This window comes from Thermobia domestica, chromosome 4 (genome assembly GCF_964235325.1).
Source record: "Thermobia domestica chromosome 4, izTheDome1.hap1.1, whole genome shotgun sequence".
NCBI lineage: Eukaryota > Metazoa > Arthropoda > Insecta > Zygentoma > Lepismatidae > Thermobia > Thermobia domestica.
In genome coordinates, this window is record NC_137457.1 from 30,613,229 (window position 1) to 30,901,586 (window position 288,358).

Consider the following 288,358-nt stretch of genomic DNA (forward strand, 5'->3'; position numbering starts at 1 on the left):
TTCTCAATCACGACTGGAAAATTGTTACAGGTTAATAACAACAACGGGTGAGAGCCAAACAGTGTTTGTAATTTGATGTACTTATTGATCCATCAACATTTTAAAATTCAGATTCCTTTAGGTTAGATTAGGTTACATAAGGAACAAACATTCTTTTTGTAGGAGTTGACAATTACGTACATGGAGGAATTTGGGAGTTGGACTAGGCTATATTAAGTTAGGTAACATAAGAAGAAAAGTATATTTCGTATGAGTTGGTGATTACATATACGTAGGAATTTAGTGTAGTAGTTGGTTGATTGAATTTTGAGTTTAGCGTCCCTTTTAACACCGAACCTATATGAGGATATACAGATAAACGTGGAATCCAAACCCACATTAGCTCCCACTGGGAGTCGAACCCGAGCATTCTGCTGCATATCGGCGTACGATAACCATATAGCCACAACACAGCTCTGTAGTAGATGGTGACTCATCAAGATTTCAAAGGTTAGGTTACTTTAGGAGAAATTTGTTGCGTTAGTTTGGGTTAAATTTCATTAGGGGCAGAAAGTCGTTTCGTAAAAGTTGATGATTGTATACATGAAGGAATTTGATACAGTACTTTGTGACTTACCAACATTTTTAAAGTTATGTTATCGTAAGTTAAATATATTGAATTAAATTACGAAGGGGAGTCCGAAAAACAGCATGTGACATTAAAGATCAGATGTACCTTTATTTTTCCACAAAAGTACCACGCACATCGATACATTTGTCAAACCAGTCTATAAGCTTCGAAAGCCCTTCCAGGAAAAATTCAGGGTTCTGTATACGGAAGAAGCGTCGAACAGCTTTTGTTATTTCATCATTGCTTCCAAAACACCTGCCGCCGAGAGTCTTCGTCACAAAAGGAAATAGTTAGAGTCACTGGGTGCGAGATCAGGACTCCTCCATTGCTGTTCGCTTTCCTGGAGAAAACAAGAGGGGAAATTTATTTTCGGACTCCCCCTCGTAGTTTTAGTTACAACACATTAGAAGCAACAAAAAAAAATGTTAGTTCGTATTGCCTATAAATATAATTTATTATAGTAGTTTGTGACCACTGAGATTTTTTAAAGTGAGACTATTTTAGGTTAAGTTGGCTCGGTTAGTTGAAGTTACGTTAGAGCAAAACAACAACAACAACAAAAAAAAAGTTTCATAACAGTTGTGCCGAGTGCATATATGGAGAAATTTGGACTAGTATGGGTAATTAGTGATGTATATTCTTTTTCACAGATTGTGTTAGTTTAAGTTTGGTTAAATTAGTTTAAGTTAGGTTTCGTTACATTACATTGAAAACAAATAGTAGGATGGCAAATTTGAGAAGACCAGTACGATTTTTTCTGTCATTCTGTATTATTTTCCAGGTTAAATATCAGAGTTTTACTTGTAGCAAGTGATCCTAGGAGCACTATGAATTCACGGAAACACAAGAAATGGTGTATTCCGAGAGCAGATTGTTTCAGTACTGCTCGACTGTGTTCAGCCTTGGAAGCAGACTACAGAGCAACTGTCAGATTCCAAACACTGTATTCTAATCGATTCAGGTAAAGTTTCTCTCAAGTATTATTTATTGTACTGATAATATTTTGTGAGAAAGAAAAACTTACTTCTCAAGCAGAAAGGCTAAGATCATGCAAATAGATGTTCAAAAAACAATAACTTACTGGGTAAAATTACGTTGAAAAGTATCATTATTCCAATTATGATTGCTACCTATCTCAGTAGCTGTGTCATTTCTTCTAAACCTCCAAATTTTCGGAATAATTCTTCTTCTATTAGCAGTTCGTGTCACTGAACTAAACTTTTGACTGTCCTTCGTTAAATTAATTCATGCCATACTGTAGAGTCAAAAAAGTAGGGGGGGGGGGGCGGTAGAAGTTTGGGGGCCCCGATCACACCATATTTTATAGTTTATCATCATATTATATTTCATTTAGTGGTGGGCGCAAAAACCGGTTTTTCGGTTTTCTTCAAAAGCGGTTCGGTTTTCTCCGAAACCGGTTATCGGTTTTCTCCAAAACCGGTTCGGTTTTTCACCTGATGCGGTTTCGGTTTTCTTCCAAAACCGATTCCGGTTTTTTCAAAATTTGTTCTATTTCTGACCAGAATGGTGTTTCGTTGTTCTCCGGAAACCGAATCCATTCCCACAGAAATAGTCTTATGTGTTTTCGAAAAGTTTTCACCGAAACCAGTGAAAACCGAACCGGTTTTGGAGAAAACCGAAACCGGTTTCGGTGATAAACCGAACCGGATTTGGAGAAAACAGAACCGGTTTCGGAGAAAACCGAACCGGTTTTGGAGAAAACCGAAATGTCGGTTTTTCGGGTTTCGGTTTTTATAGAAACCGGTTTTCGTTTTTTTATATAAAAACCGGTTTTGCCCATCCCTAATTTCATTTACAACCCCTATCGTGAAAATTTTAGGGAACCAGTAAAAAATTAGGGGATCCCCGTGCCCCCCTGTGTAGAGTTATTACTGAAATATTAATTATGAAATATGAGCAAAGTTACATGAGAAGAGTGAGAATGATAAAAACAAGGAACACTTCTACAGAAACTATTTGTAAAACTTATTTCCAAGAGTAAGTATGCTTTATAGAACTTTTCTTGAGAAATGAGTTGTTCTGCTGTACGGTTTTTGATAAAATTTCTTTATGAAATACAAACAATATCGTCTGAAGCATTAAAAAAAAATAGCCTTACTCCAAAAGTAAACGATTCTTTGCGAGTCTTTTTTAATAAAATTGACGTACGCCATTTCGTAGTATTAATAATAAAATATTTCTTTATCAAATATAATCAAAATCGGTATTGAAATTTGGAGAAAATTGTCCGAAAAAGACTATCTACAAAGTAAACTGCTCCTTCAGATTTATTTTCCAAAGAAATGAGGTATGGCATATTATAGGATTGGTAATGAAATATTGATGTGTAACATATAAACACAATCGTTAGACCCATTGAGTGGTGTAACCTTGTACTATTAAATTCGAATAATGGATTTTTGAATATTCTAATAAAATTCATTTATCTCAATTTAGCTCACTGCCCTAAATGAGCTCGCGGTAACTCGTTCTTGTGCCCATTCAACTGATTGTGCGTGCTATCCTCAATGAGGCATGCACACGCTCCCCACTTGATCTCTGAAGTAGATCTACATTATTGGATTTCTATATATAATATTTGTGTCTGAATTAGCTTAGCAAAGTGGCGGTAGGGTGTCACCAGAATAAAAAACATTATTTACGTGACTGAGATTAGGCTCGTACCGGAAATCGATCTCCCACATCGAAGGTACACAGGCTAATCTTTGCAATGAACCGTACTGTTCTATACCCTACATTATATAATCCGTTAGGGGCATGAACACAAAACAATTATCAACTATTGCTACCGATACCTAGTGTAACGTGAATTTTCGTTGATCTCTAAGAAAAAAAAATGTAAAAGTTTTTTAACCACTTAACGGTTTTACTCGAATTATTACGTTCAAGGGTAATATGTAAATTTGGATTATCCCGAGTTATTACGTTGAAACTATATTTCTCCGTTCGAATCTGTATTTAAGCGAAATGTTTCGTTGTGAGAAGAAAAGGTGCAGGTAGCAAATCTTAACAAGCAAATTAACCGTCTTTTGTTTTGGTTTATTGACTTTTAAAATAGATCGTGTTAGCACGCATTTATGATAGATTTAAAATATGAAATAAAAAAATATGACCTTTTCGGGACGTTTCTCTAAAATAAATTCGACCGTTAAGCGGTTAAAAGAGAAAATGTGTACCATCCTTGTGACAGTAGCTGCTCGCCTTGATTATTTGGTTCGCGTTTTTAACGCTCGGGTGAATGGTGTCTTGGCCTTGACTAACTCGTAACTGATTGGCCTGCCATCTGCTAGCTGAGTTGTAGACCTCGTGTAGCGGGCGTTTGCAAAGCCAGTAACTGGCTGCCAGTTGGATTCGATAGAGAAGACGGGACCTGCGAAGACTCGAACCCAGGTCCTAGGTTTATTTTTTTCTTCCCTTTAGAATTTATTAATTATGAGTTGAATTGAGGAAAGTAAAATGGATTGAAGACAAGAACAAAAGTATCCATTGTAACGGGAGGCTAAGTATTTAGGCTAAAGCTTACTAAATTTTGAACCTATTCTTTTCCTCCTGTTATTAGTGGGATTCTTTTTATTGTGCTTCAATAACTTGTTCTGACTTGAATGTTTTGCGACGTCCATTTAGTAACTGCCTTTAAGTACGTTCTGGTTCAGATTGATAAGAGAAAGTTAAACGTAAAAATTCGTAAATTTATATTAACCTAGTTATCTTTTGATTATTTGTTCGATTTAATCTACGTAGTTATTTCGGCTTATTACCAAAATAATCAAAACGTGCAATTACTGCAAATTTGAGATTTCTCGTTCAGTGTACGACTTAAAATTTTGCTCCTGAATAGCAAGTTGTTATATTAATGTTTCCTATATTTTGTTATTTGTGAGTTATTTGGTTTTAAATTAGAAATTTACTTACATAAGTTATATAGTTATGGTTGAATTGGCAGTTAAAAAAAGACAATAAAAGTTAATCACATGTATTCATGGAGTATAATTTAACTGAACCGAGGTCCTATGATCGCGAGTAAATTACGTTGCACTAAGTAGTCACGAAGGAGTTATTGAAACAAGAAATTGTGAAAGAGCAATATTTTTGTTGTTCATCTATTCGTTTCTCCAATTACTACAGTATATACTACAGTACTACAGTACCGTAGTACTGTAGTTAATTTACTACAGTATATACTATATCATATTGCAGTACACAGAATACTTCACTGTTGAGATGGATTCATCACACTTCTTTACTGTTACGGATTTATAATGTCCTAATGCCCTCAATAGACAACTAAGTCTAAATAAGTAAATTATTATATTTCTTTTTAATTTTTACATAGTTCTTGGTTATTATGATTATTTGGCTAAGAGAAAGCAACTACCCTCTCCTTCCCTCTGTGAACAGTGACTCTGACACAAGGCAAGAGGAAACAAGCACATCGTTTACACTATGTGGACTCCGGATCATTTGAGCTGTCACGGAAGATCAAACCGTGTTCCTCTACCAGTAACAGGGGCGGATCCAGAGAGGGCGATTCCCCCCCCCCCCGAAGAGAAAAAATATTATTTTACATATAAATAAAACCCATCCCAGAGTTTGGAGCTCTTAAAAGTAGCTCTAAGTAGCAGTATTACAACCCACCGCCCCCCCCTGAAGTCCGTCTTCCAGTAAAAGTAGTGACATTATCATTTTTCTCTCTTTATGAAGACTGAAGGGAGTGCACTGAAATTGCGCAAACTTTCACTCTCTTATCTGTTGACACAGATAAAACCTTAATAAGTAGGCAACAAAATTGGAAATTACACACACAGACACAAAAGTGTAACGTTGCCATCATTACCATAACTATTACCATAATCATTACCATAACGTTGCCTCACTACCATAACGTTGCCATTATCATCATTACCATAACTATTACCATTATCATCATTACCATAACAATTACCATTATCATCATTACCATAACGTTGTCGTCATTACCATAACTATTCGACTAATAAAACCAGACACCAAAACAAGTCGTTTCAGGGATAAAATACAAAGTTATGGATGATAATAGCATTTTTAGTTATCGCTATTATATGTGGAAGGGGCGTCTTTAGAGAGGGGGGACGGAGCAACATGTTCCAGTCAATAATTTTCTGTATCACGTCTAACTGTAAGGTTGCCTGTAAGATTAAAATTATAAGAAAATAGTTATTGGAAGCAAATAGTTATTAAAAATCTGTAAGGAAAACAAACTCACGTATAAAATAAACAAAAATATAGGTCTAAATATTTCTAGAAGTTCCTTTTAAATATAGTGGACAGGCGTTCAACCAATCAGAGATAAGGATTTCTTTATATTTTTCAGTTTTGTTCAATCACAACCAACCATTTGTGTACATATTTCAGGTGTGTATACCACGTATGTTAGTAACTATCCTTTCACCTTTCTATAAATGATACTTATATTTACATTTGTAATCTTAGTTAAAGTTCTTCGGTGTTGTGAGAAAGATTTGTTATATATATTATTTTCGTATAAATTGTTAAAAAAATGAGTGGTCAGTTGGTTGCGGTTGTGGATATAATAAGACAATAATATAACAAGCCAATGAGGAACGAGAATTACAACCAGCAAACCAGGTCGAAAGATAAGAGAAGTCAAAAGGAGCGAGTTCGTCACGAGGAAATAAGCTGAGTTGGGAAGTTCACAGATAAACCATGAGAAGGCACGTATGACACTTTCAAAAGATGTAGGTTTTAAGTTCCAGGAATTTAAGCTGTAAACGTGAAATGTTCTGTAAATACATATTTTGTTTTTTAAATATTAGAATGCAATAAAAGTGTATCTCACAAAGGAATGACGTTTATACATTTTATTTCGGTGCAGAAGTTTACACTATTTCCTGAATCCTGTTGTTGGCAACGTCGCGATGGAAATTTGCGCAATGTCAGCATTTTCTGCTCCTCGTTAATAAGCCATAGATTACAGAGATTATGAACGATCTACTCCTTAGAAAAAAATTGCGCAATGTCGTTGCACCGCACTGAAGCTAACATTACTTTTCTTGTGTCTTTTCAGAGTTCTACAATATGAGGACTTATCTCTGGAGTCGAACAGAAGTCGAGAGATTATTGGAGTTCTTTGGCCTGAATTTTCACCCTTTCATGAGGACATATATTGAAACATACAGGAAGAAAATCATTAATACTGCGCATAATTCATTTTCAGCTTCATTTCGTTGGCAAGAGGACTTCATGCAAGAAGAAGTTGTAGATATTCAGATTGAGTGTAAAAGTGCAATGGAAATGTGGGGATATAGGACAGCTTACAACAGGGCGCAAAATTTCAAAGTCAGACGCACTCGCCAATCCAAAAATGATGATCGCCAGTATCTCTCACGTGCAAATTATGAGAGGTCCGTCCCCCCCTTCCCCACGGCCTTTGGTTTGACAAAGAAAAGGATTATATCAATGCTTTCAAAACTAGACAATTAGATTGAGAATAATCAGTTTGGAATTGGACAATTCATATACATGTTAAACATTATCTTACCTTAAGACTTCACGTTTGTGTAACGCTGTCTCTCTGCACTGAAGTACGAGTTTCGATTGCAGATTTCGGATCAAAATCCTTAAGCAAATTGTCAGCAAATCATCCAGTGTGTAAGTCTTCAGTGAAAACCTGTAGACAGTCTTAACTCTTTTGACACTGCTGAAGTCTCTCTCACATGAAGCAGTACTCACAGGTAAAACTACACAAAATGTGGCAATTGGAAACAAATTTGGGAATCTCATAATGAAAGGAGGATCAAATTACAACGTTGTGAAGACTTCACTTTCCATGTCCGTTTTGAAGATTTCACATTCCGTGTTTTCTCTTACTCAGTGACAATATATTACTGCGCAGCCCTGTAAGTTTAGGCAGAAACCATTCATATTGAACACTGTTCGCCAACTCTAAATTTCTGGTCGCCAATGGCGACCGGAAATTTTGCGCCCTGGCTTACAACGTCACTCACCAAAAAGAGTTTAATCCTGTGGGAACATTTCAGTTACGAGAGGAAAGATGATATTTTGCAATATAGAGAAAATATAGTGGAAAATAGGAAAAAATTCAGGAGAGAAACTATGATAATTTTACCCACCAAAGAATTTATACAAACAAGTCTTTTAGAATATGGCTAATAAAAACGGAACCCTTTTCATTAGTTTTTCGCATGTGATTAGGTTGGCTTTACGGTTGTAAAACTTTACGAATTTTATAACGCTTTAATTGATCTATTCAGCCATTCTCAGTTAGACGATCAGTGATATCGTACGGGAGTATCTGGGTATATTTATTTATTTTATTGTATTTATTTATTTATTATATTCTCTCTATTTGATGGTTGGTAGAAGTTACTAATTCCTTTTTTATCATCGAGGCTATAAGAGACATGGGCCTATAATGTAAGGTGGATCCGAACCATCGTAATGCATTCAAATTTGAAAGCTCTCCAACTGGAAATCGAGCCGGGGATCCTGTGCGCCAACGACACGCGCGTTGTCTATTAGACCAGCCGGAAGGCTAGGAGAAAACAAATAAGATGGCGTTAGCAAGAGTAGTAATAACATCAAAGGAGAACGTTGAGGCTGAATAATTTTGCAGTTAGAACAGGCATGGAACAATGACTACTTGATTACTACTCTATTACTTTAATTCTTTTCTGGCTTACCCCAACAGCGTTATTCCAGATTTTGCTGGAAGAGAGAGAGAGAGAGAGAGAGAGAGCGAGAGTGCGAGTGAGAAAGAGCTACCTAATCCATTTTAGTTTAAACTTGGCAACCCCATGAAAACTATTGAAGCCAGAAATCTAACACTACAGCATTAAACCTGTTGCCAAATTAAAGTTGGCTTTTAATAAGAAATCGCAGTAAATTTACATAGAATGATAACTTTGTACACTGTACGTGCTGTCAAAAATAAAAAATTGGTGTTGTCATTTCATTTCGACCTTTTTCCGGGCCTGTTCTTCATGGGTACAGACATTGCATCCCGATAACCTTTATCCTTTAATTCTGAATTCTGAAGCCACCAGCACTGAAAGAGGCTCTTTGGTCACTTTGTGTTGTGCAGTAAAGGCAGCTGAAAACAGCATACTTCCTTTCTTCGTCTTTCAACAAGTGCATTTTGAGGAGCATATACTCTTGGATTCTGCACCTGGTAGTTCGGGAGCAGCTCACACACACACACTAATGGAGTCATTTCATTAATCTTTCTATCTCATACCAATCATAAACTCCAGCCACTGGACATTTCTGTATATTGATATTTTAAAATTCTTTACAAGGAGTTCATTGGTGAATTACGTTAGAAGTGTCTCTCAAATTTTCCCTAAAAATGAAGAACTAGAGTTACGTTTCCTACAGCATAAGACTGAAATAAGTATTGTTATTCTGATGTTCCTCACATGGCACGAATTGAAGGCAGTATTTCATTTCGTGATATTACATGCATATTGCCACCTCCTCTAAGTTCAGGAGGAGCTAATCGGTTCACCAATAACCAATAATGGATGGCATCAGTTATATTAAATCCTTTATTCACTTTTAAGGAAGGTTTCACTGATTCCCCCCAAGTTTGCACAATCACCTGTTTCTCATTATGAAGTGTTCCTACTGATGAAAAAAATCTCATCACACTCTTTAGGGTCGATGATCTGGCTCTTCATCCTAAGCTGTTTCTCCACCAATCCAAAGGCTCTATCTGCTGGCAAATATGAGTGCCCTCTCATGGGAAATACCCAATGCAAATCAAGTTTTGCTTTTGCTCAGAACTTCATTAACATAAAGAGAATGGCGTAATTCTTGTTCTGTCCTGTACAGTTGTCATAGAATATGGACAGTGTACCTACTGATTCGCTTAAGGGTGCTTTGAAATGTTGTGGCAAAACACGATTTAGAAAATACCAGACGAACGACACGATTTCATTTGATCTTCTGCCACACTCACATTCCAACCAACGATAGAAATGAACTGTGTTTTTATTAAGCTGGCCAGTGTAGTCATGTATAACAACACAAAATACGTAATACCAAATCTGAAGAGAATAATAAGCCTCGTTTATTTAAGTTTTAAGAAGTGGCTGGTTTTGCAACATATCGAATACAAGAGTAACACTTTGAGGTGGTCGAAGATTTAACTCCTTGAAAAAGACACTTGCTCTTCTTTAAAGAGCCAAATAATTCACAATGGTTCTTTTCTTATCCTCTTCAGTTTTCGCGAATCGTCTTTCTGTTTTAAGTTTTACACATTCACTACATATGTTAGTTTTCTTACAATCAAATCCCAAATTGAATTTATAATTAAAGACATGCCAATACATTCCGTACTTGCACTCCCAATTATTGTATTCTTTTTGGTACATTTTCCACATTTTTTTTAATGCACAAACTTGATGGTAAGTATGATTTCATTGGCGTTTTATCCCTCCCATAATGCCTTTCTCTGCATTTAAACTGCTTCATATGCTCAATTTTTTTTTTTCTCCACGCTTCTTCACTATTTCCTCATCTGCCTTAGTTATCAGCCTGGCTGCGAACTCAACTTTTCTGCGCTTGACTGACAAAATACTAATGAAAGTGGTCTTACACACCTGAATAGGGCCCTGAACATAAAAGCTGGTAGTAAAGTTCTGTTCTCTTTTCATTTTGTCAGGATGTACTCGACGTCTTCTCATAAGATTCACTCTGATATTCCGTTGTATAAATTTTGTTTGATCTGTAGAAGTAGGCAGTGACCAGTACTTTCTGTGGAATTCACCCACTTCATCTTCTGTAAGTTTACTTGCTTTATAGAAAGATTTTTCATTATGTTTACATGCTATGGAGCAACCTTTATTTCTTACTTTCCGCCGTTTCTTGCTCTCAATATTCCCTTTCCAGAGTTTCGGATTTGTGCGTCGTTTTCGCGAATGTTCTGGTGATGTTTCAGCACAATAGTCTCAAAGATCATGGTCACTATATTCCTCTTCTGCATTAGATAACATCATGACATTAAGCTTCAAGTAACCAAATTGTAACAGACACTTTTCGAAAATATTGAATAAGAGACTGGGGAGATATGACAAAATTTATATAAAATCTTTTCTCTTTCAAACAAATAAACATATTCGTATGAAAAGCGGTGTGATGATGGTATAATATGTTGGGATTTTATGTATATTTTTTCATTGTATAGATCAGTAGTTATTTGCAATTATGTCGAGGGGTATAAAGTGTATCATTCCTCCCTACATAAGGGAGGACTGAGACAGATACTAGGAAGGTGTGACACATAGTATACGTGTGCCATATAAAAACCTTATTTTACTGTATCAGCATTTAGGGGCCGCGGTGGCTCAGTGGTAAAGCGTTCACCTCTGGCGCTAGGGGTCTCGGGTTCAAACCCTGCTCCCGCCATGTGAACTTTGTGGTGGACAAACACCGTGTGCGTGGGTTTTCTCGGGGTTTTCCCGTTTCCTCCCACTTTCTTCATTCCACCATTTCATTCATTACTCATCATCACCGTCTCCTTTAGCCTAACCGGCATAATCGTGGGACGTAAAACTCAAATATTTAATTTTTTTTTGTATCAGCATAAATTTTGTATTACAGCTGTAGATACACAATTTTGTATTATATCAACATAAATTTGTAAATATTTTGTAATTATTTTGTAAATGTGGGATTTTAAATATGTCATTTAAATAGACTGTAACATTTTCTATGTGAAATTTTAATTTGCTAATAATTACCTCCTAAGATCAATAAAATTTTAAATCAGGTTGACGGTAGTTTTCGGAATTTTAGAATTTAGAGCTAAATATTTCAAGAAGTATGCGTTTTATGAAAAATTGCTTATCTATAAAGATATTGTGTTATCTAGGTTATATAAAATGGCACTAAGTCTGTCTCTTTATGTTCAACCATAGCGAAGATATTGCTATTTTTATCTGGGTATTGTTCATTTGACACTTCCAGCAGCCATTTTCCAATATGGCGGCGAAGGACACGAGGGATTTTACGGAACTTTTAGTATGTTGTTCAGAAAATTATTACCAACATCTGTGCCAATTTTCAGCTTGTTACTAATTTGTTCCTTTCTTCATTAAAATCTTATCTTCGTGTACTGCACTATATGTTCATTGTATTCTTAAAGTTTTCTCTCATAATTACTATATAACTGCGAAGTGATATTTACTTTCCCCCGAAATTGTGGATTTTTAAACACTTCTCGAACGTGAAGCCGAAGATTTTTCTTTTTTTAAATAATGGAGCATAAATGGTTTAAATCTGTTATGCCTGATTTTATCCAAAATTCTTCAGAACCAAGCAAGAGACACGGAATGCAAAACAGTATTCTTTAATTCCCATGCAAACAAGCATTTATTATTTTATATCAGTGTGGTAATTGAAGCACGTCGAGGTTGAGGGGGGGGGGTTAGTGTGTGCCTAAATTGCACTTACTTGTACTAAGAGAGTACTCTTGCAGCTGTAGCGTATACTGGTTTGATTGCTTGGGCTATTACTAACCTTTGTAACACCTGTACATTATTATTATTATTATTATTATTATTATTATTATTATTCCTGTACAATATGGAAAAGGTTATGATTTCTCAATTCACAGTATTTTCCTCAAAGACTTGAAAAATCATTTTACTAAATATACATAGCGTATAAAGGTGCTTGGATACCCTCTGTGAGAGCGTCTCCATAAAGTGTGCTCATAATTGTAATTTGTATAATCACGAGAACACCACGTTAAATTTAAGTTAGAAATATGCATAACTGCAATTATGATGATTATTTATTCAAAGTAGTTAACTTTCTAGTTTAAAAGAGGTGTATTATACAAAGAAAAAGGTAGAACAGATATTTGTTAAAAACTATCTTATATCCATTGTCCAGAATAAAATAGTTTTTAACGAAACACAGAACTAAACCTGTGAGACTGCAACACACCCCATCCTGTTCGCTGCTCAGGAGATGTTACTTACCAGCGTTTCGGATACTCTACTCACTTTACTTTAAAACAATGCTTCTCAAACTTCTTGTTATTGCGACCCACATTAAATAATAAAGTATTTTGTGGCCCACCTACTTTTATTCAAATACACATTGGCATTCTATGTAATGGTGGTGTTTTTCAAAGCAATTAAATTTTGTAACTCATGTCTTTAATTCCAGTTCCTTTTATAACAGTCCGTGTAGATGATTAACACGAAATTTATTTGGGGGATGTTGTGAACACCCTAAGTAACCACAATGTTACAAAGTAGAGCTCGATACTTAAATTTTAATAAATAAAAATTTAGTTGACTTTTTTTGTGCCTATCGTAAATATCGCAATTTCAAACTAAATTGTAATGTAAATTTATGAATATAGTGACCCTGTCGGTACAAGAATATCAGTCGGTAGATCGAGCAAGTGTAATGTAAATTTCTTTCTCAATAACTGTTATATGAAATTGAGCGCACGCAAAAAGAGGGTTAAAGTGTTTCCATAGAAAGGTAACACACTACTCCCGACGCAATGTCCTACCCCCTGATAGATTTTGACTCACCCACTTCCTTTCTATCGTAACCCAACATATCTACTAACAGGGCAGGGCTCTGAGTAACCAGTTACTCTTCACTTAGTTAACAAACGCTTCCAATTTTCAGTTTCTGAATAGTACTTCACAACATATGTTTCTGCATCAAAATAAAATTTCATAATTGAAAGGAGAAACTTCACGCGACTCATCAAAAGGCGGACCGGGACCCACTAATGGGTCGCGACCCACACTTTGAGAAACACTGCTCTAAAACTTTGTACTCTGTCTTCCTGGAGTAAAATCCATTTCAATACAGATTCCGTAGTAATAAGTTGGAAAACTGATGATTTGATTTCTTATTAGTTAGTTTATTTGCTTATAAATTTAATTTTTGTAATTACAGGTTCCCCCCTTAGAAAGCATAAAGAGAATGAGGTTCCAGGGAAGTGTTCAGAGGTGCCTGGGAATTTCCCCCTTCAATTACCAGTTTCATATATATATATATATATGCTATAATTTTCCAACACTCTCCTGAATTGCCCTTTATCTGTTTTGTCTAAGCTTTAAGTGCAAACTTTTACTCAGCAGGAGATGGGAAAATGGCTTCTTTTGTAAGTTATTCACAGAGGACATAATAGGGCCTAAGTTCATTCAGTCATAGAAGTCATTTACAAAATTAGAACACACACAACGCAAGTAAATCTAAACAACTGAGTAAAACCAAAACACCTGATTCATAACACACTCGAGAGGACATGAATCATGAATACCATATATGCACCCACATACACGTGCGCGTAAGAAAAACTACATTCCAAATCGTCGCTCTTGGTTATAAGCAATGCACTATGGACACAATATATTTCCACACGAGGTAAAACAATTCTTATCAACATCGTACGTTCTGGAAAGCAAACTTTGAAACCCAATAAACGTAGGATCAGCATGTAACATGAGCGAAAAATCAAAGAACGTCAAAACAAACAGCATTGTTAACTAATCCCAAATGCACTGTGGCGTTTCTCAGTTTTATATGGGAAGTTATCAAGAATACAAAAGACATTTATTTTATTAAATAAATATGTATATCAGTGGCGTATTTAAGGGAGGAGCAGTAGCGTAGCTAGAATATTTTTCAGGGGGCCAAAGGAGGGCCAAAGAAAATTTTGATGGGGCCATCTCCAATGAATGAAAAACTTGATTCACATAAATTATATATATATATATATATATATATATATATATATACACATTGCAACCTCGATATATCAAATCGGAAGGGAACAAGTAAATATTCGTTATATCAAGTAATTCGTTGAACTGAGGTTTGTTATGTTGAGGTTAAGTTGGTCTAAAATTCGTTATAAAGAGGTAAAAAAAAAAAAGTTTTATTCACCTCAACGTTACGCAAGGTTACTAGAAGGAAAGGTTGGACTATAAGAACAGACGCTTCGCTCATTGTTTCGCGTGACGTCACGAGCGAGGAGCAGCAAGTAGGTATAGAAGTGTACGAAGCAGGCAGAATATGTCTTTTTTCTTTCTTTATGCATAACATTTTCGCTGTCGCAATATTCTCCTACATACAGACTACGAATAAATAAATAAATAAATAAATAAATAAGCGAGCAATAAATAGAACATCTTCCTAATGCAATTTATATTATGGAAAATTAACGATGTACCTATGTGGCATGATCATTTGTTGCATGATCATTTATTTTTTGATTATATAGATAATTCTTGAATTATTATTACATTTTAAATTTATTTATATCTGAAATGTTACTGTGAATGTATTTATGAAAAGTTGTACATAAATATGTGTTTTACCAGGGAAATCTGAAATTTCCGTGTCCTATAGTTAAAGTAATTGCGGAACAAATGTTAAGGTGAGTTCCATGAATATGTTTTGAACTCACGTTTACCAAGTATGAGTGCATTTCGGGGCATTTTTCGTTAAGTGTTTCCACGCATTAGGGATGGCCGGATCCGGATCTGGCTGGATCCGAAGATCCGGATCTGATTGGGTCCGGATCTCGGATCTGGGTCCGGATCTCGGATTTCGGATCTGGATCCGGATCTCGAATCTCGGATCTGGATCCGGATCTCGGATCTCGGATCTGGGTCCGGATCTCGGATCTGGATCCGGATCTCGGATCTGGATCCGGATCTTGAATCTCGAATCTGGATTCGGATCTCGGATCTGGATTCGAAATTCGGATCTGGATCCGAAATCCGGAAGTCAGATCTTGATTCTTATCCAAACCCACATCCCACCCAAATTGTGATAAACTTGAATATCAAAAATTCGCCGAAAGTAATTTCACGAAGTCTGACAGTGAAGAAGAAAACAGAAAATTAAGACGAATATTGACAAGTCTATTTATCTCCATTCTACACTAAAGATCAAATGCTTGCCTTACTAAAAAATAATCTGATTTGATCCGGATGAGAGTTCGAATGTCGAATCTAGGTCCACCCGGTTGCAGGACCGAGATGAAATACACACATATTTATATTTGAAACCGGAATACAAAACTCGAATATTTAAAATTCCTCAATACACCTATTTCATTGACAGTTAAGAAAACATAAACAGTTAAGACAAGTATTGACTAGTTTTTATGTATATTTATCTTGCTCAGTCTGCTCAAAATATCAAATGTATACCTTACAATTAGATTTAATAATTGTTTAGTAAATCATAACATGAGCATCGAGAATAAACTATGAATTTTGGTTCCCCTTATCTAGATTTGAAATTTCGGATTCAAATATAGAATCAGGCTGAAAGATAAATATTTGAGATCTGGAAACCGAAACAAGTGCTAGTACCAAGATCGTAGCCGTTTGTACCTAGGTAATGCGAGCGGAAGGCACTTGCACTAATTCCGCATGTAGTTTGGGGAACACGAGAAACTAAAAACAGATAAATATTCTTTTTCAGGGGCAAGTCGCGCTTTAACATGACTTTTCGTGAGTGTTGTGTACAAATACGAAAACTGTAATGGCGACTTGTTTAAAATAAATGCCTTTTCTTTTTTAGCAATAAAGTTAGGTACTTTCACATTGAATAAAAATTAGCAAAACACATTTCACTTATTAGAGTGCTGGTTCTTATGGAAGCTTTCACACTGAACCGAAGATTTCCTCATGTGGGTATCGGCTTGCTGAAAGACGTGGTTTATCAGGAGGTCGGCCAAGATTCTTTTGGACTTAGCCTGTAGACTGCATCTGGTCTCAATTATTCCCATATAACAAGACTAACTATATATATAGTTGGTTCGAAATGATTTAAAATATCACTAATTGACCTTAAGGGGATAATCGCGATTTAAATATTCGTAAATCAGAAGAGATGTAAAAGTTAAGCGTTAAAATAAACCCGATAATTCCTAATGCAATCTAATGATAGCAATAAAACTCCTTATATAACGTTTTCAAAGCTAAGATTAACAGTTATGTTCTTGAAAAGGGTTTATGGACACATAGAATATTATAAATCCAATTATCATAAGTAGTACCTCTGACAGCCCCGCATTTCACATCACCATCGCCCTTCATCCTGACAAGTGGGCAATTCACTTACCCACAGTGAGTTTTCAGGCGTTCCAGTGACATCAATATCTCAGTTTGGGGTTGGAATCATGCTTCGGTGAACCGTGACTATCACCATCAGCAGCTATTAGAGAATCAGAACTTATTTCTTTATTAGATAATGTGTGTAACTATAGCTTTTCGTGTATAGAAGACGGAGAGCGTGCCTTCGGTGCCCGTGGTCATGGGCTCAATTTCCGGAAAGGCACTCAACAATTTCGATGTTGACCCAGCATCGTGAGGACAATTGGAGAGTTATCTTAAGTAAGAGGTAAAGGACTCCACTCTAGAAAGCCGGCATTAGGGACTTCGGGTGTCGATGCGTTGACTACACATCCTCACTTTGAACGTAAGCCCGCTGGTAGGAACCGAACGACTGTCGTGCCAAGAATTTAGTTTCTTTTAATTATCATAAATGCCTTCTTTATTATTAAATTTTATCCAATATTTTCTTTTCAACTAGTTTGCGAAACTCAGAGCTAGCTACTTGTTTTCTTTTTAAATCATGTTCATAGTTAGCACAACTAATCACTAAGGAAAAACAATCTTTTGAATAAAATTCGCCTCGCATCTTTCGTAGCTCTAAGTTTAGTTATTTTTAGTTTTTTTTTTTTTAAGTTGAAAGGGGGTTTATCATTTTCCCCTCGCTTTCCCTATTTTTTTCTAGTTTTACCTATGTTTCTTTGCACGGACATTGCGCCTATACGCACGTGCTTAGTGTGTTCGTTTACAAAAGCGGGCCATTTTCCTGCCACTATAGAAAGTAAGAGTGCACTGTATCAGAGAAATATTAATTGACGTATGTAAGTGAATATATCTGTGACGGTCATAATTACTGTTTTTGCATCGTACATAGTTTCCTCATCCTCATTAATCTCTTCATCCCCGCTTCCTGAATTCCAGTTCTGGTATTCTTTCTTGATAGGGGACTGATGTCTCATGTAGGCTTATTAACTATAACATCAGCAATAAAGAAAGTAAGGTTTAATTTGCACTAATTTCAAACATTACGTTAATTAAATATTAATAATAATAATAATACGGAGCGAGCTCAGGCTACTTGTTAGGATTCTTGCTTCGCAATTGGATAATACCGGGTTCGAATTCGGAGACCAGCCATCCTGACTGAGGATTTTCCAGGGTTGTTCCTCAGTTATACTGGGCAAATGCTAGGTTAGTACCTTGATCTAAGGCTCTGAAGACCTTACTTCCATTCCTTTTCCAATGTTTTCATCTGTTGATTACTACAGTGTAAAGTGGTCTCTGAGGATGTATCTGGTAGCTTATAGTAAATAAACAATAACGATGTAATATATCTTCACGAAACGTGCGGGTTAATTTAACTACAGCCTTACAGTCCCAATAGATAGCTAAAGTTTTAATATCAATTTCCTGACCTTTAAATACTATTTTCATATTATTTCAGCTTTCAATTTTCTCATGTATGTTTCCACCGAGAATTGAACCTGAGATCACATGAACAAATGCGAATATGTTAAATATTTTTGAACACTTTAATATACAACACAAAACACTTCAATGGTACGATGAATGGATATGTTTTGGTTACGTCCTGCAATGTAAGATTAAAGAAACCTGGAGGGTGAAGAAAAAATAGCAGAAAACTCTTTCATATTTACTCCTTCAACAAACTCCCGACCTAAGAAGGGCAAGCCGTAAGTTAGGTAATAAAGTCATACAACGAACACAACCATATCACTCTCCTGAAATTCTCGTGTGTGTTTTAAAAAATCTACTGTTGTTCCACGTCAACCAGTCTATATTTTTTGTTGTATATACCTTCGAAGTAAAAGATATTCATTATTACATTTGTTGATGGTTGGACTCTAGTGAGTCAGAAAGTACTATTAATAAAGAGTTTGTTTTGTCTAGTATTCCTGCGATTTGAAGGGCCTTATATAAAAGATATTTCATTTGTATATGAGAAAAAAAAGTTTATTTTCTAAGAATAAAATAAATATTTTCAATGTGAAGCTAACATCAAGTTTCGAAGAGGAGCTAAACAGAAGAATTTGTTACCATTTACATCAGTTTTCAGACAGTTCACTATACTCTGAAATGGGAAGAAATCAAACTTGGAAACATTTTACTAAAGAGACGTCGACAGAAAGTGCAACATGTAAATATTGCAAGGTTAAAATAAAATAAAGAACAAAGGTAGCACAAACGTGTTATGGAAACATTTAAAAGCACAGGAACCTACTAAATCAGTGAATCCGAAAAAAGTTTTAACAAATTTTAGATATTCAATTTTATCATCACAATTTCAGATGTAGGTTTGGATAAGAATCAAGATCTGAGATTCGAATTTCGGATCCAGATCCGAGATCCGGAGCCAGATCCGAGATCCGAATTTCGGATCCAGATCCGAGATCCGGACCCAGATCCGAGATCCGAATTTCGGATCCGGATTCAAGATCCGGATCTGAGGTTCGGATTCGAGATCCGGATCTGAGGTTCGGATCCGAGATCCGGATCTGAGATTCGGATCCGAGATCCGGATCCGGATTTCACTGGATCCGGGATATCCGGATCCGAAAATTTTTGGCCATCCCTACCACGCATATGAATCACCCTGCTTCATCTGTTGTACTCTACCGACACTCCAGACGTCTTTGTAGAGCATTTGTGTACAAATTCGCTACACTTAATACTCAGAACGTCACTGTTGGCCAGCATCCGTACCTGACGATTATGCAACCACACACAACGGGCAGGAAGGTGTCCCCATTTTGTATTTGTTCCAGATATCGACTTAATATAAACGAATTATTGTTACCTGGTAGAAACCCCATCAATTCATATCCATTTAGACCAATTTTCATTTGGCAGATTATCCGGAACTCCCTACGTTCCTTTGGGGAATCCCTTGCGCGTGCATTGTAGGATATTGAAACATGCAAATTTCAATACAGCAGATATGACTTCTTCAGTGAATTTTTTACCATCCCTCTTTACGCTGGATAGTGTCCGAACTATTGGCGTCCGAAAGTAATTTTCCTACGCTTTCGGCACCTTGTAGATCCGAAACTATCTCCGATAGCCGAAAGTTGAAGATAACATTTTTTTTCTTGTCTCAGTGGCAGGAGTCACCTCCCAAGAGTTGTAACACTTATTTTGTAACACCCGATATATATATATATATATATATCCCTTTCCGGCACCTGGTTTTTGGGCTATTTTTTAGGCTTTCAGTCAAGCAGCTACTGCATCGTCACTATTTAACCTAGGATCATGGTTCATACCTCATTCTCTTCAGAATGGAGCTGGCTTTCAAATGACACCACTTGCATCTCATACCATATACCAGGAGCGGGAAAAATGATGTCAAAGGGAAAATTTCCAAGGGAAAATTTTTTCTCGCACTTTGGGCCCCTCTGGAGCGGCCCTGTGTGAACGTAGCCATATAAAAAAATCTGATAAATAGTACTTGGTATACTGAATGTGTGTGCCAAATTTCAAGTTTCTATCTTGAATACCAAGGGCGGGTGAAATCTTATCAGGAATTTCCACCATGCCCCAAATTACCGTAAAACACCATGATCTCAGGTAAAACATTTCCTGAGACATCCCTAATTACCCTAGGGTCATGTTTCGCCCATCATTCTCTTCAGCTTAGAACTGCCTTTCAGGCGGTATGACTCACGTGTCTCCATCATGTATCTAAGGCGGGAAAATGAGGAAAAACGGGATTTTTTGGGTCTAAATATCCTTTTTTCAACTTTTAGCCCCCCCGGACCCCCCTGTTTTAACGCAGAGATCTGAAAAAAATCTGGTAAATACTCCTCGGTGGGCTGAATGTTTATGCACAATTCCAATTTTCCAGGTGCAAAAGTAAGCCCGCCAAAAAAAAATATACCGACAATGTCCCATATTCCCGTATACAGAGGGAAATTTTTAAACATTTCCTGAGACATCGCTAATTATCCTAGGGTCATGTTTCGCCCATCATTTTCTTCAGAATAGAACTGGCCTTTCAGGCAATACCATTCACTTGTCCCGATCATGTATCTAAGGCGGGAAACCCCCGTGAAAGGGATTTTTTGGTAAAAAATTCCCTTTTTCAAGGTTTAGCCCCTCTGTACCCCCTGTTTTAACGCAGAAATCTGAAAAAATCTGGTAAATACTACTCGGTGGACTGCATGTTTGTGCAAAATTTCAATCTTCTACGTGCAAAAATAAGCCCGCCAAAAATACTTTACATAACCCCCCCAAAAGTATTACACGAAAATAAAAATTTTAGACTTATGACGTCATCACCTCCTATGTCTCGACGCAGGAATGTGTGAAACCATACGTAATGTCTTGTACAATGCCTCTGGACTTGAAAAAAAAAAATCCGGACGAGAAAGCTCAAATAGGAGAGTTATAACGCACTGTACCATGAAACACCCCGTATAGTACAAATTGTACCATAAGATCTCCAAAGGGATATATATATATATATAAATATATAAATATATATGTATATATATATATATATATATATATATATATATATATATATATATATATATATATATATATATATATATATATATATATATATATATATATATATATATATATATACAGGGTGTTTCAGATAAAACGTCCAGTGCTTATAAATCCGAAACGGCTGAGAAGAAAAAGATGAAACAAAAACTGAGATAGGAAAATGTCATAGGGTGCATCATACGGTGTTGTTGCGGTGACCCCCAGGGCCCTCCTTCATGGGGGCCCAGGGGCCAACTTCAAATTTTCAAATAGGGACATGTATTGAATCATACCTCTTTCAATAGTACTTGAAAAACGAAACAACTTTTGTAGGAAACAATTTTCGATTTGGGCCACCGTTTTTAAATGGCCGCAAAAAGTGGGTCCTATATCAGATAAAACGTCCAGTGCTTATAAATCCGAAATGACTGAGAATAAAAAGATGAATCAAAAACTGAGATAGGAAAATGTCATAGGGTGCATCACATGGTGTTGTCGTGGTGACCCACAGGGCCCTCCTTCAAGGGGGCCTAGGGGCCAACTTCAAATTTTCAAATGGGAACGTGTATTGAATCATACCTCATTCAATAGTACTTGAAATACGAAACAACTTTTGTAGGAAACAATTTTCGATTTGGGGCACCGTTTTCAAAATGGCCGCAAAAAGTCCTGTATCAGTTTGAAGTTGCACCTGGGTCCCCTTCACGGAGTTTCCTGAGGGTCACAACAACAACACCACTTGATATGCTTTATCATCGCTTCTATCTCAGTTTTTGTTTCATCTCTCTATTCTCAGCCGTTTCTGATTTAGGCCTATAACCACTGGACGTTTTATCTGATACAGGACCCACTTTTTGCGGCCATTTTGAAAACGGTGGCCCAAATCGAAAATAGTTTCCTACAAAAGTTGTTTCGTTTTTCAAGTACTATTGAATGAGGTATGATTCGATACACGTTCCCATTTGAAAATTTGAAGTTGGCCTTTGGGCCCCCATGAAGGAGGGCCCTGGGGGTCTCCACGAAAACACCATGTGATGCGCCCTATGACATTTTCCTATCTCAGTTTTTGTTTCATCTTTTTATTCTCAGCCATTTCGGATTTATAAGCACTGGACGTTTTATCTGATATAGGACTCACTTTTTGCGGCCATTTAAAAAAGGTGGCCCAAATCGAAAATTGTTTCCTACAAAAGTTGTTTCGTTTTTCAAGTACTATTGAATGAGGTATGATTCAATACATGTTTCTATTTGAAATTTGAAGTTGGCCCCTGGGCCCCCTTGAAAGAGGGCCCTGGCGGTCACCACAACAACACCATGTGATGCGCCCTATGACATTTTCCTATCTCAGTTTTAGTTTCATCTTTTTATTCTCAGCCGTTTCGGATTTATAAGCACTGGACTTTTTATCTGAAACACCCTGTATATATATCGGGTGTTGCAAAATAAGTGTTACAACTCTTGGGAGGTGACTCCTACCACTGAGACAAGAAAAGAGTTATCTTGAACTTTCGGCTATCGGACATAGTTTCAGATCTACAAGGCGCCGAAAGCGTGGGAAAATGACTTTCGGACGCCAATAGTTCGGAAACTATCCAACGTAAAGAGGACGGGTAAAAAATTCACTGAAGGAGTCATACCTACTCTATTGAATTTTGCATGTTTCACAATCCTACCATGCACGCGCAAGGGATTCCCCAAAGGAACGTAGGGAGTCCCGGATAATCTGCCAAATGAAAATTGGTCTAAATGATATGAATTGATAGGGTTTCTACCAGGTAACAATAATTCGTTTGTACTAAATCGATATCTGGAACAAATACAAAATGGCGGACACCTTCATGCCTGTTGTGTGTGGTTGCATAATCACAAGGTGCGGATGCTGGCCAACAGTGACGTTCTGAGTATTGAGAGTAGCAAATTTGTACTCAAATGCCCTAGAAAGACATCTGGAGTGTCGGTAGAGCACAACAGATGAAGCAGGGTTATTCACATGTGTCTAAACACGTAACAAAAAATGCCCAGAGATGCACTCATGCTCAGTAAACGTGAGTTCAAAGCGCCGGAAATGTAAGGATTAACGTCAAGAACATGAAAACCATTGCCAATTCACCAATAATATTCCATCAATCCGATGCAATATGATGTGTACGGTTGCATACCAATAAGGATACAACAACTGAGGCCTAGCTGGAATTATGCAAGGGGCTCACTAAGAAACTGGGTAAACTAAATGAATGTCACTAGTGGGATCGCATGCTCGATATTGAAATGTGGCCAATGTGTGTGTGTTGATATCGACATGTAGCTAATGGACAAATGTCAACATGTGACACTACTTCTCCTGGGACTCCTACTTTAGAATAATAGGAAAATAACTACTCGGGTCTTGAATCTGAGGCCTTGAGGTCCCTATAGGATTGGAAACTGCGAGCGCTCTAGCCCTGAGGCTCGAGGGAGCCTCGCTTTCTCTGTATTCATTTCTTTGAGGAGCACCCACTTTGTTTGGCAAGCGCTCTTGCACAGCCTCCCGATATGCTTGTGTGTTTTATATTGTTACTCCTACTGCACAGTTGTAAACAATCAGAGCTTTAAGACGTTTCTTCCTATTTCTCATGTTGTTTTATTTTCCATATGTATGGTGTTCCAACTGTAGCGTTGGTTCATTTTCGTCTTTGTCTTGGCATGTGCACTGTGTGTAAGATACGAATTTCTGGAGGTATTTTCCTATATTTCGAGTACGACATTTGTCCCAAAAGACGTGGGACATGATACAAGTTTGTTATTTTAACGCTCTATCTAAATTTGAACCATGGATTAAAAGATTTATTTTCATATGTATCGACTGTGGGACAGTGTCCCAAACAGAGGGGCATTGATACAATCATGTTCTAGTTATGTAATACCAAAAAGTGCACCAGTTTTAATAGCAGAATGTACAACTTTAGTTTCCTTGTTTTCGTACGTGAGACGGTGTCCCAACAGTAGTGGGACATGTTGACATTTGTCCGTTAGCTACATGTTGATATCAACACACACATTGGCTACATTTCAATATTGATCATGCGATCCCACTAGTGACATTCAGTTAGTTTACCCAGTTTCTTAGTGAGTCCCCTTGCATAATTTCAACTTAGCCTCACTTGTTGCATCCTTATTAGTATGCAACGATGCACATCATATTGCATTGGACTGATGGAATATTATTGGTAAATTGGCAATGGCTTTCATGTTCTTGATGCTATTCCTTACATTTCCGACGGTTTGAACTCACGTTTATTTAATATGAGTATTTTTTCTGGGCATTTTTTGTTACGTTTCCACACAAGCAAATCACCCTGCTTCATCTGTTGTGCTCTACCGACACTCCAGATGCCTTTCTAAAGCATTTGAGTACAAATTCGCTACTCTCAATACTGAGAACGTCACTGTTGGCCAGCATCCGTACCTGGCGATTATGCAACTACACACAACAGGCATGAAGGTGTCCGCCATTTTGTATTTGTTCCAGATATCGACTTAACACAAACGGGTTTTTGTTACCTGGTAGAAACCCTATCAATTCATATCCATTTAGACCAATTTTCATTTGGCAGATTATCCGGGACTCCCTACGTTCCTTTGGGGAATCCCTTGCGCGTGCATGGTAGGATTGTGAAACATGCAAAATTCAATAGAGCAGGTATGACTTCTTCAGTGAATTTTTTACCCGTCCTCTTTACGTTGGATAGTTTCCAAACTATTGGCGTCCGAAAGTCATTTTCCCACGCTTTCGGCGCCTTGTAGATCTGAAACTATGTCCGATAGCCGAAAGTTCAAGAGAACTTTTTTTTCTTGTCTCAGTGGTAGGAGTCACCTCCCAAGAGTTGTAACACTTATTTTGCGACACCCGATATATATATATATATATATATATATATATACAGTATAACCTCGTTAACACGAACTCGCTTAAGCCGAACACTTGGTTAGGACGAACAAAATTTCGGTCCCGGCATCGCTGTACGTTATCTTATAGGAAGTTTTATCGGTTAACACGAATTACGAACTAATTTTTAGTCCCTTGAGTCAGTAAAGGTTTTCATTTAAAACGAACTTTCAATCATTTGTTGTTGTTTTTATCAGATCATTTTTCTTATTTCAGATTTCACTCCGGATCAGCTTTTGTCATACAGTATTTATACAGACAAAAATTGCCTTGTAAATAAGAGAAAAACCAGAAACAGGTATCTTTCCTCTCTTATGAGGTATTGATTCTGTTCTCCGTCAAGCGCTAAACATGCAGGTGCTAGGCAGACGAGCTGGCGACAGCTCGAGACAAAACATCTTCTCTCCCCTGTAACTCCAAACTGGTGACAGCAGTCATAAATGCTTTTGGGTTACTAGCGGTACCCAACCTGCTAGCGGAGTTATCAATTTTTTAACTGACCTGGATTTTCTGCATGGAAACTTTTTTTTTTAATCTTTGAAGATAGGATATTAAGCTTACTGTAGTGTTTTCACTTTTCAGAGGACGGTACCGAGATCGAAACTAGTCTCGATCTCGATCTTAACTCGAATTTGAGACCGAGTTGTGCTTTTCAAAATGGAGACGAGGCCTCTAGTGTTTTCTATGACATACATAATATACTGTAGTGGTATATATAGTCTGTATACTGTAGTGCGTATGTATGAAGAAAATGTATTCGAATAATTAAATTTGGGTCCCCGGTTAACACGAATTTTTTTTAACACGAACTCCTGATTTTTCAGTCCCTTGGAATTCGTGTTAACGAGGGTTTACTGTATATATATATATATATATATATATATATATATATATATATATATACAGGGTGGGCCATTTTAATTAATTCACGGAAATATCTGAAAAGTGATAAAACATAGAAGAAATGTTTGAAGTACACGTTATATATTGCTAAGGGGGAAAATCATTTCCGCCAAAAGTATCCCTCCCCACCCCCCGGAAATGGGGGTAACGGGGGGTAACTTTGAAATGTCAAATGGGAACATGGGTCGAGTAATACCTCGTTCGAAAGATCTTGGAAAACTAAGTAACGCTGTACCAAAATTTGTTTCATATGGAGCACCAGTTTCAAAATGCCGCCATGATATAGTTCGGAAACTCCAGTAGCCGTAGTATGAAAACCATGGGAGGTAAATGAATGGAACAAAATTGAAATACGTAAATATCATAGGGCGTATCGAATGGTGTGGTCCCTGTGATCCCAGTGGCCTCCCTGAAGGGGTCTTGCGGGCTAACTTCAAAATTTCAATGTCCGACCGGACAATGGTTCGGGCGTACGCTTGACCTACCCAATGCTGTTTGGAAGGCAGACTTCAGGAATAGTGAATTAGTGCACTCAGTTAATGCGGATGGCCACAGTCAAGGGCGCCCATAAGGGGGGCAAGGGGGTCTCTCGCCCCCTAGAGGAAATTGTGCTTCGGAATATCGAAAACTCAATAGAATTTTTAGAATAGCTACAGCAAAATTTGAAACTATATTTGAAATGTCGCTTTTTCTTGCCTCCCTTGGAAATCACAACATGGGCGCCCTTGGCCACAGTTACATTTTGATTAACTATTAGCACTAATGTCATATTGTGAGCTTGAGGGACGAAACAGTGTGTACGTATATCTCCGAAATGCTTTCTGAATAACGAGCACGCATTGCATAAAAGTTTCTGTGGCGACGGAGATAAGCAAATTCACACGTTTGTAAGTTCCAGCAACTGCATTATTCGACAACTTCTTTCGTATAACGTTCCTTCTGTTTTCACATCAAATCATACTTAGCATTACAGATATGCGTTACCATTCAAATAATATTTCACCTTTTTTTAGTCACTACAGCGTCATCCTTACAAACAAATGTTTCAACCATACCATACCTATTTGTAAGGTAGCCTTAATTTGCGAATTAAAGTAGAGTTCTCATTTGAACTTTCACTGTTACTTTCCACCCCACTCACATACAGAGCACAGGAAAAGATTATTTTGCAGGACTTGGATATCTCTCTATACATTATGGCAATTTTACTCTAACATTTTTATCTCTGTTGTATCATTCTCGAGCCTTGGAACGCCTCCGTGGTTTTCCTATTTAATTTTCGTTATTTTCATTTATCTCTACCCGTATTCATACTATGGGCACTAGACGTTTTCTTAGACACATTCACCATGTCTTGGCGATCATTTTGAAAACGGTGTCTCATGTCGAAAATATTCTTACAGAAGCTGTTTGATATTCATTTGTCTATGTAACATGATGTTACTTCCTTCAAGTTGCTATTTGAAATTTTTAAGTTGGCCCCGATTACCTTTCAGTGGAGTCACCCCGACAACACCTCTCGATGTGCCTTACGTCAGTTACCTACTCCAGTTTTTCTTCTGTTGATTTATCTCCAATCGCTTTCATACTACGAATACTAAACCTTTTCTCTGACGCTGATACTATGTTTCGGCGGCCTTTTGAGAACACTGCCATTTCACCTCAATCGTTTTCTCCTGCAAGATGTTTGATTTTGCAAGATTTATCGAACGAGGTACCACTCGACTCATGTTACTATTTGAAATCTTGAAGTTAGCCCCCAAGACCCCTTCAGGGAGGCCACTGGGATCACAGGGACCACACCATTCGATATGCCCTATGATATTTACGTATTTCAATTTTGTTCCATTCATTTACCTCCCATGGTTTTCATACTACGGCTACTGGAGTTTCCGAACTATATCATGGCGGCATTTTGAAACTGGTGCTCCATATGAAACAAATTTTGGTACAGCGTTACTTAGTTTTCCAAGACCTTTCGAACGAGGTATTACTCGACCCATGTTCCCATTTGACATTTCAAAGTTACCCCCCGTTACCCCACTTCCGGGGGGTGGGGAGGGGTACTTTTGGCGGAAATGGTTTTCCCCCTTAGCAATATATAACGTGTACTTCAAACATTTCTTCTATGTTTTATCATTTTTCAGATATTTCCGTGGATTAATTAAAATGCCCACCCTGTATATATATATATATATATATATATATATATATATATATATATATATATATATATATATATATATATATATATATATATGTGTGTGTGTGTGTGTGTGTGTGTGTGTTTGTGTGTTCAAGATGAATGTTTCCATTTTTGTTGTTCATGATTTTACTGTTTTCAAAACAGGGAAAATGTAAGAATTTACTAACTCAAACAACTAGGGCACATTTATACAATTGATTTCCATTCTAATATAAGTAGTTACTTAATCACGGTGTTTAAAATATGTGTGGCTGATTGATTTAGGTGGAACGTAGAAGTAGAGAAATATATATACACACACACTCAAAATCAAAAGGGAACAAAGTGCCTCGTTGAAATTTGCACGTATATCATGATGCTAGTTATTTTAGGAACTGAACTTATTCTATTTATTGTAATGATTTTCCTCACTCTCACAACAAAGAAAAACATTAAATATAACACTTCAAACACTTGTATAAACTATACACTTTCGTTACCTTTCTAAAACTTTTAATAAACAAGTATTATTACGTGACAAGGTAAATTATTTTATGTTGTGTTAAACGGTAGAAGGGACAGTATTATTTCAGAAAAGGTGGAAGATTATAAATTTCAAAAACAGCGCTTCGTCTATATTGTCTTGTTAAAATAGCTAATTTCACTTGTGTGCTTGGCAGCTGTAACACACATAAGCATTGATCAATACCAGTTTGTAACAGTTTACATTACAAAAAAGTATGTAGTTTACTTAGGTAGTTAATAAAACTGCATATGAATACAAAAACAAAAGTATGATCAACCATGTGCATTTGAGCTTAGCAGTATTACAATGACTTCAGATTCGGAAGATGATGTGATCGATCCCTCGTGGGCAAATATTTCGACTTAGGAGTTTACCAAGATTCTTCCTTAGTTCACTAGCGAAATGTTTATGGCCCAATTGACTCATTTCCCTCATTTCTATTCTCTGAGCCTCGGATGTTTCAAAGCCTTAAAATAAATTCAAATGTAGTTGAAGTAACTTAACGCTACTATCCTGTAGTCGATGCTAAATTAATATTGTTAGTTTTGAGATTGGATATGAATGCACAGCATTAACTAGTAGGCTTATATCCTGTTCAAAATTCATGTCACCACTTATTTAGTGTTCTGCATAATTCCTACAATATAATTTTCTCGGAAATGGTTAAGAATATTTTGACGAAAAACATATATAAATCTGTGATAAAATTTGATATTCAATGACTGAACTCACTGAATGGAGTCTTTATAGACCAGTTCCATAAACTCCTGATATCTCTCGGATTACTAAATATCAGATAAGATAACGGGATGACACAACCTGGTCACGGGAGTAACTATCACTTTTATACAAAATAACTTTACTGCCGCGAACAACTTGTATCATCTCGATATCTTACCTGATGATTAGTAATCAGGATATTGTAACACTGGCTCTGTGATAAACTGTGGAATTTCTTTATGAAGTAGCATTTTAGGGATGAAACTACAGTTGAAATTTTTAAAGGAAAATACTTCTGAACGATTTATTTACAAAGAATCGCTGAATTTTATTACATTTCCCCAGGCTTTAGTTAGTAGTATCGGTCCATCAAGCGCTGACTCCGTTTGCCTGGAGGCCGCTAGTAACGCTTGTTAACATTTACCAGAAGGATTCTACAGAATTGCTAATGGCCAAGAGCGTTAGGAAACTAGACGTACTAATGACAAGACCAGAAGGTAATCGAGCGGGAGAACCAGTATCGGTAGCAAATAGTAGTTGCTTGTAGTATTCAGTATCTAATTTTTCTCAAACGATCGGGATGCGAACAACAGAGGGAATGATTATTTCACAAGTAATGAAAACTTCTGCTCTCTTCTTTTATTGTTAATTAAACAAGACGGCTCGATATTAAGATGCTTTGAAAATAATAATAATGCCAAATTATTTAATGGATGCTATGCATTTGTTCTATGTCGCCATAATCAGTGGGAATTAATTACTTGGTGTACAAATTTTAATAAGCAATGTACGAAAACTTCTTTCGTCCAACGCAAGGGTAATATTTTTCTGTAGTGTGTGTTATTTGTAAGTAAGCATCTCATATTTTAGTATGACTTTCAACATTGAAGCGAATGAGAATGCCGACTGATTTGATTTTTCTTTCTGGTTCTTTGTCCAAACCAAAGGAGATAACTAGATAAGGGACAGAGGTTAAAAGGAATGTTCAAGTAGTGAGGTCAATGCATATGTACCCCACAGATTTCAGTGAATTAGATCTTGCTGAAATACAAGCAAAAACGAGTAACGATACCGGTATTTTATTCGGAACGGAGACTATTGCAACATACGGTATTCTGCAGTTGGTAATTCTCTTGTCGAGAGGCGTTTTGGTAGTAGTTTTACTTGTAGCAACGACCCACTCACAATTTGTCGACCTATTAGCAATATCACCGTGTAGGGGGGCCACTAGGTGGGCCAAGAATTTGAACAAGGGGGCCTGGCCCCCCTTGGTCCTCCCTTAGCTTCGCCACTGGGGGGAGCTTCCGCTAATTTTAGAGTTTTTCTGTAATATCTTCAAAACAAATGAAAATATTCGAAAAGCGGAAACGTAGCGAACTAGACAATACGATTTTGCATGTGATACCTTTAGCACAATTAACCTATCTGCGTTTAGTATGCCACTATTTACAGAACCCGCAAAATATGCTAAATCTTTCTACAGTTGCTAATCGAAAGCAAATCTTAAGCCCTCCCCCGAAATCTTACCATAGTAAAATAAATGAAATATCTTGCAGAATTTTCACATTTCCAGGCAAAGCCCCCCGTCCGAAAGTTAGCAAAGTCCCCCCGAAGCAAAACCGTAAATACGCCACTGATGCATATACTAAAATAATATCCACAGAAGGGGAAATAATTTACAATTTTTAACATAAACGTCTGTTAGGATAATGTTTCGTAAAGCAGAAATATGATTTTTCATTTTATTAACTCAGGTTCTAAGGCTTACCAGAATTTTTCCTTGATTGGCAGTTCTTGTCAGAAGCAAGAGCACACACGGTTGCTAGTTCAACGAATTACGTTGTGTTCAGAAATAAGGAATCTTATTTGTAATTCTTCAAATATGACTCTATATATTAACTTATTAATATTTCGTTCAGAAATCACTGTACAAGAAGCCTTAATTATTGTCTATATAAGCTAAGAATTTGTAAATGCTTATGCATTTTGTTTTCTGCTCTACTATATACTTTCTTTATTTTGGAATTCTGCGACCACTTTTTTAAAATTTGTGTCATTATATTGGTTTTCTTCAGCACAGTCCCGTAATTTAAATATGTGAATGCATAGAAATAGATTCCATTTGTTAATTGGTAGCAAAATAAAATTCAGAAATCTTATTTAGCGCGAAAAGCCTCATGCCGTGTTGCACGAGCACTGCAACGATCAGAACCTTGACCTTGTGAGATAGGGAAAAGGAGACTTAACAATTGTTCGCTCCAATATTGTTCGTGCTGTAGAAATCTGGTAGTTGTATGCTCGCTGCAACGTAATATTAATTAGAGACTCTTTGACGGATTTTTTAAAAGATGGATTTTATAGTTATAGAAGTAAAATATACACTAAATGCTCATTGAATTGCGACCACCTATCTAATACTTTGTGGCTCCACCTTTTGCACAAAGGACGGCCTGGACTCAGCGTGGCATTGATTCAGAGAGTTGCTGATATGTTTCAATGGGAATTTGACACAATATATTCCTGACGGCATTTCACAGTAAACCCACAGATGTTAGTGCAGGAGTCATGGTGGAAAAAGCTCGTTCCGAAACATACCATAAATGTTCTATAGGATTAAGATCCGATGAGTTAGGGGGCAATTCTTATGCTACAGCTCCGTGGAATGTTCCTTAATCCAAGCAAGTACAGTCTTGGCTTGGTGGCACCCTGCATTGTCCTGGAAATTGCCGTCTTCGTGTGGGTAGAGGTGTTGCATTGTAGGGTGTTCGTGATTCTCTAATAACTGCAGGCACAGAATGGATGTTTTGCTGTAGTTCATACCAACGGTTCCAGTCCATACCAACAATAGCATTCCCCAAAAATACAGTCGCCACTACTTGCCTGTGCAGTAAGCACTACGCACAAGAGGTCCACAGCTTTGTGCTGTTGGTGCGACACATGCACACGTCTGTCCGAGAGGAATAGCACAAACCGTGGTTTATCGGGCAAACACATCCTTTTCCAATCAGCTACGGTAAAATTGTATTTTCCTGTGCCCAAACGCGAGTCGTAAGGGGTGGGCTTGTATGTTGTGGAACTTCATACGTGTCAGTGTACGCTGCATAGTTGCATGGGATATGGGTGTTATGCATCCACCATATTATTGGCCATGTAATTCTTGATGGTTCGTTTCGCTGTCAAGAGCTGTTCGACGCTACGATCATCTTACGTTTTGAACTTCCATTCGTCTCTCCGTCTCTTGGAGACAGTTATCTCATTTTTTCCCGCTCCTTGTACACCTTCACTACACAGGAACGGGTGCATCCGACAAGCATTGTTGTCTAGGTTACTGACTCACCTATTGCTCGGGTACCCATTATCATATCCTATTGGAATGCGAATAAATCCTGCCCACCTCCCATTATAACAGTGTGCTGTCTGCCAACATATAGCCTCAAGTGTGTTCTTTCTCTGCAATACTACTAGTCGGGGTGGTCATGTATACAGCTTGGCTGCTGGCCACACTTTCTTGTGTGGAGGGGTAGTCGTAATTCAGTGAGCGCTCAGTATATGTTATTTAAGGTATACATGTAAGTTTTGGAAAATAAAGTTCTTTTCTTCTTTACTACTACTGCCAATAATATTTTTCTTGAAAAACTTTGGTCGTTGCGCAACGCTGCAACACTAATATTAGCCACCAGTGATTCTTTCATCCGGAAATCATGCTACAGCACTAATATTAGCCATCACTGATTCTTTCATCCGGAAATCATGCTACAGCACTAATATTAGCCACCACTGATTCTTTCATACGGAAATCATGTGACTATACGTTCTCGCTCTTAATTTACATAGAACAGAAATTTGTTAAGCAGCGCTATGAGAGTGTTGAAGACTTGGAACAAGACTTTGAGAAACATGGATCTTTATGAGTCCTAATGCTGAAAATAAATTCTACATTAACATTTATTTAATCAACCATTGATAAGTACTTCAGATAGTTAAGTTAAAATTTAACTTTATTAGAAATTTACAGTTACATATTGTAATGAAAATCACACACTAGTATACATTTATGTGTTATCCATACAGCTTCTGAATACAAACTTTTTATTTAGCTACGTTTTTGGTAACTGTTTTCTCCACTGAATATATTATTATCTTTAACTTAATACTATCACAGAATGAAACATAGAATGATTTCTCTGATCACTTGGTGATGTTGGAAGCAGAGATCTTCTGTGGCACTTACAGCCTACTGACTTAAAGTGGGCAATGCTTCTTGGAAATCTGCAATAAAAACGCAAGATACATTCTTTAGTATGTAAGCAGCATCATATTACCTCTATTCTTAACACATTGCATTATATGTCATTTTTCTAGAATAAACTAATTTACAGAGCAGGCACGTAGCCAGGATTTCGCAATAGGGGGGGTCCGTGACAAAATACTGTGGTTACACACCAGGGGATAGATCAATCTAAACTATTTTACTGGCAACATACCCATATTGGTCTCTTAAGACAATAAAATGAGGATATGTTAGAAAGTATTTTAATAAGAAAAACTATGAAGAAATCTTGAGTAAAAGATTAAAAAAAAAGCATTAAAAAGATATAGTCTTCGGAGGTCATTCGAAATCGGTTCTTCTTGTATTCTTTCTTCTTCTTTTTCTTCTCTTCGTTTAATGACTGTCAAGGATAGCAACGAGATCTCTTTCGGGAGTAAAGACATCCTATAAAATGGACTAGTGTTACCGCGAAATTTAAAATGGCTCATATTATTGGTGATTCTGGGTATTTGTTAAGTTCTACCTGAGAGTCTACCTTATCGAACTTGTTTATCGATCGTCATTTGTAGTCCATAGGATTAACATGGAGATAGATGGAATTCGGAATGCTTCGTTACAATAATATTCACTCCCACCCCTCCAGTTTCCTCCACACAAAGCTCCTCATAAGAAAGAGTAACCAAACGCTTGCTGTAGCTTTATATTTTTGGCGCTGATTTATCTTTTTGTTTCATCCTTCCTTAATATTTTTCATATCTGGATCCTCCCGGACCCACCCCTTAGCTACGTGCCTGTACAGAGTGTATTGTAATATCGTTTACTTTGCAACTCTTTAATGAATTATACTAACGATGTCTTTAAAATTCTGAGAAATTCTTATAACAACAGAATACTGAAGTATTAATAGTAATTATTAGCACTAGACAAGTTCTGGCTATTCTTTTAGCGATCTCTTTGTGGACATTGTGGCTTGGATCAATGGTATAGCAGTTGTCTCTTTTGCGTGGGGTCCCTCGTTCAATTCACGGCCAAATAAGATTGCGGAGGACACCATCGTATCGATGGGTTTTCTCGGGGTACTCCCGTTTCCTTCCACTTTCTCATTTCACCATTCTTCCATCACAATTCACTTACTTTAATCATCGTCTCCCTTAGCTTAAAGGGCATAACTGTGGGACGTTAAGCTAAATATTCCATTTCTATTTTTTTAAATTTTAGCAATTTCAGGGGTAAAAGTGTGGGGGAACGCGGGGGAACGTCGTTACCCTACCTTGACAAAATATGTAAGGCGTCCCCCCAGTTTCTAAAAAAATATACAATGGGCAAAGATAGGTAGGGGGAACGGCGTGACATCATGCGCTACCTACCGTCCCCCCACGTTTTCAGGTCCCCTTTTAGCCCTGAGCAATTTTACTTAAAGGTAATTAACACATTAACAGGGCCCGGATTTTGTTGACAAGTCAACTTTTTTCTGTTACGCATAAGACAAGGCAAATTCTAATAAAACCGTTATCCATCAGATCTAGGTTCTAAAAATATATATTTTTAGGGTCAACTTTTGGTCACTTTTTGCCGTTTTGAAGTTTCAGGTCATTTTTTAATATTTTAAGGTAACTTTTAGGTCACTTAGGGTCTTTTTATTCTGTTTCTTCTACATAAGGAAATCTTAAAATGAACACTGTTTACGGATGTGAAAAAGATGAAGATAAATAAATCTCTTTTCATGCTTCCTGACCATTGGGGTGGAAAAACTGCATTCTTAACAAGCTAATGAAAACTAAGCTGTAGCTGGTTGACGAAAGGTGGAGGTTGGTAGGTGTCCGAACGGATAGTTTTGGATTGTTGACCACAAAACATGTGATCATATGAATAACTAAAAATGGATTAGAAGGCGTACAAAGATTTTAAACAGGGTTTTTATCTATTATTCTCATGTAGTCTACACTTGCGAACTTTTATTGTTTAAGAGTGCTTCCTAGTTTCAACTCGGGAGTGAATTGACGCTTTCAGTACGTACAATGCCGTACAATGGAGTGATCAACGGACATAAATGATCAATGGACTGCAACAAACTGAAACAAAACTTTTTGAATATGAGTGACAAACGTTAATTAAAATACAATGGATATTTAAAAATGTCAATGTTTTACGAAATAAACATTTAAGAAAACGCAATTTTTAAGGTCAATTTTTGTGAATTTTAGGGGCATTTTACAGGAATTTTAGTGTCATTTTATAGGTCACTTTCTAGAAAATTTTAGGTTAACAAGATCCGGGCCCTGGTAATCAATATGGTTCGACACGTTTGGATACATTGTTTTCATTTTGTGGAAAGAAACGTAAAATCGTCTGAAATTGTTAGACGAGCATTAGCAGTTTCTGAAGACTTTGCAGAATCCAAAAGCACAGTGTATCACTGGAATGATGATTTTAAAGCGTGCAGAACGAGTAGATGATGATTCAAAAATATTTTTTTCAGTTTAACGTCCCACCTATCTGTCTGTTAGCCTAAAGGAGACTACGATTAAGACAAATGATGGGTGAATGATGATGGACGCATTGATGGAATGGAGTGTGGGAGGAAACAGGAGTACCCCGAGAAAACTCACGGATACGATATTGTCCACCACAAGCTTACTGGAGGGGGCCGCGGTGGCTCAGTGGTAGAGCGTTCACCTCTGGTGCTTGGGGTCCCAGGTTCGATCCCAACCCCCGCCAAGTGAACTTTGTGCTGGACAAACACTGTGTGCGTGGGTTTACTCGGGGTTCTCCCGTTTCCTCCCACTTTCTTCATTCTACTATTTCATTCATTACTCATTTGTCTCCTTTAGCCTAACCGGCATAATCGTGGGACGTAAAACCCAAAGATTTCATTTCATTTCAAACTTACTGGATCGAACCAGGGACTCAATGCACCAATGCTCTACCACTGAACCACCGTACCCCTCTCAAGACAATCAAGAAACGGGCGAATAAATAACATAATCTTTACTGATATAGAGAGATTTGTTGATGAACGACTATTCGTGAAATTAGTGCAAGCGTAGACATTGGTACTACATGGCTAGCTTATGAGATCCAACACAATAATTTAGACGTGAGAAAGATTTTAACTTGTTGGGCATCTCGACTGTTAGAGCCGAAATAAAACCTGAACAGAGGGAAAAGACGCAAGTTAAAAACAACAGACCAAATCTGGATCTCATAATTTAACTCAGAAGCAAACAAGTTAAAATAAGGAAAATCATAGACAGAAGATCCTTTTTAAAAGATTGCCACAGTTTCTTCTGTGGTCAATATAATGATTACTGTTTCTTCGGGTTACTGTTTCCTCAGCTAAAGAATCTTTTAAATGTATGCGTTACCAGAATATGTACAACTGTCTGTAAACAGGATGATAAAAGACATCCCAAAAAGATTTGGAAAAAGTTCTTCAGAAGGTAGTGCCATGGTGGGACAAAAGGACACAATTAAATCGACATTATATTGGAAATCTACAATTTAAGATAGACGACATCCACTAAGTGAAACAAATAAAAACAAACTAAGATTCCTAAAACTTTGGAAACATCTAACGTACATGAACATATTAAATATTTAGAACACAGGATAAGCTCACAATCACGCATTTGTGCCAACAAATATTGAATTTGATGTGGGCACTTATAAGAGATGAAACTACATTGCGCATAACGATTTCTGTCTTGTTATAACACAAAATATCAATGTTTCTTATTTTTGTACTTCACATCTTTGTAGCTAGGTACAATGGTTCACTTATTTACTGCAAACCACAAGTCATTAAATTCCTTAAGCCGAGTAAGCTGTTATGAAGCTTACTCGGCTTAAGAAATACGTATTTTAAAACGTATAATACGTGATAATAGCTTAATTATAAAATACGTAAGCTGATGGTGGAAGACGGAACACTTAACATTCATCTGTACTTGAGCATGGTGGGGGAAAAACTTCTTCTTTTTCCAATCAGGTTACATGGAACAGATTATAGGTGGGGACGGGTATGTGTTCTCAGAGTTTTGCAAGAGGGCGGGAAAAGGGGTTGGTAGTGGTAGACAGTTGGTAAGTATTGATGCTTTTGGAAGGAGAGTGGAGGAGAAGGAGTGGTCTTAGCGGAGGGGTTTGTTTGTTTTCAATATGCTAATTAATAAAAATGGTTAATTAAATGTTTAGAGTTAGGTATGGCAGATGATTTTATAAACCGTATCTTATGCTGTTGTATTAGAGCATGAGAGGTAGGTTTTATTATTATTTTTATTATATATATATATATATATATATATATATATATATATATATATATATATATAAGTAAAAGCACTTTAATTTGCCTCAAGATGCTTAGTTACAATTTATTTTACACCATGTACGTACATAATGATGATAATGCGATTATACGATAGCTTTTTTTTTTTTTTTTTTTTTTTTTTTTTTTTACTAGAGGAAGTAGTTGAACTTACAGGTAAATGAGGAAACCTCTCACCCAATGTCCGTTGTTCCTTCCTTTCTAGATGACTAACTCAAAATCTCTCTTAACGTCTCGGCTGCCTCCGTGATTTTTTCCTTTCTCACCTTTTTTTGTCAGCCTTTATCCCATTATATTGCAGAATTTTATCAGTTTTTAACTTCACACTAAGAACTTCATGATTTTTTTACAATTAAAAAGTCTCATTAACTTTTATCTCCATTGTCCCTTAGGACAAGTCGTTATAACCAAAAAAAAAAAAAAAAAAAAAAAAAAACACACATTAATGGCTCCTCTTTTTAAGGCTTTTTAAATAATTTACTAGGGCACTATTACTTTTTTTTATAACTTACTATATACATTTATTCCTCGTTTTTTTCTTCATAAAATCTGTTTTCAACACAATAAGAAGCTTTGTCTACCTTGTTCTTTGCAGCTGTAAACTGCATGTCGTGTTGTACCTGTGTATCGTTGGATATTACTTGCTTGTGTGTATATTTGTCGTTTACTGCGCAGTTACTACTATTTTGTAATTATTAGAAAGTAATTTCGTAAAATGAGTAAGAAAAAAAATTGCATCTAACTGACAAGGACTTCTTATTTGGGTGGCTAGAAGAACTATCGGACAATAAACTTTCAAATTATTGCGATATTATGAAACATTTTCTTTGAGAAGTAGTGTAGAGAAGATGCAACAGGTGAAAATTCGTCCTTCGGGGATGTGGCGAACGTCACCGCGAATAAGATGAGACAAAGACTTTGAATCTTACAGTGACGGACATGATTTTGGATTATAAAATGTCATCAATGAATGTGTATGTAAATCTGAAAAACGTGTCTCGGCTGAAGAAAAGATGAAACGTTTTAAGGAAAGTAAACAAAAACTCTTTCATGTTTTCTTGTCCAAGTTTACTGATCCAGAAAGTTGTACAACTGTGAAAGAGTGAACAAAGTGTCAGAAGCACAGCGATCTTTTTTTATGGATCAACGAAGGAATAGGGAAATGATAGTTGCAAATGTGAATGCAGAAATGACAGGAGAAATTCGGAAAAAGGCTGAAAGAAGGAAGAAACACTAAAAATCCGGACACGCTTCAATCTACATGACGTTGCTTCAGCTGCCAATACAACCGGGACTTCGAGGAGACAAGTTGCTCTTATGGTATCTGCTACTTTGGAAGATGTGGGGATAATTTCACTTGACAATAAAGATAGTGTTGATAGAAGCTAAGTGACGCGGGAAATGCAAAAACTTTTAGCTGAATTTCAATCTACATCTCAAATGTCTTTGAAGAACATGTGTGTTTGGTAGAAGAACGGAGTCACTCCCTCCCCTCCAGTTATTTAGGCCCACAATGCTTTATCTGGAACTGCCGAGGAGTTTAAACGTAGTATTTTTTTCATTTCATTAAAGAGAACATTGATTGTCTGATCTACGAGCGATCGGGTGTGACGGCACACAAATAAAAACAGGGTGGAAAGAAGCAGCGTAATGCATATGATTGAAGAAAACGTCGGCAAGTCACTCCGCACGCACTTTATCTCTTTCACTTAAACGAACTGCTGTTTTGCCATTTATTGGAAACATTAGATATCTGCACCAAAGGTACTTCGGAACTCTCAGGACAGATTGGAATAGTCATACAGACTTGTGAAAATCTTCTAATTGGTAAGTTTGAACTTCTTACAGTCCGCTGGATGTAAGAAACGTGAGGTATAACAGATTTAAACACAGAACAACAATATCTTTTGGATATCCATTCAGTTGTTTCAAGCGGTGTTTGTCTGCGTAATCTAGCGAGAAAAAAGCTCGGGCCACTTGTTCAGTAGCAGTGGTTAACGACAGTATGTCGAGTGCTGTGGCTGTAAGCAAGCACGCCCAACCCCTTTAAACAACTGCAACATATTGCCACGTACATGGTAAATGTGTTTGGGATCAAGAAGGAACCATCCAACTAACACCTATGGAATACGGTTCACTTGTTTCAATTTGCCCGATACTACTTTAAGAGATCTGATTAATACGGTCATTCAACAAACACATTCTTCGCCCATCCTGAAAATCTCCTGCTGGCTTAAATAACTAACCAAAACCCAAAGAAACCTTGTAGTCTGGAGGATCCGTAACAAAATCTCAAAGAATCGTGCAATTTATGATACAAGCGCCAAATTTTACACACGGTTTGTAGACATCATAAGAAACAACTCTAGGGGTGGAACCAAAAAAATTCACGTGATTTCGACGAGATAGCCGCCATATTAAAAATGGCCGCTCAGTACATATAAAATAACATTTAATTGTATTGTTTAACATGTTAATGCATTTTAATTTTTAAATTATAATCTATTTTTCACTTTTATGCTCTTAATAAAGGTCATTTGACACTTACCTGGTAAAATATTGAATTTAAATGTTTAATTTTTATTTATTTATTTATTTTTATTAGTTGTTTTACAGTTATTTTGCCTGCTATTTCTTTCGTCTTTCAGTGTAACTCAAATTTTGTTTTCGATTTATTTCAGAACTGAACTGCAGCTAAAATGAAACGAAATTTCAAACTAATAGACAATACTGAGGTTTCCAAACCACGTGATGAAATCACAAACTGGGATCTTTGTCTTTTTTGCCAAGAAATAACAAAGGAGAGGCTGACCTGCCCTGGTGATTTTGCTGGTAAATCATCAAATGAAGCTGCTGGGTATTCATCTATAGCGGAAAATTATAGTAAAATTTGAAGAAATTGAGTCACTATCTTCTGGGTTTAAAATAAGAAGGCTGGATGAAGGACAAGGTATTAAGCAAACATTTATGGATAAAAAGGCAAACTATCATAAAAGCTGCTCTTTGAAATTCAATAAAACTAAATTGAACAGGGCAGTTGAAAGAAAAAAGAAGAAGAAAAGTGGAAGTCAATATAAGTCAGATGAGTCTGCATCAAGTGAGAAAAATACCAGATCATAGGACTCACTTTCAGTCAGTCAAGGCGGGTGTATATTGTGCTTCTTTTGTGACAAACCAGTGGATGAAAAATCATAGTCATTTCGAAAATCACGAACACTTAAAATTGATAAACGTGTGAGATCATGTGCTTTTACTCTTCAAGACCACAAATTAATTGTAAAGCTAAGTGCTGGTGATACGTTTGCTCAAGATGCAGTGTATCATGCAACATGTCTTGTGGCCCTATATAATCGTGAAAGAGATTTAAAATTAAGATCAGAAGAAGAATACGCTCATACATATGAAAAAAAAAAACGCATTAGCGTATCTTATGACTTAGTGTATCTTATGACAAAATTCTCTGCCTCTCAGCGGAATTGAGTCATTCTGCTATAATTCATTTCATGAAAGTAGAGGCAGTAGCTCCCTTGCATTTGAAGAAAAATGGTTTTACTACAGCTGCAATTGATAATATTGATCATAATCCTTCATCTACATCATCTACTTTTTCATTTCATGGAACGGGAATATCATTGTTTCAGCATCCAAATATTGAAAATTTGGGTGAAGAACAAGTTGAAGAGCGTATAGTGCACAACGGAAAAAAGTTCATGAAACTCCCAGAGAGTTACACTCTAGTCAAGCCTATATTTTCCCCAAAGATGAAACACTCTCCACCTAAAATTGAGACGATAGTACCATTAGAAGTTGGGAATGCTGGAAATGATAAAGAAAGTAAAGAATACGTTTACCGTAATACCGAAAAAGAAGATTCACATCTGACTAGATTGCACATGGGCATCATATCATGCTTCTAAAAAAAAGAAATGAAAGTCAACAACTTCCGACTCAAAGTGCTCTTTTGCCTCTTTTTTCTGAGTATTCTAACTCAGTAGTAACAATAAAACATTGCATTGATGTGATTAGAAAATCTGTGCCTCACCTCAATCCCAATCAAGTTCCAGTCATCTCTTGTGATCAACCGGTATTCAGGATTCTAAAGGAAATTCAATGGACCTGGCCAAATTCTTATGGAGAAGATACATTTGTAGCAATGTTAGGAGGTCTTCACATAAAGATGGCTCTTCTTAAATGTCTTGGAGACATTATCAAAGGAAGTGGCTGGACAACTGCTCTGGAACAAGCTAGAGTTTCAACTCCCGGGTCTGCGAACGCGTTTCTGAAAGTGGTACACATAAAGAAGAAGCTTCGTGCCTATCAAGCAACAGCATGCACACTTTTCAAACTGAAGAGCGACGCCTATAAGCAATATCTTGAATCAAGAGAGGACAGCAATGAGCTCTTATCTTTTAATGAGTGGTCAGAAATTAGATGCAAGGAAAGTCCCCAGTTTTTCTTCTGGAACTTTATAATGAAAGTCATCCTTGACATATTAACATGGGATCGATCTGTCCATGAAGGAGATTTTCAGTGCTATGTGAGTTCTTCATCAAACATTGTGTGGTTGTTCTTTGCTTTGGATCATACTAACTACGCTAGAGCTGTTTCAGTTCATCTCCGAGATATGAGAAGACTTAAAGGAACTCAGCCTACTATTCTTCTAGAATTCTCCAAGGGGAAGTTCACAGTAAATAAAACTTCGAGACCTTTTTCTTTCATGCCTCTTGACGAAGCACATAAACATAATAATGTACTTGTTAAGGGCGAAGGAGGAGCTGTAGGAATTACAGAGAATCCAGAAGCACTTCGTAGATGGATGGTCTCAGGGCCAGAAATACCAAGGGTAGTGGAGGAATTCTTAAACATTATTAGCCTGTCAAGTTCCTCAGATTCAACTATTCATCATGAACAAGTGTCATAAAATCAGATTCGATTTATCAAGGATGTTAGAAACCTGGCGGAAACAATAAAAGAAATGGGAGATCCTTTTCTGGACAGTACGCAAGATTTAGTTACCTTGGATTCACGTGTGGTTGCTGACGAAAATGTTACAAAGTCATATAGAAACATGGAAGCACTTGGAAGAGAACAGAGCACACAATTCTTCATTGATCGTCTATTAAACTGTGAAGTTTATATGAATGAAACTCTGACAAAGAATAAATTTCCGCTTTTCAGTTCTCCAATTAGGTCGAAATGTACAACCACCCCCAACAAATTGTAGCCGTCAAACAAGACCGCAATCTTTTCCTTAGAATGTACATAGGATGTCAAGTTCGAGATGGCAACCTTTATCAGTTTTTCAGTCATGAGCATCAATCATTTCCTCCGTCACTGGCAGAGTGCAATGGAAGCATTCGGTATGTAAGTAAATCAGACATAGAACCCTGCCTGGAAAAACTTATTTCTTGCAGTGAAGAAGATAATGAACCTCATCAAGCTGGACCTGATGTTGAAATGATTATTCTTGATGGTGCAGTCATTGTACACTTTCTGACACCCGAATCTACAGATTCATTTGCTGACTATGCCGAAAAGTTCATAAACATGATTCGAAATCGATTTAAAGGACAAATAAAACGTGTTGACATAGTGTTTGATACGTATAAACCAGATAGCTTGAAGAATTGTGTTCGTGAAAAGAGAGGAACAGGCATTCGAAGAAAAGTTGAAGCGATTAAAAAATGTGCCTGAAAACTGGAAGGACTTTCTTAAAGTTAATGAAAACAAAACAGAATTATTTCTTTTATTGGCAAAATTTGTAAGTTCAGCAGAATATCCAGGAAAAGTTGTTGTCACTCAAGGAAACAGTGCCGTTAGGTCACAACCTGCGAATTTAAGTCGAATAGTACCATGTTCTCAAGATGAAGCAGACACAAGGATATTTTACATGCAGCAGATGGTATAATAGAAAGGTGTCGAAATATACAAGTTTGTACGGTTGACTCAGATGTGGTTGTGTTGGCAGTCAACCATGCAGCTAAGTTGGAATGTGATTGTTTGTGGGTATTGTATGGATCAGGAAAACATGCGTTACATCAATGCTACAGCAATATCAAAGGCACTGGGAAGTGAGGAAAGCTCTGCAATACTTGCTTTTTATGCTTTGACGGAAAGTGACACTACATCTAAATTTGCGGGTAAAGGTAAAATATTAGCTTTGACAGCCTGGAAAGCTTATGAGGTTACGTCGGCATTTCAAGTATTATAAAGTGCTCCAGATGTAGAAACCGTGAAGACAGTGTTTCCAATTGTTGAAAAATTTGTTGTATCGCTATATGACCGTTGCAGCATAGATAATGACATAAATGTAGTAAGGCAAAAGATGTTTACACGAAAGGGTCGTGAGCTTGAGCTTTAACCTCCAACTCAAGATGCTTTGCTACAGCATTTACTTCGAACAGCTTATCAAGCAGGACAAATTTGGGGAAGATCACTTGAAAAAGAACCTGAACTTCCGTCTCCGAGTATTTACGGATGGACACAAACCAAGGAAGGAAGATGGATACGTCGTTGGATAACAAATCCACTAGTCAGTGAATCTTCAAGAGTGATATTGAAATGTAACTGTTCCAAAGTGTGTTCTGAAAAGTGTAGCTGTTTCAAAGCTGACTTACCATGTACAGCTCTTTGTAGATGTAAAGGAGTGAACGCTGAATATAGGTACACTGAGAAAGACTGTAAATTCCAATTTTACTCTCCTTCATGTTTTAACATGAAGTAAAATTCTCAATTTTGTTGCTATGGGATATGTCTTATTGTACAGTTTTGGTATTGCAGAAATCTTATATTCAAACTTCAATTTCCATAAGCTTGACGTGTAAAGTTAGAAAGATAAACTTAAAATACTTAATAGTGCTATGAATTCCATTCTCTTAAATCAAGAACAGACCGTCTGATAGTGTTTCTAAGCGTATATTTGCAATTAGTGACCTCAAGAACATATATTTTGATACCCATCACTCTATAGTTATGGCATTATATTAAATATGGCCACATTGGGCACCATTTTGAAAAATAGCAAACTAAATAAACTAAATAACAAACTAAAATATACAAATGTGTAAATTGTTCATTATTTGGTCAATAGTAATTAAAATAATATTGTCACTTGCACATAAAGAGAAAAATATAAGCTATTTTCAAGAAAAAACACCATTACGAGATTAATTTTTCAATATGGCCCCCATTATGACAAGAGCGCCAATTTCGATTGGCTCCACCCCTAATATTGTTGTTTACACATCAGTTATTGTGTACTGTAAATTTCACACTTGTATCATAAAGTGCACGATTATATGACCGATCCTCCAGACTAACTTATATATTTTCTTCGAAATTTCAAACATATCCATTTTTTTACTCACCCATCTTTAAATTTACTAGTATCTAACTTGTCGTCTCCTACTTTCCTTCCTGGCTATATTTTTCAGTGAGATTCCTCTTCAATCATCGTGAGATGGTCATAGGATAACTTTTGTGTTTTTTTTCTTTCGTACCAATGGCATTTATTATAATTTTCTATTACAACTAGTAATTTTCTACTGGCGTAGTAGAACTTTTACTATAAATTTAGAAGTTTCCACGCAAAGGTCATTGGGTAACTTTGGTAACTTCTTCGCTTTAATACTATCCACTAATTGCGGTCTTTTTTATGTCCTTTGTTTTACTTAGGGGGCATGGTGGCTCAATGGTAGAGCACTTACCTCTGGTGTGTAGGGTCCCTGGTTCGAACCCCGGACAACTAAGTTTGTGGTGGACAATATCGTATCTGTGGGTTTTCTTGTGCTCCCGTTTCCTCCCACTTTTTCATTCCACAATTCTTCCACCATCGTTCACTTGCCTCAATCATCGTCTCCTTTAGCCTAAAGGACGTTATTTCAATTCATTTTTTGTTTTACTTCCATCATATCACGGCATTCAGAAGAGGCTTCACTTAGCAACATGTATAACGTTAATTTGATCTTAATTCTTTACTTCTTCCACATAAGTACTTTCAACTTCATCTATTTTTAATCTCCTTCCTATATTCTTTTTGGGAACGCGTCCCCCTGCCAGAGACGGCCATGCTATTAGCCTCCTTCATTTGTTTCTGTTACTGTTCTGTTGACGGTACACCCTCCACAGCAGCGTTTCCCAACCGGTGTGCCGCGAGGAAATCGAAACAAAATTATTAATTCTATAGCAATCAAATTGCAAGACAAAGGGGAAAATGTGTATATGTATTTCATATTATTATGAACCTCTACTATGAATCTACAATTTTAAGTTTCGTACTGTGTTACTTTTCTGTACATTTTTAATGTTGAAAAAAGTATTTGTTATCATTATTGCTTCTTTATTGTTGCAGACTATTTCGTAACTTGAAATTTTAACATATTCAATTATTTCTACAAAGCAAACATACATACAAATTAACTACATTTGTGTTTTAAAAGTAAAAAAGATTTGTTTGTTTGTTCGTTATTTAGTGATTTTCCTTCTTAGTGAAAGGTTGGATACAATTTTCGAAAGAGAAGATGTACTTTTAAAACACTGATTCCTCTATCTCATTGCAATGCTTTAACTCATCTCATTTTTAAATTACAATGAAAAATAAGCGTAATGCTTTAACATGGGGGAAAACCAGTGAACGAGCATTCTTCTCTGCGAGAAGATCAGTAATCACAGAAAAGAATTACCACGGTATTTTATATTTACAAATAATATCTATACGAGTGTGCCCCGAGAATTCAAGTTACACTTGTAGTGTGCCGCAAGTTGAAAAAGGTTGGGAAACGCTGCTCCACTTGAATCTTGTATCATTCGTTACGCCAGATTCTGAATTTTATCATATTTTATTCTTTTTGTCATATTTTATAATTGTTTTCTTCATACCACTTGCATATTCACTTGGAGGCACTGGCCAGGTGGTCTATTTCTATTAGACAATGTGTATGTCGCTGTAGAAAATTAATATTTGTCACTATAATCTGTCGTATACTCAAGAATTATTGCTTAAGCCTAACACTACCACTAAGTAATCAGACTTTATTCTCCACTTCAAAACATTTTTATTTGATCAATAAATGCCTCATATCTATAAATTTTGATATAAACAATTCGACCTCTATGGCTTAGAAACTCAAACCGTAATATTGAAATGCAATACTAGTCACTATATAACTAAAGCTTTTATAATTCGTGTTACTGTAAACGACCAACAACTCAGTGGTTGCACTATTTCCCTAACTTGCATGTACAAACATTACTAAACAATTTCCACTTAACCATACATCCTCTAATATATATTCTCCTCCAACAATTGCTCTATTACAAAATTGACACAAAATAGGTTTCTGTTGGAAGCAGACCCAAGGGACGTAAGGATGTAAGTTCAACGATTTGCACTTATGTTAGACTTTAGTCCTGGTTTTTGTGACCAGAAGTGTACAATACTGATTTAGTTTAAAGTATATAGTTTGATTTTCTTTTTCTCTCATATAGCAAAGAGGGCGCACGGAGTTATGACCCTTCATAAATAATTACTTTATTATTATTATTATTATTATTATTATTATTATTATTATTATTATTATTATTATTATTATTATTATTATTATTATTATGACAGACAATTGAAATTTGGTAATCATATAAATAATATAGCACAACTGTTTAGTCCTAACTTGTTTATTTCATTATTTAGTTTTGTTTAAGATGTTTGTTCAATGTAACTTGTTAGCTGTAGAAGAAGAAGAAGCAAGGTATAGGTGCTTGTTGAAACTGTGTATAGCAGCAGTGTGTGAGTGAGCGCGTAGCCCATAACTGCATTATCGTAGTGTTCAATGTGCATTTTATTTTAACTCGGGAATTGTAAGAAATATTAATAATATTATTAAACCGAACTATTACAAAACGAACCAGCGTTTGTGTGATCCAGTCCATCAACAACCAAGGAGAAAAACAATAGGTTTTATTTTTATAATCAATTCCTGGTCAATTCCTTTTATATTAATTTTATAATCAATTCCTTTATAATCAATATATGGCCTGATTCTATAAAATAAAACACTTATTAGATCCAAACTTGAATTTGCTTTACTCATTTGGAACAGGGTTTGTCTAATATACTTGTTAACAAAATCGAAACAGTACAAACATGTTTTATACGATTACCATGTTATAAAATGAAAAAGGACTACTGTTCACACGAGCATGGGCGGCGATTAGGGGGGGCAAAGGGGGGCAGTTGCCCCCCACTTTTCTGAAATGGCTATTAATGTATATAGTTTCAACCAGGGAAATTTGTATATTAACATTGATATACAAATATTCATATCATTCTTGCCCCCCCACTTTTAACGTCCAATCGCCGCCACTGCACACGAGTATGAATATTAGTTAACTTTAAGGTAACTTCAATCTCTATGAGAAAGAAGGAAATTTATGGATAAATACTTTATTCAAATGGTATCGGATAATAAATATAGCAGCGATTACTGCTTGGAAAATATAGGAATAGTGTAAGAAGTTAATCGATATTGGTACCACTAAATTCAAAACACAAAGTATTCAGAAGAGTGACAATGTCTTATAACGATTTAAAATGAATATATGTTGGGAGAAACAATAGAGCGATTTTTACAAAAAAGAAATTGTTTTAACTTTACGACAAGGAACTTGATTTTATTGTTATAATTTATCTTTAGAATATCTTTAGTTATAACATTTTATTCAAAAATGATAATAAGTATCCAGGATCTTTTGCATACCAGATATGACATTTTAAGCAAGGTTGACTCATTCTTTAAACGATAGTTAAATGAAGCTTTCATTTACATTGTTCTGTAAATGGTAGGCTATACTGGTATTATGATATTGATCGTTTCTATTTTAATCATGTTTTATAATCAGTTTAAATCTTGTAATTTGAATATACCGGTACTATTAACATTCTGGCAAGGGCCTTAACATGCTAATATTCATTTTATACGACAAAATTTCTGGTCTGTTTTAAATAATTGTATAATGATTTTAAAATAGTGTTGTATTTTGGCCAATGAGCTGTTCACATCACTGAAAATGAAATTATTATTATTGAATTATTCGTTAAAGTAGCTGCTATTTTTGAAAGTACTGCAACCTGTTGAAACTTCCTTTTAGTACGCATAATTATTTTCGTTTTCTATAGAGCTCCTTCGTGGCTAAGCGGTTAGCGTACGCGCCTTTGGCGTGGGAGTCCCGGATTCGATTCCCGGCGGGAGCTCATGTGGTTCAGATTCCACGTTAATCAGTAGGTCCACGTCTCATATAGCCTCGCTGCTGAACGGGACGTTAAACCGAATCAATCTATTATTCATTAGAACTTGAAGAAATCTACCTGCCAATAGTAGCTTTCTTTTGATACTACATTTCGGTATCTATTGTACAGCGGGGGACACTTCTAAATGGTACACCTTAGCCGTAAATCTCCATATGGCTGTACCATTTAGAAGTGTCCCCCGCTGTACAAGACATGGAGATACCTTCATTTCAATACAAAGCTTCTGCTCTTCAGAAGATTCTTTACCAACAGATTGCATTTTCTGCTGCGTTTCAGCTATCGCTATCGAGTAAGCCTGCCCAGGCCCGTATCCAAGGTGGGTCTAAGGAGGGCCGGGCCCCCTAAAATTTTCACGGTAGGCTTGCAAATGAATTATAATATGGTGATGAACTATAGTATGGTTGGATCGGCCCCCCTTAACTTCTACCGGCCCCCCCCCCCTAAATTTTTGGGCTGGCTACCGGCCTGAGTCTGCCATATTTTTTTCATGAGAATACGGGACACTTTCATCTCCCCTTCCTCCCATCCAAACTTTCCATGTGTGAACATGGTCCTTTGTATAAAATCAATCTTGAGTTTGCCTGTCAGATTCATACTTGTCCTCCAACTCAATAATTATTATCTTTCCTATTTTTCATCTTCATTGTGAGAAGTTCATAACATGTAAAGCATCGGCAGTCACATAAAATGATGTTTTTCAGCTTCTCGTATACTTGTCTCAAAAATATTCAGCTGACTCTGCACAAATCACAATCACAATTCTGACTTTTCATCATGAAAAAAATCAAAGCATTAACGCAGACAGAAAAAAAATATCAGAGCAGGATACAAACTAACAATTCTTTCAAGAGTCAGCAACAGTGCCAACCACTTTGTGCTACTGTAAACCAACACTTGTCAAAAATTCACAAAATTTTCTGAGACTTTCTACTAAATTCCAGAACTTTTAAGTGTACCTCACTTTCTGATAAGAAATATTGAACTAGAACTGGTAGGATTTTTTCTAATTTGTGGTTAGTGGAGTTGATGGATAAACGGGATATGACTAAAATCCGGGGCATTTGTCTGTTCCAACTAAATTTATGGGGACACGGGACACTCAGGACGAAAATCAGGACTGTTCCGTTTTTTTTTTTTTTTTTTTTTTTTTTTTTTTTTTTTTTTTTTTTTTTTTTTTTTTTTACGGGGCGTGTGGTAAGCTTCTATCGAGGCGTGAAACCTCAGAGTGAATTAATTATAATCCTAAACATATAAGTAGGGAATACCGTACTTACCTCTCTGGAAAGTGGTTTATACACCAGCTCTTCGTATGGAATTGCTAGTGAATCAATAGTTGGAGTTTTCTTGTACGAATTCGTCTGTAACCGTCGTCGCAGCCAAAGAATTCCAGTAAAAATTATGGCAACCAGCCCTCCAACAATCACTGCAAATAACAGAGTATACACGATTGCCAGTCCAGTATTCGTGCCTTGAGAATATAAATATTGTATATAGTTTTCATCTTTCCCTGTCTGTTGCTCAGCTTGCTGACAAATAATCTCTTTGTAGTCGCTGAAGGACATTCCAGATATAGCCATAGGATTGTTACAAGACGGTAGAATTGTGTGAATCGAATTATCTTTTAGCCAATTCAACAATGTTTCAACATCGCGGCAACTGTTGCAAAGCCACGGGTTTTCTGACAGGTCCAAATATTCAAGATTCACAAGGGGCTCCAAAATCTGGATATCGACTCTTTCTAATTGATTTCCATTCAAAGAAAGGCGAACAATGTTCTTTAAGTGTGCAAACATGCCATTGGACAATTGGACAATTTCGCAATAGCTGATGTCGAGTTCTTGTAAAGAAAACGATCTCAGGAAGGTTCCATCATCCAAAGTTTGCAACGGATTACCACTCAGATCCAATGTGTTGAGTTTGTTGTTGTTTAGAAAAGTATCCGGATGCAATGATTCCAAAGCATTATCAGATAAATCCAGGATCATGAGGTTTGTTAGATTATTGAAGGCATCTGGTTCGACGGTTTGGAGGCCGTTGCTGGACAGATCTAGTTCTTCCAATGGCAATGGCTTGAAGGCATCACTATGCAGAACGGTAACGTTATTGTTGGAAGCCTTGAGGACATGTATGTTGTCTCCTAAGTCCTGAGGGATTGCTTGTAAGTTATTATCCTTGCAGTCGGCTATAATCTTCGAGGAGTTCTCATCGCATTTGCAACTTTCTGGGCAGATGAATTGAGAAGACAATCCAACCACTGAACAAAGCAGAAGAAGCAAATACAAAGCTCCCTCCTTCCTGTACTTGGCCATGTCACACTGCAAAGAAAATGAGAAGAGTACGTCAGATTTTTCTCAAATGAAATACTGAGTTTATCATACGAATATGCATACGTATTTATTGATAGATAATATACTATTAGTAAGTAAAACTATGGACTAATACCGATACGCTGCAGTAACATCAGAGTTTAGCTTGTGTGTTTCTAGTAAATTGAGAAAATATATTTTGTTAGCATAATATTTGATAGAAGTACATACATTTAAATATTTGTGTAGCACAATATTCTCGGAAGGAAGAAGCGTAAAAGATGTTATAAATTCTTAACTTCTTCAGTAAACTACCTTTATTTCTAGGGGGGAAGAAGAAAATTCACACAATGCTTTTGGAGAATCATAGAAACTTTCAGTTTTAAATTGGGTTTTGATACGTTAAACAGTATTGCCTCTAGGCGAACGAATATCTGTACTTTGGGACGAACATACATAGGGGAAACAGATGAAGATATCTAAAAATCTATTTTTCGGCATGTAGAGGCCATGAAATGTGTAAATCCACTGAAATCTAGAATTCGATGATTTTAACGATCACCATACTTTCTTCTTGTCTGGGGCCGCTGTGGCTCAGTGGTAGAGCGTTCACCTCTGATTCATGGAGTCCTTGGTTCCATCCCAGCTCGTACCAAGTGAACTTTATGGTGGAGAAACACCGTGTGCATGGGTTTTCGCGGGGATCTCCTGTTTCTTCCCACTTTCTTCATTCCACCATTTTCTTCACAGTCTCCTTTATCCTAGCCGGCATAAGCGTGGGACGTAAAACTGAAAGATTTCATTTCATTTTTTCTTCTCTCCTATCGTCACTCAAAAGTATACGTATTAATAACAGAGAGATCGAAATAAAAGTAAGATCACTCTCAGACAGTTATGTGATAGAATAGTAGGTTAATTAAATACCAAATGTGTGCATCCAGTTAGGAATAAAAGTAACAAAGTCGATGAGCAATCAATATCAATGGCGTAGGTAGGACTGTGACTATGCTCAAGTCTTCCCTCTTTTAATACAGCGATACCGAAACGGATTCTCTTTTATGTAGTGTGTTCCATTTGTGACATATTCGACTCTTTTATGAAACCAAGCAATAAGTTTTTTTTAATACGTATCCTAAGGGATATTAATGAGGGTTCAAATCTATTTCCCAACAACGAAGGAACTATGAAAATTTAAACTTAATTTTTTTCGTATTTTCGACAGCGTATAACCCCGAAAGGAAGCTTTTCTGCGCTCAGGTTGGTCTATACTTTTTGTCTTATCTTAGTGTCAGGAATCACCTCCCAAACGTTGTCGGTATTGTTTTGAAACACCCTGCAGAATTAATAATGAAATATTTATTAAACATGAACAAAGTCGAATAAGTTTTTTTTTTCTTTCAGAAAATCTTCCGAAAAAAACTTACACGAGCAAACTATCCCTTTTAGCAAGGTTACTAGAGAACAGGTTGCCTCGAGACAATTCGGTTTTCGTTCGGAGGGAGTCGGTGAAGATCGTAATACGTCACCCGTAGACCAAACGCTTTGAAGAGACTTGAGAACTATATGATTATCCTACAGCTTTAAATGCACTAAATAGAATTAGAATGATTATTTTAGGCAATAATCCAGGCGTACTGAAAATTAACAAAAACACAAATACTATCGAAAATGAAGAATTTATTTTAAGCAAATTTCTTTTAAAATGTGGTGGTGTATGTATTTACTGATGAAATGCTGAAGACAATGACCGAAGACAAAGATGTTCTTAAGTCAAGTGTGCTACATTGAGATACAATCAGCAATGGAAGAAGATGGACTGGCGTATATAGCAGGTTGGTTTGCAATAATAATAATAATAATAATAATAATAATAATAATAATAATAATAATAATAATAATAATAATAATAATAATAATAATAATAATAATAAGAAGAAGAAGAAGAAGAAGAAGAAGAAGAAAATGCAAAAGATACACCTCATTTAAGTAATCACTACAATAAAAATGTTCCCGTTCATCACTCTTCAGCATCAACGATTCAAAGCAGTGGTGTAGCCACGGGGGGGGGGGGGCATCGAGGTCAGACACCCAAATGATTTCCTGGACCACCGAAATGATCAGCTTTTAAAACACCATCGTCAGATTACCTCGGTTCAGTTATTTAAAAATAACAAAAGTACATATAATTAATAATCGGTAAGTTATTTACCGATCCTTACCGATCGAAAAATAGTATGGTATCTCTTCCGTGTAAGGAATGACCAAATGCAGAGCTTGCTGCCACATTTGCTACAATCGATTAATCTAGTGCTCCTGTGCGGATCATGTCCAATATGAAGCATGAAAATATTTTATATAGGCCTACTTTAAAATAATTGTCAATCTATGGTAATACGAGAATTTGTATCATGTTTGTAGTCAAGAATAATAAATAAATATTAGGAAATCTTAAAGAAATTAAGCGAAATTTCAAAGAAAATCACTCTTATGTAGATAGGTTCTGTGTAAAGGGGCTTAACTTGCAATAGTTTTGCACAAAGGCATAACATTTGTTCCGGAGCTGTAGTTCTTGGTTAAGCATAATAAAAACTACTTGGTACATAATATTTATGGAGAAAAGCAAAAACCAAAGCTTAAAAAAGTTTTTTTTTTAGTTTTCCGGACGGAAACGAAAAATTTCCGGTTTTTTCAGGCCTCAAAATCACTAACTCTAACACTTTTTTTTTTTTGGCTTTGAAAATTGTAGCTGTCTTCCCCCCCCTAAAATGACGGGCCCCTCCTAGATAAGCCTGCTGGCTACACCCCTGATTCAAAGCTTCTCTCATGGCCATCTTACACAGCCCACTGAAGAATGCTTTCGTGCGTAAAAGATATGCAAGAACAGTTTTCATTTTACCATGGAAGAACAGTGCGTAGGGGAAAAGATACCATGAAATGCCTAAAGAGGATTATTTGTGGGAGTAATGCTAATGTGAATTCTAAAATAGTGACTACATTTGTGCGAATAACATATGCCAGAATTAAGTTTTGAATAGTTTGGCAAAACAGAAAAGTGTTAAGGTTTCTGTAGAAAGGGAAGGAAGCTCTCAGGACAAACGGGAGAAAAAGCTCAGGAAACTTGTCCAGTGAGGTAAGGTTGCTAACAATAGAATATTATCGTAAAACACAATTATTATTATGAATACTGTTCTCGATCATTATTCTATGTAGTAGATTACAGACACTTAAGTTTAATTCTCCATGTAAGCAAAAAAAAAAAAAAAAAAAAAAAAAAAAAAAATGTAACGTTAATCCAGTATAGGACTTCTCACGCGGAGACCTTCTTCCTTATTCTTAAGTCGGAAAAAAGCAGACGACAATTTTTTAGCGCGCTTCACGGGTCTATAAGTGACGTCATTCCGGGACAGCCTATGACCGTGCAGCATAAGAGGCAACCTGTTCTCTAGTAACCTTGCCCTTTTAGATCTTTCCAGGACAAATAAGTTATGCCATATTGTCAGGTTACTAACGTAATATTTATTTATGAAATATGAACAAGAACGTCTGTCATTTTTTAAAAAATCGTGCGAAAAAACTCACCTCCAAGAATGAACTATTCTTATAGATTTTTGCAGGACAAATGAAAAAATGAAATGAAATCTTTGAGTTTTACGTCCCACGCTTATGTCGGTTAGGCTAAAGGAGACGGTGATGATGAGTAATGAATGAAATTGTGAAATGAAGGAAGTGGGAGAACCCCGAGGAAACCCACGCACACGGTGTTTGTCCACTACAAAGTTCACTTGGCGGCGATTGGGATCGAACCCGGGACCCCAAGCACCAGAGATGAACGCTCTACTACTGAGCCACCGCGGCCCCGCAGGACAAATGAGTTACGCTACATTGTCAACATATTAATGACATATTTATTTATGAAATATAAACGAAACCACCTGAGTTGTTTGTCAGAAAAAAAACTTACACCAAGAATAAAGTAACCCTCAAACGTTTTCTCAGGACAAATGAGCTATGTCATATTGTCAGGTTATTCATGAAATGTATGTTTATTGAACAAATTGTCCGAAAAAAAAGTTGCTCTGAAGAGTAAACTGATCCTTCTCGACTTTTACCAGAGATATGGTTTATCCTACAATATAGGTTGTTATTGAAAGTGTGATTTATGAAATAGGCACAAAATTTTATGAGCCATTTCTGAGAAAATCTCAAATTTTGATTTTCACCCTTCAGTAAACTACCTTTAACTTTAGGGTTATGAAGATATTTTTTTAAAAAAGAAAAAAAAAACTGGAGAATCGCGTAAAAAACAAAGTTCAAAATTTTGTCTCAATACGTTGATATTACCTCCAGGCAAATGTAGCTACATGAGGACGAACAGACAGACAAATGTCGAAAAATCACTTTATTTGGTATGTAAAGGAAATGAAAGTGTAAATCCGTCGAATTTTTTATTTCTATTTTTTTTTTCACGACCACCATCTTGTATCTCTCCTTTCGCCGCTCGAAAGTAATAAGATACCGTAACACACATTTCAACAATTCTGCTCCTAGTGTGGAAAGAAAACAGTTTTTATAATATTCACATTTACGATTCTTTACACAGAAAAATGTTTATTAGCGAGTATTAGCTTAAATTTAGGGTAAGAAGTCTGGTACATAAACTTCTAATTGAAAGTAATCGAAAACTTGTTTCACACTTTTCAAAAATTCGGCTCCTAAAGAGGACAACTTTCAGTATTAACAAATTTCAATTCTTTTCATTCAGAAAATGCTTAACGTGAGTGTTTACTTAAGTTCATGTCGTGAAATTCGATATATAAACAAATAATGAAATATTAGTAAGCATGTGTTGGAGGGTTTTCGACAATTTTGCTTCTAAAAGGGGAAAATAGGGATACTTTTTATAGTATTGAAACTTCTGGTTTTATATTCATTAAATCTTATTCTTCTTGTGAGAAGAATGGACACCTCTATTTGCTTTCATAAGCATTCGTCATTTATTTCAGTAAATATTTTTAAATACCTAATAGTCGAACTCCATTTAGGGAACAGGAATTCGTTTCGGGGGCCATGTCCACATTTGCTCTGCCCCCGGTGGGAACACCTCTGTATTTAAGAGTTACGAGCTGCATACACATCTAGTATATTATTATCACTATCTAAGTATTCTGCCTTTCGGCAGGTCCTGGGTCTGAGTTTTTTTTTTTTTTTTAATTTTAGATTTGGGCCTGGAAATGTTTCTTCCACTTTTCTTGATCTTAGCTTCTTTCAACTCCCAATATTTTCTTCTATTTTTCAAATCATCGATCAATTATGTTATTATTATTCTTCCTATTCCTCGTTCTGCTTCCATTTTTCCTTCTATGGGGGTAAGAAGAAGAAAATTTCTTCGCAAGATGTATCCAATCCAATTGGCCTTCCTACGAAGGATGGTGGCTAAAAGCGTCCTCTTCTCTCCTATCCGTTTTAGAACATCTTCGTTTGTTGCTCTCTCTGTTCATTTTATCTTCTCCATTTTCCTCCAACACCACATTTCGAGGATCTCTAGATATTTCTTCTCTAACTTCCGTAATGTCCAAGTCTCTAAACCATACAGTCCAATGCTTCATATATAGCACTTGACCAATTTCATCTTAGGTGCAATATTGAGCCTGCTAGTTAAGAGCGATCCTTTTTTGATGAATGCTTCTTTGGCTATGACAATTCTTGACCTAATATCTTTGGTGCAGTAAGTGTCTATATAGACAACGAAAATTTAGATAATCTTACCCTTATTATAAATATAGGACGCAAGTAATTTCCAATAGTTCAGAGTCAGGCTAATAGGCTGTGCTTCCTCCTAACTGGTGCTAAAGATATCACTAGTTGGTAGTTTCTAGGGAATTGTCACAGATGTTTGGAGGAACAACTACTTAAAAGATTACATGAAGAAAAGTTCAATACAATGCACAATGCTGATGCTACATTGGATTTCGAAAGTATCAAAATCTGAATATGCAAAAATTATACAGATAGTATACTGTATAGGTAAGTACAGTGAACTTTAGCATTAGTCATGGATACAATAATTCCAGCACAATTAAAAATATTTCGCAAAATGAAGAAGAAAATAAAATTATCCCCCCTCCAAAAAACGATAAAAGCCAAATTTCTCTGAATTTACATATTGCAACTTTGTTCAAAGGAAATTAAAAGTCCAGATGTCCAATAATAGTACAGTGTGTGATATGACCGTATTCCAAGGATAATAAAGCATGGAAATTCAGATGTTCTAACGTTCGGCTCTGGACGTCATAAGTCGCCATCTATTAATTGTAATATTTGATTATCTATATGGGTTTTGCGATAAAAACACATATAAGCAAATGTTTGCGCATAAGGTAATTTATTTAAGTTTGATTATTAATACATGAATATAGGGAGGATGCTGCTTCTATATATTGTTTAAATGTCTTAATTTCTTGAGTTGATTTTAGTTTAGCGTCCCTTTCAGCAACGAGGCTATATGAGACGTGGACCTACTGATTAACGTGGAATCCGAATTACATGAGCTCCCGCAGGGAAATTTCTTAATTTGTTTAGTATCATTAGAAGTATCAAGAAACATTTAATATTTGTGTTTCCGCAGGCGTCGTTAGCGGGGGGGGGGGTTGGGGGACGCGTACCCCCTAGATTTTAGTCAAATATAGGCCTATTTAAAGAAACTATACTACTTTGTATATATAACTTTTGTAGGAAAGAGGATTTTGATTTTGATTCATCCGATCCCCCCAGATTTAAAAAAGTTAACGACGCCAGTGGGTTAGAACATGTCACACATGGTTCACAGTACATTAAAACATTTTCCACTCTTATTTATAAACAAAACCATGAAATCATATGTTTCAATAGTCTTTGAACCTATTGTTAACTGTTGTCAATTAAACAGTGTAAGTAATCAGTGTATAGGAACAAATTTTATAAACAAAAATCGACATCTGTGACTAAGAGATCAACTCTTTGTATAGATTACAATCACTCTAACAATGTAAGTCTTTCATACTGTTTATGTTGCTCACTTGTGGGTCATTGGATTGAGTATTTGGTTTTCTAGGCCACCAAATAACAAACTTATCCATACCATCTTGAAAAAGATGTCTATAAGAAATACCGCCTTCTATTCTCGTAATGACACTAGATGAGCAATATAAACACCGTCAAAAAATAAGGGGTGTAGATGCAAACGTGGCAATCTCCAGTTTTTTGAAAAGTTGAGTTAGAGGTGGGACTGTATTGTTTTAAGTGTCCCCGACCGAGAGGTGAAGTCTGTTTGGATCAAAACCTACACCCTCCCAGTAACCCCCCACTATTAATTAACCTACATCCCCCGTATTAATCGTAGGAACATAGTTTGTACCTCATTGGTTTCGTTATAAAGTAGAGTCTCCAAATGTAGCGCTCAAATTTCCCTATTATGTACCAGAAGCGGAAAAATCCCGCCCAAATCGAAAAAAGTTTTTTTTTCAGGAGAAAATGGCCTTTTTGCTCTAAATTTCTTCCCTCAGGAACATTTACAGACATATAAAAGTGGTACCGTTGGAAACCTACTCTTATTTGGAACAAAGCGAGACACAAATCATGATCCTAGAGTAAATAGAAATGTGCCAGGAACTTTTCCAATGTTTGAATTTTTGCTTTATTTACACATTTTTAGTCAATGAGTTTAGTAAAGTATCTACAGTATTATCACTATGTATCCTAAAATAATGCATCGTACCTCTTTCTCTTCGGCGTGAATCGGCCTTTCGAACAATATAACGTGCATATCCCTATCGTGCACCTGAGGGGAGAAAATTTCCCCAAAAGGGAAATGTTTGTGAAAAAATATCTACGTTCATTTTCAAAACTTGCAATCTCCAATTTTGAAACAGTAATTACAAAAAATGAGGGACTTTCTCTGGGGAAAATTTATGTTCAACCCTCTAATATTGCTACGATCTACTATGCCAAAAAATCTGTACGTTAAAATGTTATGGGGTTTACGAGATATCAATTAATCGCTCGTCCTGAAAATTTCGGCCGAGTGGAGATTGCCACTTTTGCATCTACACCCCTCAAATGTACGTTGAGAGTTTGAAAGAATTATTCTTTAGATAACGTTAGTTTGTTCCAATTCAGAACTTTCTACATTATTTACTAGTCTATTGTCAGTACTATTTCTTGGATATTATGATAAAAAGGCCTTGTGTCCATCTTAAACACAAACTAAATACAAATTTCTTACAAGGCTGTCTATAATCTTTATTATAAATTAACTAGAAATGTTACAGTTTCGGAAGTATATCACTTCCTTCTTCAGACTACTACTCCTCTGAAGAAGGAAGTGATATACTTCCGAAACTGTAACATTTCTAGTTAATTTATAATAAAGATTATAGACAGCCTTGTAAGAAAGTTGTATTTAGTTTGTACTATTTCTTGATTTAAAAATACGAATTTTTTAAAGTTTTGTATCACCTGTACATTTCAATGCAAAGTTTAAATTGTCTGCACTATTTAATATTCTCCAACAAAACTATTTAAAAGGAACTATTTACTGTATAATATAATGTTTATCACGTTACCTTCATGCAGGAACAAATCTGGAGTATCAATTTAAAAATGAAAGAAAAAAAAGTAAGTAGTCTAAGCATGAATCCAAGTATGTCTTTTCAAGAGTGGCAATGAAACGCCATATTTTGTTTATTATTATGATAGTTTTCACTAGAAATATATTTTACATGTTTAGTGTTACCTAGTGAGATTCGAAAGGACAACTGAACAAAATACATAATGATTTAATTTAGAATTACACTGTTCTGATGTACTGCATGATAGAAGCCATTCAAAAAGCTTTCGTCAATCAAACTGCGCCTATTATCAGTGAATAATATTCAGATAAGGCTAAAAGTACTCCTTATTAGCCTTTGGTTCCTCTGTGCCTCCCGCTCGCTCCATAATTCAACCGTTATCCTATTTGAGCCCAGAAATTACGTAAACTATCACCGATCGATGAACGATATTTCTAAATTAATAAATTTGATATAAAACATATCAAGCAATTTTTGTTGATCCTTCACTTGGGGAGAACGACTAAATTCTGGGGGCGCGCCCCATTTACATTCCCAATAGCTATAGGTCTGCCCCAGACATGTTTTATAATGTACGTTAGGTGATATACGATTAACAATCGTAGAGCTATTATTTTCAGTATACGGAAACAAAATAGCTGCTCCCCAAAGTCTTCGTCGCTCAGTCTGCCCGCAAAGAAATTAAAGCTGGTGACGCCACTGTTGCTTAAGTATCCACAGCAGCAATTACAGGAAATCAAGTGCATGTTAACAGTGGTGGTCATAAGATATTGGAACAGGAGATATAAAGTAGAACCATAACGTTTCCACTAAATGAGAGACCATATGCTTTGAAGTATTCGTACGTAATGCATAAAGGCGAACTTAGACCTTGCTTTTTTCAGTGTTAAGGCTGAAAATGGACTATTTTAATGCCATGTCCTTCTTATAGTGGAAAATATATGTTTTCTAAGTTGTTTAGAACGAAGAAACTTTTTTTTTTTTTTTTTAAATAATATTTCTATATAAGATGTGTGTGTTTCTAGACAATTTGTTTCGAAATCAAATTAACCAGTTATATCACTATATGATAACAAATATGGGATTATTTTTTCGAGGCTATTGTGATAGTAAAGCAGGTTTTTAATCTAGTTTAGGAAATCAGTGCATATGAAACATACTTCCTGTGGGTGCTTATCATAAAACTGAAGGTTTACAAGACTTTAAATTTTGCACAAATCAAAGCAACAGAAAGGCGAGTTTAGTGCTAGAGCGGACAAACTATAACTCGTACTTGGTGAATAACGCAATATTCACTCCAATAAGAGTTGGGAAAGTTCGCTCATTATTATTTCATGAGGGGTAATTTCCTGCCACATTTGTGTCTTAATTCGAAGACATTAAAAATGAAGTGTCTATAAAATGAAATAGATATTGACAGTGAATTCTGTAAGAAACAAGGGAGTATCGTTTCACAGTGTGAAACTAAGAATTCCAAACTATGTGAATTCAATATTCAAACTTGAAGTAGTACGGTACATCAATAAGCATTGGTTGCAAAAAATAAAATCTTTAAGTTTTACGTCCCGCGCATATCGCAGCTAGGCTAAAGGAGACGGTGATGACGAGAAATGAATGCAATGGTGGAATAGCCCTTTCGTAATCCCATGGTACAATTTGTACCATAAGGGTGTTTCATGCTACATTGCGTTATTACTCTCCTATTTGAGCTTTTTCGTCCGTTTTTTTGTTGTTTTGTTTTTCAAGTCCAGAGGCATTGTAGAAGACCTTACGTATGGTTTCATACCTTCCTGCGTCGAGACATAGCAGGTGATGACGTCATAATTCTAAAATATATATTTTCTTTTAATATTGCGGGGCCGGTCTATTTCATTATTTTTTGGCGGGCTTATTTTTGCACGTAGAAGATTGAAATTTTGCACAAATATTCAGTCCACCGAGTAGTATTTACCAGATTTTCTTTCAGATTTCTGCGTTAAAACAGGGGGGATCCAGAGGGGCAAAAAGTTGAAAAAAAAGATATTTTTTAACAAAAAAATTCCTTTCTTCGGGATTTTCCCGCCTTAGATACACGTTGGTGACATGTGAATGGTACCGCTTGAAAGGCAGTTCTATTCTGAAGAGAATAATGGGCGAAACATGACCCTAGGGTAATTAGGGAAGTGTCAGGGAATTTTTATCAAAATATACTTCTGTATAGGGGAATTTTGGACATGGTCGATATTATTTTTGTGCGGGCTTATTTTTGCACCTAGAAGATTGAAATTGTGCACAAACATTAAGTCCACCGAGGAGTATATAACAGATTTTTTTCGTATTTCTGTGTTAAAACAGGGGGTACAGAGGGGCTAAAATTTGAAAAAGGAAAATTTTTACCAAAAATCCCTTTCAAGGGATTTTCCCGCCTTAGATACATGATGGAGACAAGTGAATGGTACCGCCTGAAAGGCAGTTCTATTCTGAAGAGAATGATGTGCAAACCATGATCCTAGGGTAATTAGGGATGACTCAGGGAATGTTTAAAAGTATCCCTCTGTATACGGGAATATGGGATATTGTCGGTATATATTTTTTTTGGCGGGCTTACTTTTGCACCTGGAAAATTGGAATTGTGCATAAACATTCAGCCCACCTAGTAGTATTTATCAGATATTTTTTTCAGATCTCTGCGTTAAAACAGGGGGATCCAGAGGGGCTAAAAGTTGAAAAAAGGATATTTAGACCAAAAAATCCCCTTTTCGGGATTTTCCCGCCTTAGATACATGATGGAGACACGTGAATGGTACCGCCTGAAAGGCAGTTCTATTCTGAAGAGAATGATTGGCGGATTATAGTCCTAGGGTAAATAGAGAAGTCTCAGGAAATTTTTTACCTGAGATCATGGTGTTTTACGGTAATTTGGGGCATTGTGGGGATTCTTGATAAAATTTCTCTCGCCCTTAGTATTCAAGATAGATACTTGAAATTTGGCACACATATTCAGTATACCAAGTACTATTTATCAGATTTTTTTTAGATCTCTACGTTTACACAGGGCCGTTCAAGAGAGGCCCAAAGTGTGAAAAAAATTCCCTCGAAATTTTCCTTTTGACATCACTTTTCCTTCTCCTGGTATATGGTATGAGCATGCAAGTGATACCATTTGAAAGCCAGCTCCATTCTGAAGAGAATGAGATATGAACCATGATCCTAGGATAAATAGTGACGATGCAGTAGCTGCTTGACTGAAAGTCTAAAAAATACCCCAAAAACCCCGGATCCGGAAAGGGATAGAGGAAGTGGGAGGAAACGGGAGAACCCCGAGAAAACCCTCGCACACTGTGTTCGTGCACTACAAAGTTCATTTGGTGCAAGCTGGTATCGAACCAAAGACTCCATTCAACAAAGGTGAACGTTCTACCACTCAGTCACAGCGGCCCCAGCACTAGTTGCAATAGAGTAATAAGATCAATGTAATAATCTATTCCTCGGACGTTGAATCCATATCAAAAAGCCATTACACGCTATCTTTTACTGATTTTGTTCTATGCTGATAAAAATTGAAATCAAATATTCTTTATTGACACCATTTCCGGTTTGAATAGAAGGTTAAGGGAGAAGACAGAACCTATTATTGGGAAGCTGAATCGATTTAAAAAAACACTTGTTGATAGCTTGTAAAATTTTGCTTCATGCAAATATGAAACTAGAAGTACTAGTAAATTCAACCACATCCGGTTTCGATAAACTGTTGTGATCTTATATATAAGGTAACTGCAAATATATACGCCTGGTGTTCAGTGCTGAGACGTTTCCGACGAAATCTGCAAGAATGTGCCTCCAATATGTGCCACGATCTTGGACAAGTCCGATTTGACGAATACTCCGTGAGACAGCGCTGAGACCTCCATTCCGTGCAGTGTTATTTGCTTCGGGAATCTTGCGTGGGAGGACGTTATTGTTTCAACTAACTCAGAACATTACTGATTGTTTACAGCAATGTACGCCTAATTTCGTGTCTGTATAGGAACACTTTGTTTTGTAAGTGTAATTTTAGTATTTGTGATTCCATGGCTACTAAATCAATACCAAGCATGATGCAGCGAAATACGCCAGAGCTTGTGCAGGACTGACAGCAGAAGACAAAGATATCTGCATTTGTCCAACATGTTCTATGTAATATCGGTGTAGTTTTTTAAAGTCACAGTACAGGGACACTGTTTGTTTATCTTCTTATGGACTAAAACCTTTCAGTTTGGAAATTCATTTCAACTTAGGAGATTATCGTTTTTACATTTATTTATTTTTTATCTTCATCTTGCACTTTGGTTATTCTATTTTCTGATTCAGCTATGTTGTGTAGTAATATTTGAGTTCGTATAATGCACACGATGTAAGCAGTTATAAGATTTATTACATGTTGCTAGTAGTTTGCTAAACTTAGCGTAATTACCTGCACGTGTTGGTAAATACGCCACTTTTTAACACTTTTTTCTTTTACCTTGGGTATAAAATAGAAGTGAGTCACATCGTTGCCACATTTTTTCTACACGCGGAAAAAGGCTATTCTGCAACCCACATGTCTTGTTCTTTATGTTTGATGAAAATTAAGGCTATAAAAAATCCAACACCCTTAACATAGTGTATTTATCTGCACCTACCTTATACTTGAGACGCTGAATCGATTCCAAAAAATCGTATCTCGACTCTCTTATTGTTCTTGCTCTACAGGAATCTTTAATGAAGCCGGATGTAGTATTAAATTTCAGCTACTTCCGGTTTAAGTAAGGTGTTATGGATTGTGATAGTGTGTTCTTTTGAGACCCTGAATCGATTGCAGAAGACGGTATGTCGCTACGTATTACCATTTCTGTTCTATGATGATAAATTTTGAAACCGAAAATTGTTAATTTGAACCACTCACGGTTTGAACAGAGTTAAAGGAAAAATGGTACGAATTCTTGCCAAGCTAAAGCAACTTAAAAAAAAAAAAAAAAGCATTTCGATACATCTTACCGGTTTTGCTCTATAGAAACCAGTACTGAAACCTGAATTAATACTTAATTTGTTGAACTACTTCGTGCTTTGGTAGAGAGTTCACAATAGTCTTGTGTGTGTGTGTTTTTTGACATTGAATCATTAAAAACAAAAAGATTCTCCATCTCTGATTTGGTGCCGTTTTCGTTGTATGGCAAACATTGAAACCAAAAATGGATAATTTAAACAACATCCGTTTTCAAAAGAGCTTAAACGGAAAAGACAGAACGCATCTTGATAGGATTTAGCGCTTTTGCTCTACGGAAATCGGTATGAAACGGGAAGTAATAGTAAATTTGGACAACTTCCAGTTTTGGTAGAATGTTGTGAACAGTCGTGTTGTCTTGAGAAGCTGATATACATATATTTGCAAAATATCGCTTCTCGCTATCTATTACCGTTTTCCTTTTATGGATATAAATGTTGAAACCGGAATTAATAGTAAATTTGAATCATTTCAGATTTTATTCGAGTGTTGTTGTAGAAAGTCATGAATGTTGCAAGATAACAATTCTCGCTCCGTGTCATCGTTTTCGTTCTATTGTGATAAACGTTAAAACTGGATATGGCTAATTATGATCACTTCCGGTTTGAATAGAACTTCAAAGGAGAACACAAAATGTACTCTTTGGACACTGATTTGATTGCAATAAATCGCAACATTATAGCATTTGGCGTTATTGCTTTACAGAAATCCGTAAGAAACAGGGAGTTGTTGTAAATTTGAACCACTTCTGGTTTTGGAAGAGTGTTGTAGATAGTTATAATATATTGTCTTGAAACAACGAATTATTTGCAAGAAACAGCTTCTCGCTATCTGTTATCATTTCCATTCTGTGGCGATAACAGTTTAAATCTATATTGAAAGCGGAAGTAATAGTAAATTTGAGCCACGTCTTAGTAGAATATTGTTTATAGTCATAAGATATTGTCTTGAAACGCTGAATCATTTGCAAAAGCCGCTTGTCGCAATCTATCACCGTTTTCTTTCTATTGCGATAAAGCAGGAAATTGCTAAGTTGAAGACTTCCGGTTTGAATAGAGGATTAAGGGAAATGATTATACCTCGCGTATCACCAGTGATACGCATATCATAGGTTGAGAAATCTTGGTGGTGTATACTATAGCCTACATAGAACGTATCAAGAGAAATATTGACCAAAGCTTCGTCACGATGTAACGTGAATTTACGTTGAATTCTAAGAAAAAAAATGTAAATGTTTTCAAAGAGAAAATCTTATAGCATGTTTGTGACAGTAACTGCTTGCCTTGATTATTTGGTTCGCGTTCTTAACGCTCGGGTGAGCTGTGTTCTTGGCCTTAACTAACTCGTCACTGATTGGCCTGACATCTGCTGACTGAGTTGTGGACCTCGTGTAGCGGGCGTTTAAAATTTAGTTGGAAGATCAGGTAAGACCTGGCAAGTCAGGTATTCTTTTGCTTCCTTTTAGAATTTGTTTGAAATGAGTTAAGTTGACTAAAAGTTAAAATGGAGTGAAGTTAGAAAGAGGAATATTCACTATTGTAGAAGGTTAGCTATTTAGTCCAACGTATACAAAATTTAAATCTATTCTTTTTCTCCTATTATTAGTGAAATTCTTTTTGATGCTTCAATAACTTGTTTGGACATGAATGTTTTGCGACTCCAATTAGTAATTCACTTTGAGTACGTTGTGGTTTAGATTGAAATGAGTAAATGTTAACTGTAAAATTCGTAAATTAATGGAAATATATTTTCGTTTTCCATGTGTGTTAGGTCTATTATATGTAGTTATTTCGGCATACAACCAAAAATAATCAATTACTGCAAATTAGAGAATTCTCGTTCTGTTACACGACTCAAAATTTGCTCCTGAATAGTTAGTTGATATGTTGAAGTTTTCTATATTGTTGTTGCTTGGATGTTATTTAGTTTTTATATCAGAAATTTAATAACATATATAGTTATCGTTGAATATGCAGCTTAGAGAGAGAGAGAAAGAAGAGATAATAAAAGTTTGTGACATGTATTCATGGAGTCTAATTTAACTGAACCGAGGTCCTATCCACGCGGGTAAATTACGCTGCAACGACTGTATTTTAAACTAGAATATCTTACAGTTTTGAATATCTACCATATTCTTCATCAGACACTATATGGTAGATATCCGGTAGAAGAATATAGTAGATATCCGAAACTATAATGCATTATAGTTTAAAATACAAAATAGTTTACAATACATTTAGTATAGTTCAAGCTTTGGTCAGTATTTATCTATATATATAAAAGAGAACGTACAAATCCTTTGTTAGCTCATCACGCTAATACGGCTGAACCAATTTCTTTCATTTTTGGGGGGTTATTAAGATTTGGACCCTAGATGGTTTTTATCATATCACTTTAATTTTCAATTACCAGTGTCTTGAGATAATTGACCATTCAAGTGTCCATAACGTACAAATCCTTTGTTAGCTCATCATAGCTAAATCTAACCGTATTTATATGCAACCCACATGACCGTGTCACTCGGCGGGTTAACATAAATGACAGGCGATATAATGTTAACATTTACTCCAATCTTCTATGGTTTTTATCATATCACTTGAAAGCGAAAAAGTAAAAATTATCTAAGTAACAAAGTTTATTGCGTTCCGGGGTGACCCCAGCGAAGCGGGGTGAACGCTGCTAGTTTTGTTATAATATCTAATCCATGGATAGTCTTATTATATATCTACCCAGCGAACATTACTTACAAACTTTGGAAAATGATTTCACACTGTGCCAACGCCTTTTATCAATAAAGACACCGTGGTGCAGGGTTATAAGACCCACACAAAATAATTAAAAAGAAGTCTTTATAAAGGAATTTTGGTGAGCACTAGACTATTACGGAAACTGTGGTGACAATTCAGATATCAAAATTTTAATGTAATTGCAAAAAACTTCACTAATTCCACCAGTACATTGGAAGTTTTAGTAATTATTGTTCAAAATTTTGCTTGAATACACAAAATAGTTGTAACACTTACACAAACATGATAACATAATCGTTTGATGAATAATGGTAATTAGTTTTAAATGTTCCTTTAGATCACACGTTGCCATTTCCTTTTTTCCACATAATTCCTTAATATTAAATGTTCATACTGATTACACCTTTGATATTTTAGTAAAATCTTCACAGTTATTAGGCTTATCACATAGACAGTCAAAATAGGAAAAGAAATTCCACAATGCACTTATTAATTTACACGAAATAGTGCTTCGATAACTTTCCAAATAGCACGCCCATTCAACTTCAATTGATGTCACTAGGCATTTTTCAGAAAAAAAAATACTTATCCAAATATGTCATGCATTATACAATTCACCATCTTAAAATTTTGAAGACAAAGTCCTTGCTTGCTCTGAAGATTGCACCATTTCGACTCCTAACAAGAGCATGTGCTCTCCGTCTGTATTCAATTTTCCAATGGCCATAAGGGCTTCAGTTAACTACCTTCAGACAATACTAGTTCCTCCTCTTACCACACATTCGAAGTGGCGCTAGTATTAAATGATTTTTTTCCCCAAAAGAATATTAATCTTAGAATATGCTACAACACACACACACACACACACACACACACACACACACACACACACACACACACACACACACACACACACACACACACACACACACACAGTAACGTTCCTTTATAGAAAGGAGATCTTTATTCGAAACAGACCTCCCACTAGTGGAGATCCACCACATTAAGAATAACCTTGTAAAAGTTAAATAATGCGTATGTTGGTAATAATATTTCTAATGGATCCAATTTATTCATATACCAAATATAAAGACTACACAGAATTCCTGGAAATGGTAAAGACATATCGCATTGACTTGACACCTAGCCTTCCGTTCCAAGCGCTGCTATCGGCTGAATGAATTCCACTCTCTTTCGCTAAAGATCTCTCGCTTAGCAACAACTGAACTCTTATTGGCTCAACGCGTAGATGTGTCGAGGGCGTGAGCTTTAGTTTGCATTTTTGCCACGGCTCAAGACATTTTGGCAGCACTATAGGAATAAGGCTTTTATAAATAGCACTGAAAACAGGTGACTACTCAACTTTAGTTCATTAATAAGTTATTTGATTAACAATCAATCTGCATTTACAAAAATTTACAAACGAATACTTTAAGCTCGCAGGTACCAAATGTCCTCATTTGAATCAGAACCCTACGTGAATTTAATTTTGTATCAATAAGAATCAGCTTAAGCATGAAATATACAATGATTTGAAATAATTAGAATAACACCTATCACGTTCTTTCCTATACAAATTGGTAAGAAGTTACTAGAATGACAATCTCAAATGCAGTTTTATATGACATTCAAATACATAGTTCCCCATGCCGTAAACGTCACCAACACGTAGTGGCCCACTTGCCGGTAAATGTCGATCGTCGCTATAGCGACGCGTCGAAGGACTGCCGCTAGTGTACCACTGGCGGCAGGGTTTCGAAAATTTGAAAGAGATATCTAGAGTCGGAGTATCGAAGTTACCACCGTGTAGCAGCGAGGACTTCATTTTGGTCCGCGCTTCTTCGATTCGTCGCGGAGAATTGCGAAGGGACCAACACGAACTATCGCCAGTCATGTGCATGCGGTTATTGTTATATATTATTTTTTTCCTGACGAATTGTTCCTAAAGTGAGCTACGGGGGTCAAGAATAACCCCTGGCGCTACATCATGAAGTGAAAAATCTTGAGTGCGTATAATTGTATGAATTTAGATGTCAACTGTAGCCTATCATTTGAAAGTGAATATGGGAGAACCATGATATAACTTTGGGTAATAGTTTACAACAGCAACTTCTCATCTCCCGTGCACGTGGATACTTCTTACTGTCGTATGACCTATATCGTGTACAGAAATGATTCTATATCATGTACAAGTGGAAATAGAACACACAATAAACCCAGATCATGTTGTGGTCACACTCCAATATGGAGTGCGAATACAGCCTGATCTGCGTTTATTATATGTTGTATTACTACTTGTACATCAAATAGAATCATTTTTGTAGGTAGTACAACAGTAAGAAGTATCCACGTACACGGGGCATGCGATATGTGTTTTCAAATTCCCCCAACACATAGTCAAGCATTAAGTACAAGGGCACATTATTATTCTTCCTATACGATATAAAAACAGATATTCCCAACAGAAAGTTCTGAAACCGCGTTCCGAGGGGATACTTTTTTTTTTTTTTTAAAAAAGAAAGGAGGCCAGATGGCCAATGAGATGGTGTGTTTTGTTCACGGTAATTCTTCGCATACGGAAAGTATCGGTCGGTAATTTTAACCAAGAAAAAATATAAACCATTCTAAAAGTTAATGCCTAGAATGACCTACTCAGGAGCATACAAGTGCTTAGCGTTACGAGCTTCTAAAATTCAGAATGTGAATGTGTGTTTGCATTTTATTCACCTTAAATAATAATTCGTAACGTGTGAAGAATAATGTACTTTTTCCTTTATAAAAAAAAAAATCACTAACAAAACAATTTGAGAATCCCACCTTACAAATCTGCAGTGACGGCCATCGGCACACAAAGTAAGTGATGATTTCTAATATAATATTGAACACTCTATGCATACCAAATTATCACTAATTAACTACCATACAAGACACTTATAGCACCACTATACACATACACATAAAAATCGGACGTTTTACAACTTCAGTTAGAGGTGCCTGTTCAATGACGAGCTAACCGGCCATTGTGTCCCTCATGATTAACTGGTGTTACCACCTACATCAATGTGCACAGATCCATCTACAAGTTCCATTCGCCGACACTATTCAGCAAAAATGGCAGCTCCCCGAGATCAAAACGGACTATCCAAAAAACGACCACAAAACAACTAATTTAACAAGTATTTAGTACAAAACAATATTCTTTCTGTTCTTCTTGTATTCTTAGCTAATTCTAAGCATTACAATTCACATGCAAATTACCGCAAACTCAAACTAAACTTTGCTGCCGCAAACTTTGCTTTCTGTCCACAAAAATTGCTATGCAATGACGCTTGACCTGATACTACTCGCGTCACACCAAACATTTGAAACGCGCTAGTCGTCAAAACAAACAAACTGGTGAAAACAAGAGGAGAGGCGAATTCAGGTACGCTTTGTTTATTCTCGAATCACTCATTAACTAATTCAAAGTCGCTTTGTTACCTACTTTTTAACATCCTAGATAGTCAATGAATAATTCCTAAAAGTATGGCGTTTCTCCTCCTTCGCAAAACGGAAAGTTTGGCTCGTATATTTCAACCTCATTTTGTTATAAAATTACATGGCGAACGGATTGTATCTAATCTCAAACTTTTATAGTCGAATATACACGGGTACAGGAGCACTCTGAATTAGAAATACCTCAACGATTTATGCCTTTACAAGCGACATTTTTCTCCATTGCCTCCGTGGCTAAAGCCGGAAGGGCACCCGTCTAGTAATCCAAAGGTTGGTGGTTCGTGCCTACCCTGGGGCACGTATTTCTTACTTTTTTAAAAGTGTTTTATAGACTTTCCTTAATGAAACGAATTACGCTATAGGCGATTTAACATATTTTGGGGGACTAATTTTGTTGTTCATTGGCGTTTCGTCGCGTCTTTGCCGCTGGTGGTATAATTTTCAAACGGAAGTGGAGCAACCGCGGATCGTCGCGGCGGGGCCGCCAATGTTTGGCGAGATATCTCTAGTTGACCATCGGTGGTCCTCCGACGCCTACGGCCTGGTGTTCATGACTCCATTAAAACATGTATAGACTTGTTAAAGTAATGAAAGAAAATTAAACAACTCACCAATATAATGATTATATAACGCATCCACACCTTATAATTTCAATTTAGACTCATTTGTTATTCTCACAAAACAGAACAATTTAATAATTTAACATAATAATTATTACCTACGTTCAGTGATGAAAATTTTCCGGAAAATTTTCCGATTCATAAAAACATACTCCACTTATTCCTACATCGTTATTTAGCCGTGATGTGAGGTGGAAAATTTTCTTCTATATTTTTCCGGAAAATTTTCCGTTCTTAACAAATATCAGTGATCAAGTAACAATCCCTCAGTATTCATAAAATTGATTTAATTCATGTATAGATATTGTTCAAAAGTGAAAGATCATTTAAAGAATCTGAAAATTTTCATGGCTCAGACAATTTTCAGTACTATGTAGGAACAAGTGAAAGAATTTTTCATGAATCAAAAAATTGTCTTTCCTGTACAGTGATAAAAATTTTCCGGAAAATTTTGAAACGGAAAATTTTCCGATTCATAAAAACATATTCCACTTATTCCTACATCATTGTTTAGCCGTGATGTGAAGTGGAAAATTTTCTTTTATATTTTTCCGGAAAATTTTCCGTTCTTAACAAATATCAGTGATCAAGTAACAGTTCTTCAGTATTCAAAAAAATGATTGAAATCATGTATAGAAATGTTAAAAAGTGAAAGATCGTTTAAAGAGTCTGAAAATTTTCCTGGCTCAGACAATTTTGAGTACTATGTAGGAACAAGTGAAACAATTTTTCATGAATCGAAGTATTTTCTGTCTTGTATGGAAAAATTGAAGAACTTTTTATGAGTGGGAAAATTTTCATAACTTTGAAACAAAAAGTAAATCAACTTTTTGTGAATCGGAAAGTTTTATTGCTCTGTAGAAGCAAGTGAAAGGAATTTTCATGAATCGGAAAATTTTCATCACGATATAGAAACAAGTGAAAAAACTTTTCATAATCCGATCAATTTTGGATATTAGTTATAGTGATGTTTGGTGGAAAATTTTCCACTATATTTAACTGCACGTTCAGCTATAAAATTCAATTCCTGCAGAGGGAAGTTAGACAGCAATAAATTAAAATTTTTCCATTTAGCTTTCGGAAACCAGAAAATTTTGTAATATTTCACGTTAAGAAGTAAAAATATACAGTGTTTCTCTCTCTCTCTCTCTCTCTCTCTGTGTGTGTGTATGTGTGTGTGAGTGTGTGTGTGTAAAGTGCAGGGAATATACATCGAGTTCCTGGAGAACAAATATCCCATTCCAATATTTAAAATGTAACAAGAAATTGAAAAGAAACCTTTGTGAAATTATCAACTGCAGAAACAGAAAATTCCACTATTTCTTCACATGTAGTAATGAAATAACTACATAAAAGTTCCTTATAAAGATTATTTTTGTAACAGAAAATAAGAAAAAAATGATTTTATTGTGTTTAACACTCGTAAATCATAATTTCAATATTGGAATTTTGTATAATCAACATCTTAGAGCAGATATTTATATTGTAAAACTGCCATTATTATGTATAAAAATGTATTAGAAATAATGGCGATTCGATAGAACAAGTATATATATATATATATATATATATATATATATATATATATATATATATATATATATATATATATATATATATATATATATATAAGAAATATGTTTTTTACTTTGTAAATTAAAATGAAATTACCTGTTGGTTTTAGAACGCATCGCTAATAGTGCAGCTTTTTATGTTTCTTTTATTATTTTATTGGAAGAATAACTACACAAATCAGCTTCCTTATTATTTATATTTCACTTTCTCTTCTGAATGAATATATGAATAAATAAATGTTTATTTCCAGAAAGTGGTCAGTATTTACTCTCATGAGTTATTTAAACTCGAATTTTGGGTAGTCAAAAATTTACAGTAGGCACTTTATATTATATCTACGTATTTATAAATGTTGCCGTATGTAAATCTATAAAAGTAGTAAAATTATGAGAAAACCGACTTATGCGTATTAAACTGACGAAATCCAATATTGTAAGATCAAACGTGGATTCTGAGAGAAGAACGCATTGAAGTTTTTGAAACATTCTTGAAATGAAGAATCGTTAGATTTTCACTTCATGAAACTTTAAGACAATATTTATTACCAATAAATTTTACGTATAAACAACGATGTAGGAATATGTGGAGTATGTTTTTATGAATCTGAAAAGTTTCCGTTTCAAAATTTTCCGGAAAATTTTCATGACTGTACAGGAAAAACAATTTTTCGAGTCATGAAAAATTGTTTCACTTGTTCCTACATAGTACTGAAAATTGTCTGAGCCATGAAAATTTTCAGATTCTTTAAACGATCTTTCACTTCTTAACATTTCTATACATGAATTAAATCAATTTTATCAATACTGAGGAATTGTCGCTTGATCACTGATATTTGTTAAGAACGGAAAATTTTCCGGAAAAATATAGAAGACAATTTTCCACCTCACATCACGGATGTAGGAATAAGTGGAGTATGTTTTTATGAATCGGAAAATTTTCGGTTTCAAAATTTTCATCACTGATGTACAGTTAAATATAATGGAAAATTTTCCACCTAACATCAGTATACATAATATCCAAAATTGTCCGGCTTACGAAATGTTTTTTCCACTTGTTTCTACATCGTGATGAAAATTTTCCGATCTATGAAAAATCCTTTCACTTGTTTCTACAGAGCAATAAAACTTACCGATTCACAAAAAGTTGTTTTACTTTTTGCTTCAAAATGATGAAAATTTTCCGAATCATCGAAAGTTCTTCAATTTTTCCATATAAGACAGAAAATATTTGGATTCAGGAAAAATTGTTTCACTTGTTCCTTATAGTACTGAAAATTGTCTGAGCCATGAAAATTTTCAGATTCTTTAAACGATCTTTCACTTCTTAACATTTCTATTCATGAATTCAACCAATTATGATTGCTGAAGAATTGTTACTTGATTACTGATATTTTTTTAGAACGGAAAATTTTCCGGAAAAATATAGCGGAAAATTTTCCACCTCACATCACTAAACACCTTACTACTACAATGATTCGTCGAGTACCAGCACACACCTATAGAGCCACTTCCTATATAACTAATGGAAATGGAAATTAATTTTTTCCCACAATGCAACGAAAATAATTCTGCGACACTACCGGCTAGAGTTGTTACTAACTGCATCGTCTGCTACTGGCTGTAGCTAAGTGTATCATTGGCTAATTCTATTAGACTCAGGCGCCGTGAATGATTTGATTAAATCTTGCTTTTAGTAATTCGTAGTACCCAACTTCCTTGAGGGGTGGCGCCACGGTTTCCAAAGTTTCAGCGGCAAGAGCAGCTGATACCTCTTACTCTATGCACCTAAACAGCATAGCTGAAGTGACGGCTAAAATCGCAGAAAGTCGCCACCAGGGGCGCTACAATCAAAACTACTTAACCAAACACTCCATATAGAATCAATTGAAATAATGAAAAGATGTCACAATTTTTTTAATGTAACTAACAGAGTGGTATGTTACAACACACACACATACACAAAATAAAATGCTCGATACAATTTATAGGCCAACATGGATTCACAAATAAGTCGTTTCAGGGCCTATACCGCCAAAAGTTTGTCAAAACGTTACAAAAATTGCCATTTCGAGACGAAAATTTCGGATTAACATCAGGTATTAGACATTATAATAATCTATGATTATTATAAGTCATAGATTTCATTAATGTACCAGTGGAACCTCCTGATTAACTACCTTTCGTTATTAGAAGACTTCATGAATTCTTCCTGTACTACGTGTCTTCTCTACTACTGCCGTTGCCCCATATCTACTGGTATAATAATGCTTTTAGACACTACTGAACTTACACTAGGTAGTAAGTAATATTTTTTACAAACAAAAACTGATGGTATTAACCCTAGGAACACCAAGATATTTTGGCTTACTTTAAAAACTAATGGCTGTGGTAATCAGAGGCCCTCGCTTGATGTTCCTAGGGTTAAAATAGCTCAATTTGTCCAGAATCTAATATAAATAAAATAAAGAGTTTGTTTCTATGTGTCTTTGTGCCGCCTGGGCACCAGACGAGTTACCAAATTTTAGTCAAGGGTACCTTAGTCAAGTTCCAGACCAAGACGAAGTGTCGTTTTCAAAATTCGATCCACGGGGAGTCTCAGGGGGCGTTTACTGGGATATGTAAAAGTAGTAGAAAATGACCGATATTTGTGTCAATTCCATAGTTTTCGCGGTCGCTGAGACCAATGGTGAAACTCTGATTGAATTAACTTCCAAATTCACCCCATTCGGCTGCGCGCCGTGGGTCACCGGGGAAAATGGTTATCGAGACATGTAAAATGCTCCAAAATGACCGATATTAGTGTTAAATCCATAGTTTTCGCGGTCGCTGAGATCAATGGTGACACTTCCATTAGTAATAACTTTCAACTTCAGCCAACATTGTACACGGGCCGGGGGACACCTGCGGGGAAGTTACTGAGACATGTAAAAATAATCGAAAATGACCGATATTAGTGTCAAATCCATAGTTTTCGCGGTCGCTGAGATCAATTGTCATACTTCCATTAGCGATGACTTTCAAATTCAGCCGTATACGATCCGGGGGTCACCTGCGGGAGATGGGTTACCGAGACATGTAAAAATAATCGAAAATGACCGACTTTAGTGCGAAATGCGCTCTCTGAGCTAAATGGCAAAACTCAAGATCGCGTTTACTTTCAAATTTAGCCCCCATCAGCTAGAAAACGCGGGTTATACTAAAGGGAGCCCCGAGAAATGTAAAAATAATACAACGTGACCGACATTAGTGTCAAATCCATAATTTTCGCGGTCTCTGAGATCAATGGTGATACTTCCATTAGCGATGACTTTCAAATTCTGTCCCATTGTATGCGGGCAGGGGATCACCTTCGAGGGAGGTACAGAGGCATGTAAAAATAATGGAAAATGACCGATATTAGTGTGAAATCCATAGTTTTAGGGGTCACTAAGCTCAATGGTGAAACTCAAGATCGCGTTTACTTTCAAATTTAGGCCCATCTACTAAGGAAAGAAGGCGATAATAGAGGGGTCATCTAGATATGTAAAAATAATCCAAAATGACCGATATTAGTGTCTAATCCATACTTTTCGCGGTCAGTGAGATGAATAGTGATACTCCCACGGGTGTTGACTTTCTAATACAGCCCCCATCGACTGGGGGACAGAGGCGTTGTTTTTTCAAAATTAGAACCAGGGGGGGTTTACCAGGATATGTAAAAGTAGTAGACAACGACAGATATTAGTGACACATTCATAGTTTCCGCGGTCGCTGAGATATTAGTGTCGCATTTATAGTTTTCGCGGTCGCTGAGATCAATGGTGACACTTCAATTAGCGATGACTTTCAAATTCAGCCGGATATGGTCCGGGGCTCACTTGCGGGAGTTACCGAGACATCTAAAAATAATCGAAAATGACCGATATTAGTGTCAAATCATAGGTTTTGCGGTCGATGAGACCAATGGTGACACTTCCATTAGCGATGGTTTCAAATTCAGCCACCATTGTATACGGGCCGGGGGTCATCTGCGGGAAGGTTACGGAGACATGTAAAAATATTCGGAAATGACCGATATTAGTGTCAAATACGCAGTTTTCTGGGTCGCTAAGGTCGATGGTGAAACTCAAGATCGAGTTTACTTTCAAATTTAGCCCCATCAGCTAAGGAACGGGGGCCACAATAGAGGGGACATCGAGAGGTAAAAATAGTGTAAAATGACCGATGTTAGTGTCAAATGCATAGTTTTTGTGGTCGGTGAGATGAATGGTGATATTCCTATAGGCGTTGACTTCCAAATACAGCTCCAATCGGCTGGGGGTCAGAGCTGTTGTTTTTCAAAATTGGAACCAGGGGGTCTCGGACAGTGTTTACCTGAATATGTAAAAGTAATAGAAAATGGCAGATATTAGCGTCACATTCAGTTTTTGCGGTATGGGCTGGGGCCTAGAGGCGATTCTTTTTACAATTAAAACCAGGGAGGGTCTCAGGGAGGCGTTTAACGGGACATGTAAAAGTAGTAGAAAATGACCATTATGTTTGTCGAATCCATAGTTATCGGGGTCACTCAGATGTATAGTGACACTCACGATAGTGTTTACATTCAAATTCAGCCCCCATGAGTCAAGGGGAATATTCTTTTGCTTAAGCATAACCGTAACTGGATATATAATTTGTTTCTTTAATTAATAGTTATTTTGTTAGGTTTTGTTTGATGTTATTCATATTTTGTTCTGCAACCGTATAATTTATCTGCACTTGCGAGCAGAAATTAACTTGGTCAAATGGCCAGACTTTAGTTCTTTAGTTATGCTAGACCTGATCACAAAATTATCTATGCATAACTTTAGTGCTTGCTCACACAAAATAGATCCAATTTTAGAAATGTTTCTTAATTCTTCTTTCGTTGTTCAGTTTGCTTATATAGATATTTTATCTGACCCGTATGAAGAACGGGCATAACAGCTAGTTATAAAAAATATGAAAATAAAATCTTTGTTTTCCGTTTCAGAATAGACAGTGATGAAAATGAATGAAATGGTAGAATGAAGAAAGTGAAAAGTAACGGTAAGTCGGAGAAAGTCCATTTACATGGTGTCTGTCTACCACAAAACCAACATGGAACTAGGATCGACTCTGGGATCCGACATATCAAAGATGAACGCTCTACTACTGATTCACAGCTCGTCATGTGTAGTATGTTCTTAGTACAAATCGGAGCAACATATACCAACACCTCTCGTGGGAGACCCAGGTTTGATTCCCAGCGGGAGCTCATGTGGTTCGGATTCCAGGTTAATCAGTAGGTCCATCTCATATAGCTGCTGAAAGAGACGTTAAACTCAAAATCAACTCAACAACCAACACTTCTTCTGTAAATGACTGAAAATTCATACTCTCAGAAAACTATTTTCGTGACCTGTTACAGGAAATATACTTTCTTCGTTACTTGGTATATTTGTCAAATATTGATCTATTGAATAAACCTTCGCTCATTGTCAGTTACTAGGTACTTTTGAAAGGTTATCCTAGAAAAGCAATGGCCTGGGTGTTGAAATAAGACTCTAAGAGTGGTAGACAAATTGAACTGTTTTAACAGTAGGCTATGATTTTTTTTGCAGTTTACTTCACTTTTATTCAACATTTTTGTCTCAAGTTATGGGCCCTTTTTATTATACGAGTTCCGACAAATTTTGGGCTCAGCTTTAGCTCCAAAATGGCATCTTTATGCACACAGATTGGTTTCTATTTCCTTATTTCTGTCTGAGAAATCATTTGCCAAAGTTTGTTGTTGTTTGCCAATACCCTTTCTATTCATTTTGCTGTTTTTTTTTTAACACAAATTCAACGTTTAAAGATAACCAAGTTATTACTCAATATTTTCCAATAAAAAATCGGATCTTTCATTTGACTTAATTTTCAGTTTACTGTCCCTTTCAGCAACGAGGCTATATGAGACGTGGACCTACAGTTTTAACGTGGAATCCGAATCACATGACTTCCTGTCGGGAATTGAACCTGGCTTTCCTACGCCAAAGGCGCTTACGCTAACCGCTTAGCCACGAGGTAGCTACACTAACAAATCGGATTTAAATTTTATATCACACCTTCGTGGACTGCTCGCGATCCACGATTCTAATAACTTCTAGATAAGGTTATAAAAAGAAATATTTGAGTATAAATGTCATGCTTAAATATACAAAGCGAGACGAGAAATATTTCCGAACAAGACGAGGAAACCTTTTCGAGAATCGAGACAACGCAGGAAAGAATTTTTTTCAAATCGAGATTAGGCGAGAAAGATTTATGCAAAAATTCAGACGAGACGAGAGTTCTACAAAATTTACGAGACAAGACGAGAAAGAATTCTCCCAGAATCGAGATTAGACGAGAAAGAATTATGCAAAAATTGAGACGAGACGAAACTTCTACAAAATTTACGAAACAAGACGAGATAATTTTATTTCTCGCTTTTTCTGGACTCCTAGGTAACATTCTCTGGGATTGAACATTAGATGCTTTGAAGAGTTATTGTACAGTATAAATCATGTACAGTATTTGCATGTACAGTATAAATCAAAAAGTCTTTCGTATTCGTAAAAGTAGTTCTTCGACATTCATAGTTACGACAATTTCGCATGTTGCCTTCCAATAAGATTTTTAACATAATTTGTTTGACTAATTTGAACTTATACCAAAGAGTATGACGCTTTTTAAACAGAGGTGGGTGTCACTGATTTTTTTGCATACGACTGTACTTAGCTACTGGGATGTGGAATGCTTGACAAATGGCAAATAATTAGAGGTATAATTTCGGATGGTTACATCGAAACATAAGAGTGTAGTTTGTTTTTTTTTTTTTTTTTCTCGAATGGGAATGCATGCAATTTTAGTTCGAATATTCCTGAGGAAAGACTTTTGTGATGGTCGGATAAAATGAAATTGGTTTACACAAAATAGATTAACAACGTACTGATTATGTTAATAAAAATTGACACAAAACTTTGACTCGTTGATGATATATATCATCGGGGTCTTTAAATGACAATTCCCTTAACATGACTTAAAAAAAGGGCAAATGAGATCATAACATAGATATCTTCAATTGGAGCTGTAAAAATACTGCAATGAGGAAAAAAAAAAACAATTGTAAAGGTGTTAAAAACTGTTTACATTCAAGTCTTCATTAGCTATTAAGTTGTAATGAAATGCTTTATATTAAATGTGCAACTTTATTGTAATAGCAGTCGCCTGTGTTAAGCTTTGAAGAAACAAGTAGCAGATATAGCCCCAGGCCGGAGGGAGGCTAGATTTCCAGTTTTTTGAGTGACACAAATACTTTAAGCTATTATCTATAGTAAAAAATGAAATGAAATGAAATCTTTAAGTTTAACGTCCCACCGTTATGCTGGTTAGGCTAAAGGAGACGGTGGTAATGAGAATTGCGTGAAATGGTGGAATGAAGAAAGGGAGAGGAAACGGGAGAACCCCGAAAAAACCCACAAGCACGGTGTTTGTCCACCACAAATTCCACACGACGCGAGCTGGGATCGAACCGGGGACCCCAAGCACCGGAGGTGAACGCTCTACCACGCCTCCCTCTATAGTAAACTCATGATATACATATCATAATCTGGTTTCTGGTTGTCCCCCCGTTTCTTGCCTTCTAGAACCGCCACTGAAAGAAACATCACATTTTTTCCGCATTCTTCTTGAAACTTACCTGCGATGTGAAGGAACATTAAAAAGATGGTTATGAGAATCAGTATGGAACATTTCGGTTTGCAGTTATACCATAATTCTTTTCATGCCACAATACTGTATTCGTAATCATCAAATTTCGAAATAAAATGAAATGACTTATGCAAAGTAATAGTAAATATGGATCTAGTCATTTGATAGTGACATTCGGATTCTTTATCTGTGCCAGCATTGCAGTGATATATATATGGAAATTTGTTACTAGAATTAGACTTTTTTATTTCTGTAGATTATTTCTGTAAATAAGCTATGAATTTATACTAATACTGTTTGCATTATATTGTTCAGTTGCATGCTCGTATGTATGCCATGTAATACCTTTACAACAGAATTTTGCAGTGTACGATTCCTTATCGTTGCAGATTTCTATATAGCTAATTTATGTGCTGCTTTGTGATATGATTTTTATTTTATGTAGGACATAATAATAATAATAATAATAATAATGATAATAATAATAATAATAATAATAATAATAATAATAATAATAATAATAATAATAATAATAATAATAATAATAATAATAATCATAATAGTAGCAGGTTCACGTGTACACCTCCTGAAGGAGTTTGGTTTGAATGGAATGATAATTCCTCAAATAATAAAGAAACCAGAAGTAGTATTAGATTTGTTCCACTTTCGGTTTTGATAGAAAAGTTTGAGAGAATATGAAATATATCCTCGGGACATTTAGTGGATTGCAAAAAAGAAACGCTGCTCGCTACCTATTACCGCTTTTGTCCTATAGCGACAAACATTAAATCCGTAAATGTTGATTTCTATTATTTCCCGGGGCACAGTGGGTCAGTGGTAGAACGGAAATAGGGTTATTTCCTCAACTGTCTATTTCCCCAACTTTCCAGAAAGGTGTCATTTCCTCAAGTGCTTATCTTTCTTCTTAATCTGACGATCATTAACCAAAAGAAGGAGAACAACTTCTGAAATTCTTAACTAATACAAGAAAGAAGAGGGGTGGTACTTCGTTGCTGGCTATTTGAGCTGTTGCTGATAACTAGGGTTGCAGGGTGTCAAATAAAATCATACTTTGTCGAACAAAATTGCATATAATGTTACTTGTTTTATAATATTAATGCAACTGAAAATGAACGTATGAATTCATTGAACTGTTCTTTAGAAACAAATCTCAAGGCAGAATCAAAGTTTCCTTGAGCGCTTAAAACCTTGCACTTACAAGAAACATTATTTTTATTATTAAAATTGCTTATGTCTTCAGTGATTTGAAGCTGTAACTGTCGGGAACTTAAGTCGTGTAGTACCCAAAAGTTCCATAATACCTATTTACTTATCTATTTAATACCTATTTATTTTAAATTTATTTTCATCATTTGAAAACATGACAAATTCTAGTGAGATTAACAGTTTTCTTTTAAAAGCCATTCGACGTGGAATTGATGATATTCTACATTTTTAAATAAATCTAAAATAAGGCATTATTATGCTGTATAGAACATAGTGATCCAAAACAGTGCTATTCAACCTTTTTTCTCGGTTACCCCTAGACACAATTCGCCATTCAATTGTGTACTCCTGAAGCTGTTTAAGAGAAATTAAATCGAAATGAACTTATTAAACTTAATACACGTTTTGTTGATTAAAAAGGGGGACAAATAGAGACCCAACAAAATGACAATCTGTGGGCCAATCAAAACACTATTTATAGGGGGATAAGTGCACATCCGAAAAAATTAACATGAGCAATTTAAAAATATATGGGGGACATTCAGTTCTACTGAAGAGGATTTTCGCCTCATCCTCCCTGATAATTCGTACACTAAAGACAATGTTAAAAATTCAAAAACTAAAAGTAACTTTAGACCTAACCTGTTAATGAGATAACTGAGCTTGTTTCCGGAACGCCAACTACTCTATTCTTTGTCGAATCTTCGAGAGTGCGAGAATCAGAGCGGATTCTGGATTCAAGCAATTTCTGTTTCGTTTTTATTGATGTTAATGCAGAGAAACACTGTTCACACACACATGTTTATGGAGTTGAGTTGATTTTGAGTTTAACGTCCCTTTTCAGCAGCGAGGCTATATGAGACGTGAACCTACTGATTAACGTGGAATCCGAACCACATGAGCTCCCGCCGGGAACCGAACCCGGGTCTCCCACGCCAAAGGCGCGTACGCTAACCGCTTAGCCACGGAGGAGCTCTCACATGTTGATGGAATGGAAGAAATTGCCAAATAGCACTGTCACTAATTTCATTTTACTCTTTTCGAGCATAAATACAAAAGTCACAAATTGACAAGTTATCCAATTTCATTTGCAGTGAACTGTCAACGGACATTTCCAGCAGACCCCCAGAGGCAGCATTACGTACCCCCAGAATAGTGACGACGCCAGTTGTAAGTTCCTAGGGGGCAAAGGAGGGGCAGATACATTTTCGGGGGGCGGCTATTTTCCACACCAAAAATGACATTTATTATGTTTGACTTACTTTAGATTGTGTATTTCGTTGTTGTTTTTATATTACGCCTATATGATAAACTTATTTCAAGTAAAATTTGTAACTAACAAATAAGTAACGTCTGCACATGAAATATTTTTCAATGCAACTTTTGAAACCTAAATTGAATTACTTTCGCGTTTGCTACAAGTAACAAATTCGTCTAGTACTATATGCTACATATAAATTTACGAGAGGCTGCTGAAAATCTCCAACCCAGAAGAGGTGTAGGTACTAGGTAGAAAGATGAAACTGTGGTTTTGAAAAACATGTTTTCAACAAATTTTCATATTAATAATGAAATTTTTATTGCTTTCTCAGGCCTCTGAAGTGATTATGTGTGCCCAAACAGCGAATTTCACGAACATCCAGATCACAACTATTATAACATTTTTGTTCCACCAAGGATAGTCACCAAAGTAAATTAATGAGAAAATCAGTGAAACACTACGGGACTCTCCTCCATTATATACAGTGGTGAAGAAGTGATGGCTTAGTTCAAACGTGGCGGTTTCTCAACAAATTATGCTTTACATCCAGGATTACTTTACATCCACTGACTGTTCCCGAAATCATGGATGCAATTTGTGACATTATTCTTGAAAATTGCAGCATTTCAGCCAGTGGTAGATATAACCTGGGGCTGGGGTTCCTACGCCACCCCAGTTTTTGACTGTCAAAAAGAATTTAAGCTATTATTTATACACTTTTTAAAGTGTATAGTAAACTCACGATATACTTATTATAGTCTGAGGTTTGGCTGCAACCACCTTCCCCAGTTTTTACCGTCTCAGTAAAACTTGTGTCAGAGATTGTGGGCATTCTTTGGAACGCGTCGGTAGTATAATTCAGAATGGCTTGGGTATGCGCAAGTTCTTAACACAATGGGTTCCCAAAAAATCTGTCAGGAGAATAAAAAAGTGACGGCATTAAGAGAAGTCTTCTTCCAATTTGAATGTAATGCTGATCATTTCGCTCACGAATAGTAACCATGAACGAAATATGGTTGTACCACTATGATCCTGAAAAGAAACAACAGTCAATGGAGTAGTAGCACTCATTTCTCCCTCGCCCCAAGAAGTTCAAGACACAGAAGTAGTTTGAAAAACTGTTTGCAACATTCTTCTGGGATAAGTATGGAGTCGTACTTAGGGATGCACACGAGACAAGATTTATGGCTGTCTCGTCTCGAAAATGTGCTGTAAAAGTGATGTCTCGACTCAAAAATGTATATTTCTCTATTGGAAGAGCCATGTCTCGACTCGAATTTTATCAGGAAAATCCTGTCTCGACTCGTCTCGTGCGCACCTCTAGTCGTACTCATAGACTACCTCCGCAACGGTCAGATATTTAATTCAGAATCTCTACATTACTCACAAAACTGAAAGAAAAATTCAAAGTTCAACACCGCGGAAAATGAAAAGAAAGAAATTGTGTTCCTTTAAGAGAATAGGGTCTACACCTGTCCATCGAACCCCTGCGAACACAATTAGCATTGCATAATCTAGGATTTCAATGTCTAGAACATCATCCTTATTCCCCAGATTTAGCTCCGTCTAACTATTGCCTGTATTTATTTCCCAAACTTAGATCTGATTGAACTTTAGATCTGATAAGGGTAGTGTTACGAACAGTGGTGCGAGGAAGTCTCCAGATTTTTTTAACTTCTGCAAAACTGGAGCACTGTACAAGGTAGTATATTGACTCTCGGGGAAGTGTAAAAGAAGTAAAACTTCACAATTCCACGCGCACTCCTGGGTTGGGCTACGAATTTTTCAGCAGCTCCACGTACATTTCTAGTCAATATGGTAGACATCATGTCAGTACTTTGAAACAAAATAAGTAAGGGAGCACTAGTGCATACCAATTACTAACTAAAGATCAACACTCTGACAATACGTTTTATTGGGAGCTAAATAAATAATCGATTTAATTCCATACATTTATTATTATTATCATTTGCAGGAAGGGAAAACACAACTTTTTTTCCTTCAAAAAATTAAGCCCTGGTAGTCGCAAATTAAGCTGTTATAAGCCCATCCTCTGAATATTGAACGCCGAGAATAATGTTTCAGGAAATAGAAGTATAAAACCTTTAAATAAAACAAAATATGAAACCGAAAACTTCAAAACTGGATAAATACATACAAGTTATACAATTGGTTTTACCTTTCTTTTGTTTCTAATCGAAGTTGATCCAATGAGAAGAAAACAAGTCGACCAAATCTACTATTGTTCGCTAGGCACAGTAATTAAAATTGATAAGAAAGAACTGTAACTAAAATTTACCGGAAAAGGCGCTAAATTAGAAAACAGAAATATGCGTGCATACCCAGACGCTCAAAGAAGAAAGCTTGAGGACTAATCTGCCACATAGTAAATGCATGGAAAGTAGACTACAATTTGACAATGAGATTGGTTATGATACTGATATAAAATACTATATGTAGAATGTTTTATGATTGTAGGAGTCTGGGGGGGGGGCAGTCTGGATGGCAGTCAGGGGGGCAGGAGTAGCCACCAGGGGGGCGCTCGCCCCCTTTCCCTCCCTCTGGCGTCGTCATTGCCCCAGAAACATCTTTGCGTACCCCCGGTTAAATAGCACTAATCTAGAACATGGAAAGCACTAAGAAATAGAATAGTAAGAATTTTGATATGGTATATTTAGGTGCTAAGCATAACACGATAGATTTATGAGGTCATAACATTATTATTAAACATATAATAATAAATAATTTATGGGTAGCAATCCTAGGGTTTTATTTACAGGAAATCTATCCTGTATCTCGTTCTGTCAACTAGACCAAAAGATCTTGTGATGCATGTACATTATTTGGTCAAAACAATGATAAATGTTTTTAAAAATAATAGCGTGACTCAGTTTTATCGAGATCTGTATTACCAGTGTTCTAAGTGAAAAAAAAAAAAAAAAGAAAGAGGCGGTATGTTTTATTATGATTTTGACTCAGCATACCTATTGAGTGCCAAATCAGAGAGCCTATCTGGTCATTTAAATATTGTCTTGATCACTAAAAAACCAGAGACGGTATGTCCTCATTACTGAAAAATCAGAGGCGGTATGGCATACCACCGTATATCGTCTCACCTCGACCACTGTGTGTTACCATATTGTTTTGTTTTCAATACTGGAGAATTTACTATAGTTTTCTTCAATCAGCTTATTCGAATTATATTATACACAATCCAAGAAACTAGTATGACTTACTTAGGCAATCGTGCGTATAGGACAGTTTATTTTAAACAATATCGCCTGTAATTATTTATTGAGTATTTAAAGAAACCTTTTGTTTTGAATGGTTCAGATGCAGGGTTTTGCCTTCGTAATTCAAATGGGATACTGAAAACGTGAAAACTGCTATGATTGAATTCTAAATTGAAAGCTTGTGTAGTCTATATAGTTTAGGAATATTCAGATGTCCTTTGATATAAAAGACCTTCATTCTTAAAATTTAATAGTAAAATTTTATCTAACCAACCAGTGGCAATATTGTATTTATTTTATCACGCATAGAAATCATATCCCCCCATTCTGGTTGTTGGCCAAGATTTGTATCTCTGTCTTGGATTTCTAGTTCATGATCAATATCAAGATAAGGCACTTGAGGAAATGTCCCACATTTTCTGGACTTGAGGAAAACGCACTTGAGGAAATAACCCGATAGCGGTAGAACGTTTATCTCTGGTGCATGGAATCCTTAGTTCGATCCAAGGTCGCGCCAAGTGAATTTTGTGGTGGACAAACACCATGTGCGTGAGTTCTCTTGGGTTCTATCACTTTCCTTATTCCATAATGTCATTCATTTCTCATCACCGCCTCCTTTAGGCAAGCCGGCATAAACGTGGGACGTAAACCTTAAAGATTTCATTTTATTTTTTTAACTTCTCGGGGTAAGGTGGTTTAGTAGTAGAGTGCTCACCTCTGGAGCGTGGGGTCTCTGCTTCAATTCCCGGCCAAGTAAATTTGTGGTGGACAACGGTGTGCCCGTGGGTTTTCTCGGGGTACTCCCGTTTCCTCTCACTTTCCCATTCCACCCATTCTTCATCACAGGGTTACCAACTGGCCGGTTTTCCACCAGCCTGTCCGGATATTTTGCTGTTATTTTGATTAAAGCCGGTAACCCCTTTATGACCGGTTTTTCAAATATGTATCTAGTTCGAAGTATAGATTTAAAAAGTAACTTCCATTCTATAAATCCAAAACTGTGACCTTTCACCATCTATCAAAGATTAACATATTTTGTTTATCTGTTTAGACAATTTTAAAGAGATCATAGGGACTGCATCAGGGAAAACTTTGAAATTGACTTGTAAGGTATTTTATACATTTATTGAGAGTGAAAAAGAACTTCGTGAAGGAATTTCTGTTGAAGTATAAGTTTAAAGAATAAATTTCGTTTTCCAAATCCAAAATTGTCATGAAAATATTAATATACTTTTGATTATCTGTTTCGATAATTTTAAAGAAGTGGCACTTACTGATAAATACAATAAAATGATTAATGCCGATTTCAGTTTCTCATTTACAGCACAATGTGTCTATTAACCTTATTAGTGAATGTACTAAGGATTATGCAGAATATAGGTGCTAATGCACTTTTGTTCACGATAGTACATTTCCTCCCCATGGATGAAATGAAATGAAATCTTTAAGTTTTACGTCCCACGGTTATGCCGGTGAGGCTAAAGGAGACGGTGATTATGAGAGATGAGTGAAATGGTGGAATGAAGATAGTGGGAGGAAACGGGAGAACCCCGAGAAAACCCACGAGCACGGTGTTTGTCCACCAGAAAGTCCACACGGCGCGAGCTGGGATCGAACCAGGGACCCCAAGCACCGGAGGTGAACGCTCTACCACTGAGCCACCGCGCCCCCTCCCCATGGATGAGTCCGAACCACGGGCGTTATAGACTGAAATAGTATGACGTCAAATCTGTCTCGTTGCTATGGTGATCGTTTTATTTTCTAAACAACATGGCCTAAGAACATAAGTACAAAGCGAAACAGTGACGTGTTAACTTCCGGATTGAAAACATTAGAGTAAAAGAAACACTTGCACATTTTTTTTAATCCAATGAATGAAAGTACGAAAATATAGAAAAAACAAGCAATTAGGTAAATAATAATATGTTAAAATATGTCAAGCGTTGAAAACGAAATGTTTCTCCTGATATTGCAGATTGTGTGGTTTATACCTTTTGGAGGTTACGTTAAGTGTCAAAATATTGTATATTTAGCTTATTTATTATCGAATATTTAAATTCTGGAATCTTATTTAGCACCATCAATATCCCACACTGCATTGCAAATGTGTAGGCCTACAGAATTAGTGTTTAAAACTTATGCTGAATCACTCATAATTGGATGTTTTCTTGTTGTACTGTCAGTATATATTTTTAAGTTAAATAAGAAATACAAGGAAAGATTCGACGCATGTTAACCGATTACAAATTGGTTCATATTGAAAATTCTCAACACGCGTATGGTTACAAGCTTTGTCTTTTTTTAATTGATTGTTTATTTCTTTATTTTGTAGCCACTGTAACTCACTCATATTTTAAAGGGTAGGCGTAACATTTCTAAATGCACCAATATAATTATTTTCAAAGTAGACAATTATTATTGCTTGTAGACAAATCCTATATTTGTTCCATTTTCATTGTGCTGGCAGTTCATCAATCTGTACCTAAGAGTTTTTACATTGCGTATAGTTGCTTTTGTTCATTGTGCATTACGTGGGTAGTGGTGCTGGCATTACTTATGCAATTTCTATCTTATCAGATTTACCTAGAGATGTGGCCCCTGTAGAAAGAAGTTCCTTATATGTTACTTCGTTAATTGCTAGATTTCATTCGTAAACTTTCTAAATGGTGGCCCCATATTCTTAATCTGTATCTTTTCGTGCCAACTTTACTGTTTCCTCGAATTATTATTAACTGTGTGTTCTTATTAACAGGATACTTCACAGTATTTCAATCGCTTCATGCTTTTGTTTAGAAAAGAACATGGCGATCACCATGGTAACGAAGAGGAAATGACGACATCACTATTTCAGTCCATTTCAGACTTCGCTTGAGGGGGGCGGTGCAAGTGCACTACCAACTTTCACGTTTTGTACTAGCAGTGGCGTATTTAGGGGGGTGGCTTCCGGGCTTAAGCTCCCCCCCGAAATCTTACTTAGTATAGTAAAGTACATTCTATATCTTGCAGAATTTTCACATTCCCAGGCAAAGCCGCCCCCCCGAAAGTTAGCAAAGGCCCTCCCGAAACAAAATCGTAAATACGCCACTGTGTACTAGTATATCAGTAAACAATCGATTAAAGTATACGTATTCTTCAAACTCTTCGGGGGGGGGGGGTAGGAAATGCTCCCTCCTGCTTCCTCTGGCCCGAACAGAGATACTTTGGGGGGGGGTGCCGGTTTTTCTATTGGCAACCCTATCCATCATGCTTCACCTGGTTTAATTATCGTCTTCCTTAACCTAAAGGACATTCTTATGGGACATTAAACTAAAAAATTTCTACCACTTCCAGCGGATAAGCCACTTCCATCTACGAATTCCATTCGTAACGTTTCAAGTTCTAGCCTACATTCAGTCCAAAATTGATGGTGACCTACCAAGAAGTTCTTGAGAACTTATTTTGAAGACACAAACACACTCACACAAAGAAAAAAGAGTGAGACATGGTAATATATATGAAGAATGTTTGGCTTAAAAAACAACTTTGAAAAGTACACAGGAAGCTTATTCATAATCAAAAACATTCCTGTTCAACAAGCACTTTATCGCTGTTGCATATGTTAATAGGATTTTTTTTGTTTGATAAGGTCACTACCAAACGTCTGGAGTTACCATGAATCATACATACTATTATGAAACTACCCAGCGTTCAATATAAAGATTAATTTCCTGTCACTGCCAAAAAATGAACTGCGGAATTTCAACACTGGCTGGTCATTGTTTATTTTACGCAAAACAGCTTACAGGAAGCAGGGTTTAATGTTATTTACAATCAGAAGCTATTGTCTTTGATTATGTTGTAAAATTTTGTTTTATATAGGTATAAGCAGAAAGTTATTAAAAAGAGTTTGGAATTGACTTTTATTATTAGTTTTTATTATAAAAGTTTTTACTAGGGCCTATAAAAATATTTTTATAAAATATTGTAAAAATATTTTTTTTTTAGTATAAAAGGTTAGTTACAGGTAGTTTTTGACCGTAAGGTCGCAAACAGGACTTTTATAGACCTTCGTAGCAGGCTAAGCAGAGGATAGTTAAGAATTTAATGCTTTGAAGCAAGCAAAGGAGGGTTAAGTGGCTAATAGAGCCCCGTAGCAGGCTAAGCGGCTGTGGTTAGGATTTAGTTAGAGCCCCGTAGCAGGCTAAGTTAAAAAAGAAAATAGGTGTAGTTTTGTAGCAAATTAAAGGCCTGATGTTAGGTTACTTCTAATCAGTGGCGTATTTACGATTTTGTTTCGGGGGGGGGCTTTGCTAACTTTCTGGGGGGATTGCCTGAAAATATGAAAATTTTGCAAGATATTTCATATACTTTACTATAGTAAGTAAGATTTCGGGGGAGGGGCTTAAGCGCGGAAGCCTCCCCTAAATATGCCACTGCTCCTAATAATATAAAATTGCTGCAGTTTAGCTAATTTATAGTTTTTTTTGGTGGCGGTAGCGCTGCTGCTTTGTTGTTGTTTTTTGGTTTGTGAAAAGGGCCAAAAGCCGTTGTTTGCCAATAATTGTAATTTATTTGGTGATTTTTTTTTGCCAAACCACGTGGTGGTGTTTGTAAACACTAACATGTAAAATTGTTTGTTTACCACATCATGTGGGACATTACAATATATTTCATTGAAATGCGACGCCATGACGTAAGTAGGACTCATCGCAGAGAATAATAATTACAACAAAAATGTTTATAGTAATGGAATCTGGAATGTTATCTTGGAATGTCCGGGTATTGTAGAAGTAATATCAACAGGATGTTTTTCGTATCGTATTTTTCAGTAAACTTGAAAAGTATTCAATAGGGTGATGACATTTATGCAACCTCGTTTCCCTGTATCGTAATTTGATGAACTTACTCAAGCTTCATTCAAGATTAGAGAAAATCTCACTTTCAAGACGGTATGATGAAAAACCCTCACGCACAAAATGATTTTAAAATTTGTATCCGCTTTTTTCTTTTCTTTTCTTTTTTTCTTTTTTTGCCAATTTCTGGGTCAATTTCGACAGATACAAAATTGATCATAAGCTTTAGAATCACATATATACAATATTATATAGAGTCATCAAACATACAAGGAAGTCAATTATTCACTATAATGTCAGTAGACAGAATGAATGTCAGTAGCAGGTTGCCCTTCTTGCGGCAGGAGTCATATAAATTTTACAAAACTTTGATCGCACGCTCACAGCACTGGTTGCTTCGGGCAATGTTAATTGGAGATTCATCTTTCAGGTGGGTTTTCAAGCACTTGAGACCTGTTGGGTAGTCACTCAGAGTTGCAGATAGTTCATCAACATCTTCAGAATAAAACAATCGAATGCTGAACCAAATGGCCAGTCCATAAGTAGGAATGAATGAACAGGTTTTACGCAGCCTGTTCCGGGTTTCAGGTATCAGAATAAACGCAAGAAGGGCTAGAATGTCATGATAATTTCAGCGTGCATTGCTATGTTTGGGATCTGATGAAAGTTCACGAAATGGATGTCACTCCTCTCAGTGAAGTGACGGAAGACAAGAGCGAGGTAGTAGAAAAACTTCGTCGTCTCTCCAGCTGCATGTTCCTTAGTCTCAGTTTTACCTTTGCTGAAGGCTGCTCTCAATCTATCATATTTGCTCATCAAATCGTAAATAAGAAGTACTCGATGTTTAGTGATTTGATCGACTCATTTAGCTCATCGTCCATGACAACGCGAATAACGTAACCCAGCACAAGGTGCTGGCAACTGAAGAACTTTTGTTTCGGGTGACTTTTCTGTTCAAACATTTGCTTTTCTTCCCGGTATTCATACTTGTTGTGTCGGCAGTAATCATAGCAATTAAACTCCACAGGTTGGACTCCTCTAACACACCCTAGAGTCCTTATGTAAAATTCTTTGAGTTTTTCCATCTTTCAATTTGAGCGCAATTAACTTAATTTTTTTTGCTTCATTCTTGAGGACCACGGCCAGATATTCAGAGCCATCAATGCATTGGCCATCAAAATGTGTGCTCCACTTCTCCAGATGAAGCGTGTTCACCAAGTGTTTCTTCACCTGAGCAGCTCTCGTGTAGATAGCCTTGTGGATTGCTGACTGACACGGGGTTGGGATTTCGATGCCCTCACCAGAAAGACAGTGGCAGAATTTTACTGCTCCTTGAGACGACAGCTTTGAGCTTGTAACAAGGCGTCTTGCAATTTGCTTCTCTCTGCTCTCTCTGCTCGTTATGCATTCTCATTCTCCCAAGGGCTCTCTTCGCTGTTGTCGGATGAGTTCGCGCTACTTGCGGAACAATAAGGTGTTGCTGACTGGTAAGTGTCGACACAGTCACTTCCATTGCCTTCTTTCGCTTGGATGAATGGATGGTTTTTGCAATAGCAGGTTTGCCAGTGGAATAACCAACCTGACCCTTACTTTCAATTTGCAATTTGTAGAGGTTCTTATCCTCTTCGAAAATTCATTCGCATTTCACTTTGGTCACGTCAAACAGTTCATTCAATGAATAGAATTCGTTTTCTGCAGCGCCCATAGTCTTTCAGAAGGTTTGCTAATTTTGCAAAAATAGCTTGATTAGATACATACAGGAAGTTCAATGTTTTGTTCCATAGGGCTTTAAGTTCCACAGCAATTATACCGATGTTCTCTCACCGTGCTTCGACTCAAGAAATTTGAAGCGTCCAATGAGGTGATTTTTCACGGGTATGCGACTCCATTCACTCAAGGGAGCTCCATAAATTGCCGTGTTGCCTCTTCTTCATGGCGCTTGAAACTGGAGTGAGTTTTGTCCAGGTTTCCTTGTGCTTCTCCGTGTTAAAAAAGAAAAAGCTCTTCTTGAACTACATGTTGTCTTCTACTCAGGAACTCAAATAGAAAAGGCATTAACGTATGTATTAAATACGTAACAAGTTAAAGAAATTGTTATTGAGTCTTCATATTGTTATTGAGTTTTGTTTAAAAACAAGCAAATAACAATTACACAAAATAAAAAAGCAGGCACTAATAAAATATTATATGCTCAATTATAATAATACACTCTGGATATATCTCCATTTAACATCCACTTTTGGTACAGTCCGCAGCAAAAAACCTGCAACATGAGCATGTAAGTTTATTGTGAAACTACGCCTAACACCGCAGGGAATCAACATAACGTCTAAGTGGCACGAATGACGTCAGGAGAAACCTCGCCCCTCCTCCCCTGCACATTTATTTTGGAGCAAAATACTTCGTCGTTTCACAATAAACTTACATACTCATGTTGCAGGTTTTGTGCTGCGGACTGTACCTATTAAACTCACTTTGTCTCCAGATTGATAGAAAATGTCAGCTTGTAATTAATAATAATAATAATAATAATAATAATAATAATAATAATAATAATAATAATAATAATAATAATAATGCGAAGATGGTCAACATAACATTTGAAAGTGGTTTGTGCGTGACCTTTTTCAATATTTCAATGGAATAAACGTCATTTTACTCATGAATAGACAGAAGTTCATTCATTCGTGCTACAGGAAATGATTTTTTAGAAAAAAAAATAAAAAAGTCATCACCCTAGTATTCAAGCTTCAAGAACAGTGCCAAATGTTGATAGGGCTTTAAGTAACGTACTCTACCATCTTTGGATTTAGTGCATTGATTTTAGCATCCCGGACAAAAAAATTACGAAGTGGGAGCATTCGCTAGGCCATGAGACAACAGGCTTGATATAGCAATATGCCTGTCGATACCGCAAATTAGGGTCTTGTATATTATTGTTGACACTGCCACGCTGGTACAACGTGTATACTGATGCGATATGCTTTCGTTCATTGCAGGGTGAACCATGGGCCGAAGGAAAGATATGATCGAGTGGCAAAAAGGAGCCATTGTGTTTGGGCGTGAACATGGAAATTCCCTACAGGAGGTGGCTCAGTTTGTTGGCGTGTCCGAGTCTACGGTCAGTGCTGTCCATACACAGTGGAGGGCGTCGGGCAGCAAGCAATCCTCGCGGAGCAACTGTGGCCGAAAACCCATCATGGCCGAGGGCGACCGTCGACGTCTGGGGAGATCAGCGACCTCTCAAAAGTTGCAAATCCGATAGGAACTGCTGCAGGAGTACAATGCAGGACCTAGTCGTCCAGTGTCTGAGCGAACGTTGCGCCGAGAACTGCATGGTGTAGGCATATTCAGTCGCGTTGCCCGGGTATGCCCCAGGCTGACTGCCACACAGAAGAAAAGCGCCTGGTGTGGGCGAAACAACACCGCCACTGGGCTACTGAACCTCCGGTTCTGCCTCTATTCCAATGACGACCGGGCCAGGTTGATGCGGCGGATCGGAGAAACTTACAAAGCAGAGTGTGTGCAACGGGCTGTGCCGAAGGGGGGTGGTAGTGTCATGTTTTGGGGATGTATTTCCAGTGCTGCTGTGGGTCCCTTGATAGAAGTGAGCAACCGCATGACAGCTGCGGATTACGTGACTATTCTGGATAATGAGGTGGTTCCATTCGTCCAGTTTCTGCAAGATGGGCACATCCCCGAGCCCGAATTCTAGGACGACAACTGCACCGTTCACCGAGCCAAGATTGTGCAGAATTGGTTTGCTGAGCATCAGGTGGACATCCCTGGCCCGCAAATTCCCCTGATCTCAACGTGATCGAGAAAATTTGGGACATATTGGAACGGGCAGTAAAGAAGAGACAGCGATATCCCCCACGTTGGCTTCTCTACGTGTCCAATTGTTCCAGGAATGGACTAAACTAGACGTGAATGTCATCCGATCCCACATTGACAGTATGCCAAACAAACAAAACAAAACAAAACAAAATCAAAGCTGTTATCCGGGCCAGTGGGGATGTAACACGGTACTGACCAATAAAGTACGTACTTCTTAATTTTTTGTCCGGGGTGCTTATATCTCTAGTAAAATTTAAATATGGAGCTCCTTCATGGATAAACGGTTAGCGTACGCGCCTTTGGCGTGGGAAACCCGGGTTTGATTCCCGGCGGGAGCTCATGTGGTTCCGATCCCACATTAATAAGTAGGTCCACGTCTCTTATAGCTCCGCTGCGGAACGGGACGTTAATTCAACTCAACTAAAATTCAAGTGGTATAATTTATTCATTTTTCTCTTTAATTCCGATTAAATTTCCATTTTTTGTCAAAATGAATTTGCCTACAGTACATACCAGTGTAATTAATATTACATCTAATTTGACTTTTTCAAAATCAAGTATTTTTCCTTCTTTTTATAAAGGAAAGTTTAGACTTCCCTTTAGGAAGCTTCTGATCCTATCTTAAATATTTTAGATTGATGGTTCATTCATTATCAGAGATTTCGTGGGTCAATGAAAACTTAGCCCATGACCCGCCGATCCACCACCTACAGAGACCCAAAGCCACTAAAACCCACTACCCACTGTGACCCACTGACCTACTACCCATCGTGATCCACTATGACCCACTCTGACCCACCAAAACCATCGTCGTCAACTTTAACCAATGATCCACGCCCTCCTCTCCACTGACTAATAAGTTTACACTTATAATAAAACAAGGCTGTGAAATTATCACTAATCGGAGTTTGAATATCTACGGTCATTCGCTCAAGCACTGCTGTGTTACAATACCGACGGATCTGACCTTTACGATATAAAATGATAGTGTTTGTCATATGTGATATGACAATGATTTCCAACTTAATTATCACATCAGGGGCGGATCCAGGACGGACTTCTGGGGGGCGGTGGGTTGTAATAATGCTATTTAGAGCTACTTTTAAGACCTCCAAACTCTGCGATGAATTTTATTTATATAAAAAATAAGAAAAGTTTCCTCTTGTGGAAGGGGGGGGGGTGATTGCCCCGATCGCCCCCTCTGGATCGGCCACTGTATCATATATAATTGTTTCATTGTTGAATTACAGATACTTTTCAGTGGAAAATAGGAAAAAAAAAAAACGTGAAAGTCTCAAATCAAGGTAGATCAACGTAAAGGAAAATAAATAAATAAACAGTGTAAAATTCTACTGTGTCTCGAAAGCCAAGTAGTAATTCCTATTGCTATTATTACAATTACAAATATCAATATCCAAAAGTGCCTGAAGTTCTTTTTTCACTTAAATATACTCATCTCAGGTAAGTAAATAGAAACAAATGAAAAAAGAAGAGCAATTTAGGTCTTAAAAGTAAAACGTAGAAAAAAATCACCAGTGTTCAGAAAATGTTGTCAATAATGCACTGAGCAGAGTGGGTCATAATGGGTTACGTTCTGTTGACCCAGGGCCCACTGACCATTCATGAATCTTGACCCATTTGATCCATGACCGACTCCATCTGTGTTCATTATTACCTTTGGAATAATCCAAGCTTTCAAATCATATCAAACAAATGCCTTCTAAATGCAAAACTTCAGACAAATTCTGGCATTTTTCGGGAATTTTAAAGAAAATAAAAATTTGGTAGCGTACTTGGGCGCCTCTAGTGGAGCCCAGGATGAGGTTGATTCCACAAAAAGATATCTAAAGAAATAACACATGCCCTTGATTCGAGGTAATCTTCGAACTATTGTAGTATGGCTTGTAGTTATGAAGATAACAGTAGCGAGGCCTGAGCGGAGATAGGGCACACAGCGTCTATCTTTTAGAACTTTATATACATTAAGTTTAGATCTTTTCCTAACTTAAAATTCTCCATACTTTTCCATTTTTTTCACGTTGAAGCTAGATCCTTTTCTAAAACCTGATTCCATGTAAGTAGACACATCACACAGCGTCTAGCGGAACCTTAGACATTATGCCTGTGTTGCATCCATATTTCTTGCATCAATCTATAAAAGAGTGGAAGTACCAGCCGCGCGCGAAATGATGAGTCAAACAGTTGTTGTGTAGAATTTTCCGAAAGGCAGTAGGTTTATCGTAACAGAAAAGTATACACTACTTTGCAAATTGAGACAATACATTTTTAAAGTTGTAATTAAATTACAAGAGTAGTTTTATATAGGCAAATTACAAGTACGATAGCGACATCTATTATCGTCAGACAGACAGACAGACAGTAGCACAGGTAGCGAATTTTAGTAATGCCACTGTTTATCATTTGGAATTACCATGACGAATTAGAATGTTCGCAGTTTAAAAATAGGATTCCAAAAATAATTACATTATTATTATATCGTAATCAATAACTTAAAGAGCCTGTCGTTGTATTACAAGTATACCACTATTTTTTTCTCTTTCCGCCTTATGCAGAGTCGTTTTGACGTATGATTAGCATCACACTAAAAGTCTGACTACTGTAGGAAACAAATGTTAGTCAACTCTTTAGTATGCCACTAATCACACGTCAGAACGACTGTGCATGAAGCCCTTTATGTCTAAGGTTTAAAAGTGTTATTATTAAGCAATACTTTCAAACACTAAACTGAGCTTTTTCGTGGCTAAGAGGTTAATGCCCGCGCCTTTCGCCTGGCAGGCTCGGGTTCGATTTCCGGCGGGAACTCATGTGATTCGGATCCCACGTTAAGATGTAGGTCCACGTCTCATATAGCATCGCTGCTGAAATGGACACTAAAATCAAATCGACCATTAAATTCGCTCTGCTCTTACACTGTGATATTGTTTTGTGTTATTCAGTCCACTGGATAGGAAGCATTTCGTGTTAAAGGAAGCTGGTAATACCAGGTTTTGATATGGTTCTACTCAATGACCCATAAGATAAGTGATTGTAACCTATAACGGGAAAGGTAATTTTCTTTCATTTAAGCAGGGTTTAATTTTCTTTTCTTTCTCTGCAAATCATTGCCTACTTCTTAAAGATACTTTCATAATATTTAACTCTTGACAGGAAATACGAGGTCATGCATTATCAACTGGCTGATATGAATGTTTTACACAACACAGAATTATTGAATTTAATAATACCAACACAATATATTTCTAGTAAAATTCAGCTTTTGTAAAGAGGAAGGACTATGTGCAGTGTTAAATAAAAAGTCGGGGAAAGTAATTTTGGGAAATTTTCTGAAATCAAGAACATCAAAAAAGTTTTTATTCAAGTGTTCTTTTTTTAACGTTGACGTAATAAGAACTGATTAAATGCCTCATCATGTCGATCCACCTACTTGTAACCGCACAGCCTTAAAATTGACATTAAACAGATGAATTAGATTCAGAATTAGATAACTGAAGGCTCAGACATGTGTATCAGGTAAACCTTTCCCTAGAATCATCCTAATGTTGTAAAAAAACAACACAAATTAAGTATTACATCAATATTTCTAACAAGAGTTGCAGGAAATTAATCGAAAATCTCTACGAAAACATGTGCTAGTCTTTCTGGATAAGTAAATTTAACAGACAAATACCTAGGATCAATATCAACATATCAAAATCATATTCCAAGAAGCAATCAAATGGCGACTGAAAGCAGGGAATTCATGTTATTATTCAGTTCAAAATCTCTTGTCGTCGCGAATTCTTTCGAGAAATTTGAAGCTTAAAATATACAAAACGATATGTTCTGCTGTATGGTTGTGAAACATGGTCGCTCACTCTGAGGGAAGAACATAGGCTGAAAGTATTTGAGAACAAGATCCTGAGGCGAATATTCGAACCCAAGAGGAACGGGAATGGAGAATGGCGGAAACTTCATAATGAGGAACGACATAATTTATACAGTTTACCAAACATTGTTAGGGTCATCAAGTCATATACATGGACAGGTTATATAGCTAGGATGGAAGAAAGTAGGAACGCTTTTAAAGTCTTAACTGGAAGACCAATCGAAAAACGACCATTAGGAAGACCTATGCGCAGATGTGAGAACAATATTAAGATGGATCTCGCAGAAATTGGAATACAAAGTACAAACTGGATCCAGTTGGCTAAGGATAGAAGTCAGTGGAGAGCTTTTGTGAACGTGGCATTGAATCTTTGGGTTCCATAGGCCATAGAGTGAGAGATGGCGTGGGTAAAAAAAACTTGACCCCTAACCCACTGACTCACAACTATCGTTACCTACGACCCACTGGGCACACGACACACCGTGACCCACTCTGACCCACGATCCACCATGGCCCACCACCCAGTGATCTACTCTGACTCACCATGACCCACTATGACCCCCCGTCCGAAATGAATCGTCATCAGTTCTGGCCCATGATCTACAAACTCCTCTCAACTGACTAAAGAGTTGACACTTGTAATAAACCAAGGCTGTGAAATTATCACTAATCGAAGTTTGAATTTCTACGGTCAATCGCTCAAGCAACGGTTTGTTACAATAAAGTGGATCTGACTTTACGATGTAAAATGATAAAGTGTTTGTCATAGGCCAAATTACAGATACTTTTCAGTGGAAAATAGGATGAAATTTGAGTTTCAAATCAAGGTAAAGTAGGCCAAGGAAAAGGGAAAAAAGTGTAAAATTTTCCATATAATTAAGCATATCGTAAACTCGAAACTCACATGTAATTAAGCTTACAGTACTAACTTTGTATCTATTTTTCTTACAACTTTATGGCTTTGTTACCTGGTGCTCTGAACGCTCCATATAATAGACGCAAGCCTCTGCAATTATGATATTCAAGTAGAAAGCAGTGGATATAAAATCTGAAACACTGTAGTTCAGTTTTTGTTTCTCAATTTGTTTCTCAACTGATATAGATTGTTCTTTTATTATTTTTACAAATCAATCCACTAAGGGAATATTAAAAAAAATGCTAGGACACATTCTGTTTATTTTTAATAAAAAGTTGTATAATGAATTTCAGATCTGTAAGTTGAACGGCTTATGAGATACTAAAATTTTCGCAAAAATTATTACTCCCACTTTCATTAATATATGTATTATAATGAAAGCGATATGATAACATCCCAGTTTGGATTAAGGACTAACTATATGCCAAAGGTTATTTTATTTTGCCGTGATGATCATGCAAACATAGTTATGTTCAGTTTTTTATATAATAATTTATATATTACAGGTGATTCAAAAATATATTTTATCCAGTAGATAGCTCCTCTAAAAACTCTCAGGCTGTATCGAAAACCAAGAAGTAAGTCCTATTACAAATATCAATATCCAAGAGTGCCAATTAACTTAGATATACTCATCTCAGGTAATAAATATAATCAAATGAAAAAGGGAAAAAAATGGAGGCCTTGAAAGTAAAACCGTAGACAAATTCACCAGCGTTCAGATGACGCTGTCTACAACCCACTGAGCAGACTGGGTCTGTGGGTCGTAGTGCGTCATCGTGGGTCATGGTGGGAGTAGATCGCAGTGGGTCATGCCCGCTTCACCCACGGCTCATTCACTCAGTCAGAAATTTTGACCCACTTGATCTACTGACCTACTCTATCGCTCATAGAATGAATGAGTTAACAAGCCAAAGAGTTATGTATATAATAGATCATATAAAAGAGATAGGTTTGTATGGAGTGATATAAATTTAATTAATACTGAAACCGGAAATGGTAGTAACTTTACCACTTCCGCTTTTAGTATAGAGTTTAAAATATTTCTTTCAGTTTAACGGATTACTTGTATAGAATCCACAAATATTTATTCCATTTCAAGTACAAGACAATTTGGAATCTAAAGGACACGAACACAATATAAAAATTAGCGTCAGTTGTTACCGTTTACCCTTAGGACAATGCAATATTTAACAAGCTATACCGCCAATCCAAAAGTACTCAATTACTCTATTATCTAGGCATCGGGGCTTAAAAATTAACTTCTAAGGGCAAATCATGTAACAATTTGGCATCCGATATTTTTTGAATATATACCCATCACTGATCGCAAACACCTCACGAGACGGGAGGGGGGGGGGAAAGCAGAAATTTTGAGCTAAATATAATGGTTTTCTTGTTATTTTCATTTTTACTCAGTATTGATAGCGCGTGACGTCAGTTTTTAGCCACACATTCTTTACAAGATCGAATTCGGAAAAATGTTTCCTCTAAGTCTTTCGTCATTTTATGCTCTTTCAAAAAATGTATACTTATATTAGTGTAGGACTAATAGTGCCTGAGTTATAAGCGACTTTATTCTGTCATGTACGAAACTGATCACGGCGCGGCCCGAGAGTTACCCTCCCACAAACTGTAGATATTAGCCGCTGATGATGATTAATACAAATGTAAGCCTGTCTGCCTGCAAGTATACAATCCTAATAATTAAGTCTGTCTATAATCCGCCTTAATATGTTCATTTTTAATATCAATTGAGGGGCTTTTCGAAAAATAATCCTTGTTAAAATACAAAATTTCGCTGAAGAATGAAAAGAGAGCTTTCTCTAGTACACACTATGAGAAACTCTGCAAATCTGTTTCTTTATACGTGTCTCTGATACCTTCCAAAACATGCACAAAAATGCAGCTTTCTATTCATTTTTCAGAAAAAAATCTTTTTTTTGACAAGGGTTGTTTTTGCTATAAGTCTTTCTCTTATGTACTGCAATAGTAGTAAATAAAACAGAGTAGGAACCAGATTTCGAAATTGACTTCAAGAGAGAATCATGAAGAATTATTTGCCATTCACTTATATATATATATATATATATATATATATATATATATATATATATATATATATATATATATATATATATATATATATATATATATATATTACCACCTTTTCCTCTTAATACTTATTGTAACGGTAAGAAAATAAAGACTTGAAATAGCATATGCCTAATGAATTTTATAAATGATCAGTTTTTCAAATGTTATATCTTATTTACAGAAGAAACACTTGTCTATTATTAAAATTGTTTACAGTTGCTATAATACAATAAATCTATAATAAGCAACGTAATAGAAGGAAACCATATGCAAAAGAAATCTCTACACAAGAGAACAAATGATTTGATTTCTAGAATTAGTTCTCAATAATGTGATGTCACTCTTATATCTCAAAAAACATAAAGAAATTTTTAATGCATCATTCAGTCTTCTTTATCACTCCGTTTATTAACTGATATTGAATTTTTATACTCGCTCGGACAACTACTCATTGAAATGCACAAGAAACCGCGATTCTTACATTTGCATTTCAAAAATACACATTCAAGCTTCTGACAGCTTCCCATGGTAATCTCTAAATCTAAACAAAAACACCAGAGGTGCAAAAAGTGCAGCCAAGTTCGTCATTCTCAAAAAATGTTGAGATGAGGATGGATGAGCCAAGTTCCTTGGCCACTGCATCTGAAACGAACACTGGAACTTGGCGCGAGGTGTCTAACATATTCGAATACACCAAGATGTGTGTTCCTAGTTTCACGGCCGGGATATTTCAGCTCCAAGGCTGCTGGTGGCCCCCAAATCCACCACACTCATAAGCACCATCCCTAAGGCTCGTCAACATCATTTTCCTTGACACCTCGTGGAGGATTATAAGTATTCCTTGTCTGGGTTTGGAACCACCAACCTTACTGCAGTATACTGTGCCTTGGCGTCTTAGCGAAGTTTATATTCCTAAGGTTATGGTGGCCCCCAAACCCACTACTCCCACCACCACTAAGGCTTCTTAACATCATTTTCCTTGATCATTTTCTTTGACACCTTGCGTCAAGTTCCAGTGTTCGTTTCAGATGCAGTGGCCAAGGAACTTGGTTCATCCATCCTCATCTCAACACTTTTTGAGGCTGACCATACCACTGAGCCATCGCGGTCCCCTTTCCATGCTCAAGTCATTATAAGGTACCTTTATGCAAAGTTCCACATCTCTATCTTCTTGGGAAGTACCGGAGCCGCGGTGGCTCAGTGGTAGAGCGTTCACCTCTGATGCTTGGGTCCCGGGTTCGATCTCAGCCCCCGCCAAGTGAACTTTGTGATGGACAAACACCGTGTGCGTGGGTTTTCTCGGGGTTCTCCCGTTTCCTCCGACTTTCTTCATTCCACCATTTCATTCATTACTCATCATCACCGTCTCCTTTAGCCTAACCGGCATAACCGTGGGACGTAAAACTCAAAGATTTCATTTCATTTCATTTTCTTGGGAAGTACCTAATCAATTTGATGAGTGAGTGAATGAAACGAATTCTTGCTTGGCTAAGGAGAGTTTTTCGACTATAAAAAAAAAAATCCCATAACACATTCCTCACATTTCAGGCTTTTTCCACAGTCAAGTCATTATAAGGTACCTTTATGCTGCAAGGCGCACCTTGCAGGTTTTTAATATTTTATATAAATGTGTAGTTTTTATAGTAATTAATAATATGCAAATAGAACTAGTACATAATACCAGGCCTGGTCTTAGTTATATTTATAAATAATTAATCTCTCTATATATATATTTAGTAGTAGTATATTTAGTTAACTTGTGTATTGAATTTATAAATTATTTGTATTTTATGTATGCTTAATAACTTTTTGTTAGGGTGGCTGGAAACACGTCTCGCCGGCGTAGCAGAAACGAAAAAAGATTTTTTTTTTCCTCCTTAAAGAGGAGACTTTGGTTCTCCGCACTCCGCGGAAGGTCCGTTAGCTAGGCTTAGTGGACTGCTATAAATACGGACGAAAATTGGATAACAGAGCTTCACTTTCTGGAGACAGCCACTGAATGATGTGGTTTTTGTAGGTTGAGATTCTGAACGAGGACCTGTTTAGGGTGACATGCTTTGGATTCTAGTCCTGAATGATGTGGCCGTATAGGATGGTTCCTAGTGAGAACCAAAGTATAGATTCAGTTTGATAGGAATACCACTGAGTAATGTGGTCTTAGGGTTTTTTGGTTCTAAGTGGGATCCAAGGTTACAGAATTTTAATATTAGTGGGTTATTCCTTAAAATTTAGTTAGTTCTTAGTTAATTTAGTTATGTTGAGTTACATAATATTTGATTTGTTCGGATTTAGGTTGGGAAATTTTGAGAAGTGTTTAGACGGATTTTAGCTAGGGGGTAATTACATTTCAATTTCTCGATTCCCAAAAGAGAGGGAATCAGGGAAGGAATCAGGAGATTGGGCATAAGTGATGTTGAATGTTCAGAGATCCCGTTACCAAACAGTAATTTGGGAAACGCTGGTAAGTGTGAAATCGATATACCAAGGCCAGTAGACTCTGGATGGTACTTGGAGGACCAAATACTGAAACCAATTTTGAAAACACTCAAAGATATCCCCAAGGCTTGTTAACAGATTACCATGTCTAGGTGTCAGAAATTTGAGTATGTAAGTTTGAAATGTAAATATAAGAATGGTGGTATCTTGTGACTCCAATTTGTAGTTGTCCGAGCGAATATAAAAATTCAATATCAATTCATGATCACAGTGATGAAGACTGAATGATGCATTAAACAAATTTCTTTATCTTTTTTGAGACATAAGAGTGGCGTAACGTTTTTTGTAAATAAGATTTAATAGTTTAAAAACTGATTTATAAAATATGTTACGTATATCTTATTTCATGCTTTTTTCTTACCGTTACAGTAAGTGTTAAGAGGGAAAGGTGGTAATATATAATAAAAAAGTGGATGGCAAAATATTCATTATTCTCTCTTGAAAGCAATTTCGAAATCTTGTTCCTGCTCTATTTCGTTTAGTACAATTACAGCACATTAATCAAAGGACATACAGCAAACCTTGACAAAACAAAGTTTTTTCAGAAAAATGAATAGAAAGCTGCATGTTTGTGCATGTTTCAAAAGGTATCAGAGACACGTTTAAAGAAACAGATTTGCAGAGTTTTCCATAGTGCAGGGATGCAAATAACCCTTCGCCCACTCGCCCGGGGCGAGTGCTTCATCAGTCCGGGCGAGTGCCTCATCAGTCCAGGCGAGTGCTTCATCAGTCCGGGCGAGTATTTAATATACGGAAGGTAAGTAAATGATTTCTATTGTGAGATGTGGGCTAGTAGCTTTTTTCTTGGGCGAGTAAAATGTTGTTCCTTATTTGCATCCCTGCCATAATGTGTACTAGAGAAAGCTCTCTTTTCATTCTTCAGAGAAATTTTATATTTTAACAAGGGTTATTTTCCGAAAAGTTCCTCAATTGATATTAAAAATGACTATTTTAAATTATATTATAGACAGACTTAATCATTAGGATTATATACTTGCAGGCAGACAGAATTACATATGCTAATATCTACCGTTTGTGGGAGGGTAACTCTCGGGCTGCGCCATGATTAGTTTCGCACACGACAGAATAGAGTCGCTTATAACTCAGTCACTATTAGTCCTACACTAATATAAGTATACACTTTTTGAAAGAGCATAAAATGACGAAAAACTTTTAGAGGAAATATTTTTGAAAATTCGATCTTGTGAAAAATCTGTGGCTAAAAAACTGACTTCACGCGAAACCAATACTGAGTAAAATTGAAAATAACAACAAAGCCATTATATTTAGCTCAAAAATGTACTAAAGTTTAATTGTAGAAGACAATTAGAGAAACAAAACAAAAAATGCTTGGATACTCTGGCTCGAATGGTTACAGTGAATAATAGAAACGTCTGAAATTTCATTCCCCTTCCCCCTCCCCTCCCATGAGGTGCTTTTTCTAACATCCGGCATTTTTGTGGTCAGTGATGGGTATATATTCAAAAAAATATCGGATGCCAAATTGTTACATGATTTGCCCTTAAGCTAGAAAGGGAGAACACTTTTGATAAGTTGATGGCTAGATTATATATTTAAATCTCAGCAATATTTGTGTAATCGCACGCTAATTGGTAAACAAACTAAAAAGGAAATGTTACAGGTTATATTAGAAGATTTAATTAAACACGATCTTAAGCATATAGTAAACCAAAGGTTTTTGGGGAACAACTGGTTACAATAAAGTATAAAAAGCGGAGTACACCTGATATTGAAATAAACTGTAGCAGAGAATCGTCGTATGTAGTTTCTTTACCAAAAAAAAAAAAAAAAAAAAAAAAAAAAAAAAAAAAAAAAAAAACGGATGTCAAGTCAAGTGCTGTGAACAATTGCAGTGTATCTATTGAAGCGACATTATTGTATTCATTCATAATGTTCCATTGTGTATCGGAAGGTAAAAGAGACAACACGGAAGATAAATTATTCAAACTCTAAGACGCTGTTAGTTTTTTCACGAAATCTTCCAATCAACAAGGTGAGCTACATAACTTGGGATTTATATTTTAACCATGAGCTGGCTTTTATTGTCATATACCAAAAGGTTAAATGAATTTATTTACCTTTTTAATTAAAAATCACATATTTTACATGCAACCTTTTTAAAAAGTTGACCTTTTTGAATATTGATTATGCGCTGCTGTTAGGAACACATAAGTTACTATTATAATTCTGTGTGTTACGATTATAAATATACAGGGTGTTCCGGGAATAAACCAAGAAGCCTCGCGTACGAGCTTAGAACCTTGCTAGAAGAAAAAAAAGTTTATCTGGAATTTGATCGGAGAAGGGACCAATTTAAGGTAATTAGTTGGATTACTCGCAGAGTGGCTACACTGAATTAAATAACCGACAAACTGCAAAATAAGTGTCCAAGACCTGAATACAAGCTTATTGAATCGTTGCGGAAATTAACCCTTCTTTGAAATCTCTTGATTTAAGCAAACGTAATACTCATTGCTTCAGGCATCATTACGATGGGGTAGAATTCCAGTTTCTACATATTACACACGATCAGGGCCGTGCCGTGGAGGGTGGGCAAGCGGGGCCACGGCCACAGGCGCCGAAGTAAGGGGGCGAAAAATTCGGGGAAAAAATGAAAAAGATAGGAAAAATTGCTTTGGAATATATGTATAGGGGCGCCGTCGTATACTCTCGCCCCGGGCGCTGATTTTCCATGGCGCCCCGGGCCCTGCAGACGATAACAGTATGGTTGAAACATTTCACTAGCGGCAGTTTCTGCGCACTTTCCACGCAGTCTTTCCGAACGTGATAAAAGTGTTTTCGGGCGTATAATTCTCATGGCATTACGTATGGGTAGGGTGGATCAGTGCTAGAGCGCTTACCTCTGGTGAGTGAAGTCCTTGGTTCGAACCCGGTCAAGTAAGTATGTGATGGAGAAACATCGTGTCGTTTGGTTTTCTCGGGGGCACTCCCGTTTCCTCCCACATTCTCATTCCACCAATTGATGATGATGAAAAGGTTGGGGACACAATGTGGGATTAAACGGGGGTACACAGAAAATCCAAGGACACAAAATTGTCCCTCACAAACTTACTTGGCCGGGAATTGAACCAGAAACCTCATATACCGGACGAAAACGCTCTATCACTGAGCCACCCAGCCACCTTCAACACAAGGTGATCTATTGATTCATTTATAATTTGGAGCCGGAAGGAAACAAGTGAAAAGAAAATATGGCAGCTGATATTGGGTGAGGGGCCGCAACTTTTGGGGCATATGTCGATCATGGCCGCCATCTTGGATTCAAGTCGAATTTTTTAAATGGGAATGGAAGCATGTGGCATATTAAATAACATTAGCTTGAGCTCACGAATGCAGTGATGTAATTACTTTTTGTCAGTGTTAGAGGGTTCGGGAGTATACTTGTACTACTATATACAAGCTCATACTCATGGGCGGCGATTAGGAGGGGCAAGAGGGGTGATCACTTAACTCTTTTAAAATTATATAATCTATTTTTCGGTGATAGGCTAGAATCTTCATTATTCTATTTTTAAAAGTACCAAAAAAGCTTTTTACTTCTGTTTTCTTTCTCAAGCCTGGAGGGATTGTAGAACACATTACATATGCTTTCACGCCTTTCTGCGTCGAGACGTAGAGTGTGATGACGTCATAACTAAAAATATTTTGTTACGACTTTTTTTACTTTTGCACCTAGAAGATTGAAATTTTGCACACATTTTCAGTGTACACCTTAATATTTTCCAGATTCTTTTCAGATTTCTGCGATAAAACAAGGGGTCCAGAGGAGCAAAAAGGTAAGAAAAAAAGGACATCTTTTTAACAAAGATCCCTTTTTTTCGCGATTTTCCCTCCTCAGATACATGATGGAGACATATGAATGGTACCGTTTGAAAGGCTGTCCTGTTCTAAAAAGAATGCTGTACGAACCATGATCCTAGTATAAATAGGGATGTCGCAGGGAATTTTTACCTGAGATTCTATTTTATACGGGAATCTGGAGTATTGTAGAAATATTATTTTTAGCGGGCTTACTTTTGCACTTAGAAGATTGAAATTTTGCACACACATTTAGCACACTCATTAGTATTTTCTGTTTCAGATTTCTGCGTTAAAACAGGTGGGTACAGAGGGGTAAAAAGTACAAAGATGGAATGTTTTTTAAACAAATAATCCATTTTTTCGTGATTTTCCCAAATCAGATACATGATGGAGACATATGAGTGGTACCGCTTGAAAGTAGGTTCTATTCTGAAGTGAATGATGTACGAACAATGATCCTAGGATAAATAGGGATGTCTGAGGAAAATTTTATATTACATCCGGGTCATCTGGGGCATTGTGGGAATGTTAATAGCTCATTGGTAAACGTTTTCCCGCACTAAGTTTTCAAGATAGAAGCTTGAAATTTTTTATACACATTTAGTACACCCCTTCGTATTTTTCAGTAGATTTTGAGATCTGTGCTTTAACAAAGGGGGTACAGAGGGGATCAATGTTTGAAAAAAAATCAGAAAAAATCCAGATTTCCCTCAAAATTTCCCGCCTTAGGGACATGATAGGAAAACGTAATGGAACCGTTTGAAAGGTTGTTCTATTCTAAAGACAATGAGGTACTAACCATGATCCTAGGATAAATAGGGATGATGCTGTAGCAGATTGACTGAAATTCAATAATTTACTTTTAAAAAGCCATAATTTAAAACGGTTAAGGCTGCAGACTACTAAATATTTTTGAAAAACTAATATTTTTTCCTTTTGCCCATTTTTCGAAAGTGGAAAGAAGTAATAAAATGTAACTTACCACAATAATAGATAATATTATTCTACACCCGAAAATACGAATCGGAAGAATTTTCAGTGTTGCCATCCATAGAAATTACAGTGTGGCCAGAATTTGAATTACTTAAAAATCTAGGTAAAGGCAGCGACTAGAGAAATGAACTCAACGGTAATTGATGACTTATCATGCTGTCTATGTTCCTTGTTTACTACTTTTTAAATAATATTTTTTTTTTTACTTTATAAACCTTACATAAATTATTACAAAATAAATAGAAGCATATGTAACGTAACATGTTAGATATCCGAAACCGTTAAACGTTATAGTTTAAACTACAGTGTGTTGAAACCAGGGGCGGATCCAGAACGCACTTCTGGAGGGAGGTTGTAATATTGCTACTTATAGCTACTTTTAAGAGCTCCAAACGCTGGGATGGGTTTAATTTATATATAAAATTAAAAAAAAAAAACTTTTCTCTTCTGGGGGAGTCGATCGCCGCCCCGATCGCCCCCCTGGATGCGCCACTGGTTGAACCTTTGGTCAGTGTTTCTTTTGTTACAATATTCAATCGAAAACCATGGAAGTCATGTTAAGCTGATAGTGTTACAGTATTATAATTTACCGTATATTATTATTAATAAAAATATGAAACAATTGTGTTGTGATATCGTGGGTTTTCAGTCAAAGAGGCTGGAAATTACTGTATTTATCATGACTTTTTATTGTCTGCGTCCATTTTTTTAAAAAAAATCATTGCATATTATATAGATTTAAAAAAATGTAAAGTGATATATTAACATGAATCATATGTGGACCTAATAATGTTTAACTAAATATAGAACTACACGAGCGTCTGAGACAATCTATAGATACTTTGTTTGGATTTAACATCTCAAAATTATGCTGCGGGGATAAGGGAGAAGAGGACTGTGATAGGAACAAAATGGTGGAATGAAGAATGTCGGAAGAAATGGGAAAACCCCGAGAAAACCCATGTACACGATATTTGTCCACACAAAACCTACTTGGCGAGTATAGCGAATGTATATCCTCAGAAAATTATACGTACTATGAAACTGCACATAACGCGATTGAAGAGAGGACATGGTTGAACAGTTGAGGAGTTTGATGTACGTAATAAGGGTGTAAGCGAGGTTTCGCCCTTTTTGCATCAAACGCATAAGTGGCTTTTTACCATGTTTGTTTAGCCACCTGTCAAAATTTCAACTCAATATCGGAATAAAATGTTGCATATTACATTGTTTTATGTAAGAAAAAAAACTACTTAAATTTTCAACATCGTTTTTCTCCAAATACATATTTCAGATTTACGACCTTATTGCATCAAACTGCTCAATTCTAAGATAACGATGTAAATATGATTCTACAGTATATCCGTAAAAATGGAAACTACAGTAATATACAGTATATAGTCTATCATCATTATTGGTAGAGCGTTCACCTCTGGTGTTAGGGGTCTTGGGTTCAAACCCTGCTCCCGCCAAGTGAACTTTGTGGTGGACAAACACCGTGTGCGTGGGTTTTCTCGGGGTTCTCCCGTTTCCTCCCACTTTCTTCATTCCACCATTTTCATTCATTAGTCATCATCACCGTCTCCTTTAGCCTAACCGGCATAACCGTGGGACGTAAAACTCAAAGATTTCATTTCATTTTCTATCATCATTATTATAGGTATTCTGCCACTATTGGCATGTTATTTGCCGCAATTGAAAAGCTTCATGGTCCACGGTCTTCCGCTAACCTCTTTCTCTTCAATTTCTCTCTTTGATATTGTTCATTGATTGTAATCTTCTTCGCTTTCTCCCTCTCTTTCCTGCCACCATACCCCCTAGCACGTTCTTTATAATACAGTTCCTTCTTAACCAATGTCTCAAGAACTTTCTCCTTCTCTTCTTAATAATATCTAAAATTGTTTTTTTTCTCCCCCACCATTTGTTACACCCTCTATTCGTTTTCCGCTCGATTCACCTAATTATCTCCGCTCTTCTCCACACCCACATTTCGAAAACTTTAGTCATTTTTCATTACTTCTGCATAATGTCCATATAAATGAAAAATTTATAGGAATAACACATACTTGTCAAGACTTAGGTGAGAGGATGGGATTCCTGTATGTCAGAAGAGTTAAAGATGTTTAAATGTACATTTTGTTGTTTAGTGTTGATAACATACTGGAGACATTTAGAAGGGAATAGGGCAAAGCATCCTGAACTATGAGTTGCTAACTGTCACATTGACCTTGTATGTAGCTTCCAAATCTCCTCATAATGAACACTCAATACCAGAGTTGCCAAGCTCAGAGAGCAAAATTATCGATTTTTGACTAAAATTATCGTATATTACAAAAAACTATCGTAGATTCGTTATGCATATGATAATTTTAGAAACATACATAATACTACTAATAATACCAATAATATATAATAAACTTATCTAGTAATCTTCTCTTTCAAACTCCAAATCGGCCACTGTCCTCATCATTCTTTAATATTTACTAACATCATTTTGAACAGCAATATTTCCACCAACTCGTAAAAGTAATTGAATTTAAAGAATAGATCCAAGGACAGCCGTGCTCAGACAATTGGATTAGGGGGGTGGGGGGCAAATCAATAGCGGTACTGCTGAAGATATGCAACCACCTTGTAATGATTACTTTCTTTACAATTTAATTTTTATTTTCATTTGCCCGGAGGATGTTGAAGTATCTGGGAAGGGGGCGGACCCAGGAGCCTACAGATAGTGTGTTAGGTGTATTTGTTTGTGTGATAAGTTAATATACTGCTGGGAGGAAACAAACGGAAGAAAGACTGAAATATAATTAAATCGGGAAATTTTGGTCGAGTATTGCAAAGTTCAAAGTGTTACTTTGTATAGCGATGATTACAGACGTCTTTCAGGGTACGTTTTCGCGAATTATAATCCTTATTAGCTGAGAAAATTATTTTAAAAATCGAAAAAAAAACGCAATGCCAAAACATTAGGTGGGGCGAGCGCCCCCACTTGCCCCCACGTGCGCACGCCTATGGATCCAGGTTTCCCATTTGTCAATTCTCAAATCGTTATTGATTTATTTTAGCAGGAATGACAATTAAAAAACCTCAGTGTGTATGTTTTATAATTATTTAATGCATATCTACAATTTATTTGTACATTCAAAAATTCCCCCCCCAAAAAAAAAGTGTGTATTCTAAAATTACCGTATATTCACCTATTATCGCAAAACCGTTATCGTATATAGCATTAAGGGTTAAATTATTGTATATCACGATAAATTATCGTATTGTTGGCAAGCCTGAACAACACTAAAAAAAAAAAAATCTTTCGTTTTAAGGTAGATCACCACCGGAAGTCGGTACACATTGTAGCTCATTCCCTTAACTACTGCGCAATCAAACGTTACATATTATAAATATTGTACTAAAAGATGAAGTTATGTTTCAGTTACAACACAAGACACTGATTCATTTGATTGTGTCTTCTGATATCAAAAAAGGTAACAAATAAAAGAAAATATTTGATTCGTTTTACAATGAGCACACAAGATGGCACTTGCTGTAAGATCTTACTACAAGTGCTCAATTTTATGAAATGTTAATTTCAATGTGTAAAGTACTATAAAGTAAAGATCTCATATTACGAAATAGATATATTGTTTGACCGCTTTTCATGTTATGTTTCACATTTTATTTAAATATTAATTTACATTTAAGGAAATAGATTTTGAGAAGAAACTTATGCAGAACGCCATAATGCGTTGTTGCCAAATTTGTACGTTTAATTCTTGGATTCTAACGTTGCAGTTTGAGAAGCGGAACTTAGCTGTGAATTGCGGTAAGGGTTCAAACAGAATTCCATGATTACTTCTTTTATTATATGACACCAGTAAGCACTCGACATTACCTGGCAACGCCGCACTATTAAAGCAGCGTTTAGCATAGCACCGAGAACACCTAGTGATCCACCTTAATTGAACCCAGAGCAGCCTCGTGCTACACACATATTTTTTCTTGAAAACAAAAGAAGATATCTTCCTTAATGAAGTAATTGTTGTACATAACAATACATTAGATAGTTTTCAATTTCTTATTTTCAAGCGTTAAGAGGCCACGGTGGCTCAGTTGTAGAGCGTTGACCTCTTGTGCATGGGGTGCTTGGTTCGATCCCAGCTCGCACCAAGTGAACTTTGTGGTGGACAAACACCATGTGTATGGGTTTTCTCGGGGTTCTCCCGTTTCCTCCTACTTTTTCATTCCATCATTTCATTCATTATTCATCATCACTGTCTCCTTTAGCCTAACCGGCATAATCGTGGGACGTAAAACTTTAAAGATGTCATTTCATTTCAAGCGTTAAAACTTTAATTCTTATCAGTGTGACTTCACTCACGAGCCGCCTCTGATTAAGAATGATACCTAGACAGTAAAGGCACGCATGAAGATCTGTGGGCTATACAGCGGTTACTATTCATAATAGAAAATTATGTAATGTTTACTAAGGCAAATTACTACAGAAAACTATAATGTATCATGAAAAATAACACGCCTCTAAGTAACTGAAGATTCCAGATTTTAGCAAAAACCCTATTAGACCGTAGTTATAACATTACCATATAAGTGAAAGAATTTACAACGAACATAAGTGAAATTTTGAATCATAGACTCTTCATATCTAGGCAATTTTTAATAGTTCTTAGGAGTAATAATTACAATTTCAACAGAAATTCTAGCAATGTAAGAATTTTAATAAAGTCATTTGAATGCCGTAGATGTGAGTAATAATTTTTTCTTTATAGTTTAAAGAAAAATTTCAACTGATAACGCTAGAAGGTAGGTATTCTCAACATACTTGTCACGAATGGGAAGTACAATGTTCTTTTTAATTATCAGAAAAATTAGAGTTTTATTGATTATTGGAATTAATGGCTGGTTTTTAAACCATGGTATCATTAAGAAAAATGTATATGTCAGTGCTATAATGTTGGTGTGTGAAGGAATTTCGTGTCCTTGAAGCATTCTCATGTATTCAAATTATCAGGATACGAATATGTATGCATGTGTGTGCGTGTGTGTTAGAAAGACGGAGAGACAGTTTTAAACAGTGTGAAACAGAATGGTTTTCAGCTAAAGGAACTTGTATTATGACTTAAGGAATCCTGACGTTCAACGCCGCAGAAACATCCCCTCACCAATGAATACTGTCCAACCCAATGAGGAGTTTTATTACTCATTTATCTCAGGATGTGAATATGAAAACTATGGTTTTACGTTCCACGATTATTCGTTCGACCAACTGAATGCTCTGTGACATAGCATGATTCTCGCTTTCTCACTGGGAGCAGGATTTAGAACAGGAATTAGATTTCTGGGCCTCTGGCATCTATGGCCACGTTAGCCCGTCACGGAGGAAGCGGCCTGTGACCTATATGTTAGGTACCATCCCGTCATTTGTCTCGTGTGAATGAGGAAAGCCCAGGAAAATCTCACACAGGACGGCTGGCCAGAAAACGGTTTTACACTTTTTCGACCGAGTCTCCCCACCGGGAATCGAACCCGGGACCGCTCGCATCAAATACAAGACTGTTAGCGACTACGCTACGAGTGCTCTCACTGGGAGAAGGAGCTAGAGGCAGGGGCGGATCCAGGACGGACTTCTGGGGGTGTGTGTAATACTGCTACTTAGAGCTCCAATCTTTGGGATGGGTTTTATTTATATGTAAAATAAAAAAAAACTTTCCTCTTCTGTGGGGTGGGGGGATTGCCCCGATCACCCCCTGGATCCGCCACTGGCTAGAGGTAATATCACATTTAGTGTTTTTCACGAGACAAGACGAGAAGTTTCATTAGGATCACTAATCCATCAAAGTCTTATATACCAACTACTATTTTTATTACATGATTAATAGTATAGAAACTATAAATTGATAAAGAGATTGTACGAACACAATTAACAGCACTTATGAACGTTTAAAGAAACGTAAGCCATTACACAAATTCAGTTCAAAAATTTTTTCTCGTCGCGCGAGGAATTTGAAGCTTAAATATATATAAAACGATAATTATGTTTGTTGTGCTATATGGTTATGAAAGATGGTCGCTTACTCTGAGGGAAGAACGCAAACTAAAAATATTTGAGAATCAAATCCTGAAACGAATACTCTTACCCAAGAGGAACGGGAATGGGAATGGCGGAAACTTCATAACGAAGTACTGCATAACTTATACGGTTTACCAAACACTGTCAGGGTCATCAAGTCTAGGAGGCTCAGGTGGGCAGGTTATATAGTCAGAATGGAATATAGTAGAAATGCTTTCAAATGTTTGACTGGAAATCCAGTCGGCAAATATTCATTAGGAAGACCTAGGCGCAGATGGGAGGACAATATTAACGTGGATCTCGCAGAAATAGGAATACAAAGTAGAAACTGGATGCAGTTGGTTAAGGACAGAAGTCAGTGCAGAGCTTTTGTGAACGCGGCGTTAAACCTTTGAGTTTCATAGAACATAGAGTTAGTTAGTTAGTTAAGTCACTACACGATATGCTCTAATAATAAACACAGTTTAAAAGCTACGTCACGCAATTTGAATCTTTCGTAAAGCGGGACGATTTTGATGAGTACGATATAAAAATTAAGAAAACGATCAGGTCATAAATTTTGTACATACATTTACAAAACGAGACGAGACAAGTTTTCTCGAGAAATGAGACAAAATAGGAAATAATTATTTTAGAATTGAGACGAAGCTTCTACAAATTTATGAGACGAGACGAGAAAAAATATTTTTTGTTTCTTCTAGTTTGATGGGAACTGACTTTGATGCAAGGCAGTGAGAATAGGCGAACAAAAACATCGACAACTCGGTTACTTGATTTGATTTCATTTTCAGCTTACTGTCTCTTTCAGCAGAGAGGCTATATCAGACGTGAACCTACAGCTTAACGTAAATTCGAACTATATGAGCCCGGGTCTTCCATGCCCAAAAACGCATGCCACACGTTGGTTAGTGTTTTATGCATTGTAATATACATGGCATAAAACCCACGCTATATTTATACGCATAACATGAAGCCGTCCTAAAGTGAATCTGCACCCAGAAATACAACTCACTCTTAAGGAATGCTTTTTGAGGTAGCAAGAACAAAACTCCTAATAAAAAGTAGATATATGGACTCAAAGATAAATAACATTTGAAGATAAATAACATTTGAAATAATCTGGTTTCAATAACGTTTATAAGTTGTATTGTTTTGCTTAATTTGTTAATAATGACGAGTCAGGGACGCACGCAGGGAGTGGGTTCTGGAGATCCGAACTCTCCCCGAAATCCTCATTTTTATGTAAATTTAGCCTAATATTAGGGGTGGCTTTTACATATTTTAATATAATTCATTCTTATGCTGAATTCGGATCCAAACGAAATAAATTTCTGTATGCGTACCTGACCACAGTTGCTAAACATTTTTTTTTCGCAGTTTCATTCCAGAAAATGAAGATACATCTGTAATAGAGATCTGCACGGGCCGAATTTTTCGGCCCGAGCCCAATCCAGCCCAAACGTACCTAGGCCCGGCCCAACCCGGGCCCGAAAAGTTTCAGAGATTTTCGGCCAGAGCCCGGCCCGGCCCGATAAGTTTTTCAAAATTCTTGGCCCAAGCCCGGCCAGGGCCCGATAAATTTTAAAAGTTTTTGGCCCGACCCCGGCACGATATTTTTTTTTTTAATTAGCTCGAGCCCGAATCTTTCTCAAAATTTAGTACTAAATTGGACCTAACCCTCAGAAACATTTTCTAAACTCTGGTTCACAACCTGACGCTTGCCTCCCGAATGGTACCATTGCCTCCTAGAACTTTGCCTGTCATCGAGAGAACGGAAACTCCATTCTCTGTAACAAAAATCTAACTTAATTGATTTTTAGCATAAAGTGAAGATGGCAATATTGTTTAGCGACAGGCAAATCATTCCCATCCCTTCTTTTTATATTTTGAGTTCAGTGAAGGTCAAGGTCAGAGCTTAATTTACCGCATAATATCTGCAATCCCCTATAGTGAAAGTGGAGCCGCTAAGCATCACAAACTGTAAATAGCTATTGCATTCTTTGTAACATTTTTCACGGACACACTTCTTCAACGTTTGGCTTTATTCCAATTATCGTTTAACGAAAATCAATATTTATTAAAGAATTGCAGTTGATCGGCCCCAGCCCGGCCCGACCTGAAGAGAAATCAGTGTCGGCCAGCCCAAGTCCGGCCCGGCCCAAAGAAATAAGAGTGTCGGCCCGCCCAAGCCCGGCCCGGAGGCCTCGGGCCGGGCTCGGCCCGTGCAGGTCTTTAATCTGTAATACAGGTTTTTAGGCCAAAGGGATCTTAGCGTAACTACTAACTTTCACAACTAAAGAATTTAGGGTAGACAGTACACTAACATAAATTGAACCTAAGAAATCTATTCAAATATTTACGATGTTCTCCTCCAGAAAACAACACTAGCGATTTATTCCATAGACCAGCGTTTCCCAACCTTTTTCAACTTGCGGCACACTACAGGTGTAATTTGAATTCTCGCGGCACACCTATATATATATATATATATATATATATATATATATATATATATATATATATATATATATATATATATATATATATATATATATATATATATATATATTATTTGTAAATATAAAATGCCTTGGTATTTTTCTGTGATTACTGATCTCCTTCTTAGAGAGAAGAAAGCTCCATCACTGGTTTTCTCCCGTGGTAAATCATTATGCTTATTTTTCATTCTAATTTGAAAATAGAAAACAATTGCAATGAAATATAGGACTCGGGTTTTTAAAAATCCACTTTCTCTTTCGAAAACTGTATCAATCTTTCACTAAAAGACCACTAAAAGGAAGATCACTAAATAACGAACAAATAAAGATATCTCCTATACCTTTAAAACACAAATGTAGGTAATTTGTATGCATGTTTGCTTTGTTGAATTTAGTGAATGATATGTTAAAATTTCAAGTTACGAAATAGTCTGCAACAATAAAGAAGCAATAATGGTCATGACAATGATAAATACGTTTTCCAACATTAAAAATGTACAGAAAAGTAACACAGTATGAAACTTAAAATTGTAGTTTTATAGTAGAGGTTCATAGTAATGTGAAATACAAATATACATTTTCACCTATGTTTTGCAATTTGTTTCCTATAGAATTAATAATTTGTTTCGATTTCCTCGCGGCACACCAGCGACCCATTTGCGGCACACCGGTTGGGAAACGCTGCCATAGACGGAACATCAGTTTATCACATACTGTATAGTCCATAGCAAATAGTTCATGAAAATCTAGACATATTTTAAACACATTTTGAGACATTTCTTAACATGTCTATTGACCCTCGTCAGAACGAACAATTCGGTGATTTATTTTATAGTCAGAGCAGAAATCCACTACATATAAAAAGTACATGAGATCGAATAGATCATAGAATCCTGGAGATAATTTACAGTTTTTTAGAAACATTTCTTTAGCAATCTTTTACATATCTCCGTTGACCTTCCTCAGAATTCAGAACACGGTCACTTATTTCATAGACATGTCAGAACTTTTTCACAGATATTAATATCAATGTGCGCTCAAAAGCGCATCATGTCAAAATGGTAATAGAATTCTACAGACTCATATTGAGAAACATTTCTTTATCAATCTCTTTTTATATCTTCGGTGACCCCCGTCAGAATACACAACTCCGTGAGTTATTTCATAGACATAGAAGAAATTTATCACACTTATGAGTATTAATGTGCGCCCGCAACTGATTAGGCCGAATAGATCATAAAATACTAGACATAGTTTAAAAGTATTTGGATACAGTTCTTAGTGAATCCTTTTCTATATCCCTGGTAACTATGTTACAAAGGAGAACTAAATGACTGATTTCATAGACAGGACAGTAATTTATCATAGTTTTTTGGCACCAATGTTTGCTCAAAAGTAAATCAAGACGAATAGATTATAGATTTCTGTACACAATTTGCGGGTATTTAGAAACACATCTAAGTGAATCTCTTTCTGTAAGTTCGGTGACCCACCTAAAAATGCAAAACTCAGTGACTTGTCTCATAGATAGGTCACAGCTCTATGATATTTATGAGTACAATATATTGAAAGTGCATCAGGTTGAATATATCATAGAATTCTAGGTATAATCTAAATGTATTTAGGAACATTTGTTTATCAATTTCTTTCTATATATCAGGGGGCAAGGTGACTCAGTAATATAGTGCTTACCTCTGGTGCGTGAGGTCCGATATATGGCCAAACAAGTTTGTAGTGAATATTTTATCGCTAATATTGTGTCCTTGGGTTTTCTCAGGATATTCTCGTTTCCTCCCACATTTCAATCCCACCGATTCTTCTATTATCATTCACTTGTCTTAATCAATCGTCTTCTTTATTCTAAAGGACGTAATAGTGGGACGTTAAACTGAAAGATTTCATTTCATTTTCTCTTTTTAAATATCTGGTGACTCCTCTCAGAATACAGAACTCAGTGAATCATTTCATAGAAACAGTACAAATTTATCACAGTTACTGTATGTGTATCAATTGCACTCAAAACTGCGTCACGTCGAATACCTCATGAAATCCTAGATATAATTTACACGTATTTAATAGAAACTTCTCACTGAATCTATCTCTATATCTCCGGTAGCCCCCGTCAGAATAGAAAATTCAATCACATATGTAATGGGCAGAGCAGTAATATATCAGATTTATGAGTATCAATATGCACTAATATGCAGATCACGTTACAGAACTCAATGAATCATTTCATAGAAACAGTAAAATTTTATCACATTTATGTGTATCAATTGCACTCAAAACTGCGTCACATCATAGGTCGAATAAGTTGTAGAATCCTAAACATAATTTACACTTATTTCGAAACGTTTCTTTATTAATAATCTTTTTTCATATCTTTGGTACTACCTCAGAATCAAGAACTCAGTTATTTATTTAATAGATAGAGCACACTCTGACATTTTTATCAGTATCAATGTTTGCTCAAAAGTAAATCGGATCGAATAGATCGTAGTCAACCTCATTCTGTATCCTCAATAGCTCCCCTCTTAGTACGCAGAACTCAGTGATTTATTTAATACACAGAGTACAATTTCACAACATATGAGAATCAAAAGCGTATCAGATCGAGTACATCATAGAATCCTAGACATAATTTAGAGGTACTTAGAATCACTTCTTTTATAATCTCTTTCTATATCTTCGGTGACTTTGCTTAGAATGCAGAACTAAGACTTCATACACAGAACATAATTCTATCATATATGTAAGTACCAGTATTAGTTCATAATCACATGAATTCGAATGGATAATAGAATCCTAGAAACACACGTATTTAGAAACACGTATTTAGAAACATTACTTTATCAATCTGTTTCTATATCTCTGGTGACCCCCTCAGTATTTCACACACAGAGCATAACTCTTATCATATATTTGAGTGTAAATGTGCGCTCAGAATTGCGTCAGGCCGACTAGATCAAATAATCCTTGACATAATTTATAGATGTTTAGAAAAACTTCATTGACTTGGTTTCTGAATCTTAGGTAACCTCCATTAGAATGCAGGACTCAATCCCTTATTTCATAGACATGGCACTACTCTGTTATATTTATGAGTACCAATGCGTGCTCATAAGCGCATCAAACTGAGAAGATCATAGAATTCTAGAGATAATATACATGCATTTAGAACCATTCCGTTATCAAACTCTTTCTGTATCTGGTGACTCCCCTGAGAATGCAGAACTCAATTCCTGAAGTCCTAGTGGTATTAGTTGATATGCGATACGTCCGCTTCCCATTTTAAATTTTGAACTTACTGCCAAGTTGACAGTCACGATTATCACGTGCCCTACGTGTTGTGGCTTCCCTCTACTACTATCTCCTATAAACATATTTTACATTTTCCTCTCAGGTTTCAAAATAAAAGGCCATCGGAACAGTTTTGACTCACTCAATATTTACGAACTTTTGTATCTTTAGATATATCGTTCAAGAAGGTTGTTACCAACATATTGGTTAGCTGCTTTATCAGACCACTTCCTTCTAATATGGGGCATTTTAACAATCGAAAAGTTGTGTAAAAAGTAATGTTTAGAATGTTCGTGATTGAAGTTTATATATTCATTCGGTATTGTTAATTTATATTGACATTAAGTTACATTTTGAAGTCCCGTGATGCGAAAGACTTTCCCTGAAATCGAATTTGTCGACTAAATCGGGATAGGTAGTACGCCTAATTCACACACTCATAAACATGCAGATACATACATGCATTTATATCTGTACATACATAATAGAGAATTAAATGTTTTTAAAAGGTGATTTCATTCTTTAAATCATGGCTTTAGAAAGACTGTAAGATTACTACGGCTGACTACTCTAAGAAAGATGGATAAATTAGTAGATGAAGGATATACAGATGAGAAGCTTGAAACATATGATGACCAGAATATGAAAATTATCACACAACATTTTAGTAAATTATGAGCAGTTCTGAGTATTTCGGTATGCCCAGTAGTTCGATACATTCGTATTTCTAATTCTATTTCTGCTAATATATATATATATATATATATATATATATATATATATATATATATATATATATATATATATATATATATATATATATATATACAGCTTATAATGTTTATAGATTATGTATAATAGATAAAAATTTCATTCATGCATACAGTAAACTAAAGGAATTTAGGAGATAAGCTAAATGCGGTTCAGGCTGTCTACCAAAATTCCAAAATGAAATTTCGTGACTTTTTCGTGACCTTTCCTTCACCAAATCATAAAATTTCCTAACATTTTCAAGAGGAAATTCGGGTGCGAATTAGGTCGAATTTTCATCCATGCGATAGAAACGTACTTTGCTTGCGATTTGAAAGCGTCTAAGGCCGACCATGGAAATTTGTGATGGTGAATTTTGACGTTTTATAGAACGAAATTGTCCAATCTGTACTTACATCTAAATGTTCTGTTAAAAAATGTCGTGACCCAAAAGCTAAATTTTGTGACTTTTTCGTGACTTTCATGACCGTTTTCTGATTTCGTGACTTTTTTCGTGACATTCGTGACTTTCGCGACCGATAGACACCCTGGGTATTATAGTCATAAAGCATGACGTTCCAAAATTTGGTATTTGCTACTAGGGATGCACGCGAGACGAGACGAGACGAGAAATGGAAAAGTCTCGTCTCGTCTCGCAGCCTCAAATGTTGGTCTCGTCTAGCGTCTCGTCTCGTCTCGCAAATGTGAAGTCTCGTCTCGCGTCTCGCATAAAATTTTGAGTCTCGTCTCGCGCGAGACTTTCTCGCATGGTCTCGCAATCTCGCATATATTCTGGTAAAAAAATTTTGCAATGTGTTATTCTATGGCTGTTAATGAATGATGATGTGATATTCTGTCCGAAGGCAGGTATTTGACCTAAAAGTCCCTTGGCAAGCTGAATCCTTGGTGGTTTGCCATTGCTTTCCATGGGATGAATGTTCATAACATTCTAAGGAGACGGAACCTAAAGTTCAACATGGTATCCGAACTTGTGTCCCCTCCGCTCCAAATAAAAAGAAAAGTTGTGCTGGAATTTGATTCCTGGACCATTAATTTTCGTCAAATTAACCCTTTCCGGTACCCGGCTTTTTGGGCTATTTTTTAGACTTTCAGTCAAGCAGCTACTGCATCGTCACTATTTATCCTAGGATCATGGTTCATACCTCTTTCTCTTCAGAATGAAACTGGCTTTCAAATGGTACCACTTGCATGATCATACCATATACCAGGAGCGGGAAAAATGATGTCAAAGGAACAATTAGGGAGGGAATTTTTTTCTCGCACTTTGGGCCCCTCTGGAGCGGCCCTGAGTGAACGTACTCATCTAAAAAATCTGATAAATAGTACTTGGTATACTAAATGTGTGTGCCAAATTTCAAGTTTCTATCTTGAATAGTAAGGGCGGAAGAAATTTTATCAGGAATTCCCACCATGCCCCAAATTACAGTAACACACCATGATCTCAGGTAAAAAAATTCCTGAAACATCCCTAATATCGTCGCCACTATCAACATTTACACGTTTTGGTCGTTTCCTTGAAGAGTGATTTTCCATTATAAAGATGTTTTTATACCGCCAAAAGCGCTTGTAGACAACAAAAGAACTCCTCACAACACAATACGACCCAATTCTTTTGGTTCGTTCGCGCTTGTAGCAATGTTGCATTATCGCATTTTATCAACTTTCGCTTTCAACTTATATAGTGTTACCAGATCTAGAAAATAAAATTACTGACAGATATAGGGCCATTCCTACCATCTCGCATCAAACCTATAGGGCCATCCTACCAAACCAGTGTTTGAATTAAACTTCCAAACTAGAGGGGGATGTTTTTGATAAATATATAGAAAGAAAATACTTATTCCATGTAAAAAATATCATGTTATTTCTGCGAGACGGACCCGGGACAAACTTTGACGAGAGGGGATTTCCCCACCATCCCCCAACATAAATCGCTAGTAGTAATGTGAAAAAGACAGAAACAACAGAAATATCATATTTTGCAGCAATAGGGAGTCTTATTCGCTTTCCAGACCAAAAAACAGAAGTTCATGTATTCGTGCGCGCCCGCGTGTATGTGTTTGTGTCGCAAAATAAAGTCCTAAATCGATGTTGTAATAAATTTCCAATTTACAAAGCTTTTCTTTTTTAATGATGTTTAGAAACTAAAGAAGGCTTTAATTCTGAAAATCAACCTTGAATAATAATAAATCTCATAAAATGTCTATTGCCCCAATCATTTTTTGTTCCTGGAGGCATTAACACTCAACTTAGAAAATTCAATAAATGTAAAATCACTAAATATATAATTACATGTAATTCATAAATGTTGCGAGACTGCGAGAAGTCTCGCGAGACTTCTCGTGCGAGACTTAACTGAGTCTCGTCTCGCGTCTCGTCTCGCATGGTTTAGTCTCGTCTCGCGTCTCGTCTCGCATGGTTTAGTCTCGTCTCGCGTCTCGCATAAAATGTTCAGCCTCGTCTCGTGTCTCGTCTCGCAAATGCGAGACGAGACGCGAGACGAGACGAGACTTCTCGCGTCTCGCGTGCATCCCTATTTGCTACAAATCCATTACTGGGCAAACTGAATATCTGTGTGTTTGAAACGCTGAAAGAGAGGTTTTACAAGTTTTATCTCCAAGTGGTTCCAGTAAAACGCTAAAAGAAACCTTTAAAAAAATGTTCATCGGTTTTCTCTTCAAAATTTGAAGATGTTCTCTTCGGTTAAACTTTGAATCAAATTTTACTAAAGTGTTTTGGTAGAAAATGAAATATTTAATTTAACGCCCCTTAATAATTCCCTTTAGATTAAAGCACAAGGATGATTAATTAAAATGAATAATTATAATGAATTCAACCTGATGCACTTTCAAGTGGACTTCAATACTCATAGAGTTGTGCTCTATCTACCGGTATGTATAAAATATGCCACTGAGTTTGCATTCTGACGAAGTTCACAGGAGATATAGGAAGAGATTGATAAAGAAAACTTACTGAGTATACATGCAAATTACGTCTAGATTTCTAGAATCTATTCGACGTGATAGGCTTCTAAGTGCACTTCGATACTCATATAAGTGATAGAATTGTGCTATTTCTATGAAATACGTCAGTGAGGTTAACGTTGTGAGAGAGATCGGTGGGGATATAGAAAGAGATTTGCTAAGAAGTGTTTCTAAATACTGTAAATTATGCCTAGTATTCAATGATCTCTTCGACCTGATGCCCTTTTGTGCGTATATAAATATTTATAGTTCTGATCGATTTGTTCTCTGCCTACGAAATAAGTCATTGGGTTTTACTTTCTGAGGGTGATCACCTGAAATGAAGAAAGAGACTGATAAATAAATATTTCAAAATATAGGTAATCTATGTCTAGGCTGTATGATCTGCTTGAAATAATGTGCTTTTGAGTGCATATTAATACTCATAAATCTGTTACTCATAAATGTAACAGATTTGTCCTCTGGCTATGAAATGAGTCACTGGGTTGTGACAAAGTTGTCTATTAAATAAATCACAGAATTCTAAATTCTGAAAGGGTTACCGGAGATATAAAGAAATTAATAAAGCGATGTTTCTAAATACGTCTAAATTGTCTAAGATTTAACGCGTGCTGTGACATTTCGTTTTTACTCTTATACTTGAGAACAACGTGAATTATACTTTGAAAAATAGATTATTCCTAATATACACTGAACCGTGAAACTGGTTTAACACAATCCCTATCACATAGACAATCCCTAACACTTTCGACTTTCCGACGAAACATTCCATCTTCACATCAGTCACTTTTAGGTTATTAGACTACTACTTTGGACGAATCTTTAAATCAGAGCGTATCTGAGAATTCTGTTAGGAGCATGTATGGAAATTATGCTTTGTAGTGTATCCTTTCGCACCCATAATATATTGCTGAAATACATGAATTTTTGGATGATGTATGTGTGTAAATCGCCATTTCGGTGTCGTTCCCCTTGCGACAGTCCTATTAGCGACAGGAACTGTTAACTGTGCTATGAGCGACCGATTCGATCTGTTAACTGCTCTGTGAGTCACCGATTCGTTCATACTAAGATAACGGAAGAACATAAGGTTCTCTCTTCTTTAACTTGTTTCATGCTAATGTGATTTACAACCTAACAAAATGTATTATGAAAAATTTCGCTCTACCTGAATTTAATACGCGAGAATGCTCTCAATACATTAACAATCTTTTATACGTTTTTCCTAATATTATATTTTTGAACTAATTTTTATGAATACACTGACTATATCAATGGGAAAACTAACTAAATATTTAGAGTACATTAGCCTTTAAATTTAATGTTAAAATGATATGGAGTATAAGTTTAGATTGAATATGTTTATGGCATAAGAAAGAGATAGGGGCGCCATAAGAAAATTTTCTAGTTACGGGCATCTCCATGGTTGCTATATCACGTCTGGTATATCTGGTATTTAATATACGTGGTTTGCTATATTACAAATACATTTTCGTGAGCCAGGGGGCGACACCTGCCTTCCCATCGGGCACCCATGGAAAAATGATGTTCACCATTTGAGGATATCAAAGAAATCTAAAAACACGATGTATTCGAAGAAATTATTACACAAGTTACAAATCTCTCGCAGGACTTAACAGTTCGTCTAGTTATAAGGGATAATTTCAGATTGCTGCATGACAAGCTTTTATGTATAAGTCAAAACAAGGGAGGAAGGCAAATTAAGCAATTAGTTTACGTTTTAGTAGCTGACAATAGGGGGGAAGGTAGTTTAAAGAGTTTGTTTACCTTTTAAATTGTTTAGAGTGAACTGCATTGTAATTGGTGGGATTGGATGATAATAGTCAATCAGATGTAAGGGATCTCAAAAGCTGTCTTTTATCCTTGACATTTTTCCCCCATTTTATTCACAGTGTCTTAGGAAGTCTAAAAAGAAGATAGTTGGCGAAACTGTTACACGTTTAAGTTTTCCAAAATAAAATATATTACTGTGCTTAGTGAGTAATTAGATTTGAATCAAATTAAGTACAGAAAATAGAACTTTTCAAGAAAGGGGATATTACAACTGGATTTACAATAATTACATAGGAATATACTTTTCATGGAAATATCCCTGTTGTCTCGTTAAGTTATTTGATATGTTTTATGTCAAATCTAACTCAAAATTAAAATAAGATTTATTTACACTCACACTAGAGGAAAAATATATTTCACGAACAATATCACTAGCACGTACATATTTCATACCAAGGTTGTTCTGGCACTAATAACGCCAGAGCCAAACATATTTTACGAGAGGGAATCAAATCATTTTCCACCATCTCAATATAAATGAATCGGTCGCTCATAGGACAGTTAACAGTTCCTGTCGCTAATAGGACTGTCGGTTCTGGGACTAATTCGCCATTTCATAGTTTCTCGTCTTCGAAATAATGCGTGACCAAATATCTATTTTCTACACTCTCGGGCGGCGTTAGCTAGCTCTGAAGCTAAGAAAACTATGCACCTATTTTTCCTTACACGTCCAAATGAACTTTCTTTTTCTTATTTTGCTGTGAGGAATCAACTTTGTCAATTAATCGGTATATTTCATCAACATCCTCTATATACTATATGTAAGTTGAAATAGACCTATGTTAAATAGAAAGGAAGCACGGTGGCTCAGTGGTTGAGCGTTTATCTCTTGTGTGTGGGGTCCCCAGTTTGATCCCGGGCCAAGTAATCTTGTGATGGACAACATCATGTCCGTGGGTTTTCTTGAGGTATTTCCGTTTCCTCGCACATTACCATTCCATCAATTCTTCCATCATCATTCACTTGCCTTAATCATCCGTCTCCCTTAACATAATCGAAGGACGTTAAACTGAAAGACGTAATTATTTTAAATAGAAAATGTAAACACCGAGTTTCATGTTCTAAACTGTGAGCACCCTCGTGGCTAAGCGATTAGTGTACACGCTTTTGGCGATGGAGACCTGGGTTCAATTCTCAGTGGGAGCTCATGTGGATTGTATATCACGTTAAGCTGCAGCCCCACGTCTCACAGCGTCACTTCGGAAAGAGACACTAAACTCTCAATCAAATGACGATCAAATATCGGAAATCTTATAACTGCATCCCCCACCCTACTTTTAGCTTTAGGACAAATATCACACAATGCTGAGATAAGCATTTAATTGTTTTCAATTAAAATCCAAATGAAAAGTTTCATGTGTTTATCCTTAACATATTCCAAGATATGAACATATTATTATTATTATTATTATTATTATTATTATTATTATTATTATTATTATTATTATTATTATTATTATTATTATTATTATTATTACTCCCCAATTTCTCCTTCCCCTTTCCACGTCAAATTTCCAAAAAACTTTCTTTAGTAATATTTCAAATCCTATGAATTCTCCAAATTTTAACTTTGTAGCTTCAGCAGTTTTGATCGTTTTTGATAGGCTTTGATCAGTTAGTCAGTCAGAACTACTTTTGTATATAAAGATACAAGTAGATATATATTTTCTTTTACTTCATGGCGGAGGGGGGGGGGCTTAGTGATTGAGCGCTTAGCTCTGGTAAGTCAGGTCCCTGGTTCGATCCCAGTCCAAGTAACTTTGAGATAGACAACATTGTATCCGTGGGTTTTCTAGTGGTATTCCCGTTTCCTCCAATTTCTCATTCCACCAATTCTTCCTTCATCATTCACTTGCCTTAATTACCGTCTCTCTTAGGCTAAAAGACATAATCGTGGGACGTTAAATCGAAAGATTTCATTCAATTTCTTTTGCTTTCATGACTTTTTTCCATCTAAGTTAAAATTCAGTGACAAATGTTTATTTGATAACACGGCATCCCATTTTAAGAGATTTTAGAGCTTACACTACTCAAACCAATCCATTACGGACCAGAACCTACATTGCTAAAGACTGGTTGCAAATTTGAGGTCAAAGAGATTATGGAGACGTAGACATTTTAACGTGTGTATCATGGAAATGAAGCTTCAAAAGGTAGTCGAAATGAAGGACCCAGCCCGTAAATCAATAGCAAAAACATGAACTCAGATAAAGAATTTAGCCTACAAATAGAAGATCTAGTTGTTTCCCGCCAATTTCTCAGAACTATTCTTTTCGTTACGCCCTCTAGCTTGTCATTGAAGTGGCAAAGAAAATATAATGTACGTATAATTTAGAACATTTCAAATATTGAAAAAAACAAAGTGAATTTGACTGCAATATGAGTTACGAGTGAATATTTCTGTGGAATTCAATTCTTGAGTTTTTGTCGTAAAGATAAAGGTTCAGTGCACGACTAACTTCGTTTATTGACAACATTACGGATTCAGAACTTACCTAGGTAATAAAAAGTTTCATATGGGTACATCAAAACAAGCAAACAACTTACGCAATATGCTGGATAACGCAGTTAGTAATTTAAAGAAGTTTCTATTGTTATTGTTTTTTCCTCTGCTTAACTTTTTTCATTATCATAGTTGTTTCTGATCTCCAAAAAACTGACTGTGCCGCGGTGGCTCAGTGGTACAGCGTTCACCTTTAGTGTGTGTGGTGGGGTTCCTAGTTTCATCCCAGTTACCACTAAGTTGGCTTTGTGATGAACAAACACCACGCGTGTGTTTTATTTTATTGCTTCTCCCGTTTTCACCCACTTTCATCGTTCCACTATTTGCTACACATTTCACTATCGTCTCCCTTAGCCTCGATGTATAAATGTGGGACATTAACCTTTCTTCGCCCACCAGGGATTTGAACGAAATCGTAGACTGTCACGTAGGGGGGCTCTGGTGACCCCCCTAATTATCAGAGAATCATGATTGATACATCGTTGGGAAGTGTATGGAACTCAGATTCAATCGAGGTAACATTTGTGGTATTCGCGCCCTATTCGTAGTACTAATAGAAGAAGAGGAAACCGCACTGAAAATAAATGTAATTTACGTCAAAAAACTAAGACTCGGAAAATTGGCAACTTTGCCCCCTCCTCCCCCCATATATGCAACAAGTAAATATAGAGGATATTAAAATGTAATGGACTACTTCATTGCTTTACATGTTAATTTTTATGAGTGTGCCCCCTAAGGGAAAATGCCCCCGAAAAAAACCTGATGCATAAAAACTGAAAACACGAACTTTACCTTCCCTCACTCCGCCGTGGTACCACAACATACATAAAATGCATATCAGCTCAAAGATTCGTCCTTCAGAAAGACGTAATATTAAAATGGTCTTCCTAGCTTAACTAGGGGCTGAGCTATTGAGGTTTAAAGCCTGGACACTGCAGTTGCGTCTGCGTCAATGGGCTTAAAGATTAAACTTTAAAAACGTGGTTATTTTGAAATGAAATGAAATGAAATCTGTGAATTTTACGTCCCACGGTTATGCCGGTTAGGCTAAAGGAGACGGTGATGATGAGTAATGAAGGAAATGGTGGAATGAAGAAAGTGGGAGGAAATGGGAGAAGCCCGAGAAAAGCCACGCACACGGAGTGGTTATTTTCTTTATGTGATTTTCACGCAATACAATAACAAAAATAAGTAATTATATATTTCCTACACAGCCAAAAATGCTACACAAAATTTATAAATTGATATGCAAATTTAAAATTTGATTATTAGTTTGGTATGCAAATAACCAAAATCTAGAATCATAACTCACAAGTGAGGCCTTTGTGCTATTTAAATATAAGAAGTTAAAAATTCAAGATTCAAGTGTTTAAAATATTGATTTTAAGGTGAGTAGGAAAATCCTCAAATCATGATCATAATAAAAGAGTTTGAACCAAGGATTTCCAAATTAAGAAGTCAGAACTCTTATCATTAACTTATACCAGTCGATAATCTGTTAATGAACTAATATTATGAATTTAAAATCAACATTTCGAAGCAAATCAACTGGTGCCTAAATATTTAATACTACCTTTCATGCTATCATTTGAAAGAATTAAGCAGATAGCTGGAAAGTCTGGCAGTTTGGGGGTTTGACATGGGAGACCAATTACGAAGAGACAATATTAACAATTCAGCTATATTCATTATTTTTCTTTTTAAATGGTGACAAAGCAGTAATATTCATGTGGAAGCCAATCTTATATCTTATCTTTGGTTCTCCTCTTGCCTTTGTTACTGGGTTATTCACTTTTTCTTTTTTTGTTCTTTCTTAATGCATACAGCCTCTCACTAAATGTATTGAGACCGCATAAATATAGAAAGAAAAATGAAATGAAATCTTTAAGTTTCACGTCCCACGGTTATGCCGGTTAGGCTAAAGGAGACGGCGATAATGAGAAATGAGTGAAATGGTGGAATGAAGAAAGTGGGAGGAAACTGGAGAACCCCAAGAAAACCCACGAGCATGGTGTTTGTCCACCACAAGGTTCACATGGCGCGTGCTGGGATCGAACCAGGGACCCCAAGCACCGGAGGTAAACGCTCTACCACTGAACCACCGCACACCCCGATATAAAAAGATTAGCAACAGCGACATACGGTAAGACTTAATTGTGCAAGCGCGCACACAGAATTTTTTCTTGGGTGGGGTCCAAGTTTTGGGAGGAGAGTTTTAGAATACTATAAGCTACTACGTCTATGTACTATTCAACGGATATTGTTCTACACCCGAAAAGACAATAAGTAATTGTAAAATACTTTCACCCATATTTTCAGAAAACAAATTATAGAAAGAGATTATTTTTGTAAGAGAAATAGTACAGATAAACTGTAAGATTAAATTTTCATGCTATATCAATCATTATCATCATCATCATTTCCGTGTTAAACAAGTACAGTTTATTAGCAACATTAACTCCATATGCAGATGAAATTATTGGAGATTATCAGCGCGGATTTAGACGAAATCGATCAACTATCGACCAGATATTTACAATTCGGCAAAAACTCGAAAAAATCGGAATACAATACAATGGTACATTAATTATTTATTGATTTTAGAAAGGCTTACGACTCGGTTAGGACAGAAACATTGTACAATATTCTTACCAGGGTCGGATCCAGGGGGCGATCGGGGCGATTGCCCCCCCACAAGAGAATTTTTTCTTATTATATATATAAATAAAACCCATCCCAGAGTTTGGAGCTCTTAAAAGTAGCTCTAAGTAGCAGTACTACAACCCCCCCAGAAGTCCGTCCTGGATCCGCCCCTGATTCTTACATAATATGGAATACCGAAAATGCTAGTTAGAATAACTAAGATATGTTTAAATAAATCCCAAAGTAGGGTCCAGGTAGGAAAATTATTGTCCATAAGCTTTCACGTTGAGAATGGCCTGAAATAAGAACATGCATTGTCGCCGTTATTATTCAACTTATTTTCTGGGGTATACAATAAGGAAAATCAAGATTTGCAACCATAGCCTACAGCCCAGAGCCTATGATATTCACCAGGTTATGGAATATGCTAATGATGTAAATTTAAAACGAGATGGTAGATGAACAATAGAAATAAATGCATAGATTTTATTAAACGCTTGCAGGGACATGGGTTTAGAAGTAAATGCAGAGAAAACTAAACATACAGAAATTCATCGAGATCGTAATACTGCAATTTATGGATGCGTTAAAATATCAAATAATACTTACGATAAAGTAGATACTTTCAAATATCTAGGATCAATATTAACAGACTAAAACGATATTCAGGAAGAAATTAAATGTTGTCTAAAAGCAGGGAGTTTGTGTTATTATTCACTTTAAAATCTTTTGTCGTCGCGAATTCTATCGAGAAGTTTGAAGCTGAAAATGTATAAAACGATAATCATGCCTGTTGTTCTGTATGGTTGCGAAACATGGTCGCTTACTCTGAGATACGAAGGTATACCAAGAGAATTTGAGAACAAGATCCTAGATGAATATTCGGACTGAAGAGGAATGGGAATGGTGAATTGCAGAATTTTATAACAAGGATCTACATAATTTATATCGTTTACCAAACATTCTTAGGGTCACCAAGTCTAGGAGGCTCAGGTGTGCAGGTCATATAGCCAGAATGGAAGAAAGCAGAAACGCTTTTAAAGTTTTAACTGAAAGTCCAATCGGAAAACGACCATTAGGAAGAACTACAGTGTTAAAAATACTTTCTTAAGTCTGAGAAATTGTTTCTTATCTGTGTACCGAGAAGATCTTTTCTTAGAAATGAGTTTGAAATTCTCATTAATGAGAAATGAAGAAAATTAGAGGAGGTTGGATAAAGGAGAACGAGACACTACACTGTTGCCTTTTTTATGAATGAGAATTGCTAAATCTCATTTCTAAGAAAATATTGTCTCGGTGCACAGGTAAGAAACGGTTTCTCAACTTTAAGAAAGGATTTTTTTTTTTTTTTTTTACAGTGTAGGTGCAGATGGGAGGACAATATTAAGATGGATGTCGCAGAAATAGGAATGCAATGTAGAAGCTGGATCCAGTTGGCTAAGAATAAGAGTCAATGGAGAGCTTTTATGAATGGGCATTGAATCTCGGTGTTCCATAGTCCATAGAGTTAGTTAGCGTACTAATGTATGTTGAGATACGAAGTTTTGGAGGTAGTCCAGACCCGGTGGACACCTCTCGTAACTATGCCTTACTTGGAAGGAATCGTGAATGGAGAAACAATATACGTGATAACTTCAGCGAACAAACAGTATATTTACGTATAATTCGCCTTTGATATAAATGTTTTTCTTTCTGTTATCATTACTAAGTACACAAGGATTACAATAATCTTGGACATTTTCTAAGAGACATTTCCTCATTTCGTCATGCCAATAATTAACACCTCAACGATCAAGAAGGGAGGAGAGAGGAGGGAAGAGAAGTGGAATACATATTGAGCACTGTGACTTATCTTTTGAAACATTGATATGTAACTATTGATTCAGGCAAGCAGTGATGTATACACTCTTTTGCTAATATATATATATATATATATATATATATATATATATATATATATATATATATATATATATATATAGATGTTTGGCATGAAAAACATGACACTAGATATTACATTTTTATAAAGACCAACATAAAACGCACGTATTTATAACTCCATTAAAATATAAAGGCTGCAATACTGTTTTATAGTTTTAAAACAGTTTATATTTTCCTGATAATATGCTTTAGATAAGTCATTACATTAACAACATAAATGGATGGAAGTACGCAGAAGGAACCAACCTACTGCGAGCAGAGAAAATCGCGGTACGTTCTAGGAGGATTTAGAAAATTTTGTTGAGAAATGGAGTGGAAATTAGAATATCAGTTTCATCGGCGCAAACCTGTCTTCAACATTGGAGGGGGGATGGATAAGACCGTTCCCATAATCTTTTTTTAAAGCGATCTTTAAAATATTTATGAAGTTGAAAAACAATGCTGTGGAGGATCAGGGGAGCAGAGTGGTCTTTAACATTGGGAAGTGAGCAGATTTCAGGCGTATTCTGGGAGATGAGACTTATATTACGGTAGACGAATTAGATTTCTGAGATGAACCTAGTGTATATTATACAGCAAGGGCATCAATTTCATCTCACTTTCCTTTGTGGCAGCCAGACACAAATCATCACATCCCCCCCCCAAAAAAATAAATAAATCGGAAATGAAATCTTTGAGTTTTACGTCCCACGATTATGCCGGTTAGGCTAAAGGAGACGGTGATGATGAGTAATGAATGAAAATGGTGGAATAAAGGAAGTGGGAGGAAACGGGAGAACACCGAGAAAACCCACACACATGGTTTTTGCCCACCACAAAGTTCACTTGGCTGGGGCTGGGATCGAACCCGGGACCCCAAGCCCCAGAGGTGAACGCTCTACCACTGAGCCACCGCGGCCCCCATTTCAAATCGGATTATTGGGGGAACAATCCCCCCAGTTCTACGATTGGGGGACATGCCCCTCATCCCCCCGGGATTTGTGCCAGTGCACAGTTCAATAATAACAACAAATCAATAACAAAGCCTTTGTACTGATATTTACTGATCAAAACAAAACGAACTTAAGAGACAGAGATGACGTAATATTTCCTTCATAATTTCTTTCTCTCTCTCTCTTCCTCTCTCTCTTGTGATCGCAGAGTAGTCAGAAAAAAGAATGCCTTTTTCGCATTGTCAATATTCTTAAATATATCGCGCTATATACTTGAATGGATAGAAAATAAAGCAATATATAATCATTTATTACGAATCACGACCCGGTTAAATAAATATAAACAAAACAGAAGTTCTATTCGCCTTGAACCTGAGGGAATACTAAAATCACTAATCAGAGGCTGTACGGAATATTATCTACTACAGCCCTGCAACTAGTTTTTTTTTTTTTTTTTTTTTTTTTTTTTTTTTGTAGGGGAGCGCATGACCACAGTTTCAGCCTGCGGTCCAAAGATATAAAATTACTTTGAGATATATAACTATATTGGGGGTATAGTGTCTTAAATTACTGGGCTGGAATGTTTTCTGGAGTTAAGAAGAGCTTCACCCCTGGAATGGGAGATTGCCATAGTTGAATATTCAAATCTGGCAATCAATCCAAGTCTGGCAATTGGCATAGCCTACGTACTTTTCCATTTTTGTGATGTTAACATTTAATGGAGAACCAATGTAGATAATTTGTAAAACTCGTATATTTTTCTTTTTCTCCTAAATAAATGAAGGGGAGTATTACGAAATATTTTCTTTCCTTATTTGGCGGAACCAGGAGGAGCATATTCCCCATGTAATGCCATGATTGTTCCAATCGGACAAATGTTAAAGATTATGCTCCCTACTCCTTTTTATATGCAAATAGAAAGGTTATTATTATTATTATTTAATTAAGAACGAAGAACTATAAGTCTTGCATGTTGGTTCGTTATATCATTCATTCCATGCTAGACACAAGAGCCTTATTTTTCAGATTAATGGAGAGCAAAATATTATGTGTCATTATGACAAATTTTATGGAATAGATACATCCCCTGTTCCTCTTTGTATATGAAATAGAATAGTTCATCTCTTTGGTTTTTAATTGTAGGTTAGAAAACTATGGATAATGCAGTTTGGCTTCAATCGTCTCAAAACCTTCTAAGCTAGACCAAAAGCTATAAACCTCATCGAAACCATTTTGGCACTGATCAGTAGGTTTAGAGAAGCCGGCCCTGAGGTAGAGATACGAAAAAAAAATCACACTCCTTTTAGTACACAAACACGAGATTTTAGTGCACAAATGTGTAGAAACAATTTACTAACGATTGAGACCATTTTGGCGCTAATCGAAGTTGGTGGAGGGCTAACGCCTAAACCACATACACCAATATTTTACACTTCCCGTTGTGCGAAAATGACACTAATGATTGAGACGATTTTGGCGCCAATTGGCGTTGTGCAGGACTAGCGCCTAAATTACGTAGGCTACACCAATATTTCACACTTCCTGTTGTACGCAAACAAAACGTACACAAAGGATGCTCTAATGATTTGGATTGGATTTTGAATTTAACGTCCCTTTCAGCGGCGAGGATATATGAGACATGGACCTACTGATTAACGTGGAATCCGAACCACATGAGCTCCCACTGGGAATGGAACCCGGGTCTAGGGGATCGTCGCCTCTAAGCAGATACGACAATATCTTTCACTTCCTTCTTGTGCACAAAAAATTTTGCGTACAGAAACGACTGCGACCATTTTGGCGTCAATCGGCGAAGATAAGGGCTGCCGGGACAGCCCCCAAATTAATTTTCGATTATCTTAACATTGCTTCGCACAAACGCCAGTTTTGTGTATACAAATAATGGCCAGAGGTTCTGACTATTTTAGTGAAATTCAGATGCGGAAGGGGGAATGTAAACGGACGTGTGTACACCGGATCGAAGGATCGGGCGAACAACTGTAAGTAATGTCAATGAGAGATGAATTATTCTGCTATTTATATTTTCCCCTTATTCTCATGGCAAATGTAATTCAAGGCTATACGATTCTTGAAGATAGCGGACATTACACCTTAATTAAAAAAAAAAAAAAACACATCTAATATATTACATAACAATATAAGATATGGTGTGTAGACACTTAAATTTTCTTTTAAAAATTCAACGACACTTTTACAGAATTGTATTTAGAAAACTTAGCATTAACAATACCTTTTTTTCTGTATAAATAGAGACAGTAATTACCTATGCTTACATGAAACAGTAATTACTCACACAGTTGCCAGTTTGGTGTCATATGATAAGAACGTAGGAAAAAAATGAACAACGTTGTAATAACATGCAGAGTAAACCGTCCTGTGAAAAAACAGTGCTTTCGTGTTCTTTTCAACGAACTTGCTTCAAGTTCGTTACTGAATTTTCTATGTCTGTGTGTGTGTGTCAACGGCGCCGACTTTCCAAAATTTATTTGGGTGGCGTGTTATATGTTTTCAGGGGAGTCTCCATATTTTTTGATTAATTTCATTGTAGTTAAAATCTTCTATGACCATTGTCATAAAGGACTGTGCTGTGATAAAGTAAAATATACCGGTACTATAAGTTGAGGCTGCGGCTGACTTAAACGCAAGAGAAACGGGTTCAAATCCGGGTCCAAACTAAAAATCTTGTGGGTGCGGCGCACTCGATAGAGCATCAAAATAGCATCCATTCAATAAAGCATCAAAATCTATCTAAACAGGGGATGGAATTTTTCGCGTCACTCTTACCTTTCCCGAGATATTGGCCAAAAAAGTTTCCGTTCCGGGAGTTTTAAGGAGCTATATCTCGGGACCATACGTTAGAGAGAGATAATATTCGTGTTGATCAATACCTAAGAGTATGGTGAACCGAATAGTAACCGGTGGCCACTGGTTATATCTGCTTTTTCAGTATATATATGGTGATAAAAAAAAAATGACAGCTCAATATAACTAATTTAATAGATCCCCTAATACACAGGTTCCAAATATATAAATGTATTATCTATTGAATTTAATCACATAAATTTAATATACAATTTCATATAAATTTCAAAAGAATCATTTCTTTTTTAAGTTCGTTCTGGCAATGTTCTTGGAGCATTCTCAACTGGTTGGAAGTTAAAAACATGTGTTGGATATATCAAAATCAAACATCTTACAACAATCTCTCAAAAAATGTTCACACTCATGCAATAAATTACCAATTACCTCTATTTCAATTTCTTGTGAAATACGTTATTTAGTCCATTTTAACATAAAACAAAGTCATTTTAAAATTAAATAAAGAAATCGTATTACATTTTAAGAATTCATATTTAATGTAAACATATTTATTTTTTATTTTACTGTTTTTTTTTTTTTTTTTGAAATTTTACATTAGTTATATTAGATTCATTTAAGTTAGTTTTTATGTAACTGTCAAGAAAGCTTATTTTTGTCTCCGCTGACTATTTTTTTAAAACCTGGACCTGCTAACCTTGAATGAACTTCACTGATTTACAAGGGAATCAACATGCTATACAGCTATAGACCTACCTACAATATGTCAGTGTTAAAAAGTGCTAGTCATTTAGGTGCAAATTATTTAAGGAAATGCGTTTTAAACACACAATCGCAAATGTAAGGATTGTTATTTTAAACTTTAAAAGAAACAAAATTGTCAAACTTACCTGATCTTTCGTCTGTAGGCTATAAATAAGAATCACTAGCTTTTGCACACAACCACACGCACAAAAAAAGTCCTTCAGCACACAATAAACATACGTAAGTACTTGCAGGAGACCGATAACGAACTGAATGTGTAAGGTCGTTCGTTTAAGACTATTACGTGATAATCACTCCGAACAGAACGCTGAAAGTTATGAGTAGAACTACTCATGCGCTGTAAATACAAGTCACATGTGAGGCACAGCAGTGTCGCATGCGCAGAAAGGAAGAAACAGAAAGAAAAACTTGTCATGCTAGCTAATTAGCATATATGGTTATGCTAACTACAACACTATTAACACTTTTAAACCACGAATACTAATTACCGTTTGTAAACAAAGTGAAACAATTTCTCAATGAATTTTAAGTTGTTGACAATGACGTAATAGTCTGGCTCCACCTATATTCCTATAGGTTAAGCGTTTGTAATCCGCGGGTGTCAATAGAGCGTCGCGCCGTAGACTTCTTCCCTAAATTCATACTTGCTTCGGTCCGTACATTCCCTCAACCTTCAATTTATAGTTTCATGTTTAGCTGTGGTATTTACATTGTAAACATAGGAATTTTCACAAGATACACACTTGCAAGAATTCTTACACCTACCAATCATTGATGACATATTACCAGTGGCGTATTTAGGGATGGGCTATCGCGCTCAAATCTCCCGTGAAATAAATTTGTTAGTTTTTTGCATTCCACATACAACAATAACCCTTCTTACCATTTCTAAGAATTTCATTGACTTTCTATTTTCTTATGCTCTTTGTTCAGAAATAATACTGCATTTGTCAAATTTCATTTCATGTAGGAACTGCGTTCTTTTTTTTTTCTTCCGTCCATTCTACTTTTCTGTTTCTTTTTCTTAGTTGTTACTTTCTTTCGTTTCACTTATCACACTTTCGACCGTTGTTAGTTGTGATTCAAGTAGGCTATCGGGGCCGCGGTGGCTCAGTGGTAGAGCGTTCACCTCTGGTGCTTGGGGTCCCGGGTTCGATCCCAGCCCCCGCCAAGTGAACTTTGTGGTGGACAAACACCGTGTGCGTGGGTTTTCTCGGGGTTCTCCCGTTTCCTCCCACTTTCTTCATTCCACCACCCATTTCATTCATTACTCATCATCACCGTCTCCTTTAGCCTAATCGGCATAACTGTGGGACGTAAAACTCAAAGATTTCATTTCATTTTTCAAGTAGGCTTTCGTCAAAATGTGCCGCCAACGAATTTTCATACCTCCCCGCGCAATTTCCTTCTTGGTAATTTAGGTTTTATTTTACTTTTCAGTTATTTCAACCCTCTCCCCACTCTCGCTCAATATTTTCATTCCTAATACCTGGAAGTGTCATTATACAAATATTAAAATAAGGAAAATGAACTTCATTAAAATTTGTCGTCACCCAAAAGGGAAAATATAAGTGTTTATTCACGTGTTGTGCATAGACTCCCCGAATCAAAATCCTAAGTACGCCACTACATATGACTATTATTATTATTAATTTCGAAATTCGAGAAGTCGAAGTATTTACAAAGTCACTGGTATCACTGCTGGAGAACTTAAAAAAATGTTATTCAAAAGAATGTATTACTTTTAGTCTTCGTAGAAGAAAGTATCTATTTCGGGGTAGGATAAGGTAGCTCAATGATAGAGTGCTCACCTCTGGTTCTAGGGGTACCTGATCCGATCCCAAGCTATGTTAATTTGCGGAGGACAATATTATCTGTGAGTTTTAGTTTTCTTGTTTCCTCCCTCGTTTCATTCCACCAATTTTTTCATAATCATCCACCTGTCTCCGTAAACCTAATTAGCAAAGTAGTAGGAACGTTAAACTAATGTTTTTTTGTTACTAAAGCGCATTTATATTCGGATTGTCTTTCTTACAGGGGTCTGTAACGTTCTGTATTTCAAGAAGATTCAGTTTTACGTCCCACGTTTTTGCCGCCTAGGATAAAGGAGGCAGTAATGATGAGAAAGAAATGCATTGGTGGAATGAAGAAAGTGGGAGGAAACGGGAGAACCCGAGAAAACCCACGAACATAGTGTTTGCCTATCACAAAGTCCTTTAGATGCGAGGTGAGATCGAACCAGGGACCCCAACCATCCCAGGTCCCAGGGACGGATCCAGGGGGGGCGATCGGGGCGTTGCCTTCCAGATTGAGGAAATTGTCTTATTTTATATATACAAATAAAACCCATCCCAAAGTTTGGAGCCCTTAAAAATAGCAGTATGACAACCCACCGCCCCCCCAAAGTCGGTCCTGGATCCGCCCCTGCCAGATCCGAACCTCATCTATGTTGAAAATTTGATCTAGATTGGTCAGTGGTTCAACAGATTAAGAGTCACAAACATAGTGACTTTCAATTTTATAATATAGATTTTTTTTTTAGATATAAAACAGTATAGTTCTATATTTTTTCTGAGAATATAGTTGGTAAAACTTAACCATTAAACTCCTACTTATCGTTGTTTCGGGTGCAGAATAACGTCGGTCCAATACCTTTGTGTCTTGTAGTACAGGGTCCCCAAACTTTAGACCACTCCAACAAAAACGTCTGGGTGCTCGCCTGACCTACATACTGTTCTGTGGTCAGATTCCAACCCATTCCACTTAATAATTCTTTTTCAACACAAGTGGCGTTTGTCATTGTCTTATCCAAGCCGCTTAATTGTTAAAAAGCAAATAAACTGTATATCTGTTAACTTATTATCTGTTTATTCCGGTGTGGATACTTACAGAAAAATGTGAACGCAAATGTGCATAGAAATGTTAGATATGCAATATTTTATATCCAAGTATAACTCTAGCTGTCCGAAGACAGATATAAGAGATTTGAAACCTGCCATCTCGATTTGTACGGCCATTTTTTCAGTGTCGTAGTACGAGGGCTTGACCGAGTAACAAAATCGGAAATAACAATCGAGAAACGAACTTTACATTCGGAAGTAACACTTTCCATTCACCCCGATCGTTTCAAATGTCACTAACTCTTAGTGGTGTCGGAAGAACTTTGTTTAGGAAACTTGAGAGAGAGTTTGGTTCGACTACCATTACGCTCAGAATCACCAATATCGATTTATTCAGGGTCAAATATAATGTTTTGTCGACTCTCACTCGACGTAACTTTTCACACAATAAAAATTGAAGAAGAAACAATTATTTTATGTATATCCTTGTTTCCTATACCAACATTTTTGTATAAATTTTAAGGAATTTTGGTACTTGTATAGTGAGGAATACGTGCGTAGAAGCGCTGCACGGGACGCACCGCTTACCAGCAAAATAGCGTTACGCGCCCGCCACTACTCAACTGTCTACAACTGTAACGTTAAATTCCACTTAACTTCACCAATGATAGATGCCAGTAGACTTACACAGGAATAATTACTACGTAAACTTTACGAGTTCCAACTCGACTTTGTTGACCAAACTGGGGAGCGAAATGGGGTAAAACAAGAGACGAGGGTAAGCAAAATTTAAAGTGCTTCAGTTCGTTAAGACGGACTCATTGACCAAAAACCTGATTGATCAGAATAAACCAGAACAAAGTGTTGCAATTTTAGTGTATTTGTGAAACGGGTAAAGGGATGGAAAACAGAAACACACTAATAGACATCGGTAGAATTTAGACATTTATCGGAGAGTAGACATGCCACGGCCGCCATCTTGAAGTCGACCAACTTATATCTTGCTCGATTGTTTTAAATAGGATGAAGATAATGTAATAGATCAAACTGGGCTAGAACTTTCAGAGAAATACAACAGTGAAGTCTATGTTGCCATACGTTTATATTTGTAAGATAGTCTATAATAAAATGGCACATTCGTATGAGTGGGCTATTCTGATGAAAAATTCAGAACAGATTCGCGCCGTCAGAAATGAATGAGAGTACTAACGTATTTAATTCAAAACAGTGTTGAGAACAGGGCCGTGCCGTGGAAAATCAGCGCCCGGGGCGAGAGTATACGACGGCGCCCCCATACATATATTTCAAACAATTTTTCCTATCTTTTTTCCTTTTTCTCCCGAATTCTTAGCTCCCCTTACTTCGGCGCCCGGGGCCGTTGCCCCGCTCGCCTCCCCCATGGCCCGGCCCTGGTTGAGAGTGGAGTACTAACATATTTATTCTCATGCTAACAAGAAAATCCAATAAATATGTCGCCATCTAATAGTATCAACTGCTCATAGATATATACAACCACGCACAGAAAGCAATACAAAGAAAACGAATTAATTTGTTTCCCCAAATCAAACAAAATATATTCATCATTACATTCACCTGTAATCTCATACAATACTGACACATGTCACAATTAACGTTGTGTCAAAAATAGCGGGGTTTGTTCCTCATCAAACGTTAGGGCAAAATGTTTTATCAAATCGCCTTCTTCCCATTTACACTACTTTTGCGCGATACATGTTAATCGATTTGAAGCTGATTATAGCCTTCAAAGTAGCTATCTACGATGTTCTCACTAGCGTGCATTAGATTTTCCTGACTTGTATTGTTTCAAAAAGATACGGCTGTTCAGAAATTTCGGATTCAACGAACTCATACTCATTGGCCATTAAATTATGTCTTACAAATATAAGCGCATGGCAACATAAACTTCACTATTGTATTTCCCTTAAAATTCTAGCCGTTTGAATCGAGGGAGATACAAGATGGCGGCCGTGACAAGCTTGTCTTCTAATAGATGTCTTATTACTCCTAGTGTCTATAAATGTTCTTTTTTTGTTGTTTGTTTGTTTGTTTTCCATCCCTTAACCCATTTTACAAATCAGGGGTGGATCGAGAACGGACTTCTAGGGCTGCTACTTAGAGCTACTTTTAACAGCTCCAAACTCTGGGATGGGTTTTATTTATTTATAAAATAAGTTTTCTCCTCGGGGGGGGGGGGGGAGCAATTCCGCCTCTCGATCCGCCACTGTTACAAATACACTACAATTTTCAGACTTGAAATACATTATTCTGCATATTCTAATGAATCAGGTTTCTGGTCACAGCGCCTCTCTTTACGGACGGAAGCACTTCACATTTTGCTTACGCTCGTTTCTAGATATTTCCCACATCGCTGCCAAGTATGATCAATAAAGTCGATTTCGATCTAGCTAGGTTTGCTTGTAAGGGGGCGTTTACTTTGACTTTAATCACGTTTATTGTTAACACTATTAAGAAAACTTTCGCAGTTTTTTTTTCCGTCTAGTTTATTAAGGTTTGGTCCAACATGTGAATCTAAAAGTTGCGTCTGTAAGCTCGGGCCTAGTGGGTTTAGTGATAAATCTGGCCTGAGATTTACTCCTCCTTTTTTCTTTTTTTTTCTTTTTTCAATTTTGAGCGACGATATGAGAGAAAAAAAATATGACAATTGCGGAAAAAGTCAAAGTAGATATTTCAATAGATATACTTGTTTCATGACTCCTACATGACGAAAAATATATTTTTAACTGTCTTTAACTATGTATCTCAATTTTACTTCTGACTCAGTTATGTAATGGTTAAAACCTGTGTGACCAAGGAGATTCGCTGACCTTAACCCCTTATCGCATGCCGTGCCATATATGGCATATACCCTTTTTTACTTTAGCTTTTGTGTGATTTATCAAAGGCACCAGATGACTGTTTTGTCTGCTGTGTGAGATACTGACGTGTATGAATAAGATATTTTGGTGTCATCTGGCATGTTCTTTGTGAGTTGTAAGTGTGTCATATATGGCACTTACTTGTTTCTAGTCGGAATTAAGTGAAAAATCTAAAATTCAAGTTTTAATTCATTTTTCAAGTTCCCATATGAGGATTTCCAATAATGATTTTTTTTTTCGCTAAAGGAAAAAAAATCATGCAGGAAGGGGTTAAGACGACGAAAGATCGTCATACAGGGTACGCACATACATAGCATGTATCAGTTTGCGAATGCAATTCTAACAAGCACGATTTTCTCTTCTCTCTTTTTTTCTCTCTCTCCCTGTCTGCCTTCTCACTAAATCTATAATTTTCTTTGTCTTGTTCGTCAATGTCCATCACAAAATTGTACTGAAAGACAACTACAAGTTCTATCAGAATATTATCATAACATAAGTATGAGAATTATATTATAATTGAGCATGATAATTAGAGAAAATAAACGTTGTACTAAAAATAATGAAAATTTGTCCAACGTTATAGAGTAAAACCGTTAGCATATAGTGAGAAGCGGAAGCGGTTTTCTGCAATCGATTAAGTCCCCCAAAGATATATCTATTCCATATCCGTTCTAATTTCTGTGTTAAAATCGGAAGTGGCAGTAATAAATCAATTTCAATTTTAACGTTGTTTTTTATTTTTTCATGCAATCGATTAAGCGCCTAAACAATATATTTTATTTCCATCCTTAAGTCTTTACTAAAACCTTAAGTGGTAAAAGTTAACTACTACTTCCGATTTAAATAATAATAGAAAAATGTAACACCATACATGCCAAACTTCATTACGGGGTGTACGCTTCACAGTGCTACTTGTTTATATATATATATATATATATATATATATATATATATATATATATATATATATATATATATATATACCTGTTATACAAATACACTCCATCGATTTGGTATACTTCAAAGAGATTTTATGGGAGAGACTATTGTCTGTAAAAGACCGTAGAGTGTATAGAACTTTCTGGTTCCTATCTTAAGTGGAGGAGGGAGCTTCAAAGCGAAAGGGATGACTTAAAATTTAGGAAGCTGGAATTCGGTATGTAAACTCATTTCTAAAAGAAAAAAAGCTTGAATATGGTTTACAATGTTTAGAAAGATATTGTGGGGTAAGAGTAGTGATGAGTGAATTCCCGGGAAGATATTTTTCGGGAATATTCCCTGGAAATATTGCAGGGAAGATTCCCCAAAATGAGAATTTCCCGGGAATTTATGTACATTCACAAAGAAAATGGCATTCTATTACTATATTATGATTTCAAAGTTAAATTCGTTTTTCAATCACAGTATATTATTACTGTTGTCTATATATATTTTTTATATTTAGAAAGTACGCATAAATGTATGTTTACTTACAATATGTTCTATGCAAGTAAATATGTGGCAAAAATAATATAGAAGGTCTACATACTTTTACACCGCTAAACATTTTAATTTATATGGATTAAACTAAATGGATTTTCTAAACATGACTCTACTACTGATATTATACACATTTTTAATTTTTAAATGTTATAAACAAATTAGGTTGGGTAACTGCCAGAAAACGCATCTCTGACCATTTTATCAACATTTGCGCATAAATATTTATGGTCATAATATTTCCAAGATACTGACTTATCTTTATCATTTTGCGCATAACATTGCCACACACGACCTTTCTTTCTACCTATTTCTTGAAATTTCATGCGTAAATTCACATGTAAGTCCGAGTATCTCTTCAGAAATTCCAGTCAGAAGCTCCGTTAACTTGTTCCCACACTTTTAAAATTTACTCAGAAAAGAATATCAAAGTTTTGTACTAGTTTTGTACCGTTCTGTACCACCAATAAAAAGTTTTGTACCACGTCCATTAGCCAGTAATGGACGATTCAAAGTGGGGGAACAAGTTAACGCTTGTTCCCCCACCATGACGAATTTTCCCGAAAATAGTGGGAAAGTTTTGTACTAGTTTTGTACCGTTTTGTACCACCAATAAAAAGTTTTGTACCACGTCCATTAGCCAGTAATGGACGATTTAAAGTCTGGACATAGCGTTAACTTGTTCCCCAACCATAACGAATTTTCCCGAAAATAGTGGCAAACTTTTGTACTAGTTTTGTACCATTTTGTACCACCAATAAAAAGTTTTGTACCACCTCCATTAGCCAGTAATGGACGATTTAAAGTCTGGACATAGCGTTAACTTGTTCCCCCACCATAACGAATTTTCTCGAAAATAGTGGCAAAGTTTTGTACTAGTTTTGTACCGTTTTGTACCACCAATAAAAAGTTTTGTACCACGTCCATTAGCCAGTAATGGACGATTTAAAGTCTGGACATAGCGTTAACTTGTTCCCCCACCATAACGAATTTTCCCGAAAATAGTGGCAAAGTTTTGTACCGTTTTCTACCACCAATAAAAAGTTTCGTACCACGTCCATTAGCCAGTAATGGACGATTTAAAGTCTGGACATAGCGTTAACTTGTTCCCCCACCATAACGAATTTTCCCGAAAATAGTGGCAAAGTTTTGTACTAGTTTTGTACCGTTTTGTACCACCAATAAAAAGTTTTGTACCACGTCCATTAGCCAGTAATGGACGATTTAAAGTCTGGACATAGCGTTAACTTGTTGCCCCACCATAACGAATCTTCCCGAAAATAATGTCAAAGTTTTGTACTAGTTTTGTACATTTTTGTACCACCAATAAATAGTTTTGTACCACATCCATTAGCCAGTAATGGACGATTTAAAGTATGGACATAGCGTTAACTTGTTTCCCCACCATAACAAATTTTAGCGAAAATAGTGGCAAAGTTTTGTACTAGTTTTGTACCGTTTTGTACCACTAATAAAAAGTTTTGTATCACGTCCATTAGCGAGTAATGGAGGATTTAAAGTCTGGACCTAGCGTTAACTTGTTCCCCCACCATAACGAATTTTCCCGAAAATAGTGGCAAACAGATATATCAATGATAATGGTCGCATAAGATAAAGAAAGTTTTGTACTGTTTTGTACCAAAATTAAAAAGGTTTGTATCTGTCCCCAAATGTCCCAAATTCCATCTTGTAACTCGGAACGCTAAGATCAAGATGGAGTTCCCCATTGCCCGATTTCTTTCAAAATCGTCTCATTAGATAAGGAAAGTTTTATGTTGTTTTGTACAAACAATAAGAAGTTTTGTACCTGTCCCAAACTGTCCCAAATTTCACCTTCTAATGTGAAACGTCAATAGCCATCTCAGTTTTCTAAATAAGAATTTACAAACAAAAGTTGTACCAGAGTTTTGTACTAGTTCTGTACCAAGAATAAAAAGTTTTATACCTGTCCCAAAATGTCCCAAATTTTAGATTTTATTGCGGAACTCCAACTTGACCTCTGAGTTACACATCTGTGGATTTGCATTAAAGTGATATCATCAGATAAAGTTTTGAATTGTTTTGTACTTACAATAAAACGTTTTGTACCAGTACGAAAATGTCCCTAATTCAGGCTTTCTTTATCCAACGAGACTATTTCGAAAGAAATCGAGGTATGTGGAACTCAATCTTGACCTTAGTGTTCTGCATTAGAAGATGGAATTTGGTACATTTGGGGAAAGGTACAAAACTTTCTATTGTTGGTAAAAAAACAGCACAAAACTTTCTTTATGTAATGAAGCCACCTTAATGCAAATCGGCAAATGTAGAACTCAGAGGTCAAGTTGGAGTTCCACACTAAAATATAAAATTTGGGACATTTGGGACTTGTACAAAACTTTTTACTGTTAGTACAAAACATTACAAAACTAGTACAAAACTCTGGTACAACTTTTATTTCTAATTCTTATTTAGAAAACTGAGATGACTGTTGGCGTTTCTCATTAGAAGATGATATTTGGGACATTTGGGACAATTACAAAACTTTCTATTGTTGGTACAAAACAGTAGAAAACTTTCTTTATCTAATGAGACCATTATCATTGATATATGTGTTTATGGGACTCAGATTTGTTCATGTCTTCAAAATTAGAAGTTTCAATTTGGGACATTTGGGGACAGGTAAAAAATTTATTGTTTGTATGTACAAAACAGTAAAAAAACTTTCTTTACGTAATAAGGGCACTTTGATGCAAATCGGCGAATGTAGAACTTAGAGGTCAAGTTGGAGTTCCACAATACAGTCTAAAATTTGGGACATTTTGGGACTGGTACAAAACTTTTTATTGTTGGTACAAAACAGTACAAAACTAGTACGAATCTCTGGTAAAACTTTTGTTTGTAAATTCTTATTTAGAAACCTGATATGGCTGTTGGCATTTCACATTAGAAGATGAAATTTGGAACATTATGTGACAGACACAAAACTTTCTATTGTAGGTACAAAACAGTACAACACTTTCTTTATCTAATGAGAGGATTTTGAAAGAAATTGGGCTATGTGGACCTCCAACTTGACCTTAGTGTTCCACATTAGAATGTAGAATTTGGGACATTTCCGGACAGGTACAAAACTTTTTATTGTTGGCACAAAACAGTCTAAAATTTTCTTTATCTAAGGAGACCATTATCATTGATATATGTGTTTATGAGACTGAGATTTCTTTATGTATCCCAAATTAGAAGTTTGAATTTGGGACATTTTGGGACTGGTACAAAACGTTTCATTGTTGGTACAAAACGGTACAAAACTTTCTTTATGTAATGAAGCCACTTTGATGCAAATCGGCGAATGTAGAACACAGAGGTCAAGTTGGAGATCCACACTAAAATCTAAAATTTCGGACATTTTGCTACTGGTACAAAACTTTTTATTGTTGGTACAAAACAGTACACAAATAGTACAAAACTCTGGTATAAATTATTTTTGTAAATGGCTATGTGGAACTACATCTTGACCGACCTGAAGCTAATAGTGGTTCCAGACATTCAATCGTCCATTAATGGCTAATGATGCAGTACAACATTTTTGTTAACAGTACCATATAGAACAAAACCTTGACAAAATTCGTTAAGGTGGGGGAACAATTTAACGCTAGGTCCAGACATTAAATACTCAATTACTGGCTAATGAAAGTGGTACAAAACTTTTCACTGGTGTTAAAAACGGTACAGTAGAGTGGGGACACTTGGTGCTGTTTTTTTTCCTACTGCGCATGCGCAAACCCTTGACGCTGATTGGCTGGCGCAGGTCACGTGACCCCGCCCCCTTGGCCACGCCCCCTGACGCTGATTGGCTGGCCACGCCCCTTTACGCTGATTGGTCGGCGCAGGCCACGCCCCCAGCCACGCCCCTTGACGCTGATTGGCTGGTGCCGGCCACGCCCGTTGACGCCGATTGGTCACGCTCTTTTACGACCTCCGATTGGCTGGCAGCGGACCCCGCCCCGTTCACGCCGATTGGCTGGCGCGGGACCCCCGCCGATTGGCTGGCGCAGGACCCTCCCTCTTTACGCCGATTGGCGGACCACGCGCACGGTCTGCGCTGATTGGCCGGCACCGGATCACCGCACACATATAACATAAGACTCGTTCCCTTTTATGAGCACTTTTAACATAGCAGAAATTACACAGAGACTACGAACACATAACATAGCACATATTACACAGAGACTCATTCCCTTTTATGAGCACTCTTTTTAAACATAGCAGAGAATAATGGGGGCATATTCGCCCTCCATTTTGAGACCAATTTTTGACCTACTGCGCATATGCGCAAAACTGTTTCGATTTCGTCGTTAAAAAAATAACAACACACACAGCAGACCGCAGACTGTTCCAGTTCAGGAGCAGATTACGGCTATGCGCAGAAACATAAAATAAGACATAACACCCCGTTCTCTTTTACGAGCACTTTATAGCAACATAATAGAGCAGAGAATAAAAAAATAACAACACACACACACACACAGCAGACCGCAGACTGTTCCAGTTCAGGAGCAGATTACGGCTATGCGCGGAAACATAAAATAAGACATAACACCCCGTTCTCTTTTACGAGCACTTTATAGCAACATAATAGAGCAGACCGCAGATTGTTCCAGTTCAGGAGCAGACTACGGCTATGCGCAGAAACATAAAATAAGACATAACACCCCCGTTCTCTTTTACGAGCACTTTATAGCAACATAATAGAGCAGAGAATAAAAAATTACAACACACCACACACACACTTGATTGCTTATGTGCAGTAAAATTAAATTTCCAATTAATTACACATTGCACGCATGCGCAGAAAAATTACACTAGCCTACAGACTGTCCCAGTTGCAGTGCTGGTCCCTGTTCAATAGAGCAGACTACGTGCAACAAGCAGGTCATAAAAGACTGTGACCTATTTTTCATCCCCTAAATAACATAGTATACACCCACACTTGGTTGCGTATGCCAAATCCGATTTAGTACAAATAACACGCATGCGCAGAAACATTTACATTTCCGATTCGACCATGCTGGTAAAGAATACCACACTTATTTCTACCATGGTCTTATAGTTTATGTGGCATACGCCCTTTCTATGACAATTTTAACCGATTTGGATGAAACTCTGTATATGGGGGTTTTCGAACATGCTGAGTACGAATATCATACTTATTTTTTAATTGGTCCTATAGTTTTTGTGGCATACACCCTTTCTATGACAATTTTATCCAATTTGGGTGAAACTCGGCATATGGGGGTTCTCGGACATGCTGATTACCAATACCACACCTACTTTTACCGGGGCCTTATAGCTTATGAGGGATACGTCGTTTGTATGACACTTAAAACCTAATAACTCGAAAACGGATCCACATATTGAGGGTCTGTTTCCAAATCTAGTAACTAGTCATCAACTACTACAAGTTCCAAAATAATGACCATCGAAGTCAAAGGTCAACATACTTAAAACCTAATCACTCGAAAACGGACCCACATATTGAGATGGTGTTTCCAAATCTAGTAATTGGTCATCAGGTACTACAAGTTCCAAAATAATGACCATCGATGTCAAAGGTCAACATAGTTAAAACCTAATCACTCGAAAACTTGGCCACATATTGAGGTCGTGTTTCCAAGTCTGGTAATTGGTCATCAGGTACTACATGTTCCAAAATAGTGACCATCGAGGTCAAAGGTCAACATACTTAAAACCTAATAACACGAAAACGGACCCACATATTGAGATGGTGTTTCCAAATCTGGTAATCGGTCATCAGGTGCTACAAGTTCCAAAATAATGACCATCGAAGTCAAAGGTCAACATACTTAAAACCTAATCACTCGAAAACGGACCCACATATTGAGATGGTGTTTCCAAATCTAGTAATTGGTCATCAGGTACTACAAGTTCCAAAATAATGACCATCGATGTCAAAGGTCAACATACTTAAAACCTAATAACACAAAAACGGGGACACATATTGAGATGGTGTTTCCAAGTCTGGTAATTGGTCATCAGGTACTACAAGATCCAAAACATTGACCATCGAGGTCAAAGGTCAACATACTTAAAACCTAATAACACGAAAACGGGACCACATATTGAGGTGCTGTTTCCAAGTCTGGTAATTGGTCATCAGGTACTACATGTTCCAAAATAATGACCATCGAGGTTAAAGGTCAACATACTTAAAACCTAATAACACGAAAACGGGGCCACATATTGAGGTGCTGTTTCCAAGTCTGGTAATTGGTCATCAGGTACTACATGCCCCAAAATAATGACCATCGAGGTCAAAGGTCAACATACTTAAAACCTAATAACACGAAAACGGGACCACATATTGAGATCGTGTTTCCACATTTAGTAATTGGTCATCAGGTACTACATGTTCAAAAATAATGACCATCGAGGTCAAAGGTCAACATACTTAAAACCTAATCACTCGAAAACGTAGCCACATATTGAGATCGTGTTTCCAAGTCTGGTAATTGGTCATCAGGTACTACAAGTTCCAAACTAATGACCATCGAGGTCAAAGGTCAACCTACTTAAAACCTAATAACACGAAAACGGATCCACATATTGAGATGCCGTTTCCACATTGAGTAATAGGTCATCAGGTACTACATGCCCCAAAATAATGACCATCGAGGTCAAAGGTCAACATACTTAAAACCTAATTACTCGAAAATGGATCCACATATTGAGATCGTGTTTCCACATTTAGTAATTGGTCATCAGGTACTACATGTTCCAAAATAATGACCATCGAGGTCAAAGCTCAACATACTTAAAACCTAATCACTCTAAAACGGAGCCACATATTGAGGTCGTGTTTCCAAGTCTGGTAATTGGTCATCAGGTACTACAAGTTCCAAAATAATGACCATCGAGGTCAAAGGTCAACCTACTTAAAACCTAATAACACGAAAACGGATCCACATATTGAGATGCCGTTTCCACATTGAGTAATAGGTCATCAGGTGCCACAAGTTCCAAAATAGTGGCCACCGAGGTCAAAGGTCAACATACTTAAAACCTAATTATTCGAAAATGGAACCCCTATATTGAGGTGGTGTTTCCACATTTAGCAATTGGTCATCAGGTACTACAAGTTCCAAAATAGTGACCTTCGAGGTCAAAGGTCAAAATACTTAAAACCTAATAACACGAAAACGGAGCCACATATTGAGGTCGTGTTTCCAAGTCTGGTAATTGGTCATCAGGTACCACAAGTTCCAAAATAGTGGCCATCGAGGTCAAAGGTCAACATACTTAAAACCTAATTACTCGAAAATGGATCCACATATTGAGGTGCTGTTTCCACATTTAGCAATTGGTCATCAGGTACTACAAGTTCCAAAATAATGACCATCGAGGTCAAAGGTCAACATACTTAAAACCTAATCACTCGTAAACAGCCCCACATATTGAGGTCGTGTTTCCACATGTAGTAATTGGTCACCAGCAACTACATGCCCCAAGAAAACGGGGAAGGGCCATTTTATTTTATTTTGTAGTACTCAAAATATACAAAGATATAAATCTGTGTGACCCATCCAGTTTTGTACTAAGCATAAAATTTGTTGGCTTTTTTAGAAAGACCATTTTATCTTTTGTATTCAGATTTTCCGGCTAGTTTTGTGCTCTACAAATGAACGGAGGAAAAGCAAAGAGAGACCATTTTATGTGCCTTTTGTAACGAAGAAACAAATTTGAAGGAGGTTCATTTTAACTAATCCTGCTGCGAGTAGATCAATTAGTACATAGTAAAAAAATAAAACAATATGGCATTATTGCGACTTTCATTTTCGAATACATACGAATTAAGCCACTATGGGAAAAAATTCTACTCTCTCCTTATGCTTATTTGGAGCAGACTTAAGAGGACCAAACATTAGAAACCCGCTAGTAGGGCGTCGATTCAGTAATCCATGTTGGAGTATACCTTTTATACAACAAATAAGCTTCTTAGTCCCACTCCAGAAATTAGAAAACAAATTCTTTCTTCTACGGTCTTCGGCACGCATTTTAGACCAAGGGCAGCAAGACGTTATAGTAAATAACACTTCTGCTTGATAGAAATTCGATTCTCTCGATCTTCTGCTTTACTTGGAAATTATCCACATCTTAGGATTTATCAGGTTACATCTAGTAAAAGAAAACGAACAGATAATTTTGAGACAGTTCCATATGGGTAAATACAGTATTAGTAGAAACGATAGTTTTTAATTAAGTAGAGATAAGGAGAGAGTGAAAAAACGGAAAATTAAATTTTAAATCATTATTATTATTATTATTTTAGAGGTCAAAAGGAAGAATAAATGAACTTGAGTGGCATATGTACGGAATTTAGTTTTGTAAAGGGCAAAAAAATTTGAATGGAATATTTTATTTTGTACCAGCTGGGAATTTAGTGTTGTACCATTGTATCAATTTAAGTATTTTGTACTATTTAGTACCACCGAGGAGGTATAGAATATATAGTTTTGTACCAAGCTGAAATTTGTTGGCTTCTTTATTTTGTATTAACGACTAAAACCTTTAACACATACTTGGTTGTGTGCATTACAATGGCCGAAGTTTTTCATTTCCCTGTGGTACAACGTAATGGTCGCCCCGCTTATTCTAGGTCTACAGTTAGATATTTTCGATTGGATAATGGTATACAGCCACGTTTTGTTGAGCACAATGCCCACTATAACGATGTGGTAGACAATTATTTGATGGATAGATATTTGTTTAATAGTCGCTATAACAAATGGTATATGATAGAATTTGTTAAGCATTTATCGCAGGTAGATATTAAGATATTAGTTGGTTACTCGTTTAACTGCACACAGTTCTCTTTTCCAATCAGCTACCTTTTTTGCCATGAAAACTAATGGTAATAGTTATACTGTGACAGCTTTCTTTCGCTATGGGGGAACGCAGGACACTTTGGATGAGTTATTAATGTTTTGGAATCATGTGTGCGAGTTCAGGCCAAGTATCCAGATTGCGGATTTACTTGGTTGCTTTGCACGATGTGGTAAAACTGGCCTTTTTGCGGTATCTCCTGATACCTATCTGTTGGACCTCGCGGTATTTGGAAACTTGGTGAAAAAGAATAACAAATGGTTTTTCTCACAATAAAGCTATACATACAGAATAATCCATTATGGCAAAAAAAAATACTACTTTCTCCTTATGCTTAGTCGGAGTAGACTTCGATACATTGTGTAAGAATTTCCAATTAATAGCGGTATTACACTGTACTTATAATAGTCTGTAATAGTGCGGTTTATTGTAGTCTACCAGCAATAATGATCTCTAAGAGAGTTATTAGGTAAAGATAACAATTACACCGCCATTCTGCGAACACATTTATACGATCCAATTTCTCAGATTTAAACAAAGAAAGACCATATTCTGCCACTCAAACAAACGAAGGAATAAGCTCAGAATTTCTATACCTTTTCGTGCTATTCAAATAAACGAAGGAATAAATTTGTGTGACTTATACCATTATAACACGCTCACTATTTTTATACCATTCTGTATTACTCTATTTCATTTTTGTAACAACCAGAAGAAAACAGCTCAGCATTTTATACCTTTGTAATGCTACATTTTGTATTATTTTTGTGTCATCCAGAGAACAATTTAAATTGCCTCTCCCGTCACCGTATGGGTATTGACGTGTGTTTAGCGAATTACTAACGGTGACGCTAAAGTCCAAAGTTTCCCGGTCACTAACTAAATATTTGAGCATGAGATTTAACAAACCGGAGTTGCGTAATAATTGTGTAGAACAGACTACATAGCAATTAGCGTAATATCATGCATGACCATTTTTGATCACAGCAGAAGAAGAGATCATAGCAAAGTAAGAAAAAGTTTTAAAAGTCCCATGTTGCTGCAGATATTTAAACAACGTTACGAATGCGTTACCTAACATTTGTATTGCTAAGGTACTGCCTATTGTTCAACGATTCAATTATTTATAGACTTTCCTTCCTCGTCTAAGTCAAAAAAGACAAATATATATTTTTGCATTTATGTATTTTATTATAATGGAATATAAATTTATGGAGTATATTTGGAAATAATAGAACGTACATTGTTTTATTTTGCTTGAAACATATTATTAAACACGGAGAATGCATAGCATGCTTGTATTGTAGATATATAAAATTATTTATTTGATTTGTTTTTTGCTGAAGAGCAGAAAAATGACTAGCACGGAGATTGTTTATGTTTCACCTAGAGAAAAAGAAATTCAGCGTGAAAACGAGAAACCGATACTGTTAATCCAGCCGTCTGACCCCGATTTGCCAGATGAATTACGTGATAAAGTGAGAATCATATATCCAACACAAGAAATAGAAGAAGTGTATTCTTTTAGACGCTATAATAGATATAATGATGAAATACTCCCGGAAAGTGATGATGACAGTGTTTCAAATATTACCTGTTTTGAACTGGGAGCTAATGAGTGCGAGTGTACTAGTGAAAGTATTAGTCATACATGTGTTATACAATTATTTACTGAGTATACTCCAAATTCAGTATTATTATGTGAAGCATGTTCTAAACATAATGAGAATGAAAAAGATCACAACTGTTTGTTGCAGTATGATTACGAATTATTGCAAAAGGTGTGGACGCTCTTAATTAAACGTGAAATGAGAGAAAAAATCTATAAACTCTATTTAAAGAAGCATTTTAAAGGTTGCAATATTAAGAACACTTATACTTTGGAGAAAAAATTTAATCTGGTATATGAATACATTACAGAGTGTGATTATTATATCAACAAAATAGTAGAAATGTTTTTAGAAAAAGATAAACAATTATTTAATTCTATAAATGAACACTGAGACCATTGTAGCATATGTATTTGATTGTGTAAGAATAGAAGAACATTAACTGTTAAATGGATCAATTTGTAGTATTGTAAAATTAAGAATTTAATAGATTACAAACATTGGACTCTGGCAACTGATTTGTCAGGGAGAGGCAATTTAAATTGTTCTCTGGATGACACAAAAATAATACAAAATGTAGCATCACAAAGGTATAAAATGTATCATCTTCACTTTTCTTCTGCTCGTTACAAAAATCAAAATAGACCACCCGTAATACAAAATGGTATAAAAATAGCGAGCTTGTTATAATGGTCCTTCTTCTCTTTTTTTTGTGGTTGGTACAAAACTAAAAGGTGGTATAAAAATGAATAGGTTTATTCCTTCGTTTATTTGAATAGCACGAAAAGGTATAGAAATTCTGAGCTTATTCCTTCGTTTGTTTGAGTGGCAGAATATGGTCTTTCTTTGTTTAAATCTGAGAAATTGGATCGTATAAATGTGTTCGCAGAATAGCGGTGTAATTGTTATCTTTACCTAATAACTCTCTTAGAGATCATTATTGCTGGTAGACTACAATAAACCGCACTATTACAGACTATTATAAGTACAGTGTAATACCGCTATTAATTGGAAATTCTTACACAATGTATCGAAGTCTACTCCGACTAAGCATAAGGAGAAAGTAGTATTTTTTTTGCCTTAATGGATTATTCTGTATGTATAGCTTTATTGTGAGAAAAACCATTTGTTATTCTTTTTCACCAAGTTTCCAAATACCGCGAGGTCCAACAGATAGGTATCAGGAGATACCGCAAAAAGGCCAGTTTTACCACATCGTGTAAAGCAACCAAGTAAATCCGCAATCTGGATACTTGGCCTGAACTCGCACACATGATTCCAAAACATTAATAACTCATCCAAAGTGTCCTGCGTTCCCCCATAGCGAAAGAAAGCTGTCACAGTATAATTATTACCATTAGTTTTCATGGCAAAAAAGGTAGCTGATTGGAAAAGAGAACTGTGTGCAGTTAAACGAGTAACCAACTAATATCTTAATATCTACCTGCGATAAATGCTTAACAAATTCTATCATATACCATTTGTTATAGCGACTATTAAACAAATATCTATCCATCAAATAATTGTCTACCACATCGTTATAGTGGGCATTGTGCTCAACAAAACGTGGCTGTATACCATTATCCAATCGAAAATATCTAACTGTAGACCTAGAATAAGCGGGGCGACCATTACGTTGTACCACAGGGAAATGAAAAACTTCGGCCATTGTAATGCACACAACCAAGTATGTGTTAAAGGTTTTAGTCGTTAATACAAAATAAAGAAGCCAACAAATTTCAGCTTGGTACAAAACTATATATTCTATACCTCCTCGGTGGTACTAAATAGTACAAAATACTTAAATTGATACAATGGTACAACACTAAATTCCCAGCTGGTACAAAATAAAATATTCCATTCAAATTTTTTTGCCCTTTACAAAACTAAATTCCGTACATATGCCACTCAAGTTCATTTATTCTTCCTTTTGACCTCTAAAATAATAATAATAATAATGATTTAAAATTTAATTTTCCGTTTTTTCACTCTCTCCTTATCTCTACTTAATTAAAAACTATCGTTTCTACTAATACTGTATTTACCCATATGGAACTGTCTCAAAATTATCTGTTCGTTTTCTTTTACTAGATGTAACCTGATAAATCCTAAGATGTGGATAATTTCCAAGTAAAGCAGAAGATCGAGAGAATCGAATTTCTATCAAGCAGAAGTGTTATTTACTATAACGTCTTGCTGCCCTTGGTCTAAAATGCGTGCCGAAGACCGTAGAAGAAAGAATTTGTTTTCTAATTTCTGGAGTGGGATTAAGAAGCTTATTTGTTGTATAAAAGGTATACTCCTACATGGATTACTGAATCGACGCCCTACTAGCGGGTTTCTAATGTTTGGTCCTCTTAAGTCTGCTCCAAATAAGCATAAGGAGAGAGTAGAATTTTTTCCCATAGTGGCTTAATTCGTATGTATTCGAAAATGAAAGTCGCAATAATGCCATATTGTTTTATTTTTTTACTATGTACTAATTGATCTACTCGCAGCAGGATTAGTTTATATGAACCTCCTTCAAATTTGTTTCTTCGTTACAAAAGGCACATAAAATGGTCTCTCTTTGCTTTTCCTCCGTTCATTTGTAGAGCACAAAACTAGCCGGAAAATCTGAATACAAAAGATAAAATGGTCTTTCTAAAAAAGCCAACAAATTTTATGCTTAGTACAAAACTGGATGGGTCACACAGATTTATATCTTTGTATATTTTGAGTACTACAAAATAAAATAAAATGGCCCTTCCCCGTTTTCTTGGGGCATGTAGTTGCTGGTGACCAATTACTAAATGTGGAAACACGACCTCAATATGTGGGGCTGTTTACGAGTGATTAGGTTTTAAGTATGTTGACCTTTGACCTCGATGGTCATTATTTTGGAACTTGTAGTACCTGATGACCAATTGCTAAATGTGGAAACAGCACCTCAATATGTGGATCCATTTTCGAGTAATTAGGTTTTAAGTATGTTGACCTTTGACCTAGATGGCCACTATTTTGGAACTTGTAGTACCTGATGACCAATTACCAGACTTGGAAACACGACCTCAATATGTGGCTCCGTTTTCGTGTTATTAGGTTTTAAGTATTTTGACCTTTGACCTCGAAGGTCACTATTTTGGAACTTGTAGTACCTGATGACCAATTGCTAAATGTGGAAACACCACCTCAATATGTGGATCCATTTTCGAGTAATTAGGTTTTAAGTATGTTGACCTTTGACCTCGATGGCCACTATTTTGGAACTTGTGGCACCTGATGACCTATTACTCAATGTGGAAACGGCATCTCAATATGTGGATCCGTTTTCGTGTTATTAGGTTTTAAGTAGGTTGACCTTTGACCTCGATGGTCATTATTTTGGAACTTGTAGTACCTGATGACCAATTACCAGACTTGGAAACACGATCTCAATATGTGGCTCCGTTTTCGAGTGATTAGGTTTTAAGTATGTTGAGCTTTGACCTCGATGGTCATTATTTTGGAACATGTAGTACCTGATGACCAATTACTAAATGTGGAAACACGATCTCAATATGTGGATCCATTTTCGAGTAATTAGGTTTTAAGTATGTTGACCTTTGACCTCGATGGTCATTATTTTGGGGCATGTAGTACCTGATGACCTATTACTCAATGTGGAAACGGCATCTCAATATGTGGATCCGTTTTCGTGTTATTAGGTTTTAAGTAGGTTGACCTTTGACCTCGATGGTCATTAGTTTGGAACTTGTAGTACCTGATGACCAATTACCAGACTTGGAAACACGATCTCAATATGTGGCTCCGTTTTCGAGTGATTAGGTTTTAAGTATGTTGACCTTTGACCTCGATGGTCATTATTTTTGAACATGTAGTACCTGATGACCAATTACTAAATGTGGAAACACGATCTCAATATGTGGTCCCGTTTTCGTGTTATTAGGTTTTAAGTATGTTGACCTTTGACCTCGATGGTCATTATTTTGGGGCATGTAGTACCTGATGACCAATTACCAGACTTGGAAACAGCACCTCAATATGTGGCCCCGTTTTCGTGTTATTAGGTTTTAAGTATGTTGACCTTTAACCTCGATGGTCATTATTTTGGAACATGTAGTACCTGATGACCAATTACCAGACTTGGAAACAGCACCTCAATATGTGGTCCCGTTTTCGTGTTATTAGGTTTTAAGTATGTTGACCTTTGACATCGATGGTCAATGTTTTGGATCTTGTAGTACCTGATGACCAATTACCAGACTTGGAAACACCATCTCAATATGTGTCCCCGTTTTTGTGTTATTAGGTTTTAAGTATGTTGACCTTTGACATCGATGGTCATTATTTTGGAACTTGTAGTACCTGATGACCAATTACTAGATTTGGAAACACCATCTCAATATGTGGGTCCGTTTTCGAGTGATTAGGTTTTAAGTATGTTGACCTTTGACTTCGATGGTCATTATTTTGGAACTTGTAGCACCTGATGACCGATTACCAGATTTGGAAACATCATCTCAATATGTGGGTCCGTTTTCGTGTTATTAGGTTTTAAGTATGTTGACCTTTGACCTCGATGGTCACTATTTTGGAACATGTAGTACCTGATGACCAATTACCAGACTTGGAAACACGACCTCAATATGTGGCCAAGTTTTCGAGTGATTAGGTTTTAACTATGTTGACCTTTGACATCGATGGTCATTATTTTGGAACTTGTAGTACCTGATGACCAATTACTAGATTTGGAAACACCATCTCAATATGTGGGTCCGTTTTCGAGTGATTAGGTTTTAAGTATGTTGACCTTTGACTTCGATGGTCATTATTTTGGAACTTGTAGCACCTGATGACCGATTACCAGATTTGGAAACACCATCTCAATATGTGGGTCCGTTTTCGTGTTATTAGGTTTTAAGTATGTTGACCTTTGACCTCGATGGTCACTATTTTGGAACATGTAGTACCTGATGACCAATTACCAGACTTGGAAACACGACCTCAATATGTGGCCAAGTTTTCGAGTGATTAGGTTTTAACTATGTTGACCTTTGACATCGATGGTCATTATTTTGGAACTTGTAGTACCTGATGACCAATTACTAGATTTGGAAACACCATCTCAATATGTGGGTCCGTTTTCGAGTGATTAGGTTTTAAGTATGTTGACCTTTGACTTCGATGGTCATTATTTTGGAACTTGTAGTAGTTGATGACTAGTTACTAGATTTGGAAACAGACCCTCAATATGTGGATCCGTTTTCGAGTTATTAGGTTTTAAGTGTCATACAAACGACGTATCCCTCATAAGCTATAAGGCCCCGGTAAAAGTAGGTGTGGTATTGGTAATCAGCATGTCCGAGAACCCCCATATGCCGAGTTTCACCCAAATTGGATAAAATTGTCATAGAAAGGGTGTATGCCACAAAAACTATAGGACCAATTAAAAAATAAGTATGATATTCGTACTCAGCATGTTCGAAAACCCCCATATACAGAGTTTCATCCAAATCGGTTAAAATTGTCATAGAAAGGGCGTATGCCACATAAACTATAAGACCATGGTAGAAATAAGTGTGGTATTCTTTACCAGCATGGTCGAATCGGAAATGTAAATGTTTCTGCGCATGCGTGTTATTTGTACTAAATCGGATTTGGCATACGCAACCAAGTGTGGGTGTATACTATGTTATTTAGGGGATGAAAAATAGGTCACAGTCTTTTATGACCTGCTTGTTGCACGTAGTCTGCTCTATTGAACAGGGACCAGCACTGCAACTGGGACAGTCTGTAGGCTAGTGTAATTTTTCTGCGCATGCGTGCAATGTGTAATTAATTGGAAATTTAATTTTACTGCACATAAGCAATCAAGTGTGTGTGTGGTGTGTTGTAATTTTTTATTCTCTGCTCTATTATGTTGCTATAAAGTGCTCGTAAAAGAGAACGGGGGTGTTATGTCTTATTTTATGTTTCTGCGCATAGCCGTAGTCTGCTCCTGAACTGGAACAATCTGCGGTCTGCTCTATTATGTTGCTATAAAGTGCTCGTAAAAGAGAACGGGGTGTTATGTCTTATTTTATGTTTCCGCGCATAGCCGTAATCTGCTCCTGAACTGGAACAGTCTGCGGTCTGCTGTGTGTGTGTGTGTGTTGTTATTTTTTTATTCTCTGCTCTATTATGTTGCTATAAAGTGCTCGTAAAAGAGAACGGGGTGTTATGTCTTATTTTATGTTTCTGCGCATAGCCGTAATCTGCTCCTGAACTGGAACAGTCTGCGGTCTGCTGTGTGTGTTGTTATTTTTTTAACGACGAAATCGAAACAGTTTTGCGCATATGCGCAGTAGGTCAAAAATTGGTCTCAAAATGGAGGGCGAATATGCCCCCATTATTCTCTGCTATGTTTAAAAAGAGTGCTCATAAAAGGGAATGAGTCTCTGTGTAATATGTGCTATGTTATGTGTTCGTAGTCTCTGTGTAATTTCTGCTATGTTAAAAGTGCTCATAAAAGGGAACGAGTCTTATGTTATATGTGTGCGGTGATCCGGTGCCGGCCAATCAGCGCAGACCGTGCGCGTGGTCCGCCAATCGGCGTAAAGAGGGAGGGTCCTGCGCCAGCCAATCGGCGGGGGTCCCGCGCCAGCCAATCGGCGTGAACGGGGCGGGGTCCGCTGCCAGCCAATCGGAGGTCGTAAAAGAGCGTGACCAATCGGCGTCAACGGGCGTGGCCGGCACCAGCCAATCAGCGTCAAGGGGCGTGGCTGGGGGCGTGGCCTGCGCCGACCAATCAGCGTAAAGGGGCGTGGCCAGCCAATCAGCGTCAGGGGGCGTGGCCAAGGGGGCGGGGTCACGTGACCTGCGCCAGCCAATCAGCGTCAAGGGTTTGCGCATGCGCAGTAGGAAAAAAAACAGCACCAAGTGTCCCCACTCTACTGGTACAAAACTAGTAAAAAATTTTGACAGTATTTTCGGGAAAATTCGTTATGTTGGGGAACAATTTAAAGCAAGTTCCAGACTTTAAATCGTACTTTACTGGCTAATGTACGTGGTACAAAACTTTTTATTGGTGGTACAAAACAGTACGAAACTAGTACAAAACTTTGAGATTATTTTCGAGAAAATTCGTTATTGTGGGGGAACAAGTTAACGCTGGGCCCAGACTTTAAATCGTACTTTACTGGCTAATGTACGTGGTACAAAACTTTTTATTGGTGGTACAAAACGGTACAAAACTAGTACAAAACTTTGACACTATTTTCAGGAAAATTCGTTATGGTGGGGGAAGAAGTTAACGCTTAGCCGAGATATTAAATCGTCCATTACTGGCTAATGGATGTGGTAAAAAAATTTCATTGGTGGTACAAAACGATACAAAACTAGTACAAAACTTTGACACTATTTTCAGGAAAATTCGTTACAGTGGGGGAACAAATTAACGCTGTGCCCAGACATTAAACCGTCTATTACAGGCTAATTGATGTGGTACAAAACTTTTTATTTATGGTACAGAACGGTACAAAACTTTTAGGTTATTTTCGAGAAATTTCGTTATAGTGGGGGAAGAAGTTAACGCTATGTCCAGACATTAAATCGTCCATTACTGGCTAATGGAATTCTTACAAAACTTTTTGTTGGTGGTACAAAACGGTACAAAACAAGTATAAAACTTTGACACAATTTTAGGCAAAATTCGTTATGGTGGGGAGCAAGCTAACGCTAGGTCCAGACTTTAAATCGTCCTTTACTAGCTAATGGACGTGGTACAAAACTTTTTATTGGTGGTACAAAACACTACAAAACTAGTACAAAACTTTGAGATTATTTTCTTGAAAATTTGTTATGGTGGGGGAACAAGTTAAAGCTGTGCTCAGACATTAAATCGTCTATTACTGGTTAATGGATGTGGTACCAAATGGTACAAAACTAGTACAAAACTCTGATATTGTTTTCGAGAAAATTCGTTATGGTGGGGGGACAAGTTAATGCTGGGCCCAGACTTTAAATCGTCCAATACTGACTGGCTAATGGAGTTGGTACAAATCTTTTCATTGGTGGTACAAAACGGTACAAAACTAGTACAAAACTTTGATACTATTTTCAGCATAATTCGTTATATTGGGGAACAAGTTAACGCTAGGTCCAGATTTTAAATCGTCCATTACTGGCTAATGGACGTGCTACCAAACTTTATATTCGTGGTACAAAACGGTTGAAAACTAGTAAAAAAACTTTGGCATTATTTTCGAAAAAATTCGTTATGCTTGGGGAACAAGTGAACGCTGGGCCCAGACATTAAATCGTCCATTACTGGCTAATTGATGTGGTACAAAACTTTTTATTGGTGGTACAGAACGGTACAGAACGGTACGAAACAAGTACAAAACTTTGAGGTTATCTTCGAGAAATTTTGTTATGATGGGGGAACAAGTTAGCGCTGGGCCCAGACATTAAATCGTCCATTACTGGCTAATGGACGTGGTACAAAACTTTTTATTGGTGTTACAAAACGGTTCAAAACTAGTACAAAACTTTGCCACTACTTTCGGGAAAATTCGTTATGGTGGGGGAACAAGTTAACGCTATGTCCAGACTTTAAGTCGTCCATTACTGGCTAATGGACGTGGTACAAAACATTTATTGGTGGTACAAAATGGTACAAAACTAGTACAAAAGTTTGCCACTATTTTCGGGAAAATTCGTTATTGTGGGGAACAAGTTAACGCTCGGCCGAGACTCTAAATCGTCCATTACTGGCTAATGAACGTGGAACAAAACTTTTTATTGGTGGTACAAAACTAGTTCAAAACTTTGAATTTATTGTCGAGAAAATTCGTTATGGTGGGGGAAGAAGTTAACGCTATGTCCATACATTAAATCGTCCATTACTGGTTAATGGATGTGGTACAAAAAGGTACAAAACTAGTACAAAACTTTGACATTATTTTCGGGAAAATTCGTTATGGTGGGGGAACAAGTTAACGCTATGTCCAGACTTTAAATCGCCATTACTGGCTAACGGACGTGGTACAAAACTTTTTATTGGTGGTACAAAACGGTACAAAACTAGTACAAAACTGCCACTATTTTCGGGAAAATTCGTTATAGTGGGGGAACAAGTTAACGTTATGTCCAGACTTTAAGTCGTCCATTACTGGCTAATGGACGTGGTACAAAACTTTTTATTGGTGGTACAAAACGGTACAAAACTAGTACAAAACTTTGCCACTATTTTCGGGAAAATTCGTCATGGTGAGGGAACAAGCGTTAACTTGTTCCCCACTTTGAATCGTCCATTACTGGCTAATGGACGTGATACAAAACTATTTATTGGTGGTACAAAACGATACAAAACTAGTACAAAACTTTGACACTATTTTAAGGAAAATTCGTTACAGTGGTGGAACAAATTAACACTGTGCCCAGACATTAAACCGTCCATTACAGGCTAACTGATGTGGTACAAAACTTTTTATTTATGGTACAGAACGGTACAAAACTTTTAGGTTATTTTCGAGAAATTTCGATATAGTGGGGGAAGAAGTTAACGCTATGTCCAGACATTAAATCGTCCATTACTGGCTAATGGAATTCTTACAAAACTTTTTGTTGGTGGTACAAAACGGTACAAAACAAGTATAAAACGTTGACACAATTTTAGGCAAAATTCGTTATGGTGGGGAGCAAGCTAACGCTAGGTCCAGACATTAAATCGTCCTTTACTAGCTAATGGACGTGGTACAAAACTTTTTATTGGTGGTACAAAACACTACAAAAATAGTACAAAACTTTGAGATTATTTTCTTGAAAATTTGTTATGGTGGGGGAACAAGTTAAAGCTGTGCTCAGACATTAAATCGTCTATTACTGGTTAATGGATGTGGTACCAAATGGTACAAAACTAGTACAAAACTCTGATATTGTTTTCGAGAAAATTCGTTATGGTGGGGGAACAAGTTAATGCTGGGCCCAGACTTTAAATCGTCCCTTACTCACTGGCTAATGGAGTTGGTACAAATCTTTTCATTGGTGGTACAAAACGGTACAAAACTAGTACAAAACTTTGATACTATTTTCAGCATAATTCGTTATATTGGGGAACAAGTTAACGCTAGGTCCAGATTTTAAATCGTCCATTACTGGCTAATGGACGTGCTACCAAACTTTATATTCGTGGTACAAAATGGTTGAAAACTAGTAAAAAAAACTTTGGCATTATTTTCGAGAAAATTCGTTATGCTTGGGGAACAAGTGAACGCTGGGCCCAGACATTAAATCGTCCATTACTGGCTAATTGGTGTGGTACAAAACTTTTTATTGGTGGTACAGAACGGTACAGAACGGTACGAAACTAGTACAAAACTTTGAGGTTATCTTCGAGAAATTTTGTTATGGTGGGGGAACAAGTTAGCGCTGGGCCCAGACATTAAATCGTCCATTACTGGCTAATGGACGTGGTACAAAACTTTTTATTGGTGTTACAAAACGGTTCAAAACTAGTACAAAACTTTGCCACTACTTTCGGGAAAATTCGTTATGGTGGGGGAACAAGTTAACGCTATGTCCAGACTTTAAATCGTCCATTACTGGCTAATGGACGTGGTACAAAACTTTTTATTAGTGGTACAAAACGGTACAAAACTAGTACAAAACTTCGCCACTATTTTCGGGAAAATTCGTTATGGTGGGGGAACAAGTTAACGCTATGTCCAGACTTTAAATCGTCCACTACTGGCTAATGGACGTGGTACAAAACTTTTTATTGGTGGTACAAAATGGTACAAAACTAGTACAAAACTTTGCCACTATTTTCGGAAAAAATTGTTATGGTGAAGGAACGAGTTAACGCTATGTCCAGACATTAAATCGTCCATTACTGGCTAATGGGCGTGGTACAAAACTTTTTATTGGTGGTACAAAACGGTACAAAATTAGTACAAAACTTTGCCACTATTTTCGGGAAAATTCGTTATGATGGGGGAACAAGTTAACGCTATGTCCAGACTTTAAATCGTCCACTACTGGCTAATGGACGTGGTACAAAACTTTTTATTGGTGGTACAAAACGGTACAAAACTAGTACAAAACTTTTTATTGGTGGTACAAAATGGTACAAAACTAGTACAAAAGTTTGCCACTATTTTCGGGAAAATTCGTTATGATGGGGGAACAAGTTAACGTTATGTCCAGACTTTAAATCGTCCATTACTGGCTAATGGAAGTGGTACAAAACTTTTTATTAGTGGTACAAAACGGTTCAAAACTAGTACAAAACTTTGCCACTACTTTCGGGAAAATTCGTTATGGTGGGGGAACAAGTTAACGCTATGTCCAGACTTTAAATCGTCCATTACTGGCTAATGGACGTGGTACAAAACTTTTTGTTAGTGGTACAAAACGGTATAAAACAAGTATAAAACTTCGACACAATTTTAGGCAAAATTCGTTATGGTGGGGAGCAAGCTAACGCTGTCCAGACATTAAATCGTCCTTTACAGGCTAATGGACGTGGTACAAAACTTTATATTGGTGGTACAAAACGGTACAAAACTAGTACAAAACTTCGCCCCTATTTTCGGGAAAGTTCGTTATGGTGGGGGAACAAGTTAACGCTATGTCCAGACTTTAAATCGTCCATTAGTGGCTAATGGACGTGGTACAAAACTTTTTATTGGTGGTACAAAATGGTACAAAACTAGTACAAAACTTTTTATTGGTGGTACAAAACGGTACAAAACTAGTACAAAAGTTTGCCACTATTTTCGGGAAAATTCGTTATGGTGGGGGAACAAGTTAACGTTATGTCCAGACTTTAAATCGTCCATTACTGGCTAATGGAAGTGGTACAAAACTTTTTATTGGTGGTACAAAATGGTACAAAACTAGTACAAAACTTTGCCACTATTTTCGGGAAAATTCGTTATGGTGGGGGAACAAGTTAACGCTATGTCCAGACTTTAAATCGTCCATTACTGGCTAATGGACGTGGTACAAAACTTTTTATTGGTGGTACAAAACGGTACAAAACTAGTACAAAACTTTGATATTCTTTTCTGAGTAAATTTTAATAGTGGGGGAACAAGTTAACGGAGCTCGAGTCAGAGACAGGAGACAGGCCTACGTGTATTACTAACGGTGGTTCGAGGTGTATTAATAGTACTTCATCTCTATTTCTACATAATTTCTACATTATTTTTCATACTGGTTCCTTTTCATTATTTGTAAATTAGTACTTTGCTACTTTGCAGTGCAAATGGAAATGGAACTTTAAAGTCATATTATTAATTATATAAAGTAGTCAACGAATTTTATTTTTTTTTTACCTCCAAATTATTTAAATACTAGAAGTAAATCATAATAAATGAAAATAAAGTAATTATTCATATGGTTCTTATAATTTGGAAAAGGAAAGAAATGGAAATAAATTCCTTTCTGGGAATTTATATGCAAGGCAGAAAAAAAACGAAAATATTTCCATTTTTTATTTTCCTTCCCACCGGGAATATTCCCACTGCCAATCACTAGGCAAGACATTCCTAGGTGGTGCAAACAAGGTTAAATGTAATAATGGAAAACGACCGAAATTGGAGTCGAATCCATAGTTTTCGGGGAAGTTGTAATGAATAGTGATATACCCGATGCCGTCTACGTCTAAGTCCAGCCCCATCGGTACGAGTTGGGGTCAAAAGGGGTGAAAAGTAAAATGTCTAAAATGGCCGATATTAGTGTCGTAGGCATAATTTTCGGGGTTGCTAAGCTGATGGGTGATAATGCCAATGATGATTCAGCTAAAGTTTAGTCAAAAATGTGGATGCTATGGGAAAAGGGTAACTCCGAAGGCGCTGATTTTCGTTATTTATTTTACTCAGTTATTATTTACTGATAGGGCTACACCGAAGGTGTTGCACATGTCACTCGGACCGGAATCAGTACCGACGACTCTTCTTCCTTATTTATTCTAGTCAATCTTTTATTTTCAAATATTGTATATAAACACTGTTCTCCTCAAGCAACACCGGACAATTCAGCTAGGTACTATAACAGTATTAAAGATTGATACATCCATGAAATTATATCTCTTACTGGCTAGGTAGGCTGATAGGCGATTGCGAGGGCACTTGGCCCCGAATGCTCAAAGTGGAGTACTCCGAGAGACAGAATAATAATAATAATAATAATAATAATAATAATAATAATAATAATAATAATAATAATAATAATAATAATAATAATAATAATAATTAGGGACCGGATTTTAAGGTGCAAAAATGTGATAGGAAAAAATGAATAAAAGGGGCTGAAAAATCATTCAAAAAGGTGCAAAAAAAAAAAATTTGCTAATAGGATATCATTATTAAGTGCTATAATTTATAGTTATATGAACATTCCTTATTCATTACACCAGCAAATATTGTTAAAATCTTGGCTTTAAACATTTGACATAAACTGCAAAATTGTTTTATTTAAGCCCAAACTTGTACAACATTCAACATTCTTATAATAAAATTGTGGTTAAAACCCAGGGGTGCCCACAAGGGGGGGCTATGACGCAACCTGCGTCATTGAAATATTTGGGGGGGGTTAAAAATCTATATAAATATGTTTGATGGGGGGTAAAATTAATCGAAAAGAATATTTTTTCATGGAAGAACACCTACGGATAGACAATTGGGGGGGGGTGCGTCATGGACATAAGGGGGGGGGGGCACCACTGTTAAAACCAACTCGGTATTTTAATAAAGAAAACTTTAATTTAGCAATATTGTGGCTTGAGAAACCGTTACATACTACTGGGTCTTCAGAAACTGGTTATACTTGGTAATGCACAACGTCTGTGTTTTCGAATATTAGTTTCTGTCGCTTGGGGCTCAGGAGATCCTTGTGTGTGAAGAAACTTCGCTCGACATAAACGGAAATCAGTGGTTCATATTTTGTAAGCACATAGAAAGAAAGTTCAGTTTGTATTGCAAAGGTTTCTATGTTACGATTGTTTCCCAAATTCAGTTCAAATTTATCCCTAGCAAATCCGTCAAGATTGCGTCTAAATTTATGGAATGCTCCGTGTAAACTAGATTGGAAATAAACATATTGTTGTGTCCAAACGTTAAAAAAAAAAAAAAAGAAAAGAAAAAGAAAAAGGGACAATAAAGGTGCTGAAGGCTAAAAGAGGTGAAAAAAGCGGAAATTTTATTAATCTAACAAAAAAGGTGAACTTTCACTAAAAAGGTGCAACAAAGTGCGTTCATTTGTTCATTTTATGCACGGAAATACATATTTGAACTTTGGTTGTTGTAACAACTTCATATTTAGAAAAGGTGCTGCATCTTAAAATGCGCTCTCTATTATTATTATTATTATTATTATTATTATTATTATTATTATTATTATTATTATTATTATTATTATTATTATTATTATTATTATTATTATTAATATCAGAATTTTTACATACTATTAATATTTTAAAATGGAATTCCGTTCAATATTGAATACACTATTATTTAGATAGAATCTTAAGAAACGCGTGGTTCAGTAACAATTTAATAGTGAATTAATGGAGTCAGAAGAGAAATTTTCTGGTGCTCTCGATTCTGATGTTGGTATATCAATCATTGTAGGAACATTGCAATGATAACAATTTCCAAGTACTAGGAAATTTTGTGAGCCCAAACGTTCATGATGCAATCACAGTAAAGAAAGCTTCGTGGAAGTACTATTGCATCTAAGTTAATGAAGCAGGTGTAGCAGGAAAAGGCTTGGTTTTTAATTCAGGTTAGCTTTATTATAGCATTTTACTAAATAGTGTAAATGTTCATAGAAAATGGTTGTCATACTCACTTGTCTGTAGAAATGAACGAAGTATTTTATTCTAGTTGTATGGCATTTGGCAATAAAAAGAACAGGTACTTCTTATTTACTATTAGGAATGGTATTTCAGCTAAACGTGTTTGTAAGGCACTGGAAGGACTCGAAAATCCTAAAGATCGTGACAACGGTGCATTAGTGACTCTTCGATATTGTAAAGAGGGCAATATAGAGCCATAAGTAAGACTAGTCAGGCCACAGAAGGAGAGGAACTTGCTTCGCTTAGTAGATATAGCATCGTTTATTGGAAAACAGAGCCTAGCTTAGAACTACAAGGAGACTGGTCAATTTTCTAGATTTGGTTCTACTTATTTCAGAACATGATACTATCCTACAAAGACAAGGGAGCAGACTACTAAATATTTTTCAAACGCTAACAATTTTTCTTTTGCCAGTTTTTCGTAAGTGAAAAGAGATAATGAAATGTAACTTACCATAATAATAGATAATGTTATTCCACATCCGAAAATACGAATCGGAAGAATTTTCAGTGTTGCCATCCATAGAAATTACAGTGTGACCAGAATTTGAATTACCCAAAAATCTATGTTATGGCAGCGACAAGAAAAATGAACTCAACTGCAATTGATGACTTATCATGTTGCCTGTGTTCCTTGTTAATTACTTTTTAAATAATATTTGTATTTTAATCCTACTGATAGTTAGAAATTATTTATTTTGTACTCTTTATTACAAAATAAATACAAATATTATTGTATCTTGAGTAATCTGGAATTCCAGGTCGGGATGTCAGGGGATTCTAGTGTGGCTCAAAATACTGTGTCTATGACTAATACAAGTGTAATGGATGAGATTATTGCGAAATCTGAAAATTGGTTGTTTCCGAAAGTGTACGTAATATGCAAACAGCAAAGGCAGAGTGGCAAGAAAAATATACATTTCTGGGTGCTATCGGAGCACTTGACTATACACACGTGGCAATAAAGAAACCTAGTATTTTGGAGACGAATACGCTAATAGGAAGAGCTCATTCATGGCTAAGCGGTTAGCGTACATGCCTTTGGCATGAGAGACCCGCGTTCGATTCCCGGCGGGGTCTCATGTGGTTCGGATTCTACGTTAATCAGTGGGTCCCGTCTCATATAGCCTCGCTACTGAAAAGGACGTTAAACTCAAAATCAACTCAATTCAACGTTGATTGGAAGGGTGTCTACATGAGAATGTATTTTTTTTTTTATGCCAAAGCGAAAGGGGACACGTATGGTGTAGAAAACGCAATCGGATGGACGTGCTTTATGTTGTGACTGGCTGGAATTTCTTTTTAAAAGGAAACAAAGGAGCCAGGTGTCTGATATCGTTCTTAAAGCCAAACAATCTAAAAGGACCTTGGACAACACGTGATACGCGCTTGTCGTGTTAATCTTGATATTGCTGGATTCAAATCAACATCCATCAGCTACAATAGGTTCGCTCTCATGGTTACAGTGTTACTTTCTTGTTTCCCTTTCTTTCTTTTTTGTTTCTTTTTTCCTTTTTGTTTTATTCTCTTTTGGATTTGTGTCTCAGTCGTGGATGTATTTGATATTTCGTTGCATTTCACTGTAATTGCCTTCAAAGCTTCGGTTTTCCTTTGTTTACTTTCTGGTAACTGTGACTTCGAAAGTACCACTGGAAACTCTTTTATAATATCCACAAATGCACTTTGATTGAAACTCTCGTTGCTACTTGTCCCTTCTGTGGCGTTTAGGATACTATGCCATAGGCTAAAACAACGAAATGACTACGCTACAGATGGGAGAAATGAGTAATCACTTCTTTTATTGATACGACTCACTGCCACGCGCAGAGGAAACGCGAGTGAACGTTCATAAATCTGGAGCAGTCTTGTTTTATTGATACAAAATTGAGAGAGGATATTACTCCAGGTGTAGTTACTCCGATTCTCGAGCAGGACTTCTCAGCAGTAGTTACTTATTTTTATTGATATCACCAATTTTCGTGAGCCAGAGGGGTGCCCTGCCCCAACCTTGGGCGCCCATGAGTATTGTCGATTGCAAGAGTAAGTTTCTTACACATTCTCTAATTGAGTAATGATGTAATTTTAAGATTTTTTAATGACTACAATCATTCTAGACCTTTTGTCAGCCACTTTACCTATGTTCATCGTTTCCTAGGGTAAAGCTGTAGACTATATAACAGCTGTACTCTTTGTACACACTACTAAAGCAAATCCAAGAAAATCGTAATGAAAAGAATTTTAAGAGATTATACAAAATATGTAGAATTTTAGCAGCAGATGTTAACGTATTTTCTCAAGAGAAGAAATTGTAATTGGTTTTCCGGAGAAACGAGTTTCCATCTAAAAGAAAATGTCTGGGAAAAAGTGTAGTAATGAAGCTAAAGGGTGTTTATCTCTTCAGCAGTTTAAGATATCCTATTTTAATATTCTCAACAGTGCACACTGGAATATTGAGAGCAAAAATTTGTCCAAAGAAAAGTTTGCTCCAGAAAATACGATAAAATAACAAGAATCGAGACGAAGATATTTCCCATGGTCTTACTATCAAATTCCGTCTACTTCTTGTCTATCGAATGTAAATAGAAGTGACATATTAACAGATCTAAGGAACTTTGGAAGTCAGTATAAGAATTTCATTCCTCATGGAAATGTAAAGGAAAAATCACAGGAAAAACAACTGTAGAAAGTTAAAGATAACGATTTACGAGATTCTGAAACCGAACAAGAGACAGAAAACGAAGCGATAAAGAGGGAAGCCCATTGTGATGTTAAGAGAAAGTGTTCAAAGTGTTTATCTTACGGATTTCATGTTCTATATGAACTTTCATCTCAGTTTGGACTTTTCAGTAGTTTATAATTTATTTATTTATTTATTTATTTAAAGAAGAAAATTAATATATTGGGTGTATCCAATATATTAAAGAATATACATAAAAATACATAAACATATTAAATTATAAAATAACAATACACAAAATATTAATGAAAATAAAATAAAAGAATAAGAAAAATAACTGCTACAGAAATTAACAAGTAAATTTTCTGCTTATAAGTGCTATTACTTCTCTAAAGGAAATCGGACTTCCTAGATTCCCTTTATTAGTAGAGTTTAACGTACCCGGTACTCAGAGATGACAGGACTTCGGACTTCCCGAAGTCATGTCTATCTCCCAGTGTCGGGTCACTTAAGTCAATGCACTTATTCCTATATTGCGAATTTTTTGTATTTTTTATGCAAAGAATAAAAAAGATAGAAAATGACTCACATAAGCAAATGCTTGTGTGTGAGCCTGATTCTCGTGTTTTATTTATTTTCTTATCGTAACATATGAGGTTTATTCTTACTTTTAGCTGACAATAGTTTTTTTAAACACTTTTTAATTCTTTTAACCACTGTAAAATTAACCTTTTATATGTTTTGAAATTACTTTCATCTTTGATTCTGAGTGGGAATTCATTATAGATCTTCGGAGCTCTGTAATATGTTTTTTATTGAGTTATAGATTTTCTCATTGCTTTAATTTCTAAATTTTTGTTTGTCACATTTCTGGTTATATACGTATGTTTTATTACTTCCCATTTGTTTCTATTCTTTTTAACATATATTTTATTAATACTTTCTGCAAATATAATTTTGAAAGTGGTAATACTGAGAATTGGTCATAGAGTCTATCTAGTCTACTTTCAAGTCCATTTTTTAAACATATACTTACAATATTATTTTGCTGAACAATCAGAGGTTTTAAATGAATAGGGTACCCCAAATTAATAAACCATATGTAAGTATACTATTTACAAGAGCATAGTATACAGTTCGTAATATTTTTATGCTTACAATGTTTCGTAATTGAACAAATTTATATAATAATTTTCTTAGTATTGTGGCGATATGTGTAATGTGAGAAGACCATTTTAGATGCTTATCAATAAATATACCTAAGTATTTTACTTTATTTTCACTAATAAGAGGACTACAATTACATTTTTCAGTATTTTGACAATAATGCAATTTTAGTGACATGTTTTCTGGCTGTCCTGTTAAAGTTGGTAAGACGTTATATACCTTTTTTTTTTCAGCATTTAATACTAACTGATGATTATCAAGCCATTGTTTTACTTTCTTCATTTCTGCTTCAGTTTTCAAACTGTGTTCAATTTGTAATGACCCTTCTTGTACGCAAGTGACGTACTGTTTCTAAAGTTAAACTAATTAGAAACAAATTACAATTTTCATTAACTAAAATTTTTCTATTTCCCTCAATATTATGACTGTGAAGCAAGACTTGGTTCTGAATTTATCAATGAAATTGGTTTGTCAAGTGACGAGTTGAAAGACAAGTTATTATATTAAATGCTTTCTTGCTTTTATATATATATAAAACAATTTTCGGTTTCTCTTCATCAGTATTTTTATCTTTTGCGTGATAGCCAGTGTGTATAAAAATTAAAATCAAGTAGGGGGCCAAGAAATTGCTACAGTGTTATATTCCAATTGATAGAATGTAATATCTTTGTGCTACGATAATGCAGGACTTTAGTTTGATCGAATATTAAACATGATTTCATATCCAACCATAAAACCATTAAATTTAAGTTTCTTAGCTATTTTTACTTAGTTTCTTTAGTTACACGAACACTTTTATTAAACTGCACAGTTTTGACACTCGTATTAGCTGAATCTTAATCTACAAAAGAACGCCAAGATGTCACACCCGGAGATTTTCTTCAGGCTTGAAGGACGATGACAGTGGTAGTTGAATGCCTGTGAACGTGGCAGTCTGATGCTACTTCCCTTATTCAATATTGGGTCCTGAGTTCTATTCCGACTGGAACAGCCTTCAAATTTGAACGCATTAAAGCGGTTCGGATTCTGTTCTAATTAAACGTCCACGTCTCATATAGTCTTAGTGCTGAAAGCGACATTAAGCGCCAACCGGGCAATGCTTTGCTCCCTCTTAAGTATCGATTTCAAAATTTGAGTTTCAGATGGAAATCGATAAAAATAAAAGCATAATCAAAGCGTATACACTTTTGCCATGTAGCTAATATAGTGAGAAAGCCTCTTTAGCAGACTAAAAATAATTTGAAGTGTCGGTATCAGTAAGCAAATATAGGACAAATGTGCCTCGTATATAAACTTCATCCAAGAGAGGAAAATATATTGTAAAACACAGAACAATCCTGTATATACAGGACATCTCCGAACCCTGTTTTTGTCAAATCTAAGAATGTCCTCTAAGTCTGTGCGTTGAACCTAAGAGAACAACAACTTAATCAATACTTACAGATAAATGCTAAAAGTGAGTAATTGATATTTTCGTTCTGGTAAATTGGAGCTTCAAAGTATTTAAGTTGAGCCGATCTTCAAGATATGCAGTGTTGCCCAGAGTGCTCAGGTTTTAAATACGTTCTACAGTGTACGGGTTAAGGAACTAAATTTCAAGGCTTAAATATTAAATTATCTACAAGTTGTTACTTATAACATTTATGTCTTGGCTGTACTTAGTTGCAGTTAATTATTTTGCTATTTTATTGTATAAAAGGAATATATTTTTATTGTAACAAAAAGCTGAAATTAAATTAGTTTCATTATTTCACCTCTATTGTAGAACAACATTAACAATGTCTTTGTTTAACGATTTGATATATGTGAGGATGTAACTTAAATCTAGTTTCTATGGAAATGAACTGTGCAATTTCTTTTCTGTTTTGAAATGCATACTATCAACACTTTATAAGCAGAATAATACCTGTAAATCAGGGAGTGCGGTTTTATAGAAAACAAATGCAAGCCTGTTCAATATATTGCAGTAATTTCTCATTACACCAGATGAAAGGATGGAGACGAAACATAAGATGGTCGTAACTGATCTTCAGTTCAACTTGAACCAGTCAAGATTTCCATAAAACCGCTCTGGAAACCAGACTCCTTTTGAAGCAGTGGGGACCTCTAAAAATATGAATAACAAGGTAGGTGTCTATAACCACTTATTATAGACTTCCAAACTATGCTATGCATAATAGTCGGAAGTCTTATACAGTAGAACGGATTTGTCAGCCCGTCTCTCCATTCGTGTGTCGACAGGTACCAGAAGAAAAGCGTATGTTCCTGTTTCGCAGAAAGGAGTTCAAACTGTTTTTCACACTCAGCGTTGCCGTGCTTGGAAGAACAGAAAATTAATCCAATACGTGTGTTCCTATTTCGCAGAATGAGAAATTTCATTTTTTACGTATGTTTGTGGAAAACCTGTACTACACCAGATGTACGCCGATATTTGTATTAGGCCTACTGTTGAGAAATTTATTCCATCGTAATATTGTAATCACATATACAAATTTTTAGAAACAAATTATTTCATAAATTATTGAGAAAGTCAAGATGGCTGGTATATCAGCACACCGTAAAATGAAAGGTACGAAAAGATAGTGATCTATGGAACATTTAAAATTTGTCCACGTCTATTTTCATAGTTATAAAGGTACATTACACGGAAAGTATTTTGGATATTTTTTCCACTCGTCTTCTGCTTTTTGCAAAGCAAAAGTCAGTACACACCCATGCTTCAGCAAATCAAATAAAAAGCTCAATATTGTTGCTTCCAGTTTCGTGAGGAAGAATTTATGACTGACTTTGAATAAGCAGCAATAAACGCTACAAGAGAAAATATTCCAGCAAGCGACATTATGCAGTTCTTTGTTTCATTTTATCTAATTTATATGGAGAAAGGTTCAAGATATTGGATTGGCTCCGCTTTACAAGGCTAAAATTATATAAGGAAACAGGTTAGGAGAGCAGATGCACTTCAACTTGTTCCTCTTGAAGACGTTTCTGATGCATTTCCGTATATAAGAGACGATGCACCCGACATCCTGGAGGCACAGGCTTTCCTAGACTACTTGGTGTTCAATTACGTTGGCGAACTGAATGCAACCCTCCACCCGTAAATACATCAATTTTCGAAAGTTTACTTTTTCTTTATTGAATTGTTATTTGACTCCGTAAGCTGTACTAATTATGTTTTTGTTAGTGTTTCACAGGCCCGTAGCCAGTTCAAAAATGTAGGGTGGCCCGGTAGAAGATGTGGAGGTGGGCAATCCAACCATATTATAGTTCATTTGCAAGCCTACCGTGAACACTTTAGAGGGGGCAGCAAAAATTTAGGGGGCCGACCCTTCTAGACCCCCCATGGATACGGACTTGGTGTTTCAGGGCAATAAGGAAAAAATTGAATAACAACAGAAAAAAAACCAAATAATGCCGAGGTTTAGCATTTCAAGTTTAGTAGATATAAATCATCCCTAACATGTACAGTCCGCAGCAAAAAACTTGCAACATAAGCATGTAAGTTTATTGTGAAACTACGCCTAAGAGCGCAGAGAATCAACATAACGTCTAAGTGGCACGAATCACGCCAGGAGAAACCTTGGCGTCATCCCCTGCACAGTTATTTTGGAGCAAAAGACTTCGTCGTTTCACAATAAACTTGCATGCTCACAATGCATGCTTTTTTTTTTTTTTTTTTTTTTTTGCTGCGGACTGTACAGATTCATTCTACTTTTGAAGCAAGAGTAGTCCGAGAATGCGGCTGCTGGAAGTAGGAAATTTAACTTTGCGGACAAGATTGTGGACACGTTTAGACAGTCGTACTCAAGTTCTTAAGAAAAGGTTTTGGTGTGGCGAAGTGGCCTTATTCCGTACTTTAATGCAGTACCTCACTGTATTCATTTACACAGTTGAAATTAGAATGCAATAAAGGCAAGGTGATATTAAGAGCCGCACCTGTATACTAAAATCATTAAGGTTTCTGCCATTATTGTTCAATGCAAATATATATTTCTTTAATTTATGTGTCTGTATGTTTGAAATTTGTTCTTGTTGCAGTAAATTACGAGTGCACTTGTGCGACAAGACTCTTTTGCGAGTAGCGCCTCTTTAGATTTACGTTTCTGTTTTGTTCTTTTATCCAAATATTTCTAACATTGAAGTGCTACCATAACTTTTCATGCGATTCTGCGAAACAGGAATGGATAAACTTGGCAACGTTGGACCCTGATAAGGCAATCTTCGAAACAGAAAGTAACAAATGAAAAACGGTAAGAGATAACGAAAAGCAGTTTTTTGGAAGCGACTTAACATGCTAAGAACAAGCTCCATCTCCTTAGTTAACCCTTTACTCAAACTGGAAGAAGTTAAAATTAGCTATTTCCAGTTTAAGTATTTATTGTCGTAAAAAACGGTAATAGATAGCGAGAAGCATTCTTTGAAATCAATTTAGTGTCCTGAAGTGGTTTAAATTTACTGATACTTCTTGTATCAATAATGATTTCTGTTGAGCGAAAACAATAAAAGGTATCAAGAATTGTTCTTTTAAATCGACTCAGTACCCCAATAATAGGTTATACCTTCTCCATTGAAGCTCTATTCAAACCAGAAAGTGGTTTAAATTAACCATTTTCACTTTCAATATTTATCGCCACAGAACGAAAACAACCACAGGTAGCGAGAAGTGGCTTTTGTATAAACAATTCAATATCTAAAGACAACAAATAATCATTTCCAAAACTCTATCAAAACCAGAAGTGATTTAAATTTACTATTACTTCCTATTCCAATACTGATTTCCATGAAGGGAAAATGGTAAGAGATATCGAGATGCAAATTTTCGTAACCGATTCAGCTTTTCGGTTCCATCTTTTCCGTTAGCCCTCTATTCAGACTGAAAGTGGTTCAAGTTGTCACAACCAGCGATTGGGTAGCCTACCTGTTCTTTACTCTGTATGTACTGATACTGACTGAAGGTCAGCAACATTGTTAAGTATAAAAATCACATCATCTTAGGAGCTCATTAGTTATGGATGCTTCATGAAGTCATTTTGTGAATGATATAAAATACTATAGTAAGACGACGAGATTCTATTACTAGTCTATATTTTTAGTATTAGAAAATATTAATCTTTGTTGTAGAGACCTGCACGGACAGAATTTTTCGGCCCGAGCCCAATCCAGCCCAAATGTACGTAGGCCCGGCCCAGCTCGGGCCCGAAAAATTTTGGAGATTTTCGGCCCGAGCCCGGCCCGGCCCGATAAGTTTTTTAAAATTCTTGGCCCTAGCCCGGCCCGGGCCCGATAAAATTTCGAAGTTTCATTTTGTAACATTTTTCACGGGCACACTTCTTCAACGTTTGCCTTTATTCTAATTATAGTTTAACGAAAGTCAATAATTATTAAAGAATTGCAATTAATCAGCCCCAGCCCAGTCCGACCTGAAGAGAAATCAGTGTCGGCCCGCCCAAGCCCGGTCCGTGCAGGTCTCTACATTGTTGGCCGTCTGTGGTGGCCGAACTCCATCGGGGATTAAATTTCGACGGCGGGAGCTTTTGAGTTCGGTAGGCCAAATTTGTTTCGCTTGTTAAATTAATTTCACTCGTATGTTATTATTTCGTAATTACAAAAGAAAGAATGAAAGCAAAAGGAATGTATAGGTGTTCAAAGTTGTGAGCTGGTCGTGGCCACACGAGAGAGTACCAAAACATCTCTCGACAACAGTGTTACCAACTGCAGAATATGTTATAATAACCTGCGTTCCAAACAAAATAATTCCGAGCGTTTTTATTAGTAGTAGTATTGCAAGATTCAATTCACCGAAATCTACTGTGTGCATGCATTATCCTCATTACCTGACCATTTCTTTTAACCTCTCCTCCTTTGAGTCGTGCCTATCCATTACACAGAGAAAAATCCGTTCTCTGGATAGCGGTATATTGTACAAATATACGGAATTCTCTTGCTTACTACAGAAATCAGTACGGACCATATGCTATCCTTATCTACATATGCACTGCCCTTAGATGTTACATCATGTCGTTGTAGAATGTCTGATATCTAACAGTTTTCTGTATATCACATGCATATACTTATGTTACCTTCGTCAGCTATATATTATATACGTCCATTTGTTTGTGAGATCCTGACCGCCTACATTGTTTCATACATAAAGTACGTATAGATGGAACACTTATACAGAAAGTATTATAAAACATGCGTTTTCAGTTATATGTCTGCTGTACGTTAAGTCCAAAAACTACAGGAATTACGCATGTAACCTATCTTTTTAAGTCCGACACCTACAATTTTTTCTCGGTGTATCTAGACGTCTCCCTAGTTTTTAACAAAGAACAAGAAAGGAAAACAAAATCAGTCAGCATTCTCATTTCGCTTCAGTGTTCAAAGTCATACTAAAATCTGACATTTACAAGAAGGCAGTATATTAGGGTGTATCGAAAAAAACTTTTTTTCGAAATCCGGTTACGGCTAGTGCGGATTTTGGCCAAATGGCATCAATAAAATGTATTAAAAATCTCAACTCGATCAGACAACTCCTTCTGCTGCCGAGTAGAGCCCAAATATTAGAAAAATCAACATAAGATTCACTTTTCAACTGATTTTCCAAAAAATATTTTTTAAATATTTCCTATATTTTTCGGTCTTTTAAATTATTGATTAGCATTGGAAAGGAGAAATAAATACATAAAACAAATTTATTACGGTTATTTCTGTACACCACAAGCATAAAAACCAAGTTAATTATTTGTAAAAATGCACTGATTTTCTGGCGTATCGTACAATTAAATTTTAATATAAAATTATTGAAGTCTCTTGAATAACGAAGAAAAAACTTTAGTGCTAAATTCTAAGAGCAGTAATAGTATAAATAATTTGCTCCCAATGCCGTATGCATCTGCTTATCACACTAGATCACCTGCTGCCCACCTCTCCCTTAACGCCTCTTCTCTTGTACTTGCCCAGCTGAAAGGATCTGTCTTATCAGTCGCCAGTAGTCAACCAGCTGTGTCGAAAGTGATTGTCGCTGCTTGAGTTATTTATTAGTGCTGTAGGAAATTTTAACTAAATAATTTGTTTTCGTGTGAAGTGCAGTATGTAGAAGTAAAAACAGTGTTTCAGTTGTGTTAAGTACTTTTTGCTAGGAAGAGAGTGACAGATACGCTGACGTTTTGGCATCGACTAGTTTGTTACGGTCTGACGTTAGGAATAGCATTATTGGGACACCCAAGGAATTGGGTAGAACACAGCTACCAACCGTTGAAATATATTGAGACAATACCTATGAGAGCGAGAAGAAAAAATGAGAATTTCGGGATCCCGGAAAGAGCCTTCAACAAAGGATTTATCTTCTATCGTCGCCAGGAAGATTGTAGAAAATTGAGAGTACGCCTCAATCAGCGGCGAAGCAATTTTCAGTGTCAGAAGGATAGTTGCAATGATATTGAAGTACCATAATATTGTCCGTGACTTGCAAAACTCAGCAGAGTCCGGTTTCCAAACTTCTGCGAAACGAATTGCTGATTTTCAACCGTCTGTCAAAAATATTTCATTTGATATAGCCTTTTGTAAGTGTTCCGATCATCTTGCCTGCAACTGCGAAAAAGGAAGAAAAGTGCCAGTGCTAGAGGCGCCTTTTCTTCTAGATCAAAGAACCACAAGATTGAGGCGTACTCTCAATTTTCTACAATCTTCCTGGCGACGATAGAAGATAAATCCTTTGTTGAAGGCTCTTTCCGGGATCCCGAAATTCTCATTTTTTCTTCTCGCTCTCATAGGTATTGTCTCAATATATTTCAACGGTTGGTAGCTGTGTTCTACCCAATTCCTTGGGTGTCCCAATAATGCTATTCCTAACGTCAGACCGTAACAAACTAGTCGATGCCAAAACGTCAGCGTATCTGTCACTCTCTTCCTAATAAAAAGTACTTAACACAACTGAAACACTGTTTTCACTTCTACATACTGCACTTCACACGAAAACAAATTATTTAGTTAAAATTTCCTACAGCACTAATAAATAACTCAAGCAGCGACAATCACGTTCGACACAGCTGGTTGACTACTGGCGACTGATAAGACAGATCCTTTCAGCTGGGCAAGTACAAGAGAAGAGGCGTTCGGGGAGAGGTGGGCGGCAGGTGATCTAATGTGATAAGCAGATGCATACGGCATTGGGAGCAAATTATTTATACTATTACTGCTCTTAGAATTTAGCACTAAAGTGTTTTCTTCGTTATTCAAGAGACTTCAATAATTTTATATTAAAATTTAATTGTACGATACGCCAGAAAATCAGTGCATTTTTACAAATAATTAACTTGGTTTTTATGCTTGTGGTGTACAGAAATAACCGTAATAAATTTGTTTTATGTATTTATTTCTCCTTTCCAATGCTAATTCAATAATTTAAAAGACCGAAAAATATAGGAAATATTTAAAAAATATTTTTTGGAAAATCAGTTGAAAAGTGAATCTTTTGTTGATTTTTCTAATATTTGGGCTCTACTCGGCAGCAGAAGGAGTTGTCTGATCGAGTTGAGATTTTTATTACTTTTTATTGATGCCATTTGGCCAAAAATCCGCACTAGCCGTAACCGGATTTCGAAAAAAAGTTTTTTTCGATACACCCTACAGTATATACACACTGCAGTTTAATACAGGGGCGGATCCAGGACCGACTTCTGGGGGGGGTTGTCATAATGCTACTTTTAAGGGCTCCAAACTCTGGGATGGATTTTATTTATATATATAAAGTAAGAAAGTTTCCTCTTCTGGGGGGGATCGCCCCCTGGATCCGTCTCTGGTATAATATTGTCCATAGACTATCAGTTTTAACTGATCAGTGCAACTGAGCTAGGAATTGATTTAAGCGATCGTACGATGAACTGAACTGATAGTGTGTGGTGTAACGTCAGTTAATCGAGTTCAGTCCTACAGTTCCTTCAGTTCAGTTGCTTCAGTTTCATCAGATCTTCTGTGGAGTGCACTTCTTAGGTTCCTTAAATACCAAAGCTTTGGAAAATACCCTTTCTCACCTCCAGTCCCCGATTTCTTGGATTCGTTCACTTTCCGCAGTTACTTCCTAAATGCCGACCGTACATCGTTTATTTTTTAATAGCAGTATCGCGTGTCGCCTGAGGTTTCAACTCTCAAATTTTGTAACACATCATACGTTATTATATACCTATTAGCATAATGCACATGTTGCATGTCGCAAAGTTCGGGATGAGCACGGTAGGCTTCAATAAAAGCCAACAATACCCCACTTTTACTAGCTGCCACGATGACAGGCCCATAAGTGAGAGAACTGGACTGAGACTACTGTGTGTTTCCTTCAGTTAATAGCACAGTTATCGTAGCAAAACATGATTCGATGGTTCAGTCCAAAATAACCGTTCTTCCAGTTCAAATAACCGCATGAAGAACTGACTGAACTGAACGAGTTCCTCTAGTTCGCACAGTTTTTCCTACAGTTCTGACGTCACGATCAGGTTTTCCTTCGGTTAAACTGATAGTGTATGGGTCCCTTAACATTACACTTGTGTTGGACGAAAGACGCTTTCGTACACTGCCAATTAGAAGGTAATTTATGCCAATTGATTACGGGTACATGCAACAAATGCTTAGCACAAGGATGCAAATACCCACTCACCCGGGGCGAGTGGTTCATCGGTGCGTTCGAGTTTTTAATATCACTATTATTTTTTTCAAAAGTAAGTAAATGATTTCTACTGTGTGATGTGGGCTAGTAGCTGTTTTTCTTGGGCTAGTAAAATTTTGATGCTTATTTGCATTCCTAGCGTAGCATTTACTTATGTATTAAAAATTTTGGGAACAATTATTAGAGGAAGTTCGGATATTACGGAATACCATTTTTGTCGCGCTTGTAACTCAGCTAATAATTTCACATTGAAACAAAAAGGAAAACAAGTACGCCATACATATTTGGCTTTATTTATGCGTATCTTGATAAAGAAGCGTCGGTACAGGGGTGGGCAAAGCTTATAATTTGTAAAAAAAAAAAAAAAAGAAAAAAAAACTTTGGAGGGTAATATGAAATAGTCGGGTAACATGAAATACAAATGCTATATAGAAAAGAAATGAGTTTTCTGTTGAACATACAATGAATACATTGACAATATATGAAAATTCTGGATACCAAGCCATAACTGAATGTGATTACTTGCAAAAGTCATAAATATAATACTCTGCTTCAGGATCGGCACAATCATTGTGTGCTCACATTAAACATGATGAACGCTGAACCCAAGCTCACCCCTTGTATCATCAGAAAATTTGCTGTAATAAAACATACGCTTAGCATTGTTGTAATCATAAATGTATGTTTGATTGCCCAATACCGATAGATATTTTTGTAATCGGAATACCATACGGAATACGGAATACCATGCTTTTTTTTTTTTTTTTTTTTTTTTTGCGGGTATTCCATATTGCCCTCTATGCAAACTTGGAAACGAAAGAGCTGTTAAATGCATTCGAAGGCGTATAGGACAATGGCGCTTATCAAACTACCACTCTGTATATCCAACGTCATAGTAAACAGAGAATTATTGTTCTATTACATTGTTCATAAAATACTTATCTGTAAAAGTTTTCACGAATAAGAAATCAGATTTTCACGTCTACCAACAGAACGAATGTCACAATCACAAGGAGACTGACTGTAGAGCATCATGGGAACGTGAGGTAGTCGTTTCTTTCCTCTCCGCTTGGAAGCAACACATCACAGGCGAGATAATGAGGTATTCCATATTATCTGACTATTCTATAATATCCGAACTTCTTCTATGATTATCGAAGAGTCTTAACATCATGAAGTCTTGTTTAATATACAGTAACATAGGATAGAAGAAGTTTTTTATTATTTCTAAAATAACCATCGATCTCGATCGTTTGAAAAAAAGATAAAATACTGAGCTCTACCAACAAGCACTATTTGCTACCGATAGCTCTACTGCGTGTCCCTCTCGTTTACTTTTCGGTCTTGTCCCTAATACACCTAGTTTCCTAACGTTCTTGGCCGTTGGCAACTCTGTAGAAATCTTTTGCTAACAATATAAACAAGGGATACTAGCGATCTCCAGGAAAACGGAGTCACCGCTTGGTCGAGTTGTATATATTGTGTAAGAAAATTAAATATAAACTAGCTGAACCTGCGCTCTCTACATAGTGCATCATTCACATATGAGCGTAAATCTCCTTGTCATTCCTAACAATATCTGTAAATGTCCTTTTACAGACGCAAGTGAAGGACGTTTTGATAAAAATCGTCAAGGGGTACCATAAAGGGGATATTGTTTCAAATTTTCTTTTCAATATCTTGCATCGTTTGCAAGATTTGGGTCTACTTTTTGTTGGAGTTTCTAATTCATGTATGATTAGTGTTTTCATGAAATAAGCGAGTACATTATACACACAATTAATTATAATGTCAGTGATATATGGTGTTCTTTGGGCAAAACACACCAAACAATAAAGATTCATCTTAACCTGGAGAAATGGTTATCCTTCGTTTCTCATTATCATTTGGCCATGAAACAAGCGCCGGAGAGATATTCAACTCCTGTATACATTTGTGTTGTATTGGAATGTATAACTCATAGGATATTATGCATTACTTTTTTAAAATTTCAACATTTCCAGTGTACACCTAAAAAATGTAATAAAGAAATGGCAGGCACCTTTTTCCAAAAAAAAAAAAAAAAAAAAATCAGTTGGATCTGGACAATTTACACAAAATTTGGAATAGTCCAGCGGAAACGGCACGTTTCTAGCACTTGTGGTTTTCGAGATGCCATTGTCGAAAGGATTGGAGACAAACATATCGTCGCTTATATAACGTAGAGACGTAAGCGCCAAATTCTTAAAAAGTGAGATATTTCAACTATGGACTCTTCAAAACTTACTCTTTTATCTGACGAAATGGTGTAACGCTATCTCTAATAGTTTTTCGCCAATAACAAATGTTCAACGTATCGTAAACGACACTTTTGCATTGATTGTTATTTTACGTAAAGACGTAAGTGTAACTTGTGTCGCTTACGCCTTTCCATCATCTAAAATGTGTAATATAATTGATCGTTACTTTCCTTGGCACTATACAATAAATGCTACTAAGACTAAATTTTATTCGGTGACAATGCCGCTTTTATGCGATATTATTTGATGGTTGTTACTAAAGTCTTTGTAAAGCCGGCTATTACAGACAAAATAATAATATATCTATAATAATCCGGGAACAATTGCAGTCAGGTAGAGCATAAATACAGTCGAGCAGAGGCAGTCAAGAATTAACCATGCATTGTTTTTCTCTACTGGTTACTGGACAATAAAGTCTGTTAGTGAAGTGGGAAGATGCCTCCTTGAATGTTGTATCATCCAAAGGTATTGAAACTGTTGATAACAATGAATTATATCAAGGAGTTCAAGTTAATCCTTGTCTGGGCAAGATGTTTTCGTAACGTAGACGGGCAACTGGGGCCTTACCAACTCGATATGTTCATGACTTTAACTTCGACTAAAGATAGAAGAATTCAGAATTTTATGTCATCGAAATATTTATGGTTATTGAGAAATTCGAAAAAATATATGAAGCTACTGGGCCTGGGGCTTACCCGGATAAGGGTTAAAATGCATTGGCTGCCAGAAAAAAGATATTACTATGGAACTGTGATTGAAAATGAATATTCAACACAGGATCCTGCATGAGAACAATCCGAGCCATAATCTATTTATATGTCCTCTCAGTGTTTTGAGGGAAACCGCACCAACGAACGTACTGAAAGAAGAAAACGAGAACTCAGAAGATAAGAACGTAAGTGACAGTGAATGTGAAGATGAAAATAAGAACGAACGTGGCGGTTATTCTGAAGATGAAGAACAGAGTTTTCAATTATCTTATAGTGATGATTCTGATAATGACCTACCGCACATACAGGAGTGTGAATACTTAAACTGCAAACATGAATATCAAAATATTCTCTATGTGAATGTTTCTTGTGCTTCAAGCCAGAGATGGAGTGGGTCAGTGGGTTGGTGGGTCAAGTGGGTCAAGTTTTCTGAGTGGGTCAGTGGGTCGTGGGTCAACAGCTTGTGACCCACTGTGACCCACCACCCACCATGACCCACTGTGACCCACCACCCACAGTGACACACTGCGACCCACCGACTCAGTATGATCTACCGACCCTCTCTGCTCACTGCATTGTAGACAGTATCTTCTGAAGACTCCATCCGTCTTCTGATTTGTCTCCGTTTTACTTTCAATACCTTCATTTCCCTTCCTTTTCCACTTGTTTCTGTCTACTTACCTGAGGTGAGTATATGTAACCAAGTGAAAAAAGAACTTCAGGCACTTTTGGATATTGATATTTTTAATAGTAATAATGGCAATAGGACTTACACTACAACTTGGCTTTCGAGACCTGTGAGTTTTTAGAGCTAACTACTGGAAAAAATACATTTTCGAATCACTGTAATATATAAATTATTATATAAAAAAATGAATGTAACTATGTGTACCTGATCATCACGGTCAAATTGCAAAGTAAAATGAAATTACTTTTGGTATATAGTAAGGCCTTAATCCAAATTGGGATGTTATATTGCTTTTATTATAATGCATAATATCCTAAGGAGGTAGTGAGTATCCGAATTTTTGCGAAAAAAAAATGAGTATCTCGCAAGCCATTAAACTTACGGAGCTAAAATTCAGTGTATTAACTCTTTATTGAAAATAAACAGAATGTGTCCTAGCATTTTTTTAAAAAAATTCTCCTTTATGTGTGTGGGGGTGAGGGGGCACTTTCTATATATGGAAAATTGGTAGTGAGTTAGTTTGTAAAAATGATCGAAAACGATCGATGTTATTTAAGAAAAAAATCAGAAACAAAAAATACAGTGCTTGGCTTCATATATCCATTGCTTTCTGCTATAATAATTGCTGAAGCTTATGTTTATTATATGGAGCGCTTACAGCACAGGGCAATCAACCCATAAAGTTGTGAGAAAAATAGGCATAGTAGACGAGCTAGTTATTTCTTGGCTGAAGGATGGACATCATTCCACTGCGGATGATTTACCGCCAAAAAGTTACCAACAGGAAATAAATCCGATTTCAGATTTGTTTTAAGGTGGAATATTACAAGTTACGGAAAATATATACTTGTATTACTAATGGCTTATTTGTGTTATTCAACTTTGTACCTAATTTTTAGTAAGTCTCTTCTTTGGTTTAGGTAAACTACTTTAAATAAATATTCATAATAATTGCAATTATGCATATTTGTAACTTAAATTTAACGTGGTGTTTTAGTGATTACACAAATTACAATTATGAGCATACTTTATGGAGATGCTCTCACATAGGATACACGAGTACCTTTATACACTATGAAAAACTGATTTTTCAAGTCTTTTGTGAGAAAAATACGTGAATTGAGAAACCATAACCTTTTCCATGTTGTACAGGGGTATTTTCCTGCGAATAGAAGTTTCTTTTGGAATGCGTTCAGAAATTAACACTTGCAGGAATACTCTCTTAGTACAAGTATATTTTAGGCACACACTATTTTCCCCCCACCTTGAACTGATTCAATTTCCTCACTGACAAACACTTTACCATTTAATATCGTAAAGGTCAGATCTACCGTTATTGTAACAGAGTAGTGCTTGAGCGATTGACTAGAAATTCAAACTCCGATTAGTGACAATTTCACAGTCTTGTTTTATTACAAATGTAAACAATTTAGTCAGTACAGAAGAGGCCCTGGATTGTGTTCATAGTTGATGACGATGGATTTTTCTGAGTCAGAGTAGGTCAAAGTGGATGAGAGTGGTTCATGGTGGGTGGTGGGTTACGGTGGGTCAGAGTAGGTCACGGTGGGTGGTGGGTCAGAGTGGGTCACCGTGGGTGGTGGGTCATGGTGGGTCATGGTGGGTCACGGTGGGCCAGAGTGGGTCATGGTGGGTGGTGGGTCAGTGGGTCGTGGGTCAAGTTTTCATTGACCCACGCCAACTCTGCTTCAAGCATATTGCCAACATTGTTAACTGGAGAAACCACCCGTCAGCTTCTTCTGAACAATTAGAAATCAGACCTTCTCCACATAAGAAAAAATTAAATGAAATAATTAAGTTTTACGTCCCATGCTTATGCTGGTTAGGCTAAAGATGACGGTGACTATGAGAGATGAATGAAATGGTGGAATGAAGAAAGTGGGAGGAAACAGGAGAACCCCGAAAAAAGCAGGAGCACGGTGTTTGTCCACCACAAAGTCCACACATACTAATTGTGGTGAATTGGCGGTTTCAAGTACATCTACAGTTCAATCAATTTCTAGCACATGGCTCGTCGTGGGTCACCACACCATGTGCACTCAATGAAAGTTGAAGATTTTAAAGACTGTAAGAGTATTTCGGAAAGTATATGTATTAAATCTCTAAGACAATTTGATTCTGGCATTAAAGTGGATTGGACGATGGTCCAGGAGGTAATTGTGATCAAATAGGACTTATCAGGGATTTTCATAAAAACAAGTCATCTCAACCAACATTATGAGAAGCTAATGCTGAGAAGGCAAGGGCGCGCCGATTTCTCTGTAAATTGGGGGGGGGGGGATTCAGATGCAGAAGGTATATATGTGAGGAGTTTAAGACAAATTGCATTCAAATTATGCTAAATATTGTATATTCATAAATACAATAGGGGGACATATATGAGCTTTGGGGGGGGGGTCCCGGCCCCCCAGGATCGGCGCCCTTGTGAGAAGGAATACATTTGGTGCACTGAAAGACACACTGCTACAACTTGATGTATCCACAAATATCGGTTTAGAAAGACAATGATCTAATGCACCTGTGCTCAGGACTAACACCTGTCAATCGAGACAAAAAAAAGTCAGCAATTTTATCAAGACCTTCTCCACTTATAAAGGAAGGCAAAGGCATCTGATCAATATTTCAGCATTATTATTTTCATTTACAATTTTTCAAAATAAAATTTGTAATACACTTGTTTAAAAACTGTCAACTGAATTTGTACTTTGATTATATAATCAACATGTATTATTTGTAGTTGTGTTAGTAATGTCAACAATTCTTAAATTCCTTTATACCGGCAGTTTATACGAGAGTATCTAATAAATAAATAAACCGAAAACAATTATAAAAATCAACGTTAAAATAAGACAGTCATGCATGAATAGATCTCGGAGAGGCCGATTGGTTAGTGTGCTCGGTTTTTGAGAGCGTGGATACAGGGGTTCAGTTCCCGTCGGAGCTTGTTAAACAGAATGGTTCAGAACGTACTTTACCAAAATCTGTATGTCCCGTCCTTACAAGCTCCCAGATTGTTTAGGATGAAAAAAAAAATCAGTCATTCATTAATGTATTAATAAAGTTATAAGCAATTAAGGCGTAAGTGCCAAATGTATTAGATTACATATATGGTGAACAGACGTATATCTATTAAAGGCAAATTTGTAGCTTGATGACGTCATATTAAATGAGCACACTACAGGTCTTCGAAAGAGCTATCATATTTCATTTACACAGGGCTATTATTTTGAAACTATAGTTTTTAGCTGTATATGTAGAACAGTTCAATTGCAACGAAATTTCTTTAAATGCCTCTCCTGTAAAATTACACTTTTGGCGCTTACGTCTGTAAGTCATATAAGCGACGATATCGTCGCATGAGAACTAGAGGAACGTAACTCCATTTTCATAAGTTTACAAGCGAGAGGACAAAATATTATTACAGTGAAACCTCTCTAAAGTGGACAGCCGTGGGGAATCAAAAATTGTCCGCTATAGAGAGGTGTCCGCCTTAGAGAGATTTCAATATTTTCTTACGTAAATTAATAAACAAGATAATATGCAATTAGGAGAAAATATTTTTGCATAAATCACGTTCACAAAAAAAAATATTGAAACTTCTTTAAGGCGGACACCTCTTTAAAGCGAACAATTTTTGATTCCGCACGGCTGTCCGCTTTAGAGAGGTTTCACTGTATATAGATAGAACATTATCTGAAGAACTTGAAGTGGTTGTTATGGACTACACTTGGAGGCGCTAGTGCAGTTGTTCACTGCTGCTACCATCTAGTAAAAGTAATGCAAAGTATATGTAAAAAAGGCCAAGAAACGGGAAACTTCGTGAAAGAATTGTAAACTGAAGGTGCTCAGCACTCCTATCTTTCTTTCTTTTCTTTCTTTTTTTTGTAGTAATAAAAGAAAATGAAGTTAAATATTTCAGTTTAACATCATAGGCTGAGGCGGCAAGTGAATGATGATAGAAGATTCGGTGGAATGGTAATGTGGGATATTACTTTTTCAAGATATGGTTGAAATCAAAAAGCAATACCAAAATTTTTGTGCGTAAATACTTTATTTTTTATTTACAAAATGATACTCAGTAAAATAGTTTATATCCTCTGTACGATCTCCATTCCGGAAATAGTGTTCAGTGATATCATAGGTTAAAATGGAGAACTGAGTAAGACAGTGGCGTGTTTACAATTTTGTTTCGGGAGGGGCTTTGCTAACTTTCGGGGGGGGGGATTTGCTTGAAAATGTGAAAATTCTGCAAGATATTTCATATGCTTTACTATAGTAAGTAAGATTTCGGGGGGGGGGGGCTTAAGCCCGGAAGCCCCCTGCCTAAATACGCCACTGGAGTAAGAACAGAGTTGGCCCTAGGCAATTTGCCGCCCCGTGCAGTGACATCATTTACCGACTCCTTTTCCAGAAAAAAATAAATCTTAAAGGGACTATTTTAAGTATTCTGCCCCATTATGAACAACGAAGGGGAGGAAAAGAGCACTCGCACTCAGAAAGGACTAAACACTACAAATACAATACCCTTGTGTCTGTTTTCTTTCTTTAAATACCAAGTAATAATTTTTGATGTTAGTGAAAGGTCTGCAACATCACATCTGATGTAAACACATCTGACGAGGAAATAAGGTAATCTTTTTTTATATATAAAATTCAATGTCAACCTTCAATCTCAATATAGCAGTTTGAAATTCCAGTGCTACTAACTCTCCTATAATTTTTTCTTTATTTCCTTCTTCATCTGTTAAAAAAAATTAAAAAAGTAACTTGTTTCCACCTTCAATGATAAGGAACTTGTTATTGAAGGAACTTGACAAAGACAAGGCTAATTTTCATATACTGTGTTAGACAAAACTGTGAAAACTAACTAAATCGAACAGGCATTCGCTACTGTTCGAGAATTGAGTTCTTGAATTTGAAAACAATTAAATAATTCATGCTGGGATTTGTTTGACCATTTGCTTTAGCACTGTCCATGTGACCTTAAACTAATGCGACCGAAACATGATTTATGAATGTAGTATTTAAATAGAAGGTCAGCTTAGTAAATTTAACAACCATCATCATGAAGTCTGTTGCTAACAAGAAATATTTACTTTAAATAATATAATTATGACATATTTTGCCGCCCCTCGAAATTTGTCGCCCTATGCAAAATGCACGTGTTGCACATATGGTAGAGCCGGCCCTGAGTAAGAATAACGACATTCTTAAAAACGGTGATTAATTTACTCGGTAACATTTTCACTAAATGGAATACACGAATGAATGGGGACGTCAGAAGGGAAGCTATTTTTCCCTGCCACGTGTACTTAATGGAATATTAAGGTTGACCACCACCCGGAACTCATTACATATTTTAGCTCCATGCCTTAACTACTGCGCAATGAAACGTTATATATTATAAATATTGTACTATAAGATAGAGTTATGTTTCAGCTACAGCACAAGACAGTGATTCATTTGGTTGTGTTTCCTGAAATCGAAAAATGTAACAAATAAAAGAAAATATTTGATTCGTTTTACAATGAGCACGCAAGATGGCACTTGCTGTAAGATCTTAGAAAAAGTGCTGAGTTTTACGAAATGTTTATTTGTATGTGTAAAGTATTTTAAAGTAACGATCTTATTACAAACTAGATATATTGTTTGACCGTTTTTCGTGTTATGCTTCATATTTTATTTGAATCTTAATTTACATTTAAGGAAATAGATTTTGAGACGAAACTTGTGCAGAACGCCATAATGCGTTGTTGCCAAATTTGTACGTTTACTGTAGTAGTCACAATGAGTAAATTCCTGGATTCTAGCGTTGCAGTTCGAGAAACGGAATTGTGGTAAGAGTTAAAAACTAATTTCTATAATAAGTATCCAAGGAGAATTCCATGATTACTTCCTTTATTATCCGGCATCAGTAAACACTCGACACTATCTGGCAACGCCATACTATTTAAGTAACAGAGAAAATTCTAGATGTATTTGATTACTATGGAGGTGTCTTTGTGGTAGAGTGCTTACCTCTGGTGCGTGGGGTTCTTGATTCGATCCCGGGCCAGATAAATTTTAGGTGGAGAACATCGTGTTAATTGGTTTTGCTCTATTACCCTTATTTCCTACATTCTCATTCCACCAATTCTTACATCATAATTCACTTGCCTTAGTCAACGTTTCCCTTATCTTAAAGAGCATAATGATGGAACGTTAAACTGAAAAGATTTGAATTTACTGTGTTATTTCAACATGAAGACAATCATGCTTCTAAAGCAGGGTTTCCCAACCGGTGTGCCGCGGCACACTGGTGTGCCGTGAATGGGCCGCTGGTGTGCCGCGAGGAATCGAAACAAAATTATTAATTTTATAGCAATCAAATTACAAAACGTAGGAGAAAATGTATATTTGTATTTCACATTACTATGAATACACAATTTTAAGCTTCATACCGGGTTACTGTTCTGTACATTTCTAATGTTGAAAAAAGTAACTGTTATCATTGTTATGACGATTATTGCTTCTTTATTGTTGCAAGACTATTTCGTAACTTGAAAATTTAAAATATCGTTAAATCCTTTCGACAAATTACCTACATTTGTGTTTTTAAAGTAAAAGAGATTTGTTTGTTCGTTTGTTATTTAATGATCTTCCTTCTTAGTAAAAGGTTGGATACAGTTTTTAAAAAGAAAGTGTATTTTTAAAAACCTGAGTCCAATATTTCATTGTAATTGTTTTTTATTTATAAGCATAATGATTTACCATGGGGAAAAACCAGTGACACAGCTTTCTTCTCTGTGAGAAGGAGATCAATAATCACAGAAAAAAATACCACTGTGTTTTATATTTACAAATAATAATATCTATAAGTGTGCCGCGAAAATCCAAGTAGCGCCTGTACTGTGCCACAAGTTGAAAAAGGTTGGGAAACGCTGTTCTAAAGTATCATAAACATCCAGTAAAGGACAGTGATAATTTGTTGAGTTGAGTTGAGTTTAACGTCCTGCTATGTGAGACATGGACTTACCAGAAATGGAGTGGATCGGTTGTGTCAGTGGGCCAAGTGGGTCAATTTTTCTGAATGGGTCAGTAGGTCGTAGGTCAACTGCATGTGATCCACTGCGACCCACCACCCACCGTGACCACTGTGACCCACCACCCACCATGACTCACTCTGACCTACCGACCAACTCTGCTCACTGCATTGTAGATAGCATCTTCTGAACACTAGTGAATTTGTTTACGTTTTACTTAGAAGGGTGGCTGGTCAATGGGTCACGGTGGGTTACAGTGGGTGGTTGGTTATGGGTCACGATGGGTGGTGGGTCAAGTTTTTATTGACCCACACCAACTCTGGGACCTACTGATTAACGTGGAATCCGAACCACATGAGCTCCCGCCTGAAATCGAACCCGGGTTTCCCTCACCAAAGGCGCGCACACTAAACGCTTAGCCACGAAGGAGCTCCAGTACGAATTTCTGTAAGAGGTTCCTTTTGCTATGAACAAAGTTTAATAAGGTATATTTGACATTTACACTTAGTAACAACGTACAATCAGATGATTTATGTTAATCACTCTCTCACGTCATACAGAAGACGTATCTTTGGTCAAGCTAGAAAGAAGCAACGCGAAAATAACTATGCTTACTTATGGGTTGATTATTCAGGGAATATAAAACTGAGAAAGAAAAAGGAAGATACGTTCGTGTATGCTTTAAGAACACTCGAGGATGTTAACAACCTAGTTACAACCTAATGGATACTGTAAGGATTGGTAATTTAACCATTTACTATCAAAATGTTAGGGGTTTAAATACAAAGTGTCAGTAATTTTATTTAAATACATTAAGCAATAATTTTGATGTAATTGTTATTACCGAAAGTTGGCTGCATAGTAACTTTTATAATAATGAATTATTTGATGATAATTACAAGGTATATCGATGCGATAGAAATGGAAACAAACGTGGTGGTGGGGTGTTGATTGCAATAAGGGATAAGTACGATTCCAAACTGATTGACTTAAAAAGCGAAACAGAATCTTTAGTTGTAAAAGTAGTTGTACATAGTGTATCATTGTATATTGTGACTGTATACTTTACACCTGCTTCTTCTATTGATAAGTATATGTCTTTTTATAACATGTTTGAGTCGCATTTGGATTTTCAATATCATAATATACTAGTTATACGTGATTTTAATTTACCTTTAATTAGTGATTCCAAATATGACTTACAAACCGGAGGTAGCGCCTACAAAAATGTGTTAAATTTTATGAACCTATACAATCTATTTACCTTGAATGACATTAAGAATAGCAATAACAAAAAGCTTGATTTAGTTTTAACTAATATTTTAAATACTGTAGTAACTAGAGAATTAATGCAGATGGTATCTGAAGACAAGCAACATCCTGCTCTAAAAATATTAATAAGTACAAAAAGTAATGTTAGAGGGTCAAGAACGAAACTATTTATTATAACAATTTTCAAAGAGCAGACTTTCTTCAATTGTATAAAATGTTGCGTGATACGAATTGGTCTACCTTGTACAATGCAGATTGTGTAGAACTAGCTATTAGCATATTTTATAATAAAATTAATGAGATTTTCTCTAGTACGGTTCCGAAAATACGAAAAAGAACAAGTAGAAGATATCCATGTTGGTTTACTAAAGAAATCATTAAGATGCTAAAATTAAAAGATTACTATCGGAAACATATTGCGATAGCGGAAGAATATAAGGAATTATTTAGCAAACAAGGAAAAAAGTAAAAACTATGATTAGTAAAGCATACTCAAATTATTTACGAGAAATGGAAAATAATATAAATCTGATCCAAAATCTTTCTGGAACTTCTTAAATAATAAAAAAGTAAATCGTAATGTAATGAATTATTCAATGAAGTTTCAAGATGTTCCTCTTGAAACTACAAGTGATATAGCGGAAGGATTTGCTAGATATTTTCAATCTGTATACACAGATAGCTCTGTACAACATACACATCACGAAAATATTCTACCTTGGTCACCGAACTCGTTATCATTAGGCTTAATTACTGATGTTGAATATAAAAGTGCTATAAGAAAACTAAAACCAAAACGCTCATGTGGTCCAGATGGAATACGTCCATACTTACTAAAAGCATGCTCAAATATCTTAATGCGACCGCTATGTGCAATCTTTAATCTTATAATAAGGACTCAAGTATTTCCTGAAGACTGGAAAATAACACGAATTTGTCCAATATGTAAGTCGGGTGATACGTGCAATATTGAAAATTACAGGCCAGTTTCTGTAATTTGCGCTCCGGCGAAAGTTTTGGAACATATCCTATATAGCAGAAATTTTAATCATGTAAAATGCTTTATAGATGTCAATCAACATGGATTTTACCCTGGTCGATCAACAACTACAAATTTAATTATTTTCGTTCAAGATATACACAGTTCATTCTCAAATAAAACCAGTACACACACGATTTACTTGGATTTTAATAAAGCCTTTGACAAAATAAATCATAGCATACTTTTAAATAAATTATCATCATATGGATTAACTCAACCTTTTTTGAATTTAATTAAATCGTACTTATCTGGAAGGAAATATTTTGTTCAATACAAACAATCGAAATCATTAGAACACGTAGCTACCTCGGGAGTACCTCAAGGATCAAATCTGGGTCCATTATTTTTTCTATTGTATATTAATGACTTACAGTTTTCAATAAAACATTCCAAATACCTTATGTATGCAGACGATGTAAAATTATATAAAGAAGTAAGGTGTATTACAGATACAATAGAGCAGCAAGAAGATCTTGATTTAATATATAAATGGAGTGTAGAAAATAAGCTTAACCTTAATATTAAAACATGTGCATTTATGTTAATGTCAAGAGCGAAAGAGCGTATTAATTGTTATTCATATACTCTTAATGGTGAAAACATGGAAGAAATTACCACATGTAAAGATTTAGGGGTAAAAAGTACACGTAATTTATCATTTGATAACCATATCACTGAAGTGGTTCTTTATGCCTATAGACAGCTTGGTTTCATTATACGGAACACCAGAAATTTAAATGATGTTATAGCTATTTCTATGGTGTATAATAGCTTGGTTCGGACCAAAATAGAATATACATGCGTTGTTTGGGCTCCATATTATAAATCTCTTCAGGAGAAAATAGAAAGTCTTCAAAAGAAATTCCTATGGTATCTATTTTAAAACGATGGGAGCTTCCTCTATAAGAAACAAAATATCGTATAAAACCCTTCTAGATAAATTTAACTATGTTAGTTTGAGTAACAGACGTGAGTTTTTCCAACAATTATTTCTCTATAAAATTATGAATTCTTATGTTGACAATAGTAATTTCTTACAAAAAATTGGACTCAATGCTAGACCAGGCTATCTACGTAAGCGACATCTGTTGACTGTAGATGTTCCGAGAACTGAAATGTATAAAGGCTCACCATTATATAGAATGTGCAGTAGGTTTAATAGCATATCAGTATTAAACAAAGATCTAGATTTAGCACCTCTGTCTCTGTATACAAAGAAGTTGAAAAATATATTGTATTAGAATGTGAATACATGTATTTGCATATACATGTGTAAACCAATTATTTGACTTTTAATGGTTTCTTGTAATACTCTTCACGTTTAACGGTTTATACTCTTACGATAGTTATTATTGTCTTTGCCAGATATCTACAGGAATTTTGTCAGTATCATTATATTCACTATTATGCATAATATTATATTATATGAACTATCTATATTATGTACTTTCTGTAATTGGAGATTCTATTCTCTGTTGAAGGACAATAAATAAATAAATAATGCTGTACTATTTTGTGTAATCCTTCACAAAAATAGTTTTATGAGCACATGAATTTTCTGACCACATTTACATGAGTAGAAGTCCTCTTACTTTTTGATCTTACATGCACGAGAAGAAAAAACAGTAGATATTTATATTCTAGGAAGGTGTTGGCCGTGGTGTTGAAATAAGACGCTGACAATAATTGACAAATTGAGTTGTTTTAACAGTACCATTTCTTGCAATGTACAAATTAAACAATTTCCTTTTGGCACGAAAGGCTCAAATTTAAAGAAGACCAAATACATTACCGTCAATGGATTAAAAATTTACTACATCACTAAAAGACATTGTGGAATAATCAGTTCTTTAATATGAAGGCGGATTGGAAAGTTCGTGGCCTGACTAGGAAGAAAGTAATTATTTTATGTTTTTATACATTAGCTGGGTAGCTATATCCGTTAGTAGCCACTGTGAGGGATTTCATTTCTCTATTGTTTCAGGCGAGGAGTTTATAAGGCGCTAAGTCGGCGGAAGTGACGGAAATTTGTGACATGGACAAAATCCAGCATTGGATAAAGCCTGGATAATGGGAACTTAACGCCACAGGGAATTCATATGGACATGGTTGAGACACTAGGAGACTCCGCGCCCTCGTATTTCTCGGTGAAAAAGTGGGTAGCTGAATTTAAGTGTGGCAGAAACATCATTGAAGATGTCCCCCACAGTGGCAGGCCTTCAACGTCGACCACTACAGAAAATGTCAATAAAATTAGTGAGCTAATTTTGATTAGCAGCAGTATCAAGATCCGAGAGATAGCGTATTTCCTATATGGTATTTCCTTTGGGTATTTCCTATATGCGATCCCAAAACATTATTATCATAAACGAATTAGGGTTTTCTAGGGTGTCCGCAAGGGATGGATACCAAATTGCGTCCGCAAGATGATACCAAGTTGCTTTCAGATAAACACAAACGCAATCAATTCATCCTTTCCCGTGATAGTTTGGAACTGTTTGAAAGTGGCCCGGAGTAGTTTATTGGCAGATTTGTGACTATGCCAGACATGGGCACACCGTCATACACTGGAATCAAAATAACCATCGAAGAAACGACCAGGATCGTCTGTTCCCAAGAAAGCCAAACAAGTTTCGTCGGCAAACAAGGTTAAGGCGTTAATTTTCTGAGATGCTAGGGGCATTATCCTTATTGATGTCATGGAAAAGAGAAAGACTGTCAATTCCGGATACTGCTGCACCTTTCTGGTACGTTTATGTGAGGAAATCAGAATTAAAAGGCCAGGGATGTTGCGAAGAAAGGTGTTGTTTCACCAGGACAATGTCCACCTTCACACGTTCCTTGCATCCATGGCAGAAATTCACTTCTGTGAGTTCGAACTGTTACCACACCAGCCCTATTCGACCAATCTGGCCCTCTCGGACTTTCACTTGCTTAAGAATCTCAAAATATTTTTACGGGGGCTGAGATTTTTTTTCGGATGCAGAGGTGGAAAGTGCTGTGCTGGTTGATTTTGTTGTTTTTGAGTTTAACGTCTCTTTCAGCAGCTAGGCTGTATGAGACGGGACCTGATTAACGTGGAATTCGAACCACATGAGACTCCTCTCGAAATCGAACCCTGGTCTTCCACGCCAAGTACTGTACTGAGATATTTTGTAATGCTCGAGGAATCATTTTTTAAAAGTGCTATAGCGTTACCGAAGAGGTGGCCTTAATGTATATCGGTCGAGGGAGATTACGTGTGAAAATAAAACATAACTTTTTACCCATAACCCATTCTTGTATTATCGGATTGTGCTAGCAAAGTAACATCGAAACATAAGATATTATGTAACAATCACGTTAGATTAGATGTATTAAATCAAATAATTTAATGATTCACTCGAGACGTGTTCGGTATATCTCTTGGATTCACTTCATCATGCAAACTTCTTTTGTTACTTGATTTGATTTGATTTTGATTTCATCGTCTCTTCCAGCAGCGAGGCTATATGAAACGTGGGCATACAAGTTTACGTGGGATCCGAACCACATGAGCTTCTATCGGAAAAAGAACTCGAGTCTCTCGTGTCAAAGGCTCTTATTCTGCCTGCTTAGCCACCAGCGAGCACTTCATTTGTTTCAAGAAACAGGGGCGGATCCAGGATGGACTTTTGGGGAGGGCGTGGGTTGGAATACTGCTACTTACAGCTACCTTTAAGAAATCCAAACTCTGGAATGGCTTTTATTTATATATATATATAAAGAAAGTTTCCTCTTCTGGGGGAGGGGGCAATCGCCCCAATCCCCCCTGGATCTGCCACTGATAAGAAATTACTTCTTTACTCATACATATTATTATTGGAACAACGCTTACGTAAATTACATATATACAGAATTAGGAAGTGGTTAAGTTATTTATTGTACATGCATTTTTACAGTCAATATTATTTTTAATTTGACTTACCTAAATCGTGTATTAGAGAATATGTTCTTTTTATTTTATGCCACAAGAAGTTTCAGTTTGAAGATCGTGTACTAAAACTGGAATTGCACTCTTATCAGAATTCTCTGATGAGGTGTCTCTTAATATCACAAGTTATAGCATTACAGATACTGGAATATTGTCAGACTGTATAGAGAGAATTACATCCAAGGAATCAGAGCTGGATGACACTAAATTAAACCTAAGTTATCACTTACCCATTGTAATTATCATTACATTTCAAACATATAAAGTAAAACGAAGAAGGTTTCAAATACGGGAATGGTATGATGCAAACATTATTTAGCTTAATATGTATTCACAATGCATTACGTGACTTCAGAAATACCTAAATTCACACAATGCGCAGAACATATTTTCTAAAATAGCTATACTTAGTTGATATATCACAATATAGAATGGATTTGTCTTACATAATAATACATCTGACTTCAAGCCTATAAGGAATTGAAAACTTTGATCCAATAATTCATTTCAATAAGTCTAAACACTTTAATTCAATCGATCATGTGATGCCCAAAATATAAACAATTTGCAGTGAAATACTGAGCACAGATGGGTTTCTAATCAAAATAAGTCAAAATATTTAACTTATTTTCGTCATTCAATTTTGTCTGAAACACAATGGAGTTGACTTAGTTAGATTTAGAGGAAAAATTAAATATTGACATTTAGCATCAACAACAATTTTGGAGATTTCATTTAAGGAATCGAATACATAGACCAACACAGTCAATGAAGCACCAATATTTGTCTTTGAGAATTGATTTTAGAACTCATTTGTTCAATTATATTATACTTCCTAAGTCAAACGACATATACTTTTCTGTGTATGAAAATTAACTTCACTTAATTGAATGACCAGGCATTCAAGCGCGCTAGCAGTATGTAAATTGACAATTGGCATGCGTTGTTATAATTTATTGCTACGATAATAATAATAATAATAATAATAATAATAATAATAATAATAATAATAATAATAATAATAATAATAATAATAATAATAATAATTTTGTAGACCATTCTGATTGTGTGTGGAGGTTTACAACACATTGCTTATATGATTCCGTGCGTGTGTTCATTGTTTTATTACTGAGTGTTTTGTATATAGATGATAGATCAGTTTATAAACTGAGAACACTACCCAAAAGAAAAAGCAATCCTTTGAAAAAAAATCAGTAAATTCATACATATTGAAAGTATCGACCTCACATTTTCCTGGTGAAACTGAGCGAAATTCCTTAAAAAGCTTTTCAGAAAGGGTAATCACTCATATGTCTCACAAAGAAAATAAACCTTAATACTGTATCTGATTAAAAACTAAATAAAGACATCTCAACTTTTGCCAACTAACAGTTTGAACACTGAATTTTAACCGTATAATTCATTAACATTTGTTAACGTAGTGTTCCTTGTAAAATATCATTTGTTTTTTTGTAATCAAGTCTGATAACATTCTGTGTTTGAATTCTACTAGAACCAAAGCAAGGAAAAATACGAAAACGTGTAGGATCCAATCGAAAGTACAATTGTAATCTTAGTAACCGATAACTTCAAGCATAATACATGATTTTGAATAAAATTTTCCTCTCTGCAGAATAAAAAGTGGTTCTGTATGTGTACTGAAGATTGATTTATTTATCACAAATTTTTTATATAAAAATACTATCAATGGAGTTAAGATATTTCTTAAAAATTTTTATATAAAGTACTTTACATAGAGTTAAGGTTTATTTATTTATTAAATTGTTTTAGATAAAAAAATACTTTACTTGGAGTTAAAATTTATTTATTACAAAATATTTAGGTAAAATTACTTTATCTGGAGTTAAGATTCAATTTTGTGCAACTAATAACCAAAATACCTAATGCTTAAAGATTAAATTGTATACAATGTAGAATTTAATTCAGCACTAAAATGTTTACATTAGTACTGATAAAAATATTCCAACAATTTTTCAAATGTTCATAATTCGAATAATATTTCTACTGTTATTCGAATTTTCGAATAGCAAATACTTTTAGAATCAATTATTCTTATATTTGAATAATGATTTATTTAAATTTTAAGGACACTTGATTAGTTTTAGAACTATTACACCAAATATACAAAACAAATAGCTAACATACTAATGTCTGTAGTTACTAAGATGTTTTATACTAATAGTATATTGGAGGTGTAAGAAACTTGATTAGTATGAACATGCAAGTTGATTTGTGTTTGTGAGAACATTTTTTCGATTGTAACAGTGATTTCATTCTTTGTTTGTATGTAATTGCATTCTGGAATGCGTTTAAATTCGACGTTTTCATTGTAATTATTTGACAAAACTTGTTTTGTGTTTAACATGGCAACGATACTATTTTAAAAATTGAAATTATTAGCGTTATTTGAGTCAATAACAATAGGATCTAAATACTTTGTACCATGAATAAAGCTTCCTTTTCTGAATAAAAAATATCACAAAGGTAGATATTTTATTCACAGTACTCAAGTCATCACGATGGATTGAAATTTGCCACAAATAATAATAATGTAAGTAAATATGTATTGACGTCACTTGAATAATAGTACCTAGGTAGATTACGTAATATATGACAAAACAAAAACAAGAATTAGAAGAATCTTGAGCAGAAAAATGTATATCTGATTTGGCTTACGTATGACATCACAATATGAATTAGCAATTGAATTTAAATCAAGTTTGGAGAAATGGCTACAGAAAGCTGGAATTTTCGTATCTTTTTAAGTAAATAAAAAAATAATATTACATATTTTTTATACTTGTAATTCTTGATAATAGAATATTAAAGCATTCTAGCTACTTGCATGTATTCAAAAATATTTTTGTTACTTATATTAAAGTTTTCATCCTGATTATTCCTTTAATAATATACAATTTGTTATGTTAAAATTTCCTTTGTTACAACTACAACGTAGTTTGCTTGTGAGATTCACTTTCAGATCTAAAGTCACGCAAGATTTTAATTTTGCGTTATGTATCGAGGAGGAGTCTTTCGAAATTGAATTTATGATTGGTTACCCAACCATCATGATAAACACCTTTTTTAGTATAATATCAATATACAAATTCTGAACCCAATGAAAATATTGTATTTTATGATATTAGTTGTCCGACACTTCATTGATGGGATATTTTCTCTGGTGTTCATCAGGCCTTCCACAAGGGGCAGCCCATTCACCTGATTTCAATCTCACAGATTTTGTCGTATGAGTGAGGTATGCGATATTTGTTTCATCTCCTCCCGAGGATACCCACAATGAGTGTTGTGGATCCTCATAAGTTGAGGGAACTCAAAGGAACACGATGGAACATATAAGGAAGTGTTTCAGCATAGTACCGGACACATTTAGCACATTTACTTAATGCGCTGTTCATAAGTTCTTTAATTCGGTTCACACTTTGGAGTCTATTAAATGCATTGTCGCCCCTAGGCCGAAAGGTATTTGCCACCTCTCATCTCGATGTCCAAATTTTAACACAATAGATTTAAAAATGTAACTTACTTTATGCATCTTTGATTCAACAGTTTTGTACAAATTTTAATGAATTTTGGTGATAGCGTGGTTGAAAAGCACTGTGTTACTCGCCCGCTCCTATGTATTGTCTAGTGCAAAATTAAACTCAACTTCAACCACTAATAACTAACGCCAAATTATGTTTATTATTAACGTTATTCAATTATTGCATTTGTGTTTTCGTTCAATGCGCGTCCCTCAGAATGTTACGCCTCTGGGCTAGTGGTAGATCCGGCCCTGTTTGAAGCTACCCTGTATATATATACACTATCTTTCATCGATTCTTTGTCCTTGTATTGCTCTCTTAATCCAAAGATATTTAGCACGTTGTAATTTCTTCCCGGTTTTACGTAATTCTCCTTGTCTGGCAGAAACTCAAACACAGCTTTACACGTTCGATTATTCTCTTTTCTACTCAAAATACCAATACATTTATGATCGATCTCTGTATGCATTGGTATATACAAACCTCTACAGTTGTTTAAGAGCATTTGACCCTCGGAATTTGCATCATTTACATTCCACGTAAGAGAAACTTGCCTCCTGACAAGAAAATAACATAAGTCGTCGAAAACCGGAAACTTGATGAAGCTGGTAGCGTGCTTATGTGTCTCTGGAGAAATAATCTGGTTGAGAGTTCCATAATATGGTAAAGAATTCTGCAAAAGAAAATAAATTTGTTAAAATTAAATTTGCGTACAACATTTAAACAATTTTGCTAATAGACACAAGGATATAAATGATGGAAGAAAGTTTATAAGGCAAATAATCATTTAACAATAAATACATTGCATTATATGACGTAATGCAATGTAGATCATAAAATTTGTTAGAATTTGTTGAGAAGGTATTCCATTCTGAATTCACGGTGGAAGGAAAAGGAGAAAAAGAACGTTATAAAATTGTTGATTGACATTATAACGGATAAATATGGTTCAACACAAAGTTGACATAGGAAACATCTGAATTTGCGGCAAGGGTCAAGCAAGAGATAAATAATAATATTAAAGAAAAATGTACTGTGATTTCAACTTTAATATTTTTTGCAGCCTTACTCGATAGTTTTTGATATGTTTGCTTGGACTTTTATGTTCGTTTTCAGCATTAAGGTCATATGGGACATGGGCCTACAATTTGAAGTGGAATCCAAACGATTGTAATTTGTTTAACACTCTCCCATCGGGAAACGAACTCCCGACCCCTTGTACCTTGTACTAAAAGGTGTGGGCTTTAGGAATTTGCTTTTTATCTCGTCCTAATTAAGACAATTGTCTCCATTTTCACTAATCTTAATCATTGTAATACCTAATTGAACATACAAGAATTCTGACATAGAAGCTTCGAGGACCAGGATCGTCAGAGGGACTTGAAACGACCTCACGGTCGTCACTTATCATTTCAAACCAATAAGCAACACCATGCCGTTTACAACAACGAGGGGGCCAGTAATACTACAGTTTGTCTTAATATAAGTTTCCTACCAGGAATCAGAATTAGTCACACTATAAACAAGAAGGTCATGAGAAAGCCCAACATTATTCGAATTTCACCATATATTCATAACTGTAAATAGTTTGTCTCTAGAATCCTTCACTTACCTCAACAGAACTTTCCTTGAGTTTTATCCACCACAAATCTCATCGTCTTGGCGCAGAAGTTAATTATCTTTATATTGTGTATCGATTGCAATCTTTCTGTCTATATTTTTCTACACTATTTCTTTTCCATATAATACTCTAAACGAAATATTTCGAGAGACTACTTCTAATGTTTACTAAGTGAACGAAAATTACACTTTTCTACTTGCTAAAGATTTCTTTTCTCATACTTATTCTTGCTTTTACTTCCAGTTTACATTTATTATAAGATCTTCAATAACAATGGTTTTCTTCTTATTAAGGAATTCTTTCGATATTTCCATCGTTACTTTTATTTTTCATTCACACTTCATATCTTCACCAACAATGCTTTCTTTCTTCCTAAAGGTTTTTTTCTCCATTTCTATCCATGATTTTATTTCTCATTCACAATTCAGATCTTCACTAATAATGTTCTTCTTCTGCCTTAAGTATCTTCACTAGTTCTATTCTTCCTTTTACTTCTCGTTCACATTAAATATATTCATAAATAGCGCTTTTCTTCTTCCTGAAACGTTATTTACCTACTCATATCCTAGCTTTCATTTCTCTTTCACATTTCAGATATTGATTTGAGCTTTACTTCTTTCTAAAGTTCTTTTTTTCATTATTCCTATTCTTGCTTTTATTCGCCTTTCACATCTCAGACCATAAACAATAATAATTTGCTTCCTCTTTCTCCACTCATATCCTTGCTTTCACATCTCAGATCTCCAGTAATCAAATAACCGAAAACTAAAATATTTTATCCTATCTAACTTCTATAGTTGGCATAGCTAGTTTACTACCGCGCTTCAACTTTCATTCCATTCGTTGACGATCTAATTTCTGATCTGGAAGAATGATTCCTACACCACGAGGAAATCATTTCATCACTGAAGTTTTTCATCCCTAGCTTCTATGATGATCCATTTGAAGAAGTCAAAGGTTGTGTTGATTTCTACAAAGATGATCTTGGTTACCCATTTGTAGATTTGATGAAAGCAGAGTGGCTTGTGGTGACTTAATTGGAGGGAGAGCATAGATCGTCTAACAACAGCCATTGCTGGACTAGCAGTTTGTTTCGCAAGTTAGTTTCCAAACATTTTTCCATATACTAGCTATGTTATCAGTGAGCACAGTGGACTCGACATCCTAGTTGCACTGGAAAACTGCTTCTCAAGAGATCAACGAAATCAAGCAGTGTTGGGTTTAGCTATAGGAAAGATATTTAATCATTCATACTCTCCAGACAGTAAGCTACTTGAAAAAAGTACTCATATACCCTCGCTACTGAAAGAAACGCTAAATTAAAAGACTCAAAAGAAAAAGTGATGAACTTGATCTAGAAAGTAAGAACTATAAACGAGGGGAGTGGATGTATTGGCAACATATCATCCCAAAATCATGAGTGTCACTAGCCGGCAGGCAGACCCTATCCCATAAGCGATGCCGCACTGGGAGTTTTCAGTTTTTGACATCTAGCTGACTCTCTATTTATTCTTTTTCATTATTTATAATTCTTATTTGCTAAAATTAAATAAAGCGGAGAAGACACATGTTTAGCGATGGTCCTGATGTTCAGGACACCCGGTTTCTTCTCCAGGTGACAGCTGTCCTCAAAGTGAGGACATTAGTTTTCCATTAAATTTTGTTATCTTGAATAAGAAGTTTGTTCCCAACCGTAATATAGGTAAGACACAATCGGTTGTGATGGTTACAAAACGACAGAGGTTCTGGTTGTAAAGTAATAATTATAGTAGCACTGATAAATAGAGAACACGTATTATAATTATACATACAAGTACTTTCTGTTCTCTTTATTTAACATACTGTATAATTTTAAGTGCAAATTTGCAAATACACTTATTCTTTACCCAAATTGCTTTCGAACTTTTGTTTGGTCTCATGTGACATAAAACAGTTTTCTCTGCAATTAATGATACTATGTAGAAAACTTGATCATCCTGTTAGAATTTGTAACCGAAATGCTATTTGAAGTGTTTTTATAATATAAAAAAGGCAACAGTTTATACGAGGGTGTGCTGATAGCCTTGCATGTTGGTTTATATCCCCTTTAGTTTTATTTGAAAAGATATCGGAACTCTTGCTGAGCGTTCCTCCATTCCTTTCCTACAATATCACATAGAAGGAGTTATTATCATCTGCCCACATGATCAGCAGTTATGGGCGTGTGGTTAAAGTGGATAGCCGAATCGAATTGTTGACGGCGGAAGGAACTTCGATAGTCCAAATGTTTCACCGGACACAAGTTTTGTACAGCGAGTTCTGTGTAGACAACAGCACCGTTCGAAGATTTGCCAACGCAGCCAGAGGAACAGACCCAAGCCACTCTAAGCTTACTGATAAGAGAAGCCTTGTTCTGGAAGGCCAGTAACTGCCACCGACCCGCAGTTGACAGTAGTAGTGGCCGACGTATATTGAGCCGAGTCAGCAAAAATTTTTGTGACGTCATAGGTCAAAGGTCAATGACCTTGGCCCAGGGTCAATGACCTAGGGGTACCTAGGACCACCCCCTCTAAATTTTGGCAGGGGTACCTTGGCCCACCCCCTAAATTTTGGCAGGGGTACATAGGACCACCCCCCTTAAATTTTGGAAATTGCCAAATCTAAAAATTTGGTATGCTAGCCTAGGACCATAGTATGTACCTCTATCAGTATTGGGTGTCTATGTCGTTCCCTTTCATGGGTAAAAAATTGCCAAAAATTCAAATTTCGGGGGTTTTTGATCTAATTTATCCCCTTGGATGAGGTGTTATTATCCTATATAGTTATATGGGCGTATACAGGGGTCCATTACCTTTCATAAGACATGGGTATATTAATGCACCCCTTGAAAAATTTGGGAGGGGTACCTTGGCCCACCCTTAAATTTTGGAAATTGACCAATTTAAACATTGGGTATTTTAGTACTGGACCCTAATATGTATTAGGTTAAATTTGGGTGGTCCACCTCGTTCCCTTCTAGGGGTACAAAATTGCCAAAATATAAACGTAAGCAATACGTAGTACCACGTGTTTGGTTTTTGGTCGATTTTATCCCCTTTGATGACGTGTTATTATTCTATATAGTTATATGGTCATGTATAGGGGTCCATTACCTTTCATAAGATATGGGTATATTTGTGCACTCCTTTAAAAATTTGGGAGGGGTACTTTGGCCCACCCCTTAAATTTTGGAAATTGCTCATTTTATATATTTGGTATTATAGTACTGGACCCTAACATGTATTATAATAAATTTGGGTGGTCCACTTCGTTCCCTTTTAGTTGTACAAAATTGCCAAAATATAAACGTAAGCAATACGTTGTACCACGTGTTTGGTTTCGACCCAAGTTATCCCCTTGGATGAGGTCCTATTACCTTATATGGTTATATGGTCATGTATAGGGTCCATTCCCTTTCATAACATATGGGTATATTGGTGCACCCCTTTAAAAATTTGGGAGGGGTACATTGGCCCACCCCTTAAATTTTAGAAATTGACCATTTTACATATTTGGTATAATAGTATAGGACCCTAATATATATATATTACTATAAATTTGGGTGGTCCACCTCGTTCCCTTTCATGGGTACGAAATTGCCAAATTGTTAGTACAACCACGTGTTTCGTTTTTGACCTAATTTATTCCCTTGGATGAGGTCCTATTACCTTATATGGTTATATGGTCATGTATAGGGGTCTATTACCTATCATAAGGCATAGGTACATTTGTGCACCCCTTTAAATTTTTGGGAGGGGTGCCTTGGCCCACCCCTTTAATTTTGGAAATTACCCATTTAATATATTTGGTATTATAGTATAGGACCCTAATAGAGATTACTATAAATTTGGTTGGTCCACCTCGTTCCCTTCTAGGGGTACAAAATTGCCAAAATATAAACGTAAGCAATACGTTATACCACGTGTTTGGTTTTTGGTTGATTTTATTCTCTTTGATGAGGTGTTATTACCTTATATGTTCACATGAGCGTATACAGGAGTCTATTACCTTTCATAAGACATGGGTATATTGATGCACCCCTTGAAAAATTTGGGAGGGGTACCTTGGCCCAACCCTTTAATTTTGGAAATTGCTTAATTTCATCATGTGGTGTCATAGTACAGGACCCTAATATGTATCATGATAAATTTGGATGGTCCACCTCGTTCCCTTTTAGGGGTACAAAATTGCCAAATTTTAGTACAACCACGTGTTTGATTTTTGACCTAATTTATCTCCTTGATGAGGTCCTATTACATCATATAGTTATATGGTCATGTATAGGGGTCCATTCCCTATCATAAGACATAGGTACATTTGTGCACCCCCGGGAGGGGTACAATGGCCCACCTCTTTAATTTGGAAATTGCTCAATTAAACATTTGGTATTACAGTATAGGACCCTAATATGGATCACTATAAATTTGGGTGGTCCACCTCGTTCCCTTTTAGGGGTACAAAATTGACAAAATATAAACGTAAGCATTACGTTGTACCACGTGTTTGGTTTTGACCTAATTTATTTCTTTGGATGAGGTCCTATTACCTTATATGGTAATGTATAGGTGTTCATTCCCTATCATAAGACATAGGTACATTGATGCACCCCGGGAGGGGATTCGGTATCATAGTACAGGCCTCAACATGTATCATGATAAATTTGGGTGGTCCATCTTGTTCCCTTTCATGGGTAAAAATTGCTAAAATATAAACATAAGCAATATGTTGTACCATGTGTTTGGTTTTTGGCCCAATTTCTCCCCCTTTGATGAGGTTCTATTACCTTATATGGTTATATGGTCATGTATATAGGTTCATTTCCTATCATAAGATATGGGTACGTTGATGCATCCTTTAAAAATTTGGGAGGGGTATCTTGGCACATCCACTCGGTTTTAGAAATTGTTTAATATAAGCATTTGGTATCATAGTACAGGTCTTCAATATGTACCACTATAAATTTGGATGGTCCACATCGTTCCCTTTTCATAGGTAAAGAACTACCAAAAATCAAATTTCGGAGGTTATTGACCCCTATTTAGCACATTATATGGGTATGTACAGAGGTTTATTACCTTTATATGTTTATGTTCCCTTTTTAAATTTGGGAATTATCAAATAACAAAATTCGGTAAACGTTTTCTAGGACCCGTTGGTATTCCTCTTATGGCCAAATATTCAAAATTTAAAGGTTATTGACCGGCTTTATTATTGAATAAGTACAGGATTTATTACTGGAATTAAAATTAAACTGGAATTAAAATTATATGCTAAAGACAAACTAGTGCAAGAAGTTCAAAATACATTGTATCGACAATATCCAGAACCACTATCTGGTATGGATGTATGTGGAGTGTAATAAAATGATCCATTTCAATGAATTGTGTTTTTTCATTTCAAGTACAACCCCAGGTTCTGACGTGTACTATTGCACCACAATGTTGTCAAAGGTTTTTGTTCTAAACAGTTCCGGTTCTTTACTAATAAGTGCACAAACTTTTAAAAATGTCAACTCAAACTTTGAAACAAAAATTTCGAGAACAAAAATTTTCAAACAAAATTTTGAAGCGAAAAAAATTTCAAACAAAATTTTGAAACAAAAAATTTCAAACAAAAAATTTGGAAACGAAAAATTTTAAACAAAAAATTTTAAACAAAATTTTCGAACAAAAATTTTCAAACAAAAAATTTCAAACAAAAATTTCAAACGAAAAAATCTCAAACAAAATTTTGAAACAAAAAAAAAATTGAAACGAAAAAATTTTCAAACAAAAAATTTCAAGCAAAAAAATTTCAAACTAAAAAAAATTTACGTTTCACGGTTAACCGTCAAACTTTATCCGGTTTTTAACTATTCGATTAACAAATAAACGGTTTTGATCATATTTATCAGTGAGTGCAAAATGTTGAACGAAACCAAGATTTTTAAATGTTAAACAAAACTTAAAACTGAATACAGCAAAGATTTGAAAATCATCAACCAATCAGATTGCACGAAAGATAGTGATCAACCAATCAGATTGCAGGAAAGATAGTGATCAACCAATCAAATTGCATTAACAATAACTTTGCCAGTGTTGTAGCATGTATTGCCTTTCGTCTATGAGTCATAAGATTCAATAAGGTTAGCTATCAGATTTCAAATCAATCACCACCAATGATAGACTATGAGCTGTGACTAAAGTTCAATGTATTGTTTCAAATTTCGCACCTTATGTTAAAATTCTGTTTATCACCATTCCCAAATTTAAAGAATACTTCTCTTGATATACCTAAGTCTTAGAATTAATCATATCATTATATGTTCAATAAGGTCAATAATGTCCGTCAATTGTTTACCTGAGTAGAACCAACTGTTTAATGTACTCAAACTTAAGAAGTACCACAACAAAGGAAATGAATCCCTGTACACTACCTCATCAAGGACAATCACGTGGTACAACGTCTTGCTTACGTTTATATTTGGCGGGAATAATCAAAACCAATGACGCATTATCAAATTATCCTACAAAGTTTCAATGTACCAATGTCCTGGACTCCTAATCCCATCATAGGTCAATAACCGATCACGTGATCATAATGATTTACCCAATGAATGAGATACTATCCAATTACCAATTATTGATATGACAATAAGAAATGTACCCCCTTCCAAAATTCAAGATTGGTACACAAATACACCTGTGTCTTATGAAAAAAGTAATAAATCCTGTACTTATTCAATAATAAAGCCGGTCAATAACCTTTAAATTTTGAATATTTGGCCATAAGAGGAATACCAACGGGTCCTAGAAAACGTTTACCGAATTTTGTTATTTGATAATTCCCAAATTTAAAAAGGGAACATAAACATATAAAGGTAATAAACCTCTGTACATACCCATATAATGTGCTAAATAGGGGTCAATAACCTCCGAAATTTGATTTTTGGTAGTTCTTTACCTATGAAAAGGGAACGATGTGGACCATCCAAATTTATAGTGGTACATATTGAAGACCTGTACTATGATACCAAATGCTTATATTAAACAATTTCTAAAACCGAGTGGATGTGCCAAGATACCCCTCCCAAATTTTTAAAGGATGCATCAACGTACCCATATCTTATGATAGGAAATGAACCTATATACATGACCATATAACCATATAAGGTAATAGAACCTCATCAAAGGGGGAGAAATTGGGCCAAAAACCAAACACATGGTACAACATATTGCTTATGTTTATATTTTAGCAATTTTTACCCATGAAAGGGAACAAGATGGACCACCCAAATTTATCATGATACATGTTGAGGCCTGTACTATGATACCGAATCCCCTCCCGGGGTGCATCAATGTACCTATGTCTTATGATAGGGAATGAACACCTATACATTACCATATAAGGTAATAGGACCTCATCCAAAGAAATAAATTAGGTCAAAACCAAACACGTGGTACAACGTAATGCTTACGTTTATATTTTGTCAATTTTGTACCCCTAAAAGGGAACGAGGTGGACCACCCAAATTTATAGTGATCCATATTAGGGTCCTATACTGTAATACCAAATGTTTAATTGAGCAATTTCCAAATTAAAGAGGTGGGCCATTGTACCCCTCCCGGGGGTGCACAAATGTACCTATGTCTTATGATAGGGAATGGACCCCTATACATGACCATATAACTATATGATGTAATAGGACCTCATCAAGGAGATAAATTAGGTCAAAAATCAAACACGTGGTTGTACTAAAATTTGGCAATTTTGTACCCCTAAAAGGGAACGAGGTGGACCATCCAAATTTATCATGATACATATTAGGGTCCTGTACTATGACACCACATGATGAAATTAAGCAATTTCCAAAATTAAAGGGTTGGGCCAAGGTACCCCTCCCAAATTTTTCAAGGGGTGCATCAATATACCCATGTCTTATGAAAGGTAATAGACTCCTGTATACGCTCATGTGAACATATAAGGTAATAACACCTCATCAAAGAGAATAAAATCAACCAAAAACCAAACACGTGGTATAACGTATTGCTTACGTTTATATTTTGGCAATTTTGTACCCCTAGAAGGGAACGAGGTGGACCAACCAAATTTATAGTAATCTCTATTAGGGTCCTATACTATAATACCAAATATATTAAATGGGTAATTTCCAAAATTAAAGGGGTGGGCCAAGGTACCCCTCCCAAAAATTTAAAGGGGTGCACAAATGTACCTATGTCTTATGATAGGTAATAGACCCCTATACATGACCATATAACCATATAAGGTAATAGGACCTCATCCAAGGGAATAAATTAGGTCAAAAACGAAACACGTGGTTGTACTAACAATTTGGCAATTTCGTACCCATGAAAGGGAACGAGGTGGACCACCCAAATTTATAGTAATATATATATATTAGGGTCCTATACTATTATACCAAATATGTAAAATGGTCAATTTCTAAAATTTAAGGGGTGGGCCAATGTACCCCTCCCAAATTTTTAAAGGGGTGCACCAATATACCCATATGTTATGAAAGGGAATGGACCCTATACATGACCATATAACCATATAAGGTAATAGGACCTCATCCAAGGGGATAACTTGGGTCGAAACCAAACACGTGGTACAACGTATTGCTTACGTTTATATTTTGGCAATTTTGTACAACTAAAAGGGAACGAAGTGGACCACCCAAATTTATTATAATACATGTTAGGGTCCAGTACTATAATACCAAATATATAAAATGAGCAATTTCCAAAATTTAAGGGGTGGGCCAAAGTACCCCTCCCAAATTTTTAAAGGAGTGCACAAATATACCCATATCTTATGAAAGGTAATGGACCCCTATACATGACCATATAACTATATAGAATAATAACACGTCATCAAAGGGGATAAAATCGACCAAAAACCAAACACGTGGTACTACGTATTGCTTACGTTTATATTTTGGCAATTTTGTACCCCTAGAAGGGAACGAGGTGGACCACCCAAATTTAACCTAATACATATTAGGGTCCAGTACTAAAATACCCAATGTTTAAATTGGTCAATTTCCAAAATTTAAGGGTGGGCCAAGGTACCCCTCCCAAATTTTTCAAGGGGTGCATTAATATACCCATGTCTTATGAAAGGTAATGGACCCCTGTATACGCCCATATAACTATATAGGATAATAACACCTCATCCAAGGGGATAAATTAGATCAAAAACCCCCGAAATTTGAATTTTTGGCAATTTTTTACCCATGAAAGGGAACGACATAGACACCCAATACTGATAGAGGTACATACTATGGTCCTAGGCTAGCATACCAAATTTTTAGATTTGGCAATTTCCAAAATTTAAGGGGGGTGGTCCTATGTACCCCTGCCAAAATTTAGGGGGTGGGCCAAGGTACCCCTGCCAAAATTTAGAGGGGGTGGTCCTAGGTACCCCTAGGTCATTGACCCTGGGCCAAGGTCATTGACCTTTGACCTATGACGTCACAAAAATTTTTGCTGACTCAGGGAACGAGGTGGACCATCCAAATTTATCATGATACATATTAGGGTCCTGTACTATGACACCACATGATGAAATTAAGCAATTTCCAAAATTAAAGGGTTGGGCCAAGGTACCCCTCCCAAATTTTTCAAGGGGTGCATCAATATACCCATGTCTTATGAAAGGTAATAGACTCCTGTATACGCTCATGTGAACATATAAGGTAATAACACCTCATCAAAGAGAATAAAATCAACCAAAAACCAAACACGTGGTATAACGTATTGCTTACGTTTATATTTTGGCAATTTTGTACCCCTAGAAGGGAACGAGGTGGACCAACCAAATTTATAGTAATCTCTATTAGGGTCCTATACTATAATACCAAATATATTAAATGGGTAATTTCCAAAATTAAAGGGGTGGGCCAAGGTACCCCTCCCAAAAATTTAAAGGGGTGCACAAATGTACCTATGTCTTATGATAGGTAATAGACCCCTATACATGACCATATAACCATATAAGGTAATAGGACCTCATCCAAGGGAATAAATTAGGTCAAAAACGAAACACGTGGTTGTACTAACAATTTGGCAATTTCGTACCCATGAAAGGGAACGAGGTGGACCACCCAAATTTATAGTAATATATATATATTAGGGTCCTATACTATTATACCAAATATGTAAAATGGTCAATTTCTAAAATTTAAGGGGTGGGCCAATGTACCCCTCCCAAATTTTTAAAGGGGTGCACCAATATACCCATATGTTATGAAAGGGAATGGACCCTATACATGACCATATAACCATATAAGGTAATAGGACCTCATCCAAGGGGATAACTTGGGTCGAAACCAAACACGTGGTACAACGTATTGCTTACGTTTATATTTTGGCAATTTTGTACAACTAAAAGGGAACGAAGTGGACCACCCAAATTTATTATAATACATGTTAGGGTCCAGTACTATAATACCAAATATATAAAATGAGCAATTTCCAAAATTTAAGGGGTGGGCCAAAGTACCCCTCCCAAATTTTTAAAGGAGTGCACAAATATACCCATATCTTATGAAAGGTAATGGACCCCTATACATGACCATATAACTATATAGAATAATAACACGTCATCAAAGGGGATAAAATCGACCAAAAACCAAACACGTGGTACTACGTATTGCTTACGTTTATATTTTGGCAATTTTGTACCCCTAGAAGGGAACGAGGTGGACCACCCAAATTTAACCTAATACATATTAGGGTCCAGTACTAAAATACCCAATGTTTAAATTGGTCAATTTCCAAAATTTAAGGGTGGGCCAAGGTACCCCTCCCAAATTTTTCAAGGGGTGCATTAATATACCCATGTCTTATGAAAGGTAATGGACCCCTGTATACGCCCATATAACTATATAGGATAATAACACCTCATCCAAGGGGATAAATTAGATCAAAAACCCCCGAAATTTGAATTTTTGGCAATTTTTTACCCATGAAAGGGAACGACATAGACACCCAATACTGATAGAGGTACATACTATGGTCCTAGGCTAGCATACCAAATTTTTAGATTTGGCAATTTCCAAAATTTAAGGGGGGTGGTCCTATGTACCCCTGCCAAAATTTAGGGGGTGGGCCAAGGTACCCCTGCCAAAATTTAGAGGGGGTGGTCCTAGGTACCCCTAGGTCATTGACCCTGGGCCAAGGTCATTGACCTTTGACCTATGACGTCACAAAAATTTTTGCTGACTCGGCTCAATATACGTCGGCCACTACTACTTTGACAAGTTGATTCGCGAAGATCGGCGAATAAAGCAGGAGATTGTCCTGCAGCTCAGCATCTTTAAGGAACGATAGATTCATAATTAGGGAACTGCTGAAGTGCCGGAAATTATGTGCTTGATGGCTTCCAAGGATGCTGACGGATTAGATGAAGATCACAAGAAAAAGGATATCCAAGGAAAATTTGTGACGATACAAGGCTAAGGGCGACGATCATGTGCAAAATCGTCACAGGTGACGATTAGTGGATTCACCACTATATCCCAACTATGAAGAGACATGGATTATCGTTCCGCTGACTATATTTTTCGATTTCAATAACATTGTTCACCCCGAGTTTCTTCCCAAGGGTATCTAAGTGAATTCAAAGAGGTATATCGAAACCCTAAAGTTACTAAAGGCTCGAATGACACGCGTCAGGCCTCCTATTCTCCATGATAACACTAGACCCTACAGCAGCAAGCTGACCACCGAAGCAATATTGAAGCTTAAATACACTGTCCTCACACCCTTATACAGCCCTGATGTTGCACCCACTGAACTTTCGCATCTTTCCTAAACTGACGGAACACCTTAAGGGCACCCACTACTCACCAGATGAGGACGCCCAACGCGCTGTACGATCATAGTGTCGTTCCAAAGCGAAGGGTTTCTATTACGATATCATTGAAAGACTGGTTCGCCGTTGCAAGAAGTGCGTGGGAGTGGATTGTGACAGTGATTGTGAACAAGTGATGTTTAGGGATGCGCACGAGACGAATCGAGACAGGATTTTCCTGCCAAAATTCGAGTCGAGACACGGCTCCTCCAATAGAGAAATATACATTTTTCGAGTCGAGACATCACTTTTTCAGCACATTTTCGAGACGAGACAGCCATAAACTTAGATGTCAAGATACACATTTTTTTTTATTTTATTAAACCATTTTCACTAACTCGAAATATTAATCAAAAGGAAAACTTGTCAGCACACCCTCGTAATATATATATATATATATATATATATATATATATATATATATATATATATATATATATATATATATATATATATATATATATATATATATATATAACTATTAAAAAAGAAAATGTTAACAAGAAACCTGTCTCATAGGTTGAATGAAGTAATTTACACGTATTATAAAAACAAATTTCTGTGTATTTAATCTCCATAATTACTTGAAAAAGTAGAAAAATGGTTTTAAAAAAAAATCGCCCGTTCCGTGGAAAGTCATACATAAATCATCAAAGTGTTAAGCATGTCGAAGATCTTCAAAATAGACGTAAAATATCTTACACGTCTATATTTTTAACATTTTAAAGCTATCGGAAAGTATATGGTGTTTTATATAACTTTTCTACTTTCCTTTTTTTTTTTTACCGCAATACTTTGAATATCCGTCACTAGTTGTAACTTCTAGACACAAAATATGACTTTTTTTCAATGATAATTTTAACTAGGTTTCGTCACAAATATCCGTAAATTCCAAGTTATTTTGAAATATGGAAAGCATGGATGTCACAAAGTTGTAAAAAGCAAATGAACAAATATCAAATTTAAGGTATATAAAATAACAGGTAGCCCCAGTTGATGTTTAGCATTCTGATTGGCTCCCTGTCCGTGACGTCTTGTGGAGGAACTTTTGCCCATCTTGAAACAGTATACCAACTAGCGTAGTTGGATATGCAGTATTTCACTTGTTTTCTTGAACGATACCTCGCAATACCCAAGGACGTTATAAAATAGAGGATCTGCCCATATGTATCTTCATCCTATTAGGCAACTGAATGATCGCCATATATGTTGGCTCAAAACATTGCAATCTTCATATATAGACATGTAGTGTGTCTGTCGTTTATTTTTATTTAAGTTGTTGCTTCACATTTATATTATACAATGGTTACATGTTGCACGTATGGGTGTACAGATGGGAGAGAGAACAAATTACCCAGAATAACCTTTCACAGGGAAGAAAATCACCAATCACAGAATACGTATGTCTGTGATGTATGGCTTCACGATTTTGAGGTATGGGCAGATCCTCTATTTTATAACTTCTTTGGCGATACCTCCATGTTACATCACCTACCGCAAAGTATCCTGGGAAAAATGAGATCACAAAGACTAATTCGAGAGTGACGTGTATTAAATTAATGTCTTACCTCAAAGATGGTTAATTTATTTTTCTTCTTCTTCTGGTTTGATGAATTCAGTTTTGTCTGCACCAGGTTGAAGCCGTCTACTTTTTTCATTCCTTCCCAGACGCCGTTTTCCATAAAACAACATAAAAGCTACCACACAAGCAAGTATGACGATACAAATAAATATTCCCAGAAGAACTTTATTTAGACGGGATAAACTTCTTCCTAAATTGGCACTTTTAGACAAAGCAGCTGATCTTGCGAATTCAAAATTATTAATTTTGTCCACCCTAGAAACCATACTTGAAGGGCAAACAAAAGTTTTAGCTTCTTGAGGAGCAAAACCATTCATATTTTGAGGTTCTTTACATTTTGGAGATCTCATTATAAGTTTTCTGCTCTCTTTCCATTTGCAGAACTCATTTAATGAATCACAGTCATTGCAAGACCATGGATTTCCAGCTAAATCAATAGCATTTAGCTTGTTCAATCTTTCCAATGTTCTCACGTTTATAGTACGAAGTTTGTTCTCCCGGAGAAATAGGAAATTAAGACTGGGTAGAGCATCAAACATTGTGTTTGGTAAATTCTCAATACGACAATAGCTTAGGTCTAGTGTATTTATTGATTGAGAACGAATAAAGTCTGTAGAGACTGACAGTAGTTCATTCCCTCTTAGGATTATGGTCTGAAGGTGTTCATTAGTTACAAACGTTTCAGGATGAATAGTCTCGATCAAGTTATCAGACAGGTCTAAAAGTGACAAAAATTTCAGGTTAATGAATGCGTCTTTATGGATTTCCTTAAGACCATTATTTGACAAATAAATTTCCTCCAAATCTGTTGTATAAGTAAATACGTTATTTTCGACGGTTGCCACTTTATTATCAGGCATTTTCAGTACTTCTGTGTTGTTCTCCAATTGTTCACTTGGAACTGAGTCCAATTTCAGATTCGAACAGTCTACAACTAGTCTAAGGTGAACTGTGGTGCAGGAACATTTTTCTGGACATGCTGTTACGTAACATATTATTACAAGAAAAACAAGTACCACACTTTGCATTCTATTACCATTCTTGTATCTTTGTAGTCTATCCATAACAAGTACGTCCAGGAGAATGTCCTCACCGGGTCACAGGGTCTGAAATGAATTAAGAGAAAACCAATGAAAATAATAGTTCTGTTAGATTGATGTGACAAAACAAAACTTTTAAAATATTGTGTGATTGAAGGTACAATGGATACAATGGATCAATCACATAGTAAAGTGATACAGTAGAGTGTCCGCAGCTGCAATATAACATAATAGATTCGATCCCATGCTACGTAGACGTTGCGGTAGGCAAATATGGTGTGTTTTTCTTCCTACATTATGAACAAACTTCTAATGATATTCAAATTTGACAAGAAATATTTGTTAGAGACATTATTCATTAAAAATTGAAATTAATTGCAATTAATAAATCAATTAAAAGTAATGGTTTTGTGAATGAGTATTAATGAATTTTAATTGCAATTAATTTCAATTTGTCTTTAAGTTATTAACATTAATTGCGATTGAACTCAATCCTAAAATTTGCATTTGAAATTAAGTATACTGTTAATTGGCCACCAGGGCTTAAAACTTGTAGGGTCTTATGCAGAGTCGTTTTGACGCGTGATTAGTGACATATTAAAGGGGTCGACTAACATATGTTTCTTGCAGTAGTCAGGCCTTTAGTATGACGCTAATCATACGTCAAAACGACTCTGCATAAGGCGGATATTATTTAATAGTTAGTCTCGAAAGAGCAACTGAATTGTTTGAATGTTAATTGCAATAGAACACTTGAAAATTTGTAATTGTTAAAAGGTTGACTGCCAAGGCCAAATTGTGTGTAACAATCTATGGGGCCAAGTAATAAAAAACTGTGAAAATGAATCAACATGATACGTTCATTTTGACTTTTGAGTATCATGGCAGTCAATCTGTTTTAATTGCAATTGAATTCAGGAATTAAAAGTGATATAAGAAGTGTGTGTATTCCGTTCTTCACTTGCTGTTTCTCAACGCACAGATTTGAAATAAAATAGTATTTATATACTGAGAAAAATCCATTCTCCGGACAACGGTATATTGTACAAATATACGGAATCCTCTTGCTTCCTACAGAAATCAGTATGGAGCATACGTTATCGATATGCTATATACGCACTACCCTTAGATGTTACATCTTGCCTTGCAGGATGTCTGACATCTAACAGTTTTCCGCATATCACATGCATATTCTTATGTAACATTCCTCAGCTAAGTGTTATGTAGGTTCACTTGCATGTGAGATCCTGATCGCCTATATTGTTTCATACGGAAAGTACGTATAGATGGAACACTTATACAGAAAATATTATAAAACATGCGTTTTCAATTATACACTGAGAAAAAAAGAACTAGGATTTCCCTTTGGATACATCGTATTTACGCTCCTTAAGTAATGTAATTTCATGCATAAAAGTACAGCAGGTGAGAACAGCATGCCAAGTCTGGAGTTCGGCGTCGAACTAGACTTGCTGTGATTGGATAATTTTATTCACATGATTGATTTCGTGTTAAAAACTATTACTCTCGTAAGGTAGGGAGTCACAGATTTAGAAAGAACCAAGAGGGGGACACTCGTAGGAAGGTAATAACAACATTATATACATAAGCTACCACCGTCGGAATGGGTATGGCGTTAATTCTAGATTTGAAATGGTGGTCCCACAATACAAAATTTTCGCTGGACGGTGGTGTACATCGTACTACGGATGAAATAACATTACTTAATGTGGTGACGCGCGTAACCTGGTAAAAACAGCATTTACATGCCGACTGCATTATGCATTTTTCTCCGTGTACGTGTGCTGTACATTAAGTCCAAAAACTAGAGGAATTACGCATGTAACCTACCTTTTAAAGTATGCCACCTACAGTTTTTTTCTCAGTGTATGCAGTGCTGGATAACGACCATTTCTCCGCTCTCTCTGGCAAGAAAGCCGTACAGGGCGATTGTTACATAGTATTATGTTTCGTTTACGACTCAATTTCCCTCGAAGCTTTTTTATCTGCCTGTCATGCACACGGTTTATGGACAAAATATAAATTGCTAAGATAGCGAGAAACAATCATCTTTGGTTTAATTTTTTGAGTTTCTTTTCAATCAATACTTTTGCCTTTTGGCTCGAATGTTAGATCATAGAATAGCGAAACCTGGCCGTGGAATTTAAAATATGGTGCCTAAATGTTTGAAGTCAAAATTGTTCAGAAATTTGAGAATAAAGAAAAAAGCATACAGGAAGAACGTCTCACGTACTCTGAAGTTTTACCTTATGCCAGTCTTGGTGATAATTGGACAATATCTTACCACGTTGAGATACACATGTTCTCTAAAACTAACTTAACTATTTTCTATGCTGGAAACGTTATCTATTAGAAGAGTAAATTAGTTTATCTGGATTTTTGTAACAGGCAACCAGAGAGCAATTTATTTCTGGTAAAATTGTTAGTACGATTTGATATATGACGGTGTGGTTGAAGAGCTTAAATTTGTTATTTACCTGATCCACTGTCCTCAAAATAATTTAATAATTGTCATAGATATTAACAGTTTAACTACAAGAAAAATCTTTGTATAAGGATTAATTAAAAAGGAAAACTTGAATAGATTGTCAGAAAATATGCTTTTACACAATAATTATAACTTCATGTGTCTTATGCGAAAACTTAGTTCTTGTGGTTAATCAACTTTTTAGACCACATGACTGCTTATGACTGCTTAATATTTAATATTTTCAATTCTTTATTAAGAGTGAGCTTTCCATATGGAACCGATGATAGTCAAACTTTTATTGAAAATGGTCTAAAACGATGGTACGGGAATGAAAACTTACTTGGTATCCAGTTTTAGGTAACCAGCGTCTGTGCCTTGTGCCTTGCAGAATACAACACTGGCCAAACCGATAATACCAATTAATTTGCTATACAATTTCGCTGTAATTTAATATATCACATGACTCTCTGCCTGTTTGAAACTTCCAATGACTATTCAAGATAGTAGCTTCTAATATTGTGTCCATGGTAATTATTTCGATAAGTAAATGATCCATCTTATTTAGTATGGATTAATAACAAGTAGTTCTCAATTACTTGAGCTGTTTCCATGGAAATGCTATTCTTCGAACTGCTATATTAGTTTACTTGTCTACGTTTCAAATGCAGTTTGACTACGTTTTAACTTTGACGAATCCTTGACTATTTGTGGTTGTCGATAGCAATTCTAGTTCTAAAAGTTCTTTTATATACTGTACTCATAAACAAAATCAACATTGGGACCTGTGAGATGCCGAGTGTTTCACCTTAATTAGCCATTGGCTAGTATTAAGAAATGCAGAGACAATAAATGACAAACAACTACCCATTGTATCACCGTCACTCTTCAATGATAGTTATTTCCTTTAACAAATGTTAAAGAAAGTTTTTTGTTAAGGAAGGGAAAACGTAGTCATTAATTTCTCGAGTTTTTGCCGGGTACGATGCCGTGGCCCTTAATTCCGAGCCCTGTCCTTCATAACCCAGATGTTGCATAAAGACAAAAAATCTCAAAAGTTCCTATTGAGCATCTGTATGAAAATAGAATTTCTTAACATTAGGAATCTCAGTGAACTTCCTTGAATCATATGCCTCTATTTTTAACAACGAGTAGTGTTATGTGTACACCACGTAATGTAATTTGGTTTATATGGCGCGATATTTCTCAATTAGTATTGAAACCGGAACTGGTAGTACATTTATAGCAATTCCAATTTTAGTAGAGAGATTACAGTGAGAACGGGGTACAAAAGAGCTTCTCACTGTCTGCTACCGGTTTTCTCTATGGTGATCAACTTTAAAACCGGAAGTAGTTGCTATCTGGCAATACCGGTTTGAATAAACGATTAAGAGAGAATATGGTATACATTCTTAGAACCTTAGACACATAAAGAACATTTATTGCTATTACTTATCCTTTTTGCTCCATGGACATTCAATATTGAAACTGGAAGTTGTAGCACATTTCTTTCATTTCCAGTTTCAAGGGAAAGTTGAGGATTGAAATGAAATGTATTTTTGAAGTTTAATTCAGTGCTATTCAACCGGGGGTACGCGAAGATGTTTCTGGGGGTACGTAATGCTGCTTCTGGAGGTCTGCTAGTAATGTCTGTTAACAGTTCATTGCAAATCAAATTTGATAACTTTTCAATTTGTAACTTTTGTATTTATGTTCGAAAAGAGTACAATGAAATTAGTGACAGTCTTATTTCACAACTTCTTCCATTTATGTCAGCATATTTGTGTGAACAGGGTTTCTCTGCATTAACATTACTAGAAAACGAAGCACAGAGATTGTTTGAACTCAGGATCAGCTCTGATTCTCGCACTCTCAAAGATTCGACCAAGATTCGACCAAAAATGGAGGAATTGTCGTCCCGGAAACAAGCTCAATCATCTCATTAGCAGATTAGTTCTAAAGTTACTTTTAGTTTTTGAATTTTTCACATTACGAATTATCAGGGAGGATGAGGGGGAAATCCTTCTCAGCAGAACTGGATGTCTCCTATATGTTTTGAAATAACCTAGTTAACTTTTTCGGATGTGCACTTTATCTCCGTGTAAATAGTCTGTTGATTGGTACACTGATTGTCTTTTTGTTGGGTCTCTATTTGCCTCTCCTTTCTAATTAATAGAACATGTCTATTAAGGTTGGTTTAAAGGGACAGGTTTTGCCGATAGATGTCGCTACAGTCTTCGTATCTCTCCCATGTATTTTTTACCTTTCACGAAAATTTACAATTTCTCTTACAAATTTCAACCTAGAGACTTCAATTTTTTAGAAAAGGAACTTCATAACCTATTAAAGAGAACAATCCGTGCCGATTTTTTATTTACAATTTTCTTCATTGTTGAAATGGCTTGATTGTTAAAATGGATACCCAAACCTTTAACAATGGAACTGTTTCAACAGTGAAGAAAATTCTAAATAAAAAAATCGGCATGGATTGTTCTCTTTAATAGGTTATGAAGTTCCGTTTCTAAAAAATTGAAGTCTCTAGGTTGAAATTTGTAAGAGAAATCGTAAATTTTCGTGAAAGGTAAGAAACACATGGGAGAGATACGAAGACTCTAGCAACATCTATCGGCAAAACTTGTCCCTTTACACTAACCTTAAGTTAATTTCGAATTAAAACTTTCTTTTAAACGGCTTCAGGGGTACACAGTAAGATGGCGAACTGTGTCTAAGGGCACACGAGAAAACAAAACATGTTGAATAGCACTGGTTTATTTGATGTCCTCGCTATCAATTACAATTTTTAAAACCGGAAATGATTGATTTGTACTACTTCCGGTTTCAAAATCAATTCCATCAACGAAATCGATTCCTAAGTTTCGACTCTGTATTTCCTGGTCAAAATTAATGGTGGTACGTAAAGTTGTTTTTGAAATTTTCTGTCTCCCAGACGAATATACACATATAGATAGACAGAGCATATGTATAAGGGAATTTTGTAAACCAAACTACTTTAAAATGATATGGGAGTAGGGATGGGCATAAGCGAATTTGAGCGAGTTTTCTTTAAAAACTCGACTCGACATGAAACAGACATCTTTGAGCTCGATTCGAAAAATTTCTTCCAACTCGACTCGAATGGCTCGAGTCAAGTCGAGTCGAAAGAGCCAAATCCTGTGAAGTTTCAGGTACTCTTTTCAAGTATCCTATATAGGCAATGTAATTAATATCACTGATACTACTACTAATACAACTTCTCCTACTTCTTCTTCTTCTTCTTCTTCTTCTTCTTCTTCTTATTATTATTATTATAACAATCGTGTATAACAATGAAAGATAGGCGGTTTCTATATAAATACTAAAAATTCATTGACTGCCGATCTCGGTCGTCGAGAAGTCTTCAGGAAGCAAGGACATAGTTCACAAGTTTCTGAATTTGAGTTCCGGAGGAGGAAATATTCGGGCTCGAGCCAAAAATTGTTAAAAGTTACAGGGCGCTAGCCAACCATGTTCAAAACTGCTTGTCATGGGTTTAGTTTTGTCAACGGCTCAAGCAGCTCGGATCTCAGCTCATTCACTATCGAGCCGAACCGAGAAGTGAGCCGAGCCAACAGCTTACCCAACCGAGCCGACTCGAGTCGATGGCTCTCCTAAGCCGAACCGAATCGAGCCGGTTGACATCACTACCCGGGTGGGCTTCTGCTTAGGCTCAAAACTTCGACCGTGCAGGTCTGAGCTTTGATGGTCATAACTACAGTATATACTTATATTAGTGCTCACGACATTTGAGGCTGTCTTGTAGTCTCGTTATCGAGACGAGACGAGGTACGAGCATTGTCTCTTCTCAAGAGCAACACTAAAAGTATTTCACATTACTGCTTACATTTCTCATGGCTATCGCTTTCCAGTCTAATCAGGCCATGATTTCTAGAACGAGTTATAACGAGCTGAATGAGCGAACCATTTATTAAACTCGACTCGACTCGAAACTCTACCTTAGAAACTGACTCGCCTCGGAACTCGACTCGCGAAAATTACCTTTGAGTCGACTCGTGCTATCCCTATATGGGAGCTAAGACATAACTAAATGTACATGAAACCTTTTTTGCTAATGTGAGTGAATTAAATAAATGGCTTATACTTGCCACGGCTGTTAGCGAGTCGCAGACATATACTTGCTTGTAATGTGTTCTTGTTTCTCACAGTGACAACTAAAGTAAACACCAGGTTAATGCGTTATAAAATAATTTACTTGTTTAAAAGGAATTAAGATATCATAATTTTCTTATTGTTTTATAAGACCAATATACTTCAGTAAATGCCTACGTAAGTTATATTCCGGGGCAAAGTTGCTAACTTATAAAGATCAAAAGTTAATTAGCCAATGAAAATCAATCGAATCTTCTTAACATCAATACTTGAAAGTTTCCTGCAATTTACATCAATCTCGAATTTATGTCTGATATTTTATATATATAAACAATGGTTCTTCAGGATACAGATAATAGAATACTGATAATAGAGGATTGGGAATTGTTTTTAAATGATACCATCTCCCTCGATAACTCTCTAATGAAACCGGAAGTGGTTAAAATTCACTACTTCCGTTTTCAATACTAATTTTCAAAGAACAAAATAGTAAGATATATCGAAATGTGGCTTTTGAAAGTGATTCAGCGTCGCAGGAATAGGTTCCGTCTTCTGCATTAACCCTCTATTCAAACCGGAAGTGGTTCAAATCAACCATTTCCGGTTTCAATATTTATCTTCATAGAACAAAAGCAGTTGTATAGGCCTATAGCGACAACCGGTTTACTACGACCGATTCAGGCTGTTAACAGTACAAACATATAATCTCTATCCAGATCACACTACCAAAATCGGAAGTGGTTGAAATTTACTATTACTTCCGGTTTCAACATTGATTCCTGTGAATCGAAAACGGTACGAGATATTGAGATGCAGTTTGATGCAATCGATTCAGCTTCTCAAGAATAGATTCTATCTCTTTCCTTAACCACGTATTCAAACTGAAAGTTGTTCAAATTTACTACTACTTCCGGTTTCTAATGGTTGAAATGTATTACTACTTCGGGTTTCAACCCTTTTCACCTTATAACAAAGACATTAGTGTACAGCGAGTAATGGCTTTATAATATGGATTCAGCGTCCAAGAAATTGGTTTTATCCTTGATCTTATTAATCTATTGCAATCAGCGGTTATAGGTAGTGTTATTCTATTTTTTTTAAGAACCGGTTTTGTACACACACACACACACACACACACACATACACACACACACACACACACACATATATATATATATATATATATATATATATATATATATATATATATATATATATATATATATATATATATATATGAGAGTGAGAGAGAGAGCGAGAAAGCATGTGCAGGTAGGTAGATAGATAGATATAAACAAACCATACAAGGTAGACAAAAGCAAATTTTCGACTGGATACCTCAAGCGATAAGTGGAGACCAGGGTTGGCAAAAACCAACAAAAACGTCGTTTTGGTTTAAACCAATTTTTTTTTTGTTTAAACCAGGTTTGTTTGGTTTAAATAATTTGCTCTATATATTCATATCATATATGGACAGAAATAGGTTTGTTTCGGCTTGATGTTATTATGCAACAACCGGGTTATGCTGGAAGTGGTCACATAAACTTAAAGTGGAATAAAAACCGCTTCTCGAGTTGCATCCGAGAGAAATTGTCCTCCATTTGAACTCGGAACCAGGACTAATTGGCCACAAATGCGATACGTCTGCCGACTCACTCACGAAGAAATCCTGATAAAAAATACGTTGTACTGATCTTTACGTGCTTCTTAATATAACTGTCAAGAGTCATTTCAGAAGGACAAAAAGATAAACAGTTGCACAAGTGAAACCATTATACAGAATTACATATGAACAATTTCAAAGTATTACGGAGTACAGAAGTACTAATTTAGTTCAAGTTAATTAACAATGACTTTTATTTGTCCAAATTAAAGAAATACAACGACTTAATTTGCATATCAGTAAGGAAAGTGAATAAAGATACGAATTATTTCAGTCCACTTTGGCTCAGACTCATTTATACATAAATAGGTACCAAAAATACTTCTCATTTCACTAAATGCCTCCCGTGGAGTCTGTATAACCCCCACACAAAGTACGGCATTTCGATGTATTTTATCAATAGTAAACATTGAAACGAAATAATATTTAGAATTTTTCTTTCATTGCAATTACATAACAATAATAACAACTACAAAAAATCACAAAACAAACATTTATAAACTTAAAAAAAAAGTTGCTTTTGTAGTATAATCTTTTTGAGTAATTTAGGTCTAAATATAATAAGAATAATATACGGGAGTGAAACGTGATAACTCACAAATATGTGTTCATTAAGATTTTACAAACACACACTTTTACGAATATTTTTCGTTTTTTGGTTTAAACCAGTTGGATTTTTTAAAGAAAAAAAACAGCTGGTTTAAACTTTGGTTTAAGCCATGGTTTAAACCACCTTAGTTTAAACCAGCCAACTCTGGTAGAGACCTACACAGTATCCTGATACAAAGTGGTGTGACAGCACTAGTTGGCACTGTGAAATCTTGGAAAGAAATTGTCCAAGATAGATGATTATCAAAAAGTATTGGAAAGACCGTAATCCAGAAACGAATCGTCAATTGTTGATAATGGTATATATGCGTTCCAAATATAAGCAACCCTTACCACTAGTCATGTGATCCCAGTTCTTGATATCTGAGCTTTTAAGATAAAGAAATAAATGCTTATACCGTGATCTGAGTGATCATATGTTTAGTCCTTTAGCTGTAAGAATTTCTAAGCGCCAAAATAGTTAAAATAAAACTTACTAGTTCCTGAGCATACCTGGGTAAAATTTACTGTTATGTATGGGTATAAAAAACGGTTTTGCAAACTCGAAATATTGTAACAACCGGATGAATAGCACCACTGCCTCTTATAGGTGTCCTACTGAAAGTTTGTGTACTGAATTTCAATAGTTTGGAAGTCTACCGTACTTTCACAGTGTCCAAATTAATATTTAACTACTGATGTCTAAAAGTGTTAGGCGTGAATCTCTTTTTGTTTTGCCGTTATGACTAAATGTAGTTCTTTGTTTTAAATAGTTGGAATTCAGTCGGAAGTGTTGTGACGTGTTAAACGTCTGAAAAAAAATATCTGAAAATAATAATGCTTTTATATAAGCTTAATTCTTTCTGAAACGTTAATGAAATATTGTTCGTAGGGAATTAGTCCTAGATGCGACAGTCCTATTAGAGACAGGAGCTGTTGTTTGTCCTATGAGCGACCGATTCATATACACTGAGATGATATATTTCCCTATCGTAAAACATGTTTGCCTCTGGCGTTATTAGCGTCCGAACGACCTTGCTATGAATAATGTACGTGCCAGTGGTACTGTTCGTCAAATATATTTTCCCTCTACAGTGAATAATAAAAAAAAAAACATGTTAATTTTGAGTTAGATTTGACATTAAACATTAAATAATTTAACGAGACAACAGGGATATTCAAATAAAAAGTACTATATTCCTATGCTATTAATTAATTAAAATCCAATTGTAATATCCCTTTTCTTCAAAAGCTCTGCTTTCTGTACTTAATTTAATTCAAATATAATTACTCACTAAGGAAAGCAATATATTTTATTTCGGAAAACTTAAACGTGTAATAGATTCGCCAATCATATCCTGTTTAGACTTCCTAAGACTCTATGAACAAAATGAGAAAATCATTTCAATAATAAAAAAACAACTTTTGAGATAACTTACATCTGATTGGCTATTTCCAACCAATCCCACCAATTGCAATGCAGTTTACTCTAAACAATCTAAAAGGTAAACAAAGTATTTAAATTATGTTCCCAATCTACCAAAACATTAACAAATTGTTTATGTCCAGGTGTCGTTAACTTGTAAAGGAAGAGAGGGGATTGAAGCTTTTCCTACAGGTATCTTATTAAGGTTTTAAGTTTTTAATGACTAAGCCTAAGGCATAATCGTGGGAAGTTAAACTAAAAGATTTCATTTTTTAAAATGTTAATTGTTAAGGGTGTATATTTTTTGTAATTGTGAAACGGCTGGAAGAAATGTGACCTCTAGCAACGTAAATCTTTCATAGTACATTTTAGGTTCTAAATCACACTAACATGAAACCGTGTAGCCACGTTTGGCCTAATCCTCGTTTCGCCTAATCAATTATCTGACACTTTTATGACAGATAAATGATAAGATTTGTGTCCGCCATTTTAGGCGAAAAAGGATCCTCGTTTGGTCTGATCCTCGTTACGCCTAATATGATGGACAGTAAGAAAAAGTCGTGGAAATTCAACTAGAGGGAAATTATAAGAGAAAATTTCCTAGTATATGAAGAATTAAGAATAATAGATTAATAGATTAATATTATATAGATTATATATATAGATTAATATTATATTAACTATTTTCGAGGAGTTAGGATTACCAAAACTCCTTTATGTATTTACTATGATCATGTATATATATATATATATATATATATATATATATATATATATATATATATATATATATATATATATATATATATATATATATCGACACGTTCTCTATCGATCCAATCGATTTATGGCATGGATTCCAAATCTTAAGAATAGATTTCATCTCAGCTGTAAGAACTAGTACAACTTCCGCTTTCGATATTGATTCCTAAATATTGAAAATCGTAAGAGATAACGAGAAATCGTTTTTGATGAAAATTCAGCTTCCGATAAAGAGGTTGCATGTCTCACATTATCACTCTATTGCTGCTGGAACTTACAGATGTATTTCCGGTTTCAATATTGAATCTGCATAATTTGGAAATATACAGTAATTTAACAATGTGATCAGAAACTCACATGTAAGAGAACAAGGTATAAATGTTTACATAATTTTGCTTACTGCACCGAACACCAGTAAACCTTAGCCCAGACGGCTACCCAACTGAATAAGGGGTTCAGCCCGATAGGTAGTAGACAACGTTCGCTTCATCGCATGGACTTCAGAAGCCGATAACCCACGAGGTTACCACTTGTCATTATACGTCACTGCGGTTAATGGCTTACACTTGCAACAGAATGCCGTGACTGAACAATATAAACGAGTAGCATGGTGCAATGAGTCTAGATTTCAATCTCATCACGCCGATAGTGATCTATAATTTGGTGCCTGCCCAACGAAATCATGTCAGGTTGGAAACGTACAAAATAATGGAGACTCTATGTTGATTTAGAATGCTTTTCTGTAAGTAATGTTTTCGTAAGTGTTGATGCCAAAAATAACATGCAGTAACCTTCTTTCCCAGTCCGTATGGTGTTCTTGTACGAAAAATTTAAGACAATTCTGTATGACTTTATTCGTCTGTTCTACTAAAGCATGATTATATGCGAGTGAGTACTTATATACGAAATCTTACTTCTGTACTAAATTCTGTCAATCGTGATTTCTTTTTTTAGGACCTTTGGTACCTATTATTCACCCATATTGTATCGAAGTACGCAGTTCTCCACAGTCAACTATATTTATTTCTGTATTACGGGTGGAAATGGAGTGGATCAGCAGGACAACCACCCTCATAACAGATCCCGGTTGGCCACCATCTGTTTAGAGGAGCATTCTACTTCTTTCTGCTGAAACAACCACCGGATTTCAATCTCATTGTACATCTCAGAGACACGCTATGAACATTCCCGGTAGTGTGAAACGAGTGGAAATTCGATTCAAAAGTTGTAATTTCAAAAATAATAATAAGAATTGGAATATATTTTTCTTCTTTCTTCGTTAGTAACACATTGAGATGTTTGGATTGTGGAATTATCCAAAGAGCAATTTGTAAGCGGAGCGATTTGACACAAATCACTCATTTCGATCATAGTTGTCCATCGTTAAGTTATGAGCAAATTTAGGGATCTTTTGTCAGATCTAGCTCGAAATATTTACAAATTTCATATCATTGTAATTACAATACAATCAGAATAGGATCCCTTAGAATGCATTAACAGTTTCAAAAAAGCATTGAAACTGGAATGAAATCCTCTGAAAGATCAACAAAACCTACAATAAAATAACTTTTGCATCCACATAAGAAGAAACACACAAACTATATTTCCTTTAACATACCGATTAGCAGTACCATTTGACAATATCAGATATTTGGATACAAACTGCAAACTAAAGTTACTTTTGAACAACACTCACTTTTAAACGAAATTAATAACAGGTGTAACTTGTTGTTTTCTTCTCATCTAAAATATAGCCACTATACCTGCTATAAGGGATTAAGTTTAACTGTAAAGTATGTAAGTTAATATTCTCAAAATGGAAAGGAAAAATAACCGTAACACAATTGTTCAACAGTTTTCCTAAAGCAAATAGTCCTATTGCAAATTAGTTATGGAAAAACTAATTTGTATTTCTCAGTTCTTCACATAGTAGGGAATATTTTTTCGAAAAGTTTCGCTCTAGTTTTATCTCCACGATTTTTTTATAGTTCGACATTTTAGGCAAAACGAGGATTAGGTCAAACGAGTATCCATATTTCGCTTAAAATGGCGGACATAAAATCTTATCTTTTATATGTCATAAAAGTGTCAGATAATTGGTTAGGCGAAACGAGGATTAGGCCAAACGATGCAACATCCATGAAACAAGTTAAAGAGAGAACCTTATCTTCTTCCATTATCTTAGTATGAACGAATCGGTGATCATAGGCCAGTTAACAGATCGAATCGGTCGTTCATAGGACAGTTGGCAGTTCCTGTCGTACGTAAGACTGTCGCAGGTAGGACGACACCGTTCCTAAGATGCCAGCGTATTTTGCTACCTGTGTCAATTTTGTCATTATCTTTGAGAATATTAACTTCAAATACTGTAATCGCTTTGAGTAAATCATTTGTGATAAATATTTGAAAGACAAATATCTGTTCTTCTTAACAGCAATAATTTATTTTAGAGTTTGACAGGGAAATACGTCTCTAATACTAAACAAAGAGTTTCAGTTTTTCACCTTCAAGCTGTTTGCGCAACACTTTGAAGCGATAATGTCAATTGCAGATTATCATTTTCTGGGAAGTCAATAATCTGTTATTGATAAGAAATATATTCTTTTAGTATAGATAACAAAAACTTTTTTGTATTTTATAGTGTTATGCGACAATTGTCAAGAACGTTAATTGTATTTGGAGAAATATGGAGATAAAAAATAAGACTAAGCACTATCTAGGTCGCAGGGCTGCCATCTGCAAATACTCTCAAACAGGTTGGACAATTTGACGGATTGATAATGTGGTTCAGATTGTTTTTTTTTTCTAACTTTGTTCTCATTTAAGTTTGGTGTAAACGGAAAAGTTTTGCCGATAGATGTCACTACAGTCTTCGTATTTCTCTGATGTATTTTTTTTACCTTTCAGTAAAATTATAATTTCTCTTACAAATTTCAACTTAGAGACTTCAATTTCTTAGAGGAAGAACTTCCAGTTTAGTTACCTCTCTTGCAGGAGATTTATAAAGGAAGTCCCGGTCTTAGAGCCCTGTGGACTGCTTTACTAAATACGGTTTAAATGGTTTGTGAAAAAATAGAATTGTATAAAACGCCGCGTTCCAATTAGGACGAATTCGCCTTTTCTAAGTAGATTGTTTTTAACACTATGTGTAATAATACATGGGGATTATAGGCGCAGGACACAAAGAAAGATGTAATAAAGTATAAAGATTGTAAAAAATGGAAGTATGTCAAAAAGTAAAATTATGTTCTAAATCACAATTGCAAAAATTGAATGAGCATGACGCTCTAGGTGTGAAGATGCCCGCCGCCATCTTGAACCTACCCCACTCTTGACAAGGAACTTCATAACCTATCGAAGACAACAATCCGTGCCGATTTTTTTTATTTAGAATTTTCTTCATTGTTGAAAAGAATTCCATTATTAAAGGTTTGGATATCCATTTCAACAATCAAGCCATTTCAACAATAGTTGGAATGGTTGGAAAAGTTATTTTGTGTTAAGTGCTAATAATATTATAGATTAAACAACAAAACCAAGCACACTTGGCGTCATAATAAATACTGACAATGAATTTGTACAAGATTTCAGAACATACTCTACTAGAAACACCTCACTGACTATAAATAAACTTAGTTTCCTCTTCTTCAGATATCTTTACTCATCGGGTATACCGTTTCAACATACTAAATAATACAGGGTGTATCAAAAGGACTTTAAAACTTTGAAAACTCATATTGATTTATTAATTTATCTTACAGACATGGTTTTAGTGTCATTGTTTAGCAAAATACATAAAGTTTTGACTCAAGTAGTATACTAGTTCAGAAACAAACCACCGCAAGCACTAGCAGCAGTTGCAGCAAAGATGGCTGCCTTTACTGGATCGGCCGAGGTGGGCCAATTGCATGACCACCACGTTCAGTGGACCTGACACCTCTTGATTTCTTCTTTTGGGATTTCACCAATGATACCGTGTTCATTCAACACTTCCTAGCTTCTCTACCAGAGCTCAGAGCTAGGATCTACCTCGCAACTGAAAAAGTCATACCTGACATGCTGCAGCGGGTTTTGCAAGTGATTGACTTCAGATATGATGTGCGCTGCATCACTATTGGATGACATATTGAACCTCTTTAGATATATGGCAAAAACTTTATGTATTTTGCTACAAAATGACAGCAAAACCATGTCTGAGAAACGAATGAATAGATCAATATAAGTTTTCAAAGTTGCAAATTTCTTTTTGATATACCTAGGTACATACAATACTTTAAGTAATTTCTAACCTCGGCAGAAGAAATTACACTTTTCAGCTGTGCAATCATTACAGTTATTGACTTGTACAGAAAATACGATAATACTTTTTTAAACTACAAACTACAACTTTAAACTGCGTTATTACTTTTTGTATCGCATAAAACAATTACTTCTGGTAAATACTAAAGTATTAAGAAGGGTCTTCTGATTTACGTTAAGAAAGCATTAACAAATTCATAAACTACTATTAAAAAATAGATGAACATTCTTGTCACTAATTCAAACGAGAAATAGTTACTGATTATTTGAGAAAGATCTCAAACGACACACATTTGTTTCTTATAATACAGAAAAATAAAGCAAAACGTACTTGTTAGTGTTTAAACTACAGGTTGATCATCCGTCGACTACAGCGTATTAGTGTCTGTATTCCAGCACTACTTCACTACACTAAGCTAAAGGTTGTACACTAAGCTATCAGAAAATTGTGGTTACAGCTTATCGTGAATATTATTATTTAGTTTCGTATTATCAGGAAAGAGATACTTAGCAGAAACTCAATAGCAGGATAAAAGATAAAGAAAATGCTTACACATCTATGTGAAATGCTGTATCTTTTTTTTTTTTTTTTCAAATACAATCCACACATTCATCAAATAATCTATCTATCTATCTACGTGGGCAAGAAAAATGATGATAATTCTGTTTCACTCCTATTATAGAAGTGTCAATTTTAAAATAACGCAATAAATATTTGTTACAAAGTTATCTTGCACATTCATTACAGTTATACGTTTTAAATTTCCACTCAGGACAGACAACAACGATAAGTAGCCTATGTAAGTTCTAAGATATGAACACTAAAGTAGTGAGAAATGTAAATACACTATTTCAACTAAAGAAAAATGTTCTTCGGAGCTCTCCTTTAATGTACATACAAAGCAAATTGTTATTTAAACAGTGAAAGATGCTTCTGAATTATCTTCTGTTAATACTTCGTTTCTTGTTGGATTCATTTTCAATTCAATATCATTCGCTGTCTTTACAATTACTAAAAGGCTTATGCAATTATTAATTAATACTGAATATTTATATATATATGTATATATGTGGTAATGAAAATATATAAATGTATAACCTTGTTAATATATATAGCTAAGGGTAAATGTATTTTTAAGGAACAACACTGTAACTGGGCCTAGAGCCTATTGTGTTGAATAAATAAATAAATAAATAAAAGGATAATCATGCCTGTTGTTCTATATGGTTGCGAAACAAGGTTACTTACTCTGAAGGAAGAATGCAGACTGAAAGTACCGTATTTGAAAACAAGATACTGAGACGAATATTCGGACCCCAGAGAAGCTGAAATGGCGGAAACTTCATAACGACAAACTGTCTAATTTATACCGTTTATCAAATATTGTTAGGATCATCAAGTCTAGAAACTTGATCCAGTTGGCTATGGACAGAAGCCAATGCAGAATTTTTCTGCGGCATTGATCTTCCGGATTCCACAGGTCATACAGTTAATTAGTTTAGTTAGTTTTACCATAAAATAAACATGTCTTTTCCTTTAACCTTTCTTATCAACATTGCTGTTAACTAGAAGTTACTTTCCATCGCGGTTTAAAGAAGTTACTTCTTTCGATGGATGGTGATATTGGTTAGCTTAAAATAAATCCAACAGTTTAAAGGGAATTGTGAAAGGTTCTCTTGTCTACTGATAAGAACATGATATTATGTAGAAGAGGTTACGGATTAATGGGGTTCTCTCGGAAGCTACCTAGATTAGTAGGAACCCAAGCTATCTTGAAAAGTAGCCAATTATTAAGAGTTATCCTTTAAACTAGTAGGGTCATGGGAGATCTTAAGAGAAAAGAGATGGAGTGGATCGCGTGTCAAATTCTAAACACGAGTTTGCAGATCTTGGGTCAAGTTTAAGAACCCAATTGCAATTCATAATCAGTCACGAGATTTAGTTCGGGCGCTATGCCTGCAGAGTAGGACTGACTCGCTAGCAGTCTGCCTCAACCAGTAGGTCTACTGGTAGGCACCCAGGACTTCGGTCTTGCCGCGCAGTGGGCGTATCCCACTCCCTCAGAGAATGGGGGTTACATCGCTTAGGCGAGTCAGAATTAGGGGACAAATTCTGAAGGTGCACAATGTGCACGTGCATAAAATAGCATATTGAGGAATTACGGTCGGGGTGCATTACATTCTTGCGGAACCCGTCCATTAAATAGACCGAACGGTCGCGGGCATGCTCTCCATGCATGCAACTAAGCGTGGACCAGTACACCACTAGCATCAACGTGTCCCGATACTAACTGACACCTACTGCGACCTACTACATACCCCACCCACTATTACTATTGAGAGTAGTCAGGATCTTTACATACGAACGAACATGCTTGCTCACCAAGTTTATGTGTACAGGATAAAGAAGGCTGTTTGATAGAGAAAATGGAAACTTGACTTCATTATATCAGCATTATCTTCCGTAATTTTCGGGTGGGCGCGCATCACCCCATAACACCAGCGGGCGCTTTGAGCACTTTGTGTAATATAGGGTAATATTGGCAGTATCAATTAATTTTAACAGAACTATGTTTTATTGTAGGTCACAATTATTTATATATTTCCTCACAATATTAGTACAGAAACATTACATGTAGCATTGAAAATTAGAACACATAATATATTAAGTACTTGATAGATTATTTTTTGAATGAAACTGTGCTTTAGAAAACAGAACTATATTTTCACTGAATATTTTACTTAGAAGATATTGTAATATGATAAAGTCACACTTGGTTCAATATACGCTATTTATTTCCTTTACTCGAAAACATTATAACCTATTCCACAAACCTCACATATTATAACACAACTTATGTTCTCTTGAGTGTCCTGTATTTATGCACAATCAGATTATTTGTGTTGCATTCAACGCAAACAATGATTTTTGATGAATCCTTGTTTGCACGTGAATGAAGAGAACATGCTACACTCAGGGGCGCCAGAAGAAAATTTTCTATGGGGGCTATCTACGTGGTTGCTATATTACGTCTGGTATTTAATATATGTGGTATGATATATTACGTATATATATATATATATATTTTCGTGAGCTTTAGGGGGGCCCGGGCCCCACCCTGCCCCCACCTTCGGACGCCAATGGCTAAATTTCATTGTTGTAGGAGATCTTAGCTTGTCCGCAGCGTGCAAACTGTCTGTAGATGGAAAAAAAATCATATTCAGCATCAGACTTGTTTTGAATTACTGTCATATTTATTTGTTTCTATGTTTTCATCATTTAGGTCACTATCACTATCAATTTCATATTCTACGTTTTCATCTGACAGTTCCTCGAGAATCCGTCGCATATCACCCGCCTGTAAATTCTTTTCCGCCATCGTAAACACCCATTTACCTCAGACGAAAACAGAATAACACGAGCAGGCGCACTGCGCATTTTGTACGATACAATTTATTTCCCTTTAATAACACGTAATCAACAAGAATCGACGCACAGGATGACAATGATGACTACTAGAATATGTAACTAAAGACCTCTCTGAGGAATGGAAAGAAGCCATGTTTCACCCAAACTGATGAGACAGCTGTATTTTTTGTTGAAATATCTAGTTTTCGTACTTCTTATGCAAGCACGCCCACTTGTGGGGTAAATTATATCTTTGAAATGTAGAGCAATGAGCATATTGACACATTTTTCTCCTATAAGTTCAGAATAATATTGGCATTTTGTCTCGGCGTACTGAAGCCTCTATCATTACGAATGATTGTGGCACATAAAGTGGCTTTAACTTTGATGGTTTATACAGGGTCGTAAAGCTATAAGGCTAAGCCTTACCAAATATTTATATCAAACTCAGAATAATGTTCTTACTCATTATTACGCCCTACTTGATTAGTATAGATTTATTTTGCAATGCACCATATGAACATCAGGCGAACAGTAGTAGCTTTTAAATTTATGCTGTTCAGCACCTTTTAGCATAACCCTTCGTAGACTTTATGAAAATACGAGAAAATCGCCATCGCTCCCAGCAGAAGAAGATATTTTAAGCAATTCACAAATTCAATACGAAACGACGAAGGCAGACGAAGTTCACTAAGGCTAACAATCGTGGAATTTCGCCAGACGAGAGTGACAATGAAGGATAACGATGAGAAGAGAAAATATGAGGTTTTGGTCTATTTCTGTAGTTCGCTGCAGAGAAGCACTAACTTAATTAAGCCTTACACCAGAAAATATAAAGCAGGGTCTTAATATAATGGCTCTTTGCAGAAGTACGAAAGATCTTAAACCCATTAACATCTAGTGATAAGCGAGTTCAGATTTGTGTTGCCTAACTCTGCTATCATATGCTCTAGCATTTGAGTAATTTTTTGGTTCGATTGTATTGTTATTTGTTGAGGAGTGTTTCCTTAGGAGTCGTCGGACTTGCCGCGTGTTCTTTTTGTGATAGTGTGTGCTGAGCATCTGGGTTTCAAGAAAGTGCTAAATAAATGTTTAGTTACGTGCAGTGGAGTACAATGTCCCGTGCGTGTAAAAATAAACTTACTTTGTTGTCCGTGGTGAACTTACATTTAAACTCAAAATATCAGACCTATACTTTTAGTTAACAAGGCTTATGACTCGTACTTTGGCTATAGGGTTGGAGACCAGGATAAGTCTTTGGCTGTATAAATATGCTGCACTACATGTTCAAGGAATTTGAGAAACTGGTTACAAGAAAAATGTAGTTCTACGAAATTTGCTGTTACTATGATTTGGCACGAACAAATAAATCATGTAACTGACTATTACTTTTGCCTCACGATGTAAAGTTCTTTTCTTCTAAATCTAAACATCAGATTCAGTACCCTAATTTACAGTCAGCTATTCGACCAGTTCCCCACAGTGAGAATCTTCCAGTCCTAAAGCTACAGAACATTACACTATTTATTCAGAATAAGATAAATTAGACGTTCCAAGCAACAGGGAAGATGTAGACTTTCAGCCATCTATATCCCAGTCAAGTCACCTCATTTGATCACACAAGAAGAGCTTAACGATCTTGTACGAGACTTAAATGTGCCTAAAAGAAAAGCGGAATTATTGGGCTCCAGGCTGCAAGGTTGGAATCTCTCAGCTCAAGGTGTTAAAGTAAGTTGGTCTAGAAAACGACAAAGTCATTTTCAGGACTATTTTGTTGAAAATGGAGGCATTGTTTATTGCAAAGATGTAGATGACTTATTTCAGTCTTTGGAAAATGAACATAATCCCACCGAGTGGCGTTTGTTTATTAACAGCTCGTAACTAAATCTGGAGCCAGTGTTTCTGCATGTTGGAAATGTTCCTGTGGCATATGCGGCTCATACAAAGGAGGCGTATGAAGTTATGACTGAGATATTGGACTTCATTGAATATAAAAAATCAAATGACATGTGTGTGTTATCGATATTCTTACAGGAATGCAACAAGGATATATCTCCTATTGTTATTTTTTATATGAATGGGATAACCGTGACAAAGCAAAGCACTAAGTCTGTAAATACTGGCCTTAAAGAGAAGATTTTATTTCTGTCACTAAGAACATACCTCATCGTGATCCTCTACCTTCAAGATGTGTTTTGTTAAAGCTGATAGAGAAGGTACAGTATTGGTTTCACGCACCTTAAAGAGAAATTTCAAAACTTAAGTCAGGCAAAAATTGAAGAAGAAATATTTATTTGTCCAGAGATTAAAACAGTCATGCAGGATGAAGACTTTGAAACTAAAGTTTCTGAAATTGAGAAATTAACTTGACTGTCATTTAAATCGGTATATTCAGGTTTTCTTGGAAATGTAATGGCTGAAAATTATGAAGTTATTGTTACTGACATGGTGCGCAGTTTTGAACTCATGGGATGCAATATGTTATTAAAATTACACTTTCTGCACTCACATCTTGACTTTTCCCTCAAAACCTTGGCGCAGTAAATGATGAACGTGGAGAACAGTTTCATCAAGACATTGCCACATTTGGAAAACGTTACAGTGGAAAATGGACTGAAAGTATGCTTCTGGTCTATCATCAGAGAGACTCCAGAAGATCTCTACAAGCGTAAGCGACCAAAGAAAGTACTTTAAAGGGTAAGTCAACACACACACACACATATATATTGCAACCTATCGTTACATTGATTAGAAAAACTCTTTTCATACCCTCCCCTTTTCCATATAGATTTTTTAAATCAGCGCATCAGTTAATAATTAAGTGTAAAAAGTCTGTAGAATGATTTTTTTTTCTTTGGGATCATAATAGTACAGTTTAGTATTTACAGTATCCTTTATATTTATTAAGTTGAAATAATTAGTAGGAAATGATAGCAGTGATATTTTTTCTTCGTCACATCTGCCCTAGGTAGATAGAAGAAATGTCATTGGTTAAAGATTTTAGCTTCCAGATTTCTAGAAGCTGGGAGGAGGAGATGTAGAAGCGTCTTTTCTTCGAATATCGGGGTTGGATTAACCCACACAATGTGGCTATAAAGTTTCGGCGTAAAAAAATATATCGACAGATGAATACCTAAGTATCTAAACTGTAAGTAAAAACAAATATGTTCTAATAATCAAAATTTACAGTTAACGAGGAGTAAAGTGTTTTTGAGATCGGAAATTTCAGACTTCATTGAGTGAATAAATTGGCAGTCGTATTTGGAGGTTAATGAACATGACTAATTGTTCAACTATAAAATTCTTCTGGTTTAATTTTACTCTCGCTCACGCTTGATTCATGTATAAGGGAAAGCAAATATAATTAATTTTTGGGGGGGGATTTGACTCAATTTCAAAATAATAGGAAGTAGTGTTTATGTGATGTGTGAACACGTAGCCATGCGGGGCTAAAGAGGGTGTTGAGTGCCACAAAGGTGTAATGTAGCTGGCTAAGTTTTCATTTCCTCCTTAGGAACCTTCCAGAGTTGGCGTGGGTCAATGAAAACTTGACCCACGACCCACTGACCCACTACTCACCGTGACCCACTCTGACCCACCACCCACCGCGACCCACTCTGATCCCCACCCACCACGAACCACTCTCATCCACTGTGACCTACTCTGACTCACCAAAATCCATCGTCATCAACTCTGAACACGATCCATGGCCTCTTCTGTACTGACTAAAGAGTTTACACTTGTAATAAAACAAGACTGTGAAATTGTCACTAAAATCGGAGTTTGAATTTCTAGTCAATAGCTCAAGCACCACTCAGTTACAATAACGGTAGATATGACTTTTACGATATAAAATGGTAAAGTGTTTGTCAGTGAGGAAATTGAAACAGTTCGAGGTGGGGAGAAATTAGAGTGTGCCAAAAATATACTTGTACTAGGAAAGTATTCTTGCAAGTGTTAATTTCTCAACTAATTCCAAAAGAAACTTCTATTCACAGGAAAATACCCCTGTTGGAAAGGTTATGGTTGGAAATACAGTATGGAAAAGGTTATGGTTTCTCAATTCACAGTATTTTTCTCACAAAAGACTTGAAAAATAAGTTTTTCATAGTGTATAAAGGTGCTCGGGTGCCCTATGTGAGAGCATCTCCCTAAAGTATGTTCATAATTGTAATTTGTGTAATCACTAAAACACCATGTTAAATTTAAGTTACAAATATGCATAATTGCAATTATTATGAATATTTATTCAAAGTAGTTTACCTAAAGCAAAGAAGAGACTTACTAAAAATTAGATACAAAGTTGAATAACACAAATAACACAAATACAAGTATACATTTTCCATAACTCGTAATTTTGCACCTTAAAACAAATCTGAAATCGGGTTTATTTCCTGTTGATAACTTTTTCGTGGTAAATCGTCCGCAGTGGAATGATGTCCATCCTTCAGCCAAGAAATAACTAGCTCGCCTACTTTGAGTTTGTCTAGCGGTGTGCCATTAACTTTGATGAACAACAAGTTAGACAATCTTTGAGCAGTTAGTCTATTTCTAATATTAGCCATCTGTAAATTCATAATGGGAAATCCCCGTTCGCACTCTGTCGTGGAAATTGATAATACTTCTACCCGATTTCTGCAACTCGTCATCGACAATCTACTTTTTTTCTTGGTCAATTTTGAAATACTCATCAAGAAGCATCATACTTGCTTGAAATACTCAGCAAGAAGTATCATCTCTCTATTACCAAACAGCATCTTTTCCATATCGACCATGTCAGTTGGCAATGTCGACTCATGGAGAACAGAAACTTCATCTACCACGCCTTCGATAGGGAATCTTGTGAATAAATTATCAATTAAAGCCTGATAAACTGATGATTTCTTCTTTGTTTATAAATTTAATTTTTGTAATTACACATGAAGGTTTGATGCCATTACCAAGTTTCTTCCTCCCTCTAGAAAGCGAAAGGGAACGAGGTTCTCGGAAAGTGTTCAGAGGTGAATGGGAATTTCCCTCCTTCTTCCCCTGCAATTACCACATTGCTGTTTGCCATGTGCCAAATTACAATGAATTTCAATTATATTATCATAGTGTAATTATTTCCTTGTTGAATTATCGATACTTTTGAGTGAAAAAAAAGATGAAATTTGAAACTTCCAAATCAAGGTAAGTAGACCAACGTAAAAGGAAAAAAATAGTGTAAAATTTTCCATGTAATTATGCGTACAATTCAAACTTAAAACTTCCGTGTAATTAAGCTTACAGTACAAATTTTATGCCTATTTTTCTCCCAACTGTATGGGTTGATTGCCCTGTGCTCTAAGCGCTCCATAAAATAAACATAAGCTTCAGCGAGTAGAAAGCAATGGATATATGAAGCCAGGCACTGTATTTTTTTGTTTCTGATTTTTTTCTTATATAACATTGATCGTTTTCGATAATTTTTACAAACCAACTCACTACCAATTTTCCGTATATAGAAAGAGTCCCCCATGAAGGAGAATTTTTAAAAATGCTAGGATGTTTATTATCAATAAAGAGTTAATACACTGAACTTCAGCTCGGTAAGTTTAACGGCTTGCCAGATACTCTTTTTTTCGCAAAAATTCGGATTCTTACTACCTCCTTAGGATAATATACATTATAATGAAAGCAATATAACATCCCAGTTTGGATTAAGGTCTAACTATATACCAAAAGTAATTTCATTTGACTTTGCAATTTGACCGTGGTGATCAGGCGCACATAGTTATATTCATTTTTTTTTTTTAAATAATTTGTATATTACAGTGATTCAAAAATGTATTTTTTCCAGTAGCTAGCTCCTCTACAAACTTACAGGTCTCGAAAGCCAAGTAGTAGTATAAGTCCTATTGCTAGTATTATAATTAAAAATATCAATATCCAAAAGTGCCTGAAGTTCTTTTTTCACTTGGTTAGATATACTTACCTCACTTAAGAAGACAGAAACAAATGGAAAAGGAAGGGAAATGAAGGTCTTGAAAGTAAAACGAAGACAAATTTACCAGTGTTCAGAAGATATTGTCTACAATGCAGTGAGCAAAGTAGGTCGGTAGGTCAGACTGAGTCTGTGGGTCGCAGTAGCTCATGATGGGTGGTGGGTCATGGTGGGTGGTGGGTCGCAGTGGGCACATGCTGTTGACCCACGACCCACTGACCCACTCAGAAAAGTTGACCCACTCCATCTCTGGCAACCTTCAGTTACTAGGTGAGTTGTGTGTTTTTTTAACATCAGAATATTATGGAATGAAATAGTAAGACCTTAACCTACACTCTCTCTCCCCCCTTTTCTCATTTCTTTCGTCATTTGTTGGAAACAGTTCAAAGATGGTTTCGACAATTTTTTTAACAATAGCAAGAATTTCAATCCCACCACCCATCGGGGATTAATAATTATTTGGTTGATGATATTTTTATGTGTAGTGTATAAGTTTTGTAGTGTATATTTATTATTGCTTTTGTTGGGATACACACTAGTGATTATAATTGACTTCTAGTTATTTTGTTTATATATGATTAGCCCGTTGACATAGTCACATCTTCTGTATTGAAATTTTAGTGCCGAGTTGTTCTCGTGTTAGTAACCACTCTGAATTCGAATTTCCATATAAATATATACATATATCTATATCTATTTTATCTGGTTCGTGCTGTGAGTTCCCATGCGTGTTTCTTCGATGGGCAATGTTTCTTTGACTCGTGGGGATGGTGATAAACTGCATCATGGGATAATTTATTGATGGTGTAGGGATGTGAACTACTGTAATTTAGTGAGGGAATCCAGGTGTTCGAAAATTTTGATAACGAGTCATTGTGTGTATATTGAACATTCATTTTCGTGGGACAGAGTGGTATTTGAGAGTGCTTAACGTGTCATTAAAATTTTTACCTGTCATTACGAAAATCTTAACTTTCAATAATTAACTATTGCAGCAATTAAATCGATTCGTTGTACTTGGATAGTTTATGATCCGTTCATAGTTTTTGTTGTGGCGCTAGCAGCGTCGTATCCAAAGCTGATTGTTGATATACAGAGCCAATTAATAGATAGCAAATACAAGGATATTTAACGTAAGTAATTGATAGAAATAGCAGAAAATTTATTTAATAGTTTGCGTATCAGTTAGTTTTCGTAGTGAATCTGTAATGCTTCGTTATTGGAAGGCAAGCCTGAAATTTAATTAGCTAATTTAGTGGTGGTACGGTAAAATGTGAGCAGCTGAAGGTACTAGGAATGATACATAATATTAGTTTAGATGGATGGAACTGGAGTTTTCGTGGAGTATATATATATTTTTCGTATTATATGTATACAATACCCCGGTGGTATTGTGTACATATGACAACCTCCATTACAATACAAATAGTTAGTGGCGTATATAGAAAAAAAAAACCATAACATTATAGTACGAGATTATTGAGTCTATTTGCTATTTTGTGAATTGATTGGTGTTTCGTAGTATTGACTAGTACCTGAGAATATATATATATATATATATATATATATATATATATACAGGGTGTTTCAGATAAAACGTCCAGTGCTTATAAATCCGAAACGGCTGAGAATAAAAAGATGAAACTAAAACTGAGACAGAAAATTCATAGGGCGCATCACATGGTGTTGTTGTGGTGACCCCCAGGGCCCTCCTTCAAGGGGGCCCAGGGGCCAACTTCAAATTTTCAAATAAGAACATGTATTGAATCATACCTCATTCAATAGTACTTGAAAAACGAAACAACTTTTGTAGGAAACAATTTTCGATTTAGGCCACCGTTTTTAAATGGCCGCAAAAAGTGGGTCCTATATCAGATAAAACGTCCAGTGCTTATAAATCCGAAATAGCTGAGAACAAAATGATGAAACAAAAACTGAGATAGGAAAATGTCATAGGGCGCATCACATGGTGTTGTCGTGGAGACCCACAGGGCCCTCCTTCAAGGGGGCCCAGGGGCCAACTTCAAATTTTCAAATGGGAACATGTATTGAATCATACCTCATTCAATAGTACTTGAAATACGAAACAACTTTTGTATGAAACAATTTTCGATTTGTCCTGTATCAGTTTGAAGTTGGCACCTGGGCCCCCTTCAAGGAGTTTCCTGAGGGTCACCACAACAACACCACTTGATATGCTTTATCATCGTTTCTATCTCAGTTTTTGTTTCATCTCTCTATTCTCAGCCGTTTCTGATTTAGGCCTATAAGCACTGGACGTTTTATCTGATACAGGACCCACTTTTTGCGTCCATTTTGAAAACGGTGGCCCAAATCGAAAATCGTTTCCTACAAAAGTTGTTTCGATTTTCAAGTACTATTGAATGAGGTATGATTCAATACGTGTTCCCATTTGAAAATTTGGAGTTGGCTCCTAGACCCCCTTGAAAGAGGGCCCTGGGGGTCTCCACAACAACACCATGTGATGTGTCCTATGACATTTTCTTTTCTCAGTTTTTGTTTTATCTTTTTATTCTCAGCCATTTCGGATTTATAAGCACTGGACGTTTTATCTGAAACACCCTGTATATGTTGATTCATGGTTATGAATATTAAGAATATAATAGGAACCCAACATATAAATATATAGGCCCAATAATGAATATACATATGAGAGGCCACTAGATCAAAATGAATGAGTGTGTGAATGCGATCGGAGTCTCCCAGATCTATCGCCGACAGTGGCGTAGGAAAGGGGGGGCGGAGGCCCCCCCCCAAAGAGGTCCGACAATATACTTCGGTACTTTGACGTTCGTAATTTTTTATATATTTTTATGTTTATATATTTCTTTGTATGTAATGTTTCTATATGTACCTATAACAGCACTTGGGCTCCCCCCAAACACACATCCTGGCTACACTACTGATCGTCGAAGATTATAATTTTGGGAAAGCTAATTCATAAAATTGAGTTGGGTGGAAATTAGTCGCAATTCGGTGTGTTAAGTGAAGGCGAATAGTGTAATGACGTCGATGCGTATTGATATCTTGCGAAACTTCATAAATAGGTCCGCATATTATTTAGTAATGTTATTATACCATATATTTACAATATTTCCAATAACGAGGAAGATTTAGTAAGGAAAAAGTAATACAGGTTAACACATCCTATAGATTTTTTTTATTATTTCGGTATTGTCCAGTTTTTTTTTTTTTTTTTTTTTTTTTTTTTTTTTAATATTCGAATTAAGTACTTTCTCCCTACTTTGTTTTCGTGTGAGAGGAAGTTTTCATCTTGTATACTTTATGGCGTTTGTCATGGTTCCTTCGGGGCAGAGCGATGTCGTGATATGGGGCACATGTGTGTGAGCTCACAGTAAGAACGTTTAACGTTATTTTCCATTACCGATGGACTTGTACTATAACTAATCAATTTAATTTCAAGCTTTCCTCTGGACATGCTATTAATCTCTTATTGAAGCCTGCTGACATTCTGACTGCTTTGATAATAACGCTAATCTATTGTCAAATTTCGGGATGAAGATCGACAATGATGATGATTTAAAGAAAAAAACAAAATAATTTACTTAGTTCACCTTTGGATTATAGTATTTTCTTTTATTTAAATTTCCTTGAACTGGATTTTTTTTTTTTTTTTGGAAAATTTTCCTTTCTATTGTCTCCTTTGCTTTTTGACCGACTTTTGGTGGTAACGAAGTTTGTTTGTTATATAGAATTTTTAAATTCCAGTTCTGAAGGTCGTCTAGCGGAGACGGAATAACTAAGGCGCAGGTACTAAGGGGGAACTTTCTAACGGTGGTTCTCCTTCGTATCTCTGCTTGGTCACAGACTTCTAGCGGGTTTCAGGATAGTATAATCGGTCTATATTGTGATTACCGTACGTTTTTGGGGTCTATGTCTAATTGTTTCGGTTTAAGTCAACAAATGGTTGCAAGTTTTTATTATCTTCGACGACATAAAATTGTTCGGTTTTTCTTTTTTACAACTTCGGTTCTTTTCTTTGTATCTCTGATCAACGATGACTCCAAGATGTCGATTATTCAAAATCTAAAAAGCTACCGTTATTAGGAATGGCTAAAGGATAATTTTTTTAAAGTTACTTGATAGTTTTATCGGCTTGGAGGCATTCGATGTTCGCTCTTTGAAATTTTTTTCTTTCTTATCTCTTTCCTCGAACTACAGATTTTTTTTTTGCCAGTTTGTATATTCCTTGATATAAGTAATTTTTTAATATTTATAATAGAGACATCTCTGACAGAGGACATGTTACATATATATATATATATATATATATATATATATATAATTTAAAAGAACTTATAACTGAAGTTCTGGGATTTTGGTTCCGAAATGGGTTTATGATCTTGGAAGTCGTCTTCCATATTGCTGAGAAATTAGTCTTCATTAAATATACCTGTAATCCGATATTCATAGTGGTTCCACAGATTACATTTCTGTCAGTTATAGCAAAAGAGTATCCTTAACATCAGCTAGGCGTAGCTAATCACCAATAAGGGGGAATATTAATCACCTACGTACGCAATTGACATTATTTTTTTTTTTTAATTTTGTAAATATACCTTGATGAGTTGAAAGAAACTGTTTATTGATTAAAAACCTTGGGTTGGAGATTTGTGGTATTTTTTTTGTATTTTTATGTATTATTTTTAAATTTTTAATATTTGACGTCCTTACGAGAATACTACTGTATACATATACAAGCTTCTGTTATTACGAATTTTAAAGCTCTTACTATAATATTTTTGTAACTAATTAATATACCCTTTTACTAGACCAAGACTGTACAGTAGTACCTGTAGTTGAATGTAATTATCAGATATTTTGTTTTATACCGTAATACCTATGTTTAAGACTTCTAGTTAATTAAATAAGAAAATCTTTTGTAAATTGCTTGTTTGCACTTCAATCTCAATTTTCTGCACTGTCTCACTTAGTCAGCGATGAGTATACTGTCGACATTTTCTGGAACTGTATCTATGTTTTAACCTTTATTCGAAATAAATTGATGGAAAAGATAAAAAATGAAAAAATGAAATGAAATCTTTAAGTTTTACGTCCCACGGTTATGCCGGTTAGGCTAAAGGAGACGGTGATGATGAGAGATGAGTGAAATGAAGAAAGTGGGAGGAAACGGGAGAACCCCGAGAAAACCCACGAGCACGGTGTTTGTCGACCACAAAGTTCACTTGGCGGGGGCTGGGATCGAACCCGGGACCCCAAGCACCAGAGGTGAACGCTCTACCACTGAGCCACCGCGCCCCCTGGAAAAGATAAAATATTAACATTTATATTCGATGTTGCCATGTAAAGTCAATATTTCTGTATATGATTTCTCTGTACGGGCGAGAGTACCTTCAGGAACTATGACAATTTTCGTAATCAGTGAAGAATCAGTAGTAATCATTCCATCCCAAAAGAAAAATCCAACACTCAAATTGAAAGTTTAATTTGCGTCAATTTAGTGCGTTCATCTTTATACAACAGTGTTTCCCAAGTTATTCATTTGGAGTTGCCATAGTGCGAAATCACATCCAATTTATTCTAGAAGTGCAAATAGTGACAGGTTAACGCAGATATCCCAATATGCCGGAATCAAAATAAAGTTTAGAAATCAATTACTATATAATTTGGATAGACTGGAATAATGTACTAAGAAGATGTATAGATTATGAATCACCTTGAATTTAAGTATGTCCAAATTACAGTGAAACAAGTAATGGCAAGGAATTAGTAATTTACCGAAGCTATGATTTACTAAATTTTATTCATAAATACACCATCTTCTTCACAAACAAATAGTTTGCCTAAAGATATACATATATACATTGTTCTGGAATAATTCTGGAAGAATATGGAAAAATTTCAATATATTTAATGCGATGGAACATTTGCCTGAGAACTAAAGTTCATAATATTTGTGCTATAATTTTTTTAAGGTGCAATTTTACGCAATGTTATTAAAAAAATCATAAAACTTTCTTTGTCAAGTAAAGCCATAGAAGACATCTTTTTTTCTTTGTTTAACCATTAACTGTTTTGAAAATTATTTGATACTGCGAATCTTATGTGAAATATTGCTAAAACCATATTCCTGTTTACTTCCGTTGTGGACGAAGGTATTTCCATTTTGAAAAATATTAATGTGCTTATTTCGGAGTTTAATTTTTTTTTGAATATGTCGAATTATTAAATGTAAATAAAAATTCCAGCTGGAAAAATGTTTCTTTATTTCCTATAATCTGTAGACGAATGCATCCTAGTAACTAATGGTAGTTTAGTAAGATTTTAATTTATTTGTGTATTTATGTATGTTAGGTTGATGTGATGGTGTTGATTTACTCCGTTTTGGTTATAAAGAATATTTCAATAGTGAATGATTATGTATAAGAGAGTAAAATCAATACCCAACTTAGGCATGCACTGAAAACAGTATCAATCGAAATTATGAAGTAATATCAAATTATTATTACTCATCTAAATATGATCTATGTATATACATATATTCAGTGCTGTATAGCACAGAAGAAGATAGAGTAATCATTGAAACGGTGACTAGTTAAAAAAAATAGTGAAATAATTTAATTGCAGAGTTGGGTCGTAAATATTTTCTCTCAGGGTTATTCGTTTATGTGGATAAGTTAGATACTGTTTCTTCCTTCTCTTTTCTTCTTCTTCGTCTTCTTCTTTTTTTCCCTTTCTTTCTTTCCTAGTCTAACGGCCATACTCATGTCATCTTATTCTAAAGACATTTCCTATGGAATGTTTTTTCTTTTCTTCGGTGAAGTGGCCGCCTTATTCAACACACGGTTAATATTTGCTATAGTTTCTACGGAGATGGGGTTAGAATATATATATATATATATATATATATATATATATATATATATATATATATATATATATATATATATATATATATATATATATATATATATACGTATATTTCGGATAATTTGTTGTGGTCTGCCCAACTGAAACGTGACGTGATAGAACATTTTGGTTTCCTCCAATGAATTCACCATCTGCCATTTAGTTAAAATTACATAATTTCATTTGAATGAGAGACAAACGTTTAAGTTTTTTGCACAGTGTAATCGATAATAACTCTTATCACATTACAGTACTAATGTACACTGAGAACTACGCTTATTCCATGTTTGTGGGACAATTAGTGTAAAGTTTTCAAATCTCAAGTTAGCTGTCCAGAAAGAATTGTTAATTAACTTTCCAACTGTGATATCACTAACATTAGTGTTAGAGCAATAGTGTGAACTTTCGATGAACTAATGATTTTCACCTATTTCATGTTTGTGGGACAATTAGTGTAAAAATTGATAAATCCCAATTAATAATCGCTAATAACTCTTGCACTAACGTTCGTGTTAGAACACTAATGTACGCTAACGGTGTAGTAACAAATGGTACCTGTTCCATGTTTGTGGGACAATTAGTAGTAAAGTTGGTAAATCTCAAGTTGCCCCCACTAATAAACGCTAATAATTCTTGTTCTTAGAGCACTAACGTAACTAATACAGCACTAGTGGGAAGTAACGAATGACACCTGTGCATATTTGTGGGACAATTATTGTGAACGTTGAAAAATCTGAAACTAGCCCACACTAATAATCGCTAATAACTCTTGAACTAATAGATCACTAATGGTAGTGTTAGAGCTATAATGTGTTCTAACAAATGGCACTTGTCTATGTTTGGGGACAATGAGCCCAATAACAAATGCTAATAACTCTGAAGCTATTAGGACACTAACGTTATTGTTAGAGCACTAATGCCCACTAACGAATGGCACTTGTTCCATGTTTGTGGGATAATTGGTAAATTTCAAGTTGGCCCGCCCGCTAATATTCGGTAACAATTATGTCATTATTAGATCACTAATGTTAGTGTTATAGCACTGATGTCCACTAACGATAAACTATCCAAATGGTAAAGTTGCTTTAAATACTGTGAATGTGCCGAGATAACTTAAAATACGTACAAAAATAGAATAAACAATGATTAGTTATTGCCTCCTTTAGTTGAGACTTTGCTGAAGGTATTATGATAAGGTTTTATCTCAGATACGATACAAAAGCGATTAACGATAGCATTTGCAGGAAAAAGGGAGGAGTAATGATGAAATATATATCACAGGAACTAAACATAGCTGCAATCAATGCACGTAAGTCATATACCTTGTTACGAAATTTTTAGAAAACTTGTAACACTACAACATATTAGTACAATTATTTGATTTAACAAAAATAGTCTAGTAGAGCTTCTTGTTTTTCTAAAATATTGTAGTTAATAAAAAAATGGTTGCATAGAACATCGTGATATTACAAACATTGGTTTCCTCCTATGCCTTCGGATCGCTCAACACTATAAGTGAAAATTATTCTTAATTAAAAGCTCTCATTCTTTACATTTATTTATTAATTTATTTGAAATTTGTCCATGAACTAAGATGCGGTTACACAAGTATTACTGCTCAAATCTAAAAATGAATAGGTCCTTGTTTTAATAACAGCAAACAGTTCATGTTCAGTATCATCAGTATTCCTTTTAAAATAACTAAATTTATTATTATTCATTTTAATACTTGGTAATTAATATACTATTATTCATTTTTGTATATATGATCTTCCAAATCATAATTCTCCACGACATATCTATAATCCAGTTTTCTAATTCAATGTTTTACGCAGAAAATTTTGAACACGGAATAAATTCTTACCTTTGACCTGCTGGTCTGCTTTGCTAAAGTAAATGTGCTGGAATATGTTATTGTTTAGAGCTTTCAACAAGGCATTTAAGTTACATATACTGTATATTTTCGGTTTGTTCGATCTACGTTAGAATTGTTTGTATTTGTGTGTGAACATAATGTTAAATCTGCTAGAACATCTATGATTATTCAATTCATTTTTATGAAACTTTCAGTGAATTGTTTGAGTAACTGAAGGAAAGTTTTAAACATACTCGAGCAAGAGTTAATTCTCTTATTTAAAGGAATGCTTACTAGATAATTAATTGTTCACAATTTTTCTTATTCCTTATTAACTTTACATTTCTTAAATTATTCATGATTATATTTAGTTCAAAACACGGAGTCTGGACCATAGTTGTAAATCTCTAAAATACTTTAATAAATTGAGTGCTCACTAAATTGTGACCACCTCTTCAAACAAGGTACTGTGGCCAGCAACCGAGCTATTCAAATGATCACCCCGACTAGTAGTATTGCACAGAAAGAACACACTCGAGTCTATATGTTAGCAGACAGGACACTACAGTACTGTAATGGGAGGTAAGCAAGATTTATAGACATTTTAATAGGTCATGATTGTGGGTATCCGAGAAATAGGTGCGCCAATAACCCAGACCTTCAATACTTGTCGGATGAGCCCGTTCCTGTGCAGTGAAGGTGTACAAGAAGTGGAAAAAGTAATGGGATAACGGTCTCCAAGAGGCGGAACTGCCGGTGTGTACGGAAGTTCAAAAAGTGCTTTGAGCGTTGATTCAAATTGCTCGTGACAACCAAACGAACCATTACGGTCCGTGACCAATACAATGATGGATACACAACATCCATATCACATGCAACTATACAGCCTACACTGGCACGCATGAAGTTCCACAGGTGACTACCCACGTGTCACCCACTCCTTACGACTCGTAACCGTCAACATCATAGCGCTTGGGCGCAAGAACAAGCTAATTGGACTTTAGATAATTGGAAAAGAGTGTGTTGATTTGTGCTACTCTTCTCGGACAGGCGTGTGCATGTGTGGTGCCAACAACACGAAGCTATGGACCATTCTACGGAGCTCTGGCATATGAATTGGCCCCCTAATTCACGGGATCTTAATCCTATAGAACATTTATGGGATGTTGCAGAACGTGCTCTTCGCATCATGACTCATGCACTGACAACTGAGGACTCATTGTCGGATGTCATCAGGAATATAGGAGTCAGATCCCCGTGAAAACATATAAGCAACTACTAGAATCCATGCCACGCTGTGTCCAGACCATTTACTGAGCAAAAGATGTACCAACAAATTATTAAGTAGGTGGTCGCAATTCAATGAGCACTCAGTGTAGTATTCATATATGTTCCAATAAAAGAAATGCTATGTAGCATCTAGGTTTTGCCTGTCTAAAGAAATCGAATAGTTTTGTTGTTTCAAATTTTAGACTCAAGAATTATAAAATCAGTTCAACAATATTATCAACATTTAACCAAAATGCGCAATGTTGAAACATACTTCAAACATACTTCAACCAGTAAACATCACTGAGTTAAACAAAATGATTATCGCAGGTGAGAATGTAAATCCCATGCATAAATTTCGTGGAAATGAAAAGAAAACTATTTTTTGTAATACTAAAAATGGATGTTGACGAGAACCACGCTACTTATTGAAATGCAGCTGACGTATGTTCTCACTAGGCTTTTCATTAGGCTCTCGACTCTCACTAGCCATTAGCTCTCACTAGGCTGTCGATTTGTCAGTAATAAGTCAGTAAAAAGTGTTGTCCAAAGATAAGACAAACATCAGCTCATGGGTCACATCAAGCAGAATAATAACATTCTTCAGGGTAGTTCTCAAATAATAATAATAATAATAATAATAATAATAATAATAATAATAATAATAATAATAATAATAATAATAATAATAATAATAATAATAATTAATTCTGTGCTGCTAAAGAGTATGCTCTTTATTGTCAATACAACTGCCGTATTTTATTTTACTGCAAGAAACCACTTATTTATGTATTGTCCATTTTACAAAATACGTTGTAACTAAACGAATGTATTTATTGATGTTCGTCTTTCTCTAAGCATAACATGCATACTTCTTCATGCATACAAGCGTAACATGCTTTTTTCACTAACTTGAAAATTTGAAAATATGGATCCGTTGAAAGATCCAATAATAGGCGTACTTTTAACTTTGAAATATCTAGGGTCAGTATTAAGAAACGAAAACCACATTCACAAATAAATTAAATGTCGACTAAAAGTAGGAAATCAATGTTATTCTTGAGTTTTAGATATTTTGTCGTCTCAAATTCTGCCGAGGAATTTGGAGCTTAAAATATATGAAACTATAATCATGACTGTTGTGCTGTATGGTTGCGAAACATGGTAGCTTACTTTGATTGAAGAACGTAGACTTAAAGTATTTGAGAACAAGATCCTGAGACGAATATTCGGACCCAAGAGGAGCTAGAATGAGAAATGACGGAAACTTCATAACGAGGAACTACATAATTTATACTTTTTACCAAACACTGTTAGGGTCATCAAATCTAAGAGGCTCAGGTGGGCAGGTCATGTAACCAGAATGAAAAAATAAAAAATAAGAACGCTTTCAAAGTTTTAACTGGAAATCCAATCTGAAAACGACCATTAGGAAGACGTAGGCGCAGATTGGAAGCTAATGTTAAGGAGGATCTCATAGAAATAGGAATTCAAAATAGAAACTGGATCTCTTTGGCTAAGGACAGAAGTGGAGAACTTTTGTAAATGTGGCATTGAACTTCCGGGTTCCATAAGCCAAAGATAGTTAACTTGAAAATATGATCATTTTGCTTGTGGTTTATGTTTCTGCATTAAAATCTTCTTGTAATTATTATAAAATATGAATTGCCCTTCCAACTACAGTACATTCAAACAAAAAGGTACTAGTTACCCCCCTTGATTTTCCAATGAGATTAGCACTCACAGAAATGTAAAATAAAACATATAACAAACTGTATACCTAGGTACATACCATTAACGTTAATGTTCTACAATTTTAAATTTTAAATATCTTTCGTGTTTTGACTTTAGTCATCGGTAATATGTCTCATAATAATAATAATAATAATAATAATAATAATAATAATAATAATAATAATAATAATAATAATAATAATAATAGAAGACACAACTTTAAAAAATTAATATAAATTTTCAGTTTTGATTTAAGACTGAAATGAATAAGTATTAAGGAAAATAGTTTAACTTTTACAGAGTTAAAACTGGCTAACTTAACTATTAATTTTAAAAAGTCAGTAACGAATCGTTGCATTAAATACGCGTGAACCTAAAATGTTTGTATGAAATCTGTCAAAACTTTTGGTTAACCTTTGTTTGTTAATATATTCTTACTTTAAAAAATCTTTTGATTTGCTTTTTAATACTAATCATAGATACTGTGTTAGTAACAGTCCTATTGAAAGAGTTGCAACATATAAAGGCGTCCGAGTATTATTTGATGAGAAACTTACATTCGCTGATCATATCACTGATACTGTGAAGAGTGCTATGAGAATATTCTGTATTCTTTACGGATTTACTGGAATTCGCGATCTCAAATCACTCAGTATTTTCTTCAAAGCTTTTGTATCTCCTAAAATTGAATACGATATTGCTCACCGATATGGAATATGGTCTGTGCTTCAAACTTATCCTGTTTTAATTCTGTTCTTAACTTTTTCCTTGCCATTGACAGAGTTCCTTCAGTGCGTAGTCTTAATAAAACACACCTCCTAAACAAACTTAATATACAGGTTCCACATAGTCGACCATGGTGACAGACTTGCTGTTTCTCCATAAAATTATCAATGGGAAATGGTCTCCGTTCTCAATTTTCGCGTACCTTCTCGCCTTACTCGCAGTCATAATTTACTAACATATATAACACCGAGACTATCAATTATACAACGTTCTTTATACTTCAGGCTGGCATAATTGTATAATAGTTTATCATCAAATGTTGACGTTTTTGACTCAGAAAATCATTTTAGAAACAAACTATTGTTTTCTTCTAATGTACTTGATACATTGTTACAGTGTAAAATGTACTTAAGTCTGTATCTGAAACATTTATTAATAAATAATGAAAGGCTAATAATAAAATAATGGGATGGAATTTTTAACCGTCAAATGCATGGACTGGGTAATATTGACTTGGAAGGTTTTCTGAATGAGTGCTTTGACGTCTTTTTTTTTTCCAAAGAGAAAACGGAAGCAGCTTTCACCCAGAACTTTGATATTTTCAGTTTTAACATTTATTCACTTCAATTTGTTTTGTTTAACCTTAGGTCAAAATCACTGGGATGATTCATAATGTAGAATGAAGTCGATATGGATTCACAGTTTATAGCTAATCGTCTTTTAAACTCACACTTGAGGTTACTGACAAGAAAAATAGATACTTTTGTTTCTAACATCCTACATAAATAATATAAGAGTGTAAATTCGTATGAAATGATATTGTACGATATCGAATTATTAATTATAATTAATATGTTCATGCACAAAGTATGTTTTCTTATCATAATGTTTTATTTTTATTATTTTTAGAAAAAATTTATGATCTCATGTCAAAGATTATTGTTATCTGTCATGTGGAAAGCCAGTGACTTACAAGATAATATTTGTCTAATATATCACTTAATAAGATCGGTTGTCAATAATGTAGATCTAAATTCGTAAGCAACACTTAATGTTATCTTAAATTCTTTACTTGATTTGTGTTTGCTATATGCGTAATAATATTCCTTTATGTTTATCACGTTCTGTAGCTTTTGAGGAACAATCCTTCTTTGCTTCAGATGTTATGTGTGGCAAAGTATAAACGTAATTTATGTTCATAGGACAACAGTAAATGTGCCAGCAACTTTAGTAGAAAATTTCATGCATAAGAACTCACTAACATTTTGAAGAGAAATACTGTATCACCATGATGAAAAATAAAACTTTGTATTTGCTTAATTTAAGTGACCCTTGCAGGGTGACAGTCCGGGAAGGGTCCAGGCTTGTAATATAAAATGAATATAATACGTCTAGGACAGTGGCATCTACGCCGTTTCCAAGCCTTGAAATCATCTCTTTCGTTGCCCAAGATACAGAAAAGTAACTGCACTAAACTCTATTTCATAGCAAAAGTGAATTTTGGTTTGGTAAAAGCAGGATTAGGGGAACTGAATAACTTATATAGTTTTCTGTTTTGCGAGAGAGACCCTTCGTATATTATGCGACGAATGAAAAGAGAATTGTAGTCATGCAACTGTCAATCGGATGTTCACATTCGATACCACTTTGCTTCACATTCAATCCCTCAGCCGGTCAAAACGCTTGGAAATGGCACATTACTACTTTTAAGTTTTCTATAGTATGGTTTTATTAAGTAATACTTTTTTCCTGCAAAATTGTATATTATTTACTGTGCTGCGTTATAACTAATCTGCACCGAAACTAGAACAACTATAATTCATTCTAAACTAATCCCATCTAGTGTAAGTTAGCCTAAGTAACAATACGTGAACTAAACTAAGCTATCTACAAACTAAAGTACACACAGAGTTTCAACAAGTGCCACAATTGACTTTTCTATGAAAATAATACTTACCTTCTATACTTCTACTGTTTAAGATCTTCTAGTACTTTATCCATCAGGAGTAACTTCAAACTAGATTTCAACATTATTTCTGTGCAGTTTATAGAATGCTGTCTACTACCACAATTGGAATGTACTCAATCTAACCAATACTAAAGTCAGTAGACTAAAGTTATTAAATGTAAACCTTATTTACTACCTGTGGCGCCGAATACATTTGTTTTTACTGTTATAATTATAGTTAAAATTGTACCTGTTTGTTCTTCTGGATATTAACTTTGCTCATTAATGCATGATTTATTTACAATTTCAGATTTTGAAATAGTATCTTTGTAGTGAAATTGCATTTAATTTCTGTTATTGAATCTTTCCTTGTTCAACTGACTCAACATGCCCGATTATTAATTTTAAAACTTTCAATATAAATTTGAACATATATTGTTGGATTCTTTGTCGAGTACCATTGAGTATGTTCACAGAACCTACTAATCAGATACATGTTTAACAAACTGTTTGAGAAATGGTTTCTTATCAGCCGTGCATGAACATCTACGAACTATAAACCGATAATTTTTTTCTGATGTTTTTGAGAGCAGAGAATAACTGGTGCTTATTCGATGGAGGAAATATTAGATATTTTCTGTGTTTTCTTCTTTTAGTGTGTTTGTGATTGACGGTCTTTGTTATTTTTCTACAAAACTGATTAATTGTTTTTCTTGAACTTTTCAGATATTGGCTATTTATAACCAGTGTAGTTTATCACCGATTCAAGAATGCGAAATACTTGGTTTCTCATGATTCTTTACGTATTACAAATGAACATTGTCGCCTCAATTTGCCCAGTAAATTGTAAATGTATTTTTAATATGGAAGCAAAGTACAAAAGTGGTTTGTCATTTCCTAAAGGATTCGATTCAAATATAAAAATATTGTCGATTTCTAATATAAGAATGGAAACTCTACAAGAGACGACAATTGAAATGGAAATCTCTTTTAACTTGGAAGAACTACATTTAACATCTTGTGAGATTCAGGATATAGATGTGGATGCTTTCAAGTCGTTTCCTGAGTTACAATACCTGGATTTGTCAAACAATCATATAAAGTATCTTCATTCTGATACTTTTAAGCACAACAAAAATCTCTCAGAACTGATACTAGACTCAAACCCACTAATTTCAACCAGTTGGTTTGTTAACGTACCATCGTTGAAAGTGCTATCTTTAGTTAATTGTTACATTAAAGAAATTTCACTTACATTTTTCACAAAAATACCGAACTTAACACGTTTGAATTTAACCAACAATTACTTGAAATTTCTTAGTACAAACACATTTAAAAACTTACCAAATTTAGTGAGTTTAGATTTACGAGATAACAGATGGGACTGTGACTGTGCATTGCAGTCATTTATTTTCTGGTACCTGGAAAAGTTTCCACATTTTGAAAATCAAATTCTGTGTGATAGTCCGGAAGGTAAAATGTGGAGCAGAATTTCAACTTGTTTACATAGCAATTTTAATGAAGGGGATGTTATTTATACAGAGATTACTACCAGTGTTTATGTTAGTACTTACAACAGTGTTTTCAAAAAGGATATGAAAATAAAAGGAGCAGTCTTGCCATGGACAACTGTAAAAGAACAAGACCGTAATGTCTTAACAAGTACTACAGAATTTGTTTTCAAAAAAACGCTTACAGGAAAGGTGAAAAATACTACAAAGAACGACGTTGACAACACAGCAACAACTTCTAAGTACAATCATATATCCAGTGTCGAAATTCTGTATTTTACAACTATCTTACTTTCCGTAATCATTGTGTCACTGATAGTTGTGTTCGAAATTCTTAGATGCAGAAATAGGCAGCGAATACTTAAAGTAATTCCTCAGAAATACTCTTCAAATCGAGCGTATGAACTGAAGAGAATAAATTATACTAGAATCTCTCCATCCGTAGGGAATCATAGTCATGAAGGGTTTCATTCCAGTAGTAATTACCAAGACACATATTTCAATACTAGTTTCTCTCAAAGTTCACATGACTATCTTGTGCCTCGTCAAATATCTGATTACCATGTTTATGAAGAAATTGACTGATGCAATTAAAGTAACTAGTCCAATAAACGTAGATAGTGTGTGTATTGTTTTATCATTAAAGATAAATATGTAATATAGATTACTCATACAACTAGGAGATCCTCACAATTGGTCTACCAGCTATTCTTCGTTGCTTGTGTTTATTGCACGAAGTCTTTCACTTTTTTCTTGCTCACTTTCCAGTGAGATAGCATTGAACGAACTACGGTGGTTCGGATTCTATCTTGATCTGTAAGCACATGTATCATATTCCCTTATTGCTCAAAAGGAATGTTAATCTTAAATGAACGAATAAAGAAGCAACTACAGTCCTTCGTCAATGATGTGACAATGATTGCAAGTTAAAAAGAATCTCTTTTAACAATAAACATAACTCTTGTAATTACCAAAAATTATTAATCCGTTTTATTAGAATTGGAACAAATGGTGTACACCAGTATTTAGCATACGTGGTTACCAATCAGGAGATCAGGTTTGACCCCAAACCTTCATAGTTGTTGGAGAGAATTAAACGTACTACTGTGGTTCAGATCTCAGTTTGAGGTATTGACCTGATTATACACAATGTTGCTTTTGACAAAGGATGAGAATACAAATCATCCAATCGGATTCAAGTCTTACAGCCTGCTTCCCCTTGACTGTGGTTCTTAGAGGGTTTTGCTCAGTTTCGCCAAGACAACACCGGAATGAGACTTAACCTCTTTTTCTTATTGCTGTTGTAACAATTGTTCATTGTTAGTAATTCCAATGTTTATAATTGGCTCCGAAGGTTTTATTAATAACTTTGTCATATCAATAGAGGAAAAGTTTAGCTGTGCATCATTATTTTGTGGATGACATATTTATTAAAATATCTTTTGCGCTTACTTTTAAACCTTGTTTCGACTTAACGTTTGGAAAAGTGATAAGAATTGTAAACTATGGTTAAACGATGTTTCGATTAATAAATAATATTTTTTTACGCTTGTAACAATTATTTTTATCTAATAATCAACATTATTTTTCATTTATTAGACTTCCAAACTATGCAATGCATACATGTTGAAGTATTCTAGAACGGCTTTATTTGTCCGTCCATCAACAGGCATCAGAGCAAAAATGGTAAGAGATATCAAAAAGCCGTTTTTCGCAATCGACTTTGCTTCGCATATCCTTTGTTATAGAACAAGATAATGGTATCTCCGCCTGTCACGCTGGAGACCTTGGTTCGATTCCCCGCCGGGAAGCCATAGAACAAGATAGTGGTTCTTGTGTTAGAATATTACTATTCTTATTAGTGTCGGTGTGGTAGTACAGTGATAGAGTGTGGCCTATGATTCGATTCCCCTGTATGATATGCTATCTGCAATGCAATAAACCGTATATGTTTCTTCTTCCTAACGAGGCTGGGCGAAAAGCCTCTACAACTCCATCATAAATAAGGACGTAATTATTTTACAAACTACTTGGTGAACCTTCGCTAATATAATGCTACTAGTTCTTACAATCTTTCGTTAAACTTATTTAAGAATTGCAAAATGGAATAAGAGAGAAAACGTATAATAGTGATGATTGTTTATTTACATAAGCTATACATACAACAAAAGGGGATCTGTTGGTCACTACTGCTTATCTGCTAAACCAGGGTCAAACTGTCTCTGTCATAAAAGTTAGTTTAATAGAGTTTAATTAAATAATATACATTCTGTCTGACCTATAAAAAAATCATTATATCAACAAGTTCATTTGAAATAATACGCCAGGCATAAGGTAAGCCTTGGGTTATATTACTTAGAACTGCCTTAAGAGTGAATCTATCATTTATGCATTGAATTCCATTACTAGCTACTTACATGTTTCGGCCTCGTCTTGCAAGTCAGCTTCTGGTCTTATATTCATACCACACGATAATCACGCACTAATTATGGGCACTACAGATCACTAGATGCATCACTTCTTCCTCTTCCAAGCCTAGAGCAGCGATCAGATTGCAAGCCCACATCAAACCTATTTGTCTGGCTACGGAGTCGGGATCGAACTTTGGACTTCCAAGGATGACATCAGTGGTAGCCCACAGCAAACTTCTTGTGGAGCTGGATAGAACTGGCTTGAACTCAAGACCTCTCTTTTCCAAAATTGAGGCAGCCTGTTAATCAAGATTTTTGTCGGCGAACGTGCAGCACCTTTGCCTACCATTAGAGAACCGACCTTTGTTACCTCAAAAGCCGAAGTTTAAATACTGCTTGCTGTTCTTGGTTTTCAGATAACGAGCTACATTCTGTAACTAAATTTTACTTAGGAAGTTAATTTTTAGCCTTGTTCCGTGTCTTAATGCAGCCACGGAAACTTTTCCAACGGTTTCTTGTTGACTTGTAGAAAAACATGTTTATTTTTGTTTAATATTAGAGGTAAAGGTTTTATAATTTTCTCATTCTTCCAGTGTATATTGTCCTGATCCTAGGTGATTATTACAGTTAACCGTCTATTCAAATCAGAAGTGGTTCAAATTAGCCACTTCGGATCTAAATGTTTACAGTCATAGAAGGAAAATTTTAACAGACACTGGGAAGCGAATTTCCGGAAACGATTCTGCATCTTAAGAGAACACAACATGACTATCCACAACACTCTACCAAAACCAAAACTGGTACAAACCTATTATTACTTCCTGTTTCAATGTGAAGTTTGTAGAGCAATATATATCAAGAAGTAGCTTTTTACAATCGATTGAGCATCTTAATACAACATAACCGACTATCCACAACACTCTTCCAAAAATAAGACTGGTTCAAATTTACTATTACTTCCTATTTCAATACTGATTTTCATGTAACAAAAACGGAAAGAGATATCGAGATACAGTTTTTTGCAATCGATTAAGATTCCCAGGAGTAAGTTCCGTCTTCTCCCAAAGAGAACTGGTTAAAATTCACGATTTTTTTGTATTTGAGGAACTTTTTCTGTTTGATCTTCTTACTCTAAGTACTGCTAGAGTTATGGATGTTTGAGCATTGAATTCGCATAGTCTGGAAGTCTATCTCAGTTTTACATTGCAGAGCGAAATTCACTGCTCGTTAAATTCCGAACAACTCATTGCCAAAATCACTTTTGATCATTGTGATCACAATTTCTATTTTAGAAGATGCCACAATATATATTAAAACTATCAAAAATAAAAGAAACCAGAATTACAAAGAAGATCGATGTGTACCATAACTAACAAATATAAGAAGTTCCTAATTGCACATATGCATTTCATGTCAAGCATCATGCAAAGAATACACCAAATAGTCAATAACAGAATTGTAGTGTTTGATAACTTTCATAGTACTTTTATTATTGTAATAATTGACAATAACATCAGATTTCTTAAAAAATACACACACACACACACAAAAACAACAGAACCGACTAGGGCACTGGATGTATATCAATAACTTTTCTTATATATATATGTATGTGTGTAGTGTTGTGTAGAATTTTATTTTACTAATACTGCTGAATATTGCCAAAGCTATAATGAATAATACATAAATTACATTTCTATGCACAGACTATTCATGGGAGACGTCATGCGGCAAGTTTTAACATTATTATTATTATTATTATTATTATTATTATTATTATTATTATTATTATTATTATTATTATTATTATTATTATTATTATTATTATTATTATTAAGTATTCTGCCTTTCGGCAGGTCCTGGGACTAATGAGGATTTTTTATTTTTAATTTTATTTTTTCAATTTTTAGATTTGGTTCTGGAAATGTTTCTTCCACTTTTCTCAATTTTCAGCTTCCTCTTTTAACTCCCAATATTTTCTCCTATCTTTCAAATCTTCGATCAGGTGTGTTCTTCTTCTTCCTATTCCTCACTTCCCTTTCATCTTTCCTTCTATGGCGGTGTGAAGAAGACAATTTCTTCTCAAGATGTTTCCAATCCAATTGGCCTTTCTACGAAGGCTGGTGGCTAGAAGTGTCATCTTCTTTCCTATCCGTCTTAAGACATCTTCGTTTGTTGTTCTCTCTGTCCATTTTATGTTTTCCATCTTTCTCCAACACCATATACGAAGCTGTCTAAATATTTCTTCTCTAACTGCCGTAATTTCCAAGTCTCTGAACCATACAGTCCAATGCTCCATATATAGCACTTGACCAACTTCTTCTTAAGTCCAATATTGAGCCTGGTAGTTAAGAGTGATCTTTTCTTGTTGAATGTTTCTTTAGCTATGGTAATTCTTGACCTTATCTTTTTGGTTCAGTAAGCATCTCTTGTCAAAATGCTTTCCAGATACTTGAAATTATCGACTTCTTCAAGTTCTCTTTGTTCTACTCTGACCCGTAAGGGCGTGTTTTCATGGGATATTCTCATGACTTTCGACTTTTCTATGTTAATTTCCATTCCATACAGTTTTCCAGTGTCAGCTATTTTGTCACCTTCTTCGGTTTTAGCTATTATAACCGTATCATCTGCATACCTGATCTTCTTAATGATCTGCCCTCCAATCTTGAAATCTCCAATTCCCATCAGTGTCTCCTTCATGAAACATTCACCCTAAATGTTGTAAAAATGGGGCGACAAACTACATCCTTGTCTGACTCCTCTTCCAATCTCCACACTATTGGTTTATCCTTCATTCAAGCGCAACTTCACTCGTCGCCCTATGTACAGATTCTGGATAAGTCGTCGTTCTCTCCAGTTGACTCCGATTTGTTTAAGTATTTTCAGAACTTCCGTCCAATTGACTCGGTAGAAGGCTTTTCGCCAGTTGATGAAGCACAAACACAACTCTTCCTTTACTTCAAGAATTAGTTCTGAAATAATTCTCATCAATCCAATAGAATCTTTGGTGCCTTTTCCATTCCGGAATCCAAATTGATCTTCTAACATTTCGTCTATCTTACTTTCTAGCCGCCTGTTCAGAATGCGTGCAATAATCTTTCCAGTGTGGGAAATCAGGCTAATGGTTCTGTGCTCGCTGCACTTCTTTGCTTGCTTTTTCTTGAGCAATGCAATCATTGTAACATCAAGAAAATCCTTTGGCCATTCTCCACTCACGTAGATCTTGTTAAAAAGTGACGTCAGTATTTTCACTGCGTTGTCTTCTATCCTTTGAGCAAATCTACTGGTATGTCGTCGTCTCCAGTGGCCTTTCTCCTTCGCATGTCTTTGATTGCTTGTACTAATTCACTTTTCAGTTAACTTTTCTTCACATATTTACTCCATATACTTTTCTTTGGCTTTGTCCTTTTCTCTTCTCAATTCATTATTCAGCCTTCTGTATTTATTATTGTCTTTGTTTTTTGCTCTTCTGCGTTCCTCCATCTTCTTAAGCATCGCTTCAGTTATCCATGGTTTTCTTGGTGGTCTTTCCATCCTGCCGTTGTTATTGTGGAGTGTGTGAAGTAGAACCTGTTTAACTTTTCTACAACTATTCTCTATATTTTCAACCATATCTCCCATTTCACAGAATTTTTCTTCAATTTCTTCTTTCACATTATCGTCGATATTTCTTAGTCGCTCTAAGTTCCATTTTCTATTCGTCCTCCCATTTTTCTTGATCGACTTCAACCGGGTTTGCACTTCCACCACCAGGACATTGTGATCCGAATCAATGTCTTCTCCTGGCAGTGTCTTCACGTCTTGTGCACTATTCCTGAAACGTTGCTTCACAAGAATGTAATCGATTTGGTAACGTTTCTTATCTCCTGGACTTTCTCACCTGTACAGCTTGGTTTCTCTTTCTTTAAACCACGTATTTATCACCACCAGATCATGTTGCCTACAGAAATCGATAAGCATTTGATCTCGTTCGTTTCTTCTATCTAGTCTAAATGGTTCCACTATTTTATTCACAGCACTTTCTCTTAGTACGCTGTTGAAGTCTCCCATGGTATTGACCTTACCTCTTCCTTCCTGATGCAATATGTCACTAATCTTATTATACATTACTCCTACTTCATTATCATCATGGTCGGTTGTTGGTATATACTCTTGTGTTATCATAATATCCACTGGTTTTACATATAGTTTTACAAACATCAAGCCGTCACTGCAGCATTCCACTTTATTTTAACATTGGGGTTCAAAATTAACTCCATCTTTAAAATCATTAGAAATTTAACTAATTACTGGTGGAATTTAATTGAACATGCTTATGTATATTCGAATTCTATATAGGTGGTGCAAATTTGAAATCCTATTAACGTAGGGCATTGTGGACTAAAGATCCTAAGCCTTTGAAATTCTATGAATGTCAGCTGACTTCCATAAGAACTTTGGTAGTGTATTTCGAGCTTCTGGGATTTCTCAATTCATCCAACGTTTGTGATTTGACGTCATAAGCCTTGCTCTTCCCAACTTCACAAGAATAAGTCACATGAAGGGTTGTAGATCCCTTTATGACCATTTATTAGTGTGTAACCATAATTACGGGTCAATGTCTCTTAAATTTCGAGTCGTTGTTTATATTTTAAAAGTGAAAGAAGACATAGTCCAAGAGCACACGTCCAGTTTGACACAGCAAAATTGTTAAAATTATTATGATGTTAATATTTTATGGCAGGAGTGGATCAGGTGGATGTGTGGGTTAGTGTTCATGATTGTTACTTCGTAATCCGTCTTTACATGCTCGAGTCTTTACTCAAGTTCGATATTTTCTTTTCTTGTCGATGCAATAACCATAAGAAGTACACTGTAAACAATTACGGTCTCATCTACTGACTGATTACCGTCAATTCTGTCTGCCAAGTGATTAGTCTAAAATTTACGGTATTAACTGTAAAATTGATGGTTATAGACCATAAAAGGGCTGTATTTATGCCCAATTACCATAACTTTAACACTAATACCGTAAATTTTAGGGTAATTGGTTGGCAGCCAGAATTGACGGCAATCGGTCAGTAAATGTGACCGTAATTGTTTACAGTGTAATATTACACTCTAGAATTTTTGCTAAGATAATGAGATAAAGAAGCAAATATAATACAAACAAAAGTAAAGTTGTTCTAGATTTTTCATCCATTAATAAAATATAGAAGAAATGTTATGGGTGATGGAGAGACTTTTATTTGACTCGAATAGGCAATTGTCTTTCTCTGTCAGCTTGTATCTCTACCCACCACAAATCTGTTCCACATCAAGTCTTGTGAAACCTATTTAATTTTAATTAAATCATTATATGGCTTTTTCGAGCCATCCAAAATAACCCTATTGTTTGAGGTTGTATGCAATCTATCAAGAATGAGGAGGTAATGTGGAATAAAATTCACTTTCAGTTGGAAGGTTTCAAATATACAAAACAAAGCAATTTTGTGGTATAAACTAAGTAAATTTATTCGATTTCGATAATGGAAATGTATATTGTTTAAAGTTCCATTGTTGTGCCTTTTAGGTTAAAAGGAGGTGAATGACGAGACAGAGTGAATGGTTGTGGAAATATTTTTCTTTTACTAGGAATCGAAAGCGGAACCAGCTTTACCGAAGCCACATACAATAGCCATTACGTTTGCTTGAAGCGCTGACTTCTATAAATAATATTGTAGCTATACTTTCTTTAGGAAACCTCGATTCTCCCCATTGGTTGCAGTTGAAATCAGTCAAGGATGAGCTGGTAAAAGGTAGTAAAGTTCAATTGTTTCTTTAGTTAAATAATGAAAATACGAGGGGGAGTCAAATGAAAACCATAATTATTTTTTAAAATATTATTTATTGGTCACACAGGGTACAGAAGTAAATCACTTTTCAACATAGTCCCCTCCTCGTTCAATGCAAGTCCGCCAGCGCTTCGGAAGAGCCTGAATACCTGCAGAAAAAAAAAGTCTTTTGGGCGACGACGCAACCACTCGTGCACCGCGTCGGAGTGGAACTTCCTGCCGCCACTCTTTGCTCGCTCGCTTTGTTTCAGGCTGATGGTAATGCACCCATGTTTCGTCACCAGTGACGATTCGTGACAGGAAGGCATTACCGTCACGTTTAGCACGCCACAAAAGGTCTTCGCACGCATCAACACGTCGCTGTTTCAGTTCAGGCGTCAGTTGTCGGGGCACCCATCTTGCAGACACTAATGAAACTGGAGAACATCATTCACAATATGATGTGCCGATCCATGACTAAAAATCTCAATCGCTTTCACACCTTCACTTCGCAAAAACCGAATCACAGAACGCTGCTCCTCGCTGGTGCATGTGGCTAGTGGGGCTGCCATTTTGGAACTGTTGTTGCGCCGGTGTTTGTGCATCTTCCGGCTGCTGCCACCTAGGAGACATCCGGCATACTATCGTAAACAGGCATGCCAACTTACAGCTCACTGGCGCCATATGCGGATTTTTATTTCTACTTTTATGGTTTTCAGTTGACTTACCCTCGTAATTTCTTCGTGTCTATTTACAAAACTGGTTCGATTTTGATACAATGTAGGATTGTAGGATATATTTTCCTTTCCAATGACCTCTCTGGTTAAAATTGAAGTCTGTCAATAATATAAGGATCAGTCTCTTATTTAAAACTCATATCTTTTGTAGCAAGATTTCGTGTATTTTACTAGAGGTTTCCTAATGATTTTCTCCTGCATGCAGTTAAAATTAGTAAAGAATAAGAGAATGAATTAACGTCAACAGTTAAAAAACATGTACTACAATAACTTTAATTAAGAAAGGTCGTTTCTTCTGGAATTCGGGATATAGTCGTTTAAGGAATTCTAGTAATTCAATACGCTTAAGTTTAGAATAAGTCAAGAATAAGGAAGATGAGTGATTTAGAAAAATTTCCCACGAAAACGTTCGTAAAAAATTGAGTTTGATCGAATATGATGTATGTTCTGTTAAGCTTTCTCACAATTCTATTACTTGGAGTTAGAATCAGTTAATAATAAGGGAGGGAAGTAACTCTCCTTTCATCAAAGAAACTATCTTCTGGGAAAATTCCCAAAATAGTCTCCAATATTTATGTAACAAAAAGAAAAACAAAGAAAGGCTTTCTCTTTCTTCTACGAATGATGCATAGATCACTAGCTGTTGTTGAAGAATGTGTATCAAGCTTCTACATTCAACTCAACTGACATTTGTGTGTCTGTAACCTTATGTGCCTTTTTCAAGAAATTCTCGTAAAATTTAACCTATTTTAATGAGGGTTTTTTTGTGGCTTTCCACAGCCTTTCTAAATAATTCTGTTGTTTGGTTTGAACTACAGCAAGAATAAGACGGAAATAGGGCAACATTCATCCTATCTTGCAAATCTCATATGTACATTCGAAATAATTTTCCAATATAAACTACGTGAAGATTATTCGATTCTGAGAAACCATTGTGTTAATTTTCTATTAGCCGTGAAGATACGACCCGCTCGGGAGAGTAATGCTCCCGGAAGTACGTTTTTGCGCGCGCTACTCTAGCCAGCTGTTTTACGCACTATCCTAGCTAGTTGTTTTAAGTTGGTGACAAAATTTATATCATGGAGTACAAGGAGAACAAAACGAGCCATATACCATGGAGTACAAGGGAAACAAAACGAGCCCTGCGGGGCTTCTAACCCGTTCCTACTACTACTACTACTACTACTTATCTCCACTAAAGTAAGTAAATCACTTTTTTCAGTATTATTTTCATATTATTTTAATTTAAAAAAGTGTTATAAAATATAAAAAGAACTTTCCCCGGGCCGGGTTTGAACTCACGCCAAGACAACAACAATCGTTTTATTTCTAGTATTTGAATGCAATGTGGCAAGAAATGGATAACTCCAACAAATCAGAATTGTGTTTTTCGTTCCTACTTTCGGGAGCATTACTCTCCTGAGCTAGTCCTGTGAAGATAATCCTTTCCCTGGTGTCGGCGTGGCAAGACGCTGGCGATATTCCAACCTTTCAATGGCTTCGGCATGTTTTCACGCTTTGACATTCTATTACCATTTAGTTTGGTCTGGCAACATTGCAAACCAGCAGACATCGTTCGTGCGTACATAATACACTCCTTAAATGTTGTTACTTATGGGTAAGGGTTTATTTTATTTCTTTGTATGTGTGTGTACACAACAGACTGATTCACAATAAAATAAATACTTGTACAGCTATAAAGCCACAAAATGGCTGCTAGGACACGGATGTGTTACTGTATGTGCATTGCCAGGGAAGGTGCTAGTTGTTGATATCGGCAAACGAGTAGCTCGTAAAAGACATCAAGTATAACAAGCGGCCAAATTCCCTTATTTAAATAATATAATAAGAGGAACCATTTTTCTTGTTAACTTTGACCAAAATGATTTAATTATGATGTAATATGGCGTACATTTTCTTTCATGACTCGCAATAATCTTTAATGCATAAAGTTTAAACCTGTTAGGAATATAAGGTTGATTTACTCCCGCTCTCATATTCTAAAAAGGAAAGGAAATTCGGCGATAGCTTCTGTAAACATCATTTGATTTTTAAACAATGTAGTGTATATACTGTACGTTATTTAAGTCTTATCCAAAATCTTTATTTCTTTGTGTTTGAACTATCAAGGATAATGAGTTTCTGAACAAAAAATGTTCCTCCATAATTTTGTTGAAATCATTCGATTTGGTGCAATATGGTGCGCGTAGATGTTATTATTGGGGCTTCATAATCATCCATAGTGCTTGAGTTTAAAATCAACCAGAAATGAGGTATTTAATTTTGGTTCCCATTCCACCGATTCAAATATTATGTTTCATGATATCGTAAAGTTTAAAAATGTTTCGTTTTGGTAAAATATAGCATACTCTCAAAACTGAGGGGCCACTGTAGTTTAGTGCTAGAGCGTCCACTTTTGGTGCTTGGTATCCTTGGTTCTATCCTAGCTCGCAGCAAGTGAGCTTTGTGGTGGACAAACACCGTTTGCGTGGGTTTTCTCGGGGTTCTCCCGTTTCCTCCCAATTTCTTCATTCCACCGTTTCATTCATATCTCATCATCGTCTCGTTTAGGCTAGACGGAATAGTCCTTGGACGTAAAACTTAAAGATTTCATTTTATTTTTCATATAACTGAGCTTTTGCATTAATTTCCAATGCTTGATGTTGTACTGGGTCAGTTATGAGGAAATGAATTTTTTTGTTGCATGTAAAAAATGGTTTGTGAAAATGTAAAAGCTCATTGTCTTGTTTAAAATAAAAGACTTACAGTTATTGCATGGAGTTGAAATTACTTTGATGGGAGGAAGAGAGAAACTGTGCTATGACTGTCGAAATTGTGGTTTATATGTTATGCCAATTATAGAAGAATACTATTACTCCTTTTTCAGTATCTCATTTTTATGAAATATCATGTAGAGCTGCTCTGAGATGCTAGGCTGACGATTGTGGAGAAACACCCACTAAGGGTCAGTAATCACATAAGAGGGGAATGTATGGTGTATGGCTTCATCTACCATGATGACTTTATAACGAGTTATTTTAATCAGAACCACCATTTCGTTTGTCACAGAAGTGATTATGTGTTTGTCATATTATCTTCGACATTTTCAGTGTAAATGTACAAATTCCATAGTTGCTTTTGGCATATTTCTGCATTAAAACATAATAGTATAACAACATTTCGAATTATGTTCTACCTTTGCTTAGAACTAGAGATTAATATTATATTTCTAAAAAAAAATAGTTAAAACTATTTCCAGAAATAATGATGAGTGAAGCTAATCTGCTAGCAATACATTAAATGGCTAAAATTAATGTGGTCGATCCTATGGACTGTAATGGGAGAAAACTTAAAAGCAACGTTCAACTTGTCTACTTCCATTAGAGAATACAATAGAATGGAGGGAAAGTTGATTTCCCTTGTAAGGAGACCCGAGGGAGATAAGGATCTAGGTACAACTTTTTGCTCTTAGACTGTGGAAGGCAATCTACATTTTTGTAATAAGAATTGTACCCAAAATAGGTAATTACGGACTTGACCACTTTACAATCAGGTGAATTATTTTGTGAATTCTTACATGATTTCAGAGACAAAAAATAAAACTTTTATCTTTTATTTTTATCTTAACTCCAAAGACAGCAATTTTTGCTTAACGAAATGCGCAGATTCTTGCGTTTGTAAAGGTTTGCCTTAGTTTATACTACTCAGTTCTGGTGAAATCCAAATTGATGAAACAAAAACCAGCTTATTTAGGGAAGAATGCTTATCTTACGTCTAATACATATATAATGAAACTTGTTTGCAAAATAGTCCAGAGACACCTAAACAATTGACACCGAAATTGACAAATTTGCAATATTCGAAATCATATCACCGCATAAAGAAATATAAGTTTAGGCTTAATTGTTTGGTGGTGCGTAATTACCTAAATGTACTATATGAAAATAAATACTGATAGTAGTTTCCTTCAGAAGCTGCAATGTTATGGAAAAGGATATGTAATCAAAATTTTTACACCTTGTATCTCTTTGGAACAAGGTTTAACAATCTGAAATGTTGATGGATAAACCCACTATTGTGTATTAAACTGCAGTGCAAATCTATCACTTTTAGATTTTTCTACAAGTCAAGTTTCCGAAAGTTAAAAATTATCCGATATTACGTATTGCTAGCTGAATACTTGAAGTGAAAAAAATGTAGAAAATAGCGCCAGAGTAGGACTAGGCCCATAATTTAATTATGGATTGTTCTTATATTTAGCCTTATGACACTATCCTTAAAAAGAATATGATTTTGTGAATTTGGGATCCATGCGGACTCCAGTTAAAGCTGGTAAAATACATTTTCCAATCTGTGAAAATGTTTTTTTTTTAATTTTTTGCTTTCACTACTAATATATAAACTCAATAACACTTATTGTATACGTTGTATTGTTTTCTGTTCCATCCATCACATTTTACATACATCGTGCTGTGCTTAGTTCAGCTTAGAATTCTCCAGTATTGATTCTATTTAGGTTTGTCAAAATACTGCGTGTATGTCGGATTCCCATAGTTGGCATCTGAAGTTTTACTTTCTGTCTACCTCGACTACTCAGAATGCACCTCTAATGTGTGTAATATTTTAGATGCAGAAACCCTTTTAACTCACCAAACAGACCATATGTACTACTGCAGAGAGGTCTCCTAGACCCCCAACAACACTTCTGAACCAAAATCAATTAAATGAGCTTGACTACTACAGAAACGCTTTTCAGAATTGCCAAATGGGTTTACATAAGCGACTATAGTTTTTCTTATATGATTAATAAAATTTTATAAAATTAAAAGGTACCTGGGGTTAAGCGAATCAAAGCGTGTAGTCCAATGGATAATAAGAGAACGACATGCTCCTAATAATAGCTATTGTTAACAAATAAGACGATTAAAATACTTTACTTAAGAGTATCATATATAATTTACTGGCTGAAATGCTCGTTCTTCACACAGGAAGGATGAGGCGTATGAATTATGTCATACCTGAAGGTAAAGAGATAAATTAGGCAAAAGGAAGAGCAATCAATACCTTCGGCGTTGCCCCTGTCAATATGAGTGTAATACAAAATGCATAAATAAATTACGAACAACCCCAAATTTGGTGTAGAATTCGGTAATGGGAATAGAAAAGAACGCGTGGAAGCATTCGTTTCGCAGGCTTTCGGAATTAGAAATAATGGGCCCTACAGTTATGGAGAAGTATGACCTGTCAATCAGGTATTGATGGGGCGGAGCATTTGCTCGCTTTTGCGACCAACGGAGAAGAAGTTAAATAAAGTAGAATGAAAACAGAAAAGATGAGCTAAACAGAAAATACGCCAGTGTCCGCCCTAAGTCACATCAGGCGAATGCCGGGATATTAAATCTATCAACTGCCCTTGCCATTACCCACCTTATTTCTTGTCCATTGGGTACGTATCATTAGCCTAATGAAATGATATTAAGAAAATAATGAATATATATATATATATATATATATATATATATATATATATATATATATATATATATATAGAAATAAATCGATGTTACGAAACGCTCATGTTCACTTTGTATTCACACTATTAAATTGTATTATTTGTGAAACATGCGGGAGTTATATTTGGAGTATTGAACTAAGTTGTTGTTGTTACGAGGTTTTTCTGTCCAATACATTTTTCTGCTTTCTAGTGGCGAGTAGGCTAAATTCAAATATTTTCTTTATCCTCTGTGTTAACATAGTTGTGGTAATAGGGTGCAGCGTTTTACCACTTTTTTCTCAGAACGAAATGTAATACCTGGCAAAAGTGGCCAATCCACATGGACATTTCAGGTATATATTTGTTTTCAAATCAGATAATATCTTCTGTGAGAACTATTGCCTCAAAGTTTCAAAATTTACCTGAAAATTACAAAAAATACCAAAGTTGTTCATTAATTTTAGTTGTGTTAAAGTAAACATATTTTTGGTTAAATACATCTCAGCTGCTATGAAAACTGACATTCCAGTCTTAAAATGCCAGTTATATGCCCTTGGGGGAATAGGGGTGCCTCCTCTGGGGCCAGAAAAAAGGGGCAAATTCAATACAGTTAAGAGGTTGTGTAGCTCCTCGCTCACCTGGCAATATAGCCTGGCCAAGTGACCCAGAGCCCACCATGTAGAGGTGGCTGCACCTAGGGCTCCTCCGCTAGGCCTATCCAGTCAACCAACCATATGTTGGGCCGCATGAATTGATCCGCTTAGTCACTGTCAGGAAAAAATGTCACAAATTGGGAATTTGATTGAAATTTAGATGCAGTTTGCCTAGAAAGTAAGGTTGACCTGATTATTCTGCCTCTAGCATCACTGGCACATACTCGGGAGGCTTCTTCAGTGACTAATTTCACTATCCGTTCTACTGCTACCATGTGGCACGGATGGACGGTGAAGCACCATTCTGGCACAGTGTTGTCGGGAAGTGAAAGTTTGACCATGAGCTGTTTGTTTGGTACCGTCCATAGAACTTACTGGTAGTACAGTTATTGAAACATAAGTGCTTTCCCAGAAGATCATTGCAGTGTAATCGTTTGCCTCAAAATTCAGTCTGGGAATGATGTTATATCTAATGGAGCTATGGAGATTCCCTGCTTCGTGTTTTCGAGCACTAAGAATCTTATGTAATGCATCTTGTCGGACAGCAAGTCATCGTGGCGAGAAGAAATTTTCTGGGAGTGCAAAGAATGCATTCGTCTGAATGGATGAACGGATTACAGCCTGGTATTCCCTTGGTAAGTATCTAGACCTATAAATGGTCTCAAAGACCTGAGAGGATCATCAGCAACGAAAGACTATGTTCTGATGCGGTGTTGCATAACCATACAGACTCTAAGTATGAATGTCGCAATTTCTATTAATTTTTTTTTTTTTTTTTTGCAATATACAATGTTAAAATTCTGTTTGCACTAGTCAAACAGCTAGCTTTGTTTAGTTTGCCAGGGATCATAGAAACAGGCTCTTACGCGAATACTCCGGAGTCAATGGCTTGAGATATCTGGAACAAGCATCTCAGGTCTTTACTGAGTTTTCTGTGCTCTTCTAGACTATGATGAGGTAAGTCACAGTTTATTGGTTTGAATAGCAACACTGAAAACTTTTCACAGTTAGATAGTTTTGAAACTATGGGGCCTGTGTAAGAATAGGGACTTAAATAAGTGCCGTGAATATGCGTGAAGAGAGCTCGGAACTGCAGTTCATTAAAATGCAAGAGACAAATAGCCCATTGCATAGGTTTTCCTGTTAGTTCCTCTAATCTTCGAAGAACAACTCCATTCAAACCAGTGTTAGTGTATGTTCCATCACACCCGAGAACCTCAACTTTATCAAACCAACTCTGAGTTGGTTCATGATGTATTCGAAAATAGCTGTGGTCTCGTCATGTGCAGAGCCAGAGGATGGTGTCACGTGACCAATGTATTGAGAGTTAGGTTCAGCCGCAAGTGATAAGTGCTCTTCTCTAACGATGCCTGTGTATATTTTAGTGTCATTCCTTCGATCATCAAAGTATAGCCTTTTAATGGGATCATCATTTTTAGAACTTTCTTTTAAATTCCGAGCAATTTTAAGTTTCGCACGCCTTATTTTGTTCCTGTCCACAGTTAAAGCAGTTGTTGTGTCGCTAAATTTTTGGGAAGTTATAATTTCAGTCTTTGAAGCTGCCTTAAGCACAGTTGTTATATGTGCCGCAGCCCTCTCGCTTACATTGTATCTCTGCGCAATCATAACAGTTTCAGTCAAAACTACGAAAGTCGTTCCGAAAGTAATGCCTCATTTTTTTATGGAAACTAATCGAGATACATAACTAACAACAGCACAGCTAAACAGAGCAATATTTCAGCTAAAGACTCATTTTCCCACATAGTTCCCACCATTTGTTATGCACTTTTGCCAACAATGAACCAGAGCCTGCATGTCGCGCTTGTAAAAATCGGCATTCCATGGGTTGTCTTTTGAATTCCGGCTCGAAGTAATAACACCACGTATCATCTCCAGTGACGATGCTGTCCAAAAAATTGTCACGTTCATCTTCATATTGGTCCAACAGGTCCCGAGGGAAAAGGCAAGGACGAGAGCTGTAGAAACACTTAACTGTACTGAATTTACCCTCTTTTCCGGCCCCAGAGGAGGCACCCCTATCCCCCCAAGCGCATATAACTGGCATTTTGAGACTGGAATGTCAGTTTTCGTAGCATATGGCATGTATAAACCCAAAAATATGTTTACTTTAACATAACTAAAAAATGAACAATTTTGGTATTTTTTTGCAATTTTCAGGTAAATTTTGAAACTTTGAGGCAATAGTTCTCACAGAAGATATTATCTGATTTGGATAAAACTCTATACCTGAAATGTCCATGTGGATTGGCCACTTTTGCCAGGTATTACATTTCCTTCCGAAGAAAAAGTGGCAAAACGACCCACCCTATTGTGGTAATAAACAGTCTTGTATGTATTGAAAGGTTATTTTCGTCATAACTCTCCACAGTCGTTCCCATTTTAAACATCACTAATAACGAAATATGTACTTAAATTTTCCTCACAAATACACAATACTTGAATTTTGGTGGGCACCACGTAGTAGATATCAAAAGCCCGTACAACAAATGTATTCAGTTAATATTAGTGGGTTCAAACATTTAATGCTTGCGTACTGACAGAATCTCATAGTGTGAAGAAATACAGCCCTTTCCCTGGAAAACTTTTGGTTATGCCGATAATTAATTTCTGTATATACTTTCTTAATATAATTTCATTAAGCTAATTAGTGATGCATACCCAAATAGTAACGGGAAAGGACAGTTGATAGATTTAGTATCCCGGCATTCGCCTGTTGGGACTGAGGGCGGATATTGGCTCAGTTTCTGTTCAGCTCATCTGCTTTGCTTTCATTCTATTTTATTTAACTTCTGCGTTGGTCGCAACAGCGTGCAAAGGCTTCGTCTCATCAATATCTGATTGACAGGTCATACTTCTCCAGAACTGTAGGGCTCATTATTTCTAATTCCGAAAGCCTGCGAAACGAATGATACCACATGTTCTGTCCTATTCCCATTACCTATTTCTACACCAATTTTGGAGCAATTATCTCTGAGTACATCACACCATTCCCTTGTTAGTGCCAGAAATGAAATGTCTTTGAGACCAGTATTTATAGACATGCTCTTATCAGCTTTAGGAACTGAAATTGGAAACCTCACAATTGTGTAGGTAGTGAGTGAAAAACAGTCGGATACCAAGATATAGTATTACATGAAAAACGTTCGTATTGTTCTCTACTCGAATTTTTTTTTATATATGTAACATTCGGCTTTACATCTCTGGGATACAGATATACACCATGAGTTTTCAAATGCTACCATCAAATTGAAAAGAAATCTACTTGGGGAAATGACTAAATTCATTACTAGTTGATAATATATGGAAAATAATATAAAATTCTGCACCATCTCTCTTCTATTGCTTTCACCACGTGATAGCGTAGGGATTATTATGATCCGCAAGAACCCCAAGTTGCCAAAATGAGCCTACCTACTGAAACTTTACACAAATCGTAAGTAATTTAACACTGTGTGAGGAAAGTGATAAAAGTCAGCGCAGGATATCACAAAAAGTGATGCCCTAAGGTCTCAACAGGAATTTTGAATATAAAACAAAGTACTGAAATGTAATCGTGCTATGGATCCGCGCGAACTCCAAGTTTTGGTTATACGATTAAAATGGGTTTGCTCTTGAAAGTAGATGCTGTAAGTTGTTGTCCAACGTTTAAACTGGTGTGATTGAATGCTACGTGAAACTATTCAGAAGAAAACTTTGAACTTTAACATCTCATGTAAATTCTAGCAAAAGAATGTTACTCACTACCAGAATTAGAAAATTAACTCCATAGTTACGATTTTGTTTGCAACCATAAAAAATAGTTTTTCATGGAACATTAACATTTAAGGTTTTCTCGTGAAAATTTTCCATTTTGGAGCTGACACCTTTTGCTATAAAAGCCGTTCAACTATGATCATAAGCTTATATTCATGTTGCGATCACCATGAGAAAGATAGAATAATAGTATTTTTTATTTCTAAACTTTACTAAAATTATGCTAAGTAAGTTTCAGAAATATAAGTGATTTCTTATATATCTGAACAGTGGCGCTGTTGGTAGGATCTACAGCTGTTTGTTTTTGCCTATTAATAATGTCATACAATATTTGGATAGATCGATACAATTTTAGAAAGCAATATCAAAGTCATAGTGAGCATCTAAACTAGATAACAACACGAGGTCAGTCAATGGACATAGTTTTAGTACACTCTATGGGAACATCATACTTCTAACCTTTTCTTATAAAGAACTTTTTTCTATAAAACAAATGACAATCAATTTCTTAACATACGTGTAATTATAAAATTTTAAGTTTGAATTTTGAAAGGGCCATTTGAAGGAAATCTTCACACATATCAAAGATGGAGAAATCATTCAACATCACAACAGTAAAGTCCTAGACCAATTTGCAAACTGTGTGATGGTTACCGCCACAAGGAATTTTCTTAGTTTTGGTCCTGTGTCAGAGGGGAATATTTATTATTATTATTATTATTGTTATTATTATTATTATTATTATTATTATTATTATTATTATTATTATTATTATTATTATTTTAATAATAATAATATCTTAGTGTCAGACTTTAAGGGATTTTTATATGATGCATATATTCATGAAAATAGTCACTACTTGTTATGTACTCATTTGGTGTTTCCCTAGGGTTACTAGGAATTGAAATCAGGATCTCTGACTCCGCAGTCCAGTATGCTAACCGTATGACCACAGAGCACGGGTATGGCAAACTACATTTCCATAACGATTTGGTACTCCTCCTTTACCCGTATCGATTAAAGTGTCATCCGTGATGGAATTGTTTTGAATTCTGGGTGAAATCAGTCACTTTTTCTGGAAAATCGAAATGTGCAATAAGAAATGGGGGTCCCACTTTAAAATTTTAAAGTTACCCCCTACCGCCGAAGCTGTGGGGATAGGAGGTTGTCTTTGGTATATTAAGCAGAAATATGTATTTTCATTTTGGGCGTGTGGTTTCAATTTGATATTAACTTAGAAATCTATTTGAACTTTGGTAGTGCTAGCATTTCCATAGCGTCATCTTCGTATACAAACAGATGGTGAATAAAATGACAGAGGTTTGAAAGCTGACAGTTGATCTGATTTTGTTTTTATAATCAGTTCAAATGTTCAAAATATAACGTTATATTGTTAAAAAAAACAAATATCCTTATATTGAAAGAAAACCGGACTGGGAACCGAACCGTCAATCATCATGACTGTAATTTCAAACGCCTCGCTAATCCCGCTTGTTTTTTTTTTATGTTACGTCACGAAAGGCAGCTTTGAAGTTCACTTACCAAAGTCTGCTTTCCCCTTGTCAGTAACTTGTGTATATTTTCTACTCGTTTAAACATGTTTTACAGTTATTTCCAGTAACCTTGAATGACAGGGACACGAACACAGACACATCGGGAACATTTAAAATGCCAAAAGTTCTCCCACTGGGAATTGAACCCGGGATCCTGTACACCACAGACACACATACTAGTCACTAGAGCACACAGGCAAGTTATAAAGTCAGCGCGTTTTAATAGTTCTACTGGAAATGCTCACATATGCACTTGTAATACATTGAGTGATTTATTCGAGCGAGGCAAAGCACTTTACTTTGAATCCTTTTCCTTGTTTGATTTTTACTCTGTTTATTCTTTGTATTTTCTCGTACAGTGCCTGAAAGAGCAAATATATTTTTCCCTACGGTGTCCAGAAATACTATTTTAACTGGTCATAAAACAGAAATCTTTCGGTGAAGTAATATGGGGTAATGTGTGGTACTCTAGTTTCATACCAAGTTCCTTCGTAGCTAAGCGGTTGGCGTACGCATCTTTGACATAAGAGAGCCGGTTCGATTCGCGGTGTGAGTTCATGTAGTTCGGATTCCACGCTAGGTAAACGTCTCATATAGCCGTGCTGCTGAAAGAGATGTTATAATCAACTCAACATTATTTTTATACCATCAATAGAAGCAAAAGGTAGACGATACTGTCCTACTAAAAACATGCATTTATTTCTTTGGCACATATTACAAAGCATCTGACTATTTGCGACATTAATTACAAAAGCTTGAAGAAAAAGAAGCTTTATGGACATTAAGTCGCTTCAAGGGTTGAAATCACTTTGTAAAAATCTAGATTATGAATTATAATAACTTTTTACGTTGTAATTAAAAATACAAGCATATATTGTTTTCTCTCTCTCTCACATACTCTCTCTTTCTTTCTCTACATATACACCTGTATATTACAATAGGTATCACGAACATGGATAATTGCCATTTTGGACGTGTTATTTAAGGTTGGTATTCAAATCAGAAATCTGTTCCCATTATAACAATGCTAACGTTCCTTATTTTAGCGTCTTCGTATATAAATGATGACAGGGTGAATAAATGTAACTGGGCCTTAAAACGTGATAGTTCATCTGATTTTGTTTTTTCAAGCACTTCAAAACAGAACTTTATATTTAGAGAAAAGTTTCCATATATTACAAACAAAAAAAAAAAAAAAAAAACAAAAAAAAACAAAAAAAACTACTTCCGGAAGACAGATTCCAACTGCCGCCTTCCGATGCCACAATTTCAAGATCACTACTAAACACGCTTGACTACCGAGACAACTTATGAAAGAATACGTTGTAATATTGCTAATATATCGCTCCAAGCCCAGGTTCACACTTGAAGTTTTAAATAGTCATTTCCTCTTTATATCCGTAATTTCAACTAAATATATTGACTGATTTTACATATTGGAACTGTGCATGAAGTGTGAATTGCATATTCAAGGCAGAAATACGTAGTTGACTGCTCAGTTCATGTTTCTCTGCAATAGCTTCACATATTAGTGAGTGTTCTTCATACCTGTGCCAGTGGCGGCCGGTGGATTGTGGTTTCGGGTGTTGCAGTGCGAGCGATAAGAGACAGAAGATATAAGTTGACTCATTGACTAATCAGCATAACTTTAGATGCAAATGCTAGTGACATGTTAAATTAAATAAAATTCTATTTTTAAAAATAAAAAATGCAGAACATTTTATCCGATTAATCACCTTAATTAATTAGTAAGTTCATTTTCCTCTCTTTGATTGGAGCAAATCTGTCTAATACATGCTGGTTGAACTCTGGTATTCTTATTGTAAGGTCTTTTTCGATGGAAAGCATAACCAATGGTGATAACCTTTCTTGCGACATTCAATTCCTTGAAAGTGTCAATTCTTTCTCATGGTGAAAAAACTTTTCGTCTTTTGCTGACGCCAGAGGTACTGTTAATATTAATTTCAAAGCTTTGTAGATTTACTAAATATTTTTTCTAGATTATTGCGAACGATTCATTCTAGCAAACTCAGTCCTTGACAGTGATCCGAATTCCTCTTCAGCGTTGACTGAAGAGAGTTCGTAGCAAAGATTAGTGTTATAAAAAAAAATGTACATTGAACACACTTTATTCACAGTTTATCCAGGAAAATTTAAAATAAATTGAGGAAATGTATCTGGTGCAAACAACACTACTGCATAAGATATCCTGTAAATTTAAACTGGATTTTTTTTTTTGAACACTCTCCTGAATTGCCCTTTTCTTGTTTTGTCTAAGATTTAATTGCAAATTTTTCCTGAGTTGAAAGCTGGTCAATGTTTTTTGTAAGTTATTTACACAAGTCATGGTATACAATTCATTCAGAATTTGTAGGTTATTTACAGAATTAAAGCACACACAATAAAATTAAACCTAATAATTAAAAACCAAAACAGCTGATACAAAATAGGTACTGATATATGAATTCCGAATGTCACATATTCATACATCAACACACACACACACACACATGTGCGTAAAAGAAAAAAAACTACATTCCAAATCATCCGTCTTGCTTGTTACGCAATGCACGATGAACACAATATACTTCCACATGAGTCGAAACAATGCCTACCAATGTGATATGTTCTGGAAAGGAAACCTCGAAACCCGCCAGATGAAGGATCAGCATGTAACAGAAGCCAAAAAAATCAAAGAACATCAAAACAAACAGTACTGCCAGTTCTACACCCAGAAATATTAACTGGGAGGGGTCCAAAGTATTTGAGGGAGGTCCAACACGTCTACATAATATGGAACCTGAATTATACTGCACCCGAAAAGACGATAAGTAATTCTTACTTACTAACACCTATATTTTTTTTTAAAAAAATGATAGAACGATTATTTTTATAAGAATAGAAGAGTACATGATGAGGCGTAAAATAAAATATTTAGCCTACATCAATCGTTTCTGTGTTAGGAAAGTATAGTTTATTAAGAAAGTCTACAAATGTTAGTCAAGTTTCGAAATTTTTCGGAGGTCCGGACCCGGTGGACCTTCTGGTGGCTACGCTCCTGAGCATTGCTAATTAGTCCGAAATTCAATGTGGCATTCCCCATCATACAGTTTTATGTGGAAATTACCAAGAGTATAAAATATACTTATTTTATAAAAGAAATATGTTTATACTAAAATACTATCCACAGAGGGGGGGGGGGCGATTCTACATACTGACTTATTAATATTTGATTCACAAATTACTGTAGAAGAAGCCTTCATTATCAATATAAGCTAAGAATTAACTTGTAAATGTGGGTCTACTTTTATTTGTTTTCTCCTCTACTTGATATTTTCTTTCTTATTTTGTAATTTTGCAATCACTTTTTTTAATTGCCATTATATTGATTTACTTCAGTATGGTCCCGTAATTTAAAAATATGAATTCATAAAAACAAATTCCATTTGTTAATTGCTAGTGAAAGAAAATTCAGAAATCTTATTTAGCGTGAAAAACCTTCTCGTTCACTGGAAATCGTGCTGTGTTGCAGAAGCACTGCAACGGCCAGTCCCTTTAACTTCTGAGATAGGGGAAAAGAGACTTAACATTTGCTCCAATCCCCGCGCTGAAGGAATCTGGTCGTTGCATGCTCGCTGCAACACAATGTAAATTAGAGACTCTGTGACGGATTATTTTTCGCTTTTTAAAATGGATTAACGGAACGGAGAGTTACAGAAGTAAAAAATATGTTATTTAAAGTGTATATATGCAAGTATTAAAAAGTATTTTTTCTGTTCTTTACTACAATTGATGATAATATTTTTTTCTTGAAATACTTTGGTCGTTGCGCAACGCTGCAACACTTACATTAGCCGCCACTGACCTGTGCACTGTGTAGAGTCATTTTCCCTGTAATTTCCCTCGGGATGTTCTTCGCGTAATTATTTGACAGACTAAGCTGTCATAACAATAAAGGTTTTTGCTTATAATTTTCTTATTTTGCTTTATTTTTCTCCAAAATAATAAATAATTATTCATTATTACACTGCTTTGTTAAGGAAAGCACAAATATAGTAAGAAAACTGAGTTATTAATGAAAATGTGGAAGTTACAGTATATGCGAACTTTTTATTGCGGATGAGATACATTAACATTTTACGTAGCTATTGTGGTTCTCAGAATCTACCATCATTTCAAATGTGGTCAAGTGTAGACCTTTACCTTGCTAGTTATATGCCGTCAAAATTTGAGTTTGGACAAAGATGTGTTTTTTTTTTTTTTTTTTTTTTTAAAAAAAAGCAGTCGGTTCTTATAATAGAGTTCGCTAAAAATGAATGAAGGACAATTTTCTTTTTCCACAAAAGGCTTGTTACGTATGTACAGTCTTACTCTTAAAAAGATCTTGGTCATTTTGTATTAGGTCATATTCCGACAACTGTATATAGGAAATACAAATGTTTTAAGTAAAGCTCTCAATAGGTGAAGGAAAATACTTACTTGATTGGTTCAATTCCGGCTGTGGTCAAAAATACAGAACTCTTCAAAGAGAAATCACTGGCAAGGTTTTCTGAACAAATGGATATATATATATATATATATATATATATATATATATATATATATATATATATATATATATATATATATATATATATATATATATTCTATAAACTTATTTTATATCTATAAAGGGTATTATTGTGTGGTCACTATGCACAATTGAAAATATTTTAAATTGTATTAACACTGGTAATGATAAGTTATATGCCCATCTGTGTGCCCTTAAATAAGCATTTAATGAATCAATCAAATAAAACTAACAAAGTATGCAATGATTTTGCACTATTAGAATTCAACTTTTCCAAATACTTACATTGATGCTATTTGTTTTGTCCAATATAAAAATTGTCTATATATCAGTGTAACTGTCAGAACATGTTACGTGCAGCTCTTTGCTTGTTACAGCATAGACAACGCTGTAAGTACCCGGAACTCACCACGAGGAGGTGGCTGCACTTTGAGTTCCATCTTTCAACCTCTTTCAACCCAAAGGAAGTTGTTTCAACTAGTTCTCTCTTTGCTAATAGTTTAAGGACTATCCTTGGGTTTTTCTATATAAGTCAATTATTTACTCAATATATTACAATGACATAATCATATGTTAGGAATATTAGCTGTTTCTGGGCTCTTCTGTAATGTTATTAAATATTAAAAAAAAAAAATCAAAAGTTGTTGCTCATTATAGATGAAATTACTTTGTCCATTTTCAGCCATCGATTCCAAGAGTTGTCACATAATTTTGCTTATTATCTCAGGATTCCAACCCAATATATATTT

At 35.8% G+C, this 288,358-nt stretch overlaps 2 protein-coding genes and 1 long non-coding RNA gene across 5 annotated transcripts; 1 reads left to right on the forward strand and 2 right to left on the reverse strand.

Moving 5' to 3' along the window:
• Positions 1–212: 212 nt before the first annotated feature.
• On the forward strand, positions 213–11,397 carry LOC145683813 (uncharacterized). Its single transcript, XR_014131181.1, has 2 exons — positions 213–1,571; positions 6,696–11,397. It is a non-coding gene; the product is annotated as an uncharacterized LOC145683813 (long non-coding RNA).
• A 22,122-nt stretch (positions 11,398–33,519) lies between these two features.
• Positions 33,520–139,542, reverse strand: LOC145683810 (uncharacterized). Of its 3 annotated transcripts, none has more exons than XM_081755400.1 (3): positions 70,907–71,041; positions 50,703–51,743; positions 33,520–33,798 (listed from the first exon to the last, which is right to left on the reverse strand). In XM_081755400.1, exons 1-3 carry the CDS (start codon positions 70,982–70,984, stop codon positions 33,772–33,774), a joined length of 1,146 nt encoding a protein of 381 aa, XP_081611526.1. In that variant the 5' UTR covers positions 70,985–71,041; the 3' UTR covers positions 33,520–33,771. The 3 variants fall into 3 exon arrangements, with proteins under 3 accessions (XP_081611526.1, XP_081611527.1, XP_081611528.1); XM_081755401.1 differs by lacking the exon at positions 70,907–71,041 and adding an exon at positions 139,352–139,542 and having other exon boundaries at positions 33,521–33,798; XM_081755402.1 differs by lacking the exon at positions 70,907–71,041 and adding an exon at positions 71,044–71,165 and having other exon boundaries at positions 33,521–33,798.
• Positions 139,543–204,209: 64,667 nt separating this feature from the next.
• Positions 204,210–237,709, reverse strand: LOC145683807 (uncharacterized). Its single transcript, XM_081755398.1, has 3 exons — positions 237,631–237,709; positions 220,874–221,993; positions 204,210–206,483 (listed from the first exon to the last, which is right to left on the reverse strand). The coding sequence occupies exon 2, from the start codon at positions 221,949–221,951 to the stop codon at positions 220,890–220,892; it is 1,062 nt and encodes a 353-aa protein (XP_081611524.1). The 5' UTR covers positions 221,952–221,993; positions 237,631–237,709; the 3' UTR covers positions 204,210–206,483; positions 220,874–220,889.
• Positions 237,710–288,358: the final 50,649 nt, after the last annotated feature.

Coding starts and splice junctions, on each gene's coding strand:
- LOC145683810 (XM_081755400.1), bottom strand. CDS start 70,984: ATGCATAGAGTGTTCAATATTATATTAGAAATCATCACTTACTTTGTG. Junction 51,744..70,906: donor CGTCACTGCAGATTTGTAAG/GTGGGATTCTCA, acceptor TTTTCTTTGCAG/TGTGACATGGCCAAGTACAG. Junction 33,799..50,702: donor ATAAACCACTTTCCAGAGAG/GTAAGTACGGTA, acceptor TTTTTATTGCAG/ATTTCCAAGAAGCATTGCCC.
- LOC145683807 (XM_081755398.1), bottom strand. CDS start 221,951: ATGGATAGACTACAAAGATACAAGAATGGTAATAGAATGCAAAGTGTG.